Here is a 282,581-nt window from a genome sequence, read left to right on the forward strand (position 1 = left end):
CAGGAAAAGGAGTTTTTCAATGGCCTGGCTGGATCTGTGCTCAGGAGCTGATCTGACCAGTGAAGAGGGTAAAATCAACACTGCTACTTTGGCGTGTTATCTTGAACATCCAAGTCACCACACAGCTCTGCAGCCACCTCATCTCCTGCTCCCACTCCCACAGCCTCTGTGCTGGTGCCCTGAAACTCTGCCACCAGCATCAGACATAACAGCAGGCTTAATTAAAGGGTGGCAGCCTGCCAGCATCCAAGAGGCAGAGCTGAGCTGGCTGCACTGCTTTCAAAGGGATATTGGGGAAAAAAAACCACACTGGGAAATAGCAGGGCAAGCCTTGTCACACTGCTGCTGCTGTGGGTCAAGCATCTGCTCTGCCTCAGGTCCAGCCCTTGGGAGGAAGAGCTGAGCAGGGGCTCAGCTGTGGCTGACCCCAGTCCCAGGATGCTCACAGGGGGTGCACAGTGTGGTGCTGAGTCACAGCTCCATCCTGCCCTGCTGCAGAGGGAGATGGAAAAGTGCAGGCTGGGCTGGAGCTCGGGAATTTATTCCTTTCTGTCTCAAAATGAGATGGCACAATATAGTTCCATGGTTATCAGAGATCTCAACACCTCTCCAGAGACCCCAGCAGGAGAGAGGGATGGTGACCACCTGAGCTGGGTCCCAGCCCTGCTGTGGAGGTTTCAAGGCATCTTCCCCTCCTCCTGATGGTCTCAGTGCAATCTGGAAGCTGGAGCATCCCCATGGATGGATCCTGACAACCCCTCCGAGAGGAACAAAAGCACTTTTGCATCTGGAAGCAGCTGCACAAAAGCAGGACAAGGACAGAGGCACAGTGGGAGGAGGAAGGTGCAGCCCTGGGTACCACTGTGCAGCAGGCAGGTCCCTGTGGCACATGAGCTGCTCAGCTCCAGGCAGATAACAGACAATACCCTGATTATTGGAATGCATTTAGCAGTGTGCAATGCCTGCTTAAAGAATAGCTCTTCCAACAAAAAAAGAAAAGACCAGAGAAAAAGAAATCAGCCTTCAGCTTCTGAGTCGTCGCTTTGCTTCACCCTCAAGATTTGGTCTGCTGTGTGTCCAGCATAATTATTAAGCAAGTTCTGATGGAAGAATTTTATTTACTCAACCTCAGAAAGGAAGAAAGGAATCCTTAATAGTGGATTAGATCAAAAAAACCATAATTTATTTTTCAATAAGTGCTTCAGATGTAAGATCAATGGCTCGAGGCTGATTGATAGGAGCTGTTTGCAAAGACCTCAGATCTAATTGTACCCAGGCAATCACACAGACCTTTTCTTTGACCAGCACTAGACACCATCCCTCCTGTGCAGATGGGGGAAGGGACCAGAAAATAGCAATACTTTGCATTGGAGAGTTGCTCAGCAACTGCCCCATATTATTTTTGAGTTATTCTCGAGCACAGCCTCTTTTCTCTTTGATCTTCATGCAATTTTTGTTGCTGTTACCTCTCAAAAATACAATGTTTTAAAAGAATTGCATCTCCATTTGCCACAATATTTTTTTTTAATATTTTTTTCCCCTCAAGCACAACCAAAGCTTGATGACATCAGGGACAGCAGTGCATTACTTTGCAGAGGAGAGGAGATTAATGTCCACCTACTCTGCTGGAGCCTTTCACAGGGCATGGGAGGCAGAGGTTTAGCATCTTTTTCTCTACATGGTTCACAGATGGTATTCAGAGGTAAAATAACTCCTGTGTTTAACTCCTGCCACCAAGCAGCCACTGAGCTGGGTTTGGGCAGGCAAGGTGGTGTTGGAGCTCCCATTTTGGCAGCCTTTGATCAAGAAATGGCAGAGGGGAGATTTGTCAAGAGAGGAGAATTCCAGGGCTGGGATTTCTCCCCAGGCCGTAACTCCAGACAGAGCTTGGCATGGAGAACATTACCCTACAGCCCTGCTTTGGAAGGAGCACCACATCTCATGCATCAGTTATGATGAGCCCTGATAAATGCTGATAAATGCCTTTATGTGACACAAAAAGTGATGAAACCCTGAGCTGCTCAGCCTGAACCAGAGCTGCTCTGGGTGACACAGATCCCTCGTGGGGCCCAGCAGAATGGAGCTTCTGGTTATTGGGGTGCATCTGATCCTTTTCTCTCTCTCTCTGCTATTGTCACGCACAGAGGGAAACAAATTTTGCACTGCTTTGGTCTCTCCTTGGTACCACACAGAGAAGAAAACAAGTAAAACACCAAGTCCCTGAAATTGATTTTAAAGAAAACAAAAAACCCTTAAGAAACATAGTGAAGAAAATAATCCAAGATTTTAAATGCCATTTGCAAATATGAGTCAGGAGCATGTTCTGTGAAGCTGCTGCCAGCTCCATGGACCAATGATGGAATGATTCCAGCCCAGCCCCTGCTCAGGGAGGACACAGCCACTCCTGAGCCAGGTTCCAGCCCAGCCAGGGGATGTTCTCAGAGGAAAAACCAATTTCATCACTCCTCTGCCTCAGAGTAACCCTGTTAGAAAATCCCTCGCCCAGGCAGAGCTGGGGATTTCTTCTTGCCCTCCTTCCCCCCAGAGCAGCTTGTTTGTTTTGCTGCTTTCAGGTTTGACCCCCTGAAGGACAGAAAAACAGAACCCTGAAACTTTGCACGCAAATTAACCCCTGAGGCAGCAGGAGGGAGCAAATTTCTACATCTTGTAAAAACCTCAGCTGCAAAGAGCTAAAAATAGGTTTTTTTTGCCTGGGGAATTCTAGCCGTGCCTTGTGAGTCGTGGTGCTGCAGATTATTGCATTCATAATTTAAATGTTGGATGGGTATAAAATTACTGGTGTGGGAGTTATTCAATTTCTGGTGAGTACATTTACATCAAATAGTGGCTGCACACACAAAAGATAGGAAAAAGTCCTTCCACTTGTGTTTGCCTGAAGCACTGAGAGCATGTGAAGCCTCACAAGGCTGCTCTTGTGATCAGATAATGGTTATTTCCTACTAAAAACCTGTTAAAGTTCACTCTGGCTGAAAGGGCACTTGTGTCTCCTCTCTTGGCATGGGGCTGCTCCAGGCTCATCCCTCTCCAGGTTAGAAGAACTCCCAGGGCTGATCTGAGCACTGCCAAGGGTGGGTGATGCTTTGGAACTAAAAAAGGATTGATTCGGTGTAGATATTAGGGAAAAAATTATAATTACAAGAGATATTAGGGGAAAAAATTACAATGAAAAAAATTACAAAAAAATTAGAGTGGTAAAATACCAGAACAGAAGTGATGGATGTCCCATCCCTGGAAGTGTTCAAGGTGAGCTTGGTCAGGGCTCTGAGCCTGGTCTGCTTTAAGGTGTCCCTGCCTATTGCAGGGGGAATGGACCAAAACTTCTAACCCAAACTATTCTATAATTCTGTTACTAATTTGAGGAAATCCTATGATTCTGTGACTAATCTGAGGAAACGTGAGGCTCATTGGTTCCTCCCTCACCCCACTCCTTCCTGCCTCAGTCTCCACTCCCTCTGCCTCCACGCTCCCACAGAAGGGCTGCTATTCCTCACCTGTGCAAAGCCACCTCCAAAAACAGCTGGCTGCATCTGGAGAGCCATTGCTGACCCTGCTGGGGCTGCATGTGAGGGGCTGAGCAGCTCCAGCCCAGCTGCACTGCAGCAAGCAGCCCTGGCCATCCCACAGCAGCACAGCAAGGCTCCTGGGGCACCTGATAGCCAGGCAGCCTGGGGCTTTCAGTGATTTATTTATTTTTATTTTTTAGTGATGCTGTTTTAACTCAGAGAGTGTGAGCCTCCCAGTGAATCACACCATGGTCAGTTAGAAGTTTCCTGTCAGTTGTGCCCTCTTGGACATTATTCCTGGCTCTGACGGCATTCACAGGGGTTCTTGGATGAGGGAAGAGATGAAATCTGACTCCATGTTTCAGAAGGCTTGATTTATTATTTTATGATATATATTACATTAAAACTATACTAAAAGAATAGAAGAAAAGGTTTCATCAGAAGGCTAGGTAAGAATAGAATAGCAAAGAATGATAACAAAGGTTTGTGGCTCGGATTCTCTCTCTGAGCCAGCTGACTGTGATTGGCCATTAATTAGAAACAACCAGATGAGACCAATCACAGATGCACCTGCTGCATTCCACAGCAGCAGATAATCAATGTTCACATTTTGTTCCTGAGGCCTCTCAGCTTCTCAGGAGGAAAAATCCCAAGGAAAGGATTTTCCATAAAAGATGTCTGCGACACCCGGCAGTGTAAATGCCATGCTGGGAGCCAAAACTGAGCTCTGACAGCCAGGGAGAAACCCTCACTTGGTGTAAATGAGGAGAGAGGGCCTGCAAAATGCCCTTCAGAATGGCAGGGCTGGAAAATAAAATTGTGCTTTGCCTCCAGAGCAGCTGTGCACAGGTGAAGCAGCTTCTCCTCCTTCCAGGCTCCCATCCCTGGATCCATGGGATGTGGAAGGGGCCCTGGGCAGTGCCCCCTCGGGAGGCTGAGCAGTGTGCCAGCTGGCACGGCTCCTTCCTGCTGCCCTGGGGCTCTCCATGGCCAGCCCAGCCCGGCAGGAGCTGCCCTGCCAGAGCTGAGTGCCTGGACCTGCACCCCTGCTCCAGAGCTGTGCTCCGGGGTCAGGGCATCCTTTATTTGGCATGGAAATGAGGACAAGCGGGGATTTGTGCCATCAGGGTCAGCTGCAATTTCCACCAACCTGCCTTCATCGTTGGAGATGTCTGATTTGACATTTAGCTTAGTTGCATTTAGTTTAGCTTTAGTAAAAAGGTCAATTTTTTCAGACTGAATCCACCTCATTCTTCTGATACCCAATATACAAACATGAAACCGAAATTATTCATGGTACTTTAATACAAAATAAAACAAACTCCTTCCTCCACAAGAGGGTCCTTTCTTTCCCTCTGACAGCCATTCTTCCACCTCATCACTTGTTTTCTCCCGTTTTCTGAAAGGGCTTCCTGGACAAAAATAATGCTGATCATGTAAGAAAGCATTGTGAATATCAATGAAGGTTTCTCTTCTTTTCCTTCTGCTCCCAGTTCCTTCTCTGGGCAAAAAGTAAATAGAGTCAGCTGTAGCTGACACAGAAGCTGACGAGGGAGGCACATTAGTTTGTCTGCCTGTCGGGGATTTCTTGTGTAGCAGCCTTCAGATCCAGAGCCAAACTTCCAACTCCATCTGGGACAGGATCTGGGACAGGATCTGATTTTTCCTTTTTGTTCATGCTGAAATATCTTATTTACTTCATTACCTTTTTTATTTTGGTGGAATTTCATGGTGAGACCTTCTTAAAACCAGTCTGTAGATTAGAATAATTTAATTTTTAAGCACAGAAAATACAGAGGCACCATAAAATTATCCTGGATCTTGTTTTGATGCGTATGTGTGAATTTGTAATTACTAATTAATTTGTTCTAGTGACTGCCTAGGGACTAGTGGACAGGACTTTATTATAAAGTACAGGAGGCCATTCCAGCAAAGTAATATGTGCATATAAATATTTGCTGGATCAAAGGTGCTAATTTTACTGAGCTAGGGAAAATTACAAGCTAAACCAATCCATGGCGTATCAGTAAACACAGCTGACAGTTTGCTTTATACAGAGGTTTTTTTTCCTGCTTTTAATTTTTTTGTTGTTGTTGTTTTTGTTTTTTGTAGGTGTTGTCACAAGTCACAGGGTTAAAATCCAGGGATTTTTTTTGCAAAATTGCAGGGCAGAAATGTGCTGAGCCCATTCCTGGGGTCAATATGCAATGTGAGGAGGGGGCACCCTGGGTGCCAGGGCAGCTCTGCCAGGGGGGCACAGTGCAGATATGTCACCAGGAACACTTGGAAAATACACGTGCATGCCACAGAGAACATTTCATTGCTGTGCCTTCATCCACAAAGCTGCAGAATGGAGAGGGAGCTCAGGGAAAGGCTGTGCTGCTGAAACAACAGCATTGAATTTGGTGAAAAATGAGGTTAAATTAGCCAACACCAGTTACATCTAACCTGGGCAGCAGGAATCTGGCAAAGGGAATATCTAAAGGGAAATATCCCTTCCCCTGGTGCCTGTGAGGAGTTTTCCTGCACACCCTCCCTGCTCATTCCTCCTCTGAGTGACATCCTGGTGGCACAGGGAAGTTACCAAGGAAGCACTCAGGTTAAATTTTACTCCCACGTCATTTCTGGCCTTGCATCAATAAGTATAATTAACTTCTATTGACCTGAGTTTCCAGAAAGAAGCCTCACATGAGCTGCTGGATTGATCCTCTGCCACCACAGAGGGAAATGTGTCCCAAGAGAGCAGGGGTCACTTGCCTCACGTGCAGCTAAACCCACATGTGGGAATTAATTCTAAATAAGATGTTTCTGTGGCTAAGTTTGACAAATGAACACCTATTAGTGTATCAAGCATCACTGACTGAAGGCAGATCAGCTGGCAGCAGTGGTGCACAGGCATTGGTAAAATCAAATTTCTTCAGATCTGCTCCTGGAGCTCAGGCTGAAGCTCAGGTGTACCAGCCCTTACTGGGAGGGAGTTCCTAAAAGTCGGATTCCACAGCATCCCCCTAAGGAGCTTCCCAAATCCTACACAGGTGTGTGAAGGAATGAAGTTGTGAGTTAAATCTCATCTATCCCATCTTCCCTCCCAAAAACCCCATGGACTCCCATCCCAGGGAAGATGATGTATGAATGTGAGCTACTTTAGCCCAAATATTTTTATCCTGAGAAAATTCTCCTGCTCATCTCAGCTCCAGGAACAGGATTTTCCAGCACCAGAAGTCACACAGGGAACTGGGAGAATTCAGGGCTCAGCAGAGGGATACATCATATATTCCAAAACCCTGTGGATATGGCACTTGAGGAAATGTTTTAATGCTGAAAGTTGGATTTGATGACCTAAAGGTCCTTTCCAACCTTAACAACGCTGTGATTCTGTGCCTGTGTCTGGACTTTGTGAGAAAAGATGTTTTTAATAAGATTTCTGGCTTCCTGCAGAAAGCCCCTTGCACTCTCAGGTTTTTAAGCTTTCACAACTTTGACCACAGAGATTCTCAAAACTTTATTTTACATTGAATGGAAGCGGCTCAGCCCCTGAATTGCCCTCAGCTGAATGGGTGCAGCTCCCAGGGAAATTATCACTGAAGCGGAGGATCCAGCCTGTTGTGCCTTTTCCTTTCCATGCCACCACAAAGAACATGCTTATTCAGCCTTTTAACAGGCTGGCTATTTCTACTTATTCAGCTTTTGCCATGTTCCTCATTATTTACAGATTCCTTTTCCTCTTGAATTGCTTTTCTTCAAGGTACTGGTTAAAATTCATGTGGTTTCAGCATTACCACGTTTTTCATTACAGCCTTATCAGTCTTACCAATGTCTGATTTTTTTAATATTTTCTTATATTAAATAAATTTCTGTGACTGTAGCTCTTTCACACTATCTTCCCTTTTTCAGTGCCAGCAGCTCAAAACAATCTATTACTGCCAATAGAACTCAAAATTACTGTCTTTTAAAATGAGCTAGACTGCAGAAGGAAATCTTTATTATTATGGATTATGGAAAATTTGTTTGTTTCCCATTTTGCAGAGCTGTGTTGGACTCACTCAAATGGGGATACAGGAAGACAGAGACCTTGAAAACCCTTCCATCAACTGCTTTGATAACCTGGGGCTTTTTTGCCCAGAGATATTCTGGGATTCCCATTCTGCTTTCAATTCACACTGTCCCTCAATCCAAACAGTCTTTCAAGTGTGGACAAGCCCCTCACTCCTCTAAGGTGGAGCTGTGGGTGCCCAGGAGGGCTGGGGGCATTTCCATGTGGACAGAGCTGTGAGGACTCTGCTGGGCAGGAGCAGGGCTGGGAATTCCAGCCTGGAGCAGGGGCAGGAGCGCCGAGCTGGAGCTGCTGGAGCCCTCACTGAACAAATGGGTTTGGTTTTGAAACTCCCTGGCGAGGAGCCAAGGGCTAAAAGGAGCTTCCCAGAGCTGGACAACTTGCCTGAACATGTTGGGACTGAGCTTTGGCTGCTGGATGGTTTGGAGGAGGAGGAGGAGGAGGGAAGAGGCCTTTGTGTCCATGGGTGATGGATGGGCTGCTGACAATCAGCATTTCTGCTGCAACGTGCCACATTTCCTTGCAATATCTCTACATCAACATCTCTAGGTTTTTTGGTTTTCCATTCTGCCCTCGTACAACCATTTAGGTTTCCCAAATCTGCTGCAGTGACAAGGGATCAGTTTTCTAAGGGGATTGTGTTTCTCCACAGGAGGGAAGCACTTGGGATTATTGTAGGTGGAGCTGATGGTTGCACCTATGCCTGAGACAATTGCCCAACACTTTCCCCTCTAAACCCCCTGTTTAATTACTTTAACATTGCAAAACTTTGCCAACAAGGCAAATTTTCCCTGCCATCTCCTTTAGGAGGTAACTGCTCTCCTCCCTCATTGCCAATGCAGAAGGGAGGCAAATACAGAGTTAAATCCTTCTCCCTGTCCAGTTTTGGGGTTTTATGGAGTTAGATTGCTAGAGAATAGCCCATGAATATTTAACAAAGGAAGAAATTGTCAATTATCCTCATTTTTGCTAAGCATGGAAATCTAGCTGAAATGCTTACAAACTTGCCTGGAGAAGGATGCTCATGCCTTCAATTAAGAACCAGAAAAAGCTACAAAAATTCAGTATATCTTGGTCATCTAATCAGTGGATTTGTCTTGCTGTGGTCCTTTTGGAGAACTCTTCCAGATCAGCTGCTCAGTCATGACAAAGGCCTGCACTGTCAGAAAATAATAATAATAATTTAAATTCCTGATTACTTTCTGTTTGTGGGGCTTTGCAGCAGAAATATTTCTGTGCTTCATGTTGGGACTCATAAGGTTGAGCAATCCAAGAGGGGTGGCTGAATTGGAGCTTATGGGGAAAAAATGTATTTCTGGGCAAATCAGGAAAACATTATGAACATATTTGGAGTGATCCAAATTATCCTTTAGTCCCCAAGATTTGTACTCCTTAAAGATGGGTAAATAAAGGGGTGAAATAATATGTTGGTATGGCAAGACTGGACTGAGAAGGACCAAGAGACATCCTTGGAGGCATCTGTGCCCACCCAAAACACTCCTCAATCCCAGGGTGTGTGAGAAATCCCCCTGGGGATTTCACTGATGCACTGTTTGCACTTGTGCCAGAGCAAGGAGCATTATCACAGGTAATTTGTGTCTCCTACACTGTCAGCACGAGGCTGTTGGCCAGGAGCTGCCAGCCCGTTTGGGGGTGAGCAACACTCCAGAATCAACAGCAGAAGTATTTGGGGATGGCTGGAGGGAGCTCTGCAGCAAAGGGGCGGTTCAGATTTCCTGATGATTTTTGGTTCAGATTTCCTGATGATTTTTGGTTCAGATTTCCCCCACTGCCCTTGCAGCCATTCTCTTGGTAATGAACATCTGCATCCACCTCTGATGAGCGAGCTGCAGAGTTAATCTGCTCATCCCTCTGTTTGCTTTCACTGAGAGCTGAATCAATGATAAGAGAAGATAATTTTGAGGATAAGTATTTGTGTCTCATCTCTGTCCTTCACTCCTATCCTTTCATACTCATAGATGGCTCCGTGGACCATTTCTCTGGGGTTTTGAGGTGTCATTGAGCTGCTGTGAGTGACGGGACATGGAGGAGGTTGATGGGATGAAGGAATGGACAACCACAGGGATGATGGTTTATAGGTTATATAACTCCACAAACCTGCTTGATTTCATGTTAGCCCTTATCTAGTTACAGCACCTACAGGTAAATTCGCAGCTGGAGACCCCTGCCCTGATAAACCATCCAGAGACTGATGAGGGAGGATGGTTTTTAAATCTATCTCTGTTTGAGAATGCCATATTTTCCTGCGCGGTTATGGCGAGCCAAACCTGCACTGTGGGATCACCTCCTAGTTAAAATGCCCCACAAATCCCACAGGTGAGAGCAGCCACAAGGTGCTCATTCTTCCCGGGAGGACCCAAAAATCCTCTGGGAACTCGCTCGGGGAGGCGTCCCCGCCCGCGGGGGCTGCCGGTACCGCCTCATCTGCATAGCCACGCCCTCATCTGCATAGCCACGCCCTCATCTGCATATCCCCTGCGCCATTGGCCAGCGGTCTCCCCAGCGGTGGCGCGGCCCGGGGCGGTCAGGCTCGGCGCCTCATTAGCATTCGCCCCGCCTCCCAGCGGGGGTACGGGGAGCTGATTCGTCGTCTTGGCAACGGCGGGGCGCGGCCGCGCTCTGCGATTGGCGGCGGCGCCTGTCAATCCACCGCGGCCAGGGCCGCACTTCCGCCTCGGTGTCCGCGGTGCCGTCGCTGGAGCCGGTGCAGGTAACGCCGCGGGCCGGGCCCGGGGCCGCCGCGCTGCGCTCCGCGTTCCGCTACCCCGGGCCTCCGCTCCCCTCGCCGGCCCCAGCGCCCCCAGAGCCCCGCTCGGGCCCGGCTCGGCGGTCCCGTCCCGTCCTCAGCGGGCCGCGCTGTCAGTGCGGCGGGGGCGGGCGGTGGAGCGGCCGCCTCAACGCTTCTCTCCCGTCCCGGCGGCCCGGGGGGCCTTGATCTGCCGGGGTGTCTCGGGGCGCTGCGGGCCGCAGGCCCCACCTGCAGCGTGGGCAGCGCTGGGCTGAGGTGCTGAGCCCTGCCCGGTGCTGAGCCGTGCCTGGTGCTGTGATTCTGCCCGGTGCTGAGCCGTGCCCGGTGCTGAGCCGTGCCCGCTGCCGCGATCCCGTCCCGGCCGAGCCGTGCCCGGTGCTGTGAATCCTGCCCGGTGTAGAGTCATGCCCGGTACCGTGATTTAACCCAGTACCGAGATTTCCCCCGGTACCGCGATCCCGTCCCGGCCCAGCCCTGCCCCGTGCCCCCATCCCGGGGCCGTGCAGAGGCCGCGGTCAGTGCGGCCCCGGCAGCCCCAGCCTTGGGATATTTCTGATTTTCCCAGATTTTTCCGATCGCTTTCGCAGCTGGGTGTTGAGCAAAGGAGGCTCCGGCGCCCCGCTCCCCAGAGGAATGTGCTGGGCTCGCTTTCAGCACAGTGCAGAGCCTCAAGGGGCCTTTTAGGTCACAGCTGAAGCAGTTGGGGTTTATTTGGGGTTGGTTTTTTATTTTTAATTTTGTTTTTCAGTTACCTACTCGATGTTTCTCTTACAGAGAACAAGAAAAGCAAGATGGGAAAAATAGGAGGAAAAAAGGCTTTTTTTTAAATAACATGCCACCAGAACTTCTGCATGGTAATAAAGGTATAAGATGCCATTTGTTTATTTTGGTTATTGATCATGTTTGTGCTCTCTGTATGTTTGGATTCAGGACTTCTTTTGGAAGCAGGTTGTTACTGTGCAGCACTTGCAGGCCAGAATTTCAAATGTAGTTTCAAAATCACCTCCTGGCTTTTATGTGTGCAATAACTTCGTGTTTCCTCTCAGAAGTAGCTGCCAAAGCGTGTTGAGTGCAAGCAGATACTTCTGCCATTTACTGTGAATTTTCTCAGTATTACATAGCCTTCATTTGAGATTCCAGGAAAGTAAAAAGGAACCATGGTAGATCTGCAGTGTTGATTTGCACCACTCTTCTCGTAGCGTTTCCTTTTCTAAAGCTTTGCATGCAAGGGAAAATAAATTTGGTCTTTCCAGCTTAACCTTCTGAAGTTCTATAAATCCACATTCATTTTGCCATCTGGGGGCAACCACATGTGTTATCAGCTTAACAAACTTTACACCAGCGTGCTCAGGGACTTCTGAAACCTGAGGGTAATTTCTGGAAGCAGTGACTTGGGTCACTTCCAAACATGAGGCGCTGTGCCGTGGGATGGGACCAGGAGAACTGGCTAAACTAGCATGGAAGCAAGAAATTCCAAGTGCTGATTTTCCCCTGAATAACCCCTTGGGTTTTCAGTTACAGTAAACACAGCTTTTTCTTAAAATAGTTGTGGAGCCATACACATGTTAGACCACATGACAGAGAGCTGAGGGCAGTCAGGGAGAGCACCAGCAGTGATTCTCATTGTTGCTTTCCTGAACCAACAGCACCTCATGATGAACTTGTAACTTGAGGAAGTCCTCAAAAGGAAATGCTGAGATGTCTGCTGTCCAGGAAAAAATATGGCATTTTTCATCCAGAATTGGCTCTTCAGCCATGCCAAAATTATCTGAGAAACGGAAGGCAAAAGTTGGAGATAGAAAATGGTGATAAGCCAACACACCCCACAGGCAGTTAAGGACTAGATGGGCTAAAGGTTTCAGTTGATGCAATATTGAAAAGCAGTGTGGTTATTTGTTATTTGTTTGCTGACACATTTTGGTAACTGATCACAGAAGATCGTTTCCACCCTTGAATGGTTTTTAAGTCACTTTCAGTACTGTTACTGCTTTCCATGATAGGTACTTGCTGGCAGGTCTTATGACTGGAACTGGTATTTCTTTCAGTCTTTCTTCTTGTGAATTCTACTGTGTGAACTTCACATATGCTGACCTAGAACAAAGGTGGAAAGCTTTGCTTTCTGTTATCTCAGTGTTGGCTGGAAAACGTCCCAATCAGGCTTTTTTTGCTTTGATAAGGCTATATTTTTAAATCACTGTTTGTAGTGCCAGTCAGATGATTTTTTTTGCTGTTGTTTGAAAGCAAGATTAGCCTGCAACAACGCTGAATTTTTAAGCAGTTAATTTATTACCTTTGATATTTGAAGAAGCTTGTCCTTGAACAAATGCAATGTTACATCATGCTGTTCATATCTAGGCCTTCTGATTATGAGGTGCCATTTTTCTAGTCCTTCACTCAGCATCAGTTTTGTCACCTGTCTCATGGAAATATAAGAAATGTCTGTATTTGACACTGGTATGATGTTGTAAAATGCTTAGTGTTTAGTCTCTTCTTTGTGAAGTAACTAAAATGTTTGGTTCTTACAATTCTTGGAAGAAATGCACAAAATGAGGTGTGCAAAGAATATGTGTTAAATTAGGAGTGCTTAAGAACTGGAATGTTGTTGCTGAGCTTGCAGATGTGCAGCTGATCACATGGATATCTTCTCCAAGCTGAATAAATTGGAAAGTGGGAGCAAGGAACAAATTGGTCACTCTGTGTCTGCCACTTTGGAGATAGGGGACTTTGATGTTCTTTCTGTTGCAAAAAATAAAAAAATAGAGGTTATGCTTTATGGCAAATCTTTAATGAGTTTTATTATTTTATGAAATAGACCACCACGGAACTTGGAATTCAAGAATTCATTATCTCAATCATTGCAGCTTAATAATTACTGTGCAGACAAACGTATGATGATGTAATTATTTACTTTGTATCCTTAAAGGCTTGTAAAAGCAAGTTGCAGGAGAGCAACAAGCAGTTAGATTGTGTCAAATGTGGCTTACCATAACTTTCAGTTATACTCTTTAAAAATGTATTGTTGATTCAGTGCACAAAGATAATGTCTTCATTTTCAGGATCAATAAGTTACAAGAATAGACTAAGCTTACTTAAACTTAATTTTTTTTTTCTTTCCTTTAAATACAGTTACAATTGGAAATTCATTTGCTGGTCTAGACAGATCATTTAGATTAATTCCGTTTATTTTATTATGCACATAATTTAATGAGACAGGTTTGTAGTAGATTGCAGCAGCTCTCCATTCAGAAAATGCAGAGGCTGCAGAGTGTTGTGTTCCTGGCCTTGTTTATCCATCTGCTGGGAGGGAGGGTTCACAAAAGGTGAATTGTCCCTGCAGCTGCAGGAGCAGAGCTGGACTTTTCAGTCTTGGCCTTCTTGGTTTTGTAGTTCCAAACTTGAACTGTCTGTGCTCTGTTGGACACGTAGTGGCTGTGCTTGGTGTTAGACCAAAGCTCTCTCTACTGTTCCTTTGCTGTGCTGGCCAGTTTTGGATGAGATAAAGGCTCTTGGGATGCTCTGAACCTCTGGGCTGTTGTAAAGTTTGTGTGCTTAGGGTATTTGTCAGGAAATGTGTTTTCATGACTGGATAAATAACTTCATTATATTTTTACTAGCGTTATTTTTACACTTCTGACTAAATTTATTTCAGAGCTCCCAAAAGAATCTGTTAGTAGATCTCACAGTGTTTTGATTCTAGTGATAGTTACAGGCAGTGGAGGTTGAAGGTGGGTGAAGTGTGAGAATTCTGAGGTGTCTGTGGTTCACATCCCTGTTCAGCTCAGTAAATCACCAACCAGCTCCTCTGCTCCCTACAGCGTGTCAGGGCAGCCAGGTGAGCATCAGAATCCCTTTAGTAGCTCTCAGTGATGAATCTTGTGTGTGTTAAGGATGCAGAGAAATCCTCTCTCCCTCCTGTACCTCAGGGAGCCTTCAGCCTGTGCTGGCTGAAAAGAAAACTTTTCCAGGAGAGCAGAACTGCCCCGTGCATGGATTCTTTCTGGGCTGTGCACTTGAACAAGGAAACTGCTGAGTGGTTGTTCAATAGTGGAACAGAAATGTTGCCCATCTTCGGAGGTGTAAATAACTTTGTTTACATGCTTTTGTTTTAAACAAAGTGCTGTACTTGTTACCCAGGTGGGTTAATGTTATTGAGCAGATAGCTGGGTGGGTTCTTTATTAAAACGGGGCTCTAAATGGAGATATTTGTCCTGTCTTGAGGAGTCAAAGTTAATTTTGTTCAATTTTTTAGCAAATGGAGTGGAAACCTTATACTGGAATCCAGTAGGTATTTACTATAAATGCAGCTTTAAAGGAAATTCAATCATAGCATAAAATCTGCCTTCTTAAAACCCCCTTCAAAAATTGTCTGTTAGCTGTGTGCAGGTGCTCATGCTGTGGAATCTGTGTGTGTGAGGAGTTGGTGGTAGGCATAAAAATATGGTTTCTTCTACTGTAGGGCTTTGCACTGGGTTAGTCACTCTCATCCTCCTGCTTTATTTGCAATATAATTGCTGCCATAATTGTCTAAGAGTTTCTGTGAAAATTATTTACAAAGTACCTTGTGCAGAGTGAATATAAACCTGCAACTTCCTGGAGAGAATGAGTCCACAGAGACAAAGCTGCCTTTGAGCAGGAAGATCTATGAACTTACACATAGAACTATTTTTGCTGTTGTAGGGGTTTTCTCCAGTGATATTTTATGCTGAAACTCTCTTCATGTTCATAAGCTTCAGTGATCAATTTGCAGGGGTGGTTGCATTATGATGAGAAATACCCAAGCATCCTTAATTTAATCTTCAAAGAAGTGTTCCTAAATGATTAATTATGTATCCCCTGACACTTGTGTGCAAAGCCACTGTGCTTGGAGTTATTGATTACTTCCCACCTTCTCTCTTACAAGGAAGATGAAACAGATCCCCAGGAAACAACTAAGAAATAACTAGTTGTACAATACAGTATTGAATGATTTATCTTTTGAACATTGTGGCTAGAAATGAGCTGATTTATCACTCCTGATCAAACCCAGCATTATGCATCATAATGCTAGAGGTATGCAGAACAGAATTTTGTCATTTTTTACAGTCATGGGCCATGAAATAGTTTCCAAGGGAAGGTTACAGAGTCTGAAAAATGCTGTATCAGATGCTCTCAGGTGGAAAAATGTCTCTGATATTGAGGTAGTGTTAAGAAAGGAGAACATACAGAATTCTGTATGAATTTCAATGAAGTGTTTTGTATCAAAACATATTAATCTGCTGGAATCAAGTTTCTTTGATCTGTTTGTTACACGGAGGGAATTTCTGCAAGCCAATATCCTTGGCTGTAGAACAGAATTCTTGGTGAAGTGAAAGTGAGGAATAGCCATTGATTCCATAGGTAATTGAGATTATTCTGGGAGGATTTTTTCTGTCCAGATTCATCTTTACAATTTTTATCTAAATAAATAATGTTTCTGGTAGCAGCACTGGAGCTTTGGGCTGGGGCAGTGATTGGTGTGTGGGACAGTGGCTGTCATTTGTTCTGATGCAGAAACAGGTTTTGTGGCATTTGCTCCTTTGAAAGGCAGACTTGCAGTGTTTCAGTTGTCTCTTAATTCCTGTGAAGCATCACCAAAAATTGATATTTCTGAGAGAACAGAACGTGATTCTGCCTGTCATAAATGGCTCAGCTCATTTGTTCAAAGCTAACCTTTCAGATGTTCAGTTTGTTGTCACCATTGTTTCAAGTGCTGGCACTGAAATGTCCCCAGGCCATTTAATAACTCCCAACTACATAAAAGCCTGTGGTAGGGACAGCTGCAATCTCCCAAGAAATGGAAAAGTGACAGTGGGCTGAGTGTTCAGCTGATCCTCCTCCCTCAGCCTCTGCACTTTATTTAACAGACTTGAGAAGGAAGTTGCCCTTGTCTTGCTGTGGTTGCAGAGAACTTTATCCTGCCAAGACATCTGGCAGATGGTATTGCATTCAAACTTTGGACTAAAACAAATCTCACTTGGTAAAGAAAATCCTCTCCTGGGTTCTGCTGTCTGTGTGGCTGTTCTGTGGCTGAAGAGAATTGAAGTATGTAACAGTTCATCTAAATTGCCAATTAAATTTGCTTCTTGGCTAATTTTTGTGGATGTTTTAGATCCAGTGTTGCTGGTAACCTAATTTCATGAGTCAATTAAGATTCATCTTTGCTGAAGCTTTCATTCAGAGATGAAACACTGCAGTTTGATGTTTTCAGGAGATGTGTATGAATTAAACACACATGAATATTTATCTGTTAGTTCAAGTTATTTATTTCTGTCCCTTGAAGTACTACAGCAATGTTTTATTTCAGCTGGCAACTCAAGAGATGATGGGGTTGGCTCTTATTCCAGTAGTCATGTTGTACACTGGGGGATTTTGTTCTTATTTTTGCTGTTATTATGAAGGATGTGAATGTTTGATCTTCTTTTGGCTCTTTGGGAATCTCTTTCTGGACAGAAGGTACATCCTGAACTGAGGATGTCACAGAATCACAGAATTATTTGGGTTGGGAGGGACCTTAAAGCTCCTCTCATTCCATCTCCTGCCATGGGCAGGGACACCTTCCACTGTCCCAGGGTGCTCCAACCCTGTCCAGTCTGGGCTGGGACATTTCCAGGGATGGAGCAGCCACAGCTTCCCTGTGCCAGGGCCTGCCCACCCTCACATGGAAAAATTTCATTCTAATATAAAATGTAAACCTGCCCTCTGTCAGTTTGAAAATTCACATTCTCCCTTGTCCTTTTCATATCAAAGTAATGAAAATGTTTTTCATGAGGAAGATCCCAAGGTAATGAAAATGTTTTTCATGAGGAAGGTCCCAAATGAATTTTTTTTCCTTCTTCCTTTTTTTAAAATTACTTGTGATTTTTCTCTTTTTATGTTAAGAAACTCAAATGATTTTAAAATTTGCTGTGGAAATGCACACCCAACGAAACCTTGATAGGCATGTGAAAAAGCTGATGAATGTGCTAGCTCATGAATTCTTTGGTGGCACTCTCAATTCCAGGGAATTGAACTCCTACCACCCTACCTGCTCGTGCTGGTGAACCTCTGGGGTTATTTTAATGACTGCTTATTGATTCTCTACTTGCTTTTACTTAAATGCTTCTGGATTTCACAAGTAGATTCAATATCTGTGTAATGAGCAGAACCAAGTGTTTTAATATATCATGTAGAGCTAGAACATGTGATTTCAAAGCAAGAAAAAAAAACAAAAAAAGGATTTTTAATTTAGCAGGGTGATGTCAGCAAAGCTTTCCAGAATTGCTGCATGATGAGAAATTTCAGCTTGAGGTCTGGAGCAAAAAGGCACTGGGGCTGTCCCCAGCCAGCTTCAAACCTGAGCTTGCTGAGCCACATTCCAGCCCTGTGAGCCACTCATTGTAAATGCTGCTCTTTCTATAGAAATGTAAATGTTTCTTTAAGGAGGAGGAACTTTTGCTTATCCAGCTGGGTCTTTGTTGAGGATTAACCTGGAAGAACAAGTTAGGATAGAGGAACTAGTCAGTCGAATTAACTTAGGGTAGTTACAGGTTTAAACTCCTACAGGGGTACAAATTTTTGGGGTTCTTTAATTGATGTATAAGCTCCTAGAATCCAGGAGCATGGTTGAAATAAGTTGGTTGTTTTTGTTACTTTTCTCCTGAAAAATGAAATTTGACAGGGAACAAGCCTACGAAGTGACAAATTTGAGGGATTACTAATTTCCCAAGATAAAGGCAGTGGGTTCCCACACACTGGTTTTGGAAGCAGCCCTGAAGGTGGAATGTGCATCTCCTCTCAGAGGGATGCTCACATGCACGTCACAGAATGCCTGGAGCACGTTAGGCAGTTTATCAAGTGATTTATAAAGTGATTTATAAAGTGATTTGCAAAGTCTTGCACTTTTGTTGTCCTGGTTTTAAAAATAAGTTCAAGTGGGAGGAAATGGTTTAAAATAGGAGTTGTGCAGAGTCTGGGACTGGTGTATTTCTGGAAGGGAATTTGTGTGCCTTCTGCTGCTGGGGACTGTGACCTTGTAGGGGACACTGTGACCTGCAGAGAGCTTTGCATGCAGAGCTTGTCAGTGCCGAGTGACAGGCTCAGCTCTGTGCCTGACAGAGCACTTTGTGGGACTTTATTCACCACCACTTTGTCCTTCCTTGCTCGTGGGCCCTGCCTGGGACTGTGGCTGCTGGGAATAGTTTGTTACACGCTCTGCATCCGGGCTGTGGAGAAGGGAGTTTGCTCCTGAGCTCCTCCTGGGACCTGGCTGGTGTTTGGGAGCTGCCCTTTCTGTTTGTCCCCTCTCCTGTGACAGATCTACTTCTGGAAGGCAGGAATTCTGAAATTCTGAGTCATCCCTCCCCTCTGTAGAACCTATTTCAAGGTGTGCTGTGGACGTGTTCCTGCAGTTTTTACTTAGCTGCATGCTTTGTCTTTTGTATTTTACAAAATCCTCATGTCCTTTAAAAAAGGGGCTGTCCATGGTCATCAGTCAGGAATGTGTGATGAACTATGAGAATTTAAAGGGGTTTTAATGTTATCACAGAGTCATAGGATGGTTTGGGTTGGAAAGGGCCTTAAAGCTCATCTCATTCCATCTCCTGCCATGGAACATAATAAATTAATTCGTACCAATCCATTAGCCATAAAATATGAGGAAGTAGATAAGCTTTGTTGCTTATCCTGTTAACCATCCTGGTTGTGGCCAGGGGTGTGTTGTCATCATTAAATGAGGATTTTTCCAGTTCTCTTAAGGTGCCTGTACTTGCAGCTTTTCCCTGTTATTGATAAGATGGTTTGGTGAGTGCAGCTGGGCTGAGATCCCCTAAAGAAAAGCACATTTTTGGGTGTCTCTGTCTCTCAGCTGGGCTGAGATCCCCTAAAGAAAAGCACATTTCTGGGTATCTCTGTCTCTCAGCTGGGCTGAGATCCCCTAAAGAAAAGCACATTTTTGGGTGTCTATCTCTGTCTTGGGCACCCAGGCCCAGCCCCTTGGCCCTGCCTGGAAAGTGAAGCCCACTGAGATAATTTTAGCCTGCAAAGCAGCAAACCTCAACTGCTGAAAGTGTTCTCTCAACAAGTGGAATCTGTGTGGAAATCTGTTTGTTATATTCCTGTTGATTACTGTGTATGCAGGAAAATTTCCAAGCTTTGTGTTCCTTGTGCTCTGTAGCACTGAAAGGTGAGACAGGATGTTTATCTGTATGGAATATTTTCCAGGACAGCAGCTGGGCCTGAGCTCCTGAAGGTCTGTCTGACACAGGAGTGGTTCACCCTTTTTCAATGGCAATTTTGATAAAAGCTGCCCACCACCCTTGCTGGTGTGCAGGTGAATTCTTCTGGGAACATCAGGGAATGGAAGAGGAAATACAGATTACAGATACTGTATGTTTTTGTCTTTTGGTGTTTCAGCCTAGTTAAAAGTAACTTTTGCTGTTGCTCTTAGTAAGAGAACAGGATTTAATCCCATTTTTTTGGCTCATGAAAGCTGAATGCTGTTATCACTGTGTGTTCAGCTACATGCAAATTCATGTTAATCTCTGCTGTATAAAAGAGCTGAATGTAAAAGAAGTGATGCAAGTGGGAAGTTATTCCTAGTGTAACTCAGCAAAATATATTATTTTTTTCTTTTTTTAAATGTTCCTAACACCTTAGGACAATTTGTGACTGTCATTATTTAAAGTGATTTCAGTGTATATTTTGTATATAACTTACAGGTTATGATTGAATTTTCAGATAGCAGTGAGCTTCAGGTGTGGTGTGAGGTAGATGTCAGGAGAGCACAAGATAACTTTGCTTTTCATTTGTCTCTGATTCTGGTCCCTTCATTTGTACTTGGTGAGTGTTTTTATAGGAAAGCTTTGTTGTCTCTGCAGTGAAACTGCACACTGTGGGATGTAGTTCCACTTCACAAGGCCTTTTGTAATGCAATTATTATTGTGCAGGAGAGGGGAGAGGAGAAACTGGCATTCATCTGTATGACCTTATTTATTCTAAGGCTCTTAATGATATTTGACAGTTTTGAAAATCATAATTTTTATTTCTTAATGCCTTCTATACAAGACTAAACAGAAGAAGGGAAGATGCAAGAAACCATGGAGAAAATAATGCAGTTGTACTCCTGATCATGAGAGGGCTGTGTCTTGTACATATATAAGTTTCCTTTTGGAAATATTGGCAGCTGTTTTGCTAGAAGGATGCAATGCTTGCAGACAATTGAAAGCATAAATGTCTTGCTTCTTCAAAGACACTTGGAGGGTGAGGACTTGTAAATATGATATTGCTGGTGCAGAGATTGATATAAAATCCTATAGCAGCAAGGAGATGGGAGGTTCCTAAGGGAAAAGTGACAAACTGAAATATCTATCCTTGAAAGACATTAACCACTTCAAGGCAAACATAAATTCATTAACTTAGATGAGTCCCATAATGGGCTGGTTTAGCTCCTCCCTCTGAATGGACAGTTAGAAGAACTGAATGTATGAGACATTCAAACAGCTTTTGTTCTGGGCAGTGAGGGGAAAAAGAGTTGAAACACAGTCTGGTTTCTTGCAGAGAAAAAGAAGGAATTGGCTTCAAACATGGTACACTCTTCTCCTAGGAGCAGAGTGCACTTCTGCCTTTGTTTCTCTTAATTGGAATGGAATTGTGCAATTATAATTACTCTGGAGAAGAAACTGTCACAAAAGCAGTGGAATCTTCAGGATCAGAAAAAATTGAGAGTGACAGATTGAGGTTGTTTTGGGGGAGATATTGATAGCATTGCCACACTGTCATTTATTGCTGTGTACTTGGCTCATTGTTGGAACCTGGTGAACATTTGTAAGAATGAAAACAAAATTTTCTCATTCTTCTCCTTAAACTAAAATTGGGTGAGGTAAAAATATTTGCATTACACCATTGTCAACCATCTGGAAAAAATCTAATTTAGTCCATCCATAAAGTAGAGGTGGAATGCTACATAAATCTGTAATTTATTTGCAGAGTGCGTGGTTCTATTGAGGAAGAGTTCGTTGGTTCTTTACATTCCTTCTGGAGGGAAAAATCTCCAGTTTTCTCTTGGAGAGTGCATAGCAGTAGCCTGACAAAACTTCTCTCAGGGTCACTGCATATTGATTGCATGATGTACAGTCAGGCCCAGCATTTTCATGCAGGGCTTTGAGATACCAAGGTTCTTTTTTGTTCCCAGTTTTCTTGGTTAAGGATGGAGTAAGGCTTATCCTCTTGCTAAGGAGAATTTTTGGTTTGCCAGCTGGCTTTTTCTTCTGTCACTTCTCTGCTCCTTCTAGCTGTACTTGCTGAAATTTAACTTGCTGTAAATAAGATACATTTTGCAGTAATGTATATGAAGTATTTATACAGAGAGAAGTGTGACACAGTAAATCAGCTGTTCTTGTGGCAGGTAGTAGTTGTCTTCAAAATTACTGTGGTTATCAAAGAAAGCTGTTTACTTATGAATGCAGAAATCCATCTTTTGCCATGGGAAGAAACAGGAAAATTAGTGTTTGTCAAGTGTGAGCGTTTGTACACAGGAGAAACGTGGAAGCTGCTAATTCTGTTTCTCTGTCTTGTCAAATAGATCATCTGAAGCAGCTGGATATTTGCAAAAGAAGCCCCTGACAGCACTCAGATACTTTAAATCAAGTTCAAGGATGCATTAGAGAGAGCTGCAGTGGCTGCACCAGATTTCACCCTGAAGGATGAACAGTGAAGAGGAGTTTTATGATGCCGTTACGGGTGAGTGGTGGGCACGGTGCCAGGGGGATAAAACCCCCATAAATTGCATTGTCTGTGTGGTGGGGGGCTGGTAATGGATGGCTGTTAATAATAAATCAAAAGTGAACTTGGGTTGGTAAAACTTGTAGTGCTGTCTTCTGAAAAGTAGAAGAGGAAAATTGTAGCTCGTGTTCAGGCTTGGAAATGAGGGGTTTTTTTGTTAAAGCTTAATGCCAGTTATTATTTCATCACTATAACAGTCTTTTAGTGGCCAGGTCTTGCTTTTATTTTCTGTGAAAATCAATTTAATAGCAGCTTGAGTAGTGGGCCCTTTGAAAGGTGAAGTATTTCCTGTGGGTTGTTTTTATTGTTATTGTATTAATTTTTTTATTTTAATGGAAAACTTATCCTAAAGAATTGAAGTAGAAAATGTTTTTCTAGTCAGAAACAATTTGCTGTAAAAGTATGTTTTCAAGATAGGGAGCCAAAAGTCTTTGCAATCCTATTTTCTCTAAAAAAGCAAACATGAATCACTTCACACTTGAGCAGTGTATCAAATAGTACTTTGCTTTCAACTAATGAGAATGAATAGTTATTTATAAGAGCTTTAGATGGTTTTAGTGGTGAAATAAAATGCTTGAAGTATTTTAATAAAGAAAAAGGAAATCCTCTTAAAGATTTCAAACAATTTTAAAGATTTCCACTGAAATGTCCCTCAAGAAATCCTGTAGCAGAGGTGAAATGAGAAATACTGAGTGCACAGTAGTTAATATAAAATCACAGGAAGGAAAAGAGAATAATGGTAAGTGTGAAAGCTGCAGGAATGGAAGCAGCATGGTAGATAGAAGTGGGTAAGGTAGACTTAGACATGGTTGGAAATTCATGTGAGGAATAAACAGAGGGGGCTGGGTGAAGCAGTGTGACTGACAGCAGACTGTACAGGACTTGTCACAACTATGTCACAGAGGAGAGAGGAAATTTGGTTTGCATTCATGCCAGCTGGGAGTGATGGGGACTAGTACTCCAAAATCATCTGTAAAATCAAACCATTGTACCATTAACATCTTTCTGTGTGTCATTAATAATGGTGAGCTCAGGGTTACTGCCATAAATGAGCTAGATTTTTTTTCCACTGAAAAAGATGTGAAAAGAAATGTACCTCTAAACATGAGGTCTGTGTTGTTGATGGTGATGCATTCCTTTGTCCCTTGCTGCAGAACTGCACAGCCCTTGGTGTTTGTTTGGCTCATCTGCATTTAGACACTCTGGTTATGTCCTTTTTCCTCTTCTTCCTCTTTTTCCTCCCACTGGGGTGTTGTATATCAGTTCTGTGAGCACTCCTTGTTCCATCCTCATCTTATTCTTCCACAGGGGTGAATGTGCTGACAAGAGATATGTATATATATATATATATATAAAATATATGTTTCTTGGAGCCTGGTACTTGGTTTAAGAGGAGTGCTAGGTTTGGAATACTTTGCTTGAGATTTGTTTTCCCTCAGGACTGTCTGTCTTTAAGGACAGGTGCTCAATGCCTTTCTCCAGCTGGGTGCTTTAGGAGATGCTGACAGTTTGATGAGTTATTTGCACAGACCTGGTGAGGTCAGACCTGGTTCTTTGTGGCTGTTTCTTGTCCAGGTCATTCAGAAATGTGACTGTGAATGGGCCTGTCTGCATTCATGTTCCCTGGCTGCTGATGTTTGTGATAATTCTCTGTTCCTGTTAGCACTGTGGATCTTTCACGTGGTGCTTTAGTGAATTTTTTAGGTGTGAATGGGTCCTGGTAGTGCCTGTCTCAGTTTTGTAATGGTCTGGACATGGCAGGTGTAGGTGCAGTACTCCTAGGAGTTCAAGTCCACAATCACAATCCTTTCTAAGCCAAGGTGAGCTTCCAGATTTCCCAGTGAAAACTTCAGGATCTGAGGTTCCAAATTTTTATTAAAAAAAAAAAAATGAAATTCCCTTGGCAGGCTCCTCAGTCTGCTCTTTCCAAGGATGCTCTCCTTGTTTTTAGGTCAGATCAGCAGAAGGGCAGAAGCTGCCTTCAGATGTGCTTAATCTGCTCAAAGTCTAGGGTAGGGATGTGCCTGCCAGGAATGAACACATTTCCCAGCTGTGTTTTAGTGTTGAGATGAAAACAGTGTGTGCACCATACTTTTCTCTTGCTCCTGCTGCATCCTAGGCCCTGCTTTCCCCAGAAGGAGCTGCAGTGTGTTCCCAAAGTTCACTGGTTTTAGGAATTGGGTGCTGGGCTTGTGTCCTGTAGGGAGCAAACCAGGCTGAGAGCATTTGGACTGTGTGGGAGTTACTCCAGAATTCTGCAGCACACTCAGCAGCAGCCCAGGTAGTTTCCTCCCTCCTTTAAGGTAGTATGGACTCACTCCTTGAGGATGTCACAGCTTTCCCATAGTTATTAATTAATGACATCCACTTGGAGAATATGAATATCTCCTAAGGAGACCCCTGATTTTTGTAGTGCTGGATTTAACTCCTTGGCTGAGAAGTTTCCTGTTTCTGACACTCCATCTCATCCAAAAGACATGGTCATGGGAGGGCATTGTGTGCTGTGTGCTTGGGAATCATCCTGCTGGTGGCACATGGTTTGTCCCTGACAGGATGATGATGGCACCTGGGGAGCTGCAGCATGGACTGGGCTGTTGATGAATCAAGGGGATGGATGAGTTGGTGACAAAGTTTCATGGGGAGAAGTTTCTTTGCAGTCAGAGGTTATTAGCATTGCTGACACCTGACAGCCTTACCTGGTGAATGAGTATTCCCCTAGGGAATGTTTCCTGTGATCTCACTCAATTCCAGACATCACAGCTGCCAAGAACCTGCTTTTTCTCAAATTCCAGTGGCCACCTTCTCTGAGGCTGGATCAGGACAAAGGTGGTCAATCCTTAGATGTATTTCAGATTCTTTGAATTTTTCTATGACACAAGGAGCATGTAGCTTTGCTCTCTGCCACCTTGGGTGTGTTAATGCCATCACAGAATTTATAAAGACTGTGCCATCAGCTCTTTTGAGCTGTATCCTTCATTAATATTGTCAGGTATCTTTTTGCCAAAGTGTTTTGTGGAAGTGTTGCCACAAAGCAGGAAAATGCCTGGCTGTTTACCAGGGTAATTTATTTTTGAGGACACGAATAATTTAATTTTGCTTTTTTAAATATTAGCCTGCAGTTTCACAGAAATGTATTCTGTGCCCATGAGGCTCAGCTGGTTCATCCAGCCAGGTGTATTTGTGAGGGTGTTGTTGCTCTCAGGTGGGGAGGAGGAAGTGAGGTTATCTGCCAAACTGATATATTTTGCTTCTGTCTGGGTCAGACTGAATCAATGCCTGTGCAAGAATTACAGATGTTGTGAAAGGCCAACCTGCCTCCATCAGCTACAGCTTGTGACAATGGACTTAATTTGGAAAGGGGAGAATGGTTAATTTCTGGCAAAGAAAAACAATCCCTCTTGCTCACTTGCTGTCTGCATTCCAGCATGTTTATCCCTATTCCTTTTTATATCTGAGGGCTCTCACTACCCAGGTGTTTTGATTCCCTCTCTGCCTTGGCTGACCATAATTATTGCTCAGGGAAGTTGCTGGGTGTCCCAAGGGGAGGTGATGTCCCTGCCATGACTCAGGCAGGGCTCTGCTGCCTTGGCTCGTGGGCAGCACACTCTGAGTGGACTCAGTTCATTTGCAGGATGTGGAAGAGGAAGGCCAAGAGAACTAAAGTTACTGGCAAGTCACTTTTCTTTAAGCTCTTGAAATAGATTTATGTTGGCACCCAACTTAAGTATTTTACTTTGAAAGTTTAAGACTTTTTAAATGCTTTTATTTCACTCTTAGCACATGTAAGTGGGACTTCTGATTAAGCTAATTGTATTTCTGTCTCTGGTTCCCATCCTCCTTTTAAATCTCCATTTTTATCCTCACTCCCAGTGGCTTTTCAGTATGAAAACTGTCCTGTAAGTAACTCTAACCTACTTGGTTTCTCAGCTTCAAAGCTTTATTGGCAGCTGGTGTAAGGCTCTTTTTGCAGCTTAGAAAAACTACAACAAATCACTTCTGTTTTTCTTCCAGATCTACTTCCTCTGCATAAAACAGTGTCTGGATAGTTCTTAATAGAGCTGTAATACCTAGAACTTCATTGAGAAGCATCTTCCTAAGCTTCCTCAATGGGCTTGCAGTGGCTAAGTCATGTGATGCCAAGGTGGAAAGTGCAGCTGAAAGTCTGTGATTATCTGGCTGTGTACCACAGTGGTTTTGGTTTGGTGTTTTTTTTAAAGTAATTAGGTGGAAGTGCAGTCTAATAAAAGCAGACTTAACCCTTCTGATGTACTTCCTTTTCTGGAGCAGGGATTTAATTTTTGTTGTTTGTCTCCAAGACACTCATTTGAGTTGGCATTTATTTACTTACCAATGACATATTGTTGTCCATAAATAATATATATACTCCAAATTCCTCTTGTGCTTTACAGGAACAGGACAAACCAATTCTGAATCATAGGAAACAAACACTAATGTGGATAACACAATGACCATTTGATAGGATTAGCAGGGTTTCAGGTGCAGTATAAAGAGTGAAATTACAGTAATCTTTTTCAGAACTATTCCTCTATAAGCCAGTGGACTATTCCTGTTGTGAAGCTTTACTTTTACATTTAGGTGTGTTAATCTCATTGAAGTGATGTTGTTCCTTGTTGTTGTGTGAGCTTGATTAGTTTATTTGGGTGAGGATATTGTACCAAAAAGCTTTTTTTTTTCCAACTTACAGTTAAGCTGATAAGTTATTTTGCTGCGTGTACTGTAACAGGTTCCAAAAAATCTAATATATGATTAAAAATACTGTTTTAAAATCAGAACTATTTTGTTGTCAGTTGACTGAAGGTTTTTTTAAGACAGGTGTTTCAGGGCAGTCCTCATTTTAATGACCTGAATCTATATGTGACTGTCATGCTTCCCTTGAGTACTAAGAGTGCCAAGGTGTGGTTATTGCTGTGTAATTACATTCTTGTGACACAAAATGTAGGAGACAGGGCAAGACATGACATCACCCATTGCACCTGCTGTTTACCAAATAAGATCATATCACTGGGACTTCCTGGTGCAGTTCTGGATGTTATTGCCATGGTCTTGATCCCTGAAAAAAGTGCAGCTTTTTGTTTCTGGAGTGTGTGCCTTGCATGAATTGCTGTAATACAGCAAAAGCAGCCATTGGAGAGGTTAAAATAAAGTTGAAGTACTGCTTTGTAAAAAAGTTAATGGCAGAAGACACAGCATTTAGTCTATGTAAAATGGAAGGAAAACTACATAACTGCAGCAAATTACTGTAATTACAGTGCAGCTCTGGAAAAGAGAAAATGCAGCTAATCTCATTAGGAGCTACTCAAGAACTTTTAAGATTCTAAATTAGTATTATATTCAGCAGCGTGAAAAATGATAATTCTTGATTCTAATGCAATAATTGGCTCTTAATACTCCTGGAAATTAGGTCACTTAATAAGGGTTTTCAGGCTGATACTCTTTGAAATAAACTAACCTAGTCTAAGTGTACTTCAGGTGTGACATTGCAAAATGTGAGTGGCACTCTGTGGCATGGTAAGGCTCCTAAAAAAACTGTTGCCTTTTGGTTTTTATACAGGCTTTGATTCTGACAATTCTTCAGGAGAGTTTTCAGAAGCAAATCATAAATGTCCAGAAATGCTTGATCTAGAGCCACACCAAAGCAATAAGACTGAAAAGCATAATGGAGAAACAGAGATACAAGAAAATGGGATTAAGAGACACAGGTAAACACAGAGAGCTGCAGAGGAGATGGGAGTGGAGCATGGGCTAGAAAAGAAAATGGCTTGTTGTTTAGTGGGCTGAGAATGACAGCTGGATTTTTTTTTTCCCATTATAGGACATCATTACCTGCCCCAATGTTTTCTAGAAGTGATTTTAGTGTGTGGAGCATATTAAAAAAATGCATTGGACTGGTAAGTTGGCTTGAATGAAGCATCTGTGCTAGGTCTCTTAATTTAAGCTGATTAATTTTTTTGCTTAAACATCAAGACACAAAATAACATATGGTGCATTTTCCTTGTTTTACTAGGAAACAACAACTTCCAAAATCTCACCATTTATTTATTAACAGTACAATTTCCATATCTTCTTTAGGTGTTGTAGTATGTGGACTGGCATTTCTGAAGCTGTCCTTTAAGAACTAGACTAAAGCCATTAAAATATAATTGAATATATTTGATTGACACAATGCTCTCTTACCTGCACTTTTTTTTTATTCTTTACTCAACAAAAGATGTTTTAGGAGTTTGTTTTATTAATTCATATAATCTAGGAGATACAGTTGTTCTCTCAACACTCCTTTTGGTGGGATGAGTGACCTATCTACTCAAACTTTTGCTTGGACCAAATCAGTTGCAGTTAGTTAAGGTTAACATTTTTCTCCCCTTCCTTGTGCCAAGGTGAGGAAAATGTTGCATTAACTTCATCTGGTGGCATTCTGCTTTCTGCTAAATTTTAAGCACTTACATAGCTGTTTTAATGCCCATGAGTGCAACTTTAATCAAACAGCCAAAATTTGCTTGGGTGTAGTAAAAGACCTGGGGGAGTTGGAAATCTCTGTGTGAACTTTGTGTCTGTCTTTATCCACACAGGGAACCAGAAATGGTCTGACACAAATAACAGGCTGCTTAAATAAACCACTAAAATCTGTTAGAGCAATTCAAGTGCTATTCTTTATGTAAATGTTCCCTTCAAAAAATAATTTGTGGTTTCTGCAGTGAAATAGATAGATTTGATGCAAATAAGCATGTGAGGTTTTCCAAGGAGCGTGTGGCACTTCAGTATCAGCACGGAGCTGCTTGGCACATTATTGCTGCTACCTAGGGAAATTTAACCTCTTCTGCTTTACACAGAGCACAGCAGAGAAGGTGACATTCTCTGTGAATTCATTAGGTTAGCTGGATCAATGTTTTAAGTTGTTATTTCAGATTGCAAGTGGGGTTCTGCAGTTCTTTCAGCTGTAGCACTTGGAGGTCTGCATCAGGCTTGCCAAATATCCTTTGAGGAATACTATAAATAAACTCACCCACAACATTTTTCCAAAATTCTTGTTGTTGCCAGTTGTTTATTTAGTGTTGTGTCGTGAAATCAACCTCCCCTTTGGTTATGTAGGAGCTGTCCAAGATTACAATGCCTATTGTGTTCAACGAGCCCTTGAGTTTCCTTCAAAGGATAACAGAATATATGGAGCATATATACCTCATCAATAAGGCTTGTAGTCACACAGATCCCCTGGAAAGAATGCAGGTAAGAATCCTCACCACCTTCTGGGTCATTCACAATTTTTTTTTTCTCCCAGTGTTTGATTTTAAGACAGTTTCTCATTTGAGTGTATCTCTTTCTCAGGGGCTATGGTAAGAATGCCCAGTTTGTGTGTCTAGATGAGTTTCTTCTTTCATAGTGGTTGTGTCAAATATTTGTGACACTTTGACCCTGACTCTTCATGCATGCACAGAGTTTGAAAGGAAAGTGCCACAACTGACCATGCCCAAAGATCTCAACTCATTTCTTTAACTGTAACTTTTTTGTGGTTTTATGTGTTGTAAGGATGAAATTGTGGCTTTATGTGATTCTGAGTTGGTTTGTTGAGTGGCTTCATGATTTTGAAGTTCCTGGATGAAAAATTGTTGTGACAAAGACAAATTTACCACAATTTTCTTCTCCAAAACTGGTTGTTCTCTGTCATTTATTCTATGGCTTACAAATAGTTTTGCCTTAAGAAATAAATATAAAGCAATTCCTTTTTGGAATAATAAATACTGTAATGTGCAACAAATAAAGTACAATAAACTTAGAGTTTTAATGCACTGTTCTCATAACAATGTCTTCTTAATTTGCTTACAGGCTGTAGCTGCTTTTGCAGTTTCTGCTGTAGCTTCTCAGTGGGAGAGAACTGGCAAACCCTTTAACCCACTGTTAGGAGAAACCTATGAATTAACCAGGTAGTAATTACATTAATTTGGGAGCTGGGGCTGTTTGTGTTCTTGACTTAGCAGACTCTCACACTGGTCTGGTTGTAGTAAAATACCACTAATGTAGATTCCTGAGTATTGCTAAAATTCTTTTCCTCAAACTATCTCAGAATTTCTGAGAACATGTTATAAAATCTAATAATTTTATTTCTAAGTTTAGGCAGAATATTCATTGAATTATTTAGAGAAAAATTGGTTCATGTTCTTCCACCAAAGATGCTTCCTGAGCAGACTCTATTAATTAAATTTAAATATTGTTTTGTCGATCATGTCAGACAGAGAAATTAATCTGAAGGACTTTGAGCTTCCTCAGAGAAATGGGTGATGTCTGCAGTAAAGAATTTTCAGTCAGATCTTTTCATGTTGCCCAAAGGGTTTCTGTATTTTCATGAGTTATTTCAGTGAAACTTCTTCAGAGGCTTTGCTGGGTAGAAATCTGGTTTGGAGTATAAAAAAAAAATGTTCAGACTAGAAATCCTTTCATTTCATTAATTGTAAATGTGTCACAGAACTAGAAAAGGAAAAGTCTCACCTTCAGTTTAATCTAAAAATACTTCACTTTTTTTTAAATATCACCTCTTTTCTCTTGCAATATTAAAAATGTGCTTATTGTTTAATGCTCTTTTTTTGTTGTTGCCAGGGAGGACTTAGGATTTAGGTTTATATCTGAACAAGTGAGCCACCACCCACCTATTAGTGCATTTTATTCGGAAGGCCTCAATAAGGATTTCATATTTCATGGATCAATCTATCCCAAACTAAAATTCTGGGGAAAGAGTATAGAAGCAGAGCCTCGGGGAACAATTACCTTGGAGCTTCTGAAGTGAGTATGAGAAGTAAATAACTTTTTTTTTTTTTTTATTTTTACTTTTTGTAATAACCCTGTTGGCTTTTCAGAGGTGATTACCTAAAAACCCCTTGCTGAAGAGGTTGGAAGAATTGATTTACAAGTTAATTTTCACTGCTTAATTTCAGAGCTGGGTTTTTTTGTGTTATGTTTCCATAGCTGTAGCAATTTGACCCAGTTTTTCCATCATGAAAATTAGCATTTCTTACATATTGGTTGCTACTGAAAGCTACTTCTGTGAAGGCATTTAAAATTTAAATATAGAGATAAAATTCTCTTACTGGGCTGTTCATGCTCATCTCAATTTTCAGTATTGCTGTTGGTTTTGGTGGTTTGTGTGGAAAGAGCTGCATCTCACAATAAGTGTTCTGTGTGGTCAGGGAACAGGAGGAACTTGTCAGGATTGCCCCTTCCAGAGCAGGATCAGGTTCCTGCTAAAATCAGGAATGCCTCTCCAGCCTGCTCCAGGCCTGTCCCTCAGGAATTACCTGATGTCCCACGAGTTGTTTTGTGTCCTGGTGGCACAAAGACTCTGGAGCTTTCCCAAGTGGGACATGAGGATGCACTAGAACAGTTGCAAATAAAGTATTCAGCATTTGGTGCTTTTAGAAAAGCCTTTCTGAGACCTAACTCTGAGGTGGTTTTGAAATGTTGACTTAAAAAAGTTCCAGACATTTGGTTTTAATAAAAAACCAACTTTCCTTGCAAAGCAGGCATTGACTTTTTCCTTTACTTTCTTTGGGAAGTAGTTTAATTTTTCAGCTGTTGGCATCTAATATTCCAAAGTTCATAAAAGTATGAACTGGTCTTGGAGATAAATGATGATGGAAATAATGGAAATTTCTTCTGAATGTAGAAGGAAGTGTGAATATTAGTGCAGAATGCAAGTGTTACCAAAATAATGTTTGTTCCTCAAGAGCCTTTCTTTAGAGGACTATTAAAACTCTTGTTGAACCTAATCAAGGCTGAGATTTAAACTGGAATATAAACAGTTAAAGCATTTATTTTACATAATTGCTTCAAGTTAGCAGCAGAAGTTGAAATCAAATGTTGAGCCTCTCAGTGTTGTGATTCAGACCATTCTGTTGCTTTGAGGAGTCTGAGAACTGCTCAAAGCCTAAGTGAACAAGGAGCTGTTTGGGAAGCAAAGCTGTGAGTCAGTATTAAATTGTGCCTTTATATTAACCATGACTATTTTTTCAGAGCATTAGAAGACACTTTTCTCTCACTTCTCCAGCACAAAAAGTGCTTCAATTCATCAGCCCTGACCACAAGTGCTTTGTGTTGTGTTTTGGTTTATGCTGTAAAGCTTGTGGTGTCAGAACAGTTCAGGAATAAAACTGTTTAAATAAAGGCTGGGGGATGAATTGGAGGGATTCTGGTTTTCTTTCCCCCAGCTGAAGAGTAATTATTGTTCTAAAGACTCCTTGAAGAAAAGGAGCTGTGGGAAATAGTGAGACTTCAATGTTATTTCTCTGTACTGGAAAATGACAGATGGGTTGGAAACGTGACATGGGAGTGTTCTCTCCACACTCACTGAAGTAGAAGTACAAAGCACTTTTTACAGACACTGCTTTTTCTCTATTTTCTGTTAAAACAAGAGTTTACAAACTTTTCTAAGATAGACTGATTGCCTACCAGGTAAGTTCAGTATTTCCCTTACCAACATGGAAAGATGAGTGTGAATAGATGGCTTTGACTCTGCTAGTGATAGTAGGAATCCTGTTGTTTAATTTTTTGATCAATTGTAGAATAATGTCTTTTAAGGATTTAGAATCTGTAAACTCACTTTTAAAGCTTTTCACAAAACAACAAACCAAAAATAAAGCCAAGTGGAAAATCAATTCTAGAATTGTTCCTTCTTCTCAGTAAGTCTTTGGGGAAAGGGTGGAATTGAGTTGTGAACTGAATTTTAAAATGTCACGTTTGTAGAGCTTGCAATAGTTCTGTTGTTAAACAACCAAATAAAAATAAGCCAAAACCACTCACACCTCCAAAATTACCTTCAGTGGCACTGGAACAGGTTTCAAATACAGATGAGAAAACTTGTGGCATGTTTGTGGAAACCACTTGTGCAATTTATGCTGCTGCAGCAATTGAATAGCAGACATTGTTAGGCATTAGTTGGTTAGTCTGGTTTCCTGCAAATACTGTATTTTATCACTTAAAACTTAAAAATGCAAATGAAAAAGATGAATTCCTGCACTGCTCTTTATGTTGGGCTGAAGTTTGTAACCCAAAGCACAGCAACTGTAAAACTCATGTGAGAAGGGAGAAGAATAAGGACAATATCACTTCATTAGCTTGCACTAATGCTTGGATCCAACACATGGTTGGCTTGTAAAGAAAAGTCTGTTTCTCTTCTGTTTTGAAGCTGAGTGCTGGCTGTTCAGAGGAGTGCTAAATATTTTGCCTTGCCATGAACAGAATTGAAAGCAGGCTTCCATCTCAAGCTCAAGAAAATGATTTCTTTCTCTTATTTCCTTGACAGGCACAGTGAAGCTTACACATGGACAAATCCAACCTGTTGTGTACATAATGTAATTATTGGTAAACTGTGGTTAGAACAGTATGGAGTGGTAGAAATCATAAATCACAGGTAATGCTGATCATGAACCCAGGGGCTGTGGGGATTGTTGTGGTCATTTTTGATTTTTGATTTTGATTTTTGTCAGACACACAGGAAGCTTCGTTTTGTAACTCTTGTGGGGTTTTTTTGTCTTTTTATGGGGTTGTTTTTGGGTTTTGTTTTTGTCTTCTCCTGACAAATGCAAACTCTCCCTAGACCTGGCATTACTATCATATTATTATTATTAATGAAAAGGCACAAAGCCAGATGGCCTATGGAGAGCAAAGGTTTTACATTTGTGAGTTACCCATCCAAATTCAGCACCATTGCCAGAGAACAGAAATTAAATTTAACTCCAGAACCATTCAGTGGAATAATTGTCAGAGGCAGGTTGGACCTCCATTGTGTTGATTGTGATTTGTCACTTTTTTAAGTTTAGATAATGGACAATGTCTTAAATTCAGGGCACAGCACAGAAAAATGACTGCAGAGTTTGGAAATGTGAACTTGGAGAGTGTCAACTGCTCTGCCAACTGCCTGTATCAAAGCTTTTTTCTTACATAAAATAAATTACCTTCTAAATGATGAGGGAAAGAATTTTGTGAGCAGCATTACTCCTGCACACATTGCTCTGTCAGTAAATGAGAGCTTCAATCCAACAAGCTGTTGTTTGATACTTCTCATAGTATCAAATCTGTAATCCTGTCTCTGTACTTGCACAAAATTAGTTAGTTCTGTGGAATTTTAGAATTTGTGTGCCATTTTTCATGTCCTGGTCAGATAATAAACCATAGTGAAATCAAAATAATTATATATATATATAACTAACAAACAGCTGACTGTAACTATATTAAAAAAGCTAAACAAGGTAAAATAAATTTTCTGATGTATTTAGGGGCTGGCTTCTCTAAGCATGTACTTATTTCCTCCACAGTACTGGAGATAAATGTGTCCTTAATTTTAAACCATGTGGACTGTTTGGGAAGGAGCTTCACAGGGTAGAGGGATACATCCAGGACAAGAAGTAAGTGAGAAAAGCCTCTTGGTCTCTCTGTTTCTAACACTGGGACATTTCTTTTGCTGGCAATGTAGTTTGTAACCCATTTTTGTTCTCTGTGTCATTATTAAACCCCCTGATTCCAGGATGATAATTTTAAAGCATTAGTAGAAAAGCTCTCCAGTCCAGGTTTTGGAAATAAAGGGGAAATGCAGAGTAGCTGCAAGTGATTTACTATTGCACAGTCATAATTCCAGTCTTCAGTTTAAAATAATGAGAATGTGGTTGTTAAAAGTTTTTAATTAACCCAGACCTGTTTTGTGACTCTGAGTTTCTGTATTATAATTGGCTTTGATGTACCCACATTCATTTAACAGTGGCAAAAGCATGTGACTGTCATGAGGATCTGTTCTGGAGGGCTGCAATGAGCTGAAGCCTTTTCTTTGCCTATCAAACATCTGTGTTTCCTGAGAATCACCCATTCTGTGATTCTGTGAAATCTGCAAATAGAAACATAAAATGCAGCAAAGTAGGAAGCTGAGTATTTAATGCAGATCAGAATGTGCAAGGCTTGGCTTAGCAGGCTCACTCAGAAGGAAGAGCTCAGTGTCCTTTGCTTTCTTTGCAGCAGGAAGAAGCTGTGTGTGATCTATGGCAAGTGGACAGAATGTCTGTGGTGCACTGACCCCACCACCTACGAGACCTACAAGAAGAATGAGAAGAGAGGCAGTGAGCCGAAGAAGAAGTCGGTAAGGTGAAGGATTCTTTAGGGAGAAGAGATTCTGAAATGTCCAAAACTAAATCAAAACATCTTATTTAGGTGAATGGAGGATAAAAGCTGTCATTTGGTAAAGGTTGGATGGAGCAGTGAGAAGGCACTTGGCACTTGTAGTGTGAGCTGCTGGCATGGAAGGGAGCTCGCAGGAATGGTGTTTGCTGGAGATTGGTCAGAGAAATTATCAAATATCAACCCCCAAGCTGATGTTGTCCAGTCCTTGAATGAGGAAAGTGGCTCTACTGCTAACTCCAGCAGTAAAAATAGTAGGATTTGGGAGTAAAAACAATAACAATTTTGTTTAAGTCAGATATGCTTCTTGGTGATGTAGATTTTCAGAACTTAGGATGTAGAAAGTCTTTACAAAAAAGAGGTCTGTAAACATGCAGGGTTTTTACTTCACATGTAAGCAGTGTCAGGGAAGTTGCTGCCAAGACCTCCTTATGGAAAATGGGAAATGTTGTATGGTGCAGCAGAGGACTTTGGGTTTCCTTATATCAACAGTTACTCACTGACAATGAAAAGTTAAACAGAAGCTAATCACTCTTGATGTTAAGAAGCTGAAACTTTAAAAGTATTCACATCAGAAGAATCTAGAGCAACAACAGGCCTTGCTTTTGGCTCTGGATTCCATCATGGTACAGGCTTATATTTGGACTCTTTTTAAAAAAATAATAAGGTTCTGTTCATCTTAAGAAAATCAACTCTTTCTTTCCTTCCTTCCTTCCTGTTGAGATTATTTTTAGATGGGGAACTGTCTAACAGTAAACCAGATGTTGACATGGAAAGTAGCCTAGAACTGTCTTTTAAAATAATGAATACTCAAACCAAATGATTGAAATTAGACTCTTAACCATATGGAGCTGTTTTCTAGTGTATAAAACAGGCTCTGTTTAACCTAGTAGGGTATTTTTGATTGAAACAAATGAGCCATGTCAAAGAGGGCAGAAAGAAAATAAAAAGGGGGTGGGAGTGAGGAAAGCTGTTACTGTCACTCCGGGATGTTATTGCCTCAAACTTCCCTTCTGGTTGTTGTGGTTTTAAATGGCTTCTCGTGGTGAAATCCTCTGAAATTCCACAGTGCTGCTGTGTGTGTCCTGCAGCAGTCAGATTGTCTCAGATTCTGAGAGCAGCCCCCTGAACCATTGGAGTTTTACATGTGCAGCACAGCAGTGCAGCTGCTAACAAAGGAACTTTGAAGGAAAGTCACTGTATTAATAAGCTTAAGGACACAGTCTTCACTGTGAGAAAACTGTGATAATTGTGATTGGATCAGACTGAAATGAGGGCCTGTCTTTTTTTAACCACACATCTGAATGTTTTGCAAATGGTGAAGCAATATCCAAAACCAAGTGTGCCCTGTTTATGACTTAAGGACTAACTTGGGAACTGGTTTAAATTTCAGTCTTGGCTCTTTTGCACCTGTAGAAATAATGGTCATGTGAGGTGAAATTAAGCTATGGCATAGGATAGAAAGGAAGCTGGAGAAAACACTTCTGAAAGACATTCATTTACTATTATTACTATTACTGTTTTTTAAACAGATATTCAAGTTTTATTTAAGTGTTGGGAGACTATTCAGGGATATCAGGAGCAAAACATGATAAAAATGAGAGAGGCTGTATACAGAGCAGCAAACAGGAGGGGTGAGGCAGAAGTACAGGGGTGTTCAGTATCTCAAATGTGAACAGATTCTTCAACAGTCACTGCAGAACCTGAGATGAAACCATCCAATGTTCCTTTGTTCCTCTGCCAAATGTTATTTATCTCTGTTTCAGAGTGAAGAAGATCTTAAATCTGAAAATGATGAGGCTGATGAAATGCCAGAGGTTCAAGACTCAGTGCAGTTCATACCAGGCAGTAAATTGCTTTGGAGAATAAACTGTAGGCCCCCAAACTCATCACAGGTAACTGTTGCAATCTGCCCCTGCTTTGCTCTTGCTGGTGCCTTGTCCAGGAGAACACCAGGAATGGTCCAGGGAGCCTTGTTGAGTGTCACTGCTTGGCACAGGAGCAGGCTCTGGCAGTTCTTGCTGCACTGAAATTCTGCTCCAGCAAGCTGTGCTTTGGTCCTGTGCTGAGAGCAGCCCTGCTGTGCCTGAGCTGGCACAGGGAATGTGTGCTCAGAGTGCAGCTGGGAACATAGGGACTGAGCTTAACCTGTCTGGGAGATCTTTGCACTGAGAGTGGCTGAAATGTGGATACACATTCCCTTCTGCTGGCCCTGCTGTTCCAAGGCAAGCTGCCACAGGGTGCAGTAGCTGGGTAGCAGGATATTAATTTCCATAGTTTCAGCAAGACTTTTTGGTCTTTTAGGTGTGGGTGGTTTTGTTTTTTTCTAAAAATGATGATGTTAAATATCAATATTGTAGGAACTCTGTCTTAATCCTCACAAGCAAAGACTGCTTAAAAAAATGAAAGCTGGGATTTCTATCCCCATCTGCCCTTTCTTGTTCTTCCCCTCCAACAAAAAATCCAGCTGGTGTTGTATGAACCTAACCTTGCCTTCAGGGCAGCCAGCAGGGATTTGACTCAGCAATTTCTCTTGGAAGTTTTGTATCCATTCATTGCAAGGGACCCAGCACTGCTTTGCTGCAATAACTTGTGTGTTCTCTTCCATTTGCTTTTCAGATGTACAATTTCACCAGTTTTGCTGTGAGCCTCAATGAGCTGGAGAAGGGCATGGAGGCAATCCTGGCTCCCACGGACTGCCGGCTGCGGCCGGACATCAGGAACATGGAGAACGGGAACATGGGTACGTGTGAGCTGCAGGAACAGGGAATATGGCACTGCAGTGACTTTTGGGAGGGCTGGCTGAAGGGAGGTTGATGCAGGAAACACTCTTCAGTTTCTCATTCTCAGAGCAGCCTTAACTCTTTTTCATCCTGTGCACTGAACATGCTTTGGAGCAGTGTGTGATGTCTGTTTTCTCCCAGAAGAGCCTGGGAGAGCAGATGCATCCCAGGGCTGCTGTCCTGTGTTGTGATGTGTTTGCATGTTTGTCAGCTTGGGAGGAGCTGCAGATGTGCTCCACTTGCTCTGGGCTTTGTCTGGAGAGACATGTGGTGAGCAGACATGCTCTGCTGCTCTGGTGTTTGTCAGAGGAAACACAGGGCCAAATAGTGAAAAAAATCACTCACTCTGTTATTGCCTAATCTCAGTTCTTCCCTGCTGTCTCAGTGCAGTGTTTCTGAGAGATAAAACACCAACATTTCATTTCAACCCTGAGTTCATAGCAGCAACTTCTCTGAAATGAGTTTTAGGGTTTTGTTGCTAAAGACTGTGTACAGCAAACGCTTTCTCATGCTTAAATGAATTCTATTTCATTTCTCTGGTCTTTCCTGTGTTTTCAGCATTTTTGTTTCCTTTTTGCTAAATTACCAATTTCTCTTGAAACATTGGCTAGATGTGGCAAGCAGAGAGAAGGAGAGACTGGAAGAGAAACAGAGAGCTGCTCGCAAGGAGCGTGCGAAGGACGAGGTGGAGTGGCACACACGGTAAGGGGCAAGGAGGAGCAATTTGTTTAAGCCTTCAAGCAGGTTGGGTACACTGCTTGAATTGTTTTTATTCAGGACAGCATGTGTCTGATTGCTTCCATGACAGCACAATTTGTAGTGTCACTTAAAGCATTGCTGGGTCAACAATTAAATGTGGAGCTGGAAGCCAAAATTGCTGATAAGTCTGTCCTGGAAAAAATATCTTACAAGAAATGCTGGAACCTGTCATAATTAACTACTGTGGTAATGCTGAATTTATTTTTTTTTTTAACCTACAGAGGTCATGTTTTTGTTAGAATGAATGTTGAAATGTTGACTGTCATCCTCCTTTAACCAATTCCTGTCCAGCTTTTGGTAGTTGAGCAAGACAATGTGACCCTATAGGACCTTTTATTTTCACACTCTTTGGACTTCTTGGTTTGGATACTTCAGAAATTGCTTTTTTGATTGCATATTCAAGTGATTTCCGAGTCACAGAGTGCATCAGGGAGTGATGTGTGATTTGGCTGCTGCTCCCACAGGGTGCTTTTCACAGCTGCCAGTGCTGTGCACTCAAGTGTGTGCTCATGGCCAGTTGCTTCCTTCAAAGGCAAGAACTTTGGGATGCTCCATGATTTTATGAAATTCAGAAGAGAAAGCATTCTTTTCCCAAAGCCTGGAGGAATAGCTACAGATTAATTCCAGTTAATGCCTTGAAAAATCTCTTCCAGAGAATATAAAATTGGTTTTGGTTAATGTGGTTAAAAAGTAAGCAGCTGTTGATGTTCTGTGCAGGGCACAGCTCCATAGAACAGAAACTGTTTCCCCTTGGGAGAATTTGCCAAAAATGATTGTGTAACTGATTTGGCATTCTTTTAAAGTAAAAATTAATATATATAATCTGGAGTGTCAGTGTTATTTTTACTTGGAATAGGACAGGAATTTTAAAATCCATTTAATACTCCTTGACTTTATGCTAAAATAAAAGGTGCTCTACAAGGTGATGATAATTGTGTAGGAAGTTCAATTATTTTCATATTCAGAATATTTCCTAAGAATTTTTTTATAAGAAATACCACTGTATTTTTAGAATGTTTTGTGAAAGAAGCAACACTGGGTTTTTTGCCCTGTTAATAACTATTCATTCTGTTTGCTTTTTTTTCTTTTATTGTTTCTCTTCTTTTTTTGTTTTACAGATGGTTTCATCAAGGCACTAACCCATACACTGGGACTGGAGATTGGCTGTACTCAGGTGGCTATTTTGATAGAAATTTCTCAGACTGTCCAGACATATACTGAAATTCCAGAAGCAATTGCTCATCTCATCCGGACATCTAGTTACTAGATTTCATTCCAAGCCAGTTACTCTGGTTTTGTTGATAGCAAAAACCAGCTTTTCAAAGTAAATTTTAACAGAAATTCTGTAAGTCAACAATCAATGATTTAATTCCCACTAACTTTGGATTGCCAAATATTTAAATACTGTTGTGCTTATTCCGTAAAGCTGCACCTGAAATCATCAAATTTTCACTAATTTTCAGAGGGACCTTTGGTTGTCCATTTCCTCCCCTAGTTTCTTTGCCAGGAGGATATGCTGTATCTGTAGAGCACATAACATCCTTGAAAACTACATAACTTAAATAAACTAGAGATAATATCCTTGATATTTAGTACAATAGAGAAGCAGCTGAAGTTTTTGGCACTCGGAGCAGGGATGAAAAGCCAACATGGTACCAACAGGATCAATCCCAGTCCTGTCACACTCCCATACTGTATGTAGCACTCCCTGGGGACAGGAGCTCCTGGCCCCACTCTCAACAATTCCATAACTGAGAGCCTTGGGAACACAAAACCCAGCCTGGGGCTCTCACCCTGTAGTTGTCTGTTACAGAGTCTTCACAACTTTGGGACACTGTGAGCATTAAACTGTATACCTGTGATAAATCCCATAGAGCATACCTTAGGAGAAGGGAAGGGCACACCCCAAATGTGCTTTTCCTCAGGTCAAATGCTGTTAAATGCTGTTCTTACCATAGGAGAAGCTTTGGAAGCAATAGCAGGAATGTCGAGGTGGTTCCAATGTACAATATATTGCTTGCTACCACTTGGAGGCTTTACTCTTGTGCACTACCTTTGGCAGCTTTGGCACTGTGTATGCTTCTAGACTAAACTTTCCTTTGGAAGCACTTCCGTGTGTGTGTCCACGCAGGTTCATGTTTTGGGGAAGTTTTGGTTTGCATGTTTCTCATTATTAGGTCATGTCTGTTTTGTATGTTGTGAAAAAGCAGAATCAATTTAAAGCTTTGGCAGAGTTATACCTATTACAAGTTTCCTGTGAGCACGTGATGTCAAAAAGTGGGATTTTTTTAAAAATTTCTTTTTGTTCTATATCAAACCATCAAAGCCATATAATACTGGAAATAATCAATTACTGAACTGATGCATTCATTTTCTTTCAAGTGGTATACTTCAGGGGAGAGGCTTGAAAAATTTGGTCCAGTAATTAAAATTTATCCTTATGTTGCTGCTTCTTTTATGAAAGTTTTTAATTGAGTAACCAGGCAAAAAATGGAGAGTGGCTGTGCTGCTGTGAAGTTTACAGTAATTTCGAAATTGTTGGTGTTAAGTGCCAGTAACATGAGCAGTTCAAGAAAGAATTGGTCTGATTTGTGTCCAAAACATCTGTGATTTCATCCAGAAAGTGGATTTTTGAAGTGTTTCTCTCTCAGAGGATTAAAAAGCAAAAGAAAACGTATTCATAGAGAAATTCTTCTAGCAAATCATGTGTGCAACAATTGGATTACATTTGGGGGAAATTTAGTTGTCTTCATTGGAAAAATAAGAGGAGCTGTAAAACTTCAAGGCAGTAAGGAAAGGCACAATCTGACTCTTGTTCATGGCAACTCTATTCTGGTGCCAAAAATTGTAATTTGTGTCGATGGAAGTCCTCAGAATTTGAGCTGGACTTAGTGGCACAGTGGGGTTGTGTTTGTTCCTGGTATGGGCACAGACACTTCTGAAAAGACACTGCTGATCCCCATGGAACAGCATAAAAACAGTTTTTATAAAAACCTGAGCTTTAATGACAGTGTCAGGCACTGTTAACCCCTTTCCAAACGTGCTGCACGTGCCATAGGGAATTTTTTTTGTTAGGTGAGGATTGAAATGAATCACATATTAGACCAGTGGGAGTTTAAAACTTACTTTAATTACATAGTGTGTTCGATGCTGGAGTGATGTTTTTAAAACAATGCATATAAATAGAAATTGCCTGAATGGAAGAAACTGTACAGATGTTCTAAGAGGAGGTGTACAGGTTAGCATCCCTTTTGTCTAAGCCAGGATTTAAATTCAAAGACCTAAAGCCTTGTCATTATGTGAAAGCATGAAACAATTGTACCAATGTGTTTAATCCAAACTTCAGTATAGAATCTTCATGGGATATAAAAAGAAACTGGGAACATTTCCAGTGTAAGAACACTTCAGTAGTTACATCTTCACCCCCGTCTTCCTTTCCTTTAGTCTGAAGTTTTCAGAAAAATTTCAGATTAGTTCCAAACCCATTCTTTTAATTTATTATTCTTCATTGGCAACACTTTCAGAACCCTTTCCCTGCGCTGCCAACACGGCTCTGCTTGGCCAGCCCTGGCATTCCTAATGCTCTCAAAGTCCAAAAGTTTTTATTTTCGATGCAGATCTCGCCTCAGTAGTTTACGTGTCAAAACATTAATAACTTTGCACCTTTTGAAAGAATGTCACTTTTATAACTTGATTAAACACTGTATATAAGATAACTGTGTTAGTATATGTTAATACAGCTACATAGAGAAACCAGCTAGAAAGAAATTATAATAAATACTTAATAAATAAATACCCTTTGGGCCTCTGGATGGTGACAGAGATTTTTGTGAGACTCGTACAGAGCAGCCTGGTGGGGGGAAAGGAGGACTTTGGCTTTGCTCAGCCAGCTGTGGGGCTGTACTTTGATTTCATTGTGATGGTCACAGGACAAAGATGATTTAAATTGGAGCTTTGGACACCTCCAGCCACGGGTGGAGGTGCTGGGTGGGAATTGTCAGCGGGAAGAGCTCGGGAGCGCTCCCAGCTCTGACATCACCTTGTACGATGATGGATGATGGTGATGGAGAGGCCAGGTGTGAGCTGGAGCTGGGGAGAGAGTGGGCTTTGGTAAAAAAAGTTATCAATGTGAAACCTCACTTGGTAGTTGCTGATAGCATTTGTATCTTGGAGGTGATGTCCTGCTGTAAATGGGGAGCAGCTTTTCACACATCCAACTTTTATAGAACTCTTGGCACCTAGATTAACAAGGATAGAGATTAACGAGGACATCTATCCTAGAAGAGACCTAATGAGAACTATTTATTCTTGTTCAATAATTTAAAACAATTTCCCAGTAAATTTTTCACCCACAACCGCTTTTAAAAAGCCAGCCCAAGACTCTTCACCCAGCGCTGCTGTTGGGAACACACCTCCATTGGCTCTTTGCAAACACCTGAGATTTGGGTCAGGGAAGCAATGCTGAAATACTGTGAGGCAACCCTGGCTTTGGCCATGAGCCCTGCGTGCCTTTCGTGGAAGGATTTATTTTTGTAACCATTCCCAGGAATAGAGGTGCTGTTGGAGACGCGCTGGGCTGAGGGAGGGGATGGGGCTGAGGGGGTCATGAGGGCCTGGGGGGGGTGAGGAGGGAGCGCCGCCATGTTCCGTGACACAGCAGGGGCGCCAGACTCCGCCCCCTTTGATTGACAGCCGCGCCAGCCAATAGCGCGGAGCCGCGGCGGCGCGCGCCCCGCGCGGGGCGGGGTTCCGGCGCGCGGGGCAGGAAGAGCTGAGGCGGCGGCGGAGGAGGAGGAGGAGGAGGCTGAAGGCTGAAGGTACCGCTGGGGACCCGCCGGGCACCCCCGGGACCGCGCGTCCAGCCGGGGGAAGCCGCGGGGAAGGCGGCACAGCGGCCTCGGAGGGCCCGGCAGAAGATCGCGGCCTCTGGGCGGGTGGGGGTGGTCGCGCCGGGCCGGGCCGCGAGCCCTCCCTGTCCCGGCTGGGCTCGGAGTGTTTGCCCGGCGCCGGGGCCGGGGCCGGCCGGGCTGGGAGCGCAGCGCCGCCCCGGAGCAGCCGCACGGCCCCGCGGGGCCGGCCGGGCCCGGCAGCGCCGCCAGGCCCGCGGCTCGGTCAGTGCGGGAGGGGGCCGGGGTCACCGTGAGGGTCGGTGGAGCGCGGGGCAGCCTCCGGCGCTCTGCGGGGTCTGGAGCGGCAGTCTGAAGGTACAGCAGCGCTTTCTGCTTTGAAACACGGCTCGAACTGAAGAAGGAAGCGCCGGGGGACGGTGGCTTCATTTTCGAGTGCCTCAGCAGACAGGCTGTCCTTAATTATTGGAGGGCTGTAGAGCCTCCTCTCTTCATCCAGGGTTCTGCTTTAGCTCAGTTGAATCACCCTGGAATTCTGTAGAACAGATTGCTTTTGTGAAGCCACCTGGTAAAGGTTAAAATTTGATACTGGAAAGAAAGGATATGGGGAGGTTTTTTATCACACCTGCTGCTCTCTCTTTCCAGGATGTCTTCAGGTGCATTATTTCCAAGCCTGGTGCCAGGCTCTCGTGGCTCCTCAAGCAAATACCTGGTGGAATTTCGGGCAGGGAAGATGTCCCTGAAAGGCAGCACTGTAACTCCAGACAAGAGAAAAGGCCTCGTTTACATCCAGCAAACTGATGATTCCCTCATTCACTTCTGCTGGAAGGACAGGACTTCAGGCAATGTGGAGGATGTGAGTATGAGCTGGTGTTTCAGTGCTGAGGTGCTTTGTCATGTTCTCATCTGCTGGCACTGCAGGAAGAGCTCCTCCAGGACAAATTAGGGTGAGAATGTCACTGACAGACTTGCACTTCCACATGCTCTCTGCTCTGAGGAGCAGATGGAAGAAAGTTTGTGGAGAAGGGCAGAGGGATTTGGGAGGTGAAAAGAACTATTGATGTATTTTCTCAAACATTTGTTTCTCCTGACACACTTTCCAGGATTTGATTATTTTTCCTGATGACTGTGAGTTCAAGAGAGTCCCACAGTGCACCACAGGCCGTGTGTATGTATTGAAGTTCAAGGCAGGATCAAAACGACTCTTCTTCTGGATGCAGGTTGGTGGGAAGCCAAAGACAAAGATCTTGGATTGAAATCCCCCCAGCGTGACTCACACCAAGAGCAATTCTCTTGCAGGAGCCCAAGACAGACAAGGATGAGGAGCACTGCCGTAAGGTGAACGAGTATCTCAACAACCCCCCCATGCCAGGGGCACTGGGTGGCAATGCCAGCGGAGGCCACGAGCTCTCAGCACTGGGAGGTACAGTCCATTCTCTGCTCCTTCATGTCAGAGGTTTTTTTTTTTCTTTTTAAATTTATGTCTAGACTAAGCCCCTAGAGTTCCCTAGGAAGAAATCCCTGATGGCTGTGGAGGGTGAGCTGGGGACAATGTTAATACCAGAAGCGTAAATGTGCTTTTAGCAGAATAAACTGTGCTGTTAAATAGGTGTAGGCTGGAAGTTAAGACTGCCAGGAGAAATCTCTTTGTTTCCAGTAGATTCTCTGGAGTCTTACCTCTTTATGAAACCAAGTTAGATTTATCTTTTATGAAGGTCATGAATCAGTAAACACTTGAAACTGTTTTTCCATACAGAATGTGATGCCAATTAATCTCCTGCTGTTTGAGCCGGAGTGCTGTGAAAAAACCATGTGAATATGTTGTGTTTCAGAATGTTTTTGTTTTTAGGTGAGGGTGGCTTGCAAAGCCTTCTTGGAAACATGAGCCATAACCAGCTCATGCAGCTGATCGGACCAACGGGCTTAGGAGGACTTGGTAAAATGCTTTAATATCTTTATGCCAAAATGGTATTTTCTCCTGCCAGGTTAAATCTTACCTGACAATGTTCTCAAGCAGTGCTATTGATCTCAATAGCACTTCTTTCATGTGAGTAGGCAAGGCCCTGCCTCAGAGATGAGCTCAGGGACAGAAAAAGGGTACCAGATTCTACACAGCACTCATCTCAGGGCTTGATCTGCAAGGAACTGTGGTTCTGCTCCTTGCTGCACTGAATCTTCTGCTTTTTTTCCCCTTGTTTTTTTTCTATTCCACTTTTTCTTCCCGAATATTCACTGGAGCAGGGGCTGACAGCCAGTGATGTGCTCCTGGTGAATGTGCTGGTTACCAAGCAGTGGAATTGCTTGTGGAATATTCTCTGATTCAGTGAATATTTGTGTGCAAAGTAGAAAGAGTTCAAGAGGAAGGTCGGAGTGGTCCCACCCCACGGCACTCCCCAGTCAGGGGGGCAAGGCTCAGGGCAGGGCTCTCTCTCCTGGGGAGAGCTGGAATCACTGGTTTCTGAAGGGGCTGGGGTCTGTTCTCAATGCCATCCATGCTCCAGGAGCATTTTCTGACAGGTCAGACCATCGAGTGTAAATAGGCAAAGGAGCACAGCAGTGACAAAGATTCTGTGCTTAAGCTCAGAAATCCATTTTTGTGGAGCTGGCTGGTGTCTTCTTAGCTTCAGATGTGTATTGGTGGGATGCTGAGATGCAAATCTCATGGTAGTGTTGGAAAAATCTGGCCTTTTAGGATGTGTTTGGAAAAGATCTTCCTCTTGAAGCCTCACGTAATCCTGAGACTGTCCTCCTTTTTTCCACACTTTTCCTCAGCAATTCTTCTTTCCTTGCCTTTACATTCAGCCGTAAGCCAGATTGACACGTAACAGAAAGAGAACCATCTGCTTGCTGCTGCAGACAGTGGTTGTGGTGAATCCCTGGGGATCATTTCCCCTGGGAATTGTCTTTGTCACAGCTGGTTTGCATCTCTTGGGGCTCTGCAGAGCTCCAAAGGAGCTCTCTTGCTCCTGGGTCACTTTTACTGTGAAATGGAGCAGAGCAGTGTGTGGTGAGCTCCACCTGCCATGCCTGTTGTTGGGGAGCTCTGGGTTAGGTGACAGGAGGTGTTGGTTCCATGGGGTTGTTCCTGTGCAAGGAGGGACTGGCAGGGCTCACTCTGACCTGCAGGGTCTGTAGCTGTAGTTGGGTTTGCTCAGTGCTGCTGTTCTGTCCTCTGATGCCAGGTGCTCCCAAAGGTGGGTGAGAAGTGCAGGTGCTGTGTGTGTGATCAGGTGTGGTGCAAGGAGCTGCTGATGGGAGATGGAGATGGCTGATGTGCCTCAAAGGAGTTGTAGGGGAGCAGTCAAGACCCTGACAACTCCAGGGGGGCAGCAGCCAGGCCTTTTCCCAGCTGAGGTTCTTGACCCTGCCATAAGTCCTCGGTAGCTGGGAAGTGATGGAGGAGGCTGATTCTGCTTTCTTTGGCATAAGGGTGTTGGTTTCCTGCTGGCTGCTCCCCTGTGAGCGCTTGGTGTGTGGAGCTGTCCTTCCTTTGCCTGTGACGTGTTTAAGAGCTTGGCTGGTTCTGTTGCTGCATCTCTGCATTAGGTCTGAAGCTGCAAACCCCAGGTCTGTGAGGAGAGAGTGGTGGTGACTCAAAGATGCCTCTGGGATCTTCTGCTGAGGGCCTTGGTTTTGAAGTTCATAGAAAAGTTGGATTTTTGGTGTAGCAGATAAGGAGAGGGCTGTGTTACAATGATGTACGAATGGCACAAACTGGAGTAACTTCATCCTTGTGTACACCTAGAAACTGAGTCATTTCTGAGATGTTCATCTCTCTAATAGGGATGCAAGATCAGAAAAGAAGATTCTGTTAATTTGCAGAAGGGGATAGGAGGGTGGGTTGGGCTCTTTCACCCCCTCCTCTATTTTAGCAAATAAAACCTTTCAGGTACAAGAGCATCCTCTCCAGAGCAGAGAGGTGCAGAAAACCTGAAGAAATAAATGTCTAAACCTGTTCTTCTTTTATATTCATGGAAGGTGGGCTGGGTGCACTGACAGGACCTGGGCTGGCCAGTCTGCTCGGGAGTGGGGGACCTCCAACCAGCAGCTCATCCTCAAGGTAGGAGGCCTTGTCTGCCCTGGGCTATTGCAATGGGAACTTGTGGGAGGAATCATGGCTTATCAATGGGGAATGTGGTGGGAATCAAGGCTGCTTATTACCTCTCTAAAATGAGGTAGGAGTTTTTCATACTGTAAAGGTTTGAAAAGAAGCTTTTCAGAACAGAAGAGGTTTCTGCAGGGAATTAATGACCCTGATTCTCTTGGCCAGCTCTCGCAGCCAGTCGGCTGCAGTGACTCCATCTTCCACCACTTCTTCCACGCGTGTAACGCCGGCCCCGTCCGTGCCTGCGGCCGCCTCGGTGACCAGCCCCAGCCCCGTTCCCAGCTCGGGTAATGGAACCAGCTCAGCCACAAGCCCAACCCAGCCCATTCAATTGAGTGACCTTCAGAACATTTTAGCTACTATGAATGTGCCATCTGGAGCAGGAGGACAGCAAGGTAACAGTGCTCTGACCAAGCAGCTGCTGGATCCAGGAGTCCTTTGGAGCTGTTTTACTGTCCTGTCCTGTTCCACATTGGTTTGAAAGGTCTCTTAATTTTTTTGTTCCTGTTTTTTGGTGTTTGTTTTTTTTTTTTTAATTTCAAGGCTGGTTTTGACTGCTTCAGGAGACTGATTCTCACTATAAAATTGAGAGGAAGGAAAGATGATGGCAGTGTAATAATTTTAATACTCAGACCCTGACTAGATCATTTGATTTACATGACAAAAACATGGGATTTTGGATGTAGTCTCATGGCCAGCCCTTTGTTTTCTCCTAGTGGACCTGGCAGCTGTTCTGACTCCCGAGATCATGGCTCCCATCCTGGCCAATGCTGAAGTTCAGGAGCGATTGATGCCTTACCTCCCCTCAGGGGAATCCCTGCCACAGACTGCTGAAGAGATCCAGAACACCCTGACGTCTCCTCAGTTCCAGCAGGTAGATGCTGGCTCTGGGGGGAAGTGCACTTCTTCCCCCTTCCCCATCATCCTGATTCACCTTGCCCTGCTTTTCCAGCTTCCTGGCACTGTTCACAGTGGGAAGTTGCTCAGTAGAAGTGGAAAGGAGGAGGGACATGGTTTAATGGAGCATTAGTTCTTCCTGCAGTCACTCAAGGGCAGATGGGAATGGTTTTTACTTCTTTTGGAATTGGGCTTTACATTTCTCTTTACTATAAATGTGCTCTGGCAAATGACAGGAGTAGTAGGGAATTCATTATTCCCTTTCACCAAATGGCTCCTTAATTTCAGACTGAAGGGAGGAGATGCTCATGGTTACTACACTACATCCCTTGAAACATCAGTCCTTAATTGCAGGACACTGTGTGTGATAAAAATTGGTGTCTTACAGACCAGTCTGAATTAGTAATTTACACCAATTGATTGAAATTTGTCCATTTGAAAAATTTCAGGAGCTTGAATGACTGGTTTAGATTAAACTGTAGAAACTTCTGTGCAAAAGGAAGTGAGGAAGTTTATTGCATATTTTATATGCAATAAAATAATCACATGTAATTGGTGATTATTTTATTGCATATCTGTTCCCAAGCCCTGCCCTGACAGGACTGCTCTCCTCCTGGGGTTACTGCTGCAGGATACTGATGGAAACTTTATTTTGATGCTGTTGACTCCAATCCACAGGCTTTGAGCATGTTCAGTGCTGCCTTAGCTTCAGGACAGCTGGGCCCACTCATGAGCCAGTTTGGGCTACCTGCAGAGGCAGTAGATGCAGCAAATAAAGGCGGTGAGTGCTGGTGCTGGTGGGAGCAGGAGGGAGGGGTTGTTGGGGGTGTTGGCACTGCACATGGCCACTGAATGTGGGGTGTAAGGATCAGCTTCTCTCTGACTCTCCCTCTCTGAGAGTTGTGAGTCTGCAAGGTGACCCTTGCACTGATGTTTACAAGGAAAAGGTGGGTGGGACAGGTGTTCCAGCACACAGAGTGAGGTGTTCTGTGTATTGGTGTTGTTTCCTTGCTAGAGATGCAAAAGACTCTGGAGATGTCACAGTCACCTTGCTCAGCAATGCCTTTCTTGTGGGAGCCTTGAGTGATTCACATGAAATCAGTGATCACAGTCAGGGCCAGCTCTGGCAGTGACGCAATCCCTTTTCCCTAATGAGCTTTTGGCATCTCTCCCATTACTGCAAGAATTCTGGTCTCAGGCTGCCCATGCACAATTAAAGTGCATAAAATGCTGTGTCAGAGAGATCTGCATGTGTGTTACTATTGTTCAAAATTTTCCTCCCTGCTAATTCATACTGAAGCAACTGTTTGCTTTCTAAGTAATGAAGCTTTAACCTTGTGTGACAATGAGCTCCAGCCAGGAAATGCAATAACTCATGTGTTTAACTTCTAGATGTAGAAGCCTTTGCCAAAGCCATGCAGAACAGTGTCAAGTCAGACCAAAAGGAAGGAGACTCTAAGGACAAGAAAGATGAAGAGGAAGATATGAGTTTAGATTAAGTTATTTGCTCTTCCTTACAGATACTCCTAGATACTAACTTAAGCAACTGCAGTAGGATTACTAACTTCATATTATGCTTATATAAATCTAAAAATAAAGCAATTTTCCTTATCTGCCATACTGTTCCTTCCAATCTGTACAGTATCCCTTTTACAGCTTATCAGCTTGATGCTTACTCTTCCCCAGGTAAAGAGAGTAACATAAAACTTTATTTGACTCCAAAGTATGTACCAGTGATTTACAAAGACCATCTTTAATACTACAACTTTAAAAACAGGTCATAATTACATTTAAGATGGACATGTTAAAAACCCATTTTACAATATTTACCCCTCATAAAAAAACCCCACAATATAATGATATAAGTTACAAGTCCATTTCAGAAGCAAGATTTTGTCCCCAAGTGGCCAGAGATATATATACACACACAAATATATATATGACGTGTAAGTGCACAGTGAACTGGGTGTCTTGGGAGGAAAAAGCTGCTTCAAGTGGAGACTGCACTACACCAGGGCTGAGGGAGGCTGAGCAGGAGCCAGGGAGGGTGAGGGCCACGTGTGGAGGTAACCTTTCTATTTCTTCCCTTTAAAGCAGTGGTTTCTTGCTTCACACAACAGGACTTTTGTCAGTGTACTACCAGTGCTGAATGCAAGTGCAGAGCCAGTGGCGGTTGTGCCTTTCTGCTTCACCTCAGCAGTTCTCCCAGCCTATTCTGTTCTTTTTTTGATTCTTATAAATTATTCTGATAAGAAGATGCTAATTCTGTGAACAGAATTTTGTCCAAGTTCCCCCTTGCAGAACTCTGTGTAGCAGTAGCAGGTGAGCTGAGACTGCCCTTGGGGGGAGGTTAAATGTGCCCTTGCTTATAAAACCCCAAAACCGACGGAATTAATCCAGTTTGTCCTAATTGCATTTATTATAAACCAGAAACTGCCTGCAGCCTTTATCAGCAGACAGTCTGTGACATTTATTAACAGCCTCAAGTGTTGGTGAACTAAATCTATGTGCCTGGTACGTGTGGGGTGAAGGGAACAGGATTGAGGACGAGCTGCAGGGCTGCTCTGAGCTCCAGCCCACGCTCCCACCACGAGCCCTGCTGCAGATCCCTGACCACCCAGGAGGACTCACCTGTCACCACATCCCGCTCCAACTTTTTGGTTCTATTTGTGAAACATCCCCGAAGTGCCCCCTCCTCCCCTGCCGTCCTTCCCCTGGGATTTGTGGCCCCTCTGGTTTGGCCCAGACCTGTGCCTGCAGTCGCTGGAGATAAGTGTGTCCGAGCACGGGCAGTGCTCTGGTGGTGACACCGGGGCTGCAGCAGCGTTCTGTCCCTCGGGCTGTCCCTGATGTGGCACTCAGAGCACAGGGCAGCCCTTCAGGCTCACAGAGCCCCGGGCAGTCCCAGCTCGAGGCAGGTCCACGTGCCTCTGGTTGATCTGCAGGTTCCTGACACAGCCCACGTACTGAGGGAGGGGAGGTAACAGCAGCCCTGTGCTGGCCTTGTCTGTCTCTGCAAAAAACACAAGCAAAAGCAGGCATTAGTCTGGCAAAGGCTTAACCCCTCCCTCGCACCAGGAATAGTATCTCCATTGTCCTTGGGGCATTTCATCCTGGAGCTCATCTTTCCTGACTCACCTGGCAGCCCTCCCAGGGAGAAGGTTGCCCTTGTGCTAGGTGCAGGGGGCTGGCTGGGCCCCACTGTGTGGTTGCCTTCTGCGTCCACATCCACCTGGATTATGTTTTTCCATTTGGTAACTTCAAAAGAAAACAACAGTCAGTGCTGCTTCCTTACCCAAGGAGCAAGCCCACCTCTGCTCTCCAGCCTAGACCAGTGCTGCAGCAAGTGCAAAACTACTGAGGGTCAAAGGGCCTGGCCTAGCTCTGGGAAATGCCCAGAGTCAGGACAATCTTACCCGAAACCTCACCCAGCGCTGGCTGAACAAGATGAAGGTTTGAAATAGAGCTGTGCTGAGATGGGGCTGCAGCTGTGCCCCCACCCCAAAAAGGGCTTGATAAAAAACAGCACCTACTCAATGGCAGCTACATGAAAGCCTGAGTTTCCTATACAGGTATGAATTCTGCAATCCCTGCTCCCAGCTATGGGCTTGGAACCCTTTGGACACACTCGACACCAAAGCAAATTGGGCTTTCACTTCAAGCTGGACACAGTCCAGGATGGATCAAGTGCTGTGGCACATCCTTGGCCTTGTCAGCAGCTCCATGAAGTGGAAAAACAACCTGCCTCGCCTGACTACCAGAGCTGACAGTGCTAAGATCAGGCAGGAGTTCTTGTTAATTAGGGAATTGACCTCATGGCAGCTACAAACTCCCAAATTAAGTGCATACAGCAGGGAGACAGGGTTTAAATTGCCAAGCCTGGGCTTGTCCTGAGCTCCCCTAGGAGATGTGGGCTGAGCAGGGCCACGGAAGCAGGGGAGCTGTCACCTCACCTGCAATGGTGTGCCACTGCCCGTCACAGAGAGCTGGGCTCGTCACCGATGCTGAGAACTCATCATCCCCAACGGCTGCTCTCACAGTGACCTGCGGTGAGACAAACCCATCAGAGCTGGAGAGCTGAGAGGGACAGGCAGCAGACACCCACTCCCTCTGGAACCTGTGGGGAAGCCCCCTCCCAGTACCTGGGTGTCCTCCATGTACAGCAGGAGATGGTGGCTCCTCCTCGTGCCAATGTGGAAGATGAGGCCAGAGGCACTGCGGGGACGCACCTCCAGTGTCACCTCCAAGTCCTGCTCAGTCATCACTGCATCAGCTGGAACAGAAATGCCATTGGTGAGGACCCAGGGCATCCCCATGGAATGTGACCCTCCTAGTCCCAGCCCACAGCGGGGTACCTAAGGTGATGGAGCCGCCATCCGTGGTGAAGAAGACGCCGTTCTCCAGCGCGCCCTCGTAGCACGGCGTCACCCCAAAAGTGCGTGAGGGGGGACCCAGGGGCCTCCCGTCCAGCTGGGGGTTCCTCAGGCAGCCATCAAAGCTGGAGGCTGATGCAGCCTGTGGAGAGAGGCCACTGAGCACAGCGGGGCAAAAACTGGGAGGCACCAGGTGATGCCATGGGACTGGGAACAGGCTGAGAGAGGGCGATGCCATGGGGCCAGCAAGCCCTTACCGGTATGTGAGCCTTGGCTTTTCCAGCTGGAAGCCCCCCCACATACAAGGGGCTCTGGGCCACAAAGAGCCCTGTGGTGGCCACTGCAGCACCCTGGGCTCGCAGCCCATCGATGACCAGCTGGGCCCGGCTCTGGTCTCTGCTGAAGAAAACCTGCGAAGAGCAAAGGTTGGTGCCAAGACTGGGCTGGGAGAAGCCCCAGCAAAGGGAGGCCTCAGCTCAGAGGTTCAGCCAACTCCAGCTGTGATTTCACTGTCCCCTTTGCTCCCCTGGGATTGCAGCATCCCATGTGCAATTGAGAAGCAGCACCCAGAGCAGGGCCAGCCCCTGCAGGGGCACTGATGGGGTTCAGGGAGGTGCTGCTGAGCCCGTGCCCCGCTCACCGTGTGCCACCGGCGGTCGCGGTACTTGTCCCTGCTGCGGATGCGCAGCCGGCGCCCGCCGAGCTCCAGCAGGAAAACAAATCGCCCGTTGGACACAAAGAGAGCCATGGAGGAGCCCCGCTCGCCCGCCACGTAGAACAGCAGCCCATTGGAGGAGTTCAGCTTCACCTCCAGGGAGAAATGGGACCTGCAGGGACAGGAAGTGATGGGAGCACCGGCTCTCCTGCAGCTGCACGGCTCACGTGCTTCCAGGCCAGGATTGCACAGGGTGGGCATGGGGCCAGGCTCACCTCCACCCAAAGGAGGCTGGGATCTCATCAAACTCCCAGCGGCTGCTCGGGGTCCCCCCGAAGCGGGAGGAGCCCCTGGCTGTGCGGGGCTGGGGGTGCAGCTGGCACAGCCCGTCCTGGTCGTGGCGGCGGCCCTTGGGCGCTGGCCTGCCCGGCACCTACACAATGCACACCAGGGAATGGAGTGAAGGGAGCATCCTGCCCTGCCAGCAGAGCTGAGCACCCGAGGAGGATGAGGAGGAGGTTGTGGGGAGTTCTGGCAGCAGCTGGTACCTTGGGTTTCCGCCTGTCCTTCTTTGGAGTGACTCTGAGCTGCTGCGACTGCTCGCCCACAGGACAGCTCATGGTGACATTGATGCTCTCCACGTTCTGCTGCAGGTCCACCACCATCTGCGGCTCTGACATCCTGCTCACGGGGAGGAAAGGTCCCTGTCACAGCAGCCAGGAGGTGGGAAGGGCTGAGCCCTGCTGTGTGGAAGGGGCAGGGTGTCACTCACCGTTTGACAAAGACGTTCCCGATGCAGCCGCTGATGTTGCTGAGGGCCCCTGGCTCCGGGGAGCCCCCGAGGTGGAAGAGCCGACGCTGCTCCTGGCGCCGCTGCCGCCGGCTGCGCCCGGGGCCCGTCCTGCTGTCCTGCAGCTCGTCATCCACGTACAGCCTGAGCCTGGGGGGGCAGCAGGGGCTCAGCAGGACCCTCTGGCTGTGGGCAGCCCAGCCCCATGGCACCCACAGCAGGACACGTACCCACGGGCATCACTGTAGAAGGCCACGTAGTGGGCCCTGCCATCTGCATAGGCACTGTCAGTGATGACTTCGCTTCCCAGCAGGTTCAAGGCCAGCTGGCCCCTCTGGAGGGACACCTGGCACGTCCCCTCCTGCAGAAAAAGCATCATGCAGCAGCTCAGCAGCTGAACCCCACTTTTGCACTGCCCTCCAGGAGCTCAGGGTGCAGATCTCACTGCAGATCCACATCCTGGCCCCACCAAAATCCCCTTTTTCCCAAGGGGAAGCAGCACCTCCCCAGCAGCCCCACTGCTGGGATATCTGGGGGCCTGCAGGTGCCCACCTGGGTGGAGTGGTGGTAGAGCAGCCCCTCAGGCTGGTTTGTCTGGAAGCTGAAGCCGCTGTAGAAGTCTCTCAGCCCCGGCACATCTGTCAGAGCCAGGGTCAGGTAGCCGTGGCCATGGACACTCACTGAGCGAGCAACCTGTGAGAGAGAGCACAGAGACAATTTGGGAGCCTGGCCTGGCCTTGCTGGGGTGCTGGGATATGAGTGAGCAGCTCTGCTTCCTCTGGCTGTTGCTATGGCCATGTGGAGCAAGCACCTCAGCACGACCCCTCTGCACTGAGGGCGTGGGAGGTTTATGCTTGTTTCTGTGTGAATGAGGGGAGATGGGGCCTGTCCTGCTCCCTTTCCCTGCAGACCCTTCCCCAGCAGGCTGGCCAGGCTGCCAGGGCCCTGTGCTCACCAGGAGATCCGAGGTGCACCCGTAGCTGACGCCCACGGTGTTCATGCGCTTCAGGTCCACGTACTTGCCAAGGGCCTTCAAGCCCTTCATGCAGCCCCGGATGGGCCCACCCGTGGGGAAGAGAGATTTCAAACTGCAGGAGAAGCAGACAGTGTTAACAAGGACAGCCCCAGGCAGACACAGCGCTGGGCAGGATCTGGCCCTGCAGCTCTTTCAGGCAAAGGGCCTGGGAATGAATTGTGATGGTCACGGGTATCTCCAGTGCCAAGGCTGCTCCAGAGCACTCAGCATGGCAAAGGAGGACTTGGTGACACCCACCAGCACCTCATCCCTCACCAGAGATGGAAAAGTTACCATCCTTAAAAGCTCAGGATGATGGACAGGGAGAGGAAAACCTCCCCCTCAGTTTCAGCAGGGTTCCAACAGCCCTGGGTGTGGCTGAGAAAGGGCCAGGGCCACCACCAGGGACTGGAGGGGAGCGTGCTGACTGTCCCACCCCAGTGCAGGCTGGACCCACCTGGGGGGCAGCACAGCTGGGGGCACACCCCCCAGGTAGTAGGAGACAGCGTTCTCCAGGGAGTTCTCCTGCTCCACCACAAAGATGGTGAGGCGCTCCACCCGCACCAGGATGCGCTTCTTGTTATTCATTTTGAGGAGGAAAATTTGGATCTGGAGACAGAACAGAGAAATGATCCGTCAGTCTGGGGCAGTTAGGTCCATCACAGAGAGCAGACAAAGTGTCAAGTTAATGGCTCAAGTCAGAAAACCTCTTGCAGCTCTTCCCCCTCAAAAACAAGGGTCCATGTTCCTCCCCACCCTGGATGAGGAGCCCTCCCTCCAAAAGAGCCCCGTTACCTCTTACCGCTTTGTTTGTGGCGCTGCTGATGGTGAGGGACGAGGAGTTGCTCGGTTTTGCCATCTCCAGGCCAGAGCTGAAATCATAGTAAAGAGCCAGCTTCCCATCCCGGATGGCCAGACACAGGAACTGACCCTGGGGAGGCAGGATGGACACTCAGCAGGTGCCCAGGATGCAGCTGTGGCACTAAGCCCACCTGCCCTTTAGCTCTGGTGGGAGCAGGTCCCACTTCCAGTGCCCTGGTCACAGTTATCTGGGATTTAATTTCAATCAGCAGCCCTGCAAGCTGGAAATGCTCCTTGCAGCACTGCCTGCCCGTGAACCCTGGCCCCTCCAGCACCAGCCAAGTGACTGCTGTGAGGTTTGGGTCCAGTCCTCTCATGGCTTTTAACAAGTGCCAAAATCCTGCTCCAAGCAGCCCTGAAATCTCCAAAGCCCTCCTCTCCCATGTGTCCTGAACTGGGAACACCTATGAACTGGGACTGTCCCCTGAGGGATGAAGGCTCCCCAGGGCAGCAAGCACCTGCCTGGTTCTCCAGGAAGAAGATGATGCCGTTGTAGGAGACCACGCGGATCTCCTGCTCGAAGCGCTTGGTGGTGCCGAACTGGCTCTCAAACTTGATCTCGGCGTAGCCGCTGCCGTCGAAGTAGGAGCCATCAGTCAGCCAGGGGTCTCCCGTGGACTTGGACCTGGCACACACAGCAAGAGGCATCAGTCCAAGGCATGGAGTGAACAGAACTGAGCTCTAAGTGCCCTGGGGCAGGGTTTCTCAGCAGCCAGAGAATCCTTTCTTCCTGACCTAGGATGGTGGGGTAACTCTAAGAAGGGGTTTAGTCTTCAATCTTTGGCTTACAAGACCAATGTTTTTATAAACTATTAGAGTTAATTAGAGTTTGAGTAGTTTATTCACTAGGGCAGCCTCAAGGGGGAATAAAACTAGGATGACTGTGACACAGGTGAATGAGGCTAGGTGGCCAATGATGATGAATGGGTGTTCTACTGGTTGGCTGCCTGCTGTGGTGCCCACCTGGCGCAGGGTTTCTCAGCAGCCGTGTCCAGCTCGAAGGTGTGCTGGAAGTTGTACAGGCTCACCACCTCCTCGTTCAGCGTGTCCAGCTCCAGGCACCCGCGGTAGTTGGGATAGCGCAAGGCAGGAGGAGGCTGGGGGTTAAACACAACACTCACACAGGGTTTCCTCTCCTGTAGGAACCTCCTGAAGCCCCCTCCCCGCTGGATGCCTCACCGTGAAGCTGGAGGGGTAGCCCCCCACGTAGAAGACCACGCTGCGGGGGTCCAGGTTGAGCAGCCCCTGCTCTCCCCTGGCCACGCTGTCTCCCTTGATCTCGTGCACCCTCTGCCTCTCCACGATCACCGACATGTGCCCGTACTGCAGGATCCTGCAGCAGGAGGCATGGTCAAGATTAAGGGACACCCCAAAGGAGCAAACCCTGCCCTCCCTGAGGAAAGGCCCCACCTGTTGATGCTGATGGTGACAAACTGCTCTCCAATATCCTCATCGACACTCAGGGAGGTTGGTTCCTCGTCTCCCAGTTTGTAGATCCAGTGCACTCTGCGGTCCTTGAGCACAATGCCCAGGTAGTCTCCAGTGGCCTGAACTCAGGGAGAGACAGGGCCACATGTCAGCATTTGGGACAGGCAGGAGCTGTCCCTGATGCTCCCAGGGCTGCACTGGACAAACAGCCCCTATTCCACCAGGCTGATGGCTGCATCCAGGGGCTTTGTGTCCCCCACAAGGATATTCAGGGACCAGGTGAGGGGCTGACGTCCAGGCATGGGCATCACTGATGCAACAAGGGCTCCATCACCCTCTGGCCCCATCTCACCTCCTGGCTGCCCAGGTACAACACGAACCGCCCCTCCTCTGCCTCGTCCTGCTGGCCCCTGGGCTCGGGGTTCTGGATGTAGAATTTGAGGGATGTGTAGGCTGCTAAATCCTGCAGATTGCTGGGCATCCGGACCTGCACCCCTGAGCTGCCATTGAATTTCATGGGCACTTTCACCTGTGGGGAGAGAAATCCAGCCCTGTGGCACTGAACCCACTGCCACTGCAGTTCTACCAAACCCCACAAGAAAGGGACCCTTCCTGGTGGCCCCAAACACCCTCCCCTTTGCATGCCACCCTCAGGCAAGCCCTCCTCCAGCCCCAGCCTCCCCTGAGCTCACCTTGCTGGCAGCGTTCCTCGCCTGCGTGATGAGCTGCCGGATCCTCACAATGTTCTCTGACACGGTGGCATTTTTGTTCCTCCTGTTCTCCAGGCTGCTCAGCTTCTCCAGAAGGAGGGGAATGGTGCTCTCCAGGCTGGACACTAGGGTTGGAAGAGGAGCCAGGAGTTTTGGAGGTTAGCAAGGAAGGGAAATGCAAAGTTCAGGCAGTTTGAGAAATGCAAGTCAAAGCAGTGGTAGCTGGGAGCAGTTAGAGAGAGATCCCCCTAAACCCATCATCCTTGAGGGAGTCTGAGAATGCCCCAGTGCATGCAACCTCCTGCAGTAAAGCTACAGGTGATACATTGCAAGAGAGGAAAAAAAAAAAAGGCCAGCACTTAAAGCATCCAGGATTGGCTACCTCCCTCTGCTGTTGACCTGGAGCTGCAAAGCACAGCTTTCAAAAACACTCTGGGGGCATCTGTGCATGCAGTGGCTCATATCAGACTCACCCTGGGGCACACCAGGCTCAGCACTCACCAGATTTCCTGGCATCCTGGACTGCCTGGTTCAGGTCTTCATTCCGGAGGCCTCCATACTGATCTTTCCACTCATCCAGGTTCTTCTTCATGGTGCTCAGGGCATCCTCCACTCTAGCAGCTGTTTCATTGGCCTCAGCAGCAGCTGCTTTGGCGTTCTGGATTGTGTCCTTTGTGTCCTCTGCAAAGAAAGGAGTATCTCTGCGGTGTCCAGGAGCAGGGAGGAAGCACCTTGGATCACAGTCAGTGCATGAAGAAGGGAGCAGAGAGAATCAGCTCAGCCACCCCAGAACAAACCTTGCTCCCTGCCCAGCATGTCCTGCACAGACTGCAGCTGGCTCAGGAGCTGCTCCTTCTTCGCACGGAGACCAGCCAGCTTGTCCTTTGCTGTCTGCAGAGTGCCTTTAATAGCTGCAATTAAAGAAATGCTGTTTGCTGGAGCTCAGTCCAACCCAAAGGACAGCAGATCCCACCAGGAGCATCTCTCACCCCCATTGAGTTTGCTCTGCTGTCTCCTTGCTGCCTCCTCCAGGCTGCTGCTGTTCCTCTTCAGTGTTCTGGAGGTGGCCCCGAGGTTTTCTGATATGACATTCTGTGAAACAAACATGGGACTGAAGAGGAATTCAGGGCTCTGGCTCTGACTGCACACAGAAAAGCTAGTTCAGAAAAGGGAGACCCAAATACTGAGTGTGGCCCCAGCTGTGGCAGACCGTGCTCTCAGGCACAGAGCACAGTGCCCTGGTGTCAGAGGGAAGGGAGTTTGGGTTTTGCCCATCTCACAGGGCTCCCCACAGCACGTACCATCAGGGCCTCGCTGGCTGCCTTGTCAGCATCGTGGGCTGCCTGCTCTGCTTTCCTCACAGCTTCAATGATGCTGGCGTAGGCATTGGAGGCATTGACTGCCCTCTGGATGAAGCCATCCTGGTTTGTGTCCTGGATAATGCTGTGTTGGAACACGAAGCCATCAAGCCCATGGAGAACAGGCTCTTGCCCATGCCCTCACAGACAAACCCCTCTGTGCTGCTCCAGTATAAAACTCTGGAGGTGACACCCCACTGTTCCCTGCCATGGTGGGGCTGCAGGTCCCATCCCCAGCCCTGGCAGCAGACAGCCTGAGCAGTGGGGCCCAGGACAGTGCCTCACCCAGACAGGTTCCGTGCGAGCTCATCCAGGAGCCGGGCGTGCTCCTCTGCCTGCTCCACCATGGGGATCTTGCTGCTGGCTGGGGAGAACTTCTTCACTCGCTCAGTGAGGGGCAGCTTGGCCCCATCCAGCAGTGCTGCCAGCTTCTCATAGGCCTGCAAGGACACCTGTCACTGCTGAGGGCTGCCTCACCTCTCCTCTGCCCATGCCAGAGTGCCTGTGCCACTCACCTCCTTGGCACGCTCCATCATCTGCAGGAAGTCAGAGACCTGGGCAAGGGCGTCCCTGGCCATCTGCAGGGTCTCCTGCACCAGTGCATGCTGCTTCTGGAGCTCCTGGCTCTTTTGCTGGACACAAAGACCCAGGGTTAGGGAGCAGCAGGGCTGGGACAGCCCCCCTCACTCCATAAACCAGGACACCACGGTGAAGGTCTACCTGAGTCTCCTCCAGGTTGTTTCGGTTCAGGCTGTTGAGCTCCTCTGTCTGCCTGGTTTTGTTCACAGCCTCGTTGAGGGCATCTCTCAGATCCATGAGCTGGGAGCTGTGCTGGGCCAGCCTCTCCTGGATGCTGCTCAGCAGGTCCTGGTTGGACTGCCAGCGGGCGTGCAGCTCGCTCCTCACCCGATGCAGCACTGCGCAGGGGGAGGACAACTCTTGCTAATTCCCCTTCCTCTGTTAAATCTCTTTCTGTGCCTCAAAGCCTGGCTCTGATCTTGGCAGATATCAAGGCCAGAAGTGACCATCTTCCACCCCTCCCTCCCCTTCCACCTAGATGGCACAGGATCTTGTCCATGACTGTCTACAAACCCTCAGAGAGATGGGATCTCTTTCAAAGACACACAGCCATGCCTGAAAAGATCCAGATGATGGACCTGAGGCCTTGGTTACTTCCACTGTGAAAAATTACTTATTTCCAATAAGAGTCAGTCTATAATTCCAGCTTTCAGCTACTGAGTTATGCTCTGCCAAGGCTTGTTAATCAGAAGTGTTCTCTTCCTGCAGTGCCAGCATCCCTGGTTGGGCTCACTGCTCTCATTCCTGCAAGGATGCCCTCAGGACAGCAGAGCTACTGTGGGAGCTGGCTGCTGTTGTTACTCCATGGGGACAGCAAATAGGAAGAAACATTGTGTGAACTACTCCCATCCACGTGTGATGTGAACACATCACATAATAATGGTGATTCCTGGTTCTAAGTGTTGTCATTTTTGTTCATCAAACAGAACTACCCACTTAGTTCTGCTCTGAAATTTGCCTTAAGGGAAAAGGAAGCACAAATTATCCTGTTGGAGTGTCACAGGGGACTTTGTAACTCCTATAAAAATGGCTGGGGATGCCTGGTTCTTAATAGCACTCTCTAAAGGACCATGATGTGCAGTGGGCTCCAAGCCAGAGCCAGCAGGACCTGGGCAGCCCTGTGCCACCAAGGACTCACATTTCTTAGCCTCCTCGTGCTCACGCCTTGCCAGCTCCTCCTGGGCTCCCAGGCTCCTCTCCTTCATCTCCCTCAGCATCCTCTCCACCTCAGCCAGCTTCTGCCGGAACTCCTCTGCGGACGTGGTGCTGGCGTTCTCTGCCCCAATCCTGGCCATCTGCCGCACCAGCTCTGCAGGGAAACCCACACCCTGTCAGACTGAGCAAACCAGGGCCCCACAGCTCCCCGAGGCTCTCCTCACAAACCACTGACAGCTTTCAGGACAACAAACTGCCTGACATCACCCAGAGGCACTGCCATGTGTTTCAGCCTCCTTGGCCACGACCAGTAACACGTGTTACATCCTGAGCATCTTTCTGTGGCTCTGCCTCTTGTCCAAGATCCAGCCACTCTGCTTTGCTCAATCTCTCCTGAAGCTGCAGCGCAGATTGCCCCCATTTTATGCATTTTAGAAACATTTGTGGAAGTTTAATATGTTTTTTCTCCAGACTTATGTTTAGCCAAGCAGCTGAGAATCACAATAAGGCTGGTCAGGGTAAAAGCTGGGATTCTGCAGGATCTTCATTTTTTTGTTTTCTTTGTTCCTCCATGGCTTTCTCTGAGCACTGCAGGACTTGACATATCACATAGGGAAAAACCCCAAAGTGAAGACCCTTCTTGACATACCTGCAATGCCCCTCTGGATGCTCTGGATGTGCAGCAGGAGCTGTTCCCCTCTCTGGTACATGTCCCTTGTGTGCTGCTCAACACGAACTGCTTCTCTGTGAGTCATGGTCATCTACCACAAAAACAATGGCTTAGTTCAAGTATGAGATGGTATTTTATGTCATTTGTCAGTGGGACTGATGCTCCCAAAAGGCACACAAGGCCTGGGAATGTGTCACTTGTGAGGTCCTTGAAGGAGCCTGTCCCACAATGTACTGAAGGATGATTATTTAGCACCTTCAGAAAAGCACAAGCATTAAATACAGCTCCAATGCAAGGGGCTCTGGATGCTGTAATAATCCCAACATCAGAGTTCAGCACTGCTCTGTGCTCTTAACACAGGGAAAGGCCCAGAGCCTGAAGCCAGGCACACCTGGGTCCTGATCAAGAGACAGGGGGCTGCAGTCTGGCTGTCGGGTACACACAGGGCAGTTTGTCTTTCCAGCTGTCTGGGGAGAATGTCATCAAGTAGAGATTTGTCCCTCTCCCTCACATTAGGAGCAGGCAGTTTATAAATCAAAGTGAAGTGAAATCAAATCTTGCTCAGTTTATCCATTCTCTGAAGATGTGACTGCTAGGTTTTAGGCTGGATATAGATTGCATCCACGGTGGACCCGGATGTTTTGTCTCCTTTCTTATATGTCCCTTCTATAAATGATATTTGATTGAATTTATTTTTACTGCTTAAAGTTGAAGCCACCTCAAAAGCAAGCAGTAAATCGAGAAAAACTATCAGTATTATGAGATGTTTCACAGCTCTCCATGGAAGGAAAGCAGGTAATCCAGCTTGACCACTTAACACTGCAATTTAGTTCTGGTTGAGCTGGAGACCCAACCTGCCTGAACAAGGCTCCTCACAGCCTTCAAAGCCCTCATTTTGATAAAAGGGGGATTTGTGCTCTGGCAAAGAATGATGGAGAAATGCCCTACTTTGTGCTGCAGTGCATTCAGGTCCTGTGTGAGATCCATGTTCTCACCCTCCAGCTCATCAGCCCTTTGCCTGGCCCTGCTCATGGCTCTGTGGTACTCACGGAGCTGGTTCTAGGGGAAAAAAAAGAAAAATAAAAATTACAAGAGGCTAAATCAGGCCAACAGGCCAGGAAACACGGGCAGAAGGTGATGTGAAGCCTTCCACATACAGCAATGGCCAGAATGGTGCCGTTGAGGCCGTGCAGGCGAGCCCAGGCGATGGAGCTGGCGTTGAGGGTGACCAGCTGGCCGCGGATGGACGGGAAGGACATCTCGATGCTCTGCAGGTCCTCCAGCAGGAGCAGGACACAGCTGTCACACACTGCAGGGACACAGCAGTCAGCACAGGCCCTCTCCAGGGCTGTCCTCCCCTCCTTCCCCAGGACAGAGGCACACAGACCTTCACACTTGATGCTGTCGGGGCCGTTGGCCACCAGGACCTCGTGCTGGCGCAGGCAGACGTCGCACTGCTTCCCCGTGAGCCCGCTGGGACACGTGCACTCCCCAGTGCGGGGGTCACAGGAGCCCCCTCTGCACTCACACTCTGCAGGGAAGAGAAACTGAGAATCATTTGGGGCTTTTACCACTCTGGAGAGAGGGGAAGGAAAGGTTTTACCCCAGCTGTGTCCTGCTGCTGGGGGTTCCCTGTGCAAAGCAGTGTCCCTCAGACAGCTGCCAGCTGTTTTCTACCTCCAACAACTGGACCAGCAGCACAGCCCTGTCCCAGTGCCCCTGGATGGGACCCCACACTAGTAATAATAGGTGCTTCTTTGAGCTAGGTATTATAATCTTTTCGAGGTCTATTTTTCACTTAAAATAGCTCAGCTACCTTTGGAGGCATAAAATTAGCAGAACGGCTTTTGCTGCAGTGTTGGAAACAAAAAGGTTTAAAAAAAAGGCAAAATAACAAACTCCTTAGAGAAAAAATCAGATTTAGGTGCAAGAAGTTCTTGCTCCTAGTAAAACAAACACCTCACAAAAGCAATTAGTTTCTTTGCTCTCTTCTTTTTCTAGCAAATTGCCCAAGCAAGACTTTTTGGCTTTTGTCTAATTAGCTATCCTTAAGTTTAAAGTGAAGCCTTTCAAGCCTATGATATGCCTTTTTTTTTTTACTTAATTGAGAAGAAAAACTTCTAAACTTAAAGAAACAAAAGACAGTTTTGTCACTCCATTATCAAAAACGCATTCCCACACACTCTCACTCACTTGTGCAGCCGGCCCGGCCCAAGCCCCAGTAGCCCGGGGCGCACTGGTGGCAGCGGGCGCCGCTGACCCCGGGCAGGCAGCTGCACTGCCCGCTCTGCAGGTGGCAGCTGCTCCCCACGGCGCCCACGTCGCAGTCACACCTCCGGCAGCCCGAGCAGCCCTCAAAGCCGTAGTACCCCTCCTAGGGAAAAGCAGGACATGGATACCTGTCGGAACTCAGTGCATCCCTCCGGGTGTCCAGAGCTGCCGAGGGGCTCAGAGACCCTGGCACACCTGGGGATTTGATTTTGACCCCCGGAGCAAGTTGCCAACTTTGTATGAGGATCTGAAAGTCACACAGGTTTGAAGAGTGTAATAACAAAATGATCACAGGGTGAAAATGTAGTTTTTAGGATTTTTGGTATGGGGGTTATGGGGACAAGATGGAGGAACCTGGGCGTTTCTAGCTTTTCTCCTTCTTTTTGTTCTCCATTTTCTGCAGTGATGTTGCCACTTTGGGATTGGTTTAGAGTACAAGTGCACTGTCTAACATAGGTGATAGGTATTGGGACTTAAGTGTAAATATGTTATACGTAGTTTATAGAACAAAAGGACAACACCGCCTCGAGGGCAGTCAGAGTGCCTGTGGCTGCCCTGCAGTGTGGACCTCCACTGGGCAGAAAGAAAATTTTATAGATAAGAATTAATAAACAACCTCAAGACCAAAAAGTGAAGAGTCCAGACTCATTCTTCAGCCGCGCAGGCCGAAACAGAGACACCCTGTGCATCTCAGGGCAACAGTGATCAACAGCAAACCCGAGAGATGCCCTGGTCAGCAAGTGTGCCTCTCTCCAGGTTAAGTGATGGGGGATACCCCCCCTTTCCTTTCCAGGTGTGTTTTGAGCACCACAAAATTCAAAGCAGCACGGTAAAGGTGTGGAACTGCATTGAGAGCACAGGCACGCCACAGCACTGCCCTGTGAACCTGCCTTGCCCAAGCTGGATGCTCTCAGGAAAATGGGGTTTACTGCAGCTTCACAAATGATGCCACTTCACTGGAATGCTGCCTGCACTGCTTGCTGCCGGATCTTTAACAGGCTTTTGCCATGCACGCAGGCCAATTCAGCCCTCACCAGCTGGCACCAGCCCTGCTGGGCTCACAGGCCTGGGGGATGGCACACCAGGGCTGCCCCCATCCCCAAGGCAAGGACAGGTGCCACCCCAGGGCCCAGGTGAGCCTCACCTCGCAGCGGTCACAGTGCTGGCCCGTCACTCCAGGCTTGCAGAAGCACTGCCCAGTTTGTGGATGGCAGGAGTCAGTCCCACAAGGCGAACAGTTGCACTCTGCCAGGGAAAAATACATCCAGTATTACACTGAAGAGCCTGTCAGCCACTCACAACACTTATTGCTAACAGCAAAAGTGCTTTTCCCCCTTTTCTATCAAAGTTAAGACAGAGTCTCTCTCCTCTTGGATTTGCTTCTCCCAACAACTTATGCCCATGACTGTGGTAATGTTTGAGTGTCCCCAGGATGAGGGAAGAGACAAAAATCTTGACCCCATGTTTCAGAAGGCTGATGTATTATTTTATGATACATATTATATTAAAAGAAAATGATATATTAAAACTATACTAAAGAAAGAGAAAGGAGGCATCAAAAAGCTAGAAAGGAATGAATAATATAATCTCGTGACAGACTCACAGAGTCTGACACAGCTGGCTGTGACTGGCCATTAATTAAAAACAACCCCCATGAGACCAACCAAAGATGCACCTGCTGGTAAACCACCTCCAGACCACATTCCACAGCCATCAGATAGTTATTGTTTACATTTCTTTTCTGAGTCTTCTCAGCAGAAAAATCCTAACAAAACGATTTTCATAAAATATGTCAGCGACACATGACCCCTTTTGCACGCTGCACTTGGGCTGCTGCTCCTCAGAGGGAGATGAGTGCTGGGAATGGGCCCCCTCCCCTTTCCCCCTGTCCCTGGTCTGTCTGTCTGTCCACTCACGGGTGCAGTTCTTGGCCAGCACGGCGTCCCCGTGGTAGCCGGGCGCGCAGAGCTCGCAGCGCGCGCCGGCCGTGTGGTGCATGCAGCCCGAGCAGGCGCCCGTCAGCGGGTCACAGCTGCTGAACAGCATGTTGGGATCCGTGTTCCCGCTGCAGTCACACGGCTGGCACGAGCTGCCGATCACCAGGGGGTTGCCAAAGTATCCCGGGGCACACCTGGGGAAACACAAGTCACAACACAGTGAGGATCCTGCAGCCTGGAGTTGCACAACTGGAACGGCGTGAGCATCCAGCACTTGTAACTGCTGCAGCCCTCAGGGATCTCAAAGCACTCTGTGTTTTGCCTCAGGGTACCTCAGAAAGGTGCCTGCATCACAGGCTGCAAGTCAAGGCAAAGCACACCTAAGTCATACACCCACAGTAACAGAATTTCAGCAGTCGGGCATTTGCAGGCTGAAGAGGACTGAAGGAAATGCTGCCAGAACAAAGCAGCTGCTTCTCCTGCAGTCCTTAAGGAAAAAGCTGCTCTGCCCCAGCAGTGGCTGCACAGGGTTAGTGAGCCCCCCCAAACACGGGTGCCACCCCCTTACCGCTCACAGTTTGGTCCAGCGTAGCCTGGCTTGCAGAGGCACTGCATGTTGGATCCCTTGTGGACACAGCCAACAGCAAAACTGAAATGAGAATGGGGACACAGGGAGGAGCAGTTACTCCTGATGTGGTGCCAGGGGAGCTGGTCACTCACTGTGGGCTGCTGGGGCCTCAAGTAAGAGGCCATGAACATGGTTTGGGGACAAGGACAAGGCTGGCACTGGGACACCTGCCCTGGTGGGGCACAGTGAGGCCAAACAGGCAATGCCATCCTGGGGTGCTTACTTGTTGGAGGCAACTGAAAGAGGGCATGGGCACCCAACACACTGCAGGGGTTCCTGGGCTGAGGGGCTGCCCATGTAGCCGTCCTTGCATCGCTCACAGTGGTCTCCTTCTGTGTTGTGCTGGCAGTTCTGCAAGGAAAAGGCAAACCCCGGGTTCAGCACTGACAACAAGAATGGTGGATGCACTAAAAACTCCCCATCAGGATTCCTCAATCCTTCCTCTCTCCCAGAGCTGCCCTGCACCCTAAGCTGACCCTGAGCAGGGTCACCACTGAAGCAGTGAAGCCAGTGCTCTGACTCTGACTCAAGCATCATTCTGCCAGCCCACTTAGTAAATACAAAGGTTTTGAATCACACGCTACAGACCTCCTAACTCCAAAATATCACACTGCTCCACTGTTTACTTACAAGGCATATCCCAGAGCCTGGCAGGCACTGATCTGAGTGGCCATTGCAATGGCAGGGGATGCATTTTCCCAGGAAGAGCCCCTTGGTGTCCCTGTAGTAACCTGGAGCACATTCCTGAGGAGACAGAAAATGGCAGAGATCCAAAAAATAGCCTGAGACTTTTGGGAAAAGCAAAGAAACTAAGTTAGTTTCCATGACAGAATTCCCACTGGGTTGTACTGATGGAGAAAAGATTATAAGCACAGATGAAGATTTTTCAGTGCAGCTCCTTCCTGCTCCTTTTAACCAGGAGAGAATTGGCCAGAGAGAAGGACCCATTCCAAGGTACTGCAATACCCGAATGATTTCCCCATCATGCCCCTTCCAAGAAGGCAGATGAAACTTTTGCATATCTCACAAGTGAACGGTGTTGTGATGGGGAAATGTTCCTTCCTTTGGAACAAGCCGAGCTGTCACTTCAACTGAAGCCCTCAAGAGCCGGCTTGGAGGCAGCTGGCACCCAAAACATGACACTCTGACCTCTCTGACTGGAACAGCCTGTCCACTCCCCTCACCTGGCAGGAGTCCCCCTGGTAGTTGGCTGGGCACAGGCACAGCTCCACGTTGCTGGCACGGATGCCCGTGGCTGTGTCTGTGGCCATCTCCAGCACCACACGGCGCAGGGACACGGAGGAAGAGAGCTGGGAGAACAGTGCCCGGATCTGCAGCTGCTCCAGGTTTGCCAGCACCATCATCAGCTCCTCTCTGGACACAGGGTTGTGAGTCTCTGTGTGCCTGAAGTTACCCTGGGGGGAGAAAACCTGGCATTACTGGCAGGAAGCACAAGCATCTGAACGTGCAGCCCAGCCTCCATATCCCTGCTGCTGGAATCACTCCCTTTGCATGGGTGAAAGAGCCCTGCAGCACCTAAAATTCTGAGTTCCAAGCACCTGTCCCTCCATCTGCATGAGGTCTTGTACTGTATTCGCTGGGTTCTCCAGATGAGGGAAGGAATGATGAATCTGACTCCATGTTCTTAGAAGGCTAATTTATTATTTTATGATACTATATTATATTAAAGAATGCTATACTAAACTATACTAAAGAATACAGAAAGGGTACTTACAGAAGGCTAAAAAGATAATAATGAAAACTTGTGACTCTTTTCAGAGCCTCGACACAGCCTGACCTTGACTGGCCAATAAGTCAAAACAATTCACATGAAACCAGTGAAACAACCACCTGTTGGATAAACAATCTCCAACCACATTCCACACGTGAGCACATCACAGAAGAAGCAAATGAGATAAGAATTTGTTTTCCTTTTTCTCTGAGGCTTCTCAGCTTCCCAAGAGAAAACCGCTGGCAAAGGGATTTTTCAGAAAATATGACTGTGACAGTCTTGTCCTTTCCTGCATTATCTGAGCACTTCACCTGTGTGTGCAAACTCACCTCCACCAGCTGTAGCTGGCCTTGATGTGCCTCCCCTGGGGACGGGTAGGCACCTTCCAGAAACATGATGCTCATCTGATTTCCCTGGGAAAAGCAAGGAAGGTGTCAGACATCACCTCACCCTGCTCCTGGCATTAGCAGGGGGCACCAGGGCGTTTCTTGGGCTGCACCTTGAGGATCACATCGGGCCGGGACTCCATGGGAATGAACACGTCACCCCTGCGAGGGTTGGAGTGCAGCTCGTAGCGAAGGTGCCCTCCATAGGAGGAAACCTGAGGGAGAGACAAATCCCATCATTGCTGCAAGCCCACAGCACTGAGACAACTCAGAGATGGCTGTGCTCAACCAGAGCGTGAGCACTGCCTGCAGGTGAGGTCACTGTGTTCTCCATTCTCTTACCTGGTCCCCAAGGTAGGAGCTGGGTGCAACCCAGTAGAGCTCCTGGTAGGCATCTGGGAGGTTTTTGAGGTCAGCAGTGACGAGCTGCTCCCGTGGGCTCAGAGCTGTTGGCACCTCGTGGCGGTCGCTGCTCAGCAAGAGCCACCCGTGCATGTCGACAAACTGGAGGGGAAGAGAACTCTGGGTCTTCTGGTGGAGTTACAGAAAGTATTTGTGTGTTGATGCTCCAGAAGAACAGGTCCCAGAGCAGCAGAAAGGGGAGTAACAGGCTCACACCTCACATGCATCCTGATGAAGCCACAGGAAAGCTGATCATCACCCCCGCCCAGCACATGAGACCCCAGAGACCAGGAAAAGGGGCTGAAAGCAGGAGATGGGCACAGGGAGTCAAAGACAACCCTCCTCATGGAATCTTCAGTAGGATTAACGCAGCACAGAGAGCTGAGGGAGCCAGGTGGATGGGACACACCTGACCTGCAGGCTCTGGGGGCCCCAGCCCCTCTCACCTCAGCCCGGTGCTTCTCGGCGCTGCGGCAGCGGTCGGTGGCACCGAAGCAGAAACACTTGGTGCAGCCCTTGGGGTTGGTGGCATCCAAAGAAAACGTCCCCAGGCGGCACTGGTCACACCTCGGGCCCTCCACATTTTCCTGAAAGATAAGCAAAGCTCAAGTGTCAGCAGTTTCTCTCAGGGCCTCAGTGGAGGACAGGGATGGCTGTCTGAGTAATCAAAGCAAAGTGCTGTGGTGCTGGAAGATGTTAAAGCAGTTCCTCAAACAGGTTTGCTTAAACAGCACCACCAATGTTAAATTCACCTAGAGAAAGCACTTGCAAGCCCTACAAAGAGGCTGGAGCAGGGCAGCTCAGAAGGTGCTTGAGTTACTCTGCTGCCATGGAGCCAGGAGCCAATAGGGCTGACAGCTCCCCCTGCAACCAGCTCTGACACAAGGCTGGACTCAGACTGGCCATATCCTCCAGAGACAGCCCAAGGAGTGAAACATCCTGGCCAGGAAGGATGAGGAGATAAGAGCTTTTCAGGGTGCTCTGAACCCACCACCCCATGGGGCAGGCTGGGCACGCACAGCCTCTGCCGGAGCAGGAGAGTCAAGCCAAGGAGAAAGGCACCAATGGAGGCACTGGGGACTGACCTTGCAGTGACACTGCCCTGTGACTGGGTCACACACGCTGGCCTGGGTGCCAGCCTGGTGGCAGTCACAGCGCCTGCACTCAGGGTAGTGGTAGTAGCCAGGGGCACAGAGGTCACACTGCCGCCCGATGATGTTGGGCTTGCACCTGGGGGGACACAAGAGCCACAAGAGCTTTCAGAGCTTTCCCCATTCTGCACAAGGTGTCCCAGCAGGGACTCTAGCAGGGAGCCCAGATGTCCCCAATGGCAGAACAAGGCTGCCCCACCTGCACTGGCCGCTGTGCACGTCACAGCCTGGCTCTGCCAGCTCCTGCACGCCGGGCCGGGAGCAGTTGCAGTCCTCACAGCCGATCAGGGGGTGGCACCCGAACGTCTGGGGCTCACACACGACACACTCGGGCTTCAGGGTGTGGGGAGGGCAGATGCACTGCCCTGTCACCTCATCACACAGACGTGTCCCGCAGTCACAGGCTGCGAGGGGCAGAAAAAGGCTGGGTTTGGGTGAGCCAGACCCAGGAACGCAGGGCAGGCGTGGGGAATGGACACAGAGCAGGAGAGGCAGAGGGCAGCCAGGGGAACTCACGCCTGCAGTTGGGGAAGCCCCAGTATCCGGTGGCGCAGCGGGAGCACTGGCGGCCGATGACGTTGGGCCTGCAGGGACACTGTCCCCCCAGGGGCTGGCACTGGCTGCCCCGTGCCCCCGCCTCATGGCAGGCACACGGCTGTGCCCCGTCGTTGTAGAAGAGGGACAGGGAGATGGCAGAGTCACGGCAGAACCTCGACGACGTGCTGGGGCTGCAGGGGAAGGCAGGAGGGGTCAGTGCTGCACATCCCCGAAGCCTCCCCATCATCCCAATCCAGCAAGTGGGACACACAGCCTCCACACTACCCCAAATCCAGCATCTCCTGAAGCCACGGGGGCTTAGTGGGACCCACCACCCCAAATCCCAAATCCAGCATCTTCTGAAGTCAAGGGGACTTAGTGGGACCCATATCCTCCCCATCACCCCAAATCCAGCATCTCCTGCAGCCACAGGGGCTTAGTGGGAGGGAGAGCCCTGTGACACTGAGAGCTCCTGAATATCCACGTTTGGACAACAGAAGGAAAACCCCAACCAGCCCCTGCATGCCACACAGAAGGGAAGGGCTGCTGCTCCCTGAGGAGTGTGCAGCCTTTGGGCACCCAAAGGCAAGCATCTCACTTGATGTAGAAGCTGTTGATGCCACAGCTGCTGATGAAATCATAGGACTTGTCCAGGGGTTCCTCCTGCAGGTACTGAGGGTTGTAGCTGTCCTCAGGCACCACGAGGATGTAATCCTGCAAAGCAAGGGTGAGCTGGGTGAGCCAGCTCAGACAGACAAGCACCATCCAAAATGACTCCAAAGTGCAAATCCACCTTTAACCTTCCATGCCTTGCTGGGACAGAACACAACACACCAAGCACTGCACAGACCAGGAGTCTCCTCTCCACTGAGGTCTGTCCTTCAGGGTCCACTTAACCCAAAGCTCCACATGAGGAACAGCACAAATTCAATGGACTAAAACCAGGCAGATACCCCCAGAGCACAGCACTGGCTGTGCTGAGCAGGGAGGCAGTCTTTATCATCTGAAATTTCTCTATGAAGGCACCAGGGTTACAATTCTGTCTTTCCATTTATCCAAATTTTGGTCAACCTTCTAGTCCTGTTGCCTGAGAATAACAAGGGCTACCTACCCTCATGATGAGGCCTGCCTGAACAAACAATATTACACAGGTTTAAAATATTGCTAGAGCAGGAATAAGGCTTATTCTGGATTATGACAAACTATGTATGCAAAGTAACAGCTTCAATTTCTGTCTAGTTTTGATATCAGAACCAGACAAGGAAGGACACTGTCATATACAGAAGCTGCCCCTGTAAATTCTGCCCCCAAGGGCAGAATCTCCTCCACTAAGGCTGGAGACTGCAAGTTCTTGAGTAGTTCAGAGATGAGTGATGGTGGGGAACATTCCTGAGGTCACACGGTGACAAAAGTCCAATGCAAAGCCCCCTGCCCAGCCTGCTCTGGGAGGTTCCTGGAGAGAAGCTCACCAGCCACAGTTGCTTGCCCTCTGGCACCCGAACCACCACAGTCAGATCATTGTCAGTGACATCCAGGATGGTCTGGTCCTCAGAAACCACCAGGCTCCGACACCCGTAGCCATGAGGGCAGAAACTGGCATTGGTCTGACCTGAAAAGACAACAAATGTGTTGGTCCCACCTGAGTCCTCATCCTGTGACGGTGTTCACAGGGGTCTGAGGATGAGGGAAGAGATGAGGATCTGACTCCATGTTTCAGAAGGTTTGATTTATTATTTTATGGTATATATTACACTAAAACTATACTAAAAGAATAGAAGAAAAGATTTCATCAGAAGGCTAGCTAGGAATAGAAAAAGAAGGAATGATTACAAAGGTTTGTGGCTCGGACAGAGTCTGAGCCAGCTCACTGTGATTGGCCATTAATTAGAAACAACAAACATGGGCCAATCACAGATGCACCTGTTGCATTTCACAGCAGCAGATAATCAATGTTTACATCTTGTTCCTGAGGCCTCCCAGCTTCTCAGGAGGAAAAATCCTAAGGAAAGGATTTTTCATAAAAGATGTCTGTGACACCCATCCCATCCTCCCACTTTGGAAGGGTAAGTCAGCCTTCCTTCATTTCTGCAATCCCTAAAGAGTCCACAGTCATCCCCTGGCATGGCAAACCCCCAGGGCTCCTGGCACCCAGCATTTCCCCAGGTCCCTGCTGCTCTCACCTTGCCAGATGCGCCCTCCATTGATGAGCACCTCCACGGGGAAGCTGGGGTGGCTGGGCTGGTACAGGTGCAGGATGAAGGCGTAGCGTCCCAGGCTCTGGATCCTGCTGCTGAACACCACTGCAGCCTGCCCCAGCACGGGAGAACACAGACACAAACCCATGTGAGACACCTGCACCCACGGCTGGGCTGTTCCTGAATTACTGCACAGATTTGTGCTCTCATTGCCCAGCTGCCAGGTGTGGAGAATTCAGTGAATCCAGCCCCCCGTGCCTCCACACTGTCCTCTCTAATAGTGCCTGGGATCCCAGAGAACCAATAAAGTTGGATAAAACCAAGACTGGTGAGTCCACAGGAATTACAGGTTCAGGGAGAAGTTTAAAGCTCAGATCAAATTCTGAAAATGCTAATTGATAAAGCATTAATCAACAGGTAAGGTAGATTTCTCCCTGTCCCAGTAGTCCAGCGTCACAGCACCAGCAAACCAGCCCAACCCACGCCTGTGCCCCTACCTGTGGGGACTGCAGGAGGATGAGCTCTGCAGAGGGGTCCATGGCTGTGGGAGGACGGGGAGCAGGCTCCACTGGCACCCCAGATGGAGCCACATGGACAGCCTGAGCCAGGGGCACCTCTGGGGGAATGGGCAGAGCCTGGGCCCCCTCCAAAATGATCGACTGAGAAAGCTTCAGGAACCTTGAGGGGACACAGGAGCTGCTGGAAAACAAGGAGTACACAGGATGTGAGTATGTCCAGAGAGAAAGAGAGGAGGAAAGCATCCCCTATAACTCCTGGTGGACTACAAGGTGTCCCTGCTGAGGGAGAGCTCACTGCCAGCACTCCTGGGGCTCTGGGACAGGGGCTCTGCAGGAAGAACAGGAGCCTGGCACAGGCCAATTCCTCTGCAAATATTTATCTGAAGCAGTGTCAAAAATTTGGAGACAGCAAGGGTCTTGCTGTACGTGAGCAAGCACAGGAGTGCCTGTTTGGGACTACACCTGAGTGCCTGCCCCAGGAGGGACCATCAGCCTGATCCCAGTCTGTGCTCACAGGACACAAGCAAGGAGCTCCACCTCAGCTGGAGATTTCTTCACTAAAAACTTATAAGTCTCTGAGCCTGAGGGAAGCGGGACATGCAAATGTTTTTGGAAATAGTCCCACTGATGCTAAAGCCAAGGAGGACCTGAGCCCCTCACCTGTTGGATGAGAAGGTGCCATGGACACTGATGCAGTGCACCTTCGGCTCGATGAGCTCCATGGTGAACTGTGCAGCAGGGATCAGGTACACTTTGTGCTGCACAAGGGAGAGAGACACCTGGTTATGTGACAGCCTGTGCCCTGGAGCCACAGCTGGCCCTGTGCCCACCAGCCAGCAGCCACTTCAGCCAGTGCATGGCATCACACCTCTGCTTAGTCCTTGGCACAAGCATTATGGCATTTAGAAGCTCCACATATGGATGGGATTCCTCCATCCTTGACTAAACTAAGAATGTCTTCAAGATAAAAGAACTGCCCCACTGCTACAGAACTCCCTCTGCAGGAGCAGCTGCTTCTCCCCATCTCCTCCCACTCCCAGCCCCATGATTTACTTCAAACACCCCAGTGACCACACTCTCCACTTGGACTGGTCGTGACACAGACTAACATCCAGTATCCAGTCCAAACAGGACTAGAAAACCCAGACTAAAATCAGAGATACAACTCAAACAGGACTAGAAATCCCAGACTAAGATCTGAGATCCAGTCCAAACAGGACTAAAAAACCCTCCTACATGCTGGGTCCCAGTCCAGCCTTTCTCCCTGTGACCTGTTGACAGAGATGCCCTCAGGGGGAGCCTCACCAGGAAGAAATCAGCCAGATCAGAGGTGAACCGAACAGTGGCCTCGGAGGTGAGTTCAAAAGTTGCCATTCGACTCTGGGAATCCACAGCAATCCCTCGACAAAGGAAACTGTAAGAGAAACACACATTTTGAAATCAGCCTTGCACAGGGTCATGACCCATTTCTTGTCCTGCCAGCTCTGTGTCCTGAGGGGATTTACACAAAGTCCCTGGAAATCTTTTGATGTTTTTTCTGGCTGCTCGCAAGAGCAAAGTTTTCCAAGGACACCCCAAACATTTGTTTCCTACTGCAAAGGTCGCAATCTGAAGCCAGACAGGGTTTGACCTGTCTCCAATAAACCTGCCTGGAGGCCATGCCCTAAGTCAAGGTCCCTACCAACAATTCAGCTGTAAACAGATGCCCAAGATTATCTCTTGGCAGAGGCAGGTACATCTTCCCTCAGATGGGGGACTAAAATCTGTGTCCAGCTAGAACGAGTCGGGACAGAGCTTAGTGGACAACACTGGAGCTTGCTTTGTTTATAAACCCAAAAAACTTCAAGTAGAGGGGAGGTTGTCCTTGCCAAGGCAGAGAACTGGACCCTTTCTGCCCCGAGGTGCCCTTACCTGTAGGCACAGGGGTAGAAGGTGAAGGTGCCCTGCTGCGTTGGCGAGCGCGGCGAGCTGACGGCGATGGCCACGCTCTGCAGGGCGTTGGTGTTGGCATATTCCACCAGCAGCACGTGCTTCCCAGGCTGGGCCACGGACAGGGACAGCTGCACTTCCACCTGCAGCACAGAGGGAGCGCTGAGGGAGGGCGTGCAGGGTGCTACAAACCAGCCTCCTCTGCAGCTCAGGGGACAACGCACCAAATGTCATCAAAGCCTCGCAAACCTTTACAGGTGAGACTCTGGGTTTGGGGGCCCTGAACTGCTGCAGGGGTGCAAAGCCTTTCTGGTGTAGGTAAAGATATGATCAAATGAAATGCAATTGAAAACAACCCAAGAAACCACAGAAAATGGAGAGATTTAGTGACTACGAGAAAATGGTCTGGGAGGAAATGAGGTGCAGTGCAAAGGATCAAAACAAAGCTCACAGATGCTGCAAAAGCAGGGAGAAAATCAAGGAGGAAGACACAACTTTGAGGGGAAGATATGAGGGACATGGCATGAATATTTAAAAAAGTAAAGCCCAGACAGGAGGAATAGGGTGGCCAGGAGGGGACAAAACAGAAGTGGCACTCACATCAGTGCCACTGCAGGTGGCCATGGGCGGGTGGGAGGGGGTGAGCTGCTCTGTGGGACACAGCCTGGGGAGCCTGTTGTCCATCCTGCACACTGCATCCACCCCTGGCACAGCAGGGAAGCCCTCCACAGACAGGTACTTGTACAAGAGGCAGCTGGAAACACACAGAAATAAATGGTGAAGTACAACAGTTACAGCATGGTTTTAAAAGTTGAGAGCACCCACACAGCCTGGGCCCAGCCAAGTTTGCAAAAGGCTTTGGTGTATCAGGAGGGCCAAGGAGCAGCTCTGGGCAGTGGGGAGCAAGGGACTGGGCATTACAGGACCAGGGAGAGCAGAAACAACAAAAACTTCTCCCTTGGCAATGGGCTTTATCCTGGGGACCACTGCTATGGTGGATGGGACAACCAGTGTCCAACGCCCAGCCAGCCTTCTTGCCAACATGCACAGAGAGGTTCTGGGCAAGCAGATACATTGAGATGCTCCAAACACTACCAGACTGTTCATTGTAAATAGTCAAGCAAAACCCACTCATGGCAGCTGTTTCTGAGGACTCACTGGGAACCCAGCCCGGCAGAGAGGGGGGCTGTGGTGTCACTGGGTGAGCTGGCCCTCCAGGGTCCATGACAAAACATAGACTGGCTGTGTCATGGATGAGGAGATCTATGGGCTGGCTTTCTGGGCTGGTGCAGGTTCCACAAGCCTTACTTGCCACAGCCAAGCGCTCTATGAGCAGTTTTACTGCATCACTTAGTATGGACTATGTATACTCCTTAAGCCCAGGCCAAGAGGAGCTGAGCAAGCCCCACACAGCACAGAGATGTGCAGATCCTTACTTCTGGGTGGCTTGTTCAGGGGCTGGCTGGTAGACACAAGGCTCTGTGACCTTCAGCTGCAGGATTGGTGCTTCGTAGTATGAGCTGGGCAGCAAAACCAGGTAGTCCTGGGAGGAGAGATGGGAGAGGTGTTATGCTTGGCACACATGTCCCCAGGGGGCTGCTGAAGCCCCCACAGTGGGTGGAGCACAGGGCCTTACCAGCAGCACCCCCTGTGCTTCCACAACCAGGGACCAGGTGCTGGGGTTGAGCACGAAGGGCTCCCCGAAGCTGTTCTGGGGCACAGTGACAAAGGCTGGCTCCGTGCTGGGGGCAAAGACAATCTGCTTGGTCTGCTCTGTACCTGGAACGGGAGGGATGAGAGGCTGTGAAGGGACTGGAATGGAAAACTGGGGCTGGACATGGCAGGGAATGCTCAGGGAAGCAGCTCTGTGGTGCAGTGGGCAGTGACAGGTTCCCACTCTCTCGGTGCACCACAGTCCCACACTGTCCTGGAACAGAGACATCCACTCTCAATCTGCTCAACAGCCTAATGGGAGAAATAAATAGAAATCACTGCAATCCTCAATGCAAATCCAGAGCTCTCAGTGTGCTCTGCATCCCCAGGCTGCAAAGCACAGAGTGTTGCAAGCCAAGGAGCGTTTTGCCAGCTAGAAAAGGAAAGAACTCATCTGTGAAGAATTAATTGTGAGACAGACAAAAAGAATTGCCCAGATACATTTTTTCCTCAGGGAAATGCTGACCCCAGCTCCACAGGCAAAACACCTGTCTTCTGGCAAACCTTCAGGCCCCCAAGGTGTGCTCCTGCCTTTCTTCCTGCCAACCAGAGACTCTGCACTTGAGATTCAGACATTATCTCAAACTGACAGAACAGAAGGGGTGCAATGCTGATCCTGCTGCTGCTGAGCAGCTCCTTGGCTCATCTGACAGTCCCACAACCTCTTCATTAATGGATGCCATCACCACACAGCACCTGGAAGCAGACTGTGTGCCTGCCCAGCATGTTTTGAAGAGCACAGTGAGAGGGATTCACCAGGAATGGCTGCACGGCGAGCAGGTGAGATGAAGCAAGTGGAGAATGTGGCACACTGACCGTCCTGCTGTGCTACATGGACATCAAGGCACAACACACAGGCTCAGAAGATAAAGCAAGGGCTTGTGCTGCTGCTGGGATGGTCAATAACCCCTGCCCATGGGTGGCAGCTCTGTGACATGCCTGCCATCAGCTGAGGCTGGGACCTCACTTTTCCAGATGGGAAGCAGAGGTGAGGATTCAAGGAATGAAGAGATTCCCCTGAACTGGCACTGGGGTAGATTTATTGACTGAAGTTTCAGATCCCTTTGAGGCAATACACAGCTCCAACTGAGATGGCTTCTGGAGGCAGAGTGGAAGAAAACAGGCTGAAAATCCCATACTTGGAAAAGGGTTCCCATTTTTCAAGCCACATCTTCCAACTTCTTTCCAAGCTGTTTGTTCTTTGCCACACGAAGCCCTTTCCATCCAGACATGAGGTGGCTCAGCACCCCTGAAATCTCCCAAGGATGGTGCTTGTCCTGTGGATGGTGCACCAGTTTGGCTTCTTGCCTTCAGCACTAAAAAATCACATTGCTTCTGCACAAGAAGTGAAGCACTTTTTAAGGCAAATGAGCTCTGCTGCTTGGATAGGACAGGTTAAACACTTCCTGACCTTTGGTGAGATCCTAAAGCATGACCACAGTTCCTGCTCTTCTTGTTCTTCTGCTGTGTAACATGACTGGACATAAAAAATAATCCATTTTGTCTTCCAAAAAGAAAATAAGGGCAGAAAAATAATATTTTGGCATTCCAAACCTTGCATATCACATCAAAGGCAGAACCTATGCCAGCTTAAGACAGAGGAGAGAACTTCACACACTAATAAATTAGGTAATCAGTGTTGACAGCCTTGTGCTGTGGATGCGTGGTCTGGAGGAAGAGTTTCAGCAGGACTGTGGCATCCCAAGGGGTAAAACCAGGCAGCCAACCACCCACCATGGCCTCAGGTGTGCTCCCATGTTGTCTTGCTCAGATTGCTTCCCAGAAAAATTGCTGTCCAGATTCCTAGGCTTGTTCAGACATCTTTTGGTGGCTCTTCTCCAGCAGCTCATGGTTTGATGAGAGGACACTGCACCAGAGTGCAGTGCCTGTGTAAGATGTGTAATTCCACAGCACTTCCAAGCCCCATACCATGTGTGAAGCCAGCAGCCTGTTGTGGGAGAAGCACACAGGAAAGGCAGGACCTGCCACATCAGGGCATGTGGTAAATAGAACCACAGCCAGCTGCCAAAGACTGGAACCATTCTGCTCTTGTGGAAAGTGAGCTCAGCTTTGCCTGGGGCACTGGGGTGATCTTGTCCTGTGCTGGAAAGGTTGCATGGAATTGTACAACAGCTTTATCTCCCACCAGCCTGGCTGGTGTCAGTCCTCAGTGTGCAGCCCCAGGGCTGGGCCCACCTTGCTGCAGCTTTGGTAAATAAAGGGGGCTGCAAACTCAAATCAGCCTTTCAGCTGGGAGAGCAGGACTAATGGGTAAAGCCATATGGAAGCGTCTTCTGGAAAGGATGATGCAGGAGGCTGCCTGGGATGGGGAGGAGGTGGCGATGGCACAGGGAAGCAGAGCGGTCTGGGATCCTTACCTCTCCTTCGTGGCTGATAAGCTGTAATTGTGCCATACACAGTGGCCCCTCCTGAATTAATATACCTCAGGATGACATGGAACAGATAGAGCTCTGCCTCCTTCACGTCTACAGTGACTCTGATCTTATTCTGCAAAAAGCAAAAGAGCACACGGGGCACACATCACTGGGGGGGGCAGCTCCTGAGCGCCCACCCGCTCTGGGGAGGGCCTGGCCCGCCTGCCCTACCTGCCTGCCTGCCTGCCTCTGCTCCCCCTCCCTTCCAGCCCAGGCACGGCTCTGGCCGGACGCCTGACAGGGGCACGCTGGGGACGGACACACCTGGGGGCAGGAGAAGGGGCACAGGAGCAGTGTCGCAGCGTGGGATGCTCTGAGTTAGTCCAGAAGTGAAAAATGCACTTACAGTTGGCACAAACATTAAACTTTCCTTCCTCAAGGACCGAGACCCTCCCTTGCACACTGGCGGGCCCCCGGCTGACGTAGCGGAAGACGAGGCGGAAGAGGTCGGGGGAGGTCACATTGACAGTCACCACTACCTTGGGCTGGTGGGAGAGAGAAAGGGGAGAGAAGCAGAGCACACCTTCAGTTACCTCCACCACCCTCACTGCCAGCCCAAGCACGGCTCACTGCTCCCAAAGCAACATGCCACAGCGCGAGGAGGAGACAAGCACACGGACCCTGCTGCTCATGACACCTCCTGACACTGTCCCTCACTCTGGGGACACTTGGGGACAGCCACCCAGGGAGCAGCCTGCCTCTGGAAGAGGGTGGGAAGGCTGTGATCACACCTAGAGGATGCTGGGGCACAGCAGGGTGGCTCATCTATCCTGGGGCATACACAATTACACGGGAAAGGTTATGGGAAGTTGTTGCTTTTGTTGTCAGTGTGTTGCTTTTGGGTTTAGCATGCTGCAACCAGGCACCAGGTACCAAACTCCTGCCCTTGTATCTATGGGGCTCTGCCCAGCTGCCTACAGAACAGGCTGGGAATTGAGCTCGTGCCTCATCCTCAGCAATGTGCAGTGCTAAGGACCAGCAGGGATAATGCACCATACAACTCATAGCACATCTGCTCTCCCCCTGCCTGGACAAGACCCTGGCTAAGGAGATGCTCAAGTTTGACCCATTTCAAAGAGATCCCTAGGCTTAAATAACTTCCTGCCCAGGGAGACTTGTAATGAGGGCTGTGTTCTCCAAAGCTCCAGTTACAAACCATTTTCCCATGGAGAGCAAACTGGAAGGGTTTTGATGACAACAAATTACAGGTGAGACCTGTCAGCCAAAAGCCACGTGCCAGCCCTTCTATCAAGGTCCATTTCTAGCTAAAACACCAATGCAACACTGCAGCTATGAGTTTGAGCTCCATCCTTAAGCTTTAAGGCTGGGATTTTCCCAAGGGAGCCCCACTGGGGTTCATGCTTAGCTCCTACCTAAAATTCAGCGGGAAACAGCCCCTCTGTGATTTCACCTAAGCACAAATACATGAGGAAAACTGAAAATACATGCACCAGAGTAAGGAGCATCTTACATGGAACAAGACTGTCAGAGAATCACTGCCCTGTACTCCATCCCCAAACGTGCACACACTTCGCAGAGGCCATGCAGAAGAAACCACCAAGGAGAGAGAAAAAGAGTCAACAGAAGAAACAGCTTCACTTCTAGGGCTTACACAACTCCAGGTTAGCATAAACCATTGTTACAGCAAACCAGCTAACAGCAAGGGCAAAGGCTGAAGGGTAACAAGAGGTCCAAGCTGAACATGGGAGCTGAGGAGGAGATACTTATTTTTGGAAAGGGGAGGAAAGGTTATGCAGAGTTATAGGAAAGAGCAGAGTCAGTTGAAAGAGGAACAAGGAAACGGAGAGACAGTGTTTATAGACATCCCTGTAAGTAATCACCATGCTGCCACCTTTGTCTAAATAGATTAGGATGTCATGGGATTCCCAGTTTAGGATCTTTCCCCTCATCAGTCTATGCCACCCCCAGCACTACAGGAAGTATCTGCACAAACAGGCTATATATACACTGTGCTGTTTATGTTGGCCATCCTGTGACTTGGGGGGTTTCAGGAGCACTTGGGGTCAAAGATGTGTGCCAAAAGCACATCAGTGCTCCACTGGCCACATCCTCCCCGTGGGGAGCCGGGCTGGGCTGCAGCCAGCAGCGTACCTGGATGGAGGACATCTGTGCATAGCCTCGCCAGCTGAAGCCCTCAAACTCCAAGGGGTTGTAGCCAAAGCGCACAGCCCGGCCCGACGGCGTGGTGCCTTCCTCCAGCTCGAATTTCAAGTGGTGAAGGTCAGGGAAATAATGATCCCGTGCTGGTCTGGGGAACAGAGAGAACACCATCACCTGCGGGGTACCGGAGGGAGCGGCAGAGGTCACCTCCGCCAGGCTGATGTGACAGAGTCCCCATGCCCATGGTGGCAGAAGGCACTGTGGGAGGCAGAGCATGCCCAGGAGCAGCTTACTGTGTGCAGGTGGGACCCCGCGTGCCCTGCCGGCAGCGACAGGCTCCGCTCCGCGCCTCGCAGGACGGCCCCAGCGCCCCGCCGACGTCGCACCGGCAGCCTGCGGGAGGAAGCGCCTGTTTACATTCCCGCCGTGCTAACGAGCTCCTGCTCGCTCATCAAAGGCACATCCCCAGCGGGCCCGGAGCCTGCGGCCACTATTTTTATTCCATTGTATCCGTTTTCATATCTGGCCCCGGCCCCACTTGGATGGACACTCTCCTTCCACCTCAGCGCGGAGCTATTTCCAGGCGGATGATGGAACAAGGTCTGCAAACCCTCACGGTGGCCACGAGCTGCAGCCCTGCCAGTGCTGCATGGCATGGCTCAGAGCAGCCCATCTCCTCCTTCACCTCTTCCCACGGACAGAGGGGAGAGCGGGATCTCCTCCTTTATCTCTTCCCAAGGACATGGTGGAGAGTGGCCAACCCCATGTATCCGTACCCATCCTGTCCCAGCAGGAGGAAGGGGCATTGCAGCAAGGATGTGACCAGTGGTTCAAACACTGTTTCTGGTACCCAAAGGGGTACCTCACCAGGCTATGCTCCCCAGCCTGACAGACCTGTGTCCAATACTGGAAAAGCACAACCTCAGGTCTCCAGAGCCACAATCCATGCTCTGAGCTGTGGTACAGAATCACAGAACCAAGGTTGGAAGAGACTTTTAAGATCATCCAATTCCAACCATCAACCCAGCACTACCACTGTACCCTTAAAATGCTTAACTGCATCACCCCAAAAATGATGGCTCAAAACAGAAGGTGGTTATCTCTTGCCCCTTTTCTCCAAGGTCACCACCAGTCAGTCTGTGCAGTGGGGTCAGTTCTTGTGGCCCCTCACTCACCAAACACCTCAGAGAAGGGGCTCACCTTGGCAGCCAAAGTAATTAGCATTCTCCATGTTGAAGTAGCCATCCTTGCAGGCCGAGCAGAGCTTCCCACACACGCTGGCTTTGCAGAAACACTGCCCATCGCCCTGGGAGAGAAGCAGGCATGGAAACTCATTCCCTCCTGCTGCTTGTCATGGTTAAGCTGTTCCTCAGTTATTTGGGTTCTGGTCTGAGACACTGCAGAAGCAGCAGACTGAGATTCATGCTTCACAGTGCTTCCTGCGCGTGGGTGGGCCAGATAAGGGCCAGATAACTTAAATTACCCAACAATGCAGGCAAACAAAAATCCAGGCATCCTGGGACAGACACAGAAATATTTAGGTGCCTAATTTATGACAGGTCTTAATCCCACATTCTCATGCGAGCCCAGATTGTGGTGCAAGAGCCGAGAGCTCAGTGCTGGGGCCTCTCCAGCAGCTGCTGGGTCAGACAGAGCTGAACACTCCCAACACAGCACACTCAGAGGAACATGGAAGCAGAGAACAAACCCACCTGCCGGCACTCTGTGATCCCACTGATGGTGCCCTTGGTGTCACACTTGCAGCCTGAGGAGAGGGACATGAACAAGAAAGCCAGAAGGTCAATCAGCCTCTGAGGAGAAGCCCGATGGGGTCAGCACCCACCACACCAGAGGACAGTGATTGGGGTAAGAGGAGCCAGGAACTGCTCAAGTAGAAGGTAGCTCTGCACAAGGGCTCAGATATCATTTTGTACAGCTCCTGTTAAGGACACAGCTACCACAGATACTGGCCTTTTCTGCATATTTGGCCATGAAAAATTAGGTGTCTGTAGGGAGGGCTGGGAATGGCACAGCTCACTGTATGAGCCCTATGCTTCATCCCAAGCAAAAAGCTCCAGGTCCAGCCTTTACCCTGTCCAGGTGAGGGTCACCCAGAGGACCCCAGCTCTGACACACTTCTGGGTGAAGATGGAAGGAAGGCCATCACTTCCAGTCCTCCAGTGATGGTGCTAACTGACTTGGGTTTGGCTCCTGCACCATGGAGGGGAATTTGTGGGCTGTGCAAATGCCATTTCCTTACTCAGGCAGCCATAGGGGTTCTCTGGAGTCAGGTTCCAGTATCCAGGCTTGCATCTGTCACAGGCTGGGCCTTCCACGTATGCCCGACATGCACAGGAGCCCTGGGGAAAGGCAGGGGGAGAAAAGAGCAGGTTAGAATTTGCAGCACAGTGGTTGAACATGGGGTCTGCTGCTCTGGCTGAGCCTAAGAAAGGACTTGGTCCAAAAAGAGATAAAGTAGATCATACAGAATGACCTGCAGGGGTTGTGGTAGGTTCATTTCATACTCACCGGGGCCAGTGAGGGATCTGCAGTCTCCAACCCTGCTGGGTTACAGGAGCCCACTAGAGAAGAGAGGTAAAAGAACAGATTTACAGCGCTAGAACTGGGGTTATTTCTCCCCTTGCAAAGCTTTTGGGGGATGCTGAATGCATTTACCACACCCAAGAGGCTGGGGTGTGACAGAGATGAGGGCAGGGGGTACCTTGGCAGTGGGGGAAGCCGTAGGCACCGGGCTCACAGCTGTCACAGCGCAGCCCCGTCACCCCGGGCCGGCAGCTGCACTGCCCCGTGTCCTGCTCACAGGAGCCGTGCAGGGACCCCTCCCGGGAGCACTGGCACGCTGCAAGAGAGGGGAGAGAGCTGCTGCATTCAGGGCTGCCCAGCAACTGCCTCCTTTGTCTGCCTGACCTTCACCGAAATCAGGATTATAAATAAAATTCTCGTTCTTTGCTTTTGCTAAAAAACGCCCCATCTTTTAAGAAAAACAATAGAAGTCTCAATGTTTATCACAGCCATTCACATACACTTATGTGTATTTCAGAGGCTTTATGTGTATTTCAGAGGCAGGGAAGAGTTTTGGTTGAGGAGAAGGGGTGTGATCTCATCCCCCAAAAGTCAGTTGACAGTGATATATCAGACCCTACAAAACCCCAAAAATTCCAGAACAGCATTTGGCAATCGGGGTCTGCCCTGCGGATGCTGGGCAATGGTTCCACAGCCTCTGCAGGACCTGCTGCCCATGAATGCACAGAGATCCACTGCCCTATCACAGGAAAGGTCAGCAAGCTGCCAGGAGCTGCCCATGCCTTCCTTACCCAGCCAGCACACCTCAAACCCCTGCCAAAGGAGACATTCCAGGCTGACACCCCCACACTGGCTAACAGCTAAAGACTGCTCAGGAAACCACAGACTTAAAAAAAAATAAATCAGGTGGTTCTCTTCTTTCCTTGCTGTGGGTCTTCTCCAGCTCTGCAATCTGGCTGTGGCTTTATGAGACCAAAAAAAAAGTGACTACTGAAGTCCTGTGAGAGCATTTCATCTCTGCCTCCAGCCTCTTCAAAGGCATTCTGCCGGCATCAGCATTTGGGAGCAGAGCTCTGCCAGCTGGCAGGGCTCAGGAGTCCACATTTAGGACTGTGCAAGAGGGTGATGATGCTCTTTTGTTGCTTCATGGAAATTGTATCACGGATTACTTTTTAATGAGCAGTAAATTCTTGCTGGGAGACATGAGAGTACATCTGGCTTCTAGTCGGGGCTGCTGACAGGGAGGGAGGTGGGGACACTCTGCTCACAGGATTTGGGGCTGCAGGCACCTGACACAGGCACCAGCAGCAATAATCCAGGAGTGATGCAGTGCCCAGGGAAATGGATGGGAGCAGAGAATCATTAAGGTTGGAAAAGACCTCTCAGATCATCACCCAACTGTTCCCCCAGCAGTTCCAAGCCCACCACCAAACCATGTCCCCAAGTGCCACATCTACATGATTTTTAAATCCTCCAATGATGGTGGCCCCACCACTGCCCTGGGCAGCCTGTGCCAATACTTGACAACTTTTTTGGTGAAGAAATTTTTCTTAATACCCAACCTAAACCTCCCAGAGTGCAACTTGAGGCCATCTCCTCTTGTCTGGTTTCTTGGCAGAAGAGACCAACCTCAGTCTGGCTACACCCTCCCCTCAGTGTTTGCAGAGAGCAGCAAGGAGTTACTCACGTGTGCAGCTGGGGAATCCATAGAAGCCCAGGGCACACTGGTTGCAGGTGTGCCCTGCAAAGTTCCCGTGGCATCGGCACTGCCCCGTTGGGCTGCAGGTGTTGTCCACTGCACCCCGGGGATCGCAGGAGCAAGCTGCAAGAGCAGGACTCTGATCATCCCTGAGATCCATGGCCAGGCACTGCTGCTCTGAACCATCATTCAGCCCCCCAGGAATCAGCCACTTCTATCAGAAAATATTAATTTCTTAATCCCTTGGCCAATGGTGCAGTATTTTCATAGCCATACCAGGAAAATGCACTGAGGGGGTCTTTACAGCCTATTCAGTGTTCCCCAGCAGTTTAGTAGGCTAATGTACTAAAATCACACACACACAAAAAGGACATAAACTGAGACACCAGGTCACAGCAGGGTTGTGATGAGGAAGAGTGAATGATAAAAACTGCTTTGTCTTCCAGGCTTTGCTATGATCCATGACTCCCAAAACAAGCCTGCCAAATTCACAGTGCAAACCACATGGATTTGATACCGAGAAACACCAAAGTCTTGCAAGAACAGCCATGTTCTTTAGAAGGTTCAGGTGCTTACCGTAGCAGTGGGGGTAGGAGTGGTAGCCAGGGCTGCACTGCTCACAGCGTGGCCCTGCAAACTCAGCCCTGCAGAAACAATTCCCAGCAGAGTCACAGCCTCCTGGCAGCGTCCCCACAGCACTGCAGCCACACACTGCAACACACAGAACACCCCCTGAGCTGGGAGCACGGGGCAGAGCTCATGGCAGAATGCCTTTGTCCTGGGCTTCTCAGACAGGTATCAGGTGCTCTCTAAGCGTTCACACCATCAGTCTCTGCCCATGGCACATAATTTCCAAAACCACTTTCCAGCCCTTCAGTCCCCTGCCAGAGGATTCTGGCTGTGTCCCCACCCAGGCCCATGAAGCACAGGTACTCACACTGGCACAGAGGGTAGTTGAAGTAGCCTGGAGCACATTGGTCACACGAGTGCCCTTCAAAGCCTGTCCGGCACAGACACTGCCCCGTGTCACTGTCACAGGTGCCATCGTACTGACCAGGGCCAGAGCACTGGCAGGCTGCAAAGCAACAAGACCATCAGTAAATCAGCAGGTTTTTTTGTTTTTAGCCTTCCCAGGAAAGGAACCAGAGCATCTGGGGTAGAAGAGTAGTTGCTGGGGAAAGCATGAGGAACAGAGCTGATAGCAAGCATGTCTGGCCCATAGCGAATTCCTCCAGAGTCCCCCACGGCTTGGGAGGATGCTGGAGGGTCAGGGCTGGGTGGAAAACAACAGCAGAAGTGCAGAAGTCATGGGAATTTATCACTTGGAAGCAGAGCTGTGGAATTCCTCCTCCCCAGCATAGGTGGAGAACAAGGAGAAGGCCAGCAGGGCCAGCCTGGGGACACTGCCCGCTGGGTACTCACGCTGGCAGCTGGGCCCGTAGTGGCCTGGGGCACACTGGTCACAGTGTGTGCCCTGGAAGTTGGGTTTGCACACACACATCCCCACCCGGGGGTCCTTGCGACAGGCGTTGCCCTCTGTCCCTCCCGCGTAGCAGTCACAGTCTGCAAGGGGACAACAACAGACACCACACACGGCTGTCAGCCCAGCTCTGCCAGCCCAGCTCTGCCAGGCCAGCCCTGAGGTCCCACAAGGACACAGAGGAGCTGCCCTGAGGCAGCTCAAATGCTCAGGCATTTGTTTCCATACCCTTCCTATCAGATAAGAATGCTTTAACCACCCACGCCTGGCTCTCAGGGTGGCTGGCAGGGCTCAGCACCATGATGCTGTGAAGGGGCAGGGTGGGCAGCAGGGCAGCACACAGGGCAGGCAAATGCTGCTTCCACAAGCCCAGGCAGAGCTGAGTCAGTGTTGTGTGGGAATAAGCACAGCCTTGGGCTAATCAGGCAGTTTCTCTCTGGTCACTCCATGCTCAGCTGCACCCCAGACCTTCCCACTTCCAGGGCAGGGTGTGCCAGGCAGGCAGTGCCAAGGCTCTGAGCCAGCCCTGCTGTCACCAACAGCAGTGGTGTGGGGTGCTGGGCTGGGAGAGGCAAGGACAAACATCATCCAAAAAGCAGAGGGAGGGGGAGGTGAGGAAATGAGAAGGGAAGTGAGAAATTCCAGCTCAGGAAAGAAAAAACCTGTCTGGAAGATACAGACTTCAAAATATCAGAAGGAAGGAAAAGGTTATCTGGAGTGTGCTGGAGAGCATGAGACAGGGGAGGATTTGGTGGGAAAAGCACAGAAAAAAGCACAAGGGAGTAGATGAACTGAGAGGAGTGAGCATGAGAGAGCAGGGAGGTGTGGGGAGCAGGGATGAGAGCATGGATGAGCTCTCTAAACAACAGAGGGAGCGACACAGAGCGAGTGGCTGCCTGTGCACGACCCTTCAGAGGTGCCCACAGCAGAGCTCCCAGCTCAGCCACAGCCCCTCTGTGACCTTTGGGGGAGGTTCCTCACAGGGAGGGCAGAAGGGACATCCCCACATGGCCTGGACCCCAGGAAAAAAATCACACTGTCACTCTAGCCTAGAACTTCCATATTTTTAAAAAGGGGATCATGAAACTTCCTTTCCCCCCAATTCAGCTGATAGTTGTAATGTCCTAAAACCACTCAGGGCTGTCCCATACAATATATGTGCCCAGTCAGCTGAAGATCTGATCTTGCATTGGATGGGAGGTGTAACAGAAATGACAGCATTGCCCAAGCATCAAGGAAAATTGCACTGCTTACTTATTATCTGTCCTGCAGGAAGCACTTGTTCTCCAGTACTGTTGTGAGAGAAAGCTGGAATGGCTGTGCAGAGAAAAGACACATTGGACATGTCAGCACACACACTCAGAGAAATCCTGATGGAATATCAGGGACTTGACAGTCCCAAAGCTGAACAGGCTGAATAAAAATGTTGAACATGGAACAAAGCACAGATAACCATTACAGCCCTTTTTAGCCTGTCTTTCTCAAGAAAGTGGGAGATGAAACTCCAGCCACATGGGAAGCTCCTGTTGACTCTGTGTTCAGAGCAGCTCAGCTCTGCTGCAGCTCCCACCCAAACCAAATGTGAAAGAACTCCTGGTGGGACAGGAAAGCACATCCCAAGAGCCAGAACTGGAGCTGCTGGGTGTGTGTGCTCCCAGCTGTGCCCCCACACTCACGGTAGCAGTGGGGGAAGTTGAGGTAGCCCTCGGCACAGGCGTGGCAGTGCTCCCCGGTGTAGTTGGGTTTGCAGTAGCAGCGCCCGGTCAGGTCCTCGCAGGTGCCATCGGTGAAGTCAGACTCACAGTTACAGCCTGCAGAGAGGGACAGGTGGCACTGAGTGAACCTCACACTGCCTGCAGCAGGAAAACCTCCCAGTCCAGCCCTGCCCAGTGCCACCCAGGCCAGCAGGATGTCACACTCACGGTAGCAAACATAAGGAGAGTCGATGGGGTGGTCGGGGGAGCGATAGTAGCCAGGGATGCACCTCTCACAGTTAATGCCAGTGGTGTGGTGCTGAAAGACAGTGGGTTGGAGAGGCATCAGTTCCTCTGCCTGCAGGATTCACATTCATCTGCTAGATTTACTAGCAGCTCCAGGTTACAGAGGAAGCAGCACACCAAAGACCCAAATCTGCTCAAAATTCCACAGACACCGACTTGGGAACAAAGCGCTTCCTGCCAACTGCATCCTCCCATAAATAAAGTGTGAGTTTCAGGTTCATATCTGACCTTGAGCCCATTTCACTTCTTTCAGATGGTAAAATGTCCTGACCATTTTGTGCTCAAAGGATGGGAGCAACCTGTTCCTCCCAGCAAGGAAGCACAGCCAGAAGTTTCATGCCAGTGCATGAATTAATCATGTCACTGTCACCTTGGTAAGGGAAGAGCTATGCTCCCACTTTCACAGAGACTGAAGACTGGCATTTTGGTGGGCAGAGAGACATCCAGGGAGATGCCAGAGCACTGTGAACCAGGCAGGGATTACACAATGTGCTGGGCAGCAACCTGTGCCTCCCAATTCTGGTGTCTCAGCAAACTAGCACTTTAGGAGTTAGTGGTACTACCAGGGTACTACCAGCTAGAAACCCAAGTGCTGTTCTCATTACTGGTGCACACTCCTTTAATCCACAGCAAAGAGACTAAATTTCCAGGCAGAGACCTAATTTAGATAACAGAGGGGCTTGGTGGAGAGGTCCAGGAGGCTGAACTCCAGGCTGACAGCAGAAACAAACACAAACATTTGCAACAGCCTTTTCCAGAGAAGCTTTTTGGGCCTACCTGGCAGTCAATACAAACACCTCCCCCTTCAAACTTGTCCTCACGGCTCCTGCTGGCTTTGTGTCTATCCACCTCCGGGTCATAGTAGCAGTCATAGGCATGGCCATTGCAATTGCAGGCTGGAACACAGAAAGAAGGGAGCTCAACCACCTCAGAGATGCTTCAGTCAGCACCTGCATCTCCAGGTGTCAGCTCTCCCTCCTGGGTTTGATGGGTTGGTTTTCCGTGAGGAAAGATGCCTGAATGCATCTGGGGGATTACAGCATCTCCCAAGCTCTCTCAGCTCTTTCAGTTCAAAAGCACAGAAGCAGCAACTCCTTCACAAAGTCTGGTCTGCAACCAGGAGAGTGCAGCGGGCACAAAATCACAAGTAAAGTATGTGCAGGCATGTATGGACGAGAAAGAAAAATCACCACACTGTGGGGCATCGCCTAGCCTGGTTTGGAGAGCAACATTCTTGCCTCTTTTATCCCACCCTGCATAGAGGTGAGCTGTAAAACCCAGCACCAGGTGAGGGGGCTTTAGAAACTCGCAGGATTTAAGATCCTTTGCCACCCTGTGTTTCTAAGACACCGCGTGGTGCAGCTCTGTGCTCCCACTGCAGGAGAAATTCCGCTGTCGGCACTGACCAAAGGTTCCTCTGGACAAATAAAGATGTCCCATATGTAAACACACCCAAACCTCATTCATCTTGCAGACAGAATTGAGCAATGAGACCTGCCTGCACTAACCCTTGGACACACTGGAGGAACTGGAAGGCAAGCAGAGCCAAATTCCCGCATGGACCTCAGAGACCTCCCTGTGTGAGCATCACCTGAGCACCAACACCTGCAGTGCAGGGTCCTCCCTGCTGTGTCACTGCCCCAGCTCACCCAGTCCCATCCAACACCACCCCAGCAGTGCAGAGAGCAGCTGCTCTGCAGCAGGGCACGAGGCTGTGCCTGGCAGGAAGGGAAAACCCAGCCCTGTCACCCTGATATGTTCTAAAAAATCCCTTTGCCCAGATTTCCTCTCCTGGGAAGCTGAGAAGCCTCAGAGAAAAATGAAAACAATAACTATCTGATTGCTTCTCCTGTGTTTGGCTGCTTTGGAATGTGATCTGAAGATTGTTAATCCAACAGGTGGTTGGTTGATTGGTTCCATGTGAATTGTTTTTACTTAATAACCAATCACAGCCAGCTGTACTGGGACTGGCAGAGAGAGAGTCACGCGTTTTCATTATCATTCTTGTTAACCTTCTGTCTGTACCCTTTCTGTATTCTTTAGTATAGTTTAATAAAATAATAAATTAGCCTTCTGAGAGCATGGAGCCAGATTCCCTCATCTCTCCCCTCGTCAGGGCTGTCTCAGGCTGACCCAGCCCCACTCACGCTGGCACTCGTTGGCGCTGTCGGCGGTGGCAGGCTTCCAGGGGAACTGGTTGTAGCCAGGGCAGCAGCGGTCACAGGAGCCACCACAGGTGTTGTGCTGGCAGTCACACTGCAGCCTGTGGGGACAGGAAAGGGCACAGACAAGGTTGGGGTGATTATAGGGATATGACCCTGCTGTGTGACCGTGTTGTGCATCGCTGTCGCTGATCTGGTACACGAACAAGTGGTATTTGCTAATCCAAACATTCTAGAAAATGGGCTTCTAAGGCTTTTTCCCCCAACTTTTTAATTTATTTATTTGTTTTTTCTGAACCAAACTTTGCTATTCCAGCTGCATTCTCTCCCTTTCTTCTCCTTCACCATCATTCTTTTTCTTCACAGGGGCACAAGGATAAGAGAAAAATCTGCCGCTGTCTAGCCAGCTCTGCAGAGAATAAAATGTGAAATGGTTGGAGATGGCAGTGGTAGAAACTGAACTGAAGCTGATTATTTGAGAGAGTGCAGCGTGGTGCAGGGACACAAAGATGTCCCCACCACTGTGCAGGGGCAGCAAGAAAGGAAAAAATGACAGCCAAGAGCTCGGAGAGGGATGGGGATATACAGGGGCTGTCTGCTCCTCCAGGCACACCTGTGCTGCAGGGAAGGGGCATGAAATTTGAATTAAAAATTTCAGTAGATGCTGGCCCCACACTCCCTGTGCACTGCATTCCTGCTTTCCAGGCAGGGCTGTGCTGGGCAAAGGAATCTCGACAGGCACCCGATGGATCTCGTCCCTGCCCCACCACCAGGGTGATTCATTAACGTCAGTGACATCAGCCCCAAAGCCTCCACTTAGCACAGGGCCATTCCCATCCAACACAAATGCTTTCTGTTGTGTTAGACTTATGGCTAATACAGCATGTTCCAGCTTTTATCTGTGCAATTACTCATTTCCCCTCAGGGCCAGTCTGCCACTCCCATCTCTCCCTCCCTCCTATGCTTTTCCATTCAAAAGCAGTGTGTTTAAAAATAAATGTAATTCTTTTAAAACGTTAGAAACAAAAGGAGCAGTCATTCAGGGTGAAGTGTAGGAGTGCAGACACTCTGCAGCGAGCTGAGTGCCACAGCTTCCACCTACATGTAATTCTAAGATGTGGGACCTGAAAGTCTATGTATACTGAATTGCCAGATAGAAGCAGCAGCACAAATGACCTTATTTTAATGAAAATAATGGGATGATCTGAAGGTTTGGGGGAAAGCAAGCAGGATCCACACTCAGCATGTTTGCTTCAGGCAGAGGGGTTCCCAGCCCTTCCCTTGCAGATGCCATGGGACACTTGGCTGCAGTCAGTTCTCCAGCACTCACCATGCCCCATCCCTGCCCACATTCACAGGCTGGGCTGTAGCTGGCAGAGTCCAGGCATGAAACTGAACCTCTGGCTGGAGCTTAAGTGGCAGAAAACAGCCCTGAAACATCCATTAGGAACTTTGTTCTTCACGTGTTTTGCAGACCCAAGGGGGAGTCTCAATGAGAGGCAAACCTTGGCTGTGTCCCCGGAATGCAACCACCCACAGACCTCTCACCTGGCTGACCAGCACTCAGCACTTCCAAGGAAACGAAATTTTATTGTTTTTTCCACAGCAGCAGCTGGAGATCAAGATTAAGATCCATACACATGTGTGTGGAGAAAGATGGTCACTGAGTCAGGGAACTTATAAACCTGCAGAGCAGTGTTAATATCCATGACTGGAGGACGTGGCTCCAGCCACACACCCCGGGCTCCTTAAGGCTCAAGATGTTTGAAAAGAACTGGTTCAGTTCCCAGAATGCAAGAAGATGGCACTGCATGAGTAAAGCTGCTCATTTCAGAGGGAGAAGGAGGTATTTATTTAGTCTCTGCTGTCCAGAGTTAGCAATGACCTCTCAGAGAGCTCAGCTATTGCAGCTTCACTGCACCTTGTGCCGAGTCTGTGCTGCTAATGAATTACAGACCAATGTGCATAAACCACAATATTTACATGTTTCATTGACTGAGTATATACAAGGGAGAAGAGGGAGCGGCTGTGTGCACACAGCACATATTTCCTGGTCATCCTCTGTAAAAAATGAAACCGCAGTCCTCCCGCTGGAGTTGATGCTCAACAGCAGAGACTAAACAGTTTCCAGTGAGCAGCTGTGGCAGAACTGAGAGCAGCACAAACACCACAGCATCAGGATTTGGCTGGGACATCTGAGCACAATCAAGGAAAAAAAAGCCCCTTCCTCTGTTTCTGACTGTACTGAGAAAAAACCACCTGCAAAAAGAGACTGATGGATGGCACAAATCTGCTGGCACACATGGTGCTTTGCCTTCCAAATGGGAAAGGGGAAGCTGGAGTTCAGGGTGCAGCAGTGGGAAAGCATCTTTCATCTGTGGATGTGCTTCTGACCAGCAGCTGCTGCTGCCTTGGTGGTTACCTTCAGCAGCAGGCACAGCAGGAGCAGCTGGACTCTGTGTGTCTCCTCTCCTGCTCGTGGCATCTGTGACAGGGCAGTGAAGCCACAGGAACAGCTGCTCTTACCAGGCAGATGCAGAACCCTTGCAGGGCTCTCCTGAGCTCACGCAGTCTGTCAGCACACAGCTCCTGTCTGGGCTCTCCAAGGCAGGTCCCTGATGATTCTGATCTCACTGCTCCAAGGGTTTGCCAGGAGAAAGGGTTGTGCCTCATCCTGCTGGTGCTCACCTTTAAGCAGGAGAACATTCCTTCCCTCTGCTTCACTCAGCCCATTGCAACACAGGGCAAAGAGAGAAAGCTGTGAGAAGTGCAGGGAGCCTTGAGGAGGCTGTACCTGCCCACAGGTCCCTGCAAACACAGGGTCCAGATGTGCTGCCAGCTCAACAGCTGGATGTGCAGCCTCTGTAGCCTGACACTTCACACAAACTCTCCAAAGTTGCACGACTGCTATCACTGATGGCCAGAAGTCAGCTCATGGACATGCTTTGTCACATCCTGAAGCCTTTGCCAAGACTTCTAGCTCACCTCACCTATCAAAGTGCTCATCCTGCCTTTCTGAGCAACAGGCACAAGAAACATGGGGATGTGCAGAAGAGAGAAGTTAAAATGAACATCAGAGAGCTCCCCCCAGGCTGAGATTGTGGGATTTTAAACAGGACCAGGCCAATCCACATCCCTTTATCTGCATTTCCTTGCCCAGCTGCTGTCACAATCAGACTCTGAAGAGGCAGGACATGTGCAGGGACACACCACACAGACTGCTGAAGACAGGAGGGATTCCTGGCAGCTGGGCCTGTGTCTCACCCCAGCTGATGTGGCACTACAGACATCCCCAGGCTGGCTCTGTGCTGTGCCAGGGCAGGAGGGCTGGGATCCCAACCAGCAGTGCCCACTCCAATGGGAGGGCTGGACACAGCTGCTCCCACAGCCTGGAAATGGAGGCATTTCATCAATTACTCATTTTCTCAACTGAAAGGATCAGATTTCTGCTGACTTGCCTGTGCTCCTGGGCTTGCTAAAGGGTACAGCAATGCCATGAGAAGATCTATTTATCCAGCATTTTCTCTGCTGTATCCCAAAGGACTTACAGCTGTTGTGTTCTGACTGTACAAAGCACACAAGTAGGAAATGTTTTCTCCCTCAGGCCAGCGTGATCTGCTCTGGGTGAAATGCAACAGCTGCTTACCAACATGTGCTGCAACATCAGACAACAGCCTGGGGCCAAGAGTGAAGATGCCAAATGCATCCAAATGAGAGTGGAGGAGAGGAATTTTGGGAGACAGAGATGGTTGCAAGCAAAAGTTGCACTGAACGAGGATATCCAACATATCTCTCCTTGTTCAACCTTCCCTCCCTTCTTGGAGAGCCCCAAGCCACTGATACACCCAAGAAAGGTTCTGGCATTTCCATGTTAAAGAATCATTGTCCTCATGAAGCCTTTTGCCCCAGCACACAGGTGCACTTTGCATCCAGCCATACCAATGTCTAAAAAACAAGAACTGTACATTCAAATATTTATGAACTTCCTTTTGTCAGAGTTTGGCACACTCAGGCAGGCTTGCTTAGGAAATACCTCTTTGTTTTAATACTTAACAGCTTTAACCTTGGCTGGGACTCACTGGAATTTTATTTTAGATGATCCAAAAGTTCTACATGATCCTGATGAGAAAGAAATACAAGCTCCCCTCATCCAGCTGAATCTACCCAGCCCTTTCATAAAGGCAACATTCAAGCTGAAAACAGATGGCTAAAAGCAACACTTCCATGGGCTGAAGCAGCTCTTTGGCATTCCAAGTTGCCAAGGCAGATGGGAAGTTCCATTAGCCAAAATGAAACTTCTTTACACACTCTTGTTCTTTTGCAAAGAGTTGTTCGGATATGTACATAACCAATCTACGGTTCTTATGAGCAGAAATGGAAAGCAGTCTCTGGTTTCATGGGAGACTATTTATGAGAGCATTGTGCCAATGCTTAAGAAGCCACATGGGAAGCAGGAGACTCCTCTGCACAAGTTCAGAAATGGAACTTTCTGAATTCCTGAATTGAATTCAGGACTTTGATGGAAAATCTCCCAGTTCTACATCAGTATCCCTCCATCAGTATCCTCCCACTCTGCTCCAGTGGGATGGCAAAGTTGTGGACAGGGAAAACTCAACCAGGGAGCTGATCTGACTGAAAAACAGTCTGACAAAAGGTGGTGTTTTTCTACTTTGTCTGGAGCAGTTTCTGCTGCTTTTTCGAGGCAGAGCCACGAGCAGCAGTTATGGCACCATCACAAGCTCAGAACAGGACACAACTAACTCTGTTATCATCTTTCATTCACAGAACAGCAGTTCAAATGCTTTCCTTTTCAAATGCTTCTGAGATTTGTACCTGTAAGGGTCGTTGGGATCTTTGGCATCGCAGACGTCGGCGTGGCCGTGGCACACGCAGCGCCCTCCAATGCTGATATCCTTGATGCTGTAGTAATACTGCAAAGCACAGGAAAAGTTGGCCATTACTATTTTTACAAACCAGATTCATAACCATTCTAGTCAAGATTCAGCAGAACTTGGCCGAGTAAAATGATGTGCTGGGATATTTCCCTTACAGTGACATTGCAGGCTGTGGTATGATCACCACCTCCAACAGAGCCTGTTAGCTATAAGTGGGGGCTCCCAGCACAGCCAGAAAGCCACATGTGACACCAAGAGGTGTTTCCCAGTTCCACATTGTTGGTGTCTTCTCCATCTCCAGCCACAGCAGCACCTGCTGCAGATGCCTTCAGCTTGAGGGGGTGCAAGACTGAGAAATTCCCCACAGGGTGTCCCCTCCCAGAGCTGGCTTGCACAGCCCTCCAACAGCTCCACCTCCCCAGCAGGAGCACCAAGGCCTGCCTTACCCTCCTGGTGACCGTGGGGTCCCTCAGAGCCTTGCCCATCAGGTGGCCCAGCAGAGTGTTGGTCTGCAGGAAGCGCAGGCGGATGTTGGTGGCTTTGGTGAAGTTCCGCAGCAGAGGGGAGTAGGAGAAGTTCATGGCTCCTGGGCGCCCGTTCACCAGGGACACAACAATCTGTGCATGGAGGAGGGAAAAGGCCACGTTGGACTTCCACTGCTCTAGAGGAAGCTAGAGCACTATTGTGTGAATGTGTGACAACAAATCTGTACAACCCTGTGGGGTGGGAGGAGATCAATTGAAACAGGGTCTCCTTGAGTCAGGTCTCTTGGAGATCTGGAGATCCTCAAGACCTTGGAGATCTATTTCACACCCAAGATAGCTCAGCTACCTTAGGTATAAAATCAGCAGGATGGCTTTTGTGGTAGTGTTGGAAACAAAAAGGTCTTAATAAAAGGCAAAATAACAAAACTCTTTACAGAGAAAAACTGAACCAGATGCAAGAGGTTCTTGCTCCTAGTAAAACACCTCACAAATGCCATTAGTTTCTTTGTTCTCTTCTTTTTCTAGTAAATTGCTCAGGTGAGAGTTTCTGGCCTCTGTCCAATCAGCTAGTCTTAAGTTTGAGAAGTCGTCCCCCAAGTCCTACAAGGTGTCTTTTTTGCTAATTGAGGAAAGAAACTTCTGGCCTTAGATAGTTCTGTCACAAGATAGTTTTGTCACTCCATCAACAAGGAGCACATCCCTACAACCAAGCTCTCCGTCAATCCCATCTGGTCAAACTGAACACTTAAAAGTGGTATCCAAAAATGGAGTTAACAGGAGTACCAACAGCCCCTGAGTGACCCTGGATACGCCAGGGATGGAAACAGGCACATTTCCAGGCTCACCTCCCCATTCTCCAAAGGCACAATCCTGGAGTACTCCGTGGTGCAGATGGCGTGGTCATCCCTGGTGATACGGTCCACAGTGTGCTGGCCAAACTTCTCAATGCAGTCCCTCTTGGAAGCTGTTCACAACCAAGATGAGAGCATAAGAGAAAAGGAACAATTCCCAGCCTTCTCTGGATTTTCCCACGCTGAGCACAGGAGAGATGGGTGTACAATCTCTGTTAAGCATTTACCACACAGAGATTGCTTTGTGGCATTAACTCTGTCATGGCTCCATGTCCTCCACTAAGGGAGGGTGTCACTCTAACAGGCAGAAAACTCCCCAAATCACCTCCCTGCAGTAAATGAGGAAGGTCAGAATAGCCACTGTACCTACTGCCAGCACCTGCAGAGAAAGCCACCTCTCAATTTTGGCATTAAGCTCACAGTGAACCAGCCTGAGATCTTGCTCTGGTCTCAATCTGCTGCCTTGCTGGCAGTGGATTTGCTACACTGCTTCCACTTTGCTGCCAGGGTGTGGGAACTGCACCATCATTTCACGTGGCTCCTAAACCTCCTGGGTCAGCCCTGAAGGCAGCAGAGAACCCACAACAGGAGCAAGCACAGTCATTGCTGGGACACCTGCCCCCAGGCAGGGTGGACAAGCAAACATCCTGCAAGCCAGTGCTCTGCCTTTCCCAAATACTGCAGGTCCCTCCTCACACCTCACTCTGAACTCTGCTCTTAAACCACTGCCACAAAGCAGAAATGCCAAAGCCACCCAGCAGCACTCCTTGGGGACAGCAAACCAGGGCTCCTGCCACTGAGTGGCAATGCAAGGCTGGATAAAGCCAGGGAGCTGGCATCACCAGGCAGCCACTCTGCTGGCTTGGTGACCTGCTCTGGGGACACTGAATGCCAAGGCTCTCCTTGCAGCTACAGGAATGTCCTGGCTCCCCAGCATGACTGCTCCTGCAAGTCCAGCACCCCTGTCCCCAGTGTGACATCCCTGTGCTGGCAGAGCCAACCAAACCTCTGCTGGAGCAGCTCATGTGCAGGGTGGTGAGCACCTGCATCTACCCATCCAAAAACCTACACAGTGCCACTCTCAGGGACTGTTCCCTCAGGAAGAGCCTGGACAGAGGCTGCTGCTCCTTCCCACTCCCTTTTCACCTCTGCCAGGAGCTCACAGCAGAGTGTGCTGAAGTGAATGTCACTGCAGTGCTCCTGAGGGTGCCTTCCATGGGGAGAAAAAGGAAGAAAAGGCAGCCAACACAATCTCCTGCTCCTGCCAGAGCTGCTCAGCTTACACAGGAAACTGAAGAGGAAATGTTAACACAATCCATGGGAATAAGCCTCCAAAATCATAGGAATAATCCCCCAATTCATGGGAATAATCCCCCAAAATCTATCTCAGTGTGCCTGCAGAAGGCAGGTCCCCCACTCCATGGGTAGGCTGAGCCAGGCAGAAGGAACAGCAGAGGTGGAGCAGGGGATTTCTGCCTCCCTGCCTTCACCTCTGGCATGCACCCATCCACACCCTGTCTCCAGAAAGTGGCCTTGCTCTGGGAAACACTGTTTTGGCAACAGCAAGAGCTCAGTTGCATCCACAGGAAGATGTGGAAATATTTAACATCAGGTCTCTGGCCGAGGTTTGCTTCGCCAGGTGCTTTTTTAAAGGCGATTTATTTTTAAAGCCCCAGGCAAGGAACCTGTCACCACTGGCTCCAGATGATTGATTTCCAGAGCACTGCCATGGCTGCATGCAGACAGGATGCTCAGCCCAGGGAGCTACTCAGGAAAACCAAAGAACTCCTCCAGTTATTGCAAAATCTGCACAACCACATGAGCCAGAATCTGGGCATTCTGAGCTAAAACAGAGCAACCCAATGGCCTCAAATTCTAGCAGTGCTTTAAGGAACCAGACAAGGAGAGAACCTCACCAAGCAGTCATTTCTCTCTCCTCACATAGAACTAAGCCCAAAAGCAGCCTGGCACCCCCTGTGATGGGCAGCTCGAGGGGCAGTGCCAGTGCCATCCCTGGCAAGGCTCACTGCCTGCTCTGAAGAAACTCTGCATTTCTGCCAGCTGCTTTTAACCCTGGTACTGACCTGGCAGTGTTTTTATTAGACCACCTACAGAACTCCCCATGATAAAAATAAACCTCTGCAGAGGACTTCTTGTGCTTGCAAATCTGGCAGGTTTTGGAGCAGCACCTCTTTATTTCCATGGGAATTTTCCACTGGGCTGTGCCACTGCATCTCCCTTCTCCAGGGAGGGGTGACAGGGAGGGAAGGGGACTCCAGGTGTTGCAGCACTGCCACTACACACAGGAACACACCCGTGCAGCTCCAGACCATGCAGGAACACGAGTGTAATGGGCCCCAGGAGAGGCTTCAGAGTTGGCAGAGAAATCCTCAGAGATGACAGAAAAAAGCAAAGCAGGAATTTGACAGCAGTAATTCCCCACTAGCACACAGCAGAGAGAAAAACATCCACCCCAGACAGCAGCTACCATACTAAGGCAACACAGGGTAATACGTCTGCAGCTCCCTCTTGCACAAGGAGAGGCCAGAAATCCAAAGCACAGCCTGACAGGTAAGCCAGAAATATGAGCCTTTAGGGACAGCCCAGGGCAAGGCCTCTGAGTGCTCCCAAGTCCTTTCCTGCCAGGTTTTAAGCTCTGGCTGTAGATCTTAACTCACATCTTCTCCCAATTACTGCTGCTGCTTCTGGGAGGAGCTGCTGGTTAACAAGTTCCTCGCATCCGGCTACCCCACAGACCCTCTGGGAGAAGAGTTTTGTAGAACCAGCTGTTTCTTAAGGTTTTAATCAGAGAATTGGGAAGCCAAATGCACAGGCTGGATCTCCCTTCCAGCCAGCTGTCTCTGATCCCACCTTGCACAGCAGCAGGACAGCAGCTCCCTGCCCTGCACAGGCTGGATCCAATCTCCGGTACTGATAAGCACAGGGGAATGTTTGCTGCATCCAGACTTTTCTGTGATAGCAGCCACTTGGAAGTGAGCTGCTGCTTGGCTTCTGGAGGAGCTGAAACACAGCCTGGGATGGTACAGGGAAGAGACTGAAAGAGGAGGGCAGGGAGGAGATAAGAAATCTCACCTTCAGACCTAGAGCAACAACACCCAACTGCAGACACCAGTGCCAACTTTGGCACTCCCTTTATGTCATGACAGTATTTTTAAAAATACATTTATTTTTAAATGCATTTATTAAAAATACCAGAGAGTAAAATAGCTCTCTTTTCCTGAGGAGCATTCAATCTTCAACTCTTGCAGCCTTACTGAGCAGATCAAACAGAAGACATGCACTGCATCACAGCAATGACACAGCTCCAAACCCAACCCTGCATTTGCACAGAGTTATCTTCAGCACAGCCCCACTCCCAGGCACTGAGCTGCAGCCCCCTGTCATACTCACAGGCAAAATACTGCCAGGGCTCATAGGTGAGGCCAAAATCAGTCGATCTCTCCAGCACCCAGAGGTCAGGACGAGGGGAGTTGGCAAACTTGATCAGGACATATGCTACGTGGAAGAGCTGAAAGAAAGAACACAGGGTTAGCTGGCTGCTTGAGGCATCCTGAAAAGCAGAGAGAACTCCTTGGGATCCAAGTGGAATAAATGAGCTGGCACTTTGCAGCTCCTGCTGCTCACAGGCAGCCTGTGGAGTGAAATCCTCCGTATCTAAAGGGATGGTGATAGAACACGGCTGCTGCAGAGAGCCAGATTAGGGAGCTCAGCTCCCCCTGAAAGCAAACACAGCTCAGACTTTGTGGCTACAGCCTGAGCTCAGGTTGTGCCTGAGCAGGCTGCACTACAAGCCAGCTACAATGCTGCCCTGGGGGCTTGGATTTGGGATCTTTGTGGGGTAACAGGTGACACAGTGCCCTGCCAGCCAGGGAACACCCAACTGTACCTTGCAGACAGCACCACAAAATCCTTCTTTTTGTTTTTTTAAGGTATTCCACATACCAGCCTTGCTTCACCAACACAACCTGTGTTTGGAAGCCTGTTCCAGAAAAAGCCCAGCACAGCTCCTCTCCCCCAGGTGCCACAGGGAGGGGAGAGCAGGAGACACACTTGGCTCCAGCACAGCTCCAACACGGGGCTGCTCCCATTTGTCTGGACACTGACATGTGCACACACACTCCTGCCAAGGATAAAACAAATCCAGTCTTTAAAGAGCTCCAATGTCAGTGCTAGAGAGAAACAAAAGCCCCAGCAGAATTTCCCTTCCCCGGCTGGCACGGGCTCGCTCCAAGAATCCCCACTCCATCATCCTGCCACAAAGCGATATTTAAAGGCAAATAAAGTTCTCTTATCAGAGGAAATTCCTAATGTCAAAAACAACCCAAAAGGGAGTTTAGTGCTTGAAAGGCAGAGATTTATAGCCCAGGAGTCCCTCCTGATGCAGAGCTGGGGCTGTATGAGCATACACCCCCCTGAAGAGTGACAAGCATCCAGAGGGACATTTCTGCAAGGGGAGGAGGAGGACGGCTCCGTGCCCATCTCAGCCATGCAGGAGCCAGAACAGCAGCCAGCACACCCCAGCCCTGCCCTGGCCACACACATCACCAAGCCAGAGGACACTCATTAATAATAACATGCCTCCAAAACAGCCCTGACAAGCCACAGATTGGGCAAGAACTGAAGAAACAAGAAATAGGTATTTAAATTTACCAAGCCATCTACAGAGCACAGATCTTGCTGGGGTCAGTCAGACAAGGGGTCTGAGTGCTGGTGTGCAGATATGGAGCAAGGGGATGTGGGCAGCCCTGAGGACTGGCACCAGCTCAGTCCCCCCTCAGCAGGACATTCAGGCAAAAACCTCCTCAGGAGACCCCCAAATGCTCCTCTGGCTCTGGGGCAGCCTCTCCCCCACTCACCAGGGGGATTGGGGTGGTTCCCACTGCAGGCTGGGGGCACCTGGGAACACACCTGTGTGCAGGCTAAGGGGGCTTGGGGGGGATGCTCAGGGAGGAGTGAGCCAGATCCAGCTGGGAAACCCACATGAGGATAAAGCACAGGGGGTCAGAGGCTGCTCTCCAGCTGGGAATGGGCAGGAGGGTGGGATTGTCACCCCTCTCAGGGTTTGCACTGCTAAGGACTGGTGCCATCCAGAATAAAGAAACCAAAGCAGTCACCCAACTCAGTTCTCTGCTGCCAAAAGACTTTCAAGCTCAGCCAAGGGGAAACAAGCATCCTTTTCAAAGAACTGAGGGAAAACAGACCTCAGTGCTGCCCTGGTTCCCCTCTGCAACATACGTGCTGTCAAGGCACACAAGACCCGGCTTTTTTGAGGAGCAGCTTTTTCTGCCTGAGAGCTGGTATTTGATAGGGAACCCCAAGAGGCTTCAGCCCAGGCAGCTGCTTTCTCTGCAGGACCAGTTCTCACAGCCCAACATCTGCCTCTTGGCATGGGAACAGGGCTGAACACCAACCAGCCTGTGAAGTGACACCTTCTCTCTGCTCTAAACTCCCTCCAGCTTTATTCCACAGGGAACAAATGAATGCTCCTGCTGGAATCTAGCACTGCCTGTAGCTGCACAAAATTCCCTGTGGCTCAAAAATACCTGTGCATGTTCTGGCCTCAGGCACAGGGGGTTCTCTGCTCTGAATGAACAGCAACCACAAACACAAATTCAGAAATGTGAGGTGCATCCCCCTCTTCTGCCTCTCTTTTTGCAAAGCCAATAATGAACTGACTGCCAGTAAATCCCATGGAATTTCTAGGGGGTTCTCTTTGTTCTTCAATTTTATCTCCAGCACTGCTGTTACTGCTGCTGAATTTTATTCCAGTTGTGACCACAGTCTTGGGACACAAATAAAGCAGCCAGCCCTGCAGAACCACTCCCCTTCCAGCACAGAAGGGTCATTCCTAATGGAGCACAGAAAATATTCAGGAGTCTGTGATCACAGTGACCCCAAACCTGGAACAAGACCCTTGTCCTGGTATTCTGGGGGATTTTTGTCCAGTCTGGTGAGTCCCCTGCCCCTCCATCCAACTTCCTTATCTTGCAGATGATCACAGCCTGGCCAGAAAAAATAACAGCAAATTGCATGTTTCCAGTGCATCTGCTGAGAAAACTCAGATGCAGAGATGGAGCAGTGGCTCTAAAAATAGAGCTGGCAGAAAAGCCAGACTTTTCATTCCATGTTTAGTTCCAGTACAGTTCTGCCCAACCAATATTGCAAGAGAAATGGTTGGGGTTTTTTTTCCTAAGCCTTTATTTAGCTCCTATTATCAGTCAGATGAATAAAAACCTCTATGCTCCCAGCCACTTCAGACATTTTCTTCCCTTCTTCATGGAGGAAAGAGGTGAAACACCAGCCTTGATGCTCACACTTGTCTCAGGCACTCAGATCCCTTATTTTCCCTACCTCTGAAAACATGCCAGGTACAGCTCAACCTTTGACCAGCCTCTGGAATTCCATAAAACAACCTTCCAGCCAGGAAATTCTGACACTGCTTTAATTAGCAACCAGATTTCTTTGAAAATAGTAACATCTCCACATGGAGCTGATGTTGCTGTTAGTGGTTTTGAAGCAAGTTTCCTTAGTAACAATCTCTTGCAGCTGCCCCAGTGCTTGGAAGAATGGAGGTGAGGGCATTTCCTCTGTGTCCCACACTCCATCCATTTGTGCCTTTAGATGGTGGGCAGCTTTATCCAGCACCAAAATACCATTAAAATATAATAAATACCATTAAAATATAATAAAGACCATTAAAATATAATCCTGATTACTGCCCAGTGTGACAGTGCAAAGACTTAAGGAGCAAAAACAGATTCTCCAGAGAGTCAAAAGAAACTCAGCTGCTTTTGGAGCAGCACCTTCTCTGCCCATTTGCTCATCCATTCTTCTGTGTAAGCAGCAAATGATGGAAAACTCTCACATTTCTTCTCTATTCCTTCCCTCAAGACACTGATTTCACTTTTCCAGCTCTGGGAGGTCCATGTGGGAAGAAGAAAGCTGGCTGGACCAGGTTTGTATCCTGTGTTGCTTTGGTGAGGGAGTTCTGGGGAAGTCTCACTGATACTCCAAGGCACCACAAAGCCACACAGAAACATTCAAAAACCAAAATAAATCTTCACATTGCTGTAACATTGACAACTACATTTCCACCAGCAGCAAGAGGGGCTGTTTTTGGTTGTGGGATTAGAAGGTCTGAGGCTGTGCTGGCTGGGAGGCAGACCCAGCTCTGCTCCCAGCCCCTGCATGAGGAGTTTACACAGCAAACCACTTGCTAATTTTCCACAGGACAGATTTATTACCTTTGGCATTGACTTATGAAAGCAGCACCACGTAAAAACAAAGCAGTTCATCTCTCCTGACCACTGCTCCAGCCCCCTGTGGGGTGTGTGTGTGCAGAGCATCACCAGCACTGCTCATCCCTGCTGGGCATTTCCCTCCAGGGAAGGAAGGACCTGCTGAGCCATGCCAGGCTATGGGCAACAACAACTCCCACTGTTATGGGGCACATGCAAAACCTGCAAGCAGGGAAAGCAGAGAAAGAACTGCTATGGAAAGTGTGGGGAAGCGTTAATTTGATTTCCCCCTCTTTCAAAAATCAAACTATTTTATTCCCTCCCAAGCCCATGCATACCCCTAGGCACTGCCTGGTCCATCCCTGCAGCCACAAGCCCACCTGGGAAACGTGGAGATGTCAGAGCCTGGATGGGGTTATCAATCCACAGGGAAAAGCAGCTCTCAGGGAGCACAGGTCACCTCTGCCCACAGCCATGGACCAGCCCTGGAAACGCTCAGCAGTGCTGGCACCACACCACTGGCAGCAGCTACAGCTCATAAGGTGCCTTTCTGTGCACCTTTTATCCCCACAAACAAATATGCAGGAGGTGGAAAAGCCCTGGAAAGGCAGAGAGCTTCTATCTCACTTTGAATTTCTCTAGGTCAGTGACCTGCCCCTTCTGCATCCTTTGCCTGTAATCATTTATTCTCATGGAAGCAGTGAATTTACTCATTAACAACTTGACTGTCCCCCTGCTGAGCCTCTGCAGTCCTACAGCAGATTTATTTCTCCCCAGCCCATCCATCAAAACGCTTTAATAAAATCTCTCACATTCAGTGTGTGCCTGCTTTTTATTTTCAATCACACAAGAACTGCTTCAACCCTTCCAGGCAGCAAACAAAGGTGCTTCCCCTCCAAGTGGGCACAGCTCTTTATCCAGTCATTTTTCTATAAAAAACTCAAGTGCCTGAGAGCAAACAAACCCCACACATAAAAGCATAAAAGTCTGTGTTTGAAAGAGGGGTGTGCACTGAAATATGCTTTGCCCCCATTTTGCTCTTTTCCTCACAGCAGCTCCCGGCTTGTTCTTTTATGTCTGTGTCTCAAATCCTCACTCCTAAAAGTTATGTTTCTCCAAGTTATTCATGGAGGATTACAAAGTTCTGAATAAGAAGGTTCCCTATACTTGTATCTCAATATTTTGACAGCCAGGCTTTAGAAACCATCCCATCCCTTTCACCACAGGGGAAGGACAGAGGTGCAAAGTGGCAGCTATTAAACACCTCAGTAGGGCAGGGGAGAGAGGTGAGCACTGAGAATCCATTTTGCACCAACCTTTTTTCAAGTTTTTCTCTCAAAACTCTGGGGTTTTATTGAGAGAGATCAAAGAAAACACTCTCCATGGAGCCACACATTCAGAGCTACCAGCCAGCATGAAACCTGCTCTGTGCCACAACAAGCAGCAGCAGCAGCAACCCAATACTTTATGCTGTTATTTTCTAAACAGTGCCTGTTCCCTTCCTAAGCAGCTTGGCTTAGATGAACAGCTGATGGAGCACTTTCCACAAAGGATTTTTTCTTTAAACACCACTTCTGAGAAGGATTTGGCTCGCCCACCCATTTCACACACAGCCCTGGCTTTATCTCCACAGCATCCTCCTGTGCAAGTTGTCCTTCCCCTGCCAGTGCCACACACACCTCCTGCCAAAGATCCCTGGGGCACTAAATCTGCAGCACTTGGCACATGGCAGGGCAGAGCAGTGCCATCCCTTGTGCCCTGCACAGTGCTCACAATCTGGATAGCCAAGTTTTAGAAGTGTCCTCCAACAGGGCAGCAGCAAGAGCCTGACTGGCAGCAGGTTCAGCCAGCTGGCACTCAGGAGAGGCACAGAGGAATATCCTGTTAAATCCCTGCCCAGCTGGAGCTGCAAACAGCAAATGCCACACAGCTACAGGTGCAGCATCCAGGGATGCTGACACACCAGCCTGGACGTGGTCAAACACAAGGCAAACCCCAAGAGGCAGGGTTCAGCCCTTTGTGTGTGTCCAACAGCCCACAAAGGTCACCCCAGTAACCAGAGGCATCACAGCAGAGCAAAACTGGTCAGGCCAGAGGGGGATGGCTGGAATTCCTTGGGATGAGGCCTCAGTCACTGCCAGAGAAGGACTTTGCCCACAGCAGCTCTCACTGTACAGTAGAAGATTCCCGCACTTGACTGGAACTTTGCAACATTCTCGGTTGCTGGGCAAAGTGTTAAGTAACCCATTAAATACAAGACTTAAATATTTGTCTTTTAGCCCAAACTTGAGCTGCAACACCCTCAGGGAATGGCTAAGTGGACTCCCCTGTCCTTGGGCACCTTGTAAGGGTGCACTGCTCTGCAAGGCCAGCTCAGCCCAGGAGCTGACTGAGCCCAAACAATGGGCAGAGGGGCAGGTGCCTCCACCAGGGCTCCCAGCCTCTCCAGCTGCTTTAATCCTCCTGCAAACACCATCAGAAACCCAGCACAGGGGTGGCTGTAAAGAGGCCCTTAAAACTTCCTGGTGCTGCAGAGATAAGACACTGTAACTGCATTCAGGATTTCAGACTATTTACCTTGAGGTGTCAATTGTCCTTGATGCTTAAATGCTTCTAGGAAGCTTCTGGGAATGTTTGGTTGGGGTTTTTTTTTTAGCAGTGGTGTCTTCTGGGAAAATATGTGAATTAATAATTAGCTGGCAGGATTAGCAGCAGTTCATACCAGGGTCTTCCTCCCAGTAAAATACAGTATTACATGAGAAGAAGGATAAGGAAAAAAGTGACTCAAAGAAAAAAAAAAAATCCTCTTTTACAGAGACAAAGTGCCCTGATGGCTCTCACTGTGAAGAGCAATGTGCTTGTGTGGTTCAATGTGCAGAAATGAAAAAACCAAAGCTCCTGCAAGCAGCTTCATGCAGACAGGTGAGCAATAAGCAGGTGTCTCAGGAAGATTTGGTATTCTAGAGGAATTTAATTGGGAGGCAGCTAAATAAATCCAGCCACCTACTTCATGAGAAAGAAAAAAAACCCCATGATTCTCAAGGTTGATTTTTGAGGGGCCTTGGGTCCACTGCCTTAATTATCCTCCCTTAAACCAACAGGAGCTTGAGACTAATTTTAGCAAAATGAAAACTACACCATAGCAGAAACTCTTGTAATCCCAGAACATACAGAAAAAAAAGGGCCTTCCTATAAATAGAAAAAGTGGGGAATTCCAGCTTGCTAACACTAACTGGTGTGCTTGCAGCCTCAGTCTGAAATTGCTAAGAAACAGGCTGACTTGAGGGATGTCATCTGCCTGCAGTTATTTGAGACTGTGAGAAGCAGAGTCTCTTCAGGGAGCTGTCACTCCACACTCCAGGAGAGTGGGGTTTCTGTAACTAATGGGAAAGAACTGACTCAGCTTTTAACGCCAGATAGGCTTTGAAAGGAAATAAACAAATTTCCTTGGAGTGCCCCATTCTACCATAGCAAATTCTACACAAGGAGCACAGCTCTGCCCTGGAGGGAGAGGAGCAGCCCCTGTGCCCAGGATGAAGGGCTCACACTGAGCTCCAGCATGGCACTGAACTGGAAATGAATCTTTTAATTCCATCTGGGTCATCCTCAGTGTTCACATGGACAACACTCCTCAAGAGCAGCTGATCCCAGTGCTGCCCTTGCTCAGGGAACAATCTCACACCTGTGAGATTTGTGACTCAAACAACAGAGAGGAGACATGAAGGAGAGGATGGCCCTGCCACAATCTCTCACAACACGGCTAAAAAAACCTGGTCTATCCATTAGTTCTTGGGGACAAAGTGCAGATTTAGAGACAAACCTGTCCCTCTTCTCCTCCCCAGTGCCTGGCCATGGCTGCACAGCCAGCACAGCTGGGGGAGAGCCCAGCCCAGACCCTTCCTTTCTGCCAAGCTGTGCCAGCAGCTGTGGGTATTGTCTGTGAGGCCTCCCTGGGCATCTGCTGCTGGGACAGACAGCAATGGGCTCCAAGTCAAGAGCTGTAACACTTTTAGCAACCACAGCCCTGCCTGGTACCTCCTGTTACCAATGTCTGACAGGGTAGAAACGATGACCTTGAGCACAAGGAAAAGAATTCCATTAAAAACCCACGTTCACTCCTCTACCTGCCAACGACATCACCACCGTGAGAGGGTTTCACCCAGAGTTCATCAGTCACTGCTGCTCATCTTTCCCATTGCCTCAGAGAATGACTGAACAGCTCTGGGTCAATGTGGTTGCAGTGTTCCCCCAGCTGCCTGCGTGCTGACACACAGGGAGCAGTGTCCACAGGCACGGATTGTTTGCTTTTAGAACATATAGGAGGAATCCATGGCTCTGGCAGCGAGTGTGATGGAACCCAGCCATGGAACCAGGGCACATTCCAGAGCCAGATGTATGGGCACAGCTGTGACAGGGCACAGCCCAGAGCCTCTGCTGTGCTCAGCTCTGAAAGGAGGCACAGGGCTCATCTCACACCTCCCACAGCACAGCCTGCAAGGTGCAAGCCACTCGTGCCCTCATAAATAAAAGTCTGGGTGAAACCTCCATGGATCTGCCTCCCCCGAGCTGAAGCTCCCACACAACCAAGCAGGAATTTCAGCCTGCAAGGGCCAAAATTCCTCAATTTCCTCCAAACAGCTTCTCAGTAAAAAATCTGGTCTGACCTTTTGTACCACTTCACTTCTGCTCTGCAATTAAACGGTGGCACAGCCAAGACATTGATTTTTGCACCATTTCTGTGTGGAAGCAGCGTGAGTTGCTGAGGATTTGGGAGTACTGAGGCAGATTATGTGGTACCTACACTGTACTGCTGATATCTGAACTTATCAAACCCTGTCTGTGGGTAAATTACACCCCAATAAAGATGGGGAGCCTACAGAAACAGAACCCCTGCAGGCATTTCAAGCCAAGCAAAGAAATTGGTAGATTAAGAAAGGAGTCTGCCTAGTTCTCAGTTTGGGTTCAACCTGAGAACGGAGTTCCTGAGAGATGTAACACTCAGCAATTTTCAAAACCATCTTTCAAGAAAGGATTTTTGTTTGAACATGCCTGAAACCCCCTGGAGCCAGTGTAACCCTGCAACCAGTTCCTGCAGCTCGCTGTACTCCCCATCACCACCCTGCCTTCAACACCTCCCAAACCCAGGCACTCCGAGAGAGAAAAGCAATGCACACAGGAAGGAGACCTCTGACAGAGGGTCAGCAGAACCCTAATGATCCAACACCAGCTTCCCAACAAGCTGGGGTGGGAGGGTGCAAAATCAAGACAAAATGCACAGTGATTAATTTCTCCTCATTGTAGAAGTGTCAGATATCACAAGATGGATTCATGGAACAAGAATGCAGGGGAGGAAAAGCTGAGGAGGGTACACGAGAAACCTTTTGATTTCAGCCAGGTATTAACAGCAAAAATCCTTTAAATGGACCAATATTAAAATAAAAATTAGTGAAGTAATAGATATGATGTCAAACAACGCTGAACATAATGAACTTGTATCTAACAGGTGGTCCTTGTATCTAACAGGTGGTCCCAGTTAAACTAAAACTAAAACTAAAAGCTGTCTCAGGCACCTCACAAGCCAATGCTGTGCAGAGCAGCTGGTGGGAAAAGTAATCATCCTGAGTGGCCAAAAGTTCAAATTTCCTTGAACTTTCCACTCTGCCAGCTCTCATATTCTCTGAAGTACATTATCTCTGCTTGCATGGCTTACTCCAGCCTTTCATTGTTGTCTTATCTCCAGCCTCTTCCTGCCCCAGCTTCAAAAAGAACATAGAGCATCACAGAACAATATGAATGAGCTAAAAAAAATTTATATAAATATATATATATACACCAGCCCAAAATCTTGGTCAGCCAGGCTACCCAGCACACTTGGAGAGGCAGGAGGGGGCTTTGCAAGAAGAGATGAGGAGAAATCATCTCTCCTGGCTGATGAGGACAGGGTAACTACAAAATTCCCCCAGACCAACCTATTTGCAGCCCATCAGTAATGTCAAGCTAGGCAGGGAGCAGGGAAAAAGACAAACACATCTCAGTTATGTTTGTGTCAGCAATATAAACTATGGTCCACTCTTGGGTATGATGGACTAATGCAGCTTATCTACAACTCACAGTGCAAACTTTTTGGACAACAACCCTGTAAGCAGTGGGTTCCTGCAGTTGTGCTTGTGAGAGTGCACCGAGAAGGGTTTCCCAGGAGCTGGAGAAAACAACCTTCTCTGTCTGGCGGAAGAGAACATATCCCAGAGAAGATCTTTTCCTTGGACAACATCCATGCATGACTGCTGGGAGAAATCCCCACACATGTCAGAGCAGCAGGACACACCCCAGGTGGTGGGCAGCCCCCTCCTGATGGCACAGCAGGATCCACACATCTGCACAGAGCCAGAACAGCAATCGGGAATCCAGGAGATGCCTCAAAACACACCTGAGCTGAGCCTCTCTACAGTGTCCAGAACAACAGGTCCTGCAGATCTTCTCATCTACCAGTTAAAAAAAAATACCAAAAAATGAAACACAAAAACAAACCAAAAAGCCCCAAACTGCCTGGTCCCAGCAGCTCCCACACAGTCTAGGGCTTGTGAGTCACAGCCCCATCAGATCCCAGGCTGCTGCTGTGGGATTTTTGCACAAACCTATCTGCCCAGGAAAAGCAGAGTTATGACACCAGAGGAGACTGGAGACCAGCACAATCTCCCCAGATAAGGCCTGGCTGTGGTGAAAGGAAATTGGCTGCTGTGTTTCAAAGCAGAGCTCCCTGGCGAGCACCTTTGTGCACAGCCTGCATCTCCTCCCAGCGCTGGAGCCCAGCAATAAATCCTGGGCTGGACTCTGCTGTGAGAGCCCTCCCTGGGACCTGCTTAATTGGGCCCTTCAGACTCACTTCACATTTCCAGAGAGGCCACTGTGCCCCAGCACTGTTTGCTCATTGAGGGAGCAAACCCGGAGCACCATCCATCAAAGGCTGATGTTAACCAAGAGCACACAGCAATTAGCAATCCCCCAGCTGACTCATCAGGAGCTCCTGCATCCTGCAGGGTGTTCACCTACTCTGACTACACCAAAAAGTCTCTTGAAAAGCAGCTTTGAGGTCATCCAGGCTATTCACATTTTGGGTTATTTTTAGGGCTCCAAATGATGTTGGGATATCCGGGAAGAATTCACAGATTTAGTCCCATTCCCACAGAGTTAAAGACCAAATTGCTCACAAACTCATTTTATCCTCAAGGGTTTTCTCTTAATGCTTGGCTTATACCCTCCTGCTTCTACTGGTATGTTAATTAGTTAAAAAAAAAAAACTTATTAAACGTTATTTTAATGTGAAAATATGCTGCAGTTTTTGTGGTCAAAGCAGATATTTTAAAGCATTTCCCATACTGGGAATAAAGCTTCAGAACATCTAAAAAGTCCCATCTTGCCTTTCCCATTACTTTTGAGCTGTTGTTTCTCACAGAAAATGTGAGAAGCAAAAAGAATGGAATCATTTTTAAAGGTACACAGGCAGGATAGAGCACAACAGGTGATTTAGAATCCAGGTTGGGCTTTGTAGAGATGGCAAGTACAACACTAAATTGTGTTACTGGGGTAACTTGCCCAACATTCCCATTTGGATCCCTGTGCCTCCTCACACTCCCCAGAGGCCACATGGGCTCCATGCGAGCTGCCCATCCCAGGGGCAGAACAGGGATCACAGCAGAGACCTGGAGAATTCCCAGCCCTGGGAATCAACCACCTTCCCCCAGCCACTGGGCTGCTCCTGCATTTCCTGTCAGAAACACTGCAGGTCTATTGTCCAGCTTGGCTCTTTCAGTCATCTCATCTCCATGGTGGGGCTCATGCTGGCTCATACTCCTACAAATCTTAATCAGTCCACAGCATTTTTGATGTTTTTTTCCTTCCATACTACAAATTATCATCTACAGCATCAATTGCTGCTGTTTTGCTCCCAGGAGTCCTTGATGGATGCACCCTGGTTACAGCACCACTGCCATAATTTATGTCATGCTGTTACCATCAATGGCAGCTCCCATCTCCATCTTTCCCAAGACGATCCCCTCAGATCTGGACACTGTTCACTGTCACAGCTGACCCTGGCATCACCATCCCCTGGCACCTCCAAGCTGGATGCAGTGACTGCAGACAAACTCTTGCAGATGCCCAAATTTATCTGTTCTAACCCCACGCACCTTCTTGATCAAAGAGGAAAAGTAAGTGCCAAACTTCAGCAGCTCAACCACCCAACATGAGCTGGAATGAGTGCTGGATGACATCCTGCAATTCCCTAAACTGTGGAAGTGCCCAGGCCATGCTGGCCAGGAGCACTGGAAGCAAGCTGGAGCATCCTTGCTAGGACCAAAGCCAATGCTGGCAGAGGATGGAGTAATCCACAGAGCTGGAATTCACCCCTCCTCCTCTTAATCCAAAATAGCCCCATTGCTGGCTCAACAGGCTCAGCCCAGAGCTCAACTGCCTTGGGGTCAGATGAGGAGAAAGGAATCGTAGGAGGCAGCTCTAAGTGGCAGGGCTGGGAAGTTAATGCACAGGGGCTGCTGAGGATTGCTGCGGGTCTCTGCTGTGGGGCTTGGTCCTGCAGGCAGAACCAGACACCATAATCCAACAGAGTGACTGTGCACAGCCTGGGGACAGCTGAGTCCCTGCCCTGTCCATTACACTGGTGCTGGCTCCCCACAGCAGCGATCTCTGCTGCCCAGAGAACAAACCACACTAACTCACTTGTCCACAGCAGATTATGCTGTGGAATATTTATTGCCTCCCCGATCAGAAGAAAGAAACATTTCTCTCTGGGACATAATGAAGAACACATTTCCAGCACTTAACAGCTGGAAGCTGGAAAGGTGGCCAAAGAAAATCCCTAACTATTTTTTTTTCCCTTTAAAGTAAGCATCTGGAAAGCTATTTTCTGGGGAAGAGGAACCTTCCTAAATCAATCCAAGGAAAGAGTCAAACTTGGTCACAATTTACAGGCAGGGGCTGATAAGATCATATTGGGAGTGTGATATCAACAACATGGTTTTTGTCTGCCCCTGTCAGCTTGACTCCACGGGGATGAGGAAAGGCTGTTTTTATTTAATGAAATGCAGCAACTCATGCTGGCAGAGATTTTCAGTATGGTTTTGATCGCCCACTGAAATATCAGGGAGTTTTTAAATCCCCACCCCACATCAATGCAGCTGACACACTCTGGGTGATGCTGACATGCCCCCAACCCCTTGGTGTGTCTCTCCTCTCCCTCAGCCCCAAACTGTCCCTGGGACCAACCAGGTCCTCCAGCATGAACACAGGGAATAACAACTGGCACATGTGCTTGCAAGCAAAACTCTGCTTTGTCCAGGTCAGAGCCTCACACCAACCCTTCCAAAGGATGAGAGAGTCCCTATTCCTCTCCTTGCATGTTAACACCATTAATCCTCACATCCTGAGCACATTTTGAGATCCAGAAGCAGTCATTGATGATAACTGCAGGGCTCCACATTATCTGCCAAGGAAACCCTGTGCCATAGCTGGTTCAACACCTGAAGCTGATGCCAGGCTGCCTAAATGTGCCTCTGCCCAGGCTTCAGAAGGTGCTGCTGGATGGGCACTGCCCAGGCCAGTGCTCCTTGCCCCCACAGCTCTGCACACACTGAGGGCTCTCCCCATAACCACAAGCAGCTGACGAGAACAGAAATGCTCAGAAACTTTGGATGAGATGCCTGGGAAAATGTTTCTCCTCTAACTTTCATGACAGGTTCAAATTCTTTCAGAGGGAGGGCTAACGAGGGTTGTTTTTAAACAGGGGCTGTGTTGTTGTAACCAATAACAGGAAATTGATAGCTTGCAGTGTGGTGGGGCACAGGGCAGTCCCCCTGGGGCAGGCAGGCTGCTCACTGTCCCCAGCATGGCCATATCCTGTGGGCTGGCTGTCAGGGCTGCCTGTGCAGCAGAGCCTGCACAAAGCACCAAAACACCCAGCAGAGGGAAGGCAGAATCCAGAGCCAAAGCCTTTCCCGATGCCCCATCCCATGTGTCCTGTAGCTGTGGGGAAATGATGCCTGAAGCCTTTGTCCAGGTTTGTTGCAGCTATGCTGAACACCAAAGGCACTTCTAAAAATGAAGCGTGCCACATCCCTCCCCCTCCTCAATCCCTGCCTGCACACACCAGCCACCGGGAGAAAAGATGCTGCTGGCAAATTCAGGACTCCTCTCAGAGCAGCAGGGTTAGCTCACGCTGTTCCCCAGCATTATCCACCCCAGCATGGGCCCGGGCTGTGCCAGAACAAACAGCACAGCAAATAAACAACAATGAACACGGCGCACGCTGCGCACACGTGCGGGCACCCTGCTCTCCAGACATCCCCAGCAGCCTCACTCTGCTCCCTGTAAGCCCCAGGCTCCTCTGACCTGCCCAAAGCAGGCTTGCTGCTGACAGAGAAGCTCAGCCCAGCTGCAGCAGGTTCACTCTGCTGAGGACTGGTGCTTTCAGCACAGCTCCAGCCACGCTGCTCACACAGGTTTGGCACACAGAGGAGCTGCAAAGCTCATCACTGGAGTGCTGCTGCTCAGCCAGCCCCAGCCAGGGCAGCACTGACCCACCTGCTCACATTTCTCACAGAATTCCTGGCCCAGGCAGCAGCCAGGGATGGGAGGAAGTGGCACAGCCCAGCACTCCAAGCCCATCCATGGGTGCGTTCCAGGTCAGGCTCCTGACCCAGTTCCAAACCCAGGGGTTTATTTGCAGAGCACAGGGAGCTGCAGCACCAGCCATGCACCTGTCACCCCCTCCCTCCCTTTCAGCAACCTGAGCCAGGGCCACCACACCATGGACACGCTCACATCCTGTCCCAGCCCTGGGGACACTGAGGCACGCAGGGCAGGAATGCTGAGCTGCACCACGACTCACTGGGATGGGGGGAAATAAACCCCAAAGCCTTTCCAACACCAGCACCAAAGACACCCCAGCCATCTCATGTTTCCTCCTTCCTGGTAGTGTAGGGACATGGTAACTGATCAGTCCCCCCACTGCAGAAATCCAAGTCCTTATCTCCACACCCTGCACAGAAAATAACATCACCAGGGGCAATTCACTAGCCCTCAACACAAGGAAAAAAAGGAGCAGAGCTCATACACCAGTTATGGATACAGCATGAACAGGGGATTAGAAACTCAGCACGCCTGGAACACCCAGTGCATGTCCTCACTGGACATGTGTGCAGCCATCAGCACCCCAGGCATGGGGAGTTCATCTTGATCAGGCTCTGGGATTTGCTCTGGTTCAGGCAGGGACAGGGCACATCACCCCACAGTGCTGCTGAAACCTGGGATCTGTGCTGCTCCTTGCAGCAAGAACCAAGGACACGAGGTTGGTACTTTGCAGATGGCAGTAGCACTGTTGTAGCACATCATGCCACTAGGAGATCAACAAGAAGTTTTTACTGATCTTTTATTGGTGTGAATGTTCCAAAATCCCTTTAGAGCAGCCAAATAATAGTAACAATAAAATAATTCTACCCTTAAACACTCCCAGTTCTTTAGGAGGCAGAGCCCTTTGAGTGCAATTCAGCATTGAACACAGCCCCATGTGTAACAGTGACATGAACACCACGGGGTCTGCAGTAAGTGGCTATTGGGAACAAGTGGGATTCAGCAGGACACCAACCTGAGCAGCCAGACAGCAGCACTTCAGTCCACAGGAGGCCACTGTACTGTAAGCATCTGCTCCCAAGGGGAGCTTTATAAATATTTTCCAGGATGAACATTTGTAAATAGTGTCTTTCAACACGTCTTGAGAGCAGATTCCTGATGTCCTGTTTTCAAAAGAGAATCATCATCTTCAAAGGCAGGGAGGGGAAGCCATTCATGCAGACAGCACAGTACAAGCCCTGCAGTTTGGCACTGCTCTCCAGGGCTGCTGAGGTGGGTGCTGGCACTAGGTGTGCCAGAGCCTGCCCTGCAGTGCTCCCAGCCCTGTTCCAGCACAGGGCACATCACCCTGACAGCCCCCAGCAACCTGATCTGCCTGGGGAAACGTGATCAGCTCCATTCCCTGCTGCTCAGGGACAGGGGCACAGTCTGTGTGCCAGGATCACAGCAGAGCACACTGGCATCTGCCTCGGAGCCTCAGGGCTCAGGAAATCAATACACAGACCATGGGAGTCATCTTGTCTCCTCCACTCTCTGAAGAATTCCCTCCCTTCCTTCTCCCCAGCCACAAAACCCTGCCCTGGGTGGTCCCTTCCAAGACTGTAAATTGACTTGTTGAAAGCCTTAGCAAAAGCAAGGTCAGATGCCTTACAAACACAGAACTGACAGAGCTGTACAACTGTCCAGACGTGATTCCAAGGATATGCACATCCCCACAGCTGCTTGCACCACAGCAGGCACTCACACCTCATCCAGGTGTGCTCACACTGCACAGGGCTCCCCCAAAACAGCACCTGCAGGTGCAGCACCTGCTGTCATGGCCCAAACTCTGCACCTCACCTCTGCCTACAGACTGGGGTAAGGGTGGGGAGAGCTGTGGAGCTGCTGCCCTTCCCTGGGGATGGCAAATTCCACAGGATTTCACAATATCCTTATTCTGGTTGTGAATAAAGAGGACAGAGAGCAGTGACAAGACCTGACAGCAAGCAGCAAGACAGCTTTCAGTCTTTTTCTGTCACCTGCAAACCACACAAGAAACTGCAATTCTGGACTGCATCAGCACACAACAAATCCCACTGCCTCAGACCCTAAAACATAAAATCACCTTGCAGAACTCCCAAGTGCCCAGCAATTTGAGAAAACCCAACTGTCCTACAGGTGCCCTGAGCCTTGCCTGCTGCTGTTAAGCCCCACAGCATCACTGCAGGGCAAACAGGCATTTACAGCCCCTCCAGGCTCCCTGCTCCCACTGCCCAGCCCTGGGAAGGAACAGAGATAAGGGGAGTGCTACAGAAAACACAAGGGCTTAAGAAAGCTCTGATTTAGTGCAGATAAGAGGTCTGGGTGGGTAAGCACACACCACTGAAATAAAGACCACTGCTGAAAGAAGGGCAGGCATATGGGATGGCACACGTCCAGGGTGGGGGCACAGCACAGGTGTGTCTGACTTCAGAGGTTAAAAAAATGAAGTTTTTAAGCAATATCTATGTTGTTATTCTCATGGCAACTCATCCTGATGAAATATACCCAACAGGCCTTCATGGAAGGGGTTCTCTGTAGATTCCTTGTGGATGCCAGAGCAGCCCAGAGTGGGCACACACACATTTCAGGCAGAAAGCAGTTCTGGTATAAAATGGTATTTAAAAAAATGGTATAAAATACACAGTGCAGAGCAGCATCCTCCCCCTGCCCTGGCTGATGTGTGTGAGCACAGCCACACCAAAGCCCCCAGCACACTCTTCTATAGCAGGGGCACAGATCTGCTACCAAAACTGCTGGGGAGCTTCCAGCAATGAGACACATGGACAACAGCATGGTGGGGGAAGAAAATAAAGGATAAACTGGGCAGAAAAATCACATCTGCAAAGACAGGGCTTGCTGTTGCAGAATGAGCTATTTGTCAGGTGCAGGGAAAACTTGGGACACTCAATAGGAGATCAGCAAGCTCTGTTTATTGAAGAGAGCATCAGACACTTATACAGCAAGTAATAAGCTCATAAATATTCTGCAATTTACACTGTCTATTGGCCACACCACAACATCAGCTCCTCTTCATTCTTTAAAAGTTACATCTCTCTTTTCTCATGTCTCTTTCACTATTTGTTATACTACAGCAAAGCTCAAAGACACTATCTTGCAAGTGACTTAGAATTAGCTACAGCCTTGTACTTTTCTAATTCTTAGCTACTTTCTTAACAGCTTGCTCTATCAAGAGGCAATCCCATGTCTGCAGCAAGCTCAGAGGCAAAGGGAGCCTGCTAAAAACAAAACTGCAACACCTGGGGCTCTGCAGGGTCTAAATGAGCTCCACTCTGTACCCAGTGACTCCAAACCAAGCTGCCAGCCCCAGGGACAGCACAAGCCAGCTCAGCACAGCCCTTACCCTGAGCACACAATTCCCCAGGCTCCTTAATGAGACACACTAATTTTTCACACTGTTAAGGGCAAAGCAAACAGCTCAGACATTTCTGTTCCTACACCAGGCTCTCGAGCACTTTTTGCTGCGTATCTTATCAGCAGCCTCAGAGCCTCTCGAAGCCGTTTCCAGACTTTGGCCTTCAGAAACCTGCAGAGGGGGTGGAAAAACCCTCCATTCATTCTCACCACAGCACAGCACATTTTCAAGAGGACATTCCTACCATCCAGAGCAAACAAATGTTCCCAAGTGTATGTTCTGTGGGGTTGTTTGACTTGCAGCAAGTAAGATCAATACAGGTTCACTGCACAAGGTATTTAAATATTCTTAGAGGAGTTCCTGGGCCAGTTTAGAATTAAAAGGGAGAAGCCAGACAAAAGAATACTTGTCTGTGATTTAGACAGCTTGCAAGCTGGTTTTTACGCCCAGTTTTACAAGCACAGCTCCATCAGTCAGGACAGGCTCTCCAGAGCATGCTAGGAGCTGTACAGATCTGGGACCTGCTCCATCCAGACATCCCAGGCTCTGCAGTACTAAAAATAAAATTAAAAAAATAATATAAAAGAGCTATAGTAAGACCCTTCTCAGTACTGCCAAAGCCTTGCTGATTTGCTAAGTCTGGCTAAATCACAGGCTGAAAAAAGAAACACTCAATACCCTTCCATAGGATACAAACAGGATTTTGTGCTTTGCATGAGACTTGAAACAGCATCTGCTGCTTCTGTGGGCAGCAGTGAATAACATCTCTGTGACATTCCCAGTTTTCTGCAGGTCCTGGGCAGGGATGTCAGGATCTCACTAAAACACAGCATCTGCACAGATAAATGCCACCTGATCTATGACAAACATGAGCCAAATCTTGTGTCCCACAGGGCACAGTGGGCAGAGCTGTCTCACCCCCTCTACACAACACCCCAGACACTTCAATTCACTACTTTTCTTGCCATTATCAATACAGCTCCAAATTTGTGACAAAAATGCCTTATGCCTTCATGGAGCACACACTAAGCAGAGCCTCCAGCTATAACACACTGAATGGTGCATGGTCAACCAGCATTTTCACCACTAAATTGTACTTCACCACTGAATTATACTAAAAACCCCAGGCCTGTTGCATCTCAGATCTCAATTCAACTAAAAAACCCCCAAGACCGATTTCAACCTTGACAAGGCACAACTTGTACATCTGTGACACAGCAATTTCCCATCAAAGAGAGGATTTCAGAGCCAGCCTGTCTGTCACCTACCCAAGTCCTCTTTTTCCTTGCATTTATGGGATTAAAAAAAATAACACATGTCATACATTTCACTTCCAGAGCTGCAGGAAATCCACTCTGAGTTGCATGCCAGCTTCAGCTCCAAGGGTTTCCTTGGGCTGTTCTCTCAGCAATGAGAAGAACAAAATCTTGGCAGCAGGCCATGCTACAAGTATTTCCCCCAATTCCTGGGATGGAGTGGATATCCTGTCACAAACCTGCATGCATAGGAAGGGTGAGGAGAGGAAGGAAACAAGAGGACGAATTAGCTAAAAACTGGCACAACGTGAGAGGTCTCAGCTTGCCACCAAAGCCCCTGAAAGGCTTTTCATTTTAAATGGCCAAGTGCCAGTGATGAATGACTCACGAGCCTCAGGAAGCCCAACTCTACAGCAACCAAAAGGAGAATATTTAAATCCTTCCTCCACTGGATTTGGGAGGGCACATGGATGCTGAAGTTCTGACACCCGATGTGTGTCTGGTTCTGAACCCAGCTCTTGGAGTTGACAAATGCCTGTCTTTCCTTGTATTTCTCAGTTCACCATTTCCAGGGCCAAGTGGGTTTGGAAAGCCCCTCTCTGGGTCACTGTCAGGCTTCAGATCCCATGTGTACCAAAATGACTCATTTCCAACAGGAAAAGTGTATCTTGTATGAGGTCCCTGCACCAAACCCCAGTGCCCCCAGCTTCCAGCAGCCCTTTCTGCTTTTCTGGAATTCCTCTGCCTTCCTGGAATTCCTGCAAGCCTTGACAGCACTGGCTTTAAAGCCTGGTGGTTAGCAGATTCCAACAAAGCCAAACTCCACACATGCAAGCAGGTTTATTCTTCTAAAAATCTGCATCCCAGCCGTGCAGCACGTTGGCATTTGTCAGCAGGTTTCCATCCCCACTGTGACACAGCTGACCCAACAGCAGCACACAGCAGGGTCACAGCAGGATTAACATTCCCTACAGCACTGCTAACACCAGCACAGATCTGCAGCCACAGGGCTTCTGTGGATGGAGTTCTTGCTGCTGGCCAGACCTACAGGGCTCACAAGAACACAGGGTTTGCCCCCAAGACCCCCTTGTATTTCCAGCCCTGTTTGCAGAAACTTGAAGCAAGCCCGCTCCAAGGCAGAAAACAGCAACTGGAAGAGAAAGAAATAATGAAACCCCTTCCTGGAGTCCAGCCAAAATCTTTGTGCCCACTGAGTTTGGGTGGATGCAGACTTTGCCAAAGCCTGGAATAGGATTAAGGAACAGCTTTAGCAAACAGCCAGGACAACAACAGTGAAGTCACAGTGAAACCAGCATTACAGATTTCTGTTTGCAGTCATGAGCCCGTGTTTACAGTTTGCAGCTATGTGCAAATACCAGAAAGCCATTCTTTTCCTCTTCCCATTGGGGCTTGGCATTAGGCACATCTAACCAGATCCAAGAGATGCCTACAGCAGCATGCCAGCTGGATTTTGGGCACAGGGCTCCAGCCCACAGTGATGGGAACTTGCAGGAAGCCATAAATAGAGCTCAGCTGAGTGTGTGTGTGTGAGGGAGAGCTCTGCATCAAAGCAGGCAGAGAGAGAAATGGGAAAGAGAAACTAAAAATTAAATTGTGGCATTCTCAGTTTGGCTGTTTGCTTGTCCCTGCATGGGTTACACAAACAACCACTGGCAAGACTCAGGATGCCAAGCAGAAGATGCAAAGTGATTCTCAGGCAGGGCACAACAACTAGAGCAAGATATACACACAAGCTTTGCCAGGAAATCTGCTCCATCAAAGGCACAGTTTACAGCACACAGCTTCATGGAAAAAGCCATCAGTGAGATGCAAATCTTCTAGCATAAAGGCAAGTTCTTCTAAGGGAAACTGCTGTAACTTCCAGATAACCATGCAACAGGAGCCCAGCTGGTTTAACCCTGCTGCTGAACCCAGCACATGGCTGGGAACAAGAGGCACGGTGCTTTCTGCACATCACCTCCCATGAATGTTTTGTTGTTTGACAGAGGGAAGGACAAGAATGTCAGACTACCATCCTAACACTATTCTCCAGGAGCTCTGACTGACAAGTCCTGGCAGGACCTGGTGCACAGCAATTGCTGCCCCAGTGCCTGCTCATCCTCTCCCTGCCTTGCCAAAGCCCTGAGGCCAGGCTGGGGTGCCTGCAGGGAACAGCAACGTGGCTTCCTGCACTGCACAAACAGGAGCTGGCACCCTCCAGACCCACCTTCCATTAGCACTGACCTCATGTTAACAAAGGTGTTTTTATAGTTATGCTTGGCAAGTGCTCCTGTGGGGAACAAAACGTCATTCCTCTCATTCTTGTCACAGTCTCTGGTGACCAAAGAAGCCCCAAACCAGAGCTCAGCCCTTGCCTCGTGCAGAGTCATCCATGTGTCACTCCCAAGGCTTTGTCCCTGCATCTCCCAGAATGACTCATCCCTGCTCCCATCTCTCCTCTCCAGGATGCCCCAAGAAACAAAACCTCAGTTCCCAGGTCTGTGGGAAGAGGCCACATTTCCCTCATCAACTGATCTGGAGCCTGCTCTTAAACCATTTAGAAGATTCTTCCCCAGCACACCAGGCATGTGCCTTCCCACTGATCTCCATTTTCATCCTATCAAACGGGAAGCAGTGAAGTATTTATTGCACTGCTTGGCATTACACATGGGAGGGGAAGTCTGGAATTTGAAGAGCACTGATTCCAGAAAACAGGAAACAACTGAGGATCAAGGCTGGGCACAGCCTGAAGGGCCACGTTTATGACTGTAATAAAAGGATAAGGCAGAGATGAATGCAGGGCTGAGCCAGGCTTGGTAAAGCATCAAAAGAAAGGTGCAGGGGGCTAGAACAGGCTTGAAAGAGCAGAAAGCTGAGTAGGCAGATGATCAAGAGTGTATTTAGCATCCTCCCTGCCAGCCCTGTGGATGTGAGCCAGGACATAGCTGTGCTGGAGCTGTGGAGGGCAAGGACAGCTCCTGGAACCGAGCCCCAGGAAGCAGGAAAAGCTCTTGAGGGGCTTCTCATCCCAACCAGGACAGGCACCAAGAACTGAGCTGGCTAAGCAATGCCACAGGATGAGCCTGGCTGTCACAAAGAGCAGGGCTGGCAGTGACTGCAGGACACAAGTTCATGGACAGACAGCACCCACAGGGCTGAGGGAGGCTCTCACTTGCTCAAAAAGTGTCAGACAGGAAAGGGCTGCACAGAGCCAAGCCAAGAGCCTGACTCAAGGAATCATTGATTGGGCTGGTGCTACACAGGCTCCTGCACAGAAAATGATGGAGATAAAACACAGTAATCCTATTCTGCAGGTGGGACAGAGCAAAACACAGAAAATGGTAAACCACTCGATGGGATACAGCATGCTCTGTGTCAGAGCTGTCACCTCTCTGGCTATAGAGACCTCCCCAAAAAGCTCCCTGTCCATCTCCCTGAGGCAGTAAAACAGCACCAAGAGGGGCTGACCCAGGCAGTCCCACTCTGATTTAGCTCCCCTGGCACAGCCAGGCACGGCCAGCAGGGCTGACCCCGAGCACGTGGAGCCACACGCACACCCCAGTCAAGGCACACTCTTGTTTCCCAGCCCAGCCAAGCAGACACTTTCCAGGAGAACAGCAAGGAATTACCAGGCTTGCCTTCCAGCTATTCATTACAAACTAAAGCCTGCCCTGCTCCAGCCTGACCTCTCTCCCCAGCCCACGCTCACCCCAGGGCTCTCTCCTCAGCTTTGAGGAATCCCAGGGAGCTGAGAAGAAGGGACAGGCTGGAGGAAATGAGAAGCTCCACGGCAGGAGAGCTCACTGTCAGCCTCTTTGTTTCTCATCACACCAACGTTATAAATAGGCAACAACACCTCGGGAGAAACTAGAATGGAAATCTTGCATGCATTTCTCAGAATCAGCAATTATCCTTTCATCAGTCATTACCTGGAGCTGTTCTGGGGTGGGGGGAGAGGCTGAGGCTTATTTTAACACCTGGTTCAGGTCTGGGCAGAGCAAGCACAGCCTCTGGGAAGATTTAGCTGTTGAAGCACAAGGGTCATTTGTATGAGATGCAAAGAACAGGCAGAAACAACCTCCTGAGGCCACAGAAGGTGCCACAATGCTGAGTGACCTGCCCAGAGCCTCCCTGTGCTCAGCCTGGCACACGTGAGCCAAGGCAGGTCTTTGGGGATTCACATGCTACAAGGGAAATCCTACTCACTGCAGCCCTGGAAGACTGATTTTAAGCAGCACTGGTTTGGTTCATGACTTGCATAAACATAACATACAATTAAAATTCATGTGTCACCAGTGATTTACCCCACAGCAGTATTCTGCACATCTTTTCCTTTAACAGCAAGCAACAAAGAGGAAAGAAGTTTCAGCCCTGGCTGCTCTGGAGCTTGGCATCCAATCTGGCAGGGCTGTTTGAAAAGGAGAGGATGGCTCTGCTCTGGCTGCCAGAGGAGACAGATCCCCACTTGATTAACAACCAGCCTCTCCCTTCCCGCTCACCTGAGCAGCTCCCACACAGCCCTTGGAGCCAGGAATCTGGGGGGAGCTGGCACATGGCCCTTCTCGACCTTTCTGTGCTAACTGAAAGCAAAAATCAGCACCAGAAATGAAAAAAAAAAAAATTCAATAGTTGCTGGTCCAGCTCAGGGGAACTGCAGCTTGGAAGAAACAGAAGAGACTTCACAGCTAAGTTAATTTAAACAATAAAGTGTGAAATAAATTGGGAGAGAAGATCCATCCACTTGGGCTGGGTGCCAGCTCCCAGTGCTGCACGCTCTCCCAGTCACACCTTTTGTTGCCCAGAAGAATTACAAATGTACAGCTTGCTTCTATTCTACATCCAGCACTGAACACTCTCTGCAGTTAAATGTGAGCCACAGACCATCTCAGATCAGGGAGCTACAGTTCTAAAACCTACAAAGATCCTGAGTTACTTTTGAAGGATTTTATGGCAATTGGAGAGGACTCTACACAGGAGAAGACACCACAGGCTCAGCTGTTGAAAGTAAAAAAGATTTCTGCTCAGCCTACTTAATGTGCTTTATTTTTAATGCTGCTTTTGCTGCAACAGCCAGAGAACAATTTGGAGAAAGAAGGTCTTTGTTAGAGATTTTACGCCCCAGCCCTTTATTTAAGGTGCAAAAGCTCACAATAAATGTCACGAAGCTCTCCTACCCCTTTCCCACAGTGGTGCCCCAGCACAGTGAGGACCAAGGAGGAGTAAATACCAAATAGTTACTCCTCAGCAGTAAGAGAAGCTAAGAAAAGTAAAAAACATGTACAAAAAATAAAAATCTGGAATCCTGACCCATTCTTGTAATGCTCCATGGAAAACACCAGGCAGGTAAAGCCTGAGGGAAATGGACACTGTGCATTTTCCAGGGGTGAGTGCTGGGGAAAATGCTGCAGGAGACATCCCCAGGGAGGGGAAGGAAAAGAAAAGACTTCAACTTTCCCCTTGTGCACAGCAAGAATGAACAAGAGTGCCCTTGAGGGAAATGTGAGCAGCAGCTTCATCACCCAGAGGCTGTAAGGGCTCCCACAGCTACAGAAATGAAGCTGCAAAAGGAACAAGGGAGAAATTTAAACAATTTTCAGCTGGAAATGCTTGGATGACCATCACCCCTATCCCACACCAAGCAGCCTCTAGGACATCATCTTTATTCATGAAGAACCCTGAGTGTTCCCTTGGGATTTCTGGAGTTAACTCCCTCAAGAGGGGTTTTTCAATGAATTAAGCCAGAGAATGAACATCAGGTTCATCCTCACGTTGAAAGCTTTTGCTGGGAACAGGGAGGTGAGCCTCAAGCCCATCAGTCTGCAGGGATTTCCTTCCAGCTGCCTTCACAGAGGGCTCCTGATACCTCCACCAGCAGCTCCCACCACTATTTCAACTAAATGGGAGGTGAGAAACTGAGGTGAATAAAATTTTAGTGTTTTTACACACAAGGTACTATACTCTGCATCAATGGTGGTGCTTTAGCATTAGGCCAGATCTAACCCAGTCCAGATCTCCCAAAGATGAGCAAGAATTTAATACTCATTAACAAGAACACAGCTCACAGCAAGGATTGAGCTGTCCATGCAAGCCAGCCCTTTAGCTACACCTGCACATCAAACCACTGTGCAAAGCTGGTCCCGAGGGGCCACGTCTGCAGTGCCAAAGGCAAAGGAAGCAGGATTATGTCCTGAAAATCCACCACAGGAAAAACACCCAGCTCCTTTAGAGCCAAGTCTCACACTGAGAGACCAGCAGCCTGCTGCCAAGGGCTGAAGCACCTGGTGTGTTTTGTGTATCAACACCTTCACTCTGGAGCTGGGAGAGCCTGGCAAGTGCAGGTTAACCTGTTCAGAGGCCAGAAAATGCAGCAGCTCTGGCAGATCCCATTGCAATTACTGGAAAACTCAAGAGGTTCTTCTCAAAGCACCCCAAAAGTTATCAATTACTCCCTTGCTGTGACACATCCCAGTGAGTACAAACCCCACCTTGGCACTGGCCCTGGAGTGTGGCTCACAATTCCTTTCATTTCCTTTCCACCTCTGTGAATTACCAATAAATGCAACTCCTTTTCCTGCTTCTAAGCCCAAAGGGAGCTGCATTCAAGGAGTTCTGGAGGTGTCCAGAGGAGGAGGCTTCTCCTCTCTCCTCCGCAGAACTGAATGGATTTCAGTGTTTCTGTCAGACAACTAAATACCTCTGGGGTATCACCCAAAACTCTCTGCACAGCTTCACTCTGGAATCCTGCTGCTCTCTGGGGTCTCCAGGGCCAGCAGAGGAGATGGAAGCTGCTGCCCAGCCACCCTCCCACTGCAGGAATTAACCCCAAGCAAGCACTGGCACGAAGCTCCTGCTCTTGCATGACTGCAAGCATTCCTCCCCCGGAGTTTATCATAAAGCACCAACTATCCATAAACATCTCAAGGAAGGGCTGGCCTGGCTTCACCTTCATGCAAGGAAGATGTCAGGCTCTGGCAGGGAGCCAGCCATTCATGTTTCCCTAAACCTTGTCAGCTCTGACTCAAACGACCTTTTTGGTGGGGGGGGAAAAGAAAAAAAAAGAATCTTCCATCACACCCCTTCCTCCCCCTCCACCCACTGTGGCATTTAATCACAGCAGGATCACAGGGGACAGTTCCCATGGTGGCTGTGAGTCATGGTGTCCTGTCCCTCTGCAGCAGAGGCACGTTCCCATTTCAGCTGGCTGGAGAATCCAGGCAGGAGCAGAGCCTGGAGCTGAGCAGCAGCACAGCAGCTTTAGGAGCCTCCACCACAGCATGGACCTCTGCCCTCCAAGCCAGGCAGGACAGCCACTTTTGGGATTTTGACAAATCCAGATTGTCCAGTGACAGCAGCGTCTTCTCAGTTCTACTCCAAAATCTGAGCTGTGCTTCACATGGTGCCATGATGTATTTTACACCAAACTCATGCAGTGGCCCAGCCATTTATCCTAAATATACTAAGCACAAGGTCATGATTAAAAGCAAGGAAAAAAAACACAACTCCCTCTCCATACTCCTCAGCATCTCCTAAAATCCATTTGACTTTCCTCCCTGGAGCTGTTTGTCATCTTTCTGGCACTCAGACATGGAAACCTTCAAGAGACTTTTCCTCCTTTCTCCCCCACCAATTCTGACAAGAAGAATCATTCCTCCCCAAGGAGGCAGGAACAGACAAGGTACCAGCAGGAGCAATTCCATCCAAACCCCAGCAGATACCTGCACACAGCCCCTTCCCCAGCCATGGTGGGAGCCCTGACCCACCTTGCTGATGAAGGCATTAAGCTTAGGCTGTGAGGAGAGTGTTCAATGTCCTCACACCAGCTGGGTGGCCAGCCCAAGCCATCCTGGAGCTCATTTGCTGGCTGTGAATATTCCTCCTTCTCTCCTTCCCACAGGATTTTAACAACCCTGTGAGGAGAGCAAGCTCCCAGCCAACAAAAAGCAAAGAGCAACAGGCTGCTTAATGAACTGCCCCTCTCCCAATTGCCACAGCCTTGCCAAAGGCTGGAGAAAGCCAATTCCAGCTGGTAATTATGGCTGGAGAGGGATAGAGGCAGCAGGGAAGCAGAGCAGCAAAGGAAGGGGCTGACACCACAACCCTGTGCCAGCCCTGGGTGCCCCCAGTGCCATCAGCACCCCAGGCACTATGAGCCCCCATAGGGACGAAGGCTTTTAGGGGCTGTGAGTCCTTTAAATTAAACATTGATTGGTCCAAGGGCTCTCTAGATTGATACACAGAGCAAGGAGAGGCTTTGTTTGCCAGCCAAAAAAAATGCCCTGCTGTCAGACACGCCTAGGAGGGCGTTGCTACCTGTGCAGCTCTCACTGGAATCCCAGGAATTTGGGAAGCCTGGCTGCCAGGTACATGGCCTGATCCTGCACCTGCCCTGCTGACCACACTGGGGCCCAAGAACTTCCCTCTCCTCTATCCTTTCAACCAGAGTCAACTTCAAAAGGAGGAAATTGGCGATTCTCTCACATTTAATCTGTTTCTATTGCCTGACCTACCAAAACAAAGCAGTTAAAAGCAAAGAACTGACTCTCACCAGGAGCACAAACAGGTGATTATAGCAATTACATGCAATGAGGCCGTGTATGAAGGGGAAGCCACTAAAACCAGCTGAAGATTTATTTAGGCTTGTGCTGCTTTTGGCACCAGCTGGGTTTATCACGTATTGCAAAGGTGACAGGGAAGCAGAGGGTCTGTGAGCCCAGAGAAAATGGCAGAAACATTTCACACCAGGTGAAGCATCTGCCACCAGCACCACACATGCAAATTCTGGTATCAGTCCTGCAGAAATGATGGTGCAAACAGACTCAGGAGAGAGAATGTCAACGTAGACCAGCTCAGTTTTAACAGCACTGAAGTCCTCCCATATTATTCCAGGTTCTGGCTCCCAGCAGAGCAGCTCTGAAGGCTGCAAACCCCCAGGTGAGCCAAGCCCAGCAGCTTGCAGGCACACTGGGCAGCTGGGTTAGCTCTGGCCCAAAGCCAGAGAGCTGCCAGGGACAGGGACAAGAGGAGGAGAAGCTCCATTGCAGGCTGGCCCTTGGTCACAGGGGAGTGAGTGCACAGCCATGCACATCCCTGCCAGCTGGGATGCTTCTAAAAGACAGACACAGCAGATGCCACCTCTGCTGGGGAGGGCTCAGCTCCAGCAGGCTTTGCCCACACAAAGCTGCACTGCAATGGAGGTTATAAAAAACATTTAATTATGGCCAGAAAAACGTGGGACAGAGCAGTCAGGTATCACAGCAATGCAGAAAATAGAGGGTTTCATTCAATTCAGAAAATACAGCTTGCTAGTGCAAATTAAGATACAGAACGTGTTGTTTGCATCAACTTAAAGTGTGGGTGCCAACAAGTACATGAAAAGGCTCAAAACCCTCACAACCACCCAGTGTAGAATCTGGGCTGCTCAGAACAGCATCCCTTCTGAACTTCAGATACGCAGAACACTGACAAAGGGTCCCAGACTCAAAGGAACTGGTTACCAGAAGCAGGAGTGTCTGAGGGAGAAGCTGCACTGCAATGGAGAGCAGAGGCTCAAACTCCATGGTCAGCAGCAGAGATTTCACTGCTGCTGGTACAGCACAGCTTGAGGCAGCTGGCACTCATGGAGAGACCAGATTTATGAATGCTGTTTGGCAGACTCCAAACGAGTGCTACAGCAAGGCAAGGAGCAGAGCAGAGCCAGTCCTGGGGACTCAAGTGTGTGTTTGAGGCACCTAGCTGAAGGGTACACCATCAATGCAGACTGGCCATCTCTGGATGTAAATTTGGAGTCAGGCACTGTGCAAACTGCACTGACAAGTGAGCCTTGACTCTAGCAGAGAGAGTGAAATATCCACATGTGAAGTCACTGTAAAGTTTTGGTATCTGAAAAATCTCAAAATCTCTACAAAACAAAGCAAACTCCCAAAGGGGCTGTGACTCAGCCCCCAAAAGGCTGCTGAGCAACCACAACAAACAGGTCTGCTGGGGGAGAGGTGAGCTCCAAAACTGCCCCATCCCACAGACTTCTCTGCCTTGCCACCATTAGAGAGCAAACATCCACTGTCACCCTTTGTCTTTTATAGGAAGACCTTCAGCAGGGACTGGCTGTTTTTTTAAAAAGTTGTAAACACACCAGTTAAAAGTTTTAGAGCCTTGAATTTCTCAGGGCTGCATTTTCCTATTTTGGGGTGAGGCCTTGCTAAGTGTCCCCCTTTGAGAGGGAGGTACCCTCTAAAGGGAATGGTACCTGCATAACCTAATGAGTTTCCACAGGAGACTCAGCTTTTAGGGAAGATCTAAATAATAACAACAAAGAGCACAATGTAGTTAATATGACAGACAAGACGTTTTCCCTTCTCTATTTTAACCAAACTTAACCCTGTCATTAAACAAGTGGATTTTGTTCCACACTTCCAGCAAGGTCCACTAAAGGATTTTAGAAGCAGAAAAGCTGTTCCTCACCAACACAAAGACAAAAGGATTTGTTTTACCTGTCCAAGGTCCAGGGTGACGTTGACCTGGTTGAACTCCAGCCCCCGGGACAGAGGGGGGCTCTGCCACCAGCGCTCGGTCCCATCGATGGCATTTGTGATGGGGTGGGCCTTGTTGCTGTTTGCAGAGGAGCAGATGTCACAGTACTGGCCCTGGCAGAAAGCACAAAAAACAACATTTAATTCTGGCCAGAAAAATGTGGTAGAGAGCAGTCAGGTATCACAGCAATTCAGAAAATAGAGGGTGTCATTCAATTCAGAAAATGCAGCCTGCTAATGCCAATCAAGATACAGAAAGGTTTGTTTGCACCAATTTAAAGTGTGGATCCAAAAAGGCACATGAAAAGGCTCAAAACCACCACAACCACCCAGTGTAGAATCTGGGCTGCCCAGAGCAGCATCCCTCCTGAATTTCAGATATGCAGTGAATGTGGACAAAGGATCCCAGACTCAAAGGTTACCAGAAGCAGGAGTGTCTGAGGGAGAAGCTGCACTGCAATGGAGAGCAGAGGCTCCAACTCCATGGCCAGCAGCTCCTGTGCTGGGGCTGCCACTCTCACATACCCCTGCCCAGCACCATTCAGTCATTTCCATGCCATGTCTCAGACTGGCAGCTCCTCTGCCCAGCTCCCTGCAGTGTGTTTCTTGCCCACCTATTCAGCTCACAATATAGCTCTTTCAGCTGCATTATAGCTCTTTCAGCTGCATTTTCAAGCTCAGTCTCGCAGCCAAGTTCCTTTTGCTGCTGATGCTGCAATGCAAGGCCAGAAAGGGACAGCCCCAGCTGTCAGCTGGCCAGGGACTGCCACCACTTCTCTGCCTTGCTTTTGTGGCCTGGGGTGGCTTTGTCAGCTCCATGGACACGCTGCCAGAGAAAACAACCCCACAACTTCAACAGCACCTCCTGAGCAGGATCAGACAAAGCCCTGAGCTGTTAGTGGCAATTCTTTCTCTCTCATTAATGGACAAATGAATCTGACCCACGCTCAAAGAAACCTGCAAAGCCCCCTGAAAACTGGCAAATTGCTGTGTGGAGCCACTGTTGTGTCACTTGAATTGCTGCTACAAACAGCCTGGAAGGGAGCTGTGTTAGAGGCAGTTTTCCTTTTAAAGGCACAGTTATCCCCAGGCAGGAATGCTGCCCTTGCCTGCCCCAGCTGCAGCCAGTGTTAATATTGCACCAGGTACAAGATCTCAAGACAGGCAATCCCCTTCCTACCCAGGCTGAGGCAAGGCAGGGCCACTGCAGAGCACGGGATTTTCCAGATCCTCCAAACTCTGGAGCAATCTCAGTGCAAATGAAAGATTTCACAGCATTATTCCCCACTACACGTGCTTTGTTACTTACAGACAATAATGCAATACAAGTTATCCTGAACAAAAAACACTTTTAAATTACTTTCCTCCAGAGATGTGAAAATAGAGATGGATAAGCACAAGGCCAAAGAAAAGAGGAGCTGAAGCCATCCAGGTAAGCCTGACATGGACGCAGGGAGCACTCAGTGTACAGAGAGGTCACAAGGCTGGTTTGGACATGCTTTGAGCCAGGAGGGAGAGCAGACCAGATAAAACTGACCTAACTCTCCAAGCTCAAACCTTTAATGGGAACCGGTGCAACAGGTTGTGTGGAAATTTCAGCACAACGCTGAGGTGGGGGGGGGGAAAGTGAGGCAAGGTCACAAAACAGGGATAAATAACAAAAAAAAAAATAAAGTACTTTCATACTTTAAATTCTTGCCACAGATGTAAAAGCCATTTTGAACCCAGACTTCACATTGATAGGAGACAGTCAACTCAAGCTGAGTAAAAATGAGGATCAGCTGCTCCACATTCATAATGCTGCTGTTGTCCCTGCTGGGCTGGGAACACATCCACAGCTGAAGCAGGTTTGCTGTTCAAAGTGGGATTAGGCTCTCTGATGCACCAGGTGCTCATTAGTAGTTTCATTAGAGCCAAACCCAAACCTGACCAGAATCATTTCCAGCTATTTGTGTTTTAGAGCAGCTCAGGCTCCTGCACATTGTGTCAGGTTCTCTACAGGGAAGTTCTGACATCAGCAAGAGGATTTTAATTAAAAAGCAATTGTGAGCAGCAGGCTTAGCAGAGATTGCAGGTAGCCAGAGCAGTTCAGGGGTGGACACTACAGAGGTATGGCCAAAGGAAGAACTTCAGCAATACAGGGAGCTGCAGGGCAGCTCAGAGAACATAAAACTGCCACTATCAGAGCAAACTGCAGAGAGATAAGGAGGAGGTTTGAATGAGGGGCAGCTTCCAGGGACCTGCAGGCCTGATCCTGCTCAGGGCACTGGGAGCTTTGAAGTTTCCCCTGAGCATACAGACCAACTGGGCACCCTGCTGGCCCCTCTCTCAGGGGACACAGGTGGCTTTGTCCCAGTTTATCTGGCCCTGCCGCAACCCAACAGCAGCTCCCCTCACCTGATTTATCAGAAAGCCACAGGGAGCACAGGGCTGCTGGGGATGAGGTAAAAAGGGCAGGAAATGGGGTGTAAAAAGTTCTGTTTGAGACAAAGTGCCTGTTGCAAGCTGCTCCCAGGGCTGTCCCTGCAGATCAGCTGCTCAGGGGCTGGCTCACCATGTGTCTTTCCTGGGGGCAACAACTTGTTCCAAACCTGTGGTTTCACCCAGTTAAACCACTGAAATCCAACACTATCATAGGTGCAAACCCAGAAGAGACACCTACAGAGAGGTACAGCACCAATTGTCACCTGGAGCACTGAGGGCTGAGCCAGATTCCTTCTGCCACACACCAGACAGGCCATGGGATACAGAGATACCAGCACAAATGGTCACTGACACTGCAGCGTATCAAAAGAGAATTCTGAGACATTCAGGGATGAAACAGCTTCAGATTCCATCTGTTGTCAACACCTGGAAGAGCGACAGGGCAGAGCTCTGCTCAGTGCCCACACTGGCAAGGACAGCTCAGGGCTGTGAACAGGCTTCTGAGGAAGGCACAAGCAGCACTGCCTAGAAATCACCCAAATTTATTGCACATTCTTAAATTCTGAGGTCTGTAATTGCTGTAATTAATGCCAGTAACCAGCCTCACTGCTACAATCCTAATCTGCAACAATAATCTGCAGCCCTGCCCCACCCTGAGGAGCAGAGCACCATCCCTGCTGGCTCTGGAACAGCCCCCAGGCACAGGGTGGGATGGGCAACACGAGCACACAGCTCTGCCTTTGCAGGCTTGTCTGTGTTGGAAGACAGCACCTCCAGTAAAGCTTAAAAAAAGAAATCTATGATCTCTCTTCTGCCTTATCCTCCAGACATTATCATTAAGCAGGGCTGGCCCACACTGAGGAGTGAATGTGACAAGGGAAGCAAACCTCCAGGGCAAGTCCCTTTCAGCACACCTCAGCCTTGCTGTGCCTCACATCCTTCCAGACTGAAAAGCCCCCCACAGTTGGAAATGCAGCCTCCTGCCAAAAAGCCCTGAATAAAGCAAAGGAAACTCCTTGAAAAGGTTTACAGCCTTCCCACAAGCTGTGCCAAAACCACCGCAAGTGTCTTTAAGGCAGTTTACTTCAGAAAACTTAATGATTATTGACATTTTAAGACCATCATGTTTAGAAGTCAGTGAACTCCCTTTTCTGAAGCCTTCTATAATGTCAAATTAAACCAGCAGAAAATAGAGAACTAACTCAACTAATTTATTATATACAACTAAATTAATGTTTATCCCAGGTCTTTAACCAAGCAAACGTCCCTTCACCACCGCAGCACGTGGATGTCTCTTGGAAGGTCCCAAGTGGCATTTTTCCAGTATTCCTGATGACAACTCCTTATGCCAGAGCACATCACACAGCAATGAGCAGGTGAATGGAGGGGGGCAGGGGCTCTGGGCTGGTGGGACAGCAGGCACTGAGGACATGCATGTGGAGCTCATTATTGTTGTTTCAGCCCGCTCAAATTGAACACTTCCCTCCCACCTCCCTCCTTGCTTCAGTCACCCGGTGGTGCCAGGACCCCTGAAGGGGATGAATTGGGAACTCTGACCTCTGCTCTGATGCCTCCTGTTTCCTCCCCTCCCTTTTAGGTGCTGCCTGTGGTCATGGAAAGGAGCCACTACAAAAGGAATTTTCTAAAGCTTTCAGACTGAGTGCAGCCCGCTGGCCTGGTTAGTGGTGCTCAGATCAAAGCCCCCCCTGTGCCAGAGCTGCACAGGGGACAGGAGGGGGTGGCTGCAGAATTCCAGAGCTCAGGAGCTGTGTTTGGCACTGGGGGGATGCTGGGGCTGCCCCCAGAGCTGGGACAGCCTCAAGGGGTTATTTCAGTCAGCAGCATCCTTAGTGCTGCGTGTCATGCTGAGCTAGCAGGGTGGCCAGAGCACAGATGGACACACGTGGAGTGATAAATGCACACCCACATTTGCCAGCTTCTCCAAGCAGCCTTATCCTCCCCGTTTTGCTTGGCACATCGTTCACATATTTGTTTGCAAGCACACAGAGCAGAAGTTACTTCTTCACCTTCCCTTACTCCTCTGCCTCACTGGAGGCACAATTACTACATGGAGGTCCCTGTAAGCCTCCTGCTACTGGGACTTCAGGCAAAACTTGTTCTATTTTACAGTGCAGGGAAGTCAGACACGGGGACTTCAGGCAAAACTTCTATTTTACAATGCAGGGAAGTGAGACATGGCTTTAAAAGGTGGCAGAGCTTGCAGAAGGATACGTCAGGTTTTTGCCATCCCGTGACATCTTCAACCATTTATACCACACAGACAGCAAAATTCCATGTCACAACCACACAATGGCTGGAAAATTCCTAGTGCAGCACTAACTCAGGAGAATGTGGGCCAGAATGAGAAAAATGTTTCAGAGATGATCTTGTAACAAAGCCACCCCCACCGAGAGGCTGAGAAAGGCTTGGTCAGAGAAACTGACAGCTTTCCTTGGCTCGTCCTTGTTGTTAATACAACAGGGACAACACCACTGCAACAGGTGAGCGGCACCACGGCTCTCACAACTCTCACAAGCAGAAAACACAGAGCAGCAGCTGGTGGCTCCATGGCTGGCTTCAGGCTGCAGGAGCATTTCAAATCAGAGCTGCTCTTCCCGGCTTGGGCTGCCCTCAGGGGGGACACTGGGTCTGGAGTTCCTGCAACTAAACGCGGTGTTTTACAAGCCCCTTTACAACTGTTCTTTCCTCCCTTCAAGAGAGCCACGGCTGTTTCACTGCACTGCAGCTTTTACCGTCCGCATTCCTGGCTGCAAGCTCCCTCTGGGCAGCTTAAAACGGGACCCCTGAGATAAATCACCTGACACTGGCTTGTAAAATCCACTCTTGTAACTTTCCCCTCTGCTCATCCCAATGCCCCACCGGACGCACCGAGTTAAAACACATCAATGTAAATATTATCAGTTCGAGATGCATCAAAGTAATCACTATCACATTCACCGTAACAATTCCCTGACTACCAAAGGGAATTTAGGTGCTGGTTTGCCCGCGATTTTATAAACACAAAGAACCCACAACTTTAAAAAGAATGAGCGGCGCTCCATTCGAGCAACTCTCGGCAGGGTTGGGAGAGAGCCCGAACACGTGCGTGCCCCCAGCCCCGCTGCTCCGGGGGATGCCCGGGACCAGCCCTCCCTGCTTGTCCCACAACCAGAGCCCCCAGCCCCGACCGCTCCGCCCGGGGGATGCGTGCGAGCACCGGCGGAGAGCGGGGCCCTGCCCGCCCAGCCCCGCTGCCCTCAGCGGCGCACAAAGGGGGGCTCCGTGCCCTCATTCCCGGCCCGGCCGTACCTGGATGGTCTGGTTGGGGTCCCCCCCGGCCACCGGGCCCCCCACCAGCTTGCAGTACAGATCCTCCACGGCGCGCCGGCTGCCGGCGCCCGCCGGCTCCTCGCCGCAGGTGGCGGTGGCGGAGATGCGGGTGCCCTCGGCCAGGTTGAAGTAGGGCGGGTGGAGGCTGTGCCCGTTCACATCGCTGGGGAAGGAGGCGGGCGGCCGGGCGGCGGCGGGCAGCGGCAGCAAGGACAGCAGGGACAGGAGCCACACACCGCCCCGCTCCGCCGCCTTCGCCATCTTCGCTCGGCGGGGCCGGGCAGCGCTGCAGCACCGGCTCCGCTGGCCCCGCTCCGCTCGGCTCTGCCCCTCTCCGCCGCCGCCGCGCTACTTCAGCCCCGGCTGCGGGGAGGGGCCGGGCAGCCCCGCCGCCCCGGTTAACCCTTCACGGGAACCCCCGGCCTCGCTTAACCCTTCACCACCCCGGGAACCCCCGGCCTCGCTTAACCCTTCACCGCTCCGGGAACCCCCCGGCCCCGGTTAGCCCTTTGCAAACCCCCGGCCCCGAAGGAGTGGGGTGAAGGATGGCGCCCCCTCCCCAGGGAACAATGTGCCCATTGTGTCTGCGGGGCTGCGCTGCCCGCGGCGGCTCGCTGGGGTTTTAGCACGGTAAACTCCATTAACCGATAGATCGGGTTATCTGCAGGAAGAACTCGATTACTAATTAACAAAACAGGGGAGCTGGGCTTGACCGAACCCACTTCGCGCTCCTCGAGGTGCGCTGTGGGTTCTCATTTAATTTGGGCAGTGAAAATTTTAGTTCCACTTTCCCCGGAAAGGATGGCTTTGGAGAAATGACTTTAGCTGCTCACCTAAGGGGGAAGGAAGCAGCTCAGCGATAACCCAACTTTCTCCCCATCCACTGGCTGCCCATGGACAGCCCCTCCGTGGTGTGACACATGCACCGTCAGCTCTTTATATGCTGCTGGGGGAAAGACATTTTACAGATAAAACGTGAACATAAATACAGAGCAACACGTAAATTAACTCATCAAACCACTGCTTTGATTTTCTGGCAAACACAGACTGGTCTAAAATCCAATTATTAAATAATACACACGAAATGTTGTGCCTGAACTGGACAAGACTGCATCTTTAAAGCAGGACATACCAAGAGACCAGGTCTGGACTCCAAACACTTGGATTGCTGCGGTATTTGAACCCCACAGGAAGCAAAACAAGCTCTAAAGCATGTCCAGATCTTCACAGGCTGCTGCTGGGCATTTGTTCCTTGCATCATACCATCCATCCTCTTTGTTTCCTATTTTCTGTGGACAGCCTAGGAGGTACCAGTCCTCTTGGAAAAGCTACTTGTCTTAAGTATGGAAAGCTTTAAATAGAAAACAAACAATCAAAAAACCACCCCATTGTGATGTATGTGGCTCAAATATGTAGCTCTACAAACTGAATTTCCACATGGCATGTACCAGCCAGGCTCTGCAATTAGACTGATTTCAGCACTTTCGGGGGCTTTTGAAAGATCCCTCTTGCTGTATGTGGAGCACCATGGATATAAGTGTACATATGGATTGATATAATTTTTATATTTTATATATTTATATATTTATGTTTATGTATTTTTATTTATTTATTTATTTATTTATTTATATCCACTTATATCCACCATGGATATAAGTGTACATATGGATTTAAGTGTATAAATGGATATAAGTGTATATATGGATTTATTGTCAGGTTTCCTCAGGGTTCTGCAGGCAGGTGCTGCTCGGGAATTCTGCTGGCTCCGAGCATCGGGAAGGGGAGGATTTGCCATTTTTCCCATTCCTTTCCTGCCCCACGCCATCGGGAGCATCCAGTGCCAGCTCTTTCCCGGGGATCACATTGTCATGACAGCAGGATTTGAGAGCCAGGGCGGTGAGAGGTGCCCGGTTCCACATGGTGAGGCAGCACTGAAGCACGGCCGCCAAACCCATTCAGTCAGAAAGATTTCCTAAAGCGCTTTCAGACATCTTTTAACCCCTTCCTGCTCGCCCGTCTCTTTGGAGACCTTTCCTCCGGTTTCCCCACTTAATGCAAGATCTTATCTCCAAGCGGATGAATGTAGCCTTTAAAAGCTAAATAGAACCTTTAAAAACAAATTCTTATCAAGAGAACAGACAGTCTTTGCCCTTTAAACCGTGCTTGAAAATGAGTAGGTTCCGCTGGGAACAGCCACCTTTGAAAATATTTCTGCTCTGCAGTAATCGTTAACTAACATGTTTATGTGGGGGAGACCAACACTCCACAGGACAGGAATTAAAACTTCCTTCAACTTTATCAAATGCCATATTTAATTAGCTACTTACACCCCATGGCACCTGTAAATACGTAAGAAGAGTTAACAAGGAAAGCAGGGCACAGATTAGGAAAATAACTTTCTCCCACCCCCACAAGAGTTTCAGGGCAAAACACTTGGGCCAGTCTAATATCTGTAATCCCTCTAGTGGTAATATAATTAATCTCCCTTCCAAAATGCAATTAAGGAAAGTGAAATCACAGTTAGCACGTGGGTTTTGTGGCACAGACTCAAGAGCACCATGCAGAAAAAATGACCCTTCTGCAGTCTGAACTGTGCAGTCAAAGAGAGTTTGAAGACTGAAATCATAGTTAGGCTACCTGTAACTGAGGGGATCTGAGGTTTTCCAAGAATCAGTGGAAATAGTTTAAATACAGGGCGTTCTGAAGGTCTTTATCCAGCACAGGAAGAAAAAAACAGAGGGTTTCTAACATTGCTAAACGTTCAATTTAGAGGTTAACCAAAAAGTTGAGGTTAACAACTTTACTTAAACTCCTTCCCTGATGCCATCTCTTTTCGGCCACACTCAAGAAAAAAAGTCATATTTCCTAATTTGAACTGGACACAAGTCCCATCTGGCCTAACATGTCACCTGAGAGTCATCAGCAGCAAACATTTCCAGTGAAAACCCCCACGGGTGGCTGAGGAATACTCTGCTCCCAGAAAAGATTTATAACAGCTAGAACTGAGCTTGAGTAGTGAAGCCTTTCTTCCATTTAAGAGCTTTTTCTAAGCATAAATTTCAACATCCCTGGACATTTGCCATTCCTTTACTGCTCTGATCCCTCTTTGAATTTTACTGGTTTTTGAGCCTCGCACTGGTGCTTCTTGGCTCGGCCTCACAGAGCTGGTCACAGTGACATGCTCTCAAATAAGAGGTGTTGAAGCAGAAGAGACTTTTTATTTTAAATCTAAACCACGACCAGTGAATGCAGAGAAAACTGGAAAAAAAAAAAAAAGAATCCAGCCTGTAGCATTCCTGCTCCAATCTTCTGTGAGCCTGCATGTAGTAACACGACCTCAGCCATGCTGTTATCCATCTGCACCCGCTACAGGCATCCCAGTTCCACTGAGGGTTTTGCTTTTGCCTCCCTAAAAACTGCAGGGCCATGAGGAGCTTGCCCAAAGCTGCCATCAAAAACCACAAGCTCTTTCTTCAAGCAAGCTGTAGAGTGGCAGAAGGGGTTTGGGGGCGTGGAGGGACAGGAAGAGCTTAAAAGAAATCTGAGAACAAATTCAATGTATGGGCTCCAAACAACTTAACTCAAGGAGGGAACTCAGTTCCTAAATCTGAACAAAGACTCACCAAGTTACAAGTGGGAGTTTTCCTGTCCATACAGAGCCTTTAACCTACAGCAGGGGCACAGGGAAGCATCCCACAGCCAGGAGAGAGTAATTCAGCAGGGGCACAGACACATTCTGCTTCCTATGAATAAATTCTCTGGTTTTATCTTATTATTACACTGAGAAATGTAAGGAGTTATTTCACTCCAGGAAAAGCAACATATGGCCAATGGAGAAAGACCCATTTCCTTGCAATATTTCCTACCAAGGCACCACCTCAGCCAGAGCCATCACTGAGAGCCGGGCCTGAGCCAAGAGAAGTGAGTGAGCACATGGTTTTTGTATGGTGTAGGGTCAGGAACGTGTTATCTCAGGGAAGATTTAATCACTTCCCTGCTACCCTGCAGCAGGCTGTGTGGAGGAAGGTGTTTCCTGAGCTGTGCTCTGGGCTGACCCCAGAACTCCACACCATTTACCAGGGTGTTGTGCCTTGGCTCAAGTGTGTCAGGAGCAGCTACCAGGAGCTAAGAACTAATTCTGCATGAGCTGGAGTTAACTAACACAAGCCAGAAGTGCAATCAATATCCTTCAAGCACATCCCCAGCTTTATAATTTTACAGTCTCCACAGGCTCTACCTGAGAAGGTTGTAAAACAAACCCACAAAAGGCATCAGCAGCAGGTCCCATGTGAAGTTTGCAGGGGTTTGCTGAGCTCACGGAGGCTCAAAGGAGCTCCCCTCCTGTTCACACAGACCCCCACGCATGCACATACAGACAGCTCTGCAAACAGCCCCAAACAGAGACCTAAAGTACATTTCCCCTGTTTGTTCTTCAAACTGACAGCTCAATTACAGCTCTTTAAACCCTTCTGCATCGGGGGAGCTGGGGCACAGCTTGAATCTGCAGTGGGAAAGGGCTGGAGAGTTTTGTTGAAGGCATGAGGAATTTACCAGGATCTGCCTTGGTTTCTCAGACTGGTTCTTAGGAACACATAAAGCCAAAAGCCAGAGGGGATGACCAAACTCCTCACACTACCATCTGCTGTAGTCTGCTTTTATGAAAGTATTCCTGGTGCAGGTTTTGCCATATTAACAGAAATAGTTAGGACAAACCAGACCAGAGTGATAAGGTGATTCAGTAGGAAGCAACTCTAGGAAAGACATAATTCTTTATATCTTTTTTGGAATTGAATTACACCATGTGAAAATGCAGCCCCTAAAACTGCCAAGTACCAGGAGGATTGGCAAGAACCAGATTAGGAGGCATCTGGAATGAACAGTTATTTTTCCTCTCTCAGTAGAATTACTTTAATGTGTTTTATCTTTGTTTCCTTTATAGTGTTCCTCCTTTAACATTTATTCAAAATTGAAAAAGACTGTTTTGAGACAGAGCTGGTCAATTTGCCATGCCCAAGCATCACCTTTTAGTTAAAACCAAAAGCAGCAGACATCTGTGTTCTGTCTGCTGTGGACATTTTCACCAAGAGATCAAGAAGATTCGTAATGCAGCAGGACATGTTACTCTACACCAGAGAATTCAATTCCCTTTAAGGTCAGCCCGTACCTTCCCGGTAATCAAATGGTTCTAAAACCCTCCCAAAGCCAGAACAGGTGTTTCATTCATGCTGTCTGTCTACCTGGCAAGGTCCCAAATACTTTCTTTTAAAGCCTGAACTCTGTATTATTCTGGGGCACATGGAAAACACACCTAAGTGCTGTCTCCCAGGCACGCTCGGGGCTGGGGCATCACTGGCTGTGTGTTTTTCCTTGCACAGCTCAAACAGGAGCACAGCTGCTTTTCTGTTAATAACTAAATCATGCTCTAAATGTGCCACACAGCCCTGCCTCCAGCCAGAAGGGCCCTGCAGATTTAACGAGCTGACATGTCAACAGAGATCAGTTCACCCAGCAGAAAAGTGCAGCTACTCCTGGGGTGAGCTTTGGTTCCTGTTCAGCACTGCAGGAGGACCGAGAGCTCTGTGTCAAGCTGAATCCATGGAGGAAGCAGGGGGTGAGTGAGTGTGCTCAGGGTGAAAACCAGAGCAATGCTGGGGTGTCACAGTGGTCTTGGGATGAGGGAAGAGACGAGGATCTGACTCCATGTTTCAGCAGGCTTGATTTATTATTTTATGATATATATTACATTATAACTATACTAAAAGAATAGAAGAAAAGGTTTCATCTCAGAGGGCTAGCTAAGCTAAGAATAGAAAGGAGTGATAACAAAGGCAATTGTCCCAGACTCTCTGTCCGAGCCAGCTGACTGTGATTGGCCATTAATTACAAACAACCACATGAGACCAATCACAGATGCACCTGTTGCATTCCACAGCAGCAGATAACCAGTGTTTACATTTTGTTCCTGAGGCCTCTCAGCTTCTCAGGAGGAAAAAATCCTAAGGAAAGGATTCTCATAAAAAGATGTCTGTGACACTGGGGTTACACGCTCCCCTGAGTGTGACAGAGCACTGGGGGCAAACTGCAGACACACAGACAGACAGACAGACAGAACATGCTCTTGCTCCTTGTCTGAAAGGTGGGACACATCCAGCTCTGCAAATGGGAAACTGACTCAAGCCTGACTCAGAGAATAGGACTTCTCCTGCTATGTCATTGTAACTTCTTTGAATGCCTGGAAGTTCATCCTCCCACAGATTACTTCACACGGGGCTGTTTCTGTGCCCTGTGGCTGTGTGCACATAAATACTCTTCAGGCATGGGGTCATGACATACCCTGGTTGGCTTCCACCACCATCATATCCAGTTGGAAATTACTGGTAGCAGATAAAATCCCAGTAGCACTTCTAATCTCTGACATACAGGATAGCTGTATTGCCATTTTCCTATTAAATCCTGTTTTATTAACAAGAAATAATACATAATGTAAATAATAATAAATAATACACAGCTAATGAAAAGTGTAATTAAGAACAAGCAACAGATCCCTGCTGCTGGCCCAGAGGGAGAACATCTCAAGCAAAATCCCACAGCAGAAGATGCCCTTTTATTTTCACGTTTTCCCAGAGGAAGAGGATGCCCAGTGCAGCACACAGAGGCTGTGGCTCCCCAAGGGAATCACCAACAGCTCCTGAGTCAGTGACAAGGAACACAGTTAGGGGAAGGTTATTTGCTCCCCAAGACTGTCCTCAGGGCACAAGGCAGTGCTGGATGACAGTCAGAGTTTAGCTCCAGCTGTGCATTGTGGCTCTGCCTAAGGGAAATGCTTTACCTTTTATTTTTTCCCCCTCTGGGATACATTCAATCCAAGCACAATATTGACAATCAGCTCTTCTTTCTGAGATTCCCAGTCCTAATCCATGGGACTTGCAGAGGGCAGGAGCATTGTAATGAAATATTAGCAAGAGTTGCCTTGGAAACTGCCCAGATGAAGCCCTCTTATATTCACTGAAGTCCTCCCAGCGTGACTAATACCTCCTGGGCTGCAGTTACACCAGCCTGAACGTCCTGAATGCATGACCAAGTCAGCAGAGCAAACACACTCAAGCCCCATTTATACAGTTATGGCTTAATCTGATTATTTGTAGTTTGACCAAGTGCAAGAGAAATTTGTGGAGCTTCCCTCTGCACTTTCATCTCACCCCTCTTGATAACACAGGCCAGGCTTTCCCATTCTGCAGTTCCTAAGAGAGAAAAGCCAGCAGCTTAACAGCTGAGTGCAAATTGCAGTCATCTGTTAGAGTGCATTTGGTAACATTTTCTTTATCCTGTTAACCTTATCAGAGAGCAGAACACGTGGGGAATGCTGAGGGCCTTCATGCAATGCAAAGTAAGAAACGCTCCATGCACACATCCCAGCTGCCCTTCTGCCACAAAATCCAGATCTGAGCAAGCCTCTCCCCTCCTGTCCCTCCCAGGCACTGCAGGCACACTGCTCCCCATCTGCTGAGTGCAATCTGAGGTGTTCAGGTCGTGATGCTGACCATGTACAGCTCAAGGCTTGCACAAAGCAGAAATTCTCTGTTTGAGCAGATGCCTGCAAAGAAAGCCCCGGATTACAGCCCACAAAGGCTGTCCCCATCTCACCCACAGGGCATTGACAGCAGGAGAAACTTCAGCTTCAGTTCCCTGCACCTGACAGCCTGGAGTGCCATCCCTGCCCCAGACCTGGGCTTGCTCCCTGTGCTGGCTCCCTCCATCCCCACTGTCCACCCCAAGCCTTAATTTCCATTTTGTGAATCTCCTTTCACAGCCAGGATTGAGGATTTACAGGTCCCAGAGAGAACAGCTCAGTGAGTGCCCTGATCCTCCCTGCCTCTCACTCTTGCTCTCGTTTCTGGGAAAAGGATTCATTTCCCTGAGTGGGATCAGGGCAGGGTGCCTGCAAGAGAGGAAGGCTTGCAAGAGCAAGAGTTGTCATCATTCACCAGCTGACTCCCACACTAAAAGCATACCACAGGCTGGGAGGTCTGCATAAAATGGATATTTGTGCCTTTCTTTAGTGTGTGCTCCCCATGTGCAGCACAAGACACATTTCACACCTGTGTCCACCATCGATAAGAATAACCCATGGTTTGGGCTCCACATCAGGAAAAGATTTTATTTATTTCCATTGTCACAGCCATTAATCTGAAATCTAAATGACTTCCTATTTGGGAAAGCATCCGAGGTTTTTTTTTCCATGCAGATTATTCCTACAGTAGCTTAATAGGAACAGCCAGCTGTTTTGTGCTTAAAAATAATTCCCTCCTATAGGAAGAGGTAACAAATAGGAAAATAGGTGCTTTCTCCACAATAGAAGAGCAATGAGCCTGTTTCAGACATCACAGAGAGAGATGGTGCCACAGCCAAGAACTTAAATTATTTCTGAGGCTCAAGTCCCTTCACTACTGTTTCCTGCATGATCTTGGACACATCACTGAACTTTTTCTTTCTCTCTTTACACCAACTCAAAATGAAAAGGAGTAGCAGTCATAGGGGAATGATAAGAATAAAAGCTGTAAGATGCTCAACCATCCAATGTAGGTGCATTGTGAAGTTTGTAAAAAATTGATTTAACAGCAAAGCCCTGCTTGGACCCCATAGGTCCAATAGACTTCAGTGAAAATCCCGCATATTCTGCCCTGCCTCTTCCCCTTCCAGGAGGTCAAACAGCGAGCACAAGAACTGCTGGTGTGTCAGGATTTACATTCAGAAAAACACAATGAGCCCTAAACTCAGCTCCAGGGGCTGGTGAATGGAAGGGCCATGGCCAGCTCTCCTCTCAGGGCAGCTCAGGGGCTCTCCAGGCTGGCAGTTCAGGAGCTTGCAGACATCAGGAGGGATGTTTCTCTACAAACAGCCTTGATACCCGGGAGAATCTGGGATAGTCCCAGAGGATGAGCTGAAGTGCAGAGTGGCTGCAGGCCTGGAGGTCAGGGACCCTTTTTCATACCAGGGGGAAGCACTTTGGAGTCCTTCAGTGCAGAACTTTGAGTGCAGTTTTGCAGCCATAACACTTCAAATAAAAATAAGGCAGCTGGAAACAGCCCTGGGCTCCTTCTCTGGCTACTGGTTTTCCCTTGCCATAAGCTCCAATTTCCTCAGCACTTTAGGGAAGGTTTATGTTGTGCATTACCTTTGTACAGCTCAAGTAACCCAAGAAATCTCAAACTCAAATGCCTGGTTGCTGGGATAGATCCTATTACTGCTTTTAAATGCTTTGCATTCATATAGAGGATGATATTTTAAATAACGAAAAAAGAAACCTCATAATCACAGCCAGGCTATTTGTGGGAGGTTTCTTCTCAGTTTTCAAAGATCCTTGAAAAGCTGGCAAGGAAACCAAAAGCTATTTTACTTTCTTTAGGAGCACTAAAGGGAAAAAGGTACTTTGCGGATTAGGAGATTAAAATTACAAATACACTGTCTGATAATTTCGTAGTAATTAAAGTAATTAACTTGATTGTGTGCTACCATTTCAGCTGGCTTGGGCTTTTAGAATCTTATTTAAAGGAGCCACATCATTAAAGAACTTCAGATGTGGAATTACTGCTGAAAGGTATCCACTGTGGATTGATCCATTGCTCCGAACTCATAAGGACTCCCAAGATGAAAGCCACTTGGAAACTCCTCATGTGATTTATGCATATAGTGCCTCATGTGATTTATGCAGATGGTGCCTGACATCCTCATCCTCATGGCAGGGGATTTATTCCTTGCCTGATGAGGTGAAGGCCAGGCCTGCCACGCTCCTTGTGGCAGCAGAGAGGGCATGGGCTGTGCCCGTTGGCATTCCTGCCTTGGGCTCTGCACTCCGAGGCTGAATAAAGCAATTTAATTAGTCCTTGCCTGCTTTAAACAGCTCTAGAGGGAGGGATGCAGAGACAGTGCACTAGGGAGGATATGTGATTTGCATGCTAATAAAGGCACGCACACTTTCTCTGGACAAGCCTTGACTTGACACCAAGATCAGAAGTTGCCCCAAACCCAACTGTGTTCCAAAGTGAGCCTGCCACACACAGCAGCAGGAGTTTCACAGGGTTTAAAGTTAATTACACTGTATTTTGCTTCTGCTCTTTCATGTCTCTCTGGCTGCAGCTCCCTGAAAAAGCAAAGTGCTTTGGGGTGTTTATCAAACCCTTATTATTGCAGGCTGGCTCTGGGAGAGGAAGTGTCAGAGCCCCTTTGGTGTTTGTGGATGGTGTTTGGGGCTGAGGGAGTGCAGGGGACCTGCTCCCCACACAGGAGGGGCTGAGGCCGTGCCCTCACAACGTGTTGTGCTTGGCAGCAGCACTGACACCGTCAGTGCTCACCCTCTGCCCCTCCTGCCCGTGCCAGCAGAGCCCTTTGTGGAACCAGGCTGTGAACTGACCCAGCTATAAATGGGGTGTAAACAGTTCTTTTAGAGTTTGTTTTTCTAAGCTCTCCTAACCCATTTAAGGAATAGCCCTCCATGTGGAAGCACAGCTATTTCTGTGTGAGGCTGTGAGCACAGGTAAGCACTGCAGGCTGCTGAAAGGCGCATCCAGCTCTTGCTGATTCAAGGCAGGAGCTCCAAATATGAGGAGTAATGATGTATAGCCAAGTGGAGTGTCATTAGGCCAGAACTGAAAGTGATCCATCTGTTTTGTAGGAGAGAAAGACAGGTCAATGCACTTAAAGCAGAGTTTTTAATTCTTAGAGCATGCATAAGCTGTGCTGTTTCAGCCAGCCTTACAGATCCTGTCAGGGCAAAATCCCAAATGTTTTGCTGGAGTAGTCTCCAGCCAAATCCAGATTTTCAATGGGGATGGCTGAGTTTGTCAGGAAAGATAAATGAGCTGCAGTAATCAGCAGCAAAAAAGAAAAAAACCAAAATATTTTAAGTGCTTATCTGGAGTCTGGATTAAGTCCTTGATTTTCATGAGTTTCCTACGTGGTTTTGGAATGATTGCTTGCCTGCACCCCAGTTTCCCAGCTGGAAAGCAGATACAATCAGACTGCAAACTAAAATATTGAAGTAAAATATTCTTGTAGGAGAGCAGGGAAAAGACTCACCAACAGCACATGGCACCAGCTTGTACCCACTGCAGGGGCAGGAGGATGGCAGCAGAATCCCACTGCAGCTTCAAAGCACAGCCATGTTCTCAGGGAAGAGTCTGGGTGGTCTCTGCTGCAGCTTACATTGATAATTTGCAATAAAACACCATCTTGGCAGCATACCTCAAACACCTTCCTCCTAAATGAAAGCCTGACTCTGTCCCTGGAGCTGTTCAACCTGACACAGCTGCTCTGAACACGGTCCAAGGGCCCTGCAGAGCTGGGAGGTACCTGGGAAAACCCTGCACAGGTGTGGGTGGAACAACCTCCTCATTTGCCCCAAAATCCCTCAGCTCACAGCCCAGGCATGGTTCCTGCACTGCTGCTCAGCCTCCCCACCAGTGCTTTGTTTGTTCCCTGTAGATATTCCCTGTCCACCAAAGCACCTGCACCAGCTGCATTTGGGACCTTCACCCCCAGACCCCAAAGGATGGGGGCATCTCTGGTTGGGTGCATTTCCCCTTGCCCAAACTGCCTTACTGCCACCAACCAGCACAAACTTAATTTCAAGTTCAGCAAATATTCCACATATGCAGTGGGGTGGGTTTTTCAAAAGCTGCAGCTGTCATAACCCAGTTCCCAACTGTCCCATTTTTGGGGAGATCCACCTTCACACGTTTTAACCCCAGAGTATTTCACAAACTGTACTGAAGGACTGAGCTTGGGGTTTTTTTTTTTTTTTTTGAGAGACATGACTCACAATCTGCCTTTATACACTGTAAAATGGTCACATTTTAAGGTAAACTATTGTTTTGAACTCCTGAAAATCAGACGTGCAGCACGGGACACAAGATCAATGGCCGTGTTTGGCAGTTCTGCCTGCTGTGCAAAAGACTGGGGAAAAAAAGGATTCCACATGAACACTCTGAAATGTATAGCATGACAGAGAGTTGCTGTTCTGCCAGAGAGCAGAGATGCTTTGGAGTCAGAGCTCCTTCCCTGAGAACACCAAACACGACCTGAGCCAGCAGAAAAGCCCCAAATTCTTTGACAAGCACACACATCCTGTTGCCCTGCTTCACCAGGGGTGAGCAGCAGTCATTTACACGAGGTTACACTGAATCCATGCCAGACTTCTTTAGAAATACTTGAAAATCCTCCATGAGCATCTCCAGACAGCCAGTTTGAAAGGAGATGAGCTGGGGAACAGCACAAGCCCCACCAAGGAAAAGGAATCCCTGCAGAATTCCTCAGGAATGCAGAAAAACCGTACAACTCTTCCCAATATTTTTTCTACTCTTTTGGTGATTACTAATCTTTATGGAGTTTACATTCCATCTATCATTTTTATAACCAGAGATCAGAGAGGGATTATGGCTGGGGGTTGCAAGCTATTCACACAGAGACCCTGTTTATCCAAGCAAAGAGAGCAGCTCTTCTACTTTAACCATTTATAACATGGCAGAAACACCCTGTGGGACATGTTCAGAGCTAATTTTTTGTCCTACACTAGAAATTGAGGTGGTGCCATTTCTATTTTGTCAGAAGCAGTCAAAACAAGGACAAGCCCCAGCAGATTGTCTTTTTTACATTCAGTTCATATCCAGCTTTTCTTTCTTTCTTTTCTTTTTTTTAAAAATCAACATCAATAATTGCATCCCTTCTCCCACACTGGGAGTGTGCTGGGAGCTGGAAGTGCTCTGATGATGGAGAGCTGTGACCCCAGGACCTCTGGCAGCCACAATTTAGAGAAGTCACAGCGCAGATCTAAATTCGTACTAAAGGTCAGATCATCCCCTGGGGGCTCCGGCTGCCCAAACCCACCAGAAAGGAACAGAAATCCAGCCCCCTCCGCTGGATTTGGTGTGTCTCGATCGCCCGTGTCTCGGATGAAAAGGTTGCTTACTTAAAATGCGGCTGCCACCTCTTAAGGGTAACAATGATGTTTGAAAAGGTTCCTTTGATCTTCAGCAAACGCTACAGCCCCTGATAGCAGAAATGCTTGAGCCACCCAGATCCCACTTCCCGTGAAGCTGAGAGGTTAAAAGGAAAAAAGAAAAATTAAAAGAAAACAAACACCAACAAGCAAAACAAAACAACAGCAAAAAGAAGAGCAAGAATGTTTTCTAAAAATAAAATATCTGTAAATATTCTGTGGCTAAGAAATGAAATTGATTCCCTGATGCACAGCAGCATCCTCTTAAATATCAGGGAGAGCTTTAATCCATAAATTTACATGTAATGAGAATAAAGCAACTGATGAAGGGAAGGGAAAGGGACCTCAGGAGACTTTTTGGAAGAGAAGGGGGTCCAGGTTACAGCAAGAAGGGAGAGGTGGGCATTTAATGCTTGTCAGGTCATAGTGCAGACTTTCTGAGGAGTGATTTTCCCCCAGTATTTTCTTGCAGAGAGCCCTGATACCTTTGAAGTGCTATATAAATGATCCAACAACCACGAAGAGTGGGACTTGCTGGCCTGATAGCGAGTCCTAGCAGTGAGCACTTTCCCCTAATTTAAAGAGCACTCCCTGTATGCAGATACTCCCAGGAATACTCACACTCACTTCAAAGGCAGCTGGCACCCACTCCTTTCTCCTCCAGGTGTGTTTTTATCTCCTGCCCGGGTGTTGTTTCTGTGGGCAGCTCAGAGCCTCAGCAGGCACCAGCCACTGCAGCAGGGTGGGACTGCAGCCTTGGAATGGGCACGAGGCCCTTCTGATGTGCTCTGCTTTAGGATAAACCACGAGAATAAGCTGCCGTGCAGCATTAAATAGAAGATCTGAAAATCTTGAGTTGGTGGGGAGAGGAATATATTTTTATTTTATACATATATATATAATTATTTTATTACATAAAATATAATATATAATATATAATATATATTATACTATACTATTATAGAATATACTGTTATATATAATATTATATATGTTATATATATAAATATATATATCTTTATTTTTATATATTTATTTTTATATATATTTATATATAATATATTATATATTATATATTATATAATATATAATATATAATATATAATATATATATTATATCATATATTATATATTATACTATACTATTATAGAATATACTGTTATATATAATATTATATATATTATATATATAAAAATATATTTATAATATATATATTTGTATAATATATTATTTCAAAGCAGAACTTGAGCCCCAGCATTTAGGAAGGAGATGCCTGCTTGCAGCTCTGGGAGGTCACTGCATCCCACAAAGGTGAGCAGGAACCTTCTGAAACAGCCCTGAGTAAATCCAGCCCTAGGAATCCCCTCCAAAAAGCAGATTTTCAGTGTGTCTGGGGGCAGTGACAGCACTCCCATTGCAGAGAGGAGCTGTGCTGGGAGGGCACAGGTGTCCCCACACCCTGCCAGGCAGAGCTGAGCCCTCCCAGGGCACCCTCCCCACGCTCCCCACTGCCAGCCCTGCAGGTCTGAGCAGCCCCAGCCCCTCCCCACCTCCCCCACAGCCCACGGGGGCATTTTCAGGCAGAAACAGCCCCGGGACAGCCTCAGACAGCTCTGAGCAAAGGTTACAGGTGTGAGCCCGGGGTGACAGCTTGATGGATGGCATGCCACAGGAAGGCTGGCAGCTCCCTTGCCTGGGAGGAGCAGGGAGGTGCAGGAGCATTTTTCTCCTCTGAAATCATCTCCCTGCCTGCCTGCCTGCCATTTCTAGCCCCTGCAGCTCAGGTTTTTTCCCCTTAATGAAATGTTTTCAGGATAAAATGTACCAGGAGAAGATCCCCTCCTTGAGAGGAAGACAGTCAGCATTCCAGGGATTTCCATAGTCCATGGCTGGCTGTTTTCCCAGTCACCTCCTGGCCCTGGTGACCTGGCACTTCCTGCACCTTTCTTTGGGAGAAATAGGAGAGAGGGGACAGACCCTCGTCCCACAGGTCACTCCTGGTTAATCAGAGCACTGTAATCTGTGCATTTCTGCTTTATCTTCTTCCCAGTTTGGATACTGGGAAGAGTTTGGCTCTTTTTAGCTCTGTAGAGGACCTAGTGAGGAGAAGTGAAGGACCTTACCCTTCAGTTCCGGAACAGGTGGGAGCAGAAATCACAAGCCATTAACTCCAGTCCCATTCATACTCCAGGCAGAGCAGAAAGATGCTGCCTTATGAAAACCTGAGAGTTTCACTCAGAGTCCTTTCCTGCTATAGAGGAGAGGCATTCTGTCAGCAAGAGCCTCCCCAGGCAGCTTTGGATCAAACCAGGGATCTGCACAGCCCCACCATGCAGCCTCAGTTCCTCAGCTCAGTGACAAATGTACAGAAAAAGCCAAGTGCACATAGAAAACCACTATTTCCTCTTTGAAATTGAAGATGTGAAATAAGCAAAATTACAGATTTTTTTTTTACCAATGGAAAAAAGGCAGAGCAAGGAGCACCAAGGGAAAGCCTGGCACCTGAGGCTGCAGGCATCCCTCAGACAGCTGTGCTGCAGCAGGGGCAAACATGCATGGGAGAGGACAGCCTGCAGCTCTCCAGCACATCCAGGAGGCCCAGTGCCCACCCCCTCTGTTTGGGCTGTTTCAAGTGACATCTGACCATGGCTATAAATCTCAGCTAAGCAGGGCATTTCCTTAGGCCCTGTATCTTTGTTTAATCTCTGTCTCTAGGCCAGGCTGACTTCCCAGGTCTTGCATGCGATAGCTCAGCAGTTCCAGCAAGTGACAGGAATGAATGATGACCCCATGAACCACCCCAGGGCCCCATGAACCAGTCCAGGGCCTCATGTACCAATCCATGAACCACCCCAGGGCCCCATAGATCACCCTATGAATCACCCCAGGGCCCCATGTCCCAGTCCAGGGCCCCATATACTAGTCCAGGACCTTGTGTACCAGTCTAGGGCCTCATGTACCAGCCCATGTCCCAGTCCAGGGCTCCATGTACCACTCCATGAACCACCCCATTGCCCCATGTACCACCCCATGGCCCCATATATCACCCTATGAACCACCCCATGGCTCCACATCCCAGTCCAGGACCCCATGTACCACCCCATGAACCACCCCAGGGCCACATGATCCACCCCAGGACCCTATGAACCACCCCGTGGCCCCATGTACCAGTCCATGATCCACCCCAGGACCCCATGTCCCACTCCAAGAACACCCCATGGCCCCACATATCACCCTATCACTCACCCCATGGCCCCATGTACCAGTCCAGGGTTCCATGTCCCACCCCAAGAACCAACCCATGGCCACATGATCCACCCCAGGACCCCCTGTCCCACCCCAAGAACCACCCCAAGAACACCTCGTGGCCCCACATATCACCCTGTCACCCACCCTATGACCCCATGGTCCACCCAAGGCCCCCTGTGCCACCCCAAGAACCACCCCAAGAACACCTTGTGGCCCCACATATCACCCTGTCTCCCACCCTATGACCCCATGTCCCAGTCCAGGGCTCCATGTACCACTCCATGATCCACCCAAGGCCCCCTGTGCCACCCCATGAACACCCCATAGCCCCATGTCCCACCCCAGCTCGGGCTGCCCCTCACACACCACACCATCTGCAGCCACCCCGTGCTCCTGCTCAGGGCTCACAGCGCTGCCCCACTGCCTGCACAAAGCTCCACTGTTCCACACAGGCTCTGTGTGCCTCACCATGCCCCATCTCCCATGATGACAAAGATTAAATGAGTCATTCTTTAGCAAGGGTTGAGCTGGCCAAACACAACCTCGTGGGGCTCTCTGATGGTGGCTCAAGCTGCTTAAATCTGTTCTACATTAGATTCCCCTAAGCCACAGAGGGTTAATTTAAAACTTGTGCTGGGGTGTTATCACAGCTTTCACTGCGGATTTGATAAAGCCCACAGTGCTCCAAGACCCAATGTGGTAAAAATGAGTTTTCAGGAAGGTGCCTGAGTCAGAGTCAGCCAAGCAGTGTGCTCTTCTGGGAGAGAGGGAATCTGACTCAAAATGTGCCTCACTGAGATCATGTCTGATACCAGTCCATGGGAAACAGTTGGTATTAGCAAGGCCCAGTAGCAAAGGGTTGAACTTGTCCAAGTCTGGGGATTGTTCTTTGAGTTTTCAGTGAGTGCCTGCTATTAAAATCCTTGTGCTGTAAATAGTCCAAAATCAACTATAATTTTAGCCTGTGACTCAAGCAGAATTAAAAAAAAAATAAAGCAAAACAAAACCACCACAAAAATATTTTAAAAGCAAAACAAAAGATGCTTCACTTTCATTTCTGAGTTACAGAGCAGCTGAGACTGGACTGGGGGAGGGGACACTAATTCACCTACAGAAGGAATGAATGAGGTAGTGACTAATATTTAATGAGTTTTAAATATATTGGCCATGAAATTCCAATGTCCCATGCATCCTGGCATTTTCCATCATTGGAAGACTCCAGCCTAACATTTAAAAATTAGAGATTGGTGTTTGCATGGGATAATAGTTTAATCTTTTCAACAATGGAGCTGCCTGCCTGGCAGTGGTGGGGAGGATTAGGTATTAAGATGCAGTTTTATGAATGGGGACAATCAGCCAGAGCTGTCAGGCTGGTTTAGTCTGGATTATCAAAGTGATATCCAGAAGTGAAGGTGTTCATAGGGAGCAGATGCCAAATGCAGCAGGGCTTTGCCTTGCAGCAATTAGCAAACAGGTCAGGAGTCATTACAAAGGAAATTCACCCTGTGCAGACACAGACAGGAAAATATTTGCAAACAGAAACCAAACAAGGCAGAATAGACTGTCCTGATGTCACTTTCAAAAAGCATATAGTACAGATCTCCCACTTGTCCCAGTCCCACTGGCTACCCTAATCCATGCTGAATATTTACCTCAATATGAATATTTACCTCAATATGAATATTTACCTCCATATGAAGCCATTAAAAGTGATGCTCTGTGTGCTGATGGGCCTCACACCGTGGCTGAGCTGCTTCCACATGCACAGGGCTCCTCCTGGGGCAGTGAAGTGCTCAGGCTCACATTCACCTCCACACCTGCTCCTCCTTGGGTGAATCTGCTGGGAATTGTGCCAGGACACACCAGCCAGGACACAGCCACACCAGGATGAGGTGGGCTCTAATATTAATTTCTGACTCTAATATTAATTTCTGATTCTGTCCCCTGGACCAGCTCCTGAAGGGAACATCTCTCCATTCACTCAAAGGCATCACACTTGTCTGAGTACAAGCTGATCTTTCAGAACACTTGGGGGGAAAAAACCACACCACAGATGGTACAGAAAGGATATTTTCAGCTGCCTCCATTCCCAACAGTGCAGCAAAGCATGAAACACATGAGCAGGTGAGGTCAGAGCACACAGGCAGACCCTGTCTGTCATCAGCACAGCACAAATGGCCCCTGCAATTAAAAGCACAGGCTCTGTCTGGTTCTGGCATCATTCATTTCTCATAGCTGCTGCCATGCAAGAGGCTCTAGGTGAAACTAAACCTGGAAAACCATCATAATATATCACTTTTATCCCAATATCTGAAGTGAAAAGTATGCTTACGCTGGAATGTGACAATTTAAGTGCTGTTCCTGTCAATCTCCAAAAGCATTTGCAGTCACATTGAGCTGCCCAAACTTCTCTGCTCCATTTGGAAATTTATGAGTAATAAAAAACTCATAAGTGTTAGGTGATGAGCAGAGGGGACAGGTGATGCTGAAATGGATTGGCATATCAAGTCTTGGCGACTTCTCTGTACCTCTTCACTACATATATTAAAATATACTTATTTTGATATATATATCAAAATATTTGAAATATATAATATATAATATAATATTACATACTATATTCTATAGTCTATATTCTATATTATATAGTAATATTATATTATATATAATCCTATAAATATATATGTATTTATAAAAATATATAAAAATATTATATATATATATATTCCAAGCACCTGTCCCTTGGAATATTTTGATATATATCTCAAAATATTTTATGTGTGGTCGTGGTTTGGAAGAACAGAGGCAAGTGGGAGCAGCAGGGAAAATGTGGTGTCTGAGCATGTCTGTGTGTGAACAGTGAGAAACAGGGAGGAGAAGGGTTCAGAGCCCTGGGGGAGTCACTGATGGGCGACCTGCAGAGCCTCTCCTGTGTGATGGTAACCAAACAATTCCCATTACATGGGAATGGCTTCTCCTCCCCTCCAGAGCACACAGTGTTCTCAGCCTGAGCACTCCCATCCCCACACACCCTTTTTCCATGTGGGAAGCCTGAGGGCGGCCAAACAAAGGGATTTTTCAAATTTCATGTGCTGTAAGTGCCACGGCCGCAAACAAGATGAAAAGAGGCCCCAGGCTCTGTGTCCTGCCCAGACCCACTCCTGCAGGGGCCCTGCCTGTGCCAGGGCTGCTGCACGTCCTTTATGTCCTTTACAGGGTCCCCACTCCCCATCCAGCCCGGAACACCCAGCGCAGGCTTTGGTTAATCATCCACAGCAGGAACACAGCCCTCTTTGTCAGAGCCCGCGGGTGTAAAGGGCTCTCCAGGGACGGGGTGGGCATCACTAGGAATTATGACACTAACGAGGGTCAAACACTGCTTGTTTCCCTTCCATTAGCCCCATTGAGCCTGTGCAGCGCTGTGGAAAAGCTGCATCTGGAGCAGGGTGCCCACAGAGGGGACCCTGCCCACCGTGGACAGGCTGGAATGGGTGGCATGAGGCCAAGCACTCTGTGCCTCTGGCTGCCTGCCCCAGCCAGGGACACCTGGGCATGGCACAGAGCACTGGCAGAGGCTCCCAGAGCTCTGGAGGTGGAGGGAAATGCATGTCAGCAATGGTACACTGTCACAATGTCACAGACATCTTTTATGAAAAATCCTTTCCTTAGGATTGTTCCTCCTGAGAAGCTGAGAGGCCTCAGGAACAAAATGTAAACAATGGTTATCTGCTGCTGTGGAATGCAACAGGTGCATCTGTGATTGGACTCATGTTGGATATTTCTAATTAATGGTCAATCACAGCACAGCTGGTTTGGACAGAGAGTCCAAGCCACAAACCTTTGTTATCATTGCTTCTTTTTCTATTCTTAGCTAGCCTTCTGATGAAATCCATTCTTCTATTCTTTTAGTATAGTTTTAATATAATATATATCATAAAATAATGAATCAAGCCTTCTGAAACATGGAGTGAGATCCTCGTCTCTTCCCTCATCCTCAGACCCCTGTGAACACGGCCACACCACAAGCCTGGCTGTCACTGAAGCTCTGCTTGTCACTGGGTGTATAAAAATCTGCATCCACATGTGCCTGGCAGCATCCCTCAGGCTCAGAGGGGATGGAGAAATTTGGATTTTCCAAACTTTTGGATTGCTGTCTTGAAAACTGCAGTGTTCTTTCATCCCTTGCCTTCCCACTGCAGATGTGGCCTCCCTTATTTTGGGGTGAGGCACAAATCTTTCATTAACAGAGTGGGGTTTGATGTGAGTCCCATCAGCCTCTTCTCAACCAACTGCACCATAACAGCTCCTTAGCTCAACATCTTATTGAAAACTGAATTATTTTGCCTGCTCAAGTGCAGCAACTCAAGCAACAGCTTCTAGAAGTGCCTCCTTTGGGGCTGGACCTCAGAACAGCCCAAACCACTCCACAAATGCTCCCCACATTTCTTGTGTTCAATCACAAATCCTAAGGAAAGCCCAAGCCATGGTGGCCTGAGGTGAAGCCACAGCGGGCATGGTGACACCAGAGCTGTGTACACTCCCAGAATGGTGATTTCAAACCCAGAGATGGGGACTGAGGTTGTGTTGGGGTGGGCTGGGGACTGACCACAGGCTGCCCTGCGTGGGCCGACCCACTGTCATCCCAGGAGCTACAGCAGCCAGGAGAAATGTGCGTGGGCAGAATTCCTGCATCCACAACTGGCCTCAAAAATCAGATAACACCATGGGAAACTGCAGGGATCACCCCTGGGAAGCAATGCTGTGTCCCCAACAGCCTCCTGAGAGTGGCCCTGGAGCTGTCACCCCTGCACGTAATGCCCCTGGGCTTCTGTGGCTGCAGCAGATGCTGAATTGTTGGAGAGCTGAATCCCAAACAAACTGCCTGGATCTGAGCAATTAGAGAGGAAAAGAAGTATATTCCACCAGCCAACTGCTTAATTACCGAGGGTATTAAGCACAGCATGCAGCTAATAGCAAAGCTTTGGGTTTTCAGGACAAGCCTTTCTCCCTGCTCTGTTTGTTGGAAAGAATCTGAGAAATAACAGGATCACCACTCATTCCCAGCAGCACCAGCCCTGCTGTGGGCTGGGATGGAAATGCCACTGCTCTGGGTACAAGCTCTGTGCTCTGCTCCCAGGGGAAAGGGTGGACTTTGAAGAACTGGGCAAGATTCCCATGGTGGAGAGAATTCCCTGGGTAGGTTTGTGCTGCCCTGTGACCACAGCTGGCTTTCTGTCATTCCCTGAGCCTGGGATGGGCAGGGCAGAGGATTTGGTGGTGTGGAGAGGGCAGAGCCCTGGGAGCTCTGGGGATGTCACACTCTGGGAGCCCTGCAGGGAGACGATGCTGTCACTGGGTGATGAGCCCGCTGGCACTGCTGACACAGCATTTCCTTTCAAATGTAAACACTGCTTCATGGCCCAAAAAAGCATTTCACACTGCCCAGCCCAAACAGTTTAATAAAAACCCTCCTCTCCCTGAGTCTTGTTTAAGAACCTCAATTTAATTTCCATTAAGATAATAAACTTTAGTGTTTGTTATCTTCACTTTCTGGATTGTCTTTGGAGTGTATCTAAGTTTTTCTCTACAGATTTCATGAGAAGAAATGCTGCTTTTTAAAAAAAAATCAGTAGAGGAAAAGGAAGCTAGCAGTGAAACATCTGATACTGCAGGACATGATAAAATCAGGGGAGCTGGCAGAGCTGGCAGGCTGCCCTCTCCTCCTCCAGCCTGCCCTGTGTCCCTTTGTGAATTGGCCTTTGTTTGCTGCAGATTCACTCTAGCGGTTTCTCACACCAGAAATTAAGCCCTATTTTATCCAAACCTGGCCCAGAGGGCCTTTGGCTCCCAGCCAGAACATACAGAGCATTTCTTTTTATTTGCTCTTCTTTTCTCAGTCTCTCTCCCTGCAGGGTACTGCTATTATTATTATTATTATTTTAAATCTTGCATTTTACTGATTAAAGCGCTTACATTCATGTTGATACATTTGTTTTGTGGTGCCTTTGGGGTCACCAGGAAGCAGAAATTATTCTGGATTGGAAGGGAGCTGGGAAAAGCTGAGGAGAAAACCAGGATATTATCAGGCATTCCTTTGGTACTGCCACAGGGGCACTGATATCAGCCTGCTGCTGATGATAATTCAGAGCTGGGGAGGAGGGAATTTGGATGGAATGAGATGGGCTGTGATGTGCCTGGGGAGGGCTGAGGGACAGGCTGCTATCAGCAGGATGTGCTGTGTGGGGTGGGACAGGCTCCTGTCCCTGAGCCCACCACAGCACCCCTGCCCTCAGTGCCACCTCAAAAACTGCAGGAAAACAGCACCCAGGGGCTGCTCTCAGTGCAAAGCTTGCATTCAGGGGGGAACACACAGTTCCTCAGAGCTCTGCCAGGTGTGACACTGCCCCTGCAGCCAGGGCAGAGCTGCTGTGCTACTGCAGGTGTCTGTGCTGCCCAGGGCTGCTCCTCTCTCTCCTGCACATCCCTGCTCCCAGAGAGCTTCCACACTGCTTCCCAGAGCTGCTTCTCTCCCTCCTGCACATCCCTGTTCCCAGAGAGCTCCCAGAGAGCTCCCAAGCTGCTCCTCTCCCTCCTGCTGCCCATCCCTGGATTTTGGTTCTGCTCCCAGGCTGCTCCTCTCCCTCCTGCTGCACATCCCTGGCTCTGGTTCTGCTCCCAGGTGCTGCTCTGCACACCAGCAGTTCCCCAGGGCAGGCAGGAGCCCTGGGAGGTTTTGCTGGTGCGCTGAGAAGGAAGGGAACATCAGGTGAGGAATCTCTCAGTGGAGAGTGGCTGAGCAAAGCTACACCTGCCCTCTCTCAGCTGGGTGAAAATCTGCATCTGAGAGACAGTGAGTTCTGACAGTGAATCCAGGCATGGAGAGCAGAGAGCTTTCAGCAGCTCACAGGTGCTGCCACCTTCCCACTTCACAAGGTTTGGGGTCAGGAGCACCTCAGAAGTCACTGAGTGTCCCCTGCACGCTCTGTGTCCCTCAGGGGTGCCAGCTCCTTGCTCTGCCTCTGGCCTCTCTGGCTCTGCTGGGTCTCAGGCCACAAGGTGTAGGCTGAAATCTCTAATGGGGGAGAATGAACAGAATCAAATGGGGAAATATTAGAGCATTGTAGGACAAAAAAGGTTTTTTTAACATCTTACAGATTTTCCTTGCCATCGTCCTGTTATCTCAGTTCCTTGTCCATATCTAGTTTCCATTTCCACCTTCAAATTCTCTTTCCTGATCCTAGAGATCTGACTGTGTGCAGGCTGTTTCCAACAGATAACCAGCTCTCCCCTAACACTGACTGAGCCCTTTCCCTCCCTTCTGTCCCACCCTGAGATGAGACCTTGTGCAATTGTCTGGTTTTTGCCCCCCAAGGGCTGTCTGCCTTTGTCTGATAAGACCTGGACCCTGTAAACATTTGCTGAAAAGCATGGAGAAAATAACTGCATCTACAACAACCTCAAGCAGGGCAGAGAACAGTGTCTTTATCCAGATCTGGAGTCCACTGTCTCCTTAAATCAATTTAAACTGACATAAGATCCATTCCTCCCTCGTTCCCTATGCAAAAGGCAGCTGTAATCACAGGACACTGAGTCTTGCACAGGCTGGGGAGCAGAATGTGCCTCTGACAGGAGTGCTGGGCAATTCATCACAGGAGATTACACTCGAGGGTGCTCATGTGACTGGGATTTAACAGTCAATTAAATAACACCAACACGTCTAACAAAGGAGCTGGGGTTAAGGAAGGACTCCAAAATGACTCCTTTTCCTTCCCAGCTCTGATGCCAGCCCTGGGAATCTCCCTGTTATTAACCCAGATGTTCAATTAAAGCTGACAAGAACAAATAAAATTGTTCTGGGATGTCCCTACAATGGAGTCAGGCAGCAGGTCTGCCCCTGGGGCACTTTGTAGGAAGCTGTCCCATGTCTTGGGACATGCTTTATCCCTCCTCACAAGCAGACTCACCCCCAGTGCTCAGGAATGTCCTGCTCTGGTGTGTGGTGTTGGGAGGGTCCCCAGGATGAGAATTTGACTCCAAGTTCTCAGAAGGCTGATATATTATTATATATTATTATATTATATATTATTATATTATATATTATTATATTATATTGTATCACATTACATTACATTATATATCATATCATATTACATTATATCATATTATATTGTATTATATCATATTATATTACATTACATTACATTAATTATAAATGATATATTAAAACTATACTAAAGAAAGAGAAAGGATAAATCAGAAGGCTAAACAAGAATGAACAATAAAAACTGTGACTGACCAGAGTCCCGACACAGCTGGACTGGGATTGGTCATTAGGTTAAAACAATTCACATGGAACCAATCAAAGATACCCTGTTGGTGAGCAACCTCCAGACCACATTGCAAGCAATCAGATAATTATCATTTACATTTCTCTTCTGAGGCTTCTCAGGAGACAAATCCTGGTGAAGGGATTTTTCTTTAAAATCATGATGACAGTGGTGGCATTAATTCCAGTCTCATGTTTCTCTGCTCTTTATCTGACCACCCAGCCACTCTGTCTGTCCTCACAGCTCAGCTCTGGTGCTCTGTGGGGTCCCTGTGCCCTCCCAGCCTGGCCAGGCTTGCCCACAGCTCTGCAGCATCTCCTGCACCTCCCAGACCTGCAGCAGGATCACACACAGGCTCGTGGTGTCAGCATTCACGTGAGCAGCTCCTTTCAGGACAGCAAGAAGAGCTTGCTGCTCTATTCACCCTTTACTAACCACCAAATGTTTGCATCTGTACTTATATTCAAGTGGCTTTTTACAAGAGTAAATAAAAAAAAATATTTGTGGTGCTTTTTTGCTCATTTTATCAACATCTTCCTCTAAATTCTGCTTCCCAAGGCTGTTCTTTGGGAATCCCACTTTGCACTGGGGATTCAGAGCTGTGGAGCACTGGGTGTTAGCACACAACAACCCTTCTGCTTGGGCACAAACAGCGTGCTCAGAAGTTACCTGATAAATAGAAGGACACAGATTTTGTGACCCGAGTTTCCTCGCCACAGCAGTCAGACAGGGCTGTAAGACTCTTGTGAAGCTGGCCAAGATGCTGAATTTTTTCCCATGGCAAAAGAAACAATTTTCCCCATTCCATACTCTATCTCTCCAATGGGGTAAATCCAGAGTTTTGTTTTAGGTTCCTCTAAAGCATCAGAGCTGTTCCCAGTGTCCTGTTCTGGACAATTCGTCCCAGCAGTGTGTGACATGGTGTTTCCCTAAAAGACCATTTTATAAGGTCACTTCATCATCCGGTCCCTGTTCCATGAGGTCATTCAAAAGTCACAGCACTGGAGTCAAAATCCCCTCATGCTCATTTTGGTGTATTGGAAACTACCAGAATGTTTGCTGGAAGAGAACAAATGTGGCTGAAATAAATCCACAGATTTTCCCCTAATAGAGTTGCTAGAATAATATCAAGATCATGACTCCCCCTCACTCCTCATAATTGCTGCAGCACAGCCCTAAAAGGGGTGGCTGACCACAGTACAGATATTTTTTTCATGTAGCAGGAAGGAGTTGTTGAGAAATCTCTTGGAGCATGTGAATGTCAGCCTGATATTTTACTTGGGACCAACGGTTTGACAGGATACTCATTTTCTCACATCTACATTATTCTTTAACACCAAATCCACACCTTTCCATGAAGGAGCTGTGGGATTTTTCCCAAACAGTAAATGTATATTTTCTGCCTTGTTTGTATTAGGATGTACCTAAAATAACCAAACTAATGCTTGAGGTAAAACTAGAACTAAGAGACAAGACCAGGGTGTCACAGACATCTTTTATGAAAAATCTTTTTTTAAGGATTTTTCCTCCTGAGAAGCGGAGAGGCCTCAGGAACAAAATGTAAACAATGGTTATCTGCTGCTGTGGAATGCAGCAGGTAGATCTTTAATTAGTCCATGTTAATTGTTTCTAATTAATGGCCAATCACAGCCCAGCTAGCTCAGAGAGTCCGAGATGACACCTTTGTTATCATTCTTTCCTATTCTATTCTTAGCTAGCCTTCTGATGAAATCCTTTCTTCTATTCTTTTAGTATAGGTTTAATGTAATATATATAATAAAATAATAAATGAAGCCTTCTGAAACATGGAGTCAGATCCTTGTCTCTTCCCTCAACCTGAGACCTCTGTGAACACGGTCACACCTTGGAGTGGTCTTGTGTCCTTCTCCTCAAATAATCTCCCTCTGCAGTGGCAGGGATGGCACAGAGGGTGACAGTGACCAGAGAAGGTGGTGCTATCCATGTATTTGTGCTTCAGAAAGGGCAGGGCTCTCAGGTGTCTGTTTACAGCTCCCAGGAGAGACACTGACCTTGTGTCTTCACAAAGACTTCATATTCCACCAGACACTTGAAGCTCAGACCCAAAAGCCAACACTTTAAGCTCCCTGCTTCTGACATGTTGTTGTTGCCAATATTTGCTGCTTTAATCACAAGTGACAGCCAAGCAGCAATTTGGGCTGTTCATTAGAGCAGCCCCATGTTCTGCTCCTTGTGAGGCCTCACAGATATTCAGAATTAGCATTCCCACACGGTTTTCCAGGAAGGGGTGGCTGCTGGGAAGCTGAAGGAGAGAATGGAAATTGCTGATCGGAACAAGGAGCTGGAGCTCCCTTGAGGGGACACACAAAGCAGCACGGGATGCTGCTGACACTCTGTTTGAATTGGGTGGATTTATGAGCTTTTCTGATAAGAGCTGTTATCTGGGGCTGGAATCAGACCCTGCCCCCTTTGCTGGAATTTCTCTTGGTTTGTTCTGTTCCCAACTCTGAGCGCTTCTGGAGAGTGTCCGCCTTGTCTCTTGCAAATTCACGAGGATGGGAATCTAAGGCTGATGGTGTCCTGTGGGTTTGCATTGAGGCTGCTGTGACCTTAGGGATGCAGGAGCAGCAGGAGCAGCCTGGCAGCTCCAGCTTTGAGCCCTGGGCTGGGCTGACAGGGACCAGCCCCTGGTGGGATTTGGACTCCTGGGTGCCAGCTACTGATACCAGCCAGGGCTGACTGAGAGCAGGCTCCCCACTGCACTGCATTTTGCATTTCAGAGTCTCCAAATACCAGAGGCATTATCTCAGGCTGCAGAGCATTGTAAATCAGAGTTAATTCTTTCCAGCAGTCAGCTTTGATATGGCCCTCCCTCTCATTACCCACTCCCTAAAGGAAGAAAGAACACTCAAAGGGTCCTACCCCCATAAAAGTTCCTGGATTCAAAAAGCCAAAAATGACATGATTTTATTTGCATGCCCAGAAAATTGGTGGTGTAAAATTCCCCTGCAGGATGGAGGATAAAACCAGGGCTTAAAAAGCAAATTAACACACTTTCCTCTGGCTCAACTCTACTGAGTTCATTGCAGATCTTTAAAGTTTATCCTCCTTGTTTAAGTTATTTAGAGAACTATGTCACCTCCTTGTATAAGGTATTTAGAGAAAAATTTTGAGCACTCTTTATATTGATTTAAAGCTTCCTACTTTTAAAAATCACATTCATTTGAGAGGTGGGTAAATTCTGGTATAGGATGTAGCAATTGACTGGTTTTACTCAAAACCAACATCACTGCTGGAAGCAGAAATGAGTCTCCTGAGCCTTGGTCCCAGTGCTGCAGTTTTGTGGAATGCCTGGGATGCACACTCAGTGGGAAGCACACCAGGAACAGTTCCCTGCTCTGCAGAAACAAACAGAACTTTTCTTTTTTTTTCTTTTTAAAGGCGCTGAAAGCAGTGAAGGCTGAGTAACAGAGCAGGCATGAGCCTCGAGGTGTCTGATGAAATGGCATAGTTTGAGATTTTTATGTAACCACATGGAAAGCTGTGATGTGTGCATGAAACTTTCCTGGATATTCAAAGTTTTCAGGGAATTATGACTTGCAGCAGTGAGTCAGCACTGTTTCAATGAGGCAAGCATTAACCTTCCTGCCAGGACAGTCTTAAACAAGCTTGAAAAACAAAAACCACAGAGATAGGTGACAAATAATACATTTTGGGAAACTAAAGATCAGCACCTGGGGCCTTTGGACCAAAGCAGATCCTTATCAACCATTCAGCCAAGATCAGAAGTGAGCAGTGGCAGGCAGGTCCCTTCCACCTGTCCCACACCTGCAAAGCCTCCTGTTTCCTAGATAAGCTCAGCATTTGGGAGAAGGTCAGAAAAAACCTGTACAATTGTCTCTCTTTAACCTGAAAGGGGTTTATCCCTACTGCAGTCACACTTGTACCACTCCCCAGGAAGGCTGCTGGGATGTTAATTCCCTATTTAATGTAAAAAATCCCCAAAGTTTGGCTCTGTTGTCTCCTGCAGGATGCTCTCCAAAGGCAGAGCTGTGTCACCACGTGCTGGGCTCCCAGCCAGATGAGCTCTGAGCACAGTGATCAAGCTCCCTCTCAGGTAATATACATCCCAGCCTGAAAGCTGCTTCCTCCACCTCCCTTTGTAGTCCTTGTTTTAATCAGCACCATCTGGGATTTGCTTCCTTTTATTTACTTATTTTTGGGTACAGGCTGTCTTAGATCCTCAGATTTTGGTCAGCCTGCCTGGAAACTCTTCAAAGTTTGGGATTACCAGCTCATGACTGGGGACTGGGATGGGGTTCCAGGCACTTGAGAGCAGACACAAGACAGGAACACAAGTGACCCATCAGCACACACTGAACTCAGCTGCAGCATCCACTTTTTAAGGTTATTTTCTCAGCACAGCTGGCTTGGGGGCTGTTCTGTCACACATCCATGCTTGGCTGAGTGATCCAGCACAAATGACCCCATTTTCCCAGGAATGCAGAGGGAGTTTGCTGCGAGCATGGCTCCACTGGCCACAGCAGAAATCAGGCGTGTAAATCTCTTTCTTTCAGCCTCAAAGTGGTCAAAGGGGCAATTAAATCCCCAGCCTTTCTAGCCCTTGTAGGGGAAAGAAGCTGAATGAAGCAGGGACAAGCAGCAAGTAATGATCTCTGCCACCTCCCCTGTGCACTTCCCAATTTATTTTGAAGTGCTATTTTTGTTCAGCCTCAGACATTTGAAACATTTTGCCTGGAGCAGGAAATATCACATTTCCCAGCTCGGTGAGCAACCTGCACAGAGTTGTGCTAAACACTTTATGGAAACGCTGTTCTGTGAAATAAAACGTGGTATTTTAGCATTTTTGCTAAAAAATAAACTGACTTACCTGACAGGCACTGCAGGTCATGAGAGGGAGACAGCCTGAGTGACTTCACATCAGGGCAGCAGTGAATTGTGCTTTGGTGTGGATGGATGGATGGATGGATGGATGGATGGATGGATGGATGGATGGATGAAGGTGCTTGTCTGGGCTCTGGTGCCCTGTGAAAACAGCAAAAAAATTATTGTGCTTAGAGCCAGATAAGCAGAACCTGAATTTTGATGGATGTGTTGTGTCCCAGCACACAGCTTACAGCTCACCAAATTACAAGTGTGACTCTCAATTCCATCCCTGCAGGAACCTCCAGTCAATGCCCCACAGGCCTTGGCTCCCTGAACAAGGATTGCCCTCCACCCTCTTGGAAACACACCTGAATGAACAGAAAATATATGTACAGCTCTGGGGCTCCCACCATCTGCAGCCTAATCCTGGTGCTATCAATCCAGCCCTGTTTTAATAAGCAATAAATGGATTTTCCTGTTTTGCTCATGATGGTAATGGGTAAGTGACCCCCCTGCTGTCACCCATGTGTTTTTCCACCCTGATTTCTGCCCTGCTGTGGAGGGGGAGAGGGGAGCAGCTGGGTGGGCACTGGCAGCTGGCCATGGTCAGCCCAGGAGTGCAAACAGCAGCCAAAGGGGCCCCAGTCCTCAGCAGAACAGGCACAACCTGCTTTTATCCATGGTCCCAGTCCTGTAGAAACAAGCCATGAACAGGGTTTGTTAACAAATTTGTTAAGTTTGTTCATTTGTTAGCATGCTCAGGTGTGTACATTGCAAAATACACTTGGATCAGCCTGGTCACAGTAGTTTTACTCATTATCAGCTATCTGAAAAGAGATGTTAAAATAATACCTTTTTAATCATAATTTATTAAAAAAAGAAATCCCACATGGACCTTATGAATTGTTCTTAATTCTTAAAATCTCAGTACTTGCAGTTCCTGCTGAGGATTTAGCCAAGCAGAACTCCTGTCTGATGTTAAACTAAAGTGTGTTTCCTAGCAGGAAAAAAATGCCTAATTAATTTTATTTTGTTTTTTTCCATGGTTGATTAGTCCCACATACATAGAGGGAAGGCATGGCTCCCTAGGGATGCCTCAACACAAACAGCCATAAATGAATGAACTAAAATCAAAACCTCCCCATACCTGCTCAAAGCAACATTTGCAGCAGAGGTGTGTTTATCTCTGTGTTTTACTCAGAGTGACAGCAATTGAACAAAACAGGAGCTGGGAATAGACAGCTCTCCATAACATCCAACTGGAAAACAGAACTGCTGCCAAACCCAGTGGAACCAGATTATCCCAGAGCTCTAGGTGGGCTTCCAGCAGCCTCCAGCACCAGCACGTGCTTTGGGAAAATAAACACCATCCCACAGAGCTGTCCCAGGTTCCCTCTGCTCCAAAAGTCTTTTGGTGCTTGGACACACATGGGGCAAAGGCACAGCCTTTTTTTGGCCTTATTTCACTCCTCCCCTGAGTGTCCTCTGTGCAGAGACCCTCGAGCAGTGCCAGGGCAGCACTTCTGGCAGGGCTGGTGCTGTCAGAGCTGCCACCTCTGTGCCAGGGTGACAGCAGCAGCAGTGACCTCCTAACCCAGGCTCTGATCACAGCAGGCTCACAGCTGACACCACTGAAACAGCTTTTTGCACTGTGGAGTTCATTGGAAGAATGTCAAGGCTGAAAAAGAAAAATCAATATTATGAGACATCAACAAGCTCCTACCAAGCCCCCAGGTGTTTTCAGGAGTTTCAGGCTCTTGTCTGAGCAGCAGAATTTTGGCTGGAGACACTAAAATAGCCCCAGTTAAATCAGATGTCTTTAGGATGCCACTGCCAAGTCCTCGTAAGTAACAGCAAAGAATTTCACGACTTGGTGCAGTGTAACCATGTAAGGGCAACTCTGTCCATCTTGTACAGTAGAGTACAGTTCATTCCCTTTCATGGCCCTCAAGCATCTGAACTATTCCTGTTCCAGGAAAACAAAGAACGTTTTACATCACAATACTAGAAAATGCAACTGAAAGTGGATTTTTAAAGGGACACATGTTCCCCCTTGACAGGATTCTGCAGGGATTTTGGTAGGACTCACATGCAGTGGTGCTGGGGATGATGGTGTGAACTTCAGGAAGCCTTCAGCACAGCATTAATTCATTCCCAACTGAACTGCTCCAGCATATGGCACCATTAACATTTCATATTTTGACAAAAAAAAATTAATGAGAGAATAATTTCCTTCAATTTTTTCTAAAACTCCAAAAACCAAATGGCAACAATCAGTGTTACAAAGCACAGAACTTCTAAAATTACAACATAATCCTTAAACACTCAAACCAGAAGTGTAATTTTGGGTCAGCTGTATACTAATGGGGTTGTACTACTTAAAAAGACATCTGAGAGACCTCAAGTTCATCTTGAACTTTTAAGCTGTCAGTTCACTCTGCCTTATGGAGGAATTCCACTGAAATCCACATGGATGAACAGAGTCTCATGGGATTAGGAACAAGTCAACAATATTTAAACTCTTTGGTAAACCAGGCATTTATCAGCAGCAAACAGTTAAGGGTTTTATTTAAAGTTCTACCCTAATGCCAAGGCAGAAGCAGCTAATTTAAGATATGTCAGAAAAAAATATCAAGTCCAATTAAAACTTATCTCCTCTTACTATGTACAAAGGAAAGTAATAAGGATTGGACATAAGCCAAGCTGAAATCTTTCCAGTTTGAAAACTGTATCAGTCTTTCCAGAAAAATGTTTTCACAGATTTATCTCCTGGAAAAATGAATTATTTCTAGGAGAATCACAACATTGTCATCCCTCCTCCCCTTTTTTAATGTATCTTTCCTGGTTAACTTAGATGTCAGAAGAAAATAGCTCAAAAATAAAGTATGAATTAACTTCCCCCTTGTTTTAGTATTTAAAAGGTTTCTCTCATGTGCTTTGTGTATTAAGATCAATACTCATTCAACATGAACCAATTTTTTTGCCTTTTTTTTGGCTTGAGTTCCTCCCTACTTGCAACACCCAGGAGTTTATGTTTTAAAAGTTCTACCAGCTCAGAGTAGTAGTAAATCCAAGTGTTATCAGTGGGAAGGGAGACTGGCAACCAAAGAAGTTTCAGGTTATGGCTCTGATAAAAAGGGCTCTCAGCCTGTTGAGTTCTGATTCTCTGCTGCAACTGCTCCTGGAATAAAGGTTTAGTTATGGACTGCATTGTACCTATACAGTAGCTTACACTCTAAATCCTAATTCATGATTTGCAAAAAAATAAAATTAGTAAAAAAACATCACACCACACTGTAACTCCACATTAACATGGCCAGATTCACTCTGCCAATATTCAGCAGGTATCTACAGTGCCAAAACAGGATCTTCCAAACAAACATGCAATTGTCATGTCTGACAAGAAAAACACAGATAAAGATACCACACGTGGGTAGCTGATGCTGTTTTCTCAGTGCAGAGGGAACAGCATCCCTGCTCCAGGCTGTCCTGAGAGCCCTGAGCCTCATTTCCCACGTGCAGCCACAGTAACTGGCAAACAAGTCAGAAATAAAGCACATGGTAACCCCTAAAAACGGTGACAGCTCACAGCATAAACAGGAAAGCATCACCAAACAGCCTCTGTCACTTGGAACAGCTCTGGGAGGGCCTGGGCAGAGATCTGAGGGTGGAAACTGCAGATGTTAACCCAGAGATGACCACAGGCAGGGAAGTGCAATCTGCATTAACCTCTGAGCAATGTGCAGATCAGGACAGGCCCTGTGTGGTTGTGGGTATTGTGGAACTGCTAAAATGCAGCTGACAGGAATTTTTCCATACAAGTCATACCCTCTTACCTTATTTTATAACCCAAACCCATATATCACCCATCAGTGATAATCACAAACCTTGCTGTGTGCAAACAAAACCTACCAACACAAAAGCAGCACCTGAAGAAAGGACAGACCCTTTCTTGAATCCTAACAAGAAGAACTCCCTCAGTTTTTCCAGTGAAAAAGCAGCAAGCTCAGTTAGATTGCTACACTGCAAGTGTTCCATTACAGATGCAAAACTTATTAAATCTGGAAAAGAACAGTGAAGCCAAGAACAAAGTGGAAATCCTTGACTCTGGCACCGCTTTACAAGCTGATTTGTTTGAAGAATTCACAGTGAGAATCTGTATATTTTTAAGACACATTTCCAAGTCTTTCAACACTAACTACAATAAACCCACTTGTGTTTATGACTTGAACAAAAGACACAGCACAATTTAGTTTTGAACTGTTTATTTCACATGTTCCATCCTGGAGTTTCTTCAGTTAAAAGTTCCTGCAAGAAAATGAAATAAACATTGTTACAAATGAGTTTGCTTCAACAGCTCAAGTAAATATCTTTGACCAACTGTGTAATCATCCCATAAATACAATGTACAGACTGTCCTCCTAAAAGCTGGATTTGGGAATGGAAGTTCCCCCTGCAGGAGTGAGAGGGTAAGATAAACATACGTACTTGGACACAATTCCATCATTTTTTGCCAGACGCAAAATGGAGTCATCTGATTCACCCTGTAGAGAGAGAAAAGGAAATATTCTCAAGTGTCCAGATAATTGCTGACACATGTGGAAGAGAGGCAGCTGCAGCAGTTAGTGCAGATTAGTGTTTTCAAAATAAACTGTTGCTTTTTTGTCATCCTTAAGGGTACGGATGCACAAAAATATGCATCTGCATGAGCAACATATATTTATGGGTAAGTGGACTTGTGATGAACTCCTCATTTTAAAGTTAAGTGATATCATCTCCAGTAATTATAAACAACAAATAAAAGCTAGAATTAGTACCTTGGTATACATTCTTAAAAGAAAATCACTTACATATTTTACTTTAAAAAAAGTAAAAAAAACAACAAACAACTCCAGAAGAAGTTGATTATTCCAAGCAATCCAAGGCCCTGGCACAGGGTGCCCAGAGCAGCTGTGGCTGCCCCTGGATCCCTGGCAGTGCCCAAGGCCAGGCTGGACAGGGCTTGGAGCAGCCTGGGACAGTGGAAGGTGTCCCTGCCCAGGGGAGGGGTGGAATGAGAGGATGTTTAATGTCCTTCCAAACCAAACCTTTTGTGATTCTGTGAATTTGTTCACATCTTCACTCTGCCCCAAAAACCCCTGTGGAAACACACTCCCCACAGTGTTTTCAGGGCCAGACACACAGCTAATTAGTGACTAATGATCAGCAGCAGCAGCACAGCATTCTGCAGGTCAGCAAGGCACTCACCATTCTCCGGATGGGGCCGCAGATGGCGTAAGTCTTGAACTGCCCATTCACCCTGCCTGTCACCTTGTCCACCTGCAACCACAGCAAGGTTTTACACTCTCACAGCACACATGACAAGCATCCTAAAGTTAAAAACTACAGAAAAATACTTGCAGTGTTGAGAAAATAAACCACAAAACCTCAAGGCAAACAGTGGAGTTAGAAAGTCAACTGCAATGATCTTTGCACGGCAAATTTGTAGCTACACAGTGCAGCCATTAAATTTAGTGGATCACACAGATTGACAAGAATTGGTAGCTAAAAGAAAAAAAAATATTTAAGTTCTGAACAAAAGGGAAAGCTCTGTGTAAAGTAGATTTTCCTGCTTTTACTCCTTTTTTTTTGTTTCTCTTAACTGAGGTCATATAATGGAAAATTGAACTGAAGGGGAAAGGGACAGAGTTGATACATGGGCAGGAAAATGTCCAAGCTGAGACAGAAATTGTCTCACTTTCTCAAGCTGCTGAGACACTTAACAGGAAAAAGACTAAAAGATATAAATCATGGATTTAAACACTGTAGTGAACCCTGTAATACCAGGTGGGCTTGTTTCCATGTTGTGCTAATCTCTGATCCTTTGAAAATAAGGAAAAGGGATCAGAAGGGAATAAGGATCATTCACTGAAAGAATGAAACATGGTGAACAAGAAAAGTACTTGCCTTAACAATTACAGGAAATCAGAATCAGGATGTTTTTTTAAAGTTGTTTTTTTTTGGTGAGATAACTCAGGAGACTCAGATTTTTAAAAGATGTGGGGATGTGGTGTCCCATTCAAGAACCAAATCAAGCTCTGTAGCTACAGGAACACTGTCCAAAAAAATTCCTGAAAGCTGAATTTAATAAACAATTGGGGAAAAGAATCCCAAACCATGCTACAATGAGCTTAAATTAATTGGAACCTACATGTATTAACTGGGAACCTGCAAGAGTCAATGTGTATTGTACCTTCCTTTACTGAATTACTGAAGATACATCACAAGCTGTTTAATTCTGTAACTTTTATCAAAAGTTTAAAGATTTAGCTCTCTCATCACATATTCTGTGGATAAACTTACCTCAGAAATGTTAATCTGAATGGAAGCATGATCCTTAGCACCAATGATTCGGTTGCTAGCAGAGCTGAGGGATAAAGCAGGAGAGATTTAAACAAAAGGAAACAGGCAGTGACAATGACAAAGAAAGCTGCTAGAGCCAACTCTACAGGCAAATCAAAACTGCACAAGAAATTCAGACAGTAACAGTTCAAGCTTTCATTACTTAGAAGATTAAAATGAAGTTTTAAGTACATTTAAAGGAAATTTTCACTTGGTAGCATCACTCTTATTAGCCAATTTTCCCTTCACTTTGGTTTCTATGTGCCCAGTTCACCTTCATACACTGTACAGGGCAGTACAGGCCTTCAAAACACACAAAATGTTATTTTCTTTTCTAAATTGCAAAAATGCAGTCGAAGTAATTAATAAGATTAGTTCCTATGCCTTTTTTGCTGAGAGGCACTAAAGCTGTCAAACACTCAGGTTGGGATACTCAGGAATCACAGGCTGTAAAACATATTTGGCTTAATCTAATGAAATTCATACAAGTAGCTTATTTTTAGTGACTTTTTAAACTGACAAGAAACTGATTTTTTCTCCCCCTACAGATATTCACTGCTACAAAAAGGTGTTGCACAGGTGAAGGTTCCAGGAATGTTTTTGGGAGCCCCTGCTCACCATTTCCGAGGGACATAAAGGTCCACGAACTCGCCGGCGTCGTTCTGCATCTCGGCCTGTTCCTGCTGAGGCACTGAGCAGAAACACCTGCCAGGAACACGGAATACAATGATTTGGAAGGGACCCACAAGGATCATCGAGTCCAAGTGCTGGCCTTGCACAGACCCCCCCAACAACCCCACCCTGGGCATCCCTGGCAGCGCTGTCCAAATGCTCCTGGAGCTCTGGGGCCGCGCCCATCCCCCGGGGCAGTGCCTGGTTCTGGGGGAAAACCTTTTCCCAAAATCCACCCTCACCCTCCCTGACTCAGCTACAGCCTTTCCCTTGAATTTCGCTGCTGGCCACAGCGACCAGAGCCGTGAGGTGCTGCCGGAGCCCGGCCGGGCCCACGGGCTGCAGCCGAACCTCTCGGGCAGAACCGTCCCCGCCCTCAGCATCGCTCCGGGGGCTCCACCACCGCTCCCGGCCCCGCTGCCCCGGCCCCCATCCCTCCCGCCAGCCCCGTTCCCATGGCCCCCATCGCTCCCGCCGGCCTCGCTGCCCTGGCCCCTATGGCTCCCTGTGCCCTGACCCCCATGGTTCCCTCCGGCCCCGCCGCCATCGCTCCCACCTCGCGCGCGGCCGGGCGGAAAGGAAGGGGCGGGGCCGGACGCGGAATTACGTCACAGCGCCGCGAGCTCTTCCTGCGCAGCCGCATGACGTCACTGCTCTGCCCAGCCCCGCCGGGATCGGGGACCGGAAACCAAGAGAGCGCTCCGAGCTACTGCAGAGCGTGCGTGGGGACCCAGCGAGCATGAGGGGTCTGGGGCTTCTCTCTCAGGAGAACTCTGGAGGAGCTGGGCCTGAGAGAGGCTCCTCAGTCCGTACAGATATCTCAGAAGGGACTCTGAAGGAGCTGGGCCTGAGAGGTTCCTCATTCCTTACAGATGGCCCCAAGGGCTGGCAGAAAATGTCAGACTCTGTAGCGGTGCCCAGGAACTGGACAAGGAGAAATGGCCGTAAATTAAAACCACAACAAATCTCATCTGAACTTGATGAATAATTTTCCATTAAGGGTGGCAGATCACTGAACAGCTGCCCAGGGACATCAGGCAGTCTCTGTCTCTGGAGACATTTCAGACCCACCTGGACACATTCCTGTGTCACCTGCCTCAGCAGCAGGGTCACCTGGGGCAGGTGGGATCCCATCCTTCCAACACCACCCATTCTGTTACTCCAAAATGAGACATTTGGTTACAAACCATGTACCAAAACCAGGTTTTATTTCACAGCATCTTAATTTCACAGAAGAAAAAAAAACAAACAAAAAACCCCAAAATAAAACAAACAGGCTACAACTGAGACTTTTAAATAATGGAATATGACAAAACTAGAATTGTTTACAGGAAATGTACAGGCTCTTCTCAAGAGAGTTCTCCGTGCTGAGCCACCCCAGCAGCACCTTCACAAAGCACCGAGCCTCTCTGGGTGTAAAGCTGTTTCTCTTCAGAGCAGGAGGAGTTTGGCTGTGCAAACGTGAACCGGCAGGTCTGGCTCTGGGTCCCGCGCTGAGTTTGTGAACACACAAGGTACTGAGAGTCCTTTGCCACACGGTGGCAGCTTTTAGGTGAAAAAAGAGAGATTCCAGCACAGGGCTGCGAGCTGCGCTCTGGGAAGGGCGAACCCGGCGGGCAGAGCAGGCGGAGCTGTGGGAGGATCCCTGTGGAAGGGCTGGCGGTCCCTGCTGTCCCTGCACACACAGAGATTCCTGCACACACACACGTTCCTGCACAAGCCCCAGGCTCTGGGCAGCATCACCCCAAGCCCCAGCTCTGCCAGACACAGCTGGCACAGCCCTCACTGCCCTGCGTCATCCTTGGCTTCCCAACTCGAGTGTGTGCCCGAGCCAAGGGCTAGAATAACTGTCAGACAACGTTCAGCTTTCTGTAATTTAATGCTCCTTTATCCCAATTTGTTCTCCTGGAAGAAAACAAAAGCTTGCTGGTTTTATGACGTAAACCCACGGGTTCTGGGAGTGTAATTTCAGCCCAAATGGCCACTTGAACTAGACAAACTTCCACTGAATACAGACTGCAAAGTGTTGCAAACCAAAGTGCGTTTTGTTCCCTCAGAAAGTTAATTTTGTTACAGAAAACTCTTTATACACTAAATAAAAAAGTTCCCAGAGAAAGACACGTTCAGATTTCATTCATACTAATCAAGCTGTTCTTTGAGAAATTTCTTTGCTCTGTTGTACCTCTGGCTCCTCCACAATGCCTTGGGAAGTGGTGGAGCACCTCAGCTGTCTGCACCACTTGTTTGCTAATTTGGAGGCTCATTACACACTAGATGTTTAGTACATCACTATTTCTGCATGCAAGGACAGTTATATTCAGTAGAAAGTTTAACTAGTAGGCAAATTTTTAAACCTTTTGGAAGATAACTGGCAAGCTTATTGTCTAAGCTATTAGCTACATTATACTTCTGGAGACTGGAAAGTCCTTCTGTGTTAGAGAAATCACAAGCATATTAAATTTTACACAAATAATTTGAAGCTACATACAGTTGAACACAGTTAAAAAAGGTTTGATAGTCACTGTAATTATTATATATGAAAAATACACTTTGGGCCCCACTTAGAGAGAAAGGGGCTCCAGTAAAGTTTGCTGCAATTCTAATGAAGCCAAATTAGCTTCAGACAAAACACAGCTGAAGAGCAAGGATTCAGCTTTGGTTTTGGCTACAACCAATATTTAATACAAGGAACAGGAATTTACATTACTTACATATTGGATAGCAAGTCCCTGACCTCAGCACGAGGTCTGGCAGTTTATGAGTCAAACTTAAATTACAACTTTCTCATTGGAATAACCAAGTATCAGTTTTGTTCCTTGCAAAGGGACCCAGTAACTTGTATCAATAATATTGCTTCAGAAAATAAACCCAAGAGCCAATACCACAGAAGGTTCGAGGTGTAATCAAGAATTCATTCCCAACCTCGATACTGTAAAAATAAAGGAAGGAATAAGCCAATGGGCAGAGAAGTTATTTGAACTCTAGAGAGCTGCTGGGCACCAGCCAGTAGTGGCTGCTCAGATGTGCAAGAAATGCCAGTTTTATGAGGACCATCACAGTGATGCAACGCTTGGAAGAACAGAGAGTAAAAAATGTAGCATTTTAAATACCGAGCATGCTTTGTTTCACTGGCCTCGGTTGGCAGCAGTAACTCTACTGGCTTCATATTTGCTCAGATAAGACCATCTATAATACAGTCAATCCTAAAAAAAGGTGCTTATTTCAGGCTACAGAACAGAGAAACAAATAAAACCCCTAAATTATACATTTGACAGCAAATTGCTCTTAGTCAAGTGCTCATCTTCCACTCAAGAGTGAATTAGGACGGCAATCACTTCCCAGCTACCTCACTCAATGTGTGGTACTTCATGACAGGTTTTCAAACCAATTTTCCTTCTAAAACAAAATGTATATTTTAAAGTTATTTATAGTAAATAAATTGAAATGGAGTAATTTCAGTCTTGCTACTTATAGATCATAGAATAGATGCCCTGTATATTATTAGTGCAGATATAACTGGAATTGTTTTCCTTGTATGCAAGGCCAATGCAGGTAAAGAATAAATGGCTATACAAATTCAGGACTCCCCACTAAATAACAGAACTAACTTAAAAAGCACTGGTTCCAGACCAGCCAGTTTTAGGCACATCTTTAAAAAAATAAAGTATGCATTTCATTAATGTAAAAATGTGAGAAGGTTCTTAGAAACATCTGAATTTTATGGTGCACTGGAATGGAAGTGATGTTCCTTCAGTTTCAAGGAATACAATAAAGGCTTAAAACAAAATAAAATAAAAAGAACCAATACCATAGTATTCTTCATAGGGAAGAACAGTTTTAGTAAAACCAGGAAGATAAATAAGGAATAATAAGCAGCCATGACAGCTGACTGGTGAATATTTGTGCTTTAAATGTCCGAAAGAAAACAAAAGTTCAATAACTCTTCTCGTACCATGCCCCAGATTTGGCATCTGTGTCCACAGACCTCGGCAGTTCCCATCACCCTGCAGCCTTCCCAACGAGCTGAGCCAGTGGCAGCTCCACAGGCAGCATCCTGGGGTGGGATCCCAGCACAGCTGGATGCTGGCTGGGAGGGAGCTTTGGTTAAGATTGTTGTGTGAGCCGTCTGTAATGAGGTAAAACTTGGTTTTCAGGGAGATACAGAGCCAGTTCCAAAGCCACGAGGACGGTGAATTCGAAACCAATGAGATCCCTTCTGTTGAATCTGAATCTCTCTTCTAGTTTCTATCACGGTGGTAACAAAACAAAACAAAGGAGGGGAGAAAGAATCAGTTAATCCAGGTGATTTCAAGGCATTGTTAGATTAAGTCTGTGATGCACAGCCTGAGCTGTATTTTCAGCATCAAACCAGCTTATCAGCTCAGCTGTGACACCCACACAACTGTTACTGCTTCTCTGGCAAACATATAAAGTGCAAAAATAACTTTACTGGAGGATCAGTAAGACACTAGCCTGCACCAGGCAGATAGTTTTAATGAATTAAAAAAAAACAAAGCAAGGAGGAGCCCTAATGAGACATAAAACTGAAAAGAGCTGGTCTTCCATGCAAGCACGTGGCACTGAAAACCTTGCATTTAATCTTTGCCTATGAGCTAGGGAGGAGGTTCTGAGAGCAGCTGGAACAAGGATCACAGCACTTACATCTATTAGGTGTTTCACTTCGTGTTTCCTGAGGTCACTGCTGATCTTGGCTGCGAGCAGAACACAAGCACCAGCGCACAGTTTGCGGTTCTGTTTGTTGAGTTTCCCTTGGAGCACGAGCTTCTCAAAGTAAACGTAAGCCATGGAGACAGTCACCGGCTCCAGACTGCACTCCTCACTCAGGTTTCTCATCTCTCTCTTTAAACTGGGAACAGGAGAAAAGACACCCCCCAAACATGACAGATTTTAGTAAATGCTAAAGAAATACTGCAGCACAGCAACTCAGAGGAGCATATGGGCCAGACTCCTCTTTGGAAAACCATGACAAGTATTATCCTAGAGTGGAAAAGCCCAGCTTGGTGCTGATGCACAAACTGATTTCACCTGGCTGACAACATCCACTGTGGTAGAACAATTCCTCAGCTGCCCATAAACACCAGAGCTTAACTACCTCACTGACACACAGGCTATTGCTGTAGGATTTCTTCTGGGTTCCCAAACTGGTTTGTCATTCAGATGACAAGAGTGAACCACTCTGACCGACAGAAAACCACAGCAGAGCCCTGCAGATGACAGCAGTGCTGCACAGAGACCTGTCTGGTGGACACCTTGTGTAAGAGGTGAAGGCAGCCTGCTTTCCACACTCCCCACACAGCCAGCCCTTCACCTCAGCATTCAGCAGGCTTGGAGGTGGATGGCTCCTCCCAGGGCTGCCATCTACACTGTAGCTGCATGATCTCTGCAGGAACACACTGCTCTGAACTGCTGCAAAGAGGAGCATGCAGGACTCAGGCAGGACACACTGCCCAAGCAAACCTTCCCCTGGAGCTGAGCTACACCTGGCCCTGGTGACTCAGCAGAATTGTGTTTAAGCTGGCTATTTCAACAGGCTCTGATTGCATCAATCTGCCTGTAACACCAGCAAGATTACAGCTCTCTGAAGGTGCAACAGTGCATCTTGGTGAGGAGCAACCAGATGCATTTACTCAAGGAGGAGAAATTCTGTGTAGCCTCCACAAAAAGCTTTTCTTTACAAAGTCTCCACAGATCTAACACTCTTTATCCACAACCTTGTTAGAGTCTGTAGTCATCAGTAAGTCTGGTAATTGAAAGGCAAAAATAGCCAGAGGGCCCAGAAAGCCAATCCAGTTGGAGTGGGACTGCACTGCAGCCAAGCAATCAGGTTACAAGGGTTTGTTTCAAAGCTAATGCTACTCCACTGTTAATTGGCTCCTGGTGTTAGTACACCACAGTTGGTGAAACAAAACCCTTGAGGTGGAACTTTGAAAACCAACTGTTACCCTTTCTCAGCATCCTAAAGATTCCAGTACAGGGCTGTCATCCTACAAGTCAGCTCAACTGACAACAGGAGATTAGTGTTTAATCATATATACTATTAATAGATTCAGTATTTGCTGCATACAAGTGCAGCCTCAGACAGTGTGGATGATGTCCTTGTTACTCAAGGCTTATTTCTTACCTCCTAATTTTGCTCAGTGTCAACTTGATATGAGGAAACTTCTCTCTAAAGGTTTCATTCATATCCTTTTTAAGGTCTGAGGGTTTCACATACTCTATGACTGTAGTCTGAAATGCAAGAAGCAAAATGTATCACTTGTCTTGTGAACAGGACTGACAGCCAAACAACTCTTCCAAAAACTCTAATGCAAAGGCAAACTTGAGTTTTATTATTCACAATTTAACATTTCTGAAATGTCCCAAAGTTGAATCCCAATTATAGACAAAGTCTTTACAAAATAGTATGCAAATTGTTACAAGAAATAAATGACAACATGAAGACAGGTTGGCCTTTGACTCACTGTACAAAATCAACTGTTTGTAGTTTTCCTAATCAATTATCAGCAAAAACACCTTTTCTTCCTAGAGGAATTTTTCTTCCTCAAAAACACTCTTTATAGGAAGATCTGTCAGGGAATCTCTCCTCTTTCAGGTATGCCAGTCACTCACCATGTATGAGGCAAAGATGAGAACACGTTTATGTTTTCCACAGGGCCACTGAGGATCATCCAGAAGATTTGGATCATACTCTGCAGCTTCTCCAGCTTCACTTCCTGAGGGAATGAGGAAAGCACATTGGGTCACCAGAAAAAGAGCTTTAAATTCCCTGTTTCCTCCTTAAGAAAGTTTTCAAATAGCAAATGTTAAGTGTTGGCAGATCTCACAGTACAAACTGCAGCTACAGGCACATGCATGCATTTCATAAATGCACCAGTCACAAATTAGAACAATTAAATAAACCACACAAACTCTTTCTCCACCACACACACATCATGCCTGACACAACATTTTAGATTTAGTACAAACTGAGTTTGCATCTACAAATATACCCAGAAAAAAATTACCCAAGACTGAATTATTTTGCCTGTAGTCTAATAGACAGCAGAGCTGTTGTCAGGTTTGCTCTTTTACACAAGAGAAGGGATTCTTGGCACAAACTCTGGCTTATGCATTGTTACTGTGCTAGAAGGCGAAGAGAACCACCTGGATCCACGTGCACCAGATGTTTCTTAGTGAGAAATATAAAACTTTACGTTCCCAAGGAAAAGCTTTGTGCCTCTTGAATGGCATAAACAGAACTAGGCCAGATATATGGAGGCTATAAGGAGTTTGTGGAAGCCTCAGTCCTAAGGCTCATCATCTGCACTGCACTAACGAGCTGCAGCATCTCCATCCCCACAACACTGACCGCCTGCAGTTATCTCAGACAAATCTCTGCCTTTTCTGCTGCATGCACCAGTGATGGCAGAGCTGGCTGCTGTCCTTACCCATGTCTGTCCCTGCTGGTATTGTTTTTGCTGTCACAGGTTTGTATCTGGACCCAGGAAGACTGCGGGGAGCACTGGCTCGACAGGGGGGAACAGCACCGTAGGCGTCGGCTTTGCGCACAACCAGAGCGTTGGTCGGGTACAGGAATTTTGCATAGGACACAACCTGAAAGAAGAGAAAGTTGTAGTGTTTATGGAGGGGAAATTTACTGAAAAGCTTATTCCCAGACACCTAGGATTTTCCAAATCAGAGTCCCCTAGAGTCTGGATTTGGGAGTGGGGAGCTTGGAACTGCGAGACAGGAGGAAGAGAAAAGTTGGATGAGGTTTGCCTTGTTTTCACAACTTTAAAATGAAGAGTTGTAGAAGATTTGGTGGGATGGCAAAGAAAAGGTGAGAATTACAAGTAAAATTCTGGCATTATAAATTTAACTCAAGCAGTATGAGTTTCATCCATATTTCTATTAGAACTTCACTCAGATAGCAAAGCCAACTCAATTCTCCAGAAACAGAGGCAGAAGTGATAACAAGCTTCAGCAGCCTTTTCAGAGGTAGCATTATCACAAGCCACAATTTCAAACTAGAGGTCTAAGACTTCCAGTGCTCTGAAAAGCCAAAGCTCTCACATAATGGACAGCAAAGCACTGCACAAATTGATTTGTCCCAGCATGAAATGGTCCTGGGGTGAAAAAATAAATGTCCTTACCTTGCCATCAGCACCCAGCTCTACTCCTTCCAGTCCAAGCACCATCTCATTAGATACTGAAACTCCTCCAGAAGGATGTCGCTGTTTCTGTCCTTCCATTTTCAGATCACTAAATGCAGGTAAGAAAGAGCACAATTACAGAATGCAAGCCCAGCTTCCCATGGTAAACACCAACCAACAGCACCAGGTCAGAGTTCTCCTGTGTGGAAACAAGCCAACCCCTCCATACCACCTCCAGGAGAGCATTAGTTTTTAACTACTCTTTTCAAAAAGTGGAGATGTTCATTAACTAAAGAATCAGATTTCATTTCAGTTTAACACAAATCTACCAATCTGCCTATTGAAGGTAAACTGTTTTTAATATGATCTTTCTGCACAAGACCACACCATTCCCAACACTCAAATGCTCAAACATGTAACAGCAAACTTGATTTACATTACTTGTTTTCCAGGATTAGAAACCTGCCTTTCAAGAGGAAATTTGCAACCCCTGTGCACACAAGCTCAAGTTAAGAATGAAGCTGCAGATGCCTGTGTCAGTGATGGCAGCACGTGGCTTTGTCACCAATATTCCAATACAAAATCCAGTTTTCAGGTGAAGAACTGCCTTGCCAGCTTGCAAGCAGAACAGCACAGTGCTCAGAACTGCTCTGAAATAGCTCCAGTGACCTTGCTGCCTTTCTATTATGTGGGAGAATATTTTCCCATCAACTATTTTTATGGCAGGTATTTGCATACAATACAATTCCCACGACTAAGCATCCGTTTCCTTTGTCCATAAGTTACTGACAGGACAGAAGTGACAACACAATTGTTTTGCCAGAACAGAATTAGTGTTTTGTATGGTATATTTGTAGATAACAGACCTTCACAGAATGGACTTAAACTTCACAAGGGACCAAAGAAAGACGCAGGGAAATCCAGTTTGTGGGTTTTGTTTCTCATAAATGATCATACTAACAGTTGTAAATAAAAATGTAGTCCAAACACTAAAAGCAGTGTGAATCAGTCCAAACTGTTTCTGCTTTTTTTAGGATGAATAGTGACATTCATGGCTTAAAACTGAGAAACAGAAGATCATCTTTAACTTATTTAGGTGTAAATTCACTATAAAACCTTGAGAATTTCCACTGAAGGCAACACCACCCTTCCCTGAAACTCCCTGTGCTTTTTTTGCTGACACCACTGTTTGTGGCTCTAAAGACAGTTGATTTCTGACCACTTCAGGAGTATAGAAAACCTACACAGCAGCCAATCACATTATCTGTTCAAAGCTGATTTCAGAGATTTGACAGGACTGGAGTGCTTTAAAATGTGAATAAACACTGGAAGAAAAATCTGCCTTTTCCAGTATTTTTATCTTGGGGTTGGAATGAACACTTTGACACTGTGGCAGTGTCTGGTTTTCCTGCTCTGACAGCAAACTCTTGTCCTTCCACATGAATGGCAGGTTGGATAGGCTCACTTGCTCCAGAACAGGAGACACCACACAGACTCATTGCAGGAGATCTTTTGAAACAGCAGAGCAGACATTTCCCAGAGCAGCTGGGGAGACTCACCTGATCCGCAGCCCCTCCCCGTAAGGCAGGATGGAAAACGCCACACACAGGGTTCGTTTGGCACAGATCAGCACTATCCTGTAAGCACATGGGGAAAGATCAGGATATCAATTAAGATCCAGAAGTTACAAAGCAGCTTTTTATGGGGTATTAACACAAGGCTCTTCTTATCTTGCTCTTGCAAGTCATAGATACTGCCATGGATTTAACATTTTCAGAAAGCAGCAGAAGAGCAGGGGTTTAACATTGACCCTGCAGGTCCTTGGGGCTCTCTATCAAATCTCAGTGTTTAGGACCTGCCATCACCTTGGGAGCAACTCAAAGGAGATCCCAGTCCTTAAATATATATCTATGTAATTTTTACATAAACCTTGTGAAAAAAGTAGATAATATTTTACATTTAGATGAAACCTCACACTTCTATTAATAATAAACATAAATGCAGCCTCCCTTTCTCTTCTGCTCAGCAACCAAGAGCCAGGAATTTGCCTAAATCAAGCCATTCTCCTTAATGGCTTCTCCATTCTCAGCTCTGACCTCTCTATGCCAGAGATAAGGAAAGTGAGAGAAAGAAGTGAGAGAAGAAAAGAGAGAATGATTTAACCTCCTCAGAGTAGGATGGCAGAATCATCAGTGCAAATGTAGCAGAAATGAGCACCTACCACCTTTGACAGAACTCTGGATAAAGCTAACAAGGCCCCAGGGGCATCCCCTAATTCTCACTGATGTTAAATGTCTCACTGCATGGAACTGGAGGCTGCTTCCTACTGCACACAAGTAGAGGGGGAACCTCGATCTCCACATGTTACCTGCTGTTCTTGGTGTCATACTGCCTCATGTTCTTGATGAAGTGCATCTTCTTCAAACTTTTGTGTCTTGGAGACCCAGATATATGCTTGGTTCTGCAACGATAAAAAAAGAAAAACAAAAAAAAAAAAGCCAAATCTGTTAAGTGTCCTGAGAAAAATTCATGCCAGTTGTATGATCAGATGGCAGCACCAGCATGCAGGACCTCAGATATTGGCGTGGAAGAGGGTGGAGGGAGGAGAGGAGGGCATGCAACGAGCTGAGGTTAATGCTGCTTTTGAAAACAAGTACCTTCGGACACTGGCATACTCCACTATGTCTTCTAAAAAGTCTAGAGAGCAGCGCTGGGAGATAAAACGCCTTCTGCAAAATGCACAACACCACGAAGAGTGAACAGCATTAGTTCATGGCCTCCGAGTTTATGAACTGCAACAGATCTATGAGCTCTTAGGATGCATGGCAGGCTTCTGGATTTCTGTTTTTGTTGCAAGAGTGCTTAATTAAGAGTTTAAAGTTTCTTAAAAGGCCAAGAACTTGTCTCCCCCTCTAGGACCCTTGACATACTTATTTTTACCAACTTCATCAACAAGACCATTCATTATCTGCCACACAGAACAACACCTACCTATAAGTTAAACACCTAAAAAGCTTCCAAATACTCCTTTAAGATCTGACAAGAATGTCACAAAAAGATCCTCTCATCAAGGCAAGGGAATAAATAATTTTATATCAATTTAAGCTCAGATACAGGTACATCTGTATGATGACCAAACATCTGTGTGCATTCTCTATTCAGAACAGCTGTCTCCAGCTCCAGGAGTCAGCAGACTGAGAGTCTGTGGCTGCAGCTCAATAAAACTGACAGATCTCTCTGAGAAACAATAGACAGGGTTATTAGAGGAAGCAAAAAGTATCTGGCACCCATGTGAAGTTCCAGAATGGAAGATGCAAGAATAATAGTAGGGCTCACGTGAGTTAGTGTAACAGTAATAGGATATTACATTCAAGCAAAAAAAAAGAGACTTTGCCAAAGTAAGATGCATTGCTATTGTCCAAGTCAAGTCTTTCTTTGTTGGTAGAGATTTACAAATGAATTGTGCAACTCTGACTGCAATTTCTATAGGAACAATGCACTCCACCAGCAAAAAGCTGACACTACAACTGTCAGAGTCTGTATTTTCTGCCTTTGTTTGAGCATGCATTATGCTACAGTTTTAGCACAAGCCATGTGTGCTCAATCCCAAGGTTTTCTTCCCAAGTGAGAGAGGAACTCAACTAATGGGCAGTGCTGCCATGGAAGTCAATGTAGAAACAGCACAACAAGACAAAAGTTACAAGACTCTGGTTTGACAAGACCAGTTTCTGGCAAAAAAAAATAAATAACAAAAATCAAACCTCAAGCTGCAGCAGAGCAGACTCTCTGCTGCACTGTTCAGGCACTCTTAAAAGGAAGAAAAGCTCAGAACTCAAACAGGTAGGAGGATGGAAAATTAGTGTCCCTTTCTGCAAACACAAGGGAGAAAAGCACTCCCACAGGACTAACACCTTCAGTATTGCTAGAAACTGCCTCCTACAAATCCACAGCCATTAAGGTGCAACTGGAGAACTTTCCTGGCACAGCTTCAGCACCCTCCACCAGCACTTCAGTTTTAAAATTATTACTGGTTTGTTGCTTTTCAGCAAGAATAGCATAGGAACGTTTAACACTTTCACATTTACACAGCTCTCCAGGCTAATCTAGCATCTAAAATTCAATAAAAAAACCCTTCATGAAATGAGGAAGTAACTGCAAACCTCCTGGCTCTAAAGCAGTTGGTAACATTCACAACCTTCCTCCCCTCCCAGGGGAGACCTGGCTGGATGGAGACAGAGAGACGCCGTGTATGGCAAGCAGAGGGAAAACACAGCTCATGCCAGGGGGCACTGGTACAAAAAAAGCACACAGTTCTGTTAAAGGATGCTTGGTGTGAGGAACAGGATGGACTGAGACAGCCACGGCCAGATCCTAACTCCTAACTCCATGGTGGAGACTCAGTGAGGTTGTCACACCTTCTCAATATCCCCTTGTTTTCTCAGGAACAGGGACAAGAGTGCCAAACACCTGAAGAGAGAGCAGATCTGGAAGTAAAACCCTGCTGCAGCGAGGGGAAGATCCCTCCCCTTGACTCAGAACCACAATGACTCATCCCCACTCTGCCAACAGGAAACTTCATTTTTAGCTACACTTGTAAATAATTTCTGCCCTCAGCGGAGCTGTCACCTTGGAGGAATCCCTGATGCTGAGCCAGACACTCTCCCTCAAATCCCAAAACGGGGTGTATGGAAAGAATTCTCACTAACCCACAGTACCTGAAACAGTTTGGAGGCCCAACCTAACATTTCACAGCAACACAGCACCCTCAGCATGTTCTGAGAGTCACTAGTGCAGTCCTTGGAGAATGCAGCAAAATTTGACACTTTTTGAGCACTCTGCACTTATAAATATGCACACACACGTGTATTTGCTCTAGTTTGAGTGCTTTTCTCATGCAGCCAGCTCACACTTGCACAACAGGCTGCACTGGGTCACTCCAGTGACTGCTAACTTTGATGGCAAAAAAATGTCAGGTCACCTCTGCTGTGCTAAGCAGCTTCACCCAGGATACACTTCTTGCTTTGCTCCATGGAATTCAAAGGATTTTAAGTGGTTTACATAGTGTGTTTCTTGCTGAAAGCAACCTAAATACTAAGAATACCAACATCTCTACAAACGCTGAGTTATGCTATGCAGCCTTACCCATGTGTGACCTGGCAATTTGCAATTGAAATACCCAATATTAAAATGTTCATGGGTTCCATGGAGCAGGCTGTAATTCCAACAGAAAGTCCAAACATGCCTGTTTGCCAGCACCAGTCACTGCTCTGACAAGCTATAGAAGGTTTGGGTGCCTGACCAGGAGCTCATTTTTGGGTGCTTCCCAGTTTTTTTATTTCAGGAACCAATAAAGCCAAAGCAGAACACTTCCAGGTCATTAAAAACAGCAACTGTGTTTACAGAGCCAGAACCTCGAGGGGACCCATCAAGAGCAAAAACACACAGGCCCCATGCCCAGAGATAAGGGGCTATCAAGCAGAGGAATTCTGGATTACGCCTTGGCTCCTTATCTCCGTGTGCACACATGGGCTCACACAATCCAACACTGCTGCCAAATCCCTGACCAGCTGAACATGCACTTGAAAAAGCCCACAAAAACCCCTCGTGTTCAGGAAAATACCCAACAAATTATCTTCAGAGCTACATTTTGACTCCTGCCCTGGGAAGCAGTAGCCAGCCCACACATTTATTCTTCCTCCCACTGAGGAAACCCAATGTTTGTGTGCTTCCAGCTTCAGAGCTGTCCTCTTCTGGTCCTGCCAGGGTCCCACTGAAATTCTGCAGAGGCTGGGCACTGGATAAACAGCAGTGGAATCCCCAGCCCTGAGGGTGACACAGCTCTGCAGTGCTCCCAGCAGGACAGCACACAGCTATGTATAGCAATGGTAATCCCTACATGTCCTGTCTTATGAATGGAAAGAAGAAAGCTTGTTAAGTCACAGCTCCAGATTAGAGAACACTGACCTTTCTGCTGGCTTGCCAAGAGTTTTCCCCCGCCTCCCACCTGCACTGGGCTACCTGCAGACACCCAGGAGGACAAAGATGTGCCTGCAGCTGGAAGTGTGCAAGTTCTTTAGCAGGTACTGAATGCAAGGGATGCTGGCCTTGTGCTGTCAGATGTGGCTTCAGGCACAGACCAGCCTTGTCCACTCCTGCTGCTGGGCCACTAACAGTCCTGTAAGGCATTTCCTTGGCCACCCATGGCCCCACTCAGCACTCAAATTCTACAACAAACAGCCCTCACAAATCTCCTTTTAAACCCTTAAAGTTGGGCCTTAAACCCCCATACAGGGCCTGCCAGTGGCCAGTGGTGCAGCTGCCATTTGGCCACTTGGAAGCTCCTCTCCACTTTGTCCTTTTGGTTCCTGCATTTCTGCCACAGCAGGTGAATTGTCCAGCTGGCCTCTTGAAGGGTAAACTGAGAGCTTCTAAAATCTCAGAGTGTTTCTCCCCCATCCCTCTCAGGGACAGGGCTGCACTCTGAGCCCCCCACACAGCCAGAGTTCAACCAACATTCAGACGTTTCCACCAACACAGCACCCCAAGTTCATCTCATGCTGTGATCTCGTTCTCATCGCCTCCAGGATCACCAAGCCCTGCTTCAGGAATGCTCAAAGGTGCTGCCAAAGCTCCCCCTCCTCCAAGGGGCCCAGCAGTGTGGATTTGTTTCTGCTGGAGCTGCATCCATGGCCCTGCAGATGCTGCATGCACACACAGGCACACACCCCAGGCACTGGGATAAAATTAGCAGCAGGGCTGATGCCCTCTGCTGCTCTTTAGCCATCCACACTGCCAGCAGATGAGTGGGATGGGGGAGGTCAAGGACTTTTAATTACTGTGTAAAATTAGGGCCTAATAGAATTCGGTTTCCTATTTCTCACTCAAATTTTATTTTAATATGATGTCCCTCTCTAATGTCCTTTACAGGCCTCAGTATGACCACATTTGTCAAGAGGTTGAGTTATTAATATAACAAGGACAAAAAAATCATTTATTGGTTTTTGGGAGCACTAGCTTAAAAACAACTGTCAAAGGAAATTTGCACAAGAAATCCAGATCCCAAATCCTGTTTACAACAGGAAGCCATACCTGTCAGCTTTGTTTTTCCAAGACATATTTTAAAGCTGTATTGTTTTCATTCCTTAAGGCGAGACAACAAACAGATATGAACTGTGCTTGGGCTTCACTAGGTAAAATGCAAGCACTGGGGGATTAAGAAAGCTACTCCTTGTATTTAAGCTTACTCGTTAGCAGCTTCCATTTCTCCTGCAGCCCAGGAGACATCCGGAGATTTCAGAGTGTGTGAGTGGGAGCATCCCTGCTCTGCTATCAGTGCCCTGTGCCTCACCACCCTCGGCGCTCACACTAATGAGTTTCCTGCTCAAAAGCAGATTGAGCACAGCTCACTGGGAGCAACAAGTTCTCAGTAATTAAAGCCAAAAGAAGCCCAGGCTGCATTTACACTGAATCACATCAAAACCATGTCTTGGGTAAAACAAATGACTTCACAAAGGATCTGTGTCATGAAGAGCCCAGCACTGAGCAGGCCATTTTCATGGCTGGATGGTTGCAGCTCAGATGCTTCTTGAGAGGCAGAGAAGAAAGAGACTTTGCATCACCAAGAGTAAGTGCACAGCTCAGTGCTCCTTCCTCACAAAGCCAGCTCTTGCTGTTTTATGGCACCACAAACATGCATTTGGATTGCAGGCCTGTCCCAGGAGCTTTCTGACATTTAAGTACCAGCCTGCCAGAAAATTAATACAAGTCTCACAGCAGGGCTAGTTTAACTTATTCATTTTAATCTTCATTTTAAAGGGTAAACTGAAATCAGCCACATGAGTATGAAAAATACTTTTAGGCTACAGAGCAGGTCCCTCTGTGAGAGCCCAGGATGAAGGAGGAGGAGGCCTAATTCCTTCAGCTTTGTGCTCCTACTCAAGGTTTGTTTGCAAAATTGAAAGGGCACCAGGGGCTTTCCTGCTGGTCCCAAACAGCCAGGAGAAAATCCTGCACTCCTCCACCAGTAAAGGGAAGAATGTGTCACACAGCCTGTGGAACAGATGAGAATGAACAGAAATGAAGGATAATTTGAATGAAGGTGGAGGCCGAGTAAGTGGGAAGCTCACTAAGCCTGGAGAGTTTTAAATACTAACAAGGAAAGAAATTAGATAATCTTCACAGCAGCTGCTACTTCATTGCTGATTCACAACCACATATGATTAAGACCTAATAGAGAATGAGCTTTATATTCATTGAGTTTCATAAATCACATTGTTTTGGTGCTCAGAGTGTTTAGACAATGCAAGGAGAAAATAATGCCTTCCAGTAAGTATTGTGAAAGCCCAGCTGTTGCAACAGAACCACCAAACCAGATGTGAAGTTTGCTGTGCCCACGGCCCTCTCCTAAAGCTCACTCCTCAAATCCCTGCTGCTCTCACAAAGCATTCACCACCAGAAATTTGGAGAATTTTCTCCAAATTTCTCCCAGTTTCTGGAGGTGTTCATAGCTCACCAACCTGGCTGCCCCCTGTGCTTTGTGCTCTGCTTACTCAGCACTGAACTGCTGACCAAAACAGGCACGTGAAATGCAGAGAGTGTCCTTGATGACACTCTGGGCATTATGCTAGAAATATTCATGCACTTCACTGAGAGATGATGCTGTCATTTCATCATGTGCCTAGCTAAATAAAAGCCTTCAGCACAATAAACTCCCAAGCTGAAAAAAAAAGAGAAAGAGAAAAGCTCTTAAGTGGGAAGGAGAAAATTAAAACTGGTGACTGGAGGAAACCAAATCAAAACAAGTTTAGAGAGGTCCCACAGTGCTTTTATGGGCACCTGGTTTTTCCCCATTTCATCAGTCATCCCCTTCAATGCACAGTCAAGAGGCTGCAGCTTTACTAGGGCAAAATTTTATGCTTAAACTGCATAAAACCACAACAGAGCAAGGGCAAATCTGTCCTCGCTGTTGAGCAAGCAGCCCTGACCAGCAGCAGTTCAGCCCATGCTGTGGGGACTCCAAAATGAACTCTGAGGTCTGTACTTGGGTACCACCACCTGAGCAGGAGCTGGCACAAGAGGAGCATTCCCTGGAGAAGAGCTCCAGGATCACAGCCTCAGCAATAGGGTCAGCTGGCAGCAAGCTTTGAGTTTTAAGGCCTTGGAATGTGCTGTGAAACAGAGGGCCAGCTGAAAGTTCTTCCTTTAACACCTTTTCAGGAAATAGGTAAATTCCTCTTAGAGGAGGTTACAGTAATTCCAGGTGAATTCCAGTTACAGAAGGTTAAATACACAGCTGTAAACCAAAGGTCAGGAGTTTGGAGCTCTGTCTGAAGAACTGGGCTGACTGAGTGGCTTTAGCTGAGCACCCTCCACCTGCAGTCACCTGCTTTATCAGCAATACCTTGTGCTCATTAAAGAGCCTAAATTTCATTGTGCATTTTTAAAACTCCAACTACAGAGCCAGACACCTTCAGAACAACCTTCAAAAGAAGGCTCAAAAATATCTTCAAGCTCGCTCAGCCTGACAGCCTCACAGCTTTAACTGGCTGACAGATGGAAAACAGGAGAACACAGTATTTAATGTATTATATATCTAATATGCTATATATAACTAAATCATTACTTTTAATATATTATACTGTAACACTCCTACAGGACTTGCTCACTGGAGGTCTGAATGGGATTCCCAAAATTAAGTTATTCTGGTTTTTATATTTAATTTGGTAGCGTTTTCTTTCTTGGCTGATGAGTCCTTGACTTGAAGCAAGACAACATCATTCTGACCACCCTCATTACACCCTGCAGGAAGGAGTTTTGAGCTGGAATCCCCAAATCTGCAGCACCCTGAAACCCACTGCCAGGCCTCCTGTATCACTCTGAAAAGCTGCAGAATCCATCCATGGATAAAATCAGCTGCAAGTGCAGATAATTGTGCACAGACTACTCCTGCCTGGAGAGCAAAGATCTCTTTAAAGCCTCTGGACTGTCTAAATTGAAGAGGTCAAATGACCTTGGTGTTGGAAGTGTCTCGGATTGCCTGACCCAGACCCACTCACAGGAGTGCACAGGATACAAGGACTTGGATGTTCTGATCTCTGAGTTTCCTGCCAGGCATACAGCTTACTTCTTCTGCTTAATTTATCTGCCTGGGATTGTCCACAGGCAGCTATAAAACACTTAATAGTGGACACATGTAATTCACCTGCAGTCAAGAATATGAGAGAAATCTGCTGAAGCAACCTGGGGAGGAGACTGCAGCCTTAACATTCCAGCTGACTTTTAAATGAAGTTCAGGCTTAGAATATGCTCATTTTGAGCCTCCAGCAGCACATCCCAGTCTGCTGTTCACCTCTGAAAGGTCACAGCTAGTCATCTTTGAGAGAGCTTCCTGCTTACATGTGCCCAGCTTGTTCCAAATTAGGTTCAAAATTTAAACTGAGACTTTTTATTTCATCCATCTCAACAATTTCTGTTTATTAGCAGTGGAGTTTTTATAAAAATATTTATATTCCTTGAAGTGACAACAGCAGCTAAGCTGACAGTAGGACAAAACAACACATTAGCCACCATAAGTATAAAATCCTGACAAAGCATTTTTGCTGTTCCACCCACAGAACTAATCTGATCACACCTATGTCAGCAATCTGGCATCCAATTAACACTCAAAAGCAGAGTAGGTCCAGAGTGTTGCTGTTATCAACTACTGTTTAAACTCCCACTTTCAAAATGACCTAAATTTGCTGATAAATCAGAAATGACTGAGCTATCACAAACACTCAGTTCAGCTCCCTGACCACTGAACTCCAAGGACATTAAAGCATCAGTCACAAATAATTTAGTCTCTGTGTTTATTCTTAGACCCAGCAAAATGCAGCAAATTATGGCAAAACCAGCTGCTTTTACATCAGGCTATAATGAAACCTCAGAAGCACAACAAGCATTGACATCCAGGGCTGTTGTTTCCATTTTTCATGCTTTCACAACCTGGCTATTTGCAGGGCTCTCTGCTATCTGTGTTTCCCCAGAAAGCTCTGCCAGTTTCAGACCCAGCTGCAGAAATTCATTAGAAATCTGTGAATGCAGATTTGTTCCCTGTTTGCTGCCTCCCTGCACTGCTTTCTGTGAGGCTCGTTCTCTGAAAGAACAAAAGAACAGAGCAAGATGGAAAAGGAGAAGGGAAGAGGGATGGCAAGCAGATCAGGCAAGCTGGTATAACACAGCATTGTAATTTAAGATCCTGTAAACAGAAGATTCCTTAGGAAAATCAAAGTGGAAGGTTAAAGTCATTCAGTTTGTAACGCTCAGCCAGCAGCACAACGAAACCGAGCATCCAGGTTTGAATGGTGCCTCCTCTAAGTTTTCATCCTAAAGGGCCTGAGAGCTATGGAGGAGCTCCAGGTTACATCAGGTGAGCAGGTCTGTGGTGCAGATCCTGCCTGTTACCAATAACCACCCCCAAATCCAGCAGAGCTGTCACACCCTGCCCTGAGCCACGCTGGCCGCTCTCATCAGCTTCTTGCAACCTCTCAGTCAAGTCAAACAAGGTCAAGTTTTGTAATAAAACTCTGCCCAATGATACTGTCAGTAGATAGAGATGCTGATAGTAGATACAGATCTCCATGGATCAGGGCAAGCCCCAGCAGGATGAAATTCCCAGACATGGCACAAGACTGGTCACTGAACACAGGCAGAGTGAGCCTGGGGATCCTGCAGCCAGTGATCCTCCTGCACCTGAGGAAAGTTCAAAGCAGCTCTTGACAGTGACTCAAAAAGGACTCTGAAGAGAGCATCTGCCTGAAGTGGGCACCAAGGATGAAAAGTCCAGGATGGCAGAGCAGATTCCACTTCCCCTTCCCTCCACCAACTTCACTGGCCTGCACCTCTGCATGATGCAGTTCATGATCTAGAATGGCAACATCACTGTATGGCAAAACAATTCTCAGATTCCCAAGTCCTGATAAAAGATGATCCATTTTGTAATTGCTGACTTTGGAATCTTAGTTTGCAAACAACTCGCCCAACACAGAAGGGGGCAGAGTAAAAGCGCCGCTGTCCTGAAGGACATTCCTCCTGCGATTCCCTGAATTATTCCTCATGTATTTCCAACAAGAAGAGATGCTTCTGCTCAGTGGGAATGGAGAGATACTCTGTCACAGACCAAAGCATGAAACTGCCCAGTGAAAAATAAAGACGTAAGTCACTCACCCTGTAAGCTGACAGTGAAATTGTCATTACAGAGGGACGATCCATTTCACCCACTGCTGTGCCCAGTGTGACTGGGGTGAGGTACATTGGCTCTAACACATCTCCACAGGCAGCACAAAACTGTCCTTTTGTCAGGAGACGTGTGTGTCCATGTGAAGATGTGAATCTCCTGTCTGATGGTTTCAGCAGATGCTCTTTTTCTTTCAAGATGAAAACCAGATGAATTCTCACTCTAAACCATCAAAAGTAGTATGCAAAGTGATCAATACAATATTCCCTTCCAGCCAGATCTTCCATGGTTTATTTTGTCATTACTCAGACAGAAGCCTTTTGATTCCCTTGGTTGCCTCTTGCACTTCTCTCTACCTTTTATTTATGATTCATCATTCTTTCCAGCCAGATTGATTAGAATTACTGTAGTGGAACAGCTCAAACCTGATGCCAAAGAAAGAGGCAGGAAGGACATCAAGTGAGAAGATCCTAGGAATATTTTCTTAGTGTCCTATTGACTTGGCATGGGAAGGGGAAGGATCATCTCTCCAGAACTCTGCACGCACAGGCACAGCGAAAGCCACATCCACAAAGGGAACTGTGCTTTGAAACTCTTGACGCAAAACCTGCCCTCCAGAGCTTTGCCTACAATGTAAAAGCAATGAAATTAAACCACACAGCACCTCCTGTGCTGGCTTTTATGGACCAGGAGCGCTGGGTAGGAACTGTTCCACAGCAGCACCTCACCCTCCAGGCTTTCCTGCTCAACAAGCAGCACACAGGGCATCCAACTGCACAATACAGGGCACCCAGCTGGAGCCACAGCTTCAATTTCTCCAACAAACAAGGAGGGAAAGGTCTCTTCCATGACAAGAAAAGCAATAAATGAAAATAACGTTTCAAGAGGAAAACACCCCAGGAGGGATAACACATGAGGACCTCCCCCACATTACTGACAGACAGACACTTCTCTTCAAATTCACCTGAACCCGCAAGCTGGGGGTACACAGGACATCTCCACAGTGAGATGCACACTGAAAGGGGATACCCATCAACTGCATTAGCAAACTCCCCAGCTTTAAAGCACTGACAACATCTCTATCTCAGCTCACTGACAAAGCTCTTGAAGCTACTGTAAAGACCACAGAGACTTAAAGCCTTTGATACTGCTGCCTATCTGCAGGCTCAGAGGGCCAGCTCACTTTACAGAGCTGTTTATGCAAGAAACGGCCTGAAAAGAGTTCTTTCAGAGCTCAAATCCCCAAGATCTGAGCAAGAGCCTGCCTTCCAGTCCATTAGAAAAGCAACACTTTCAGCCTGACAGAAGTCCCTTGGAATTGCAATGGTAATCCTGCTCGGAAGGCCAGAGCATCCTCCCCCGAGGCTGACAAGTTCCCTGTGCACAAGCATCATTAATACACAGTTGCAGAGACAAGCAGCACAAGAACAGGAGAAGGCACGACACCAGCAGTGCAGGAAGCGCTCTGCCTAACAGCGACCCTGCCAGCTTCATCTGGAAACAGAGAAACGCAGAAACCGGGCTGGGGAAAAGCAGAAGGAGGGTTCAGGGTACCGCAAACCTGCAGACACAGCCTCAGCGAGGGATCCCCTGCGCAGATCCCCCTCACCATCCGCCGCGTCCCCGGCCGGGGCATCCTCGGCGTCCCCGGGCCCGAGCGGCGTTGCCGAGGCGGCGGCGGCAGCGCGGGCCGGGCAGCGCTCCCCGGCCGGACCCCGCGCACCTCGGGCCGGGCCGCCGGGGCAGGTGCTGCCTGCCGGGGCCACCGCGGGGCCGGCGCCGCCTCCCGCGTTCGCTGTCCCCGGAGGCGCCCGTTTCCCATGCCCCGCTCCCCCTCCCGGAGCCCCGGCCGGCCCAGGGCCCTGGGAAAGTCCGGCTCTTCCCAGGCCCGCGGGGGGTCCCGGCGCTTCCCACGGCCCGCGGGGTCAGCGCGGCGGGGGCGGGCGTGTGGGCTGGCCCGGCGAGCCCCGGCCCCTCACTCACCTCTGCCGCTGCGCCTCCAGAGCGAAGCCGCCGCCCGCCGCGCTCTGCGTGGGGCTCAGCAGCCCCGGGGCGCCCGGCTTGGGCGCCGCCAGCATCCCCGGCAGGGCGGGCGGCGCCGGGGGCGGCGGGCACAGCGGGCCGCCCAGCAGCAGCTGCGGCAGGAAGATGCCCCCGCGGGCGGGGTCCGCATCCCCCTTGGCTCCGGCGGCGGCGAGCGCGGGCACGCCGGGCAGGAGCAGGGCGGGCGGCGGCTGGCATACGGGCGGCGGGGGCAGCAGGCGCGGGGGGGCTCCGGCCGGCTCCGCCGCCGGCTCTTCCCCGTCGCCCGGGCCGGCGGGCAGCGGCGGCTTCTCGGCGGGCGGGCAGGGCGGCCGCCCGTCCAGGGAGATGTTGTTGAGGAAGAAGAGGGCGGCCTGCCGCCGCCGGGAGTCGCCCCGCTTGCGCGGCGGCGGCTGCTCGCGGGGCGGGCGGGGAGGCGGGGAGCCGCACGCCGTGGCCGCAGCCATTCTCCGAATGAGCCGCGGCCGCCCGGGCGGGGCGCCTGGAACGCAGCGCGGCCGGCTCCTCGCGCGCCCATTGGTTGCGTCGCGCCCGAATGCAAATGAGCCCGCCGGTTTCCCCGCGGCCATTGGCTGCCCGCGGCAGGCCCCGCCCCCAGCCCGCCGGTGCTGGCGCCGCCGCCGGGGGCAGCGCCCGGAGCCCCGCGGGGACGGAGCGGCCCCGGCACCCCCGACCCTGCCCGGCCTCTCCCTCCGCTCCCTCCCTGCCGCAGCCACGAGCCCACCATGCCCCCGCGTCCCCGCACGACCACCCACCGTGTCCCTTTGTGCTACTTTCAAAAAACTTCTCCTCCCTGGTGTCCCCACCCAAACCATCAGTAGCGCTGGTGGCCCCTATTCCCAAGAGGTCCCGGCTTTCCTGGAGGCAGGGGTCACATCTGCTAAACCCATCGCGGGCGCTGAGTACGTCCAAGCGCTGCTGTAATGCGGATGGAGATGCTCTTGCTCCATCCCGGCGGGCTCGGAGCCGAGCCCGTGGCTGGCGGGGCTGGAACAGACCCCGACCCGCCGGCCCCGGGCGCAGACCCCGCGCACAGCCCGAGACTCACCCGGAGCCGGGCCCAGGGATGGATCCGCACGCTGCCGGCTCCTGAAGCAAAGCCAAGGCAGGGCTGATCCTGGGCCGTATATGGGCAAGGCAGACCCGGGGCTGGGAGCACACAAACTCAGTATTTATCTCCACAAAGTGACTCGAGGCATCTCTCTGCGCAATACGTTGCTTCCCGGACTGGTGTGTTTATACTGCACGGGATAAACATTCCCCTCAGGCACTTGAACCTGTGTCTGTCACATCCCGGCATGATGCTCTGCCCTTTCCTTTCCTCGGAGGACGTTGATATACATTGACAATGTCCATGCCACTGGAAAGGGAGGTTTGGGAGCTGTGCTGGGCGTGATGGAGCCTTCGGAGCTGAGAACAGCAGTGTGTGGGTGCTGGTGGCCTCTGTGTTCCTCTGAAACCGAAATGAAGCCTTCCCAAGCTTCCCACCTCTCATGCCCTGAAGCAGCTTGTGCTCCCAGGCAGGATTTTGCCCACACAGAACATATTTTAAAGTACAGACCAAATCTGCCATTTGAGATGTTTACCACTGAAAGTTGCAATTTCTGTATTTGCAACACTGGACCCTTGGAGTGGTGAATGCTTTTGCCAAATAGATTTAAAGAAGCCACGTGGCAACTCTTAATATCACTGGCAGTCTACACCAACAATCAAACTGATGTCTGATGATATGGCCTGAAATATGGGCACTGAGTAAAAGATGATAGGTTTTGAAACTGTCCTATAAAACACAAACAGGTTCTGTGTCTTTTCATATGGCTGTTTCATAAGATCCTTTTTTGTATGCTGTTGCAAGTCGGCCATCAACACATCTTACAGTATTAGTAGCATGTAATAATAATAATAATAATAATAATAATAATAATAATATAGGATTAAGATAGGAGATGTAAGACAATGCTTACTTGTAGGCTTCCATTAAAAACCCTACAGTGAAATACAGACTCTGCCCTTAAAATCCCAAGAACATGCTCAGCATCTTATATTATTCAATATAGGTCAGATTTTGAGCCTAAATTATTTGGCAGAACCATTTCATATCACAGCTGTGGAAAAAATAGTTTGGGATAAAAAGGAATTAAAATCCTTCCTGCTGGCAAGCTCATCAAATAAGCCAGGGGATGAATAGGCATGGAAACCTATCTAGGCTTGCTGCAAACAATTCTTTAGAACCCAAGACTGGATTTTGAAAAATAAATGTGTGGCTTTTTTCTCATTCTTTGCCTGTAAAAATAGCTGTGGGATGTAAATGGTCCCACTGAGTCAGCGCAGAGAGGAGCAGCCTCCCTGGCTTAGTGGGTTGCAAACTTCAAAGCTGAATTTAGCGGTTGCAGTGTTGCTGCTGTTAATGTTGGGGAGCTTTTATCTGTGTCTGACAACTCGCAGTGTTTGAGTGCAGCGAGCACAGCGCTGTGTTTCAGAGATTCTGATGCTAAAACAGACAAATGGCACATCAGCATCCCTCCCACAAAAGGCAGAGGCTGGGTACAACCCTGAGCAACCTCCTCTCCCTGTCTTCTGAAACGAGGGAATCCCTGAGTGGGGAATGAAGGAAGCCCAAGCTCAGGGATGTTCTCTCCTTCACACACAGGGATGCTGTTTTGAGATGGGCTGGACTCTGCTCCCTGCTGCTGCACAGCATCTTCAAGCCCTGGCTGAAGCCTTTTCCAACCTGAACCACCACAAAATCCTGGACAAAGTCAAGCAGTTCTACATCTACAACAACATCATTGCACAGATGTGAAATGTTACTCTGAATCACCAATACTCAACTCACACTCATTTTGCTCCTGGAGTTTCTGCTCTACCTTAAAGGATTCTCTGGGTTGTTTGGATACATGTCTGGACAGTCAGGGGCTGCTGGAATAAGGAGCTGGTGTGAAACAGGACAAGCCTGCAAATCCTTATTCCAATACTATTTGAGGAGCAGAGTCACCAAGGTCATAAGGACTTTTCTCCATGCAAGAACTGCAGGATCTGGTCTAAGCATCTGAGACAGCATTTTAAAGTACTTATGTGGGCTGGCTGTTATATTTTTTGCAAAATCATGGCCCTGAATCAAGCAAAGATAAACAGGTCATAAGTATATTTAGGCTGGGAACCAGAAGTGCAGCTTCCAGTTGGAGGAACGACTGGTATTAAGATAAGGCACCAAAAATTGCTGTTGACATTTTTCCAGCCTAAGCAGGGTGGGAATGGGGGTCCAAGAGACCTCACAGGGACCAGGACAATCTCTGGAAGTGTGGGAGGATGACACAGAAGTGCAATGTGCATCCAGAACTTACTGTCCCTTCTCTGCTGAACAAGCTCTAATCCTTGTCCCAAATTTCCTATCATAGTTTACCCCGTTTAAATTCTCTCCTGAGATCAGCACACCTGGGGACATCAGCACTCTTTGGAGCTCAGCCTCACACTCACCACATCCATATAAAAGAGTTTTTGGGAGTACACATTCTCCTAAACTCACCTTTTTCCTCCTCTTTGATCTCAGGGATGGCAGGTCACATTCCCTGCTTGTGTTCCATGTGCAGGGAATGGTGAAACCCTTCCCAGCCACATTCACAGGCTGGACCACTCCTGCTCCCTGCTGGCACATCCATCCCCACTGCTCTCCTCCTGCATCCCAAACCTGTGAGGCAGGTTTGACTCAAGCTCTCAGAGCCACCAGCTGTGCAGCCTGAGATGGTTTTAATGTGCATCAATTTAATCTGCCCCCAGTGGGCTCCAGCTGGGGGTTCTGGTGTCTTGTGGCTGCTGCTGGAGCAGAGTAGCAGAATTCATTCCCTGGATTGCCATGGGCTCGCCCTGGTGGGTGCCACAACCCTCTGCTCTTGCTGTGTGTCACAGTCCCTGCAAAATCAGCTGCTGCTCCTCAGGAGGAGAACATTGCCAGCAGCCCTGTGTGCCTTGGGGAACCACTCAGGGTCTCCTGCATGACACAGAGCATCTAAAACACACAGAGCTGATTGATTTAATCCTATTTCTCTGTACTCTGAAGGGCTCTGTGATTCAGGAAAATGTTGTGTGCTGTTTACAGGAGGATTTGTGAATGAATGGATCAAACTCTCTTCCCTGAAGCACATGGTGCTGCACTAAAATGCTGTTATTAATAAATCAATCATTTTCCTTGGGAGAATCTTGGCAAATGTGCTTTCTGAAGAGGTCCCACTGGAGTGGGACAGCCAGGAGCAAGTTTGGTATGAGCAGGGTGTGCAGCACAGCCTAGGGAACTCCTGAAGTCTTAGTGATATATTCAAGGCAGAGCAGAAAGCTGTGATACCCAAGGGATGAAAGAGAAACTTGCATTTTGGCTCCAAAATTCCTACAGTAAACTTTGCTTGAGATAAAGGAGCAAAGGAACTCCCCACATCTCTTCCTTCCAAGAACTGCTGCTGCTTGCTGGATTTGCTAAATCTATCCACAACTTCACAGCCTCCTTGCAGAAGTGTGAAGGCTTGTCCCTCTGCTGTGTTCTGAACACCCAAGCTGTCCCTGTTCCCTCTGAGCTCCTGGCTGTGAACTGCAGAGCTGCAGGAGACTGCCAGGATCCTTTTTCTGCCTTTTTCACACATTCAGGGCACATCTGACCCTACACAAAATGCCCATCCCACTTAAATCCCCAAAACAGGATTGAAGCAAGACTTGAGCAATGCTTGGCATGAGTTTTCCTGTGGTGGACTGAAGAGAGAAGCTGTGTTTCCACTGTAAATGGGCACTGCTCACAGAGCAGATTGCAGCTAAAAGCATTTCAATGCACAGAAGGTTGGTGTCAGGCTCATGAAAAGGGCATGGTTTAAATCACCTTCAGATTTTCTATTGCCAAGAAGGCAATGCCACAGCAGAAGGTTGGGAGGGGGAAGAATCTGATGTGCATATCTCTATTTCTGGAGCTTTTGGAGCCTGCATTGCAGCCAGCTGAGTTCCCAGCTCAGTTCCCTCTTGCTTTGAGCTTGTGGGACTTCCTACCTTTCCTCACACATGCAACAGAGGAACTGTTGTAAGGAAAGGAATGTGTAAGGAAATTTGTGTGTGAGAGATTTTTTTCCCCCCTTAGATGGAGATTTACACTCACAGCTCAGCTTGCACAAATTTACTTCTCACAAAATTTTACAAATTAAGCCTAGGGAGAAACAGAAGATGTCATTTTGCTGGTGAGTTTGGTGGGAGACTGATGCAGGGAGGCCTGAGGGTCTGAGAGCTGAGATGCTCTGTGCTGTGAGGATGATTCAGCATGTGCAGATCCTTCAGCATCAGGAAGCAAAGGAGTTGCAGTGGTTTGTTACTGGAATTGTTTGGTTTGACAGGCAATAAAGGAACCACTCACTGCTGTTTCTGATGGACTAAAAGTGAGCAAAAATGGTGACTTCATCTCTCCCCCAGATTTCTGTGCAATTTCAAATCCAGCCCCTGACCTGGGTGAACCCAACCCCTTCCTCTGGGCAACCTCTGCACTGGCCCACGTGCCCTGCCTGCATCATGGACATCAGAGCTGAAATGTGTCTGAACAAAACAAGTGTGAGCTGCCAGCCTCCCAGGAGATCTGATCTGCTCTTGGGACAGCTTCCCTTCTGCTCTATTGCTCTGTGGGATGTAACTCATGCACTCTGAGGGTAATTTCAGTGCATTTTTGAAGGTTATTGTGTAAAACCTCCTTCTCACACTGAACAGAAGTGTGGCAATGAAAGGGATTAACTCTGCAAAAAGCAGAGACTGCTGAGTCTGGTACACAAATGCCATTTGGAGCCATGAACCAAACTCCTGTGGAGTTATGAAAAGGCTGCTGTGCTGAACGCTGCCATGTGTGTTCCTGCAAACAGCACCTCAGGCAGGGCTGAACCTTCACATGGAAACCTCTGCGGAGCTCCAGAGCTGCTTGCAGGGCTCAGATTTCTTTCTTACAGCAGAATAATTCAAGTCTGAGGCTGCCTGCATATCACCAGATCAATACATGCATTTACCTGTCAAGAATGACTTGAACAAAAGACTGACAAGCATAATTTTGCGAGTTAATGGACCTGAGCAATTATCCATCTTTCTGTAGCATGGTGGGGAGGTAACAGCAAGCCAGGGGATGGTAGGAGCAGAGAAATTCCAGGACTGGATCAAGTGCAGCTTATAAAGTTTAATTTACTACAACAACTTGCTCAAACAAGCATTTTTCTCAGAACCGACAAAACTATTTTTTGTTTTTTTAGACATGGGATTGCCCTAAGTGTGAAATGTGTCCCTGCCAGCCCCTCAAACACACCCAGCACGAGATATGGGTGAAAACTTCTAATGATAAAAGGTATTAAAAGCCCACTAATTAAAGGTAATTAACCAAGGATTTTGTGGTGGTGTCATGCAATGTGAGGGGAAAAATCTTAGTGGGAAGAAAAGGAACTGAGGACTTCATTATTTTTGGCAGAACTTCTGCACATTTTGCTTATCAAGGGGCTGTCATAGGGAGGTGATTATTTTATAGCCCATGAAAGTTCCCTCCCTCCTTCATTTCTCCCCATCCCAAGCAACCTCCCTACAGTCTGAGGGGCCTCTTTATGGCATTGCATTTCTAATTCTCTTCTTTTTTCCTTTTCCTTGCTGAGGTATTTTTAAAAGTCAGATTTATCCAATTCACCACCATGGACAGTGGGTTATTGCTCTCCCCTCCAAGCTGCTCTGAGAAGGGATGAAGGTTGTGCTGAGGGAAAGGCATCAGTGATGGCCCTGATCCATTTCCCATGGCCATGATCCAATGAGTGCTCCGAGCTGGGATAAAACAGCCCTGCAACCCTGGTGACCTCCCCACTGCCCTGGGCAGCTTGTTCCAGTGCCTGATAACCCATTCAGTGAAAATTTTTAACATAATATCCAATCCAGACCTCCCCTGGTGCAACTTGAGGCCGTTTTCCTCTTGTCCTGTCACTTAGGAGAGGAGACCAAGCCCAACCTGGCTGTATCCTCCTTCCAGGGAGCTCCCGAGAGGGAAAAGGTCCCCCCGAGCCTCCTTTTATCCAGGATGAGCTCCCCCAGTTCCCTCAGCAGATCCGCGCTCCAGACCCTTCCTCATCCTCCGAGGAGATCTTCCAAGCCGTGAAGACAGGAGGAAGATGACGGCTGGCTCAGTAATTTTTCAGTTTCGCTCCTGTGAAGTTCCGTCAGCCCCGCGGGACTCCCGCGCTCCATCGCCGCTGCTGGCGCTGCCGGCTGTCCCCGCTCCTTCCCGCGGCTGCACAGCCACCGGAGACAGAGCTGCTGTGCCTTGGGGAGGCTGAACCGGATCCTCCGCATTCGGGGAGCGGCCCCGGCCCGACCCGGCGCTGCCCAGCAGGCGGCACTGCCCGCCCGCCGCACTGCCCGCACCGCCCGCCCCGCTCCCGGTCCTGGTCCCGCATCGCCCGCACCGCTCCGCTCCCGGTCCTGGTCCCGCATCGCCCGCACCGCTCCGCTCCTGGTCCTGGTCTCGGTCCTGGTCCTGGTTCCGCACCGCTCCGCTCCGGTCCTGGTCCTGGCCCTGATCCCGGTCCTGGTCCCGCACCCCTCCCGGTGCCGGTTCTGGTCCTGGTCCCGCATCGTCCTCGCTCCCGGTACTGCACCGCCCGCACCTGTCCCGCTACCGCTCCCGGTCCTGGTCCCGCACTGGCCCCACTCCCGGTTCCGCACCGCGTCCCGGTCCCGCACCGCTCCCGGACCATCCGTACGGCCCCCGCTCCTCGTCCCGGTCCCGCACCGCCCCTGTTCCTGGTCCCGTACTGCTCCCGGTCCCGCTCCCGGACCGTTCGCACCAGCTCCGTTCCCGGTCTCGCACCGCCCCAGGTCCCGGTTCCGCATCGCCCGCACCGCCCTCGGTCCCAGTTCCACACCATTCCCGGTCCCGCACCGGCCGCACTGCTCCCGGTCCCGCTCCGGCAGTTCTCCCGGTCCCGCACAGTCCGCACCGCCCACACCGCTCCCGTCCCAGTCCCCGTTACGCTCCCGGTCCCGGTCCCGCTCCCGTCCCAGTCCCGGTCCCGCTCCCGCCCGCTGGGGGATGCGAGGCTGCCCCGGGCAGTGCTGGACCCTCCCCCGCAGCCGGCGCTCTCTGAGTGGGATTTTAGGGCTGTGGAGATGGGAAGATGCTATGAGCAAAGGGTGCTGCTCGTGGCTGGCTGTGCTTTGCTTCGTTCTTGTGAACAGGTAAAAAACCCCACGTTTAAATAGAAATAACTGCAGGTAAAGGGAGTGGGAGTGCAATATAACTGGAATTGGCTCTGGCACTTTTCTGCTGGTTTCTGTTTTGTCCCTGTTCCCTCCACCTGTGTGCCAGGAACAGCCCAGCCTGGCTCCTGGATCGATGCTGTGAGCAGGGATGCCCCCTGCAGCCCTTCCCATCTCATCCCATCAGAGAAGGATTACAAAAAGCAATTTATCCACGTGAAAAATAGCTCCCAGCAATGCTCCAAGGTCAGTGTGAGCTGCTGAGCTGGTGCTCTGCTGTGAGCTGCAGCTGGGTGTCACTCACTGACCTTTTCCAGGACACACTGGGGAGAGGGAGCACCCAAAGCCTCCCTTCCCACGCCCTCCTCCCTGCCCTCTCAGGGACACATCCCCCTGTCTGCCCAGGTACTTGCTCCTCATTTAACTAGAAGAGAAAACTGTGGACTTTCCCCAGGTCAGACAATACCCACGTGAGTATGAAACCTGGTAGGGATTTAATTGAAGCAAAGCAATTAAATGGGGCTCTGCAGTGTTTGGTTTGGTCACCACCCCTCAGCCAGCCCCTGGGACATCCTTCATGAGGAGAGGGCTCTGGAGGTCTGCTCTCCAAGTGTGAAATCCCAGGGATAACACGGTTCTGATGCAAAGAGACATCTCCTCTTCCCAGCTCCAGCCTGAGGGTCTGCTCTGGCACAGATCACTGACTGTGGCTGCTCCAGGTGTCACCTGCATGGCTCATCCTTGCCCAGCCTCTCCTGTGGCATTGTGAGGACTTTCAGGGTGCTTTGCTCACAAATGAGTCCTTATGAATCCCCCACTGCCTGGCCCAGCATGAGAGGAGGATTCACTCTCCAGCATGGGTGAGATTCTGAGGGCTCTGAGCTCTGTCCTTTGGTCTGCAGCTGCTCCATCCTGCCCTGCTGTTAACTGTCCTTGGAGGGATCATTGTGGGAAGCAGAGCAATTCTCCAGCTCCTTTGTGATCCCCACTGGGCATTGCTCCACTTTGATTTTCTTTTTTCCTCTCATTGACTTCTTAGATCCTGTAAACAGCCAGATGACAGCAGGAGTTAGCCACAGAGAAATGGATTTACACTTCTGGAGTCAGCATGGCCTCATCCCAAAACAGGGACAGCACAGGAGGAAGCAAAGCTCAGCACAGGAAAGATGGAGAGAAACCCCTCACATGTGAGATGTGTGGGTATCCAGGGGAGGCTGTTGTTATCCCGGACACAAAACAATGTGAAGGAGAAACAGGCAGAGAACTGACCTGGTGCAGAAGCATCCCAGAGCAGCAAGATGCATTCTGTGGGTTTCTCCCTGCTCCAGTGTGGCTCATGGCTCATACCACATGCTGAGAGAGGTGCTATGCCCCTCCATCACCGCATGCCTGCCCCAGCTGCACCCACCTCTCACTTGGGACATCCCCATCCAGTCCTGGAGGGGTGTGTGTGCCTGCCCTGGGCTGCACAGCACAGCTGTGCTCCTCCCATTGCTCCAAGTGTTTGGTTTTGTACAGCAAACCCTCTTGTCACCAGTTGTGCTGCTGTCCCCTGAGACAGAAGGCCCTCTGAAGGCCAGGCTGGCAAAAAGCTCCCTTCAAGCTTAAGCAACAGCCCTCTCTACATTAATGGTTGGGCCCACGCTTGGCTGTTTTTACCACCAGGACAGAGTGGTGAGCAGCAGGGTTTTCTGACAGACAAACTGTCTTATCCCTGCCCTTATCAGGAGCAGTTTTCTGCTTGCTCACCTGGAGGGAACATGGGTACAACACATTCCTCTGTCAGCAGGGAAACCTCCACAGCCACAGCGGAGGATCAACAGAGCTGGCAGGAACCTTCCTCTGACTGTCAATAACTCAGCCCTGGGAATTTGGCCTTCCCCAGTCACCACCCCCCTGACCAGATAAGCAAACACAAGGGACTAAGCTCTGTTAGCTTAGGTGCTTGGGGTGCTCTCCTGGCCACCCTGCCCAGGCTGTCCTGGCTAACCATTAGCTGGGGCTCCTCTGCCTGGAGCTATGAGTGCTACAAAAACACGGCTCAGAGGAGAACCCTCCTCTGCCCTGTCCTTGGGCATTTCTCACAGCAGTCCCTCTGGAAGCAGCAGAAGCTGTAGCCTTGAGCTGATGCCCCAAGGAACTTCTCCTCCCTACCTTTTATCCAGGGATCCTGTCCTCTTTTTCTCTTCCTCTGCTGCACGTGAACTTTGTCTTTGGTGCAAAAGTATTTCCCGTCAGCCTCGGCTTCTTGTAGGATCTCATCTTCATACTTCTCCTACACCAAGGAGAAGAACAGTCAGTCTGCAAACCAGCCTGGCTTTCCCAGGGAGCTGGTGGCTTTGCCAGGGACCTTTGTGACCATTGCTATGAGTGATGACAAATGCAGTGCTCATAAAGACTTGACTGGCTGGAAAGAGTGGCACTTCTGCCCCTCAGCAGCAAGTTGTGCAACAGGGTGGGAATGAGGTTTGGCACCTGGTGCAGGAAGAGCCGCCACCTTCTGGGACAGCCTGTCTGATATCTCTGGGAGCCACCAGCCTGAGCTGATGGCTGAGAACAAACCAAACAAACAAACCAACCTCACTGTCCGTTGTGTCTGGCTCATCGGATTCTTGCTTCCCAGACTCGGCATCATTGTCATCTAAAGAAACACAAAATAAGTTTTTTTGGCTGGTGGCAGGATTGACAAGCTCATGAGCAGATGCAGAGCCACTGGTCCAGGCTCACAGAGCCACTGAGGCAGAAAGCAGCTTCAGCAATACACTGTGGTGTGAAGCAGAGGCACTGCAAGCTATGTGGCCTGGAATGAATGTTCAGGAGTGATCCAACAAGAGTCTGTTGGGAAAGCAGCTCCCAGCAAAGCTGTGTCCACTGGACTTTGCTACACCAAGGTCACAAGAGCTGTCCCAACACCTGTGGCTACACACAGGAGGGAAACTGGGGGTATTTAAGCCCCAGAATGCACCTTCCTGTTTGAGCCCCAGGTGGGGAGAACCATTTGGGGTGAAGAAGCCAAAAGGGACAATCCCATGTCTGCTGCTGGTTCAGCCAGCAGCTCTTGGCAGGGAATGTGTGCTGAGGAGCAGAGGAAGGGAAGGCAGGGGAGATGCTGCCCAGGAAAAGCATTTCAGTGTGCACAGCCCTTGGGCTGCACAGCCCCAGACATGTGCCTGCACACACCCCACTCTGCTCACACTCATCTCCAGGGGCTGGTGGTGGTGGCATCACCCTGTCTGCACACACAGTGACACACCTCAGCTGCCCATGGGGGGCACAAAGGGCTGTGCAGGGGCAGGGGCACCCCCAAAGCTCAATTCTTGTTGCTCATCACACCCAGCTCTAGCCAGGATGGGGCTCAGCAGGGCAGCCCCCTCCTGCTGGCCCTGCAGAGGTGGGAGAGCAGGTGATGCTGCTTCCAGGCACTCCTGGATTCCCTGTAGCCTGATCCCATCCTCACCTCATCCTCCTGCAGGTTAAGGTTCACTAGAAAGTGCAGAAGTATTTGTGTATTGTTTCCCGGGCTTTGTGTCAACCTTAAGGTGAGAACTGAAGAAAGTCCTGTATTCCCACACCCAGAATGTAATCAGCTGAAATTCTTCTGCCATGATGATATCTCCTTAGCATGTAAATCACACAGGACTCCTTTTTTTTTTTTTTTTTTCCTCTCCACTGTGAAAAATCCTGCTCTGGAGAGTGTTCCCAAACCACTCCGACACGCCCAGACCAACTAATCCAGGCGAGCTCAACTTTCTGGCCGAGCCAGTAAGGCTGGTACTGAGCAGCAGACGTGCTTCCCACCCTGATCCCCATGGCTGCTGCCTCCCACCTGCCTGGACAGACCTGGCACCTGTGTCCCTGGGGGTCAGGCAGGGAGAGAGCCTTGGGAGGGCTCTTGTGGAGGGTGGAGCAAGGGAAGGAAGGAAGGAAGGAAGGAAGGAAACCATCCTGATCTGCTTGCTGCAGGTACAGCATCCCTGGCTCTGTGCTCAGCCCTCTGTGCTGTGTCATCACAGGACACGCTTTGGAGCAAGGGGACAGACAGGGCTGGTTTTCCAGTGCTAGTCCTGCAAACCTCTTGCATTTTCCCCATCTCTTTTGGGGCATTCTGAGCTGCTTCTTCCCTGAGAGGAGTGGGAAATGCTGGAGCAGCAACTTTGTCCTGTTGCTGCTCATTGTGGAATGAATGGGTTTTCTGCTGGAGCAACATTGTCCTATTCCTGCTCATTCTGGAGTGGGTTTTTCTAAGAGCATTTTTCCAATGCTGACTCCTCAGCTCCTGGAGATTTCCATGCAGATGCTCTGCTGAGTGTCCCAGGACACCCCAGGGGTGTTGGACACAGACACTGGGCCTTTCTCCAGAAAAAACAAGATTACTTTCTCGCCATTTATACTGAGCCTGAATTTTGGACTTATCTAGGGTAGAAAACTGAGCTCTCAAGGACAGAAATGTGAAACCTGAATTTCCTCAAAGGCCCAGAAGAGCTGGGAGCCCTTGGTGCCTGGAGGGTGGGATTGCAGGTGTGTGCAGAGCCCAGCAGAGAGCTCTGGGCTGGGAAATGCCTTCACCTTTCACTCCTGCCTTCTCAAATGTCACATTTGCCTGGGGCTTCTTACCTGCATCTCCCTTCTGTGCGCCGACATCCCGCCTCAGCCCGGCCTCAGGAGGGGCCTCTGGGTCACTCGGGGTGGAGCTGTTTGTCAGATATGCCCGTGAAAGCCTGAGCTGTGGGACACAGGGACACACACACTGCTGTCACCAGGCAGGAGAGGACTGTCCCCAGCCCTCAGTTGATGACAGTGACACCCACAGGGATGAGCATCACAGAGATGCTCCTGTTCCTGTGGTGTGTTTGCAGGGGGCTCAGCACCCCCTGCAGCAGCCTGTGGGAGGGAGCACAGGCTCTGCCTGCCTTTGGGCATGGATGGAACCCTGTGGGCACTGCAGGGGAGGAGTGGAGTGAAGCCAGGGCTGAGCAACCACAGCTCTGCCATGTGCAAACTGGCTTCACACACCAAACCCATCCTCCCACAGTGCTGCTCACAGTGGTCCCAGCAGCAGTGCAGGGGATGTAGGGGATGCCAGCAAGAGCTGTACTCACCACAGCTGCATCTTCCTCCTCCTCCTCCTCCTCCTCCTTGGCAGCCCCGGGCAGTGCCCAGCGGTAGGGGCAGCGCAGGCGGTCCCGCTGTGCCCTGTGTCCCCCTGCGGGCACGGCCGGGCTGTCCCCGGGGCTGTCCCTCGGGCTGCCGTCCGTCTGTCTGTGCCTGGGGTCGGACAGGTCCAGCGGTGCGTCCCCGTCCTCGTCCCTCGCCTCCTTCACCCTGGCTCGCGGCTCGGGGCGCTCCCTGCCCCGCCACAGCTGCCTGGAGAACAAACTGCTCAAACTCTGATTAACTCTAATGGTTTATAAAAACATTGGTCCTGTAAGCCAAAGATTGAAGACTAAACCCCCTTGTAGAGTTACCCCACCATCCTAGCTCAGGAAGAAAGGATTCAAACCCTCATCTCCAGCTCCCAAAGCTGGTATTTTTAACTAAACTACTTCCACCACTAAAGAGCCCGAATCGCCCCCTGAGACAACCCTCACACAAGCTCCAACACCACAGAGTCAACAATGTGAGAATCCATAAAATTAGAGGGTTTTGGAAAAGCTGCAAAAGGCAGGCCTCAGATACAGCAAGAATTGTGAGTAGAGCTAAAGCAACAGTCATGAGGTAGGTCAGCAGAAAAATTATTTAAACTGTAGGAAAAGCAAGGGCAAATAGAACAATAGCCTGTGTATTAATGCTTGTCTGAATAGCTCTCTAAGCTGCAGAAAGTTTATCTAGCAAGATATTAGGAAGGGTAAAGCTTAAGAATGGAACTCTGTGCGTTGAGGCTTACGAGTGGGTATTGTATTCGAAATAAGCAAGCATTGTTTTAACCAAAGGTACCTGTGCTTATGGTGATTGGATAGAACTACTGTCAATATGCTTTTGCTTTGTGTGATTGGTCAAGAAGCTTATAAAGTAAGTTGTAACATTAACATGTTTTCTGGCCTGCTGCCAGGATTGTGAGCTGCAAGCATCTTCCCATTATCATAATCATGTAATGAGACTGATGCTGAAAAATAAACAGCTCGAGACACTTTCTATAGTAGCCCCATCTCGTTTGTGTCTGTAAATAACCCCCCTGTCGGCATCAAACAACAATCCTCACCCCTCTTCCTTCCCATCCGCAGCATCCTCCAGGAATTCCCTCTCCTCCTTGCAGCCCGTGGCCATGCCCAGCCACGGGGACAGCGGCCGTGTCTCGGTGTCACCGTGTGCCCGCTGGCCCGGCCGTGTCTCGGTGTCACCGTGTGCCCGCTGGCCCGGCTGGCACTGCCGCAGCAGGAGATGCTGCAGCCGCTCCCGCTGCTTCAGCAGCTGCAGCTTCTCCTCCAGCTGCTGGTCCCTGACGTACACCATGGTGGCAGGGAGCTTCAGCAGGGCTGCCTGCTCGTCCCAGGGGTCCCGGCAGCGTGTCCTGCCCTCGGCAGCCTTGCTCCTGAGCGGGTGCATGGGGAAGGTGCTGCTGTCCCGCTCGCCCGGGGCGCAGGGACCCGCCAGCCCCAGCTGGTGCAGGGACAGGTGCTTGTGCAGCAGGCACAGCTGCTCTCTCCGGGCACTCAGCTTCAGGTTTTCATAGGATGGAGAGACCTTGGGGGAGTCCGGGTTGCTCGCTGTTAAATAACTAAAAAAAGTGTGGAAAAAAAATTACATTACAGATCATGTCAGGAAAAACCCCCACACATTAGCAACAGAGCTTTCCCATGGTTTCCCAGCTGTGTGTGGTCTCTCCTGCTCTTTCCGTGCCCTGTTGCAGCTCTTGGTCAGTAGACTATGTTTGTGTTTGGGGTCTGTGCTGGGGAGGAAGGTCCTGGTGGCCAGGGGCATCAGGTATCAGCAGTAGGAAGCCATTCCCACCCCACACAGTGTAGGAAGCCATTCCCATCCCACCATCCAGCAGCAGTCCCCTGTCCCCAGGCCATGGCAGCTCAAGGCAGGGCAGAGTGAGGGTAAGGATGCAGTGAGCTCTCACATCAGCACTGCTGCTGAGAAGTCACTTTTTGTATAAAGTCTTAAGGCCAGCAACATCCTTACTACCCCCTGGGCTTTCTTAGTGTTTGAAGACCCCCAGGACAGAGGGACAGCCCACCCTCCCCTAATCTCACTCAATGGGAAACTCTTACAGCCATCCTAGGAAGGTTGGGGCAGTGCAGGAACCTGCTCTGCAAACCCAGTCCCTGCTGCTGCTCTCCATGAGTGCAAGCTGTTCCCAGGAGTGCTCTGCAGAGCTACTCACACTCTGGGAAACTCTCTGTCTGCAGGTGAACTCCCTGGCCTTGCTCTGTGCTCCTGAAATCATGGGGAGGATAAGCCTGGGAAGTGCTGAGCCCTGCAGGAAAGCCCATTAGAATAGATAAGGAGGAGGAGCAGGAATTGCTGCCTGCCTGGGACAGTCCTGCCTGGATGTGGGGACACCTGGTTCACTTTGTGGGTCTGTCTGAGGAGCTGGAATAACGAGAGCCTGACCTTGTTGGGCTGGATTCCAGTCATTTTTCACTGCTGTAAACTGGGATATCCCCCCCTTCCCGAGGCTGTGGGGGAAGTTTGGGGAGGGAGGAGGGCAGGCACAGTGAATGGGGCAGCTGCAGTGGGTCAGCCCATGGCTCCAGGTACTCACGCCTCCAGGCTGGGGCTGTGCTCTCGTTCTGGAGGGAGAGGAGCTTTCCTGGCTGGGGGAGACACTGCTGCCTCTGAGGGACTCCTTTCCAGCAGGCAGGGCCTGGAGCCAGCTCTCACCAGGGCAATGGTTCCGTGCAGCTGGTTGGAAATCCTCTGGGATGCCTGTGGCAGAAAGTCTGGGTGAGCCATTCTGCAGGGAGCCTGGCTGAACTGGGACACATCTCCTCACCAGTGAGGACAAAACAGACAGCTCTGAGGACTCTGCTTGATATGGTTCTGGTCAACAGCTCTATCAAAGTTTTTATTAATTTTTCCAGGAAATTTTCCCTTCATGTACTCTCCATTTTCTGGCTGCATTTGTAGCACAGGAAGTTTTGCATCTCAAGTCATGATTCAGAGGCTTAACCAAGATAAAACCCTTCAAATTCCTTGTCCCATAGTCAGGCCTTTTTACTCATGCAAGGCTTTATTCCTGCAAGCTCCTGGCACACACTGCTCTGGTGGGTGTATTTCTGCTGGGCCAGGACATCACTGTCTCCATCAGCTGTCATGAAAGGCTCCCCACATGTTCTGACTTGACTTTCCCCTGCCCACCTGGAGATGTCACCAAGCCTTCCTGTGATCCCTATTAATTATCCCCACAGCCTGCCTGCAGCCTTACCAAAACCCTTTTTCACCTGCTCTTTCAAGTTTTCTTGGGGAGGTCGAGTAAGCAAAACCTGTGCCAAAACAGAGGTATCTGTGTGGGTGTGTGTGTGGGCCTGAGTTCCCAGGAGCAGGTCCAGGCCCTGCAGTCTCATCTCCAGTGCCCAGTGTCACCATGTCACTCAGCAGCCCTGGGCTGACACCCTCTCTGTGTTTGTCCTTGCAACCACTGAGTGCCAGGCTCTGGAAATGACAAACTACCCAGGTCTGGCTGATTGTTCCACCCTCCAAGGGCCTCCTACTTTTTCCCCATCCCATTCTGATCCAGTTCAGATGGCCACAGCAGTGGGAAGAGGGCCTGAGGCCATCAGGCTACCTCTGACAACTCACTATTTCTGCAAGGCTGACTTCTTGGAGGAGAGTGCCTGGAGAGGTCCTGCTGCTTGGAGAGCTTCTCTGGAGCTTCTCTGGAGGCTTTTCTGCAAAAAAAATAAGACAGAACCAGCTGCTGTACTGGTCCCCCAGAGCGGCTGCAGCCCTGCCCTGAGTGGGCTGGAGCCATGCAGCCTCCCAGGGATGCCACTGGCTGCTACCAACCACCTCCCAGTGAGGATTTTGAGTCAAAATCCCCTTTTGGTTCAAGCCAGCACCTGGCTGAATGTGCCTTTCACTACATGTGTGGGTGGCAGGAAGGCAATGCCATGGTCTCTGCATGAATTTTCTTTCAGTGGGGGCACCCAGCACTCTTTAGCTCTAATGCAGAGCAGGGTGTTTCTCCCCTGACCTGCATTTCTCCCCCATCAGCTTTCCTGCCTGTGGCAATGTCCATCTGAGCTGCCAACAGTTTGGTCTTTGCTCTCCAGACCCTTTCCCAGAGCAGTTTACAACATGGCTCAGTTATTTTTCACATCCCCAGGTCCCTCATGGGTGGCAGGAGCAGCAGCACCCACCTTCACTGAGCTCCAGCTCTGGCACGTCCTGCTGGGCTGCTGCTTCCCTGGGCTCTGCCTTCTCTGTGCTGGCATTCCTGCTCACAGGGGACAGCAGAGTCAAAGGGGAGCCGGGTGTGGAGCAGCTTTCTCTGGAGGACACTCCTGGGGTCTTTGTCCTGTCCCTGTTGGAAGGACAAGAACATGAATGAAGGAGAAGGAAGGGTTTGGAGCCGCTGTACTGAGAGCTCTGAGCCTGATACACAAATACACGTATTTATCTCTGTGTGTATGTGGATATTCCAGATCCTCAGCCTCACCTCCTTCCACTGCAGCTTATCAGCAGCCCAGCTACAGTCTGGAGCATGGACAGCATGCCAGCCCCACTTGGAGGTGTGATTGCCCCACTTGGTTGTGGGTAACATTGCAGGAAGCCACAAGGTTGGGTAAGGCAGGACCCAGCTGTGGCTCTTGCAAAAGCTCTGTGGGAACCTGGCCCTGCCTGGGCTTTCAGCCTGATGGAGGGGTGGGTTCAGCACAGGGATGTGGTGTCTGCCCCTGTCACCAAACCAGGATGGAGAGGGTGATGCTCAGTGCCACAAGGGAGTGCCTGAGCCTTGGAGACACACACAGAGCCCTGGCTGGACTCTGGTGCTGAGGTGTGGATGTTTGGCTGGAAATCCTCCTATCCAGCATCTCAGGGGAGAGCAGAGCAGAGCAGAATCACTCAGTGCTCAGCAAGCTCAACCCACAGCTCTGGAATCACTGGGGAGTAAAAGCCAGAGTTTCTCTTTAAGCAGATGGTGCTCCCGTGCTCCAAAGAAAACACATTTCTAAACTAATCCCTCAGTGCTAATTCCTCTGGACTTTAAACCCTTGAGGAATGAGCTGATTTGTATATATTGGCCAGCCTGGCAGGTTACTTGGCTCCCAGCACAGCGCTGCGCTGGGCTGTGAACCTGTTGTTGCAGATCACTTCTCCCTCTTTAACCCCATCCCTGTCCCTTGGGTGTCACTGTCCTTTCTCCAGAGCCACCTGCTTCCTGCAGACCCTCTCTGGCTGCTGCAGGAGGGGACCTGCTGCCATGGAAAAGCCATGGAATCCCAGGCTGAGCTCCATGCAAGCTGCCCAGGGCTTTGTTTCCAGGGGATTAAATATCTTTGTTCCTCAAAAATTAATCACTGGATGCTGGTGAACAGGGCAGTGAGCAAATATTAACAAGGATTTTAAGACTATTAGGGGTTTTTCCATGTCTTACATACACAGGAACCCATGAGAATTAGGTGATAAAATGCCCCTGAGGATGCCACAGTGTGGACCTTGCCCTGCCCAGCCCTGGGGATGCCCTTGCCAATGTCCCTTGTAAAGAATGAAACCAGGAAAGTGCTTACTCCAGGCTCTGGAGCCTCTTCAGTTCCTCCTTGAGAGTTTTGTTCTCCTCCCTCAGGCGATTGGTCTCGTTTGCTGCAGGGACAGAGGAGGGGCTGTGAGTTCAGGTGCTGCGAGGATGCTGCTCACAGCTCGCTGGGGTGATGGAGGGGGAGGAGAGAATGGCACCGACTCTGGGAGGGATGCTGAATTTCCTTCTCTCTTTGTAAAAGTGCTGGGGCTATGGGATACAAGGGAGCAACTTTCTGACTCAGGTTTCATCAGGATTGGGTCTGCTTGCAGATCCCCAGCTCAGGGGAGGACCCAGACCCAGAGGAGGCAGTGGTGGGTTGGGCACAGTGAACATCTGTCACAGACATATTTTATGAAAAATCTTTTTGCTAAGATCTTTTCTCCTGAGAAGCTGGGAAGCCTCAGCTTCTCCATGTTTTGCTGCTGTAGAATGTGATTTGGATAATTGTTTACACAGTATGTGAAATTGTTTTCTCTTGATGACCAATGACAGCCACCTATGTTGAAGCTGTAAGCAGTCACAAGATTTTATTATCATTCCTTTCTTTGCTAGTCTTCTGATGAAATCCTTTCTTCTATTCTTTTAGCATAGTTCTAATATATCATTTTGTTTTAATAAAATATCTATAATATATATAATATACTATATACTATATACTATATACTATATACTATATACTATATACTATATACTATATACTATATAATATATTACATATTACATATTCCATATTACATATTACATATTATATATTATATAATAATAATAAAGTAATATAAAAATATAATAATATAATGATACAATAATATAATAAATCAGCCTTCTGAAACATAGAGTCAAAATTCTCATCTCTTCCCTCATCCTAGAACCCCTGTACACACCAGGGCAGGGTGGTGAGTGGGTGCTGTGTTAGGGGCAGGCCTGGGGGTCTCAGAGGGGTCACACAGAGGCCAGAGGGAGATGTGAGCACCCAGCACTGGGCACAGAGAGCATGGCTGGACACCCAGGCACGGTGCCCTGCCTTGCTCCTACTCAAAAGCAGCACTCAGGCAGCAGTGCCATAGCAGGGGAGATAAACCAAGGGCTCTTGGCACCTCTCCATCCCTCCTAAATGCCTTATCTCCTTCACCCCATGACCCTCCCTGGGCTGGTCAGATCCCCAGGGAAAAACACCCAGTGCTGGGAGCTGTGCCAGGGGCTCAGGAGAAGATCCATCACACGTGTTGCTTGATTTCATTTACCCGTGCTGAGCTGCTGCTGTGACTTTCCTGTCTTTGCCAGAGTGTTGCTTCTGCTGTGCCAAATGCATCCTTTTCCCAGGCAGCTGACACAGCCTGGAATCTCTCATTTTTCTGGAGGTGTGGGGGGCTGTGACCCCCCAGCTCTGATGATTTGTGTGAAGGGTTATGTCTCCTTGCTCCCTCCCTTCTCCCCATCCCCAAACCCTTCCCAGATTCCTGCTCACCACGTACAAATATCTGGGAGAGGGATTAACTGGCAAAGACTCAGCCTGCCAAAGCCAAGCTCACAGCGGGTGTCAGTACGTACAGAGGATGAAGATGTGCTGCAGGCTCTGGAAATGAGAGGTCTCATACTCATTCTGCTTCTTTTTGGCCAGCTCCTGGGTGACCATGCATCTGTCACAAAGGCCAGCTCGCAGCCTGGGGGAAGGAAACCCCACAGCCTGTTACCACATGAGAGAAATAAGTTCCTGCCCTGCCCATGGGGAAGTGTGAACACCCAGACCATCACTGAGAATCACCCCCACAGCCCAGAACTGGCCTTTGCACCCCTCCAGCCCCACCACACCAGCCTAGGAAAGCTCCTATGTACCTGCCCAGACTCCTCCAGCTCTCCCAGCAGCTGAGTATGGGAAAAATAGAGTTTCATGTGCTGCATCCCAGTCCTGGGGAGACAGCAACCCCAAACTCTCCCCCAGGACTGTGCATTCAGTGCCACTCAGCAGCACCCTAATTAAAAACAAATCCTACCTGTTTTCTAACACCTTTACATTTTCTTTCAGGACCTTCTGTTGTTCCCTTAATTGGTGATTTTTAGCAAACAGCTCTTCAATTCTCTGAGCGTCGCTAGTTGAAGAAACACAACAAAAAAAGCAGGGTTGTTAGATTTCTTCCCAAAACCTGTGCCTTCATTCACAGTGCCCCTTTTCTTGTGTGGCAGGAGGGGAAATGAATGTGTTGGAGCCTGGATCCTACCCCTGACACCCCAGTTTATTCCTCCCACTAATTGTTCTCCAACGGGGAAAGCACCGGGTGGCACAAGCATCACCTGCCTGTGGGAAGGCAAACTGGAGCTGGGCTGGGATCACCCCAACCCTGCCTGGAGCCAAAATTTGGCAGTGCCAGAAGAGCAAATGGTGGTCTTTAATGCAGCAGTGTTGGAGAATAAGTCAGAAGTCTGAAATTGCAATGGTGTAACCACCCCTGTGCCCCAGCATCGCTCACCGGCACTTCTCTGTGGTCAGCTCCATCACCTTGCTGTGCAGACCTGGAATAATGGACAGACACACAGACATGGGTGTTTGGGGCCAATTCCCCAGCACTCAGAAGCAAACAGCACTGATGGAATGTCAGGAAGGTGCGAGGCTTTGCAGAAATCTCACCCATCCACAAACCTGATCTCTGATAAGGAATAACACATTGCATGTGTTCAACACAGCCACAGTTTAATGTAACTGGGAAAAGTTGTACAGAATGTGAGCTCCTTTTGTATCCCCACTATTTAATGAGCCTGCATCTCCTTTGCAGTCCCAAAAAGTCTGGTTTAGTTTTGTTTCTACTTATTTCTCTCTACAGCCTGCGTGTCCCAGGTGGGCAATATTTTATAGCTTTCATGGTTGGAAAGCATCTTGGAGAATATTTACAGCTGAACGGCTTTCCTTGATGGATCTGCAGACATCGTATCCTGTCAAATCCATTTTATGCAAAGTAGATGTAAACATGTGGTTTAAATTGCTCAACAGTTTCCTCTAACTCTCACATGGCTTGAAATTACACAAGAGAAGAATGAATTCATAAGCCAGAATCATCCAAAAGTGCTGAAGTTTTGTTCATAATATTGATACTGGGAATTATTCTAATAGGAAAACAATTGGGCTTGGCACTTGGTTGCTTAACCTAATGGGTTTTATTTTAATAATGTATGGCCTGAGAAATAATTTATTCCCTAGAGGAATAAGCTATCCAACCTGACTCAAACGTTTTCTTTAACGGAGCTTCATCTCCTGCTGCTTCTGTCTTATAGATTATTGCATCTCTGTGCTTTCCCTTTGATCCCTCAGTACCCAAACACACTGCAATCCTCACTGATGGAGCAGATGCCCAGCAGGGGTGAGTGTCACCCCTGCAAACTCCCAGCTCACAGACCAGGACAACAGGGGCAGGAGGAGCCAAATCCCCCCTGGTTAATGCTGGGAGCACCTGGGATTCCTGCAGGGGCTGAGCACCTCCATGGCCTCCTTTCCACAGCACGGAGTGCAGGAAAGTTCTCTCTCTTCTGAGAGAACAAGTTACTTCTTCATTCAAAAAGTCACTTTTTCCTCAGTATGCCAACGAGAGGTGCAAATGTGCCACCAGTGGGTGTTGCCCCCTGAGGGGCAGGCTGTGACCTCGTGTCCCAAGCCATCCCCAAGGGTGCTGCTTGCTCAGCACTAATCCCCAAATCTCCCTAATCCACACCTGCTCCTCCTCCCTTCAGGTTATTTGACACCAAAGGGATCAAGGTGGTTTTACAAAGAAATGGATCTTGGCCAGGTTTTGGTAAGAAAATTTTGTCTCCCTACCTTGGACCTCTTTCTCATGGATTTCCTTGAGCTTGTTCAGGAACTCTGCAAAACTCTCTGTGGTCATGGTCAGGACTGAGCCACACACCAGGCTGTGTCCAGTGTGAGGGTGTCCTTCTGCTTCAAATTTCAGCCTAAAATAGAAAAAAAAGTCCAAAAAAAGAGATGTGCCTGGTGCATGTGGTGTTCTGGAAAAGACAAAGCCCAAAGCTGGGAAGGAAAATCGTTTGCTAAACCTTGGGATGCATTTTTGTCCACCCTGCCTCAGTGCTGAGCGTAGCAAAGAGCATTTCTTAGATACTGGGAGAAGCCCAGCTGGAAAATCAGGCTCTTCCTCTACTTGTTGAGCTGTTTAAATTGCATTTCTCTGGGATGAGGTGGGGCAGAGCATCTTCTTGAGCATAAAGAAGGGACTGCAGGACTCGTGCTGGGATCACATGGGGACTGATGACGGGGAAATTCACAGCAGATTTGGTGCTTGAGCCTGATGGGCTCATCTCCTGCTGGATGTTCCCTTGCATCCCTCATCCCTGTGGCACCAGGCACAGCTTTTACAGAGGCAGCACACAGCACTCAGCCACCCCAGTGCCATCACCCAGGCTTCCTGCATGGCCTCACTGGCTGCAGCCTCTTCCAGCCCTTGGGAGACACTCAACAGAGCTTTTCCACCCAATTTTACAGAGAAACCAGGAGAGGCGGTGCCCAGAGCCAAGAGCTTCAGGAAGCTGTCGTGGGCACATCCATGGGGTCCTCTGGAACCACCAACACCACACTGGGAAAGAGGAACTTCCACAGGAAGGTGTTTAGCATCTCCTCACAGGAACTTTTCCCCCAGATCATTCTGGGTTACTGAGTCATGGTGAGTAATTCTGACCCCAACAGAGCACCTGGACACTCAGCCTTCAACCCCAAAGAGATGCCCCTGGAGCTGGGCAGTGAAGGGTGGGCTGGCACCCAGGCTCTGCATCCCCACGGGAAGGTTGTGCTGGGCTCTCCCAGCCTGGCTCCCGCCCCTGCCTTTATCTGCATGTGCAGCAGGGACGTGCCAGATCTCCTGCATATGCAACATGTGGGCATGCAGAGCTGGAAGAAGAAAGTTTCCCCTAAAGCATCTGATTTTCAAAAGAAATGAGGCACGTGGCAGCAAGCAGCAGCAGCGAGCTCGGCACGCTCGGGTCGGGAGCGGTGCCTGAACATGAACCCTCCTGAGCCACCCTGCCTGGCTTGGAGCAAATCTGCTGCAAACTGAGCGCAGACCTCATTCTCTGGGAAAACAACTGAAAATATTCATCACTCCTGCCTCCCTGGGATAACCCATCCGTTGCCAGGGCTGGGTGATCTAAGCCAGCAAATAAAAGCACAGTGTGGCTCGTCCAGCTTGGGATCTGTGAAATGGAACTGGGAGCTGATCTCAGCCCCAAGAGCCACAGTGAAGAAGCAGCCAGGGGAAATAACGTGCAGCTTTAACAGCAAAAACCCTCCTGGTGTTAATGGGATGTGTCGCAGACATCTTTTCATGAAAAATCCTTTCCTTAAGATTTTTCCTCCTGAGAAGCTGAGAAGCCTCAAAAACAGAATGTAAACAATGATTATCTGCTGCTGTGGAATGCAACAAGTAGATCTGTGATTAGCTTATGTTAGTTTGTTCGTAATTAATGGCCAATCATAGTCAGCTGGCTCGGACTCTCTTTCCAAGACAGAATATCATTCTTTGGCATAATTTTGATCATAACTCTTTGTTATCATTCTTTTCTTTTCTATTCTATTCTATTCTTAGCTACCCTTCTCAGGAAACCTTTTCTTCTATTCTTTTAGTACAGTTTTAATGTAATATATATCATAAAATAATAAATCAAGCCTTCTGAAACATGGAGTCAGATCCTCATCTCTTCCCTCATCCAAGAACCCCTGTGAACACCATCACAGGGATGCACTTCCCAGGATCTCTGAATCCTAAATGGGGCTCTGCCCTGGGCAAAGCACCTCCCCAGGGCTGAGGGGAGCTTGTGAGATCAAACCATCACAGGGCTGACACCCCAGGTGCCAGCTGGGAAGGCTCTGCAGGCACTGATTGCCACTGCATTCCCCAGTGCTGTCAGCTGGGAAGGGATTACAGCTGGTGGCTGCATGTGCTCCTGCTGTTCTTGCTGCTGCTGGACCAGCTCCTGCCCACCTCTTACCAAGGGTTCAGCCCTTTCCCCAGGGCTGGCTTCTCCTTGGGCTGAACCCATCATTCTGAGGCACAGGGGTTCAGCTCAGCCACCCCGGGAAGGTGACACCCAGGCTGGGACTGTGCCAGCCTCTGCTCAGGGAGTGGGGCTGGGCTGGTGTGTGGAGGGAGGTGTGGGGGCAGCCCAGGTGTCCCTGCTGGAGCTGGATCCCTGCAGCTGTGACTCAGTGCAGAGCCCGCAGATCAGGATTTGGGGCTGGGCTTGGGCAGCAGCTTTACTTCCAGGATTGGGGTTTACTCCTGATTTTCTGTTCCTCTGAGCCCTCAGGTGAGTGGGCATATGCTGCAGATCCAAGCAGCAGGGAAAAGCTGCCAGTTTTGGTGCTTTTTGAGATGCCACAACCCCTCTCTGCCTGCAGATGGAACAGCCACTCTGCGGCAAACCTGGTGAGGACCTCAGCTCTCCTCTGTGCTGAGAGATCCTTCATTAGCGTGGCTCCCCATGTGTCTTTTGCCAGGATTTAGCCTTTTCCTGCAGCAGAACAGCCCCAGTGACAGCCCAGGCTCCCTGAGGGCTCATCTTTGCTCCCTCTCACACTGTGGATGGGTGAAGCTGTGAAGCTGCAGCTCCTGCTCCTCTGCCCTGCTCTGGAGGATTTATTGAGGGAGATTTACTGCTGCAGCCCAGAGCACAGAGCCCCAGAGTGTGGAGCTGGCTCCCTGAGACAGGGATTTCAATCGGAGCCCTTTGCAGAGCTGTCACTGTGATGTAGAGCTGCTGGTGCTGCATGCAGCCCCGTGGCAGGGCTGGAGCAGCCCTTGGGCACCCCAGCAGGGCTGGGAGTATTTCACAGTGACAGTGCCCTCTGCAAACAGAGCCCCAGTGGCAGAAACCAAAGGCAAACTCCTCATCCAACCCTAAACCTGGAGGGTTTGGGAAGCCCAGGACTGGGGGGAGCTGCTGTTACCTGCTGTGGCTTTGCTGCCCTCTGCATCCCTCGATGCTCACTCAGGGTGGGACAGGGCTCCAGTTTGGGTCCCTGGGTGTCTCCTCTCATGCACGGGGCTGGAGCAGCCCCCAGCATCTCCTGGGTACCAGTGACAGGGTGCTCCTGTTGTGAAGGGGAAGCAGCAGACAGGTTATTTCTGTCCCATCTGAGGGGCTGGAGAAGGGATGGGCTTGGGCAGCTGGCTCTGACAGCACAGCCAACCCTCATTCCTTGGTCCCCAGGGAGTTCCTGGCCTCTCAATGGCATCCCCAGCACTGCCTGTCACACTCACAGTGGGACATCCCACCCTGAGCCCTGTCTCCTTTCAGCAGGATAAAGCAGCTCATTAGCTAAACGAGCTTAAGTCATTAAAAAGAAAAAGGCAGAAAAGAAAAAGGCATGACAGTGACATTCTGATGCTGTGGAGCTTAATGGATTTGCCACCAGGTATTTCCATCAGCAGTGTTGGAGCTGCTCAGCTCCAGGCTGGACTGATGGCACACACCTTTCTCTGGGCAATGCTGGGCAGAGCTGCTCTGACCAGCCAAACTTTCTCTCCTTGGCTCCCCTGCCATGTTCCTGGTCTAATTTTAGAGTTACAAAACAAGTTTGTACTCAGAAAAACTGCCTGATCACTCATGGAAAATCTGCAGTCCAGGAGTATTTCACAGGCCAGTGTGGAGCTGATGCTCTTTGCTGATGTACTTCACTTGGCAGCTTGAGGAGGGCTTTTTTGGTAGTATTTATTTATTTGCATGACTTAACATGGCACAGACTGCCCTGAAATGGAGCCCAGTGCCTGCTCTCCACCGTGCTGGGTTTGCTGTGGGTGCCAGATTGCAAAATTACCTCCCAACAGGTGAGACAGGAGGAGCAGCCTTGGCTCTTGCCTCTCCAGGGGGGAGGATTTGCTGCCTTCCTCTACCTGGCACAACCTGAAAATCCTCCCCAGAGCAGAGCAGGGCAGAGCAGAGCAGAGCAGCTGCTCCATGCTGCTCCACCAGCCCAGGGCCCGTTTGCTGGCTGCTGCAGGGGGGTCCCTTTGGGCTGATGTGGGACTGAGCACTCCTCTGACCTGCCCCAATGGCCCTTTGGGTTTGTGGCACAGCCCCCTGAGCCAGCCCAGCAGGAGCAGCAGCACAGGAGTTGCTGGCCCTGCTCACAGACCTGTCCCATGCAGGGAGAGCTGAGCTGCAGCAAACCCTCCACGATGCAGCTCCAGCCTCAAGTCCCAACCTGCACCCTCTGGGGCTCTGATTTACTTCTAGCCCAGAAAGTCTCTGTTGCCATAATAGAGCAGAGCCCTGGTGATCACAAACTCAGCAGCTCCATTTCTCCCCCACCACCCTGGCCCTGCGCTTTTCCAGCTTCTGTGGCAATCACCAACTCCCCAATTTGAGGTTTTTTCCATTACCTCATTTCTGCTAAGAGCCCTTATTCCCCTCAAGAGTCCTTGTTACTCCTTGCCATAGGGACATCCCTCCCCTTGTTATTTCTTGCCATAGGTTCATCCCTCCTCCCAGCAGAGCCTGGGCTGCCCTGACCTTGCAGGGTCACTAAAATCAGAGCTGTTGGTCCTCTGCAATGCCTGAACACACCCATGGGTCTGACTGGCTTTCACACAGCAGGGTGGGCAGTCTGGGGGTCTCTCCTTGCACTGGCCCCATCTGGAAGGGGGTTTTGTCCTCCCCCTTCCCAATTCCTGATGCTTTGCTGAGGTTTGACAGTAAATATTTGTTCTGCTCTCCAGTTGAGGACAAGTGACATTTGGAGCCACCAGCCATGCCGTGATGCTCCCCAGAGCCTGGTGGGCTTTGGGCAGATCTGTGGGCAGCCCTGTGTGCCCACAGGAGGATTCAGAAGATGATTAAAAGTATTCTCTTATCTGCCTTTGCATCTCGGGGTAACCACAGCTTCTATAAGCATTCCTCAATTAACACCTCAAAACGCTCTGGGAAGTGGCTAATGGGGCATTATCTCGTTTTTTGGGTGCTTTAATTGAGGAGTGGTGAGGCTCAGGAGTAGCTCAGGGCCCTGTTGGGATTGGAGGCACGTGGGCACTGCCCATCCCAAACCCTTCCACTGCCATCCCCAGAGCCCCTGGCTGGGCAAAGGGGCAGGGAAATACCCAGGGAATCTCTGAGGGATGGTGGACATCACCCACCCTCTGCTTGTGGTCCTGTCACACTGCTCGTGGTGCCTGGACAGCATCTTGGTCCCTCTGCCTCCTCCTCCCCAGCAGCATGGCTCAGAGCCCACGCTGCTCCTGACTTGGGGAATTCACCATTCCTGGTCCTGCAGGGGAAAGCAGGTCTTGTGTTGGACAATGGGCACAAAGATTCCTCCCAGCCACACTTCCACAAAGTGGCACCTCAGCTGCTGCTGTGTGAGGGTGCATGGGCACCCTGAGCCAAGATAATGGCATGGAAATGGAAAAACCAGAGCTCTCTGCCCTGGGTATGGAGATAGCCCTGGATATCCCCAGAGGATGGAGTCTTAGGGAAGATCAGCTTTTCTCTTCAGCACCATTTACAAAAGGAGAAATGTGTTAGGGAGAGCCAGCCCTGCAAACCCCTCCTGGGTGATCAGCCCTGCTGCAGCCCCAAGGATGAGTCTTGGCAGCTCAGTCCATATTGTGCTGTCCAGCACCTGGGACAGACAGAGCTGAGCATTTTCACAGACTGAGGCATCTCTGCACGTCCCAAATGCCTGGTGACACACATGGCCACCTAGGCTGGGCCTGGAATCAATGCATCAGTGTCCTGCATCCTCCAGGGGGGCATCTGTGGCCATCTCAGGACATGGCCCATCATGGCACTGCTCCAGCAGAAGGGACAATGAGCGGGCAGTGGGGACAGCTCAACCCACAGCAGCAAACCCCCATGCAGTGTGTGGGCACATCTCTGCCCTGCAGCCATCCCACCACCACTTCCTTCCTGCTGGGCTGGAAAGAGGGAAGGAGGATGCCAGCCCTGGTAGCACCACAGCTCCTGCCTGGGGCTGCCCAGGGAGCTGCAGCCTCTGAATATCTGTGCTGCCTGAAGGAACAGATCTGGACAGCCCAGGAGGGCCCTGTCAGGATGTCCCACAAGGGACACAATGGGGACAGACGGCCACCTTCACCACAACCCAGCTCCAAGCTGACACTCAGGGAAAAAGCAGCAAATTTTTCCTCAGCTTCGGCAACAGAGATGAGTTCAAGGTGTGAAATGGGGTGGGTAGAGAGACCCCAACTCCATTTAAAGTATTTACTGCCCAGCATGTGCATGGCTTGGTGCAGGCCAGGGCTGCCTGAGGTGCTGCCTGGAGGTGGATCAGGTGTGAAGGGGGTGATGCCCCCCAGCACCAACACCCAGTGCTGCCTGCCCAGGATGGCGCGTCCTGGATCCCACACAGCCCCACAGTCCATCCCATATGGCCCCAGCTCTGCTCCCCCACGGCTGTCACACTGCTGCATGTTTGCTCAGAAAACTTTTCTGTTCCTGCCTCTGGTCCCCCCTTGCCAGATGCAAACACAGCTGGGGCTCCCTGGTACCCACACAAACCCTGACACCCACAAATTGCTCTGACCCTCCACAGCTGTTTCACTTCATCTGAGTGGAACTGGATGCTGTTTCTCAGCATTTAGGGTCGCAGGGATATCCCATTACCATTCATGCTGAGGTGGAAAACACCAGAGGAGAAGTTTTTAAGAGGAGAGCCTGGGATCGTGTCTGGGCAGTGCTGCACAGCCCAGGTAGGCTCAGGTCTGCACCCCACCGACCCTCAGAGCTGCCACTGCCCCAAACCACCGGCTCCCCAACTGCTACACAACCCCAAATGTCCTCCTCGAGCTCTGAGAGGGGACAGACAAGCAAGCAAACGCGTGGCACACCAACCTGTGCCCATCAGATGGGAGCTGGAGCAGGCTCTGTGTGCCGGCACGGAGTGACAGCTCTGCCGGAGCTCTGCTGAGCCCATTTTGGGCAGCTCCCCATGCCTGCCTCCCTTCATGCCAGCTCCCTTCATGCCAGCTCCCTTCCCAGCTACACAGCACTGCCAGGATGCTGGGGGACAGATAAAAACCAGTGCAAGCACAGTACTCACTGTGAGCCCTGTGCCTTGTCTCTTCCTCGGCTCCTGGAGAGGTTTGGGTCCCGATCAGGAGTCGGTCATCTGGGACACGGGAGGCAGGAGTGAGCAGTGTGGGTGAACTTGCACAGACAATAAGCCCTAATTTTTTCCTTGCAGCCTGACTGGTTCTACTGGTTTGCGTTTCTTTGCCCCAGCAGCAGAAAGGAGGCTCAGCTTGGCTAAAGCTGCCCAACAGGTTCTGCTGCAACACTAAAAGCGGCAAGACCAGTATGGTGTGAACCCAGATAGAGATTTGATTGTTTTCCCATAATTACAGCTCAGCCTGCGCTGTTGGTTGAAGTCAATCACATTAGCAAACAGACCCTTTTAAATAATTCATCCAGCATTAAGATGGGAAGTTCTTTTTGTACGAGTTTCATACAACTTGGTGCTTTTTGAGAAGAGGAAAAAAAAAAAAGAAAAAAAGAAAAAAGAAAAAAAAAAAAGAAAAAAAAAAAAAAGAAATGTGACAGCAGCAGCATTGACTAAACTAGAGTGGCTCAGCCCAGGGCACACAGCAACGTCCAGCCCCAACACTCGGGAGAGGGAAAGGGATGTGCCCAAATTGTCACAAATGGTGCTTCAAGTTCTGCATGAAAGCCCATGATCATCCTGGATTTTCTTCTGAGGGCTCTTTGCAGTGACTGGGGATGCTTTAGGGACCAGTGAGGAAGGGTTGGGTGACTTGAGCTCCAAACTTGGCCAGCCCTGGCTTAGCCTGGGTTTCCTCCCAGCTCCAGCTGCTGACACAAGCAGCTTTCACCCTAAACCGTGGGCTGGTGGAGCCCAAGGCTAAATGGACACTTCCTGAGCCTTTGAAGTGCAGCCACTTCAGCATCCCCTGGGGAAAACGCTGGCACGGATTCCCCTGGCCAGGCTGGGCAGGGACAGCCTTCCCCCGCAGTGCACACAGCAGGAGATGCTCTCGTTCCCCATCAGCCTGGCAGCGATAAAAAGGAATGGAAAGTTGTTGCCCACGTCTGTGGGGCCCAGGCAGCGCATCCTGCTCTGCCCAAAGCTGCCCTGCGAGGAGCAGGGCCCTGCTGAGCTGGCACAGCCACTCTGAGCGTCCCTCTTGCCTAATAGGACACGTAACCCGAGCAGGGTGGCTTCCCTGTGACATTTCCAGAGAAGAGGGAGAGCTCCTGGGGAAGGGCATTTGGAGCAGGAAGGCTGAGCTGCTCTTCCTCGGTGCCATTCATCCCATGGCATCCCCAGAGCTCAGATCCATCCATCCCATGGCATCCCCAGAGCTCAGTGCCATCCATCCCATGGCATCCCCAGAGCTCAGAGCCATCCATCCCATGGCATCCCCAGAGCTTGGAGCCATCCATCCCATGGCATCCCCAGAGCTTGGTGCCATCCATCCCATGGCACCCCCAGCAGTGGTGCCATCCATCCCATGGCATCCCCAGAGCTTGGTGCCATCCATCCCATGGCATCCCCAGAGCTTGGTGCCCACCAACGTCTCGGACCCTCTGCTGCTCCAAATCCCCTCCATGCCCCAGCAGTGGTGCCACCACACTGCCTCACACCCCAGTGCTGAGCTCCCTCCTCAGCCCTCAGGGTCTCTAGCTGGGCAGAGTGACCCCAAGAAAAGTTGGAAAGTCTCTTTTCCCAGCCTGGCGGTCAAAGGAGTCAGAGCTCTTCAGTTCTCGGTTTCAAGGTTGTTTATTGTATCTTATGTATAAAATTTTTTCTCCTGTCCTGCCGAGGTCCACTCAGCAAGACAGTCAGAGGCAGTCTGCCTCCTTTGGGACAGTGTTATCTTTTTATACTAAAAACTACGTGTACAATATTTACAATTTCTAATACCTACCACCTATGTTAGACAGTGAGCTTCTACTCTAAACCAATAAAAGTGCCAACATCACAGCAGAAGATGGAGGCCAAGAAGAAGGAGAAAGGTTTGACATGTCCAGATTCCTCCATCTTTCCCCCCTGAATCCCCATTCTAAAAATCCCCAAAAGTCTAATTTTTCACCCCATGATAAATTCACTATCATTCTACTTAATTTGTCGTGGCTTGCAGATCTTCATCTAAGGATGGTAACTTGCTCCATGGGTCATAATCAAAACCACAGGGGCATTTTGGGCTCTGTGCCAGGGTCTCTGAGCCCCCTGGCAGGAATCTTGGCTGCTCAGGACAGCCATGGGGATGTCCTGGGTGCTGACACTCAGCCCCACAGAGCTCTGAGCATCCTTGCAGTGTTTCCCTGTGGCAATCACATCTCAAACGGTGGCTTGGGGCTTTGCTCCTGCTCAGGGACAGGTTGGGCAGGTGGGAGCAGCTGGGGCTCCCAGGAATGTGGCTGCACACCCATCCCATGGAAATGGGTGCCAGTAAACAAGCAGCTGCTCGGCCAGCCGTGGTCCTGGGCAGACCTGTAGGGGCTGTTTGGTGATTGCTCTACGTGCATGAAATTCCTGACTCATTCCTCTGCAAGAGGGACCCAGCACAAGGTTAAGGGGGCGTTTTCCACCCAAGCCTTTTTATGAGCCACCTGCAATGGGCAGAGGGAAGCTCTTGGCTTTAATATTCCCTCTTTCCTTTTGAACTCTTTGTTTTATTGTCGGAAATGACAATTAGAGATCGACTGCTTGATGTGGGCTGGCACCTCGGGCTGGTGCTTGCGGTGGTGGAATTAATGGCAACCACATGGAAGAGAGATCCCTGCTCAGACCAGCCTGGTGACACCATGGGAGGGGCACTGGGGGAACTGGGAGCTGTGGGGCTTGGGGAGATCCCCTGCAGCAGCCAGAGCTCCGAGCAGGGACACTGGGGCCTGGGGCACCGAGCCATGGGGGCACGGACACCATCCCACACCTGCCTCTGGCTGGGGCATCAAGGAGAGAATCACCAAAATAAAGGTTTAATGGGAGCAGCTGCTCGTGGGTCTGGGCAGGCTTGAGCAGAGCAGCTGTCTGGAAGTGTTGTGCTGGTGCACAAGAAGGCAGAATGGACATTTCTGGGAATCATCTCCATGTTACCTCCTCTTGTCTTGCAGGTGTCTACTGATGATCACACAGATTGCTCACAGAAACCAAGGTCTGTGTTTCCTGTCAGATCTGGGCAGGAAGGGATTTCTTTACATTTACAGACTTGGGGAAAAAAATCAAACCCTTTTTCTAGAAGGAAAACAATAAAATAAAAAAGGGACACAAATCCACTGATGCAATGTGAAGGTATTTGATTGAGACTCAGACAGGTGGCTGCAACTGGAAAGCCAGGGAGATGACAGAGCACCTTTACTAGGCAAGACAAGAAGGATATTCAGTAGGTTCCAACCTGCTTTATATTCAGTAGGTTCCAACCTGCTTTCTGGATATGTAAAGGGGAAACTGCTCTGATGGTGACAGAACTCATCCCCAGAGCTGGGTCATACTGACCCCCACCCAAAAGCAAAGGATTAGAGCAAGTTAGGCTTTCAGGAAAAGCTGGTCAACAAATTTAACATCTGTTATGGTTGGAGCTTATCCTTCACTGCACAGGATCAATAGGATGGAAAAACCCTGTTTCAGGAAAGAAAGCACATGTTTTGCTCCCATTGAAGGGGACACCACAGGGCACTAAAGACACCCAGGGGAGGTGCTCCCTATGGGCTGGGCCACCTGAGCACAGAGCAGAGCTCTGATCAGATGCTGGCACACCCAGGAGCCCAAGCCAGCAGGTGATTTCATGGTGACATGGCCAGAGCAGGGGACCAGCATCCTGCAGCATCGCTGGGACAGGAGTTGACAGCCTCCTGCTGGGCTGGAATGGGCTCCTGGATGTGGATGTAGGCCCCAGGTGAGGATTTGTTAAAGCCCTTTAGGGTGCTGACAAAACCATCCCCTCATCATTGGCATGAGAGATCAGGCCAACAGCTCCTCTGGGCAGCGTGTGCCAGCACCTGGAGGATTTCTCCCTGATATTTAACCCAACCCCACCCTCTGCCAGTTTGGAGCCTTCCCTCTGGTCCTGTCCCTCGTCATATGTCAGCCTGAGGGCACTTCCCAGCCTGATCCTCTGGGGCTTTTCATCAAATTCCATCGGAGCAGACCCAAAAGAGTTCCTGCAGCAAGAGCAAGGGAACAGCATCGCTGGGCAGGCACTGCTCACGGCAGACACAGGAACAAAGGCAAAAATGTAAAGAGGAGTTAGATCAGCGTTACCAGGCGGGTGCTGCAGTGAGGGAAGGAAATATTCCCTGGATGAGGGAATTTCCATGGGCAGGAACCCCGAGCGGCTCCGGCAGACACAGCACGCACATAGCAGGAGCTTCCACCAGAGGCTGCTCGATGGCTTCGAAACATCTCTGCCTGCAGCTGCCTGCCCAGCACGCAGCCCCGGGACACGGCCCGGGGCGGGATTTGGGAGCCACAAGCCCGGAGGGCTCCCATCACCCCGGGCAGCACCCGAGGGATGGAGCATCCTTACCTGCAGCACCAGGGCAAGGGGGTGCTGGCTGCTGTTCTCACCTGGAAAAGGTAGAGAGGCTCTGTAAGAGTGAGACAAGGAGAGGCTTAGCTAAACCGGTAGTTTTCTGGTGTTCTGAGCATTTAAATTACACTAAATAACAAAGGTAGCCTTTGTGGGCTCTGGTCGTGCCACTTCTCCCTGGATTTGCATGAGGTGGCACTGGGTGCAGGTGAACAAGAGATGCTTTAACCCTGGAGGTGACCACACATCTCAGAAACATGCACAGAAAAAGCCACCTTGAATTTCCATTATTAAAAGACACAAACCCAGATCAGCTGGGAAAAGGGAAAAGGGCAGCCAGGTGTGAGGGTTTGCTCTCAGCTGGAAGGAGCAGCAGATGAGCCCTTTCCACTCTGTCTGAGCTTTCCTTCACCTTCTCCAGCCTCCACCATCTGGGCTGCACATCCCTGGGTGTGCAGCTCTTGCCTCCCAAGGTGCTGGCAATGTGCAGCAGAGTACAAAGACACCATCAGCCTGGGTGGCAGCTGTTCCCAACGAGCTGCAAAGGGGTGCTGGGAAGGTAGCTGTCCATGCCAGGCTTTGGCACAACCTGTCTGGTCAGGAAACACCTTGTAGCTTTTTGTGATCCCACCTAAATTCACCTGTTCCTGTTCCTCTTGGTCACATTTTGCCAATAAACAAAAGTTAAAATATTTTATACCCTGAAAAATTTTGTCTGTCTCTGTGGATGGTGTAGCTTGCAGAGCTCAGGGTGCCTGGCTCCCTGCTGAGGATGCTGAGGGCTGGGTGGGCTGTGCCAAAATTTGAAACAAACACTTTTAAACTTTGCAGAAATGTTCTTTTTTTTTTTTTTTTTTTTGTCTCATCCATCTTGATGCCAGCTCTCAGCCAGCAGAGGCTCAGCCCAGGCTGGGGGCTCACAAATGAGTTGAGCTGTTGGGGTTCCTCTCTTCACCTCTGCCTTCCCCTCCCTCTGCAAGGAGGAGATTAATGCATTTGGGGTTTTGTAACCATTTCCTCTCTCATGAAAACATGTAGGGGGAGTTCACAGCTGGCTCCCACTGCCCAGGGATGGAGGACAGCCAGGCAGTCCCTCTTCCAACTTGCATTCCCATCCAGGCTGCACCAGGATGCCAATCTTGGCAAATCTTGCCCAAAATTCATCTTTTTTTTCCTATGGGTAGAAGGGAGCCAGGTCTTTTTTCAGCTGGGTCCCACTTGACTAAACCAAGGAGGACCCTGCTGTCCTCTGACACATCCTGGCTCTCTTTTAAGCAGTCATGACCCATAGTTTGAGAAACTCTGCACTTAATGGTCCTTCCTGTCTCTTACTCCTCCATCTCTGCTCTGTCTCCTGCCATATCCATTTTCCCTTGCCCCTCCCTCCTCCCCTGGCCAAAAAGAAGTAAAAAATTAAGTGTGAATTTCAGAGCAAAAGATGCTTTTGTGTTTGGTTTTTTTTTGCAGAGACACTAAGAAGTGAATGCAAAACCCTTCCCATAAATTACAGTCCCATGAAAATGGCTCAAATTGCACGGAGTTTGCAAATTACAGAAGATGCAAATGTCAATTGAAGAAACTCTGGCAGTAAATATTTTTCTCAACTGCTTCGTTAGCAAAGCTTTTCACTGGAAAGGCTCCTGCTCTTGAGAGCTGGGGAAGGATGACAGCTCTTAGGCTTTAAATGGTTTACCTGTAACACACAACTGTGTCATTTATCCCTCTGTAATTAATTAATCAATAATATATCAGCATTAAAGACAAGAAAACTTATTTTGAACTTCATTTCTGGCAGAGATCCTTGAAAAGAAAGAAGCTCCCTAGCTCTCCTTGGCTCCCCCTGATGTGTTATCTCCAGTGTGGCAGCACCTGAATACCCAACATAGGAACCCTGAATGTGCCAGATTTGGGTCATTTTTCTGTTTCCATCTCCTCTTTCCCATGATGGAAAACCAGCAGCAAAGTGCTCATGCCACAATAAAAAGCAGGATTGAAATGATCTGCCTGAGTCCAGTTGAAGTGGAAAGAGCAAATGTCAAACCAGCTGTGGAGCATCTAATCCACTGATCCATCACTGGTTTCTCACCAATCTCTAATTATTAATAAATTTTTTAAAGAAAAATTCCCTAGAAAACCTAATTGTTTGGTTTGCAGGGGTGGGTGATCAACTTTTAGGCAATCTGCAGCTGCTCTCCACCAAGTGTGGCACTGTCAGTGTGGTGCACATGGCTGTGCCATGCCTGGGACTTATGTCTCTTCCTTCTGAGCAAAAAGACAACACCATCGCAAGTATTTCAAAGAACCACTGCAAAATCCTTCTCCAAGTATGAAAACCCCTTTGTGGAATGTGCTAGATTTGAGCCAACTTCTCCCCCACAAGGGCTGTGTCCGATTCAGAGCCTTCCAGGATGGGTTACTGCAGGCTCCCCTTGCGTGCCCTGCTCCCTTGCCTTGCTGTGGGGTGGGATGGAGCTGGGCACACAGGGGTGGCTGGAGAATGGATCCTGCAAACCTTCCCTCTGCCCTGCACCTGCCCATCCTGCCTGGAGGGCCCTGAGCACACCCACCCCATAAAACCACACTCGTGGGTGCCCCCCAGGAGCATACAACTCCTCATTGCACATCTCCATTCACACAACTCCTTTAGGGAAGTGTTTTAGCATGTTCCTCTCCACCACCTGGTAAAAGCAACACCCACTCCATGCTCTTTGCAGCACTGAATGTGAACCTAGGAGTGAAGGGCTCTGCTGCCTGCCCCCATGCTGGCCTGGCTGCTCCCAGCCCCATGATTTATGCTTTGATTTGGGAATGCCTCTTCCTGCCAGGTGATCACATGGGCCCTTGCCTGCACATTATTTTTGTATTTGCTTTTGCTTCCCTTGCCTCCCTGCTCCCCCCTCAAAATGGTTTTCATTTTTATTAGAGCAATTTATTCTGGCGGTTGCCAAAAGCTTATCGGGTTCGGCGCACGTTCAGACAAGTTGAGCATGGTGATTTTGGAGCTGGGGGTGCTTGGGGTGAAGAAAATGAATGAAAGCAACTCCAAAAGCGCAGTTGAGCAGGGCTGGAGTGATCATGGCCCAGCTCCAGCACCAAGATTTCGGCTCCAGTCGAGGGTGGAGGTCAGGAGCAAGACAGTCTGCATGGAGCTGGGGAGGAGCAGAAGAGGGTCAGAGGGAATGGGGAGAGCTGTTTCCACCCCTCAAGCTGCTTGCCATGTGGCCACTGCCAACCTGGAGCTGTTGATATTTAAAATGGCACGTAGAGAAGCGTGCCTCCTCCCTCAGAGGTATGTTAATGAGCATCCTGTTAAGAAACTCCTTGGAAACTTCAAGTGAAGACAAATCCTCTTGGTTGATAAATTAATTTTCTCCCTTTGCTTGACCCGTCAGTCTGTGCTGCCAGCAACATTCCCATTAGCTTTGGCGGAGTTTGCCAACATCTGCTGAGATCCAAGACCCACAGAAATCCACTGGAGCCTTTCCATGGGTCCCAAGGAGCTTTGGGTCAAGTCTTCTGCCTGTGGGATGAGGCCTGGGGTCTGTGTGTTGGCTGCCTGCACGGAGCCTGCCGGTGAGTGATGAGCTGTTGAACAATGTCTTCATCTCTGGGCAGGGCTGGGAGGAGGGATGGGGATGCTAACTGGAACCAGCCTGCAATGAAGTAATTTGTTTCACCTCGCTGTTTCCCTTCTCCTGAAGGTTCCCAGGCAGTGATGGCTGCAAACCCCAGGGCTCTTGTGTCGTTGTGTTAAAGCTTCACCGCCTCCTAGGGCGTCACCCAACTCCAAATATTGCCCCAAACCCTCGGTCCCACCACAGGAGACCTCCCACAGCTGCTTTCCTGCAAACACCGTGGCTCTGCTGGGAAAGGGCCGTGGCAGATGCCAGCAGCATGAGGCAGAGCACAGCCCCTGGGAAGGCTGCCCTGTCCTGCCCAAAGAGAGAGAAAAATCTCCCGAGCGCCGGTTTTCGAGCGCTCCTCGCGAGGCAGCTGAACACGGCTTTTATCAGCATATGAGAGCTTGCAAAGATAACACTTCAAAGGAAACACGTCCTAAACACACCTTTAAGAGCCTTAAAATGTAATTCCATAAATGTTTGTGTTACTGGGGTAAGAGATAAAGCCAAATGGTATTACTGAATTGTAGTGGGGCTCAATACCTGCAAACTTCCCTCGTGTCCCTATCAGATGAATGGTTCACTTATTAATCTGTATCTGGGTGCAGTGGAGCCCTTTCCTCTCTCCATAATCTTTTTCCCCCATCTCTGTGTGCTGGCCACTTTGCTGCTCTGACAGGAGCTCGCTGTGGGTGTGAATCCCAGCAGGATTTTGTCTCTGGGTTGATACAGAAACCCTGTCCCTGCAGCTTCACCCCACTCCTGAAGATTAACGAAAACCCCAAGGCTGTGGGGAAATAACAAAAAGAAATTGTCACTTAATGGGTGATGCTGGTCCCAGTGGTTTGGAAGTGATTGATCCCTTTTTCCTCTGCTGTTGGTGGATCAGGACTGTGATGTCTCCCTGACCCAAAGGATGGACTACAGGGGCCATATTTGCATAGGTTTAGGTTAGGGATTTAGATTAGGGCCATATTTATGTAAATTTAGATTAAGGATTAACAAGAAATTCCCTCCTCTGAGGGTGGTGAGTCTCAGGCTGCCCATAGAAACCCTAACTGCCCCATCCCTAGAAATGTTCAGGGCCAAGTTGGATGGGGCTTGGAGCAACCTGGAATAGTAAAAGGTGTCCATGGTCATGGCAGGGAGTTGGAATGAGATGGCCTTTAAGGTCTCTTCCAACCCAAACCATTCAGTCATTCTATGATATTCCAGCATTATAAAAATTCTAGGAGAGATTCCTGACACCCAAGGACTGTGAGGTACAGATATTCCATTTCAGGTGTATTAAAGAAATAAAATCAGAAAGACAGGACAGAAGCAGCCTAAATTTAAATCCTTCCCAACACATTGATCAAATGAAAATGATGCCCACTCACACAATTCCAGAGAGCCTTGGCCCTGCCTGGGGCAGGAGTGAGGGAAATCCCTGAAATCTCTGCTTTTCTTTTACTGTGGGTGTGTGTTCACATGGGGCTAAGAGTCTGGCGGGGGGGACTGAGAGTGTTTTCCAATTAATTAATTAATTTCCCTGCAGCTTGTTTGGTGCCTGCACTGGTTATCAGGGAAGGCAGCACATCAGAACAAAGCATTGCCCTGACACCTCAGAAAATGTTGAGCCCTGGAAGCATCAATACCAGAGCTATTTTAGGGAAGTGAGTCCACCCACGCTGGCACATGTGCAGCCCTCCAGCTGTCTGGGCTGGCAGCAGGATTTGGCCATTAATGGAAGATTTTGTGCCTATTCACCAACCCATCCTTGACTCAGGCTCAGCAGTTTTCCTGCAGCTCAGGATGGGGGATCTGCCAGGGGTCCCACACCCATCAGTGACCAGGGGCACGTAGGAGCCAGGTAAAGGGGTTTGTTTCTGAAGGGCTGCACAGCTCTGAGGGTTTCTCCTGTGTGAAGAGGAGAGATGAGGAGTTTTCCAGCAGAGCTTCTAGTCCCCACACACAGGCAGCTCCCTGGCAGCACTGAAGGTCCAGGAGTGGAAATCAATGGTGGTGCAAAGGCAGAAGAAATTGATCCACACCCTCCTCTCATGGACAAAAATTTTCCAGTGTATCATTCAGTGCATTTAGTCCTAAATACTTAATTCATTTTTGAAGGTGTTTTCTTCTTTAACCCCCCACATTCACCTTTCTTTAACCTGTCAGACCACTTTTCAGTTCTCTTCTTCCTCCCAAAAGAAAACCCTCTGGATTTCTTTGGATGTCAGAAAGCAAGTCTTTGAATGTTTGGGTTTGATCCAGAAACACTTCACTCACTCAAAGCCAAAGGAAAGGCATTTGCAATTGTTCTTTTGCACTGCACTGTGCAGAAAAGAGAGAGCAGGGATGAGGGGTGGCCCAGGGTGTGCCACATCCCTGGGACCTTCTTTCCACAACTAGAACCCAAAAATCCATCTGTTTTCCCCCCTAAACCCACTCAGTCTGTAGGGAACCCTGCTGAGGATGTGGTTTGCAGGGAAGGCTGATCCTCCTTGTATAAAATGTCTTTGTCATCCCCGAGACCAAGGGATGGCAGCTGGGAGCCATCCCTCCCCTGGGGCAGGGAGCTTGCCATCAGGAGCCAGCAGACATGAGGGATGGCAGGGGAGAAATCCTGTGTTTTCTCTCCAGGAGGTGTTTTCTCTCCTTTATCTGCTGCACAGGCCATCCAGGCTGTGTGTGTGTGTGAATTGTCAGTGCCTGGGACACTTCACATATTCCCTGATGCTCAGCATCCCAGGGCAGTCCCAGAAAAGGCACTGGCTCCTTTTGGCAGCACCATTGGCAGCTCAAGAGCTTTAGCCAGGCCTGTGAGCACCCATCCTTCCCCAAAAGTCCCTTTTGGAATCCTAATTCTGTGCTTGCTCAAGGGCTCCTCTGGCTCCTGGTGCTCAGGATGAGCCCCCAGCCTGTGGGGTTGACAGGTCAGTGCCACAGCTCAGTAAACTCAGCCATTAATGGTAAATAAAGGCTTAATCATTTGTGTAATCTTCCTTAATTACCAAAGAAAAGCAACTGCTCGGAGCCCACCCAGAGGCTGCAGTGTCAAACACTTCTCCCCACAGTGATTGATGTGATTGATGCTGGGTCCCCAAAACTCAGACTGATAGGAGCATGTTGAGGGAATGCTGATGGGCAGGGGGAGGCACCTGGAGGGAACAAATCAATCCAGGGCTTTATTTTCAGCCCAGATCTCCTCAGCCCATGGCTGGGAGTGTTTCCACCTGGGCAGTCCATCACTCTTGCTGGATCTATCCACTCATGAGAAGAAAACCCATTAAAATGCCACTCCTATTAGTTTTGCTTTTCTTTCAGGCCAGAAAGAAAGTTTCACCCAGTTTCATTGCAAAGAAGCTACTTTTTATTCCATTTTATTTATATACTTTCCTTCCTCTGAGAGCCAAGTGCTGTCTATGGGCACTGCCCAGGATTTTGGATCTCTGTGTCCATCAGGGCTCAGTGGAAATGAAGGACAGATTTCCTTAGTTGTGTGACATCTTTGCAGCATGAATTGCCTCATGTTTTACAGCCCTGACTTGCTGTGCACGCACGCCAGAGCTGATAATTTTTGACTAACAGTGGTATTAAATCATCAAATAAAAACTAATGAAGGAGAGAGCCTGAAGATGTGATGATGATGAGGGGGAGGAATTCAGAGCAGCAGAGGGGGCCAGGCATCATCCATGCAGGGCTGCTGAATTTATGTGTGTGTTAATTAACATTTTGATTCATTAAGCTTGGCTCATGGTGGGGATTCATGGATGAGAAGGCAATTTAGGGGCTGGTGCCAAGCAGGAGAAATTTCTCCATTTTCCATTCTCCCCTTCTTGTGCTGGTGAAGGATAGAAGTGGATCTTAAATTTAAGTGGAAATAAAAAGAGTCTGTAAATGGGAAGGTTTGGGGGCACATGGCAAGAGATGAAACACTTGAGAATGACCACAGAAATGCACAAACAAGGCTCCTGCCCACACCAAGTTTTCTGAGACATGGCCATGGGTAAGAGACCTCACCAAAATCTGGCTTTTGGGTTCCCCAGCTCTCATTTACACCTGTACAAAGCACTGCACATCTTCTCCTGGATGTCATTCCCTGGCACAGAGAGGTCACTGTCATGGGCAGAGCCATGACCACATCATTCATGTGCAGCCAAGTGCTGAATCACCTGGGCCACCTTATGGGATGCCATTGATATGTGTTATATATATATATATATATATATATATTTTTTTTTTTTTACAAAAGGAATATTTCCAGGGTGTTTTATAGACCATTAATATCCTTGATATGTACTGCTTCTTTTATCCCTTTGCATAAAAAGCCAGGTGTACATTTATTTTTGCCATGAATTTTGGGCACCCGGGACTGTGAAGAGAGAAGAGTTAAAGCCCAAACATTTCAGAAATCTCTAAAATGCACCTGTAATGGTCTCCTCATCCATCACTGCACTGTTATTTTAAGCTGCAATACCCTGGGACATGCCAAGGATCTAAGTGAGCATTGCAAGTACTCTTTTCACAGCTTCCTAAAAATTATTAACCACAATTAAGAAGGTGGACCAGCTCCTCATGGGTGTAAATCAGCCCAGAATACTCCAAGCCATCAAGCTTTGTCATTGTACAGCAGCAGAAGATTAGACCTGAGATCCAGACAAGGAAACACTGATCCAAGAACCAGAGGGAAAGGAATGATTCTCCCCAAGGCTTCCATATCTCCTCGACTCATAAAAATATTATTAAAAAATAACCTGATTAATTCTAACTCAAATTCAAGAAACAAAAGGCTCAAAATCAGAAATTGGTGGTTATTGTGGCCATTCTGTTTTGCCCAGGGCCCATTGCCCAGGTTTTTTACTGATAATGCTTTTCCTTCAGATAAAAAGCCCAGCCAAGTTACTCTGCTGGCTCACTGTACTTTTAAGAAATGCATTTGGCCTCATGAGGATGCATCAAAATTTTGATGTTTAGCAGAAAATAAAAATATTTGCACTCAGTTCATTTATAGAGCTGCACATAAAATCCTTCCCCTCAGGGCATTTCCAAGGAAAAGACTGGAAATAAAAATATAAATTCTAAACAGCAGTAAAATGTTTATCGCTTTGGGGGTTATGAGTGTTCAGCTTTTATTACTACAAAAATCAATTTACTGATCTTGGGCTTACTGCAAAATCACAAAAGTGAAAAGCTGAATTCATTTGTTGTCCAGGGCTTTGCTGCTTCTCCCTTCCAGTGTCTGGGGAGAGATGTGTCCTGCTCCTCCCTGCTCTCCAGAATTCCCTCCCTGCCTGGCTGCCCACCTGAGCCCCTCTCACTGCACCTCTCCAAGGACACCAAGAGTCCAACCCGAAAAAACAAAATGGAAAAAATAAGGAAATGGCCAATTTCCTCTGGCAGGGCTTTGGTTGTCTCAGGAGCTGCAGTTTGGGATGGGGGTGCAGGATATTGCTGAGGAAAGGGGCTGCTGAAAGGATCCTGTGTGTGAAAACATTCATGGACTTCATCTGTGGATTATCTGCTGGAAAGTGCAAATCTCCGTGTGCACAATGATATTGTGGTGTTGTGTTGGTCATTCCAATGGGCAAAATAATAAAATAAGAAGAAGAAAGGAAGGAAAAGATGCTTAGATGTCACTCTGCCGTGACACTTCAGTGGCATCATTCAGTGCAACTCAATGCTCCCATGTAGCCACTCCTCTCTTTTAATTTCCAGAGTTTTTAAGGAAAAAAAAAAAATCAATGCATGTTCTAACATATTTAGTGGAAGGCAGTGCAAATAGTTTGGACAAAAATCTTCAAAAATCTTTAAAAATCTCCAGGCTTGCTGTCCCCCAGCAGTGTCCCAGAAGGGACTGATGGCTGTGCTGCTGTGATGGTAAAACTTTGCAAATTCTTCACAGTCTGACACATTCACCTCCCAGAGTCCCAGCCCTCAATCCAAGTATTTCATATAAAGAAAATTTCAGCCCTGCTGATAATTTCTGAGGAAAAAAAATGTAGCAGAATTTTTTTTTTTTTTTCTGCAAATATTGCAGGAGGGTTGGGTCAACTCTACAAATAGTTAAAGCAAATGTTTTAGGGAGTGATGAGGACGATGAAAACCCAGTGAGTCAGCAAATAGCTGGGGATAGCAGCAAGTTCTGGGAAGGAGAGGAGCAGGAGAGGCTGTTGGGGCAGGAGGGTGAAACTCCCACCTGATATTAATAGCTTTGGCCAGCTCTCCGTGCTGAAATGTGATCAAAAAGTCATGGAAACGGTGTGCAGGAGGGAAGGTTTGTACGGGCTGTGCTGGCACTGCTGATGGGCAAATTGATTTAAATCCCATTTTTCCCCAGCCTGTGGCCAGTGACACCCAGCAGCCTTTGCCCTGTGAGCTGAGCTCAGTTTGCTTCCACCCTGCCAGGAGCCCAGGGCACAGCCTGGGTGTCTGTGGAGGGCGTGGTGTCACCTCTGTGGGCTCTGACAGCAGGAACCTGGTGTGACCGTGCTCACAGGGGTCTGAGGATGAGGGGAGAGACGGGGATCTCACTCCATGTTTCAGAAGGCTTGATTTATTATTTTATGATATATATTACATTAAAACTTTACTAAAAGAATAGAAGAAAAGGTTTCATCTCCGAAGGCTAGCTAAGCTAAGAATAGAATAAAAAGAATGATATCAAAGGTTTGTGGCTCGGCTCTCTGTCTGAGCCAGCTGGGCTGTGATTGGCCATTAATTAGAAACAACCACATGAGACCAATCACAGATGCACCTGTTGCATTCCACAGCGGCAGATAATCAGTGTTTACATTTTGTTCCTGAGGCCTCTCAGCTTCTCAGGAGGAAAAATCCTAAGGAAAGGATTTTTAATAAAAAGATGTCTGCGACAACCTGACCCACCCCAGGTGCAGATGGGACACCTGCCCTTCCCTGTCCCCTCCCCACTTCCCTAGCAGTCCCACCCCAGGTGGATTTTCCAGCTTTTGCAACTAAGGTTTACCCATCTATCTTGCAAAAGATGGAAAGTGCTTTATAATTTTTATTTATAAAATTGTAATTTTATAAATATTATAAATTGTTAAAATAAATTGTTATAATACATTACATTATAAATATAATATATTATATTGTTATATATTATACTATACATTATATTATAACAATATAATATATTATATTGTTATAATATAATGTACATTATAACATTGTATTATAATAATTTATAATTGTTACAGGGGTCATCTAAAAACCCTGTCAGGATTAATTGTGCCGTAATCAAATCCCCCCTTACCCCACCCTGGCACAGGGCTGGATGAATCAATTGGGAGCAAACACCACTGACAGACCCCGCCAATGTGAAAGGCATGATCTCACAAATAATTCATTAAAAGTGTGCGTGTTGGAGAGGATTAATCTTCATTTCCTTTAAAAAAAAAAAAAAAAAAGGTGTCTTGGCTTGGAAGGCAGCAAATGAGATGGGAAAAGCATTAAACTACAGCCTGAGGCACACAGACATGCTCCTCTTGGCTCTGCTCTGCTCAGGACACAGAAATCCCAGATCCTGCACCAACAACCCTCTGCTGGCAGCTGGTGAAAGAAGGGGAACACCTTTCCATGCTGCCACAGCACCCCAATGTGAGCAATGTCCCCATTTCCAGTGACAATCAACACCCGAATGTTTATTTATCACATTTCACAGTAAATGTCCCTATTCACCCAGCTCTGCAAGCCAACAAGGACTCCACCATAAATATCCCCATTAACCAACCTTCCAAGCTGCTGATTTCCAAACAGAAAAGTGCAGATTTTATGTAATTATTTAACAGACTTCTCCAAATCCACCCACCCCTCTCTGCTCCCTCAAACCGCGATGAGAACCACGATGACACCGGGCGGTTTCCCATACAACTCCTGCAGAAGTTCCACCAGAGAGATTTCATTTCTTCATTTCCTCCAGGAGCAGGAGGAGCAGCTCCCATCAAACATGGGAAGTGAGTGCCACCTCCAGCCCTGCTCCTGCTACTGGAGCCAGCAGCTCCTTGGGGGGAACCTGGAAACTTGCTTTACTGCCTGCTTGTGCTGCAGAGATAAACACTGGGGCTGGAGAGCAGAAACACGAGATGGCAATTAGCCCAGAGCTATTAGCTGGGCCTCAATATCATACACTCCAAGCTTCCTTGATCCACTGGAATTTATATGACTGTTAATGGGCACTGTAAATGGCTATCAGCGTGGATAACTCAATCCTTGCCTTTTTGGAGAGGTGAAGCAATGGGGGGAAGTGGAGGGGAAGGTGGCCTGAGATGGACACAAGGAGCTGTACAACAGCTTTAAGGCACTGCTGTCTGCTGGCACATAGCAGATAATAAAAATATGCTTTAATTTAGAATGTAAGGATATGGTGTCAAAATAAAATGTCTCAAGGACAAGTAGGGAACATAAAAAAGTCACAGCCCATGCTGTGAGCATCAGCTGCACATCATAAAGATACATTAATGGTATATTTCTTTAAAAGAAATTTTCATACTTTGGAGTTTTATGAGAAATAAGATTTTTAAATATCAAAAGTGGAAATTTTATGGTTGGAGGGGAAAAAATGTTCAGACGAAGGTGATGGGAACAGCAAGAGCCCAGAAATAAAACACTGGTATCTTTGGTGGTGCTGCAGTGACCAAGAGGGTGACCCTGCTGTGCTGAGCCTGGTGTGCCAACCCTTCCCTCCACCCACTCTGCAGCCATGGAACCAGTGGGATTTTTTATTAAAAGGGACCAGGGCCAGGCCCCAGAGATACAGGCACAAAATAATGTTGGATTGTGAAACAACAGGCAAGCAAAGCTGCTTCAACCAGATCCACTTATGTGCCAGTGGTCAAAAATAAAATCAATGAAAGAAATTAGGTTTTGACGTAAAATTCAAATGTTAGAGATAAAATCTATTAATCTGGGTATGGATTATTCTGGTTTTATTCTGAGCTCAGAGAAATGTTAGAGAAAAGCACATTGGAGCATCTTTGCTTCCTGGGCTCATCTGGGCTCTGGAACAAGAAAGAATCCCACGAGTTCATTTTTATCAAGGGAAAAAAGCATTTTTAACCCAGTGACTAAAATATCCATTCCTATTGTTCCACCTCTCTGTCAGCCACTGGGAAGAATAACCTGGCATTTCCTTCCTGTGTCCTGCAGCTCAATCTGCAGGTTTCAAGGGAAAGCTCTCAAAAATGGGGAATTTCTAAAAATTTGATCCCATGTGCAACCATCAGTGGCAAGCAGCTGTTGTTGGCCACTGCTCATCAGCATGGTGCTAAAATGGATTTCACTGACATGATTCTGAACAGGATCAGGGTGCTGGGATGCTCCTGAGCTGGCTTGCAATCATTGGCTGCTTTAATATTTGACTTTAGAGAGTTAAACTGGAAGAGGGCAGGTTTAGATGAGATACTAAGAAGACATTTATCCCTGTGAGGGTGGTGAGGCCCTGGCACAGGGTGCCCTGATGAGCTGTGCCTTCCCCATCCCTGGAAGTGTCCAAGGCCAGGTTGGATGGGATTTGGAGCAATCTGGGATAGTGGAAGGTGTCCCTGCCCATGGTAGGGGTGGAATGAAATGAAATTAAATCCCTTTAAACCCAAAACATTACAGTATTCTATGATATTTTCTGCAGCTCTTCTAATTCCTTAAAGATGAAGAGGTTTTGCTGCAAAGCGGAGCAGAAGGGTCTGGAAAGGATGGGCAGTGCTTGCCCAGGTTGCATTTGGGGTCTCAGGTTTGCAGGATGGTGCCTGCCCTGCTCCAGCTGCACACAGAGAACTGTGCCAGTCCTGTGGGGAATGGCAGATCTGGAGCAAGATGGACTAAAATTCCATCCAAACCTCTTAGAAATTTCAACTATAAAGCCAAATTTGCAATGTCTTGGAGAGTGTACTGTGCTTGTGTAGTGTGGCTACACAAGCACAATATACTGCATATATATATATATATATATGCATATATGTATATGCATATGTATATATTGTACATATGCAGCGTCTTGGAGAGTATCTTGTGCTTGTATAGTGTGGCTACACTCATGATGAGTGAATATCAATACCCTGCACCCAAAACCTCTCTCAGGGCACTCAGTGTCCATCAGCAAACCCTCGCAAGAAGAGATCCATCCCTCCCTCCTGGCTTTTATAACCTGTGCTCAACCCAGCTGTGCAAAAATTGCCACTGTGAGCATTTCCCTTTTAAACCTTTTGGGAGAAACATCCTTAAAATAAACCAAGCCCTGTTCTCTTGGGCTCCTGATGCCAACAGCACAGCCAAGGATCAGGAGGATTCTCCATGAGGATAAGGTGGCACCTCTCTTCCCCATGGTCCATAAAATGTGCCTACCATTCATTGCTGGGCTGCTCAGAGCCTTGTGTGGTCCATTATATTTTATGCCAGTTTCCTAAACATTCACAGTTAAATAAACTATGATAACACTTCATAAACATTTTTCTAACATGCGGAATGTTTGACATGAATTTCAGCTATTTTAAAACTAATAAACAATTGTCAATCGGATGTTGGAGACTAAGCAGAAGCCACAACTGTTCTTATGGAACATCAAAGGCATAATAAATATCTGATTTTTTTCTTTTTTTAAGTGAGGCTTTTGTATTTATGCCTATGAGCCTCTGTCAAGAGCATGGAGGGATGAGCATGGGGCTGTGGGTTATTGACTGCTGTGTTTTGGGTTTCCAGCAAAAAATGGGAGAGGTTATACTTCATGGGATCAGCTTGCACTTCAGAAATCTCCTGGTGTTTTGAAAACAAGCTGAGCAGACACCAGGCTCCTGAAAGAGCAGATGCACTTTCTTCTCACAGGTGAAAGGCACCTTGCAGAGCCCCACTGGTTCTGGCATCACTCCTGGGCTGAGCATGAGCAGGAGCACAAAGCTCACCCCCAAAGGGCATCTCTGCAGGGTTCCGCCCTCCTGCAATACCCACACCATGTCCCTCAGCATTTGGGACAGGGAGCACAGAATCAGCCACCACAAACACTCACAGCTCCTCCCCAGAGCAGGACCAGCCCTTTGATCATGCCCTGATGGGTGGGAAGGGGAGACAGCTCAGAAAAATATTTGTCAAGAGAAATACCACGTCAGTGGAATAATTTTTTTTTTTTTTTTGAGGAGTGCCCTGGGTTGAGGAAAAAAAAAAAAAAAAGGAAGAAAAAAAAGCTGATTTCAAATAACAGCTCATTTACCAAGAGATACTCTGCCTCCTTTAATCTATTGTTCACCCCTACTGGTTAAAGGCTTCCCGCTCAACAACAAGAGCTTGTGAGCTGCAGAGAGGAAACCAGCACAGCCTAATAATTATCAATATTTATCTCTGGGCACATCCATCAGGGAGGAGGCACCCCCAGCAGCAGAGCACCAGGCCTGTGCTCATCTCTCCTGTGTCACGAAGGATGTGCAGCCCCAGAGAGATGAAAGCTGCTCCCCTGTTTTTGGGATGATGGATGGTGTTCAGAGCTGGGGAGGACTGCAGGGATAACTGTGCTGCTTTACAAAAACTGCAGAGTTTTGGAACCAAATCTGAGGGAAAGTTGTGCAGCCTGAGGAGCAGATGCACTGAAATCTGTGGTTTGTGCCATGACACAAGACAGAAGCACTGGACAGGTCCTTCAAAGCCACCCGTGAGGCTCACAGGGATTTCGGATGCTCTTGCCAAGCTGCTGCAGAGCCAACAATCCCCAATGCAGGGCTGTCCTTGTGCCTGGACAGCTCTGCCTCCCTGCAGCCCCTCTGCCCTCACAAACTCAGTAAAACCCCAGAGGTCCATGGGATGAGCAAACAGGAAGGCAAGGAGCTGTCAAGCTGCTCTCCCACCCTTCCCCAGCTCCTTCTGTGGGCTCCCAGAATGTGTGATGCCATGAAAACCACGCAGGGAGCTGCTGCAGCTTCCACTGCCTGGCTGCTGCTCTGCTCCACCTGACAAAACCCCCTCTAAATTCACACCTTTGTGAGCAGATGCCTCGTGCGGCTGCTCAGGCCTTGTTTCAGTCCCTTCTGCTCGGCTCTGTCACTTCTTGCTGACACATCAGTGGCTCTCACATCTGTGCTGTCCCCTTGCCTCAGAGAGCCACAGGAAGGGTTTTGCTGGCCCATTTTCACCCCTCCTGCTGTCCTGGCTGGGGCAGGGCCTGCACCCAGCTTTTCCCAGCAGCAGGAAAAGGCTGGTGAGCCCCACTGGAGCCAGTCTGGCTGCTCTGGGCCGAGCTGGGCGCTGGGGCAGATAAGTAAACACTTGCAGCTCTGACATAAATTACTTCAGTCCTTGACAGCAGGACACTGACCAGGGTCGCCTGATAAGGGAGGGAAAGCCTTGCATGTCTCTCAGTCCCACTCAGATATTTCACAATAAATGTCACTGGGAAAGAATAGACACTTCTGTAGCCATTAGGCAGCTGCATGTTCCTGTCACCTTGAGGAGAAGGGATGCATTGTCAGAGCTGTCGGGGCAGGCAGGAACCAGCTGTTAATCTGCTCTGACATCCTTTTTCACAGAGAGAGTGTGAACGGGGCGTTGCAAAAACCCTCTGGAAAGGTGATTAAAAATAGGCCCTGCATGAACATCTACAGGGTCTGGCACTGTGCTGCTGCTGCTGGGAGCCAGAGGAGCAGGATGGAGGCACCAGCTCCTCCTGGCCTCAGCTCCATCACAGTGCCCTCTGCCCATGCCTGTCACCCTCAGCTGGAGTCACACTGCCCAAGGACAGGCCATTTCCCTTCCCTGAGTGTTTCAGGCACTGATTGCTCAAGCCCAGGGGCCACAGCTGCAAAGCTGGCAGTCCAAAAATGAGCTGAATGGAGCAACTGCTTCACCTGGATGGGTCCTGGCAGATGCAACAGTGACACCTGAGAATGCCACCAGCTCCACCAGGACACCCTGCTCCTCTGCCAGGCATCACCCAAGGGAACCTGCCTGCAGCAGCAGTGTGCAGCTCCCTCCACTGCTCTGGATGAGGGGTCTTGCTCTTACAGACCCTCATTCCCACACTGATGACAGGGATGGGGTGCAGAGCTGCTGGGAACAGGAATCCAGGGAGTCAAATGCACCTGAGGGATGGCTCTGGAGTTCCTAGAGGGTCCACCTGGGAATCTCTGTGCCTTCACTGCAGGCAGGCAAGAGACACAAAATCTGGGCAAGGAGCAGTGTGTCTGCTCTTCCACAGGGGCTCTGGATTAAGTGGGATGTGGGGTTGGAGTTGCATTACCTGCTCATCTTAGAGCCTGGCTTCAAATGATTGCCCAAGTCAAAGATCCTTGCTGCCACACCATCTCCGTTTCTCAGGGACATTATTGACCAAGGTACAGGTTTCTGTAATGGAAATGGGTTTGGGGTTTGTCCCAGCAGTCCCCAACCCTGCAGAGCTGCTCCTGGGCTTGTTGCTTACAGAGAGACTTTGCAGGCCCAGCTTTCACCCTGTGTAAGCCACCTGCACACACTCTTCCAGACCCTTCATCTACTCTTGATCACCACATCCTGCAGATCTTCAGGGCTTGCTATGAAGTTTTTTAGAGGCAAATCCCTTTTAGTACTTCAGATATTAGGCAATCTTGTATGAAGGACATCTGCTTAGTGTCTAAATCATATAGGACACTCATTAAAGGGATATTTCCCCTGATACCTCCCGTATGACCATTGGAGGAGGGTGCTGGTCAGTCTGGCTGCAGGCTGCCACATCTCACCAGGCTCCCACCATGGCACAGGCTGAGCCCCACACCCCCTTGGGGACCTGGCCTTGGCTCCTGTCCGGGAACGAAAGGTCTGGCTAATGCTGAGAGATGAAAGCTCCCTCGCAATCCCATGTTCAATATTTGATTGTGCTCCACTGCTTAGCCTTTTAATGTGGTTCTGCTTATTTTTACAGGTTTCCCAATCTGCCCCCTCCCCAGATTGTTTATATATTTGGAAAGCCTTCTGTTTAGTGCCTGTAATACCCCTGACGTTCTTTCTCTGCAGTGGTCTTCCCTCAGCCTCTCCTCTGCTGAGACTTAACTGGGATTTGTTTCAATACTAATCTCTCAAATTGTTTATTAAACCACCTCCTGATTTATCTGCCACAGATTTTTCTTGAAGTTATAAAATTTCAATCAAAATTCCTCCGGGCATTCTGCATTCCCCTCTTACGATCACTAAATCCTATTTGTTCTTGGCCTGACCCCCCTGGCTGCAGGCCCAGGCTGGGGCAGTGGGAATGCACACTGCAAGCCAATGCCTCCAATTGCCCCAGCAGCCTCCAGACAACTTCTTGAGCTGCTCTGCTGAATCCATTTCTTCCCTTCCCACCTCCAGCTGAAGGTGCAAATCTTCAGCAAATCTTCCCTGCAAGCTGGAGGGAGTTCCCTTCTTCTTCCATCCCCTGGCACCTAGTTCCAAGCCCCTAACATGCTAAATAATTCCTCTTCCACCTTGGTGTTTACATTCTTCAGATGCTTTCTGCTGCTTTTCATGTCCCAGCTCATTTGGCCCTTTGCTGGGGGGTACCCAGCTCCTTTCATCTCTGCCCATGGAGCAGCCCTGGCTCCCTGCAGCCTGCCCAGGGCAGCAGCTCCAGCACTGCCCAGGCTGCTTTCTCCCCCAAAAAAGATTATTCACCCACCCCAGTCTTTCCAGGATGAGGTTGGCCCAAAACATGAGCTCGTTCCCTGTGCCTGGATCCTGGCTATCCATCATTGTTCCTGGCTGTCTCACCTCTCTTGGCATAAATCAGGTATCAATTGGATCAGGCAGTGGCTTATCTCCATTTCTGGCTCCACAGGGAACACAGCTGACCAAAATCCTGGTTTGAGAGGCAGTCCATGGATGCACTTCATCCATGGCAAATCTTCATCTTCCCAGGCTCTTCTGCCACCAACTCTGCAGCTTTCGGACACAGATGAGGACAGAAAATATTTCACCCATTGGAAAAGAAAAAAGTTTGGTGGTCAGCCCTTCAAACAGCATTTGGGATCTATTTAAAAGGAAGGAAACTCTCTAATGGTCTGAATACCAAATAATGTCACAGCAGGGATTCAAATCCTTCCACGGGCTTCATCCTTGATGTAATTTAATTATATACTTACTATAGCAAAGGAATGATGAGTCAGTAATTGGAATAACACATCTATGCAGAGAAGAAAAGACTCACATTTTTAGTTTAATAGACACAATTTCCCCCAAACACAGTTACTGACCAAAGTTAGCCAAACCAAACAGTCCACCTACTGTACACAGGGCACTTCAAAGGGAAAATTAAAAGAGACAAAACCGATATGAGAGGATGAGGAATCGCAGAGGGTCCTTATCAGGATCCCTTTCAGTGGATGTTCCCATGTTTTAGTGGGAAAAAAAAAAAAGCAACAACAACAAGAAAGAGCCGGGAACGTGATAGAGGATTTTCCTCTGGCTAGACACAGAGTCTTTAAAAAAGCTGCGGCAGAGTGTGGGATCATTAAACACCTTCAGATTCCTTCCCCACTGCCAATCACGGCATCAGCACCCGCCCTCTCGGTGGCGTCTGCTGATGCCGCTTTGAAAAGCTCCCCATTTATCACTGCTGGGAGAGATCCTGCTGAGACCGCTGGAGCCTGCTGCTTGTCAACAGGGCACCTTATCTTCTCCAAACATTTACTTAACCCTTTGTCTGGCAGGCCGGGAACAATGGGAGCTGGGGATCCCGATTCCAGCCCAGCCTCCGCCGGTCCTGCCCGCTCACAGGCGCTGGGATGGGCTGGGCAAAAGGAGGATGTTGGACACCACCAGCCTCCACCTCCATGGAAAAGGTTACTTGCATCCTGGTAGAGCAGAGAATTCTTTTTGAGTTGTGTTCCACCAGGGGCAGATAGAAGGAGCTTTTCTAGCTCTAAGCAGGTAATGAAAAAACATCATCAGAAATTCAAATAATCCCTCAAAATTAGCTATGTCAGCCCAGAGTTGCTGCAACCCTACTTGAAATGACATGACCTTCAGAAGATGTAGTTCTTACTGTGTACTGCTCAAAAGTTAATACAATTTTACTCTAAACTCATTGCCATTTTTAGAAGAAAATTCCAGATGTGTCTTCATTTAACAGCTTATTTCAAACCAGGTTTTCTTATAAAAGCTGGTGCATTTTTTTTTTTGAGAGAACTTTCCTATGATGCAGTGAATGAACCAGACTTACAGGTTCCCAGTGGAGATGGGCCTGACACTTGCAAGAGGAAAATGAGATCTCAGCTCTTGACCTGTATGACCGTGTTCACAGGGGTTTTAGGTTGAGGGAAGAGATGGAGATCTGACTCCATATTTCAGAAGACTTGATTTATTATTTTATGATATATATTACATTAAAACTATACTAAATGAATAGAAGAAAAGGTTTCATCTCCGAAGGCTAGCTAAGCTAAGAATAGAATGGAATGATAACAAAGGTTTGTGGCTTGGGCTGAGAGTCTGAGCCAGCTGGGCTGTGATTGGCCATTAATTACAAACATACACATGACAGCAATCACAGATGCACCTGCTGCATTCCACAGCAGCAGATAATCAATGTTTACATTTTGTTCCTGAGGCCTCTCAGCTTCTCAGGAGGAAAAAAATCCTAAGGAAAGGATTTTCATGAAAAGATGTCTGCGACAGACCTGCAGTCCAACAGGAGAGAAACCCACAGCCAGATGTGCACTGAGAAACCCACAGCCAGATGTGCACCAGCACGCACAGAGCCAGCCCTGACAAGGCCCCTGCTGCCAGGAAGGATGCCTGTGGGGGCACACATGAGGAATTTGGGCATTTTGGCATGAAGCACCCCAAGGCTGCACATCCCCAGCCTTCAGCAGCCCTGCAGGGACAGACACACTGGCCCAGCAGCACAGAAGGATGGAAACCCCTCAGGAGCCTGAGCACATGGAGAGGAGCTCTCCCAGCTGAGCTCTCCCAGGTGTGAAGGGCCTGGCTGGCCCAGGCTGAGGACAGTAACAAATGGCAGAGTGTTTGGGGCTGGGTTTGAAGCCTTTGTGCTGTCGCTGTAGCGCTTTGTGCGTTATCTCTGACAAGAGCCGGGAGTTCACATCTTTATCTGGGAATAAAGGCTCACAGATCATGGCAGTGCTTGACAATGTGACAGCCTTGGGAAATCTGGAATACAGAAGGAAACAAACAGCCCTTCCAGCAGAGCAATGGTGGCAGACTGATGCTCCTTTCTCAATCCCAGTCTGGATTAGAAGATTCTTTGAAATGTTTTAATTATCTGCCTTTCATGTACTTGGTACCAACCTCTCCAGAAGAGACGTGAGCTTAGATACCTGCAGGCCATCCCTCCAGGACAGGGGACCATGGCCACTCAGTAAGGAACTGGTGACACAGGCAGAGAGCTCTGGTCACATTCTGAGGGGCACCAGCATTTACCTTCAAACATTGCCCACAGCAGAGTAATCAATGGAGTTAGTCCACGTCCTGAATTTAGGCAAGACAATAACACAGAGTAATCAATGGAGTTACTCCATGTTCTGAATTTAGGCAAGGGCCTAAATAGTACCTAAATCAGTCTAAATTTCACCAAACTAGGAAGTCTGCCATGGACATTAGATTGGACAACATGCACTGATTTTTTTCTGGTGAGAACTGGGCCCCTCTACATGTAGAGGAGTTCTATTCAGAATTATTCAGTTACTTAGAGAGCTACACATTGGTCTCAGATCTACAGGAAATTTTAGTGATATTTTATTACTTTCTGTCCCATTTTTGGACAGTGAAAGTGCCAACTTGCTCCAAATGATAACTTATTTTTTTCTAAAGACCTCTGACTGAGTACTGGTGTTTCTTCAGCTCTTCTCCACCCACATATGTTTCTTCTGCAATTTTGGACAAGGAAAACACAAGTACAAGCTTTGTACTGCTAAAATGGAGACAAGATTCCCTTGTGATGTTTAAGTGATATTGTGATAGAGAGACAAGCACAGAAATGGGTCAAAGAACTGGTGTTATATTTGCCTGAGAAGCAAAAGAAATCCAGGGTGTAAGTGGCTCAGATAGCTTTGGGTCTAGAGGGACCTTTGAGGGAGAAGGAAAGCAGAATTTGGATGTAGCTTGTACAGCCTGGCAAGAGCTATAGGAATGTGACATATATTTAGCCAGCATGCCTTGAACTTCAGAGGACACTGCTGTGCAACTCATCACTCCCATTCCCCCGTGTTTTTATTGAGGAAGGCTCCCAGGAACTGCCAGACATCTGATGTGTTCCTGTGGGAGTGCAGACAGTGCCCCTGGCACAGGGACACCCTTTGTTTCCCAGCGCGTTGCTGGACTGGCTGCTGAAGTGGCTGTCACCCTGACACGGCTGCTGTCCCCCAGCCGAGTGGCACTGCTGTCCCCTTGGCAGCAGGAGCTGTGCTTGTCCCTGTGCAGGGTTTGGAGCGCAGCCCTGCGTGCCTGGGCAGCATCACCCAGCACTGCCTGCCCTGGCTCCATCCCACGGTGATAACGGCGCTGCGGCTGCTCCTGCCCAGCCAGGAGCAGGGAATTGGCCCATCCTGAGCCAAGGGAGGGCAGCCCTGCCACAGGGATGGGTTGTGGTGTCCCCTGTCTGACCTGGGACAGACCACAGCTCCACCTGCCCGTGCACAGCCACAGAGCACTGGTTTCAGGTGGGACAAAGGCAACAGAGCTGCCATTGCACTTGGATTATCACAGAGTACACCTAGCAGTGCAATTTAAACTCTAACAGAAGCAGTTAAAGATGTTTTTCTACACCCCACTACTGCTGGGCAGGGATTTGACTCTGGCATGGGCTGCCAGCATACCTGGAAGAGAGAACTAGTCTGGAAACACATCCTCTGTTCCTGTTGCAAGCATTGAGCTTACTAAGTTTCTTTTCCCCCTAACCAGAGCTATTTTGGTTTAGTTTAACAGAGTAGGATGACTACCAGGAGTTAAAAACACAGTACTGCTTTTTTCTGCAGGTCGCAAAAGTCAAATCTCATCATTTCAGAACAGACATATCTGCATCAAGCCCACCAAGACAAGAACTGGTTTTTGAGCTCCCCCTCTTCAGAGCCCTCTTTCCCCAGCCCTGCCCAGAGCAGCAGTGTTGCTGTGGTGGTGGCAATGTCAGGTAATGGGCTGGCTGCTGTGCAAGGATCACAGAGCTGACAGCAGCTCACCAGGTCTGAGGCATGGAGTAAGCTGGAAAAAGGGCATTAAACCCATTAAACCTCAGTTAAAACACCAGGAGGCTTTGCCAAACAGTAATTAACTGGCTGCCACAGACCAGAAGATCAGCTCAGTAGGTTAGTACCCGCCAGAGCTGACTGCTTCACTGTCACACAGACACTCAGCTTGCCACAGCTGTGACAGGAGAACCAGTGAGAGCCTAGGATTATGTTCTACACATGAAAAAAACCCCATGTTATTAATTTAATTTGATAGAAGATGGCTATAAAGCAACAGGAAACAACATGAGATACATCCAAAACTGTCATCAGGAACCATGGGAAGGATTAGAATAAGAATAATCACTTAAAAGTGCTCAGTTGTTATCACAACAAAACTGCTAAAGCAGCCAGGACTGCCTGCACCACCCCAGTAACCCCAGGTACAGATAAATAGCTGCAGGTACAGCTCCATAGGTGAGCTTCCCTGGGCCTGTCCTGCTCCCGTGCCCACCTCTCATTTGGGCCACACCACACTCATGGATCACCCTTTGCACCCTTAAGCACAGAATTAATATTTTATGCAGAATTAGCAATTTTTCATTCATTGCCACTTCTGTGAAGTGGGTCCAATCTACAGTGAATTTGTCTAGAGTGATAAAAAAGTAATTTCGAGTTCCTACACTTTCATTGATTTAACATTTTCCCAAATAATCTTCCCAGTTCTTACATTGTTTCCTTACCTGTCATGGTCTTCTTTTAGACATAATTTTGTTATCTATTACTTTGATCCCAAAATGGTGAGGGAGTGCTACATGAAAAGAAAAAAAAATAATGGGAATTAGGCCCAGCAAATGGAGTTAAGGAGAGATAGGAAGGAGCCAGGATCTGTCAGCTCCCCGGGGCCCTGCAGGATGCCTGGGAATGACAGACAGCATTTTCCTCAGACGAGGCCAAACACATTTCTTGATAAACTAATTAAGCAAATGTGTTGAAACAATGTGAGTGTAACTTGCTGCTGGCTCTGTGCATGGCTGGGGCTGCTCCCAGGGCAGGAGGCAGCCCTGTGGGCAGCAGGGCATTCTGCCAGGGCCATGGCACCAGGTGAAGAGCAATCTGGGAGTGGGTCATGACCACTGAACCCAAAGTGCCTGCTCCAGGGAAGCTCAGTGGGTGCCCATCTCTGACCATTGTGTAGAACAAGGATCACTTTGTGGGGTTTGTCTGATATAAAGTGGGGTGCTGAAGTGGACTGTGGCATGTCATTGTCCCCATTAGCTGGGAGTAGCCTGTGAGAGTTCAGCCCCAAGAAGAGATGTGATATTTTGTGGGTCACACTGGCTCTGGGTAAAATCAGCTGCAGGTGTTGAATCACTGCTGCTGGAGTACTGGCAGGAGCAAAAAGGAAGATGTGGAGAAGAAGGAAGCCCAGTGCACCCATCAGGTGAGCTGGGAGGCAGCCCCTTTGGGGTACTCTGAGCTCATTCTGTGCGCATCCCTTCAGTGCTGTGCCTGCAGCCTTCCTCCTCTGCTCACACCTGTGATCTGAGCCCTCACCATGGGACATGTGTACCTTCAGACCTTCTCCTCTTTGATGACACAAGAAGCATCACTGAGTTAATTTGATGTCCCCAGCATTCCCTGCTTTTGTATTTTTCCTGCAACCAGAAATAGAGAGCAGGAGAGCGGTGCCAGGGCGGCTGCTCCCTGCCTGGGCTGGGGACTCCCTTCCTCCACCCCTTGGAGCCAGACCATCAGCAGCAGCAAAATGAAATATTCCCATCCCACATGCTCTCAGGATGAAAGATTACATCCTATCCTTCCTTCTCCTCCCTCCTGGTCCTCCACTGCCTTCCAAACATGACGTTGGGCCACGTGTATCCGCTCGCTCAGACATCACAACCTGGACTTGACCCCTGAGGTTCTGGCTCCACTGAGTCTTCCTGGCCATTTCGGGCAGCAGGAACCTCTGTCAGCACTGCTGATGGATGGGTTCACTGGGAGAGAGGCCTTCAGACAAAAAGTCTCTCAAACACAGCGACAGGGAAAAGCAAAATAGACCCTGAGCAGCAGCAGCAGCTTGTGGTAAGCAGTCTGTGGTTCAGAGCTGGAAAGAGTTGTCCCTCCTCAGGGACAGTGGATTGTCACCATCCTTTGCTGCAGCCCATGGTGTGCTTGGAAATCTTTGTCTCTTGCCCAGGTGTATGTTGGCTTTCAGGCTTTCCCACTCTTCATCTGCACCACCAAGGGCTGGAAATAAATCAAACAGCAGCAAAATGTTTCTCTAGTGTATTGAGAAGCACAGATGTGCAGGGAACACACAGGTTCCAGGTGGAGGAACTGCCCAGGTGGAGGAACTGACACCACAGGCACAACACCTGCCTGAGGCCACAGCTCTGGTTATGCACAAATGAGCCCCCAGGAATGATGATGGTCCATGGGTATCTCCAGCTAACTGTGATCAGCCTGGCTTGACCAGCAGACAACTTTATTATGTCAGGACAGCTTCTGGATGGGATCCACCTCCTCAGAGCTGTGCTATCTGTGAGATGTCACTGAACTCAAGGTGATCTGGCATCCCTGCCCAGCACCCACCCCTCATAACCCTGGCTTGGGGTGGTGGCTTGCACTGCAGGAATCCTTGGAGAGAGATAGCCTGCTCTTGGGGACATCAATCCTTGACTCCTCTGCAGTGTTGGGGAAGCCAGTGCAGCCAGAAGAGGAAACGAGGGCAGAGGAGAGAGGATCTGACCTTGTGTTTCTGCCTCCTTTTCCAGATTAAGCCATTTCCTTATAAGAGACACACACCCTGCAGTCCAAATATTAGCTGAGTTTCCGTTTCAGGCGATGCCATCAGCAGCAAACCCAACCCAGCATGCGCCTGTGCCTGCTCCCCATTGCATGACACCTGAGCATGGAAACCCCATCAATTGTTCAGACGAGCCTTTCATTTGTGTGTGCAGTGCAGATGGCAAGGTCCTTCAGAGCACTGGATGGGACAGTCACAGCAGCCCTTTGCTGCTGCCCTGACTGCACAAGGAGCAGAGCAGCTTCTGGGACAGCTGAATTCATGTCACTCCTTCCTCCACCAGCGAAGCAGCAACGAGCAGCCCCATTGTGCAAACCGTTTCCTTCAGCCAGGGGTTCAAGGCTGAGCACTAATCCTTTGGGAATATTGGCTGTGCCCAAGGATGAGGGGTTGCTGCTGGATGTGACTGTGCACGCTCCAAACCCTTGCCCTTATTGCCCGTGCCCCTCATTCACCTGGTGCTTTATGATGGGCTTTGCCAACACACATGAAATTTAATTTCCGGTTATTAACCCACAAAAAGGTATTGCTGTCTTCAGAATTACACTGCTTCCAATTAGTGTTGCCCTTTGGTTTATGGTATGTTGTTTTTCTGGAAAACCTTTGAACCAGGCTGTGCACCAGCTGAAGGGCATTCTGGGGCAGTTAATAAAGATTAACTCTTTGGAGCAAATACCTGTTCTGATTCTGAGTGCACCCTCACAAGGGAAAGGGATCTCAGGAAATCCTAGATGTCTCTTTGCTTCCCCCTTTTTTTTTTCTCCATATATATTTTCATTCTTTCCAGTTCCCATTTTCTTGCCTTTCTAAAGGCAGTGTCCTTCTTTCTGTTGTCACAGTAGAATGGTTGTGACAAAATAAGAATTTCTGGATATTCAGCCACTGCATTCCTGCTAGAGAAAGCCTTTGGGCTGGCTTTGTCCCATCCCTCTGTAAAACCTGTACAGAGAAGATAAAACCTGTGATAGCAAGAGGAGAGAAAGTGCTTCTTGTCACTTAGAACAGTGATACACAAATTTATTTGATGTCTTGCTCATTGTTGACTCTCACTGCTCACCTTTTCGCATGCAACCATGAAATTTTATGCCTCAGAGTCAGCTTTAGTGTTTCTTATAATTTACTCACCTCCTTACCTTCAAACTACCAAACACAAAAGACAAAAGTGTCCTCAATGTATGTATTTTCACTCTGACTGGCTTTCAGCTTATGTTTGTTATTACATTACACTTCTATCATGCTGCAAAGGCTGTAGTCTCCCATGTTCATTTATTTTGTTCCTTCATTGGACCTTCCCCAGGCAAAATATTTAAAACTGAAAAAAAAAGAAAATTTACCTTAGGAAATTTAGCTTTCATTGCTGACTTTCAGCCAAACAGCTCTCTAGACTTCTTGCAGCTCCCCCAGGAGACAGATGGTTTGCAGTGTGGGTGTTTGTGCTGTACCTCTGCAAGGCAAGTCCCATCTCTGAAAACCCACTGCTGAGTTCTCGGAGTTCTAATGTGTGCAGAACTCCATTATCTCTAATTTCAAGCAAAAAAGTGTTGATTTGAGTAATTTGTCAACAGGTTTGATGTTTAGAAAGACCAGATCCTCACGGATTTCATGAGGAGTACCTCACACCTCAGATGCAAAAAAAGACAAGATCTATATGCTGGACAGCCATGAATCAATATAATCTTGGCCATGCTCATTCCTTATGGAAATGGGTGCTTCACTCTCTGTCTGTTTGAACAGCCTTGTTCAATCAGCTTTCCTGGACCAGCAGTTCTCCTAAAATCTGCTTTATAGAGCAACGAGCCCAAGGCTCCAGAGCGGGAATTCTTGGCAGTTCCCCATTTTCAGCATGGCTGTGTGTCTGCAAGGATGTGCAGCAAGCTGAATGGCTCCAGCCTTGGTGGGTCTGAGGACATTTATTGTGAAAAGCAGCTGGGGAACCATCAAAGTAATTGCTCTGGGCTGATGTACATGTTTCTAATGAGTCTCACTGCAGAGGGACTTCTTCAGTGTCTGCGTTATTTACACAGGACAGCACTATCAGTAAAAGGCCTTATTATCTTCTCTGTATTTGTTTCTGTATCTTTTAGTTTAGCAACTCTCAAATTCAGTGCGGCTTGTGTTTTTTTATTATTTTTATAGCTTGTTTCCTCTTTAGTGATATTATCATGGAGCCAATAAAACTGCTTTCCTTCTACATCTGGTCAAGGGAAGATTTTGCTGGGTACACGAGTCATATTTCTGTAAATGCCTCCAAGTGAATATAAAAAGCTGTTGGAAGCAATTGAGTTTACTGTTGCCTTATGTACTGTCATTAATTAGGAAATAAAGTGAACTGCATTTTATATCACTTGTAATCAAAATGTTACAGTCTTAATGTGGAGTCTTCCAAGTGCACAGCTTCAAAGCAGGCTCTGCTCTCGTACAAATGAGCAATGAGGAGAAAGGATACAGAGATTCTTTAAATTTTAAAATTCATGGCCCAGATTTTCTGAGCGCTGCCTTGCAGTGAGGCAGGATGGAAGCAGCTGCACCAATGTGGTGGGCAGGCAGGATAACTGCACCTGGATAACCTTTGCCATTGTGTTTTATTCCACCACTGCAGCAACCCAGTAACTCTGGTAACTGGGGATGGCTCCTCCATTGGGAGGAGCCCAATAACAGAGCACCCATCATCAGCAACCACCCTTTACTTCAGATTAAACCGATGGTTTCGCCCCCTAAGTCTGTTTCCATAAAATTCAGAGTTTTCTTCATCACCTTTCCTGCCTTCCCGTTTAAACACCAATCAAGATAAAGTATAAATAATAAAAGAAACACAAACAAAACACTTGAAAAGAAAAGAAGGCCAAAAAAAAAAAAAAAGCAGCATTTCATCAGCAACCCTTTTTCCATAACCTTTAACATTAGGTGCCTTTGTCAAGTCCATTAGGACCATATCTGCACTTTCCGGAGTTTGAATGCTTTCATATATTTGGCTCCATATGAACAAACTGGTGGAGCAAACATATTAGTAGATCATTTGCCATGTACATGATTCAGATACCCAGACATGTACAAAACCCAGGCAGGGATTAAGCAAGTCTGACAGCACTGAAGTGACTCCAGTTCTGTGTATGTATAAGCGATAATGAACCAAAGGCCCTGTTTGCCTTCAAATAACACACCAAATGATTAATTAGACAGAGGCCATGAGTAATAATCACAATATTATATGCTCCACCATAATGGAACGCTGCTCTCTTCTTGCTTTGTTCCTCTAATCTCTGAGAGGCAAATATCCACTGGGTGTTACCAGCAGAGTGGGAGGCGGATTGTGGTTGCTCACAGGTTATGAGCAGCACTTCTTTCCCTCTGTGATTTTATACCCTGGGGACATACAGAAAACCTCTTTGGAAAATACACAATTGCTAAAGGATTAAAGGGATCTGCAGGGGAAAAAAAAAGAGTTCTAGTTGCAGATTACAGACTTGAACATGTTCCCATTAAATGAAATGGCAAAGTTTTCTTTGATTCAGTGCTGAATCCTGAATGTTTTATCATCAAGACATTCTTTGCTAAAAGTCATAGTTTGTCATAGACATACATTAAAAAAAAAAAAGAACAGTTGCTCAACCCCTTATTTCCTGTTTATTCATCTCTTTCTGCTGTGAGGAAAACTGCCCTTCTGAGCATTCACCAAGCAGCTCTTCAGGCAGGGGCTCCCACCCTGGTGATGCTCATGGTGAGCTGGGCACAGGCACTGCTGGGTCCCAGCCTGGAGTCAGCACAGGAGCAGCAGCCTTGGCTTGCTCCTGTCTCCCTGTCCCCCCAAGGAGCAGCAGGGATGGCAAATTTCCAGCAGGGACTGGAGAGCTGAGGATGATGTCAGGAGCCACCTTAGTCTTGGTCCCCTGCCCAGAGACCAGGCAGCAGCAACTGCACCAGCAGAGTCCCAAACTGCAATCCCAAACTGTCTCTGCAACCCCAAATTCCTCTGCAATCCCAAACTGTCTCTGCAGTCCCAGCCCTGCCTCCCTACTTGGCTAAACAGGACCGAGGGATAAAATCCCCATTAACACTCAGTGCCTTTATGGTGTGATCCATGCTTCTCCCCAGTTCCTCCCCACACCATACAACAGCCCCAGGGGGAGTGCACACAGGTACAGAGCCAGAAAATGCTGTCAGGTTTGAAATTCAACTGATGCTAAACCCAGCTAGACAGACGCACTCTTTGTTTTCCTCATTTAAGCAACAAAACCAATTTTTCTCTATTAGCTATATATAACTTTGCCATCCTACAAGGTTAAAAATATTATAGGCAAATTCCTGTCTTTGCCTATTTTTAGTTGCTATTGTCCCCTCTGACATTTTGGTGCACATATTGACTTGGATGCTTGTGGAGCTGGCAGAGGTTCTGCAGGGGCTGTTCAGTAGGAAGCCACCAGGGAACACAAGCTGTGATGCATTTCTGCATTTTAATTCATTAATTAGAGCTCAGCCCAAGGGAAACTGGTGCACTTCCTCAAGCACCACTTTATCTTCTCCCCCTGGGACCCTTGGTTTTGGAGGGAGGAGGTGATCACACTGCCTGTGTGGGAGCAGCCCTAGTCAGTTTGCAAATGAATATTTGCTTTTTGCTGCTGTATTTTCCTCCTTCAAATGACTCCCACCTCTCTTTCCTCAAACATTACCTGGTTGGGGGTGGACTGTGCAAGCAGGCTGTGTTCAAGTGAAGCAGCATCAAGTTTTTCAGTCCCCAGGGTATTTCTGTTGCATCATCACTTTCTGGTGAAAATCTTTATCCAGGATTGCAAAAAGTGCTTTCTCATCCAGTCAGTGCAGCACAGTGTTTCCAACATCAACTCTGAGTCCCTCTCTGCCTTTGGAGCACATTTTGAAGCCACTGATGGGTGGTGTCAATGGAGATGTGAGAGACCCTCACAAGCTGCACCAAGCTCCTGCTTGCTTCAGCAGAACCTGAGAAAATGAGAGTGAAGGTGTCTACCAGGCACCCCAGCAACACTGCCTGGATAAGCTTGGGAAAACTGGCAACTATTAATGATTTAACTATCTTTGTAACACTGCAGCAACCTCTGAAACACAGAGCCAGGCAGCTCTGCCAGCATGAGTCATGAAAATCAGACATCCTCACCACGTCTTGATCCACATTATCCCATTCCCTGCCACTTCCCACAGCTCTGCAGCACCCTGCACCCCACAACTGCTCTCCTTGCCAGGCAAATGCCTCCCTGACATTTGCACACCCTCTCTTGTGACCAACCTTGGCAAAGTTGGAGCCTGATGCAGAAGGGAAAATATTCCCTTCACTTGACATACCTAGGTGTTAAAATGGAACAGGCTCGTACAGGGAAAAACCCTGGCCCTTATCAGTGTGACATTGTGGAGTCTCAGGATCATAATCCAATATTAGTGTGTGATAGAGGTCCTGCTGGTGCTGCAGGGGGAGAGGTGGGACCTTGTGGGTGACCTCTGTGAGGGACACCTGCCTTGAGCCCCCAGCTCCTCCCTCAGATGGGGATTTGTGGCTTTGGGAGGGGACAGGAAGGTCTAGGACACCTCCTTCCCAGTCACTGCCCTTGTGCAAAGTGCTCTGCAAGAAGGGCAAGCCATGGAGTAATCAGATCTCTCCTTCATGCCCCAAAAGCTTCACAAAATTACATCAGGAAGGAGAGTGGGAAATGTGGAGAACCCTATGTTGGGGAGATGCAGAGGGGCTGAAGAGGAGGTTGGATGCAAATCAGTGTCTCTGTCCATCAATCCAACCACCAAATCCACGCTTTCCCCCACTCTGCAGGCCACAATCTCATTTGGGTTCCTGCCCTTTATCCTGGAATTTCTCAATTACTCCAGGTTTCAAGGCCCTCACCTTTTTGGCGCCTGGATAATCCATTCAGGGGCAATCTCTGCACTCTGTGCCCACAGTGAGGGCAGCCCTTGGCTCAAAGGTTATTGTGTGAAGCAGAGTTTGGCCCCTGGTCCTGCTTCTGGATAAGGATGTTGGACATCAGGAGGCAGCTTTCCATGGTCTCTCTGCTCTGAGCATGTCAAGGCTTTGCTGAGGAGAACAGAGCTTAAGGCCATCAAACTCTCACATCCAACTGGGATCCATGAAATTCACCTTGTTCCCTCATCCTGCCAGCAAACCCCAGCCAACAGGACCCAAAGGGACTCTGAATCTTTCCTCTTTTTGTAAACAAAGGGATGTACATGTCAAGGCATTGTACTTGGATGTGAACCTGGAACAGCCCTGTGCCAAATGATGGTTTACAAGAATTAAATCTCAGCTGGAAGAGCTGCTTTTCAGTCCCTCTGGCACCCTGGCATCCCCCAAGCCTCTCCAAAACCCTGCCTGCAGCTGTCAGAGCCAAACTGGCCACATGTGCCTGTCCATGTTTATCTTTCTCTAATCACTCTGGCTCAAGGAAGGACATTTAACACGTCAATCATATTCCCATTACTGTAGCACCTCATTAGTGCAGTGCAGTGAAATCCTGAGAGAAATTCACTTGAAGGAAAGGGGTGGAGAAACAGGCTGGGGAGCCTGCAAGGTTAATTCCCTGGGGAATTGCTTTATGTTTTAATTCAATGCAAATTCAATCACGTTTGGCAGCTATTTTAAGGAAAAAACAATTACCTTGCGTGCTGAGACACCATGGAGACGAGGATACCTTGGGACTGGTTTGAGTTATATCCCTAAATACAAACCAGATTAAAGTTGGTCCAAACCAGGGGCAGGAGAAACAGGACAACAAATCTCACTGTTCACATGGGCAGCCACACACCACCTCCCCCAATAAACCTAATATTAAAGTTTAGCGTGACTGTGGGTAGATAATGCTAGAAATCCTTATTTTCCTTTATTTTCCACAGTCTGTACTAGACAATTCCATGAAAACAGCATCTCCTGCTTATTTGCACCCCTCACAGATCCATGGGATGCACAAGAGCTCCTCAAAGCCCAGCATTTGTCCAGACTGCTGCTGAGAGCATCCATTTATAACAGAGACACTGGAGATCCCTCCCAGCACTCCAGAAAGGCTCTTTACGTCATAAATTGTGTTTAAAGACTCTTTCAAGGAGACAAGCAAATTTAAGAGGGCAGTTAGCTCCTGGCACTTAGATGCATAACTTTATTTGAGTATTCAATTTCCTCCTTCATTCATAAAGTAAACAATCTGAGTTATCTGAAAGTGACTGTATACTCCTGCAGTGTTTTCTTAAAAGAGTCAATAGGAGCAAGGCGACATAAAATGCTTCAGAGAGCATGACACAGGAAAACACCAGCCTTTAAATTATACACATTCAGGAAACGGTTGAATTCAGCATTTTAGATGGAGAGGTTAAAATGTTTGTGCTGAATTGTATTAAATCTTTCACCAGTAAATCCTGTAGGAAGCAGAACATTTGAAGGAACCTACTTATTCCCAGTGTCTAGGAAAGACTCCCAGAGTTTCAAAGGAAAACGTCCATTAATCTCATTGGACAAGTGCAATCTAATAAAAGCTGTTGTTAAGTTAAGGCAACTTGGTTAAGTGTTTTCCAAATTTAGGTAATTCCCCCACACCCCCCAAAAAAATCCCTGTTTGGTCTGAAGTGGAGAAGCTTTGTTGCTTTTCAGCCTGAAATGACCTTTTTTAGGAAGATTTTGCCAGCCCTTGGGGAAATACGGCTGGGGTGGCCAGGGCTCCTCAACAGCAGCTGAACTCCACTCTGGGATGGATCTGTGGGTTCAGGTCCCTCAGCAGGACAAACCCTCTGTCCCCTAGTGCTTTCACCTCTCAGACACAACCCAAACTTCATTATATGGATTGATTTTACCCCAATTCCACCACAAAATCCAGAGCCAAGAAAGCAGAGCCATTTCTGGCCCTGACCTTTTCCTGAACCTTTTCCAGGTCACTTTGCCTCGTCCCAGCTCCAGTCACTGATGAAATGTGGATGTGGCAGATGACTCCTGGCATGAGGATGACACCAGAAAGTGCCCTCATAAGTACAGGGTTAAAAGTGGTTAAAAAAGCTTGAAAGTCTGATAGAACTTAAACATTTTACCTCTGTTTGACCAAAAATCTCTCTGGGGAAAGGAAGGAAATCAACAAGGCAGCATATTCACAGCCTCTTTCCAAATTAGAACAGAATTAATAATTTCAGTGAAAATGCACAGATATTATTTTTAAAGAGAAATTCTGCACTTTTGGAGTCTGGAGTGCCTGATGAACCAAAGTTGAAATTTGTGAGCTTCCCTATGGTCATTCAGCCTTGGCTGGGAAGGGAAATTCTCAGCTTTCTTACAAAACAAACTAAAAGCAAAACAAACCACTTTTCCTGGTGAGACTTTCATTCAATTGAGCAGACTCAGGAAGCCCCTGAGATAAGGCTGCACTCCAAGGATACACTCCACACCGAGGCCTGGACCTGACCTGGCAATTAGCAGGAGCAGAACTTGCTCAATGAGCCACCACATTGGGCAGCCTGGCTCAGGAGGAGAAATTACCTAAACCTTTGCCTTGTGTTTTCTGCAGTTCAATAAAAGGCATCAGTGATAATGAAAAGCATGTCAGTCTCCCAAGAAACCTTCTGAGGAAGTCCCCAGATTTCCTGCTTCTGAGTAAGATTGAGAAATCACAGGAATTTATTTCTCCCTGACTTTTTTTTTATTCCTAGTTTTGGGTTTCAGTGAGCCATTCAGAAGCACTTAAATACTGAGTTTAAAAAGCTTATAAACCTCAGATCAGATTCTGATTTTGTTTGGATTTGTTTTCTGATTAAGAGGTAAGTAGATTTCTGTTTTATACAAACCAATTTGCCACGAGTTAGGGACTGATCTTTAGCCAGTTGCTCTTTGAAAAATCTAAACTAAATTTAATTACAGGAGTGGAAGCCAGCTATTTTAGAAATTGTGGATGCTGTTGTGGTTTTATTTTTGGCTTTTGCCTCTTGCAAGTGGAAGTGGGTTTGGTTGCCATTTATCCAGGCTGCCTTTAAAAACCAAAACCAACTCCAGTGACCTCGCTCAGCTTTCTCCAGATGTGTCTGATTTTGTGGTTCTGTTCCAAGCCTCACTGACACCACTGAGGCCAAAATGATTGGTGGGGCACCAACCAAGCCACAAAGGCAAAGCAAGCCAAGGAAAGTGAAGAGGTATTGACATTTCAGAGCAACCATAGGCTTTAAAAAGTTGAAGAAAACTTTTACTGTGAGGAGAAATCTGAAAGCTGGAGCTCCTGAGAAGGTGCCAACACCTCAAGGCAGCTCGTGGTGCCTCCAGTCTGCCCTGGCTGTCACAAAATGCTGTAAAGCAGTGCTTTATAAAGGTCCTGTTTGCACTTTGGTTTAGATCTGTCTAAATTTTCCAGGAGTGGGAAACAAGGGCAGGTCCAGCACCCAGGAGAACCCAGGGAGCTCTCCCAGGTTTGCCACCTCGAGGTGATGGGGCAGGTGTGGCTCTTCTGTCCCCAGGTCTGGTGCCATTGCACCACAAAGCTGTCACTGCCCCTGAGATGGGAGTGCCCCACAGAGCAGGGCAAGGGGGGAACTCGAGGCCACAGCTCTGCATTCGTGTCAGGAGATGAGGGCAAGGTCAGAGTCAGCGACCTCAGAGCACAGCCCGTCCAAAGAGTAGCGCTGTGATTAAAACTGCCTGCTCAGAAATGAGCAACCCATTATTAATATTTTAAATTGCTAAATCCTCTCTAGCCGTGTGTTAATATGAGGCAAAGCTGCATGATTTAAAAGTAAAGCTCAAGCCACTGTCAATCAGTCCTGGGCACTTATCAAAGGCTGCTGCAGGAATACTGATGGGACCCTTTCCTTCTCGGAGAGATGCTTCGGGAACAGCTTTGCTGGGTCCTCAGCCTCCTTGCAGAGCAGGTGAGGGATCTTCCATGTGTTGGGACTGTGCTGTGGCCACAGACACTGCATCCACCCTGAGTGCAGAGCACAGGACAGAGCTGCACCAGGCTCCTGCTCACAGACCCTTCCCTGGGGATGCAGGGTTGGATTTAGGAGCAAGCTCTGCAATGAACCAAGAGAGAAACACACTCAGGAATGATGTCATGTCCCTCTACTGTTTGTTTTTTTATAATAGGCTTTCTACAGACTCCCATGGAGCTCCAAGATACAGAAGGAAGGGTTTCCTCAGGGGCAAAGCCTGGTTTTGGGCATGAACTGAAGAAACCCTAATGAAGACAGGAAGTTCTGGGTTGCTGTTGGCTGGGATGAACATAGAGATGGAGGAATGACAGCCTGTATTTACCATTTTTTATTTTATTCATTTGTATTTATCATTTATCAAGGAAGGTGATGGCAACATGTTCAGCTGTACCTGGGTGCCAACTCAATCCCAAACCTTGGCTTGTTGTTATATCTGCATTGTTTAATAAGAAATATATATATATTATATCCATGATGACCTAATTAGTTAAAAATGCCTTAGCACAGCAGAAAAGCCAGCTCACAATGCTTCCAAAGCCATTCCCATGGAGTGAGGCACAAACACCACCATCACTCCTGACTCACCAGGAGCTATCACCTTCCCTGTGAGTGCCCTGCTCCTGTTTGGTGCTGTGACATCACTAATGAGGGAGGAAAGATGTCAAGGCCAGGCTCAGGAGTGGCAGTCACCCTGCAGCCCCCATGCAGTGATGAGCACCCACAGCACAGGAAAGGTGCTCCCACAAAGCAAACAAAGGTGGATCTGAATCAACTGCCTCCCCAAAAGGCCACTCTGGTGCCCTTTGAGCAGCAGCAGCTTCCCTGTAGAACATTCCTGCTGCAGATCCCTACAGGCACTCACTCGGTGTCTGTTACAGCCTCCAGGGGTAAATCATTAACACCCATTCCACCCTGGCACTCACCTCGGTCCTGCTCGTGCAGGAGGGGTGGGGTCTCCAGCAGTGGGTCCCCAACCCTCTGGCTGAGGCCACAGCACTAAGAGGAGCTGCAACACCCCCCAGTCAGGTGTGGCAGTGGGCTCCTGGGGCTAAATCCTCATCATTTGCACTCATTCCATGAGCTGGAGCTGCTCTTGACTGCAAGGAGTGAACATATGGCAGGAATGGCACCAGCATCTGCAAAAACAGTGACACAGGGCCCTGCTCCACGTCCTGTCTGTGCCCACTTCTCTTTTCCTCCCAAAAGTCTCTCAGGTGGTCCCAAGAAGGGTCAGTCCCATGCCTTTCCCTTGGGAAGGGAAATGTGAGCACCGGTGAAACCGAAACAAGGGCCGGAAGTTTCTACCAGTGTTTGCTTGGAGCCCTTTGCTTGGTTTGGAGGAAAAAAATTATAAGAATTATCTAACTTTGCTGTTTTCTATCCAGCTATCCCCCCATGTGTGCTTATTTGCACTCATTCCCAATACAAGGGCTTCCAAAGCTTTCCCAGGCATGAAACAACTGGTTTTGCACCCAAACCAAGACAGAACTTTCTACCTGAATGATAAAATTTTCCTACTTCCTCCTGTTTTCTTCTAGGTCATCAGGAAATGCAAATGGCATCCCCTTTTTGAGGTTAAATGTTTTTATGGAAGGGTTGCTGAGCAGTATTACCTTGCACCAGCTGAGAAATTGGCCCTGGAAGCAGCTCAGCCTCCAACATCCTCAAACAGCACAATGATCAGGGTCTGCTGTTGGCCACATTTAATACTGCTGGAAATGCTTGCTATAAAATCCTTTTTGAAATTCCAATATTAATGCATTTCTTATTGATGTTAAGGAGAGCCTGCAACAACAGGGCAAAGGCTGGCAAACCCCAGCAGTCCCAGGGCATCAGAAAAGTGTAGGTGAAGATGCTTTTTTGCCAAGTTTGACCATGAAACTGCCCAAAACTTCTCCCCATCCTTCTGCTTAGCACCTGCTGTATCCCTGACATGTTACCTGTGGTGGTGCTCTTGGGTAGGAGTTTTACTGGAACATGGAATTGCTGTTTTTCAGAGAAGACAGCTGGATGGGGAAAAGCTCCCTTTAAAAAGAGCCTTTCTGGAATGTGCTGCTCAACAAGCTTCCCTTTGAGGAGGGACTTCTTTGAAATAAAATCACTTTGCAGAAGGTGTTATTGCTCCTCATTAAGTGTATTCTATGTAAATTTGATACTGAACAGAAGAAATTCTTGGGGACACCACCTCCTTCCAACCTCTGGCCACAAAGCTTTCTCCAGGAAGGACCACCTGATGGGATGAAAGGACTGGTGTTGTTTGTTTTCTTCTTCTATGCATACAATGCTGAGATTGAATATTCAGCTCTGCTTTAGCTGCTGCACAAGTAAATAGCCTGGGTATTTAATTACTGCAGCACATTGACCTGGAAAGCAACGTGAGTTTTTTCCTGGCTGGCACACAACACCAACATGGCAAAAAAAACTCCAAAACATTGGAGAGGAGCAGTGAAGCAGTGGAGTGGGAGTGGGAAGGAACACTGAATGAAGGAACTCTGTGTATCACCAATCACTTCCAGAGAGATAAAAGCCAGCAACAGAGCCCTATATCCCTTCATCCCCTAAAGCACTGCTGTACCTGGCTTCCACTTTTTTTCCAGTAGAAATCTCTTGGATCCAATAATGCTTCACAGACTTTTCAACCACAGGACCAAGGAGAGGAAGTTTGATGCCCCCATCCCTCATAACCATGGTGGGGATGTCCCCAGCTGGCACAAAGAGCCAAATCAGAGACCTGGTACCCAGCTTCTCTTGGGGGCTGTGTGTCTCCAAGGAGCACTCAAAGCCTCACCAGCTGGGTGGTATCTGCAGCTCAGGCAGAGCCCAAAGAGCAGCTGAGCTGCCACACAAGTTGTGCTGAACATTTCTGTGTGCAGCACAGGAAAAATGATGGTTCTGTGCTGCAGCATAAATGACACCCCATTAGATAGTCTGGGGCTTTGGGGGTCCGGCAGACATGAAACCACAACTTTCCATTTTCCATGCAGAAAACTAAAAGAAACAAACTTTTTTTTTTTTTTTTTTAAGCAACTGCTTGGGTGAGCAATGATTTTATTGTGCTATTAATATGACCATAAACAAGAACAACATGTGTTTATAGGCTCAAGTGCTTCATTACTCGCTCGCTGACATGGTGGAAATCACCGTGGCATCAGTTTAAAGTGCAAAATGGAGCAAATCATTGTAGCCACGTTGTAAAATCATCTGGGCAGGCAACCTTTGAACAAAGGCAATTGATAGCTCTGAGGCAGCTGTACAACAGCAGTAAACAGAACAGTTGTCCACAAGCCACCATACCTGCAGGAGAGCAAATACAGCCCGTGCCTTGGAAGGGGAGGGAGCACCAAGGGGGCTGAGAAAGGTTTGGGAAAGAGAAGTGAAGGTTCTCTGAAGGTGACAGAGCTGCTGTTGGCACAGAAAGTGGGCTGGATCCAAGGCTGGAGCTAGGAGGGGTGGGACAGCCCCTGGTCAGCTGCAGGGTCTGGTTCTCCCCGACCTCAGCTTTGTGTCTGATCTCCTCCAACCCTGCCACCCCAAACATTCCTGTGACAAACTGTGTGGGCTGAGCTGGGCTGTGCCACCAACAGGCTGTGGGAGCAGGATTGAGGATGCACCCTGAGCTGGGAAGACCCAAACTTTCCCATGGTTTTTGTTCACATCTGCTGGGGCAAATGCTCCTCTTTGCCATGCAATGAGGGGGGTACAAAGGGATGTGGATCCCCCAGGGAAGGATTTCAAAGTGACATCTGGGGAAAGAATGGCTAAATATTGCATGGATCCCCTGGATGTGGGTCTGCAAGCCTGGGACCTGCACAGGGGTGCTGGTTTTTCTGTGGGTGCAAAGACCTGGAGGGAAGGAATTTCCTCTGTCCCACAGGGCTGGGCAGACACACTGCCTCTGCTATGAGGAGACCAAGAGACAACAGACTGCAGGAGGGGCTCCTGCCCTGGGAAGGGGAGGGAAAAATTGGAAAATGCCACCAAGAAATGAAAAACCGACATTGTGGGTGATGTCACCAGTGAGGGCAGGGAGTGAGCAGGAAGGAAAAATTACACATGTCCCAGTTGTTCCACTTCTTGTCCCTCTGCCTCGTTTCGTCTGTCACCAGCCCCCGGCGCATCCTGACGGTTACCAACAGGCAATAAATAAAACCTCTGGAGCCACTGGTGTCAACATCTTGGCATTGTTTGGGTCTCCTTGTTTGCCTTTAAAATAACTCTCCTCCTCGGGGTCACGCAGATGAAAAAGCGAGGACCCCCTGCCATCACCCATAGAAATCATCCTGCCACGACTTGTGCTGCCTTTTTTTATTCCTGCCTGCAAAGTTTGGGGTTTGGGGAGGTGCCTGGGAGCTCTGCCATTACCCAGGGCTCTGCTGCCTCTTCCCTCAGGCCATATCACCCTCTTCCCTGGCTCCCAGAGGCACACTCAGGGCTGGATTTGGGATGGTGTAGCCCGTGCTGCTGGCTTATCTGCTGCCTGGCTGTGCCTGGCTCTGCTGCGGATGTTGGCTGGAAAAAGAGTGGAAAAACAAACGGTGGAGATGTGGATCCACGGTCAGAGCCTGGCCCTGCAAACATGGTGTGCCACTGCTGGGCCTGGCACTGGAGGGAGGCCATTCCATGGCAGCCTTTGCCCTGGCTCTGGAGCTTGGCATCATGCAGGCTGCTAATGCGGCTCTGGGGGCACAAGAAATACTCCCCCAAAGACAGTTTTTGTCGCAGACATCTTTTATGGAAAATCCTTTCCTTAGGATTTTTCTTCCTGAGAGGCCTCAGGAACAAGATGTGGGCATTGATTATCCGCTGCTGTGGAGTGCATTGGGTGGATCTTTGATTGGCCCATGTTGGATGTTTGTAATTAATGGCAAATCACAGCCCAGCTGGCTCAGACAGAGAGCTGAGCCACAAACCTTTGTTTTCATTCTTTGCTATTCTATTCTTAGCTAGCCTTCTGATGAAATCCTTTCTTCTATTCTTTTAGTATAGTTTTAATATAATATATATAATGAAATAATAAATCAAGCCTTCTGAAACATGGAGTCAGATCCTCATCTCTTCCCTCATCCAAGAACCCCTGTGAGCACCATCACAAGTTTTCATCCATAAAAGGGTGGCTTGAACCCTCACCATGCCTGCACAGAGCAGCCCCTGCAGGGCACCAGTGCTCCCCAGGGCCTGGAGCATCTCCTCTCCTCCAGCAAGGGTTGCATGGTGGAAAGCATCGTCCTCCATCCCAGCTGAGTTGTGACCTGATGTCAGATTCACTCTCCCTGATCCTCCTTAGCCTGTTGTTTATAATAAAAATCAAGCGATCCATCTCTTCTGACAAGAGGAAGAGTTGCTCCAGGAAGCCCTGGACAGGTCAACTTCTATATAAAGGAACTATTACTTGACAGTTTCCTGGCCATAAATAGCTGTACAGCGAGGCTGGGGATTTTATTTAGAAATAACAAATAAAGTAGGCCATAAGTAACTTCATGACCTTGCTCCCCCCTCATTTCCCACCCAGCTCTCCCCTTCAGTAGGTCTATTCCTCATCCCCAGGTTCCTTGGGACTTACAGGACCCCATTTCCCACTTCTGAGATGCTGCAGAAACATGCTGTTGCCAGCTTTTGGAAGTGTGGTGTGGGTTTTGCATCACTGAAGATTTTTTGCTACAGTTCAGCGTCAAGAAATTGTTTTTTACCTGGGCTTCATTAAAATAATTAAAAAGCAATTTGGTCTGAATGGCTGAAAGCTGGAAATCTTCCACTCAAAACTTCCCCAAAACTGGATTCAAACAATTACACCTCCAACAAACCCCTTATTTTTCAGTCCCTCAAGCCTTTTTTTAAAGTTTTGGACGACTAACTTCTGATTTTCTAATGCTCTCACTTGGCAACATCAAAACCAATCAGGAAATACAAAAGAAAACCCCAGTATTTTAGTATTCTTTTATTATTGGGAGGTTTTGACCATTTTTGTCATGTCCTTTGCCTAAAATAATAATAAAAACCTCTTTGTTTGGAGCTGGAAAGGGAAGAGCAGCGTGTTTATTTCATGTATGACTCATCAGCTCAGTGTTGATACGCGAAACGCTTCAGAAGCTAACACTCTATAGAGATGATTGTTTTTAATATAAAACAGTAAATGTTTAAAACAACCATTCTTTGTTTTTTCTCACTCTCTTTTCTTCCTGTTGTGGCCAATAAAACATAAGGCAGGCCACGTAGCTTACATTTTAATAAAATTAAGTTATTTGGTGCCATGTTATTACAGTCTTTTATTGGGAAGTGGAATAAATTGCACACAGTGGAGTCATAGGAGGGAGAAATCACTGCGAATAAACAGATTGTGGGATGCATTTATTTGCTGGTTTCATCTCAGAGGAGGAAGGCCTTCCCCAGGAAAACGGAGGCTCCAGCCTTGGGGAAGGATGAGTTTTTGGGGACCTGGTGCCACAGTGGGGCCATCCCAGCCCCATCCAGCTGGCGTTTCCCAAGGGCATCCTCCAAGAGAAACCTGTCCTGTGGCTGTGCTGGATGCTCCTCAATGCAGGGCGCCGGGGCAGCTGTTCTCCTGCCCGTCACACAGCCACAAAGGTTGGTCCCGAGGCTCTCTGTGGGTGCTCGTGGCTCCTAGGCCAGCGCCAGGGCACACCAGGAGTCCTGCCGGAGGGGCACGCTCAGCCCGGGCTGCGGGGCCATGCTGCCCCCAGAGAAGCTGTAATCCTCGGGCTCGAACTTGAACTCGCCGGGCAGCGCCTCGTCCGACTGGCTCTGTGCCTGCCCCGAGGGAAGAGAGGGGTTAGCAGGGATGGCATCGGCCACTGGGCTGGGTTCATGGGGCACAGGGAGCGCTGGGATGGGCTGGGAACAGGGTGGGTATGGTGTGCACAGGCAGCCTCGACAAGGGGAGAGAATGACGTATCTGACTTTTATCAGAAAGTTGAATATTTTATTATATTTTACATTACATTATATTCTATTATTCTATATTATATTCTATTATTCTATATGATATTTATTATTTTATATTCTATTATATTCTGTAATACAATATAACAATATAATATATTATATTATATTATATCATTATATAATTATGTTTCTATGTTTATTATTATAATTATTATTTATTATTATATATTTATGTTTTATGTTTATTATTATAATATAATAATATAACACAATATAATATTATGTTATATTACATTATATTCTATATTCTATTCTATTATTCTATATTCCATTCTCTTCTATTCCATTCTATTCTTCTACATTCTATTCTATTATTCTATTATTCTATTATTTTATTATTCTATTATTCTATTAAATAGTATCATATCGTATCATATTGGATCATATTATTCTATATTCTATTCTGTTCTTCTATAATGTATTACACTATGTCATGTTACATCTAAACTGAATCTGCCAAGCACCCAACTGCACACAACTGCACAGAATTTCGTGACTGTCACCCAACAGTCCCGACACAAACACACATACACACACACACACACACACTTGGCCCTGACAGGCCAAGGAAACAAAACCCCATCACCATCACTCTGGGTAAACAATCTCCATATTGCATTCTACTTTGGCACAACACAAGCACAGCAAATGATGAGAATAGTGTTTTCTTTCTCTGAGGTTCAGAGAATGTGAAACACAGAAATATTCTTGGGAAGGATTGTGCCTTGCTTTTCTCTGTGAAGAGAGATGTGGTGACAGGTGGGTTATCCCTGATGCTGAAATTCACTTCAGAGCAGTCCAGAGCTAGGCAGGACGGTCCCTGCAAGTAAAATGACCAGGCAAAGAGGAGGCACCCCAGGGCCTATCTGCATTTATTCATTGATTAAATATGTCCAGTTTGGAGATCTTTAGGTGTGTGCATATTTTTTCAGAGCACAGCACAAACCAGATTTCTTGGTTTCAAATAAAAACCCCACCCTATGTAGTGTAACCAGTGCTGCACCAGGACCTTGGGTGCTGGGGCTGAGCTTCCTCTCCATATACACATGTCCAGCTCAGGGAGAGATTAGACTCAGCATAAAGATGGTGCTCGGCCACAAAATTTTGATGTATTGGTGGATTTAGAGCCTTTTTTCTTCCTATATCAAGGTGAAATAGCAACCAGCCCCTAAGAAAAGCTTGGGACAGGAGTGTGGCCTCTGACAGCATCACAACTCTGTGATCATTGAGCACCTCAGTGTTAAAAGGCACAGGTAACCCATGCCCAGCTACAGGAGATTCCACCCTGGGCTGATCTCATGAGCTCAGCAGTGTTGTGCTTTCATGGTGGGAGGTGGGAATCAACCTCAGCTCTGCACTGAAGGCACAGCAGAGCTTGGACACCTCAGTTCTCCACTGCAGCAAGAAAGATCCCATGGGAAGCCAACAGGCTGGAGACCTTTCTCGTCCACAGCGTCTTGGGAGCTCATGCTCCCTGCTTTCCTCAGCCTGGAAAGCACCACCAGGCTGGTGGCCACAGTGCAAAGAATTAATTGCTTCACCTCATCAAGGCCATGGGAGCGTGTGGGTTTCCCATCCCCAGAGATGGCTGTGGCCCTGTCCCTTACCTGGGACACCGACACGATGGTTTGTCCAGGGTACTGTGAGGTTGTGCTGGGCTCTGACTTTAAAGTGACCGTGCTGTCTGAGGTGGTGATGGAAGAAGGGGAGTTTGTGGCTGAAGTTGTGGATCCTGGAAGACATTTGGAAGAGGGCAGTGAAGCAATGTAGGGGAAATCTACTTTAAAAAATTATATTTGAACAGCGACCATGACATCTCAGAGCACAACTCTACTGTTTTCTTTCTAACACATCTGTGTCAGAAAACACTTCGTATTAAGCTGAGGCTGATGGAGGAGGAGCAACCCTTTCACAATCTGGCAGTGGTTTTGTCCCCATTACTCAATTTAGCCCAAATCTGCTCAAACATGAGCACTGCTCACTGGACTCCAGAGGAACCTCACAAGAATACAACAGCACTGAGATTTCCCTCCGAGCATCTTCCTATCACACGAGGTCTGCGCAGAAATACAGGCCTCAGATCTAAAGCAATCACCAAGGAAAAATTCTCATTATTTTCTAATTACCATGATTATGATGAGAACTGAGCTCCAACACCCCAGGATGGATTATAACAGCACTGTACCTGTTGAGGCTTTGCCTTTGGTAATGTTTTTAGGCTTCCTTTTCCTCGTCTGGATGCTTTCCTTTTTCATGGCCAGAGGTCGCGGTACCTTGACATTCATAAAGTTTGGAATCATTAATATTGTATTTTATTCAGCTCCTTCCCACACGTGTTGCTTTCCTATTTCTGTGCTGTAGCTCATGCAAACCACCTAAAGTCCTTGTCCTTCACTAAAAGCTATTTTTCTCTGCATCAGGCCTTGGCTGGAAGATATATAAGGCTAACAGCTAAGGCTTTCCCACAAATTTTGTTTTTTCCTTTATTTCCTATTTTTCTTTTCCTGATTTATTAGTGACCTTTGCGATGGGGCTTTATTAAATTACACTGACAGAGTGAGGGCTTACAGGGCTCAGAGGGAATGGGGTAAAGGAGCTCCAGGCTTTATGGAGGGATGGAGCCTCCTCTTGAGCTGGTGACATTCACCAATAGCTCCTATCCTCTGTGGGTAAATGTTATCAGCCAGCCTCCATGTGGGCTCCTCAGCCTCCTTCACACATTCTTAACTAGGACATGGAAAAGTAATATGGTCCTTATCTCAGCCTGGGTTTGGGGAGCTTCAGCCTCCAGCTACAGGAGCAAGCTTTAATTTCATGGAATCCTAGGATGGTTTGGGTTGGAAGGGATCTTAAAGATCATGTAGTTCCAGTTCCTCTGCCACAGGCAGGGGTACCTTCTACTTCCCCAGGCCTTGCACACTTCCAGGGATGGAGCATCCACATCTCTGGGCAAGCTGAGAGCATTCCAGCACCCTGGAGAACCCGCGCCGACTGCGCTTTAAACTGTCCAAGGAGATGGGACTGTGGCACGGCTCTGCTGGGCCCAGTCTAGAGGCTGGTCCTTCCAGAGCTGACCCCAGCCCTGCAGGGCAGTGATCCCACACCCCAGAGGGTCCCTCCCAGGGGGGACAGGCTCCTCACCCCGTGGAGCTTCATGTACAAGCCGCAGGCGTTGCAGACGGGCTCGCCCTCGGCGTTCCTCCTCCACAGCGTGGTGTTGGTGGTGTGGCAGTTAGTGCAACAAAGGCCAGCACGTCTCGAGGAGGACTTCAAAACAAGCAAACCAACACGTGAGTGCACACAAGGAGTGATGAACTGGGAAGTTTCCCTTCATATCAAGATGAAATCTCCAAGCACACCATATTCCCAGAAAATGCGCAACGCGCAAGAGCCAAATTCAGATCAAAGAAATTACATCCAAATGAGATCACTCTGATTTGCAAGTGTTTGTTTGGTTTGGGTTTTTTAAATTTGTTTTTGTTTAGAAGTTGTGTTTTTTTTTTTTTTTTTGTGATTGATAAACCTAGAAAATATCCTTGCAACTCATTTCACAGACTTCCAACAAATTTGCTGGAAGCGATCAGGACTCAGAGCATGGAGAAATTCCCTCCAGGACATCCCCTCAGAGGGAGAAAGAGAAGCAAAATGCCAGCTAGGCTTTAAATGCATGAAGAAAACTCAGGCTTTAAGTGAACTCTTCTGTTTTCCTGCACTCAGAACTACCACTAAAGTTAGAAACATCCCAATTAATCTCTGGATTATGACAACTGGAACCAGTTGGCTGAACTGAGCAGAACCAAACTGAACTGGTCCATGATGAGACCAGGGAGGTTATTCTCCGAATCTCACAGATAATCTGTTCTCTCACAGGCTGCAGAAACACCCTGCAGATGTTAATTAACAACATATTTTGTGAGTGCAGTGATTTCTGGCTCTTAAACATTAATAATTCCAAATGGAGAAGGAAAATATTCTGGCAGAAGCAGCAAACTAATTTCTGACAACTTCCCTCCAAAGCCAATGGAAAATTCACATCTCCCTTTATACAGACTTGTCAGCTCAATAGGCATTTCATTGCAGAGTCTTAACACCAGGTATTGAAACTATTTTAATAAAAATCCTCACTAAGTGTAAGATATCTCTGGCATAAGTAATATCTCAGCCTCTCCACATTCAAGTGTCTAAATACGTTTTTCCAGCCACCAGAAAAATAGTTTTGAATCTGCTCAAAGGCAGACAAAAGGTGATGGAGGCAATAAAGGACTCCCTGTTTGTTTATTTTTCCATTATTGCCTGATATCCTGACTGAGCAATATAACGAATGAGGTGGGAAGAGGAGGATTAAAAATGAAATGTTTTTACAAAGTTAGCAGTCAAATAGAGATCAGGCTTGAATTCCAAGAGGCACAAGTGACATGCCCTAGGTTTGATTCACTCGTTGCTCAGCAAAGAGGTCTCAGCAACTATTTGCAAATAATGGCACCACTTTGAGAGTTCTTCGGCTTGCAAGAAATAACCAGGGAAAAAAAAATATCCCAAAGTGTGAGCTGACAAGCCTGGCACAGAGGATGAGACAGCAATATTTGTCCCTGACATGGTGTCACAGCAAGATCCTGGGGCAGCCACACAGTGCCCTGTGGAGGCTTTCAGCTGCCAGGGCTGTGCTGCTCTTCCCGGCAAGCAGCAGAGACCTCGTCTCCCATGGGAGCAGAGGAGATGCTGAGCACCCGAAGGATGCAAGGATTCCAAAGTCCAACCCTGCTGTGGGCACGGAGGGGAATTTGGAGCCACTCAGCCCTGGATAACTGCCTGCTGTAATGTGTCCTTGCCTGCAGATGGGGAAAGACCAGTGCAAAGCCCTTTGGAAAGTCTCAAATTTTCTGGGCCACCACAGGTCCCTCCCTCTCTGTGTTTCACAGAATGTTTTGTCAGCTGCTTGCAGATGAGGTGACAATGGGAGCTGTGGCTCTGGTGGCCCAAGGGCAATGCCAGCCTCGCCAGAGCTCTGCCCACCCTGCCAGCACTGCTCACAACCTGCTCATGGCCTTCCGGCAGGGACAGTGACAATGCCTTCTATCCACCCTGAACGTCACCCTGCAGGCTGGCTCCTCACCAAGCCAGGGAGAGGAGAAACCATCCTACACCACCAATATTGCAATTGAAACCTCAGAAACCCCATGAGAACCTGCCCCTCATCACAACCTGCCAGCTTAGCAAGAGACAGTCAAGGCTACTATTGCTCACTGAAGGACAGGGTACAATACATTATTGCTGGTTTCCCAGCAATTCTCTTGAAAGAAAATGCATTTCTGTCTGCCCCCACCCCACTGCCTTTGTACCATTCTGACCTTGTTAGGAAGTTGTTGACTTCAACATTGTGCTCAGTGTTTATTTATACAAATGCACCATACACTCAAACAAAAACTCTTCACAGACCTGGCTTGACAGCCAAGTGCTGCTGATAAGCTCAAGGAATGGTGAGTTGGTGCCTATTGAATTAACTGCCTGTGAGAGCTGCTTGGAGAGCCCAAAAAAATTCAAAGCCAGCAGGGAGGGTCCTTCTGAGAGAGACCAAGCTGTCAGGAACTTTGCTTCATCTCGTTTTCAAACGTGGAAAAGAAACCACTGGATTTCACAGGGGAAAAAAGGCACTGAACCCTCCGAGTTAATCAATGCTTCTATGCCCAGATTTCCAAAAGATTCAAGGGAACCTGTGGTTTGCAGGAAAGAAGTCAAGCAAAGTGTGCTGAGATATCTGGGCTCAGCTCCTGAAAGAGGGGAATTCAGAGGCTCAGAGGCAAAGGCAGCAGCATCCTCTGAGATTTGCCTTTGTTCCTACACCTGTGGGCAAGCCTGCACCTTGGGGCATGAGGGAGCAGGAAGAACTGAGGGGCAGAAGAAAACCAAGGCAAACACCATGAGATGGCTCTAGGACTGCCCCAGGGCTGTGATACATCCCATCCCCACCTTCCCCAAGGTGTCACCAAGCCCACTGTACATTCCAAACCATAAAAAAGGACAGGCTGAAAAAATTCCTCCTGGGCTGAGGTGGAAAAAGTATTCCCTGAGCCAAGCTGGAAGAATTCAGCTCCAGGTTAGCCCTTCAGCTCTGGGTGGTGTGAGGCTGCTGAGCACAGGACGGAGGCTGCTGAGCTGCATCTGCCCCCCATGATCCACAATTTCCCTAACAGGGGAATTGAAGCTGCTCCTGGTTTCAAAGGTGATCTGGATTTTCAGACTAGGTCCAAGATATCATCTTGTGAAACACACCAAGGAACTTTGGCTAGAAAAGAAGCTGCCCAAAATAAAGTGCTGCCTTCATCCTCCTCCAACACAAACCCTTTCTGCTGAGAGCCCCAGCCTTTTAAATCCAGACACAGGCTGGAGCAGAGTGGCTGTCCCTGCTATGGATGTTGCCTCTATCTCAAAAAAAGAAAAAAAAAAGAAAAGGAAACAAAAAATGAAGTGGAAACTACAGGACTGCTGCTCTCTCCCTCCCATGCAGGAGCAGGCTGAGCTGCAGGACATCATTCCCCCAGTGTTATCTGGGCTGTGTTGTGTCCTCTTCTGGGGGACTTTGCTTTGTGAAAGCAGAAGTCAGGATAACTCCCAGAGCAGTGTCTACTCACAGAACAAAGGTCATAACGTAAAGGATGAAAGCAACCTTTTTCTTTTCCTGTGTCTGTATTTCACTGCACTGAGAAAATGGATTTTACTGTTCCTACAGTCACTGCTCTGCTCCCAGAGCTGGAACCCTCTTGCCCATCACCAGTAGATCCCTCTTTTTCCAACAAGGCAGAACTTGTTGCAACAGGACATTTCACATCCTCGGGAAAACCCAAGGTTTCAAAATGTCAGAATGGAAAGTCAAAATTGCATCCCCTTCTCTAATCCATAAACCAAAATCCCCTCAAGTATTTCAACCCTAGCAAAATACTTCCCCTGGACAAAAATCAGCTCTTTCATTTAAGCTTTATCAGTGTTGTATATATTGCCAAAATAATAAAAAAGTTTGGAAGTATTTTGGTAATTCCCAACTATATTTGCTCATCACTGGGAAATGGTCTTAATTCTGCAAACAAGCATTTTCCATGAGAAAACTTTGTTGAAATGTTGGTTAAAAAAATGCCTGATGGGTGCTATAGATGAGGCAATGCACGGCTGCGTCTCTTCCCATGCACCGAAATAAAATACGGAATAGCAGTGAGATGTCTCCAATTCCCTCCGGGAAAAGATGCTCAAAAATCCCCTAGAAACCTAGAAATTAATCCAGTGACACATTTGAATGCCAGTCTGAAATGCAGAGCTGGATTTGAACTGGTTTGCACCTCTCTGTATGCACGGGTCGTGTTTGCCCAGAAGAAATCAGCGGCGTAACTGAGATTGCGGCACAGAGTGACTGGGGTTCAGATTTAATGTCACCACATTTAAGGAGACAGAAAGATTTTGGAGGGACAGGCAAATCCTGTTGGATAATGCTGAATATTCCATAAAAATGCCTTGATTTTATTTTGATGAACAAAACAGGGGTATTTTCCACAGAGCTACTACTCATTTCATTTTGCAAATCCAAGCTATGTTTCCGAGGGTCGGAATCAGAATGAAACATCTTGCTCAATCTCAACTTTTTCTTTATTCCTGACTGATTTTCTTACACAGAAACTTGCTACTTTTGGGTTATTGCTAATAATTTGTTTCACAATACCAAAAAATAACTGCAGGAATACACCCCTAGTGAAAGCCCAAGGAGCTCCCAGCTGTTCCCCAGACCAGTTCCAGCAAACATCCTGTTTGTAATGACGGCGTCTGATGACAAGCTCTAAAACCAAAACTGTTACCACCAAATTTAAACATCCCAAAGTGACTCCACAAAAAAAATAAAAAAAGGATGTGCCTTTCCTCTCTCACCATGGGATCCCAATTGGAGGAAGCCCAATATTACAGTGACAGAGGGAATTAATGCTTTAACCAGCAGGGAAAGTGGAAACTGCCAAACCCCAAATTTTCCCCTTAGGCAGGAGGGTGAAGGCAGCAGGGAGCAAGGGATCCTGCTCCCATTGTGAGCAGCCACAAACCCACTGGGCCAGCTCAGGACCAGTCCTGCCTCCTGTTCAACTGCTCTGCCTAGACCGTGTCTGCCTGCATGGAGAACTAGCAAATAATAATAACAATAACAAAATAATATAATAATAGTAATAGCAACAACAACAACAACAACAACAATAATAATAATAATAATAATAATGGTAGAATTTTAAAGCAAAATATTCACTGCAGGAGCAGAGCTAGGGGAAGCCTGCAGGGTCCCAACCACAGAGTGATTGTTCCTGCTCTGGTGCTGCCCTGGGACCCCTCCAGTCCCTTCAGCACTGTCTCCTCTGCCCACCACTCATTTCTGCCAGGGCAGAAATCCCTCTGGCTTCACCCATTCCCCCTGACCCCAGCCGGTTCTGTGCTGCAACATGGGTGTCCTGGCATTTAATCTGTGCCAGGACAGGGGAGTCAAACAGAGCCTAACACAAATACAGAGACCCCAACAACCCCCAGCCCCTGCCCTCCAGCCAGCCCCGGGTGGAGCAGGGAATCCCCCTGGGGTCTCCCTCTCTTACCAGCCTCTTCTGCGGCTTGAGCGGCCGGTTGATGCCGTTCATTTTGTGGTAGAGCCCGCAGGCGTTGCACAGGTAGTGCCCGGTGCCGTCCTTCCTCCAGAGCGGGGTGGACATGGCTCCGCAGTTGACGCATTCGCGGCCGTCCCCGGGGAACTCCTCCAGGTACTCTGGAACGAACAGCAGCCGTGAGAGGGGCAGGGGCACCCCCAGAGCACGGGGTGTCCCCGGGGACCCGGCGGGAAAATCCTCCCATCCTCTGTGCCCCAATAGCAAGGGAAATCCCACTCCGGAGGGGGTTACCTCCATTCTAAAAGTGTGACCCAAATCCTATATTTCCTCCATACCTTAAACTTTTAATATTTTGTTCAAAGTCCGCCTATTCCCCCATTCCTTCCACGAAAGACGCCAAAGGGCTGAACACGGCTGGGATCTCCCTGGGATGGGGATTGCAATGCGGGACAGTGCGGTGTTACCCCGGGGTGCAAAAATAAATGGGAGACGGGGAAAAATGGGGCAATTTTCCTGATTTCCACCAGCAAACACACCCAGCCTCTGGCCGGGGGGACGGTCCGGCCGGGTAAGGCTCTGAGCTGCCCGCAGAGAAATGCGGGGCTGGCACCATCCCGGGCTCCCCAGAGAGCATCACCGGCCGCCCGCGGACCCAATTCCTGCTAGAGAGGCTTTCCCTCAGTTTTTCGAGAAAAAAAAGTCCAGGGAAGGAGCGGCAGATCACCGACTGCGGTCCATCCCTGCCCCGAGCACGGCTCAGCGGCAAACGGGCAGCACGGAGAGAAATCGGGACACCTCTCACTCGAGAGTCGGTCTTTTTGTTCCGACCGCTTTTCCCCCCTCTTTTTAAAAAGAATTTATTCTTCTTGTTCTTTTCTTTAGAGGAAAAATATATTTCAAATTATTTAAAAAAAATCTTCGATCAAATTAATAATGATGTAACGGAAAGAAAAAGGAAAAGAGCAAAACTTTAAAAGGAGGGAAAAGGAAAATAGAAAAAACACGTTAAGAGAAAAGGTAAAAAAATATTGCCGTAATTCACTGAA

At 48.1% G+C, this 282,581-nt stretch overlaps 7 protein-coding genes across 12 annotated transcripts in view; 2 read left to right on the forward strand and 5 right to left on the reverse strand.

The window, feature by feature from the left end:
• The first annotated feature begins 10,174 nt into the window (after positions 1-10,174).
• Positions 10,175-40,940, forward strand: OSBPL2 (oxysterol binding protein like 2). 2 transcript variants are annotated; one of them, XM_064730015.1, is made up of 15 exons: positions 10,175-10,309; positions 11,123-11,211; positions 21,924-22,081; positions 27,696-27,843; positions 27,957-28,032; positions 29,231-29,365; positions 29,963-30,060; positions 30,731-30,913; positions 33,429-33,536; positions 34,441-34,530; positions 35,132-35,252; positions 37,057-37,185; positions 37,910-38,033; positions 38,685-38,775; positions 39,951-40,940. In XM_064730015.1, exons 3-15 carry the CDS (start codon positions 22,045-22,047, stop codon positions 40,051-40,053), a joined length of 1,443 nt encoding a protein of 480 aa, XP_064586085.1. In that variant the 5' UTR covers positions 10,175-10,309; positions 11,123-11,211; positions 21,924-22,044; the 3' UTR covers positions 40,054-40,940. The 2 variants fall into 2 exon arrangements, with proteins under 2 accessions (XP_064586085.1, XP_064586086.1); XM_064730016.1 differs by lacking the exon at positions 10,175-10,309 and adding an exon at positions 10,645-10,759 and having other exon boundaries at positions 39,951-40,198.
• A 2,618-nt stretch (positions 40,941-43,558) lies between these two features.
• Positions 43,559-50,297, forward strand: ADRM1 (ADRM1 26S proteasome ubiquitin receptor). Of its 2 annotated transcripts, none has more exons than XM_064730119.1 (10): positions 43,559-43,649; positions 44,325-44,535; positions 44,783-44,899; positions 44,979-45,102; positions 45,529-45,615; positions 47,658-47,739; positions 47,950-48,179; positions 48,501-48,658; positions 49,360-49,462; positions 50,074-50,297. In XM_064730119.1, the coding sequence occupies exons 2-10, from the start codon at positions 44,326-44,328 to the stop codon at positions 50,178-50,180; spliced, it is 1,218 nt and encodes a 405-aa protein (XP_064586189.1). In that variant the 5' UTR covers positions 43,559-43,649; position 44,325; the 3' UTR covers positions 50,181-50,297. The 2 variants fall into 2 exon arrangements, with proteins under 2 accessions (XP_064586189.1, XP_064586190.1); XM_064730120.1 differs by having other exon boundaries at positions 47,950-48,071.
• Positions 50,298-50,409: 112 nt separating this feature from the next.
• On the reverse strand, positions 50,410-137,498 carry LAMA5 (laminin subunit alpha 5). 3 transcript variants are annotated; one of them, XM_064730118.1, is made up of 80 exons: positions 137,156-137,498; positions 131,384-131,536; positions 101,758-101,875; positions 98,341-98,459; positions 97,457-97,627; positions 96,949-97,046; positions 92,101-92,216; positions 90,731-90,849; positions 89,876-89,966; positions 89,630-89,764; positions 89,208-89,270; positions 87,896-88,036; positions 87,411-87,548; positions 87,050-87,184; positions 86,462-86,596; positions 84,953-85,090; positions 84,760-84,812; positions 84,491-84,590; positions 83,943-83,995; positions 83,431-83,536; positions 82,524-82,623; positions 82,222-82,378; positions 80,053-80,182; positions 77,598-77,740; positions 77,398-77,504; positions 76,562-76,715; positions 75,944-76,104; positions 75,338-75,446; positions 74,693-74,790; positions 74,012-74,213; positions 73,500-73,626; positions 72,789-72,928; positions 71,918-72,033; positions 71,299-71,510; positions 70,982-71,186; positions 70,717-70,861; positions 70,078-70,218; positions 69,572-69,733; positions 69,343-69,444; positions 69,173-69,256; positions 68,296-68,526; positions 67,742-67,855; positions 67,335-67,462; positions 67,052-67,132; positions 66,463-66,677; positions 65,691-65,791; positions 64,469-64,649; positions 63,663-63,806; positions 63,433-63,584; positions 63,224-63,334; positions 62,255-62,366; positions 61,589-61,759; positions 60,592-60,788; positions 60,387-60,503; positions 60,157-60,311; positions 59,815-59,956; positions 59,503-59,605; positions 59,311-59,424; positions 59,015-59,194; positions 58,496-58,638; positions 58,156-58,332; positions 57,786-57,922; positions 57,555-57,708; positions 57,339-57,472; positions 56,838-57,000; positions 56,317-56,445; positions 55,972-56,123; positions 55,455-55,587; positions 55,052-55,192; positions 54,730-54,860; positions 54,482-54,649; positions 54,258-54,390; positions 53,985-54,142; positions 53,695-53,881; positions 53,312-53,464; positions 53,037-53,196; positions 52,824-52,954; positions 52,635-52,725; positions 51,820-51,939; positions 50,410-51,694 (listed from the first exon to the last, which is right to left on the reverse strand). In XM_064730118.1, exons 1-80 carry the CDS (start codon positions 137,435-137,437, stop codon positions 51,540-51,542), a joined length of 11,058 nt encoding a protein of 3,685 aa, XP_064586188.1. In that variant the 5' UTR covers positions 137,438-137,498; the 3' UTR covers positions 50,410-51,539. The 3 variants fall into 3 exon arrangements, with proteins under 3 accessions (XP_064586188.1, XP_064586187.1, XP_064586186.1); XM_064730117.1 differs by lacking the exon at positions 80,053-80,182 and adding an exon at positions 80,456-80,594 and having other exon boundaries at positions 74,012-74,210; XM_064730116.1 differs by lacking the exon at positions 80,053-80,182 and adding an exon at positions 80,456-80,594.
• Positions 137,499-170,861: 33,363 nt separating this feature from the next.
• RPS21 (ribosomal protein S21) lies at positions 170,862-174,323 on the reverse strand. Its single transcript, XM_064730021.1, has 6 exons — positions 174,223-174,323; positions 173,613-173,699; positions 172,956-173,019; positions 171,861-171,932; positions 171,102-171,157; positions 170,862-170,921 (listed from the first exon to the last, which is right to left on the reverse strand). Exons 2-6 carry the CDS (start codon positions 173,660-173,662, stop codon positions 170,912-170,914), a joined length of 252 nt encoding a protein of 83 aa, XP_064586091.1. The 5' UTR covers positions 173,663-173,699; positions 174,223-174,323; the 3' UTR covers positions 170,862-170,911.
• A 528-nt stretch (positions 174,324-174,851) lies between these two features.
• CABLES2 (Cdk5 and Abl enzyme substrate 2) lies at positions 174,852-196,522 on the reverse strand. Of its 2 annotated transcripts, XM_064730028.1 has the most exons (10): positions 196,017-196,522; positions 184,477-184,548; positions 184,188-184,280; positions 183,379-183,456; positions 181,820-181,928; positions 181,115-181,280; positions 180,297-180,400; positions 179,809-179,915; positions 178,329-178,533; positions 174,852-177,911 (listed from the first exon to the last, which is right to left on the reverse strand). In XM_064730028.1, the coding sequence occupies exons 1-10, from the start codon at positions 196,520-196,522 to the stop codon at positions 177,771-177,773; spliced, it is 1,581 nt and encodes a 526-aa protein (XP_064586098.1). In that variant the 3' UTR covers positions 174,852-177,770. The 2 variants fall into 2 exon arrangements, with proteins under 2 accessions (XP_064586098.1, XP_064586099.1); XM_064730029.1 differs by lacking the exon at positions 184,477-184,548.
• Positions 196,523-205,234: 8,712 nt separating this feature from the next.
• Positions 205,235-218,899, reverse strand: RBBP8NL (RBBP8 N-terminal like). Its single transcript, XM_064730252.1, has 14 exons — positions 218,801-218,899; positions 217,464-217,506; positions 216,990-217,085; positions 216,547-216,659; positions 214,988-215,060; positions 213,617-213,774; positions 213,057-213,145; positions 212,020-212,183; positions 210,511-211,026; positions 209,411-209,675; positions 208,926-209,034; positions 206,891-206,952; positions 206,466-206,586; positions 205,235-205,353 (listed from the first exon to the last, which is right to left on the reverse strand). The coding sequence occupies exons 1-14, from the start codon at positions 218,865-218,867 to the stop codon at positions 205,235-205,237; spliced, it is 1,995 nt and encodes a 664-aa protein (XP_064586322.1). The 5' UTR covers positions 218,868-218,899.
• A 53,373-nt stretch (positions 218,900-272,272) lies between these two features.
• GATA5 (GATA binding protein 5) overlaps positions 272,273-282,581 on the reverse strand; it is a 12,811-nt gene continuing 2,502 nt past the window's right edge. The window contains exons 3-7 of the mRNA XM_064729934.1: positions 281,527-281,693; positions 276,059-276,184; positions 275,103-275,190; positions 274,525-274,649; positions 272,273-272,722 (exon numbers count right to left, since the gene is read on the reverse strand). Coding sequence (XP_064586004.1) covers positions 272,576-272,722; positions 274,525-274,649; positions 275,103-275,190; positions 276,059-276,184; positions 281,527-281,693 — 653 coding nt within the window. The 3' untranslated portion in view covers positions 272,273-272,575. The remainder of the gene's footprint in view (positions 272,723-274,524; positions 274,650-275,102; positions 275,191-276,058; positions 276,185-281,526; positions 281,694-282,581) is intronic.

This window comes from Zonotrichia leucophrys, chromosome 20 (assembly GCF_028769735.1).
Source record: "Zonotrichia leucophrys gambelii isolate GWCS_2022_RI chromosome 20, RI_Zleu_2.0, whole genome shotgun sequence".
Taxonomy (NCBI): Eukaryota; Metazoa; Chordata; class Aves; order Passeriformes; family Passerellidae; genus Zonotrichia; species Zonotrichia leucophrys.

What these genes read in the sequence shown, in the direction of transcription:
- OSBPL2 (XM_064730015.1), top strand. Translation starts at nt 22,045, where the DNA reads ATGAACAGTGAAGAGGAGTTTTATGATGCCGTTACGG. An exon ending in ATCCCCTGGAAAGAATGCAG is followed by an intron (nt 29,366 to 29,962) that starts GTAAGAATCCTC and finishes ATTTGCTTACAG; the next exon opens with GCTGTAGCTGCTTTTGCAGT. An exon ending in GTGAGCCGAAGAAGAAGTCG is followed by an intron (nt 35,253 to 37,056) that starts GTAAGGTGAAGG and finishes TCTCTGTTTCAG; the next exon opens with AGTGAAGAAGATCTTAAATC.
- ADRM1 (XM_064730119.1), top strand. Translation starts at nt 44,326, where the DNA reads ATGTCTTCAGGTGCATTATTTCCAAGCCTGGTGCCAGGCTCTCGTGGC. An exon ending in AACGGGCTTAGGAGGACTTG is followed by an intron (nt 45,616 to 47,657) that starts GTAAAATGCTTT and finishes TATTCATGGAAG; the next exon opens with GTGGGCTGGGTGCACTGACA. An exon ending in ACCAGCAGCTCATCCTCAAG is followed by an intron (nt 47,740 to 47,949) that starts GTAGGAGGCCTT and finishes TCTCTTGGCCAG; the next exon opens with CTCTCGCAGCCAGTCGGCTG.
- LAMA5 (XM_064730116.1), bottom strand. Translation starts at nt 137,437, where the DNA reads ATGGCGAAGGCGGCGGAGCGGGGCGGTGTGTGGCTCCTGTCCCTGCTG. An exon ending in TCACCCTGGACCTTGGACAG is followed by an intron (nt 101,876 to 131,383) that starts GTAAAACAAATC and finishes TCTTTCTTTCAG; the next exon opens with CTCTTCCACGTAGCATATGT. An exon ending in GCCAGCTACAGCTGGTGGAG is followed by an intron (nt 68,527 to 69,172) that starts GTGAGTTTGCAC and finishes TTCTCCCCCCAG; the next exon opens with GGTAACTTCAGGCACACAGA.
- RPS21 (XM_064730021.1), bottom strand. Translation starts at nt 173,662, where the DNA reads ATGCAGAACGACGCCGGCGAGTTCGTGGACCTTTATGTCCCTCGGAAA. An exon ending in CTTTATGTCCCTCGGAAATG is followed by an intron (nt 173,020 to 173,612) that starts GTGAGCAGGGGC and finishes TTTATCCCTCAG; the next exon opens with CTCTGCTAGCAACCGAATCA. An exon ending in GCGGCCCCATCCGGAGAATG is followed by an intron (nt 171,158 to 171,860) that starts GTGAGTGCCTTG and finishes CTCTCTCTACAG; the next exon opens with GGTGAATCAGATGACTCCAT.
- CABLES2 (XM_064730028.1), bottom strand. Translation starts at nt 196,522, where the DNA reads ATGGCTGCGGCCACGGCGTGCGGCTCCCCGCCTCCCCGCCCGCCCCGC. An exon ending in TATGACACCAAGAACAGCAG is followed by an intron (nt 183,457 to 184,187) that starts GTAACATGTGGA and finishes ATGTGCTTACAG; the next exon opens with GATAGTGCTGATCTGTGCCA. An exon ending in AGCTGGGTGCTGATGGCAAG is followed by an intron (nt 181,281 to 181,819) that starts GTAAGGACATTT and finishes CTCTTCTTTCAG; the next exon opens with GTTGTGTCCTATGCAAAATT.
- RBBP8NL (XM_064730252.1), bottom strand. Translation starts at nt 218,867, where the DNA reads ATGACCACAGAGAGTTTTGCAGAGTTCCTGAACAAGCTCAAGGAAATC. An exon ending in AGAGCTGGAGCTCAGTGAAG is followed by an intron (nt 213,146 to 213,616) that starts GTGGGTGCTGCT and finishes TTTTTTTTGCAG; the next exon opens with AAAAGCCTCCAGAGAAGCTC. An exon ending in CACAGCCCCAGCCTGGAGGC is followed by an intron (nt 211,027 to 212,019) that starts GTGAGTACCTGG and finishes CACTTTTTTTAG; the next exon opens with TTATTTAACAGCGAGCAACC.